Source organism: Ambystoma mexicanum, chromosome 6q (assembly GCF_040938575.1).
Source record: "Ambystoma mexicanum isolate Mex_15411 chromosome 6q, UKY_AmexF1_1, whole genome shotgun sequence".
Classification (NCBI taxonomy): Eukaryota; Metazoa; Chordata; class Amphibia; order Caudata; family Ambystomatidae; genus Ambystoma; species Ambystoma mexicanum.
The window spans coordinates 1,638,239,743-1,638,524,319 of record NC_090937.1 but is presented as its reverse complement, the minus strand read 5'-3'; the positions used below and the strand labels follow the sequence as shown (position 1 = coordinate 1,638,524,319).

Below are 284,577 nucleotides of genomic sequence, written 5' to 3'. Positions count from 1 at the left end.
TCAATGTTGGTATATATATAAGAGCCATACTAATGAATTAATTGAAAAAAAGATTTTATGTGTTCAAAATGGTCTAATAGAGGAGATTATTTTATCGAAATATGTCAAATACCAGTTTATAAAGGAGAAGGATTTATTATTACTGCCGATGACATTGAAGATGTCAATTTGAAATTAAAAGGTTCAAAAGCCCCTGGCCCAGACAAAGTGGCAAACAGTGTTCTTAAGGGGATCTGTGCATCTGGGCAAATATTATTGAATGGCTACGTAAGCATGTAATTGAGTCTGGTGAAATCCCCAGTAGTTGGAAAATGTCAGTATTGGTTTCCATTCACAAAAAAAGCCTAAGAGTTAACAGCTGAAAATGATTAGCTGCTGTCAATGGTCGATTCATTAGGTAAATTATTTTGCCATTTACTGCTGGAAAAAATAAATAAATGGATTAAATGTAAAGAAATATTGAAAAAAACAACAAACAGGCTTTAGACCTGGAACCAATACATTGACTAATTTGTGGAGCTTGGTTTACCTAATTCGATCGGCCCATAACTGTAAAAGGAAGCACTTTAGACATGTTATGTAGATTATACCAAGGCCTTTGATAACGTAATAGACAAAGATTGTGGTGTAAACTTCACAGCTGGGTGCTTGACCCTGTTATCCTACATTTTATTATGGCCTTACATTCTCACACTATGGTCAGTTCAGTACAAATAATGGCCTGAAACAGGGGTGCACTTTGGCCCCTGTACTTTTTAATTTGTACATGGCACATTTGGATAACGCCCTGAATACTGCAATAAATGATCCTCCTTAGATCGTCGACAACCAATGGGATGGCTGCCCTATGCCGATGATACAATCATTTTTGATCGTATTCCCATTGGTCTTCAACATAGTTTAACCGCTCTCCATGAATATTCAAAACCTTAATGATCCTGTTCTTACTCTGGAAAAAATACTAAAATTATGATCATAAATGGTAAAAAGAACAAATATTAACTAGAAGTTAGTAGAGTAAAGTGTTCGATATAGTACAGAAATATATGTATCTTGGTATTCCAATTCATGATTAATTTGATTACCAGCTGTTGGTCAAGGACATTAAAACTAAAGTTATTAGGAAATTCTATACAATTAGACCATTTATATCTAGTAGTGGAGAATATTCAATAAAGGCCTCCTTAAAAAATATAATGCTACCATTGTTCCATGTGCATTGTATGGACTAGAGATATTGCTGGATAGAGAAATGTGCTATATAAAGTCCTTGGAAGGTAAACATTGACGAAATACTCTGGGAATTTCACCTTCTAACCCCATAGAAGCCATATGCATTGAACCTGGTATTATTACAATACATACCCTTTTGGAAACACATTGCAGTTTTTATTATTTTAAGATTGTAGAGCAGAGTCAAAACTCAGAATCTCTACAATTTGAATATGGCCAATTGCTTAGTGTAGATGATCCCTTAGCAGCAAAGGGACATTAGATGAAAGATATGAATGTCTTTCATCTTGATATAGGTTTTTAGTGTTGTTACTCAATTCATATTAGCCTTGATGTTAAGGAAATTAAATGCAAGGCTATTAAATGGGACCTCAAGAATATGTCATGATGCCTACCCCCGGACATCCAGACCAAGTCCATCTGTCCAGGGAGCAGGCATCCAGATCCCTATTGAAAACCCCACAACCCCGGCTAGGGGCTATATGGGTTCAGTCCTGGCGCCGTAAGCACCAGGCTCATATATGGGATCAGTCCTGGTGCCATAGGCGCCAGGTCATATTATAAAACTTACCTCATGCAGACCATGCTGCAAAGAACTCAAGCCATCATGAGGCCTAGAAGGAACTACTTTACTTTAGGGACTATTTTTTTACTCAGGTGTGGTTTTGGGAACTTCTTACCTGGAACTACTTTTAAGGATATTTAAACCACGCCCAAAGAGCAGCACACGCTTCGCGTTATTCTGCATCCTGCAGCGTAACGCTCACCGTGCCTGCAAGTCCAGCATCCAGTCTTCTGCCACGCCCGCCTCGAGTCCGGAGCTCATCCTAGAAAGAAGGGAAAGAAGAAGGAAAGGTTAGAGCAAGGACATTACCTTTATTCTTCATCTATTCTCGGAACCACCGCGCCTCCGAACTAGTAAAAATACTTTTATTTTAAACGCGTCGCATCGCCAGCTGCAGCGCTGTGCTATACTCACCAGTCTTCACAGCAGCTCCATGAACCGGCGCAGTCTCCATCACTTGATCGCCGAACTCCCGGCACCTAAGGGGACAAGAAACAACAAGGTGAGCAGAGAGATCCAACAAAGACAATCTTCTTTTACCAAGAGATACTTACCTGAGTTACCGCTGGGGATATTATTCTTCGGCACGCCACATCTTCTTACGCCGCACCTGCTAGGAGATAGAAAGCAACAGGGTAAGTACTTGCATCATTTTTTACCAGACAGTGTTGGGTAATACAGACTCTTATCTAAACGCTATCAGCTGCTAACGAGGCAATCTTCCCTCGGACCAAGCTGCAAGACAAAAGAAGGAATCGGGCAAGAGTGAATAGCAGACATTTGAACTCTTAAGAACTATATACTTACGGCTCCTCACCACTTACCTCGGAGTCAATATTCGTCTGGAACTCAGATCGGGACCTTTGACTCAAAAAGAAAGAGAAAAAAGACGGCAATTACAATTGTGTCTGTACTGTGGGACTTCGGGACATTTCCTACGGGATTGCCCAGTAAAACCACCCAAGAGGGTGGTTGGAGCTGCTGATAAAAGCCTGAGTCTGATTCGGGAAAAGACCACGCCCAACAAGCGCAGAGGCCCGCTTGCCGAGCGTGAAGAAGGACACTCAGACCTCGCACCTAATCATACCAATGGCCCTTATTGACCCAAGGCAGTCATCGCGTATACACGCAGTGAGAGCATACATTGATAGAGGGGCCATAGGAAACTACATGGACCACAAATTGGCTACAAGGATGAACCTACCTCTTTGCAAAAAGACCACAACTGATGTCATCACCACTGTCGATGGGACTGAAATTGCCTCTGGACCAGTAACTCACTCCACTACAGAGGTGACGCTGTTGGGTCAAGATGGGCATCGAGAAAGCATTGTGTTTGACTTAATCAAGGCCCCAAAGTTCCAAATAATTCTGAGAATGCCATGGTTGGAAACGCATAATCCTTGTATTGAATGGCGAGAGAAGAGAATGACCTTCCCGGATTGTGCACACACTTGTTATCCGGAAAAAACCTTGAATAAAGGCCTGACCACAGTCACGAATCCAATTACTCAGTTACCTCAGGAATATCAAGAATTTCAGGATGTTTTTCAGAAAGATCAAGCAAACACGTTACCACCTCACAGATCATATGATTGTCAGATCGATCTCTTACCCGGTGCCCAAGTTCCATGCAGTAGGATCTATGCCCTTACGGAACCCGAAAACCTTCAACTACAACAATATTTGGATCAATACCTTGCTAATTGCTTCATTCGTCCATCCAAGTCTCCAGCAGCATCAGCTTTATTCTTCGTGCCAAAAAAGGAAGGTGACCTTAGAACGTGCATAGATTATCGCGCATTAAACCAAATTACGGTGAAAAACCGATACCCGTTGCTTCTGATCCCCAAATTACTGGACCAAGTAAAGGATGCTCGTATCTACACTAGGTTAGATCTCCGAGGGGCATATCATCTGGTACGTGTAAAGAAAGGCGATGAATGGAAGACTGCCTTTCGCACCAAGTATGGATTGTTCGAATATCAGGTGATGCCTTTCGGGTTGTGCAATGCACCGGCAGCCTTCCAGTATTTTATGAATGATGTCCTTCGTGAGCTCATTGACGTCTGTGTTGTGGTATACATAGACAATATCCTAGTGTACTCCTCCTCAGCATCGGACCATGTTAAGCACGTTTGTGCAGTCCTTGAAAAACTATGCCAGCATAAGTTAAAATGCGAAATTGGAAAAATGCATTTTTCACTCTACAGAAGTTGAATTCCTTGGATTTATCCTGACCCCAAATGGAGTTCGAATGGATTCTCGAAAGGTGGACGCAATCCTCAAGTGGCCTTCACCCAGCTCGGTTAAAGGAATACAAAGCATGCTTGGATTTGCTAATTTCTTCCGCAGATTTATCCCTGAATTCTCACATATTGTACACCCCATCACAGTGCTTTTGCGAAAAAATAAGCGCTTCCTATGGACCGAAGAGGTAGAAAGGGCCTTCCAGGATCTGAAATTGAAATTCACGTCTGCACCTGTTTTAAGGCATCCACGTCTCGAACTTCCATACGTAGTTGAAACTGATGCATCCAGTTTAGCCATGGGGGCTGTTCACTCCCAGAAGGATCCTGAAACCGGCCAACTTCATCCAGTAGCATTCTGCTCAAGAAAATCTTCGGCCCCTGAATTAAATTATACAGTTACCGATAAGGAGCTATTGGCCATCAAGTATGCGTTCAAAGCTTGGCGGCATTATCTTCTCGGTGCTAGGCATACCATCACTGTAATCACCGATCATAGGAATTTGCAATATTTAAAGACAGCCAAGGCCCAATCATCACGTCAACTTAGGTGGGCCTTATTCTTTGCGGAATTTGATTTCGTGATCACTTATCGACCAGGTTGTAAAAATGGCAAAGCAGATGCCTTATCTCGTATCGGAATGGGAGAAGCATATTCAAACCCTGAACCTGTGCCTATCATTTCGGAAAGAGGAATCCTTGGTATAACTACTCTACAAACTCTAGAACACATTCATTTAAAAATCCAACAATTTTTCGATCCAGCAGCCTTGCAGGACTGGTTAAATAGAGGCCAAGATTATTCTGTCATCGATTGTCTACCCTACTATCAAGGTCGTCTATTTCTACCACACAAGGAATTACAAGAACTAGTTATCTCCAATTACCACGACGCTCTGATTGAAGGACACCCTGGAATCGCAAAGACAGAGGCCAAAATCAAAAGACAATTCTGGTGGCTCACCTGGCGAAAAGACGTAAAATCATTTGTGCTGTCTCGTGGCATCTGCGCCCAAAACAAGACCCTGAAGAAGAAACCAGCTGGTCTTTTACAACCTTTGGATGTTCCACCTATGCCATGACACACCTTATCCCTAGACTTTATTACTGATCTTCCCCAGTGTAATGGATTTAACACCATTCTCGTGATAGTGGATGTTTTTTCAAAATGGCTCACTTTATTCCTTTAATGGGATTACCTTTAGCCTCGACCTTGGCCAAGGAATTTCTTGAAAACATTGTCCGAATACACGGATTTCCTTCCGTATTGGTCTCTGACCGAGGTAGTCAGTTTATTTCGCAGTTTTGGAGAAAATGCTGTCAATTGGCCCAAATCGACGTGAGGTTATCAACCAGCCATCATCCCCAGACCAATGGTCAGACGGAGACAACCAACCAGACTCTTTAGCAATACCTACGTTGCATGTTACACCAAACCGAAGGCAATTGGAAGGATATTTTATGGATTTCCGAATACGCATACAACAACTCTTTACATTCAGGAACCGGACAAAGCCCTTTTTATACCACATATGGACGTCATCCTCGGACCTCAGAACTCGACTCACCCCAACACTTAGAAATGCCCGCAGTGAATCATCTGCACGCTACTATTACACAAGCCTTTAAGAGGGCGACTGAACATTTGAAACAAGCTAAAGAAAAGTACAGGAAAACTGCAGATCAACATAGAAGTGAAGCTCCACAATAGCAGATTGGCGATCAAGTTTGGCTGGCTACAAAACACATACCTCTAAAAGGAACTCAGACCTTTAATCCTAGATATTTGGGACCTTACACTATTAAGGCCATTATCAACCCGGTGGCCGTCAAATTGGAATTACCTTCAAATATGCGAATTCACCCCGTCTTTCACGTTTCACTTCTGAAGCCAGTACAACATGGAACAAGATTAACCAAACCACCTGACCCCATCCTAATAGACGGGGAACCTGAATTTGAAGTTAAAAATATCTTAGACTCTAAAATGGTCAAATGAAGACTCTTTTATTTAGTTGACTGGAAGCCACAAAAAAGGTCTTGGGCGCCTAGTGACCATGTTCATGCACCTCGATTGGTGAAAAGATTCCATCGGAATTTCCCAGACAATCCAGGACCAGTGAGAAGAACAAGCTTAGGAGGGGCCTTGTGGTGGAGTGCTGTCATGATGCCTACCCCCGGACATCAGGCCAAGTCCATCTGTCCAGGGAGCAGACATCCAGATACCTATTGAAAACACCCTACAACCCCGGCTAGTGGCTATATGGGTTCAGTCCTGGCGCCGTAAGCGCCAGGCTCATATATGGGATCAGTCCTGGCGCCATAGAGGCCAGGCTCATATTATAAAACTCACCTTATGCAGACCATGCTGCAAAGAACTCAAACCATTGTGAGGCCTGGAAGGAACTACTTTACTTTAGGGACTATTTTTTTACTCGGGTGTGGTTTTGGGAACTTCTTACCTGGAACTACTTTGAAGGCTATTTAAACCACGCCCGAAGAGCAGCACACTCTTCGCGTTATTCTCCATCCTGCAGCCTAACGCTCACCGTGCCTGCAAGCCCAGCATCCAGTCTTCTGCCACGCCCGCCTCGAGTCCGGAGCTCATCCTAGAAAGAAGGGAAAGAAGAAAGAAAGGTTAGAGCAAGGACATTACCTTTATTCTTCATCTATTCTCAGAACCACCGCGCCTCCGAACTAGGAAAAAGACTTTTATTTTAAATGCGTCGCATCGCCAGCTGCAGCGCTGTGCTATACTCACCAGTCTTCACAGCAGCTCCATGAACCGGCGCAGTCTCCAGCACTTAATCGCCGAACCCCCGGCCCCTAAGGGGACAAGAAACAACAAGGTGAGCCGAGAGAGCCAACAAAGACAATCTTCTTTTACCAAGAGATACTTACCTGAGTTTCCGCCGGGGATATTATTCTTCGGCACGCCACATCTTCTTACGCTGCACCTGCTAGGAGATAGAAAGCAACAGGTTAAGCACTTGCATCATTTTTTACCGGACAGTGTTGGGTAATACAGACTCTTACCTAAACGCTATCAGCTGCTAACGAGGCAATCTTCCCTCAGACCAAGTTGCAAGACAAAAGAAGGATTCGGGCAAGAGTGAATAGCAGACATTTGAACTCTTAAGAACTATATACTTACGGCTCCTCACCACTTACCTCGGAGCCAATATTCATCTGGAACTCACCCACTCCTTCAGACCAGTGAAGTAACTGATTATCTACGCGCCCCTTCACTCCACGCAGGATGGAGAGCTCATCATTTAAAGCTATAAGGTGAGACTAGTGAAAGGGAATTACGGAGGTGTTTAGTGGGAACCAGTGAATGTGTGTTTTCTCAAATCCACGGGTGTCCAATTCCCATTTCCCACTTTTAGGAGAATACTCCTACGGGTCAAGCAGACGAAACTAGGTGGGCCGGTCCAGTCAGTCATCTCTGCACTACGATTCACGCTGGTGGAGACCGCAGCTGTCCAGTTCCGTTCGACGCCCCTGTGGGAACCAGGTGAGCGTAACAGAATAATGAATACCTATCTGAAAGTCTTCTTATTCAATATATGCTACTCAGGGATTTACTAATAGAGAACCTATTAAATATATCTGTAAAATAAGGAAGTGAAATGTGCGGCGATTCATAATGAGGCAGTGATTCGATCAACTGCCTACTGTTGAACAATAGGAGCATGGACCAAAGTACCTTATGATGACATCAACTCAACACTTTTTAACTTCATGATTTAAACTGGAGAATGTTCATGCCAAAGGTTATATTGATTTTGTGTCCGATATTTATAATTTTTGTAATTACCAATTATGGTCCCAGGTGATTTCAGGGGAAACTTTTGAACAGAATTTTGCAATATATATTTTTTGGCAATTGATATTTAAGTATTTTTTGGGAATTTCACTGATGAATAAACAGAATTATTAATATATAGTAGTGGGAAATTTAACCAAAAACATCAATAAGACTAGGAATTCACAGCAAAGGGAATTATTGTTTTCTTTTTTTAAGAATGTGTATAATGGATGAAAGTTAGATAATAAATTAATTATGCTTTTACAATTGCTCTAGTTTTTTATAATGATGATTTCGAACAATATAATTATTCCAAATCATTATAATGTATTTTAAATTCATCATGATTTTATTAATGACATGATCATTGTTTGTATTTATCATTAATTCATTAAGTATATGTTGTTGTAAATGGGTAAATGCTATATGTATACCTAATCAATCAAGAAAAATAAAAGAAACATGTCTCTAGCATTTTCTTATAATCTGGAATCAAAATGGATTGCTTCCTTGAATCAGGTATGATCCCTTCCTTAAATATCGTATTAAATAAGATTGCTAGTATATCATCCCATAGTTCTGGCTCGTTTAACAAAACCATATTAGCTAGACCCTCCGGCCCAGGTGCCTAGATTTCTTGAGCTTCCTGATTTTGTTAAGAACACTGTCAGGTTCAAATATCATTTACAAGCCACTCGGATTTTGGGCGGGAGGCTATGAACATGCTCCTCGGCCCCATACCTCTCCATGATATACATGGCCCAGGTTTCCTTACTAATAGGGTTGGTACCCATGCTCATTTCTATCCTTGACACTTTATAAGGTTTCCAAGACCTGTTTATTATCACCCTTCATAAGAAAAGCAAGCATACTCTGCCATTGTGCATTCTTAGTTGAGTACCTGTCTCTTTTATTCCAATTATACAATGAAATGTTTATGTTTTGTTTATGGTTGTATAGAGTGTGTGTAGCTTGTTCTATTGTTTGTTTTCCTGTTTTTATGAAATTCTTTAAGGTACGATTGTGTACTAAAAAAAAAAGATACTTTCTTTAAATCAAATTATTGTAACGGTTTCTACAAGCTCTCACCGCTTCCTCCAGTTTACCCTCCTGGTGGGTAAATCTTTTTACTCTACCTTACTTCCTGACGCAGACAATGCTTTTCCCTTTTTATCCTAGCATCATATGTAGCTGAATCTAATATCACATTGAGCACTTTATAGGCACCACCGACAGGGACGTCATTTGGGGATTGTCAGGGGTCACAGCTGCAACCCCTGTGTTCTCCCTTGCTACCATTGTGTTCTCCCTTGCTACCGCTAGGGCTAAAGCTCCTGTGGCTCTTTGTTTCTTGAATGGATGACTTTCTTGATCGAGCCACTTAAAAAAACAGGGGTTCCACAAGTGTAACACTTTGAGCAGTGACTCTAAATGCGAAAGAATAGGAATAGAAAATAATGTTTCCAATGAATTGTGTCCTCCCACGTATTCCTTATCCCTGATAATTCCAATTTCACAGCTTTGCTGCCTCAGAAAAATAAAATTCAACAGGGGGCACTGTGCATCGATGCCTGTCGAGTCGATGTCCCTCGGAGGCCTCCAACTCAATGTCGACGTCACTGCAGGTATATTTAGGATGCGCAGCACCCGTTGGCTTCAGTTCCTTTTTTCCACGCTTACAACTTCGGATGCGGTGCGCCTAATTCCTGACAGGAATTTTCTCTAATACTTCTTCAAATCTTCTTCGACAAATCTCTTCAACTTTGTCGAGTTTCGACGGGAAATGGCTTTGCATTCGACGGCGTCCACTCCTCGATCCAACTTTAAAAAATGCTGTGACTGCGGTGCAAAGATGTCCATTACGGAGCCTCACAGGATCTGCCTGTGGTTTCTGTGGTCGACTCATCCGTCTTCGAAGTGCGAGGACTGCCTATCTATGATGTGCAAAGCCCTGAGAGAGCATAGAGGGAAGCTTGCGGCATAAATACCCCTCTACTCCATCTAAACAAAAGACCTCAGACGAGTCAAGGACTCCTTGTCGAAAAAAGTCCAAACGTTACCATTCGAGAAGTGGTTCATGCCACTCTTCATCTTTGAGGCATGGAAGGAAACGGCACCACAGATCACCATCGTCCTTGTCTTCTAGTTCACCGGAACGGGTTGATTGCCTCACCAGATCTAGTTCACCGGCCCAATGGGAAGAGTTCAGACTCCGAATGTTAAGGGATTTCAAGAACGCGGCCTTGCCCCCTTCGATTACAACTAAAGGCATTTCTCTGGTCGGAAGCACAAGAGCTGTGCGTCCTCGGACCCGGCGGCCAAGTCTCCTCGAGAGAGATCCCATCACTCGAGTCGAGAAAGTCTCCTCAAAGACTAAACCATTGGCGTCATCGACGTCGAAGGACTTGATTAAGACAGGACTGAAAAGTGTGTCATGACGCCATCAGCGCCGACAGCTGTGAAGAAATCATCGACACAACCGTCGAGTCCTTCAATGTCCATGTCGACAATTTCGACGATTTCGGCCCCTATAACTACAAATATAATGTGTACTTCAGTTGAGAAGACTTATACTCCTCTGCCACATTCAGAGTTTTTCAAATCCCTTTCTTCAATACATTAAGATGCAGAGGAATCCTCTGATGAAGGGAGTCCCTTTGGGCTACAATATGGAACTCCATCAGTGCATGAAGCACTAATATCAGAAGACTCATGCATGAAAAACTTGCAAGATTGCCTTCATGACGCTAATGGAATTGGCACCTCTCCTGAGGTAGAATTTGGAAAAGCAGACCCTGGTGACCACGCTTAGGTGATTTACAGGCAGCTAATGTCAAGGGTCATGGAATACATGGGGCGGTCTAGACCTACACCTGTTTTTGAACAGGATGATATTGGACAGAGGGCCACAGGAGGATACAATTGTCCGATTTCATCAAGCTTTACAAAGGCGCGTGGCTTCTAATTGGGAGGCATCAGAGGTTATTCCAGCTGTAAATATAAAGCTGACGGCTGAGTACTGGATTTCTAGCTCTGACCCTTTTTACCTCTCCAAGCACCCAATCCCAGAGAGTCTGGTAGTTCAAGCGGCCACCTCCACAAGTAGGCAAAATGCCTATCCTACGATACCTCAGGATAGGGATGACAAACGTTATGACGCCATGGCCAAAAATGATTTTTCTTCTGGCAGTATGGCCTTTAAGTCGGGCAATGCTACATGCACGCTAGCGAGGTTCACACACACCCTTTGGGAGTGCATTTCCATGGCGGCTGACTATATCCCTGAAGGGGACGATCGAGACAAAATCCTTAACATTGCCAAGTATGGGAAAGACGCAATGTGTGAATCCCTCCAAACTGGTCTCGACTCTGTTGACAGGATCAGCAGAGCTATGGCAGCTAGTACAGTGATGCGCTGATTTGCCTGGTTTCAGAAGTCAGGATTTGTCCCAGACATACAGTCCAGACTTCTCAACATTCCCTTTGACAGCACGCATTTATTTGGAAACAAAGCAGTTTTGAGAAGCTACAGACTTCCAAGGTGACGGCCAAGTTCGTTGGAGCTGCAATGAGACAAACTTCAAACCGCCCCACAGGTACACCAGGGAGGGGCAGTTCCTTTCACCATTACTCCACATTTTGAAGAGGCAGAGGACAGCCGGCTCAAAGAGGACAAAGACGATTCCCCTGTAGTACCCGGGAAAGGAGTACTAAGACCGCAACAGCAGTGGCTGCCTTACCTGCAGCCACTGCGTCAGCCGCTCCAAAACCACTCTGAGGTCTGCGTTCACACGACTGCATTAGGAGGCAAGTTGTCACAGCATCTGACAGAATGGCAGGCTATTACTTCAGATGCTTGGTCATTGGAAACCGTTGGCCAAAGTTAATGCCTACCTTGCCTGCAAAAATCTCAGAGTAATCCACGGGGAACAACTCTTTGAAGATTCCAAATTCGCTCCTTATGTGGGAAATTTTAACCCTGCTAGAGAAAGATGCTATGGAACCAGTACCTATAGCGGAGAGGAACAAGGGTTGGTACTCTATGTATTTTCTAATACCCAAGAAGGACAGAGGATTGAGACCTATCTTGGACATAAGAGACTTGAACAAGTTCCTCAGCAAGGACAAGTTCAAGATGGTAACCGTTTCTCAGATCCTTCAGGCCCTCCAGCTTCAGGATTGGATGGTATCATAGGACCTTCAGGATGCTTACTTTCATGTGCCGATCCATCACAAGCAGAGACAGTACCTGAGGTTTGCCGTTGGCAGTTCTCATTATCAGTTTCGGGTTCTACTTTTTGGGCGACCTCCGTCCAAGGGTTTTCACCAAGCTGATGGTGGTTGATGGTGGTTGTGGCAGTGAGTCTCAGGAGAGGGAGGATTTAGGTCAGCTAGACAATTGGCTGATCAGGGCCAGTTCCCCAGAACAGGCCCTGTAACATCTCAGCTCCATCTGTCAATCACTCCACAAGCTGGACTTCTCCCTCAACTTCAAGAAGTCCCACATGATACCATCACAACGACTCCAATTTATCGGAGCAGTCCTGGATGCATCCCTGGGAAAAGCCTTTCCACCAGAGGTGAGGGCTCAAGACATTCTGCAGATGGTGACCAAATTCCAGAATGCCCTGCATCTACCGGCCTTCAATTTTCTGAGGTTGCTCGCCTCATGGTATCCTGCATTTTTCTGGTGCCTGAGACTCACCTGAGAACCCAGTGGTCACAATTCTGGGGGAGGATGTCAGATCTCCTACAAATCCCAAACAGATTCTCACTGGATCTTCAGTGGTGGGCCTGTCGGGAGAACGTCTTGAAAGGAGAACCATTTTGGCAACCATGGCTGGAAATAACAGTAGTGACGGATGCCTCACTCACAGGTGGGGAGCTCATACCAACGATTTGACCATCAGCAGTCGTTGGTCTCCATCGGAGTCCAAACTACATATCAACCTTTTAGAGCTGAGGGCAATCAGACTAGCGCTGAAGGCCTTCCTGCCATCTGTACGGGGAAAGAATGTTCTAATAATGATGGACAACACAGTGACAATGTACTACCTCAACAAAAGAGGGAGTGTAGGGTCACTGCCACTGTGCAGAGAGGCAATGCGGCTCTGGCTCTGGGTAATACAAGAAGGAATCTCTCTGTCGGCAGTTTACCTAGCCGGAGAGAAGAACAAAGCGGCGGACGCTCTGAGCAGGCAGAGCACAGTCTCCCAAGAGTGGGAACTAGCTGAGGAAGTCCTTCAAGAGATCTTCACCCTTTGGGGAACCCCTAAAGTGGATCTGTTCGCAACCAGTGCCAACCGGAAGTGCGAACGGTACTGCTCAAGGGAATTACCCCCAAGAGGAGTTCTAGGAGACGCGTTCGTAGTAGACTGGGAATTTCCACTCCTATGCTAGTTTCCTCCAGTCCCTGTCATTCCTCACGTAATAAGGAGGTTGAAAAAGTTAAGGAAATCCATGATCCTATTTGCCCGAGACTGCGCCAGGAGGACGTGGTACCCGGACCTTCTGGACATGTCCATCTGCCCTCCAATATGTCTTCCACTAAGAGAGGACCCTCTCTCGCGAGAGGAGCGTCAGGTTCTCCATCCGAATATCAGGACGCTCAGCCTTCATGCATGGTTTCTGAGAGGCTGAGAAACAAGGATTGGGACCTCGCGGATGACGTAAGGGATATTTTGCTTTTCGCCAGAAGTCCAGCAACCAAATCTTTATACAGCTTTGACCCTTTTTTATGTAATACACCGATGGTGTTATCCTTTCTATTACATCTGGCAAATCTGGGGCTCCAGATTGGTACAATCAAGGGATATCTGGCAGCGCTTTCCATTTTTAAGCGCACTTCAGAGGAAGTCTCTTACTTTAACTTCCCTCCAATCCCGTTTCAAGTCCCACTATGGGATCTTAACTTGGTGTTAAACATTTTTATGGGAGCTCCTTTCGAGCCTTTAGACTCTTGTCCCGTAAGACTTCTTACTCTAAAAAACATCTTTTTAGTGGCAAATACATCAGCCTGAAGGGTATGTGAGCTACAGGCTTTATCCTGCAAGCCTCCTCATACTGTATTTTATAAAGACAGAGTGGTACTAAAAGTGAAGCCTACTTTTCTCCCCAAAATTGTCTCTGAGTTTCATCTTACTCAGAAGATAACGTTACCATCTTTTTATACTCCTCCTCAACCTGGGAAGGAAAGACTTCACTGGCTTGAGCCTAGGCGCGCACTGAACTTTTACATCTCTAGATTGGCAAGATTAAGACAGATTTACCAGTTATTTGTGGGATATTCAGGTCGCAAATTAGGACTGCCCGTTACCAAGCAAACTATACCCAGATGGATTAGACTAACAATATCGGAATGTTACAAACTGGCAGGTAAAGACCCTCCAGACCATCTAAAAGCTCATTCAACCAGGTGCATTGCAACTTCGTCTGCCTAGCAGAGGGGAGTTCTGATAAAAGATATATGTGCAGCTGCCACATGGTTGTCTGTGCACAACTTTACTAAACATTACAGTTTATACTCTTCCTCGGGCCAAGGTTCTGCTTTTGGAAAAGCAGTATTGCATTCAGTGCATACTCAATCATAAAATACTAAATTCTACTCCCTCCTCCAATTTAAGTAAACTACTTTGGGAGTGTATCAAAGATAATGAATACATGGGAGGACACAATCCATTCGAAGAATAAGTTACTTACGCCAGGTAAGGTTCCTCCCATGTATTCCTTATTGCCCCTCCCAACCAACCCCGTAGTAGAATTTCCTTGCGGTTACAGTCTACGCTCTCTCAGGGGGAGTAACCTTCAAACACACGGTAATGCTCCACTCGTAAAAACAGAATTGAGGCCAATGGGCACTGCGCGTGCTACATATACCTGCAGTGACGTTGAGACTGAGGCCTCTGAGGGACATCGACTCGACAGGTATCGATGCACAGTGCCCCCTGCTGAAAATCTTTTTTCTGAGGCAGTAAAGCTGGGATATTGGAAATATCAAAGATAAGGAGTACATGGTAGGAACATCCAGTCGAAAGAACGTTACCAGGGGTAAGTAACTTGGTCATCTTTCTGGAACTCTATACAATAATTGCTATACTCATTAAAGGTTTATTTCAGGCACACTTCAGGGGGTGAGTCACTGATTTTGTCTGTTCTTTAACAACTCAACTCAGTTTTTCATCCTTCTGAGGTCAATAAGTGAATACCAAAACAGGTTTGGTGATTATTGTATGTATAATTGTTCTATATAAGTTGCTTAAGGGTAAGTGCTATATAATAACACATCATCATTTGGCCTTGGACGTCTTCTTGCATTCACAGTAATTTGGTAATATGGGCCTATACACAATGATATTAACAATACATATGGTGATCCATTCTTGTATGATATGTTTATCACATTATTGTTTTTTAAAGGTGTGATATCCAAATCATGGCTTTTCACAAAATACATACAAAAATGTCATACAAATATCATACAGGAAAAAAAGAAAAGAAAAAAAAGATTTTTGGAAACGAACATAACTAAGCAGTGTATATTACCATATAATAACTTGATACCCCTTAAAACAATCACATTCCACTGAGACAACAACCTATCAAACGTTATCTAAGAATATTTCTATCTTTAGTCATTCTTCACAATCAAGCCTAAGGCTTGAAGTATCCGAATCACCTGAATTTTTAAGACTGTTTTTTTACCCACAATTAGTCTATCCAAAAACATGTCCGAGAGCAATCGCTCGTCCCTGTCTTCTATGTCTTCTTACCAAAATTACTGGCACAAAAGGAACTATACTGGATACATAGACTGGATGCAATGTCACCTCTTGGTCTGAATGAAGACCACTACTTAGGTCCATTTATTTAAAACCTTAAACAAACATTTCTATTCCTCCTACTGTCACTACGATCTCTCCCAGATATATTAGACATGTTCTCTTTCAAATGGCCATTGTTAGGAAGACCAAAACCTAACTAGCAGACTGTGAACCATATATTTGGGCAGATGGATATTCTCTTGTCAAAATGACCGTAGCTTCATTAGCAGACTGTGAACCATGTCTGTGGGCAGAATTACATTTTTCTGGTTTTGGAATCGCATACTAAAAAGTTAACAAAGCAGTAACATCTATTGGTGATATCTGTACAACCATTACCTTTGCCATTAATAACATGTTCTATTCTTAGACTCTATACCAAGTATTCTTGTGACAATACCAAGTTTGAGACACCTCTTGGTTATATATCGATATTTTTACTAGACCTTGCCCTTTTTAATCAGTCCTGAAGATGTGACATTTTTTCTGATAATCCACTATTGAACTTTGGTCCTTGGACCACACCTATGGCGGTACAGACCCACTATACATCCCTTTGTTGATGAGCAAGTACATGAATGTTCCTAACAATACACATCAGTATACACTATAAAAGATCTTGCAGTAACCACACCTATGGATGAGTGATTTGGATTCCTTCACATCCTTACAGAACATAGTTGTGTTCTGTATGTTGTTCCTTAACATTCCACTATTAAGCTTATTTATGTAAGCTCAGTGCACTTTATCCTCCCTCGGCCTTATTCTGCTTATGACCCTGCCTAAGATGCATTAGACCTAGCTAAGCCTTATGCACAGCTAGTTTACATTTTAGACTGTCTCCATTAGCTCCTGAGCTCGGATTTTTTACAGTGACTCTGACCGCGCATGCGGTGCGTTTGTCCCATAGTCACCAGCCAACTACCCTAGCTTCAGTATCATTTGAGCTCTATAGTCCATTTCTTTACTAATAGGCTCTTTTTTGTAGACTTACGGGTTCTACTCCCTGTGCCATGGACTCGGTAACCAATTATTTATTAGATTTTGTATAGTTTTCTACTCAATCCACATCTTGGATTCTACGCATTTTAATGCATTCATAATCTCATTTTTACCCTAGTTTCATCCAGATTCCATCATGACTTTTGGCCCGGTTTGTTTACATATGGCGTCATGCACGCGCAAGCGTGATGATGTCATATTGTAAACACACTGCGGCTTTTCACCATTACTTCTTTTTCAATTTTTGTGACTTCGTGTACCCCTTTCCATCTGTATTGAATACATACTATTAACAGACATTGATAGGTCACATTTGAGCTATTTGATATATCTACACAACCTAGAGGGACGACGATGACGTATCTCGCGCATGCGCGGGATGACATCACGCCATCTTACAGCATATAAACACCGGCAGCGCTGCAAATGGAGTTGGAGTACCCTCCGGTCTCTGGTCTCCATTTTGCAACGCTGTTGAGCATTAGGTAAGTGCTTCATCCTATAATTCTTGAGTTCAGGGTTCCCCAGAACTCATAAACCACCACTCTTAGTGCAATGTGTTTTCTCTCTCTGACCGCTACTTTTCTCTTTTCTTCTCTTGCTTACTCAGCGTTCAAGCTCTGCTTTCCTCCCATACTATCTTTGGAAAACCTCTCTACTACCTCGTAGCAGGAGAACGTCATTCTGGTTATGACCAGTATCCGGATGACTGCTAACTTCTGTAAGTTATCCTCTTTAAACAATCTTTTGGACATTCTTGTCTCACTATCTACAAACAGTTGGCTCAATAGACATCTTCTATGTCTTTTCTCGTTTTACAGACAAGGGTTCTTCCTCAAGACTTTTAGTCTCATTTTCATGAATGCCTGGGATCCCCGTTCCAGACATCCATTGCTCTCTTGAAGACATTTTACTATAAAAATCACAAGGTTAGAGTCGTTACTGTTACTATTTTTCTTTTGATATTTTAGATCATACACCAGTTACTTTGTGTACCCACTATCATTTAAAACGTCAGCCCATGATACTGATCTTCAACTTATACCCCTGTTTGGATTTAAAGATACAAAAGTGGGTGACATAATGTTCTGTAATGGGTACCTTGTACTCTGTGCATTTAACAATGAATATGCAATTCCTCTAAGGCTCGTATTTCTGTACTATATTTTCTGACTAAAAATAGTCATAAAAATGCTTTTAAGCAAAATTCTAATGTCAATATTGTATATATCTTTCTCTAGAAATATTGTTCAGCCCCTGATGAAGAGTGTTGCACCACTCGAAACGCGTTGGGCCTTCCACAGCTTCAACATCAAAGAATGAAAATGAAGATTGGTTCTTGTGACCTTATATGATTGACTATTGTGTTCACTATGCAGTCCGATTTTTTTAATTGAATATATTTCACAGATTGCCTTGAATTCAATTAGAAACTCTATTTGAAATATCAACTTAACTATTGGTCTGGTATTCCAGATACTAGAAAGTGTGCAGGAGACGTAAGTTCCCAACTTGGGAACCTTTTTTGTTCTTCATTATATTGTGCAACCTAGGTGTCAAGGTTGCTTCTCTCTCCTCTGCACCTCATACCTCCTCTACCCATTTTTCTCCTAATGCTTCAAATGTAACCTTACTCCTATATACTTGAATTCTCACCACTAGGGTGTGCCATAGCTGTCTGACTTCTCTTTGCACAATTTTCTCCTAACCTCCCTTGTCCCACTACAGTTCATCAAAAGATGTTTGAGGGACTGAATTGTTTTTTCCTTGCACAGGTGACAACCCAGCCTACTCATGCTGGATTTATCACGCGATAACTAGACTTCGCCCATTGGGATAAGATTGAGCCGTACTCTGAGGAATTCTTGCCTCATCCTTGAATTAGGAAACACCTGAGATATCTGGGGAAACTCCTAGTTTTCTATCAATCATCTGAAAAGATTTTGTGCAGACTTGATACCGCACAATGTCTATTGTGCAGATCCAATCCGCGGTTTTCATCAGTTTCTGATTAACTCCTCTACATCACAGTCACATTCTAGCATATTCTCGTAGCCAGCTATTTCAATTTTTCCAAAATACCAGAAGAATTTGCATCCAAGGTGTTAGCGATATTTTCATGTAGAGAATTCATCTGAGGTACGATGATCGATCTATATAATGAGATGAGACGCCAGTCTACTTGCATTTTTATAGAAGAAACCCTCGTTCAAACATTAGGCTCACCACAGGTAAAGATAACGCTAAGCCCAAGACCTTCTTCCATTTCCGTCCCTCAGATTTTACCCAGTTGGTCTCCCAAATCTATGTCTTAGCATCTTTTCCCATTGAGCAATGCGGCAGCACCTTCGCCCTGGGAGATCCCTTAGTCTGTTAACATAGGTGCTGTGTGAGGTGCAAAAGTCGCTCATCTGTTGTGTCTGCTCGTCGGAGCCACCTCCGCTTTCTCCCTGTGTATGTGCCCTGAAATACTCTGACACCCGTTTGTCGCTGATCATGTGGATGGTGATCGCCACTGCTCCTCCCTCTCATTCCCGCTGTATTTATCATCATTGTCGGATCCTGTGTCCAAGTTGCTAGAGCATCAGCAAAACGTAGGGCCTCATTATAAATTCAGCGACAGCCGCGCCAGTAAAAATGAGTTGTGTTTTTTTCCAACGCCTGGTTTTGGCGAATTACCAGGGCATTACAGCCCCAGCGGTCCCAGAAGCTAGGTGCCAGAAAAAATGTAAGTCCCTATTCCCATTCAAATCCCATTGAACTCAACGGGAATGGGGAGGAAGGAAGCACCGGCACCGTTAATAACCGTTAATAACGGTGCCTGTGCTTCCATGAAAGTCTGCGAGCGGGTGCTGTTCCAACTGCCAGGTCAGACCTGGCTTCCAGGACGGCACCTGCCCGAGGAACTTGAGTGTGCCGGCCCAGTAACAACAGTGTCGGTAGCTTAATGGCACCGTTGTTAACGTGACTGGCACACGCCTAATGAGGCCCATAGTCTCCTCAATGTCAAGTCTGTGTTAGGTTTCATGCTAAAATCAATGTCTCGCAAGTCACCCCTACTTCCTCCTGCCCAGGCCCCTAGGCCTGCTCCACTTCCCCCATTTGTGCACCTGCCCTGAGAGTTTGTGCTGCCTGGTTCTGTCCGTCTCTCCTCCACAAATCTATTCCTTTCCCTGTCCAGTGCTGCCTGAATATTCACTGCCCTTATTGCTCGCTCGGATGGAGGGGCAGGAGGAGGTGCAGAGCGATGGGTCCCTTGGTCCTTCACCTCCTGCTGGTTTAGCATACACTGATGTCTTGCGGCATCCCTCCTTCCTTCCTGAAACATGCACCACAGCTCGAATATGACCAGGCGTTTTGTCGATTTCTTCCCCTTGTAGGCACCCTGCATGTGTGTCAATAGCGATTGCTGCATGTCTGTGGAGAAACCTCCACATAGTGGCCATGGTTTGATTAATTTGCCTTTTGTACTTTTGGACCATATTATGCTATATTTGCATATCTTTTTCTTATAAGGCGGAAGTGTCTTTCAAAGGTGCTGAAGGGGTGTTGTCCCCCCACTAGACATATCAATAGGTTTACCTGACCTCGAGTCAAGGGTTTTGATAATACGCTGTTTATGGATAAAACTCACAATGCAATGATGATATTTTCCACTTTCTACGAGCCTCTCTGGCTCCACACCTTTTCAGGCGTGCTCCGCGCACCACCCCACCTTTACAACCACTGCCTCCTCAGGCACACCCACAATCAAGCGCCTTCCACACACCACCGCTCGTTCACCTCGTCTACCAATCCCAAGATTCCAATACTAGCTCTTCACCGTCACATCCTCTCTGTGTTCTTTATGCAAACCTAAGGGTGACGTCTCCAAGCTACCAAAACGACATAGGAATATCAAACATCGGTGCATACTGTAATAGCCCGTTACTCCCAACCGACAAAAAACCCACAGCTGTCTTCCTGCACTCCAGGCAGAGTATTCCAATATTCTATTGTAATCGAACTGCACCCGCTGCATCGCACAACTGGTGAAATGCCTCACTCCAGGTGACTTAACTAGTCGACTGACCTTCTGCAATCCAGTCAAGCACCCTTGCTAACCCTCACAGGGATACCATCATCTATGACCCAAGCTAAAACGCCCAACCCACAGGAATACCTTATTTATATAACTTTTGTCATCCAAGCCCTTGAGTCAATAGTCTAGGTTATTCACCAGAACCTTTTACCTCTAAGGCCGAATGTGCCCTAAACATAGAAAAGGGACTGCTACCTCTTCTCCTGTCCCTGCTCACTATAATGATACTAAACAATACTTCAACAATACTCGATGATACTAACCAATACTGCACAATACTCAATACCCACCCTCACACCCATAGTTGCCATTGGACTGGGTCAATACTTATGTTGCGTGGTGTGCTAGAGCTGCTCGGCTGCAGGCTCCTCATCAAGGCGCTTGCCTCCCCGACCTGGTCTGGCCGACTTTGGACAGGATGATTTCCAAGGGGCTCCTGATGACCTGTAAACGGGCACGCATTTTCCTGTCTTCTTGAAATAAGCGAGGGTCCCGTAGCCTCTCAGGTTTGACGGCGAATGTGTCAACCTGGTGGAGCGCTAGCTCAACCAACCCTCCTCTGTGCTACCAAATGCCAAATTTTGCTGCATAAAATGGCACATTTTGCGGCACAAACCTGTATTTATTTCAGCTTTTTTGCAGCACATTTCTTATTGACTGGAATGTGCAAGATTGGCACATTGCAGGAAAGAGGCAGTGTGCATGGCTACAGGAGAGGCAGGGAGTCATTAGTTGTACCTTTTGTATCAATTAAATAGGAAGAGTCTCAGATGTCTCTGGCTTGGGAGAACAGTTTTTGATTTGGCTACGTTTTTTGGTTTAATGTGCATGTATATTTAATATTATTAAGGGTATTGTTCATTATAATTTGCAATGCTGAAAATATTCCCCTTCTATGTTCTCCATTCCCCCAAACACCTCTCTCACCAACACACCTGACATGTCCCACCAATTCCCCATCACAACTTGTATTCCCGAACCTCTCTTTAAGTCATACACACTAACATGCTCTGACACACTGCCATGCCACAATTTGCACTGTCCAGTCCCTCCCAAACTCCAAACCATACTCCCAACTCACACCTTATGCTCCCCAATTCCTCCCACAGTATACAATCCTTCATTCTTTAATGCTACTTCTGAATCTTGCATCCTTTCTCCCATTCTGTTGCACTCTTCCTTCATCCTTTCTCCCAATATGCAGCTCGCTGCCTTATTCCAGCCAACCCATCTCTGGTTTTGGCCCTCTGACCCTGAGCTGAAGCTCCCTCTACTTTCTGTACCTCTCCTCCCCCTCTGATTTATGTCCCACTGCTTGCCCCTCTGACCCACTGCTCTCCCTCTCCTTTCTTACCTACCCCTCTACATCACACCCACCACTCCCCTTTTCTCTCCTTTCCCTATCATATTGTGACCATTTTAAAATTTTTGAAAACTAGATTTTGGCCCAGATCCTCATAAAATGGGGCATCTTAAAACAGAGCGGTGGTTATGCTATTTTTAGATAACCAATTTTTGGGAATTAAGGTGACCTGTTAATTTCCCAAAATAGGTCACCTGTGCATTTCCACAGGGCTGAGCTGTAGCACACATGATGTGCTGGGCAGACGCCTGGAATATGTTTGTTCGGAGCTCTCTCCTGACACTGTTCTACAGGTTCCCCGTGCATTTCACTGTGACGGCCCTTAAAACCTGCCACTTTAAAAGGCGACCCCAATAAAAACCCACATTTCTATCCCGTTTGAGGAACAGAAAAGTGAGACAGTAGCTGTCAACTTAAAAGTATTGCAGTAGTTAGTAAATACCCTGTCACCCCTGTGCACCTATTCAAAGCGGGCGCATAGGGTTGCCTACAATTTCTACACATTTAAAAGCGCATCTTGTCAATTTGGATGCACTTTTAAATATGCCGAATGCACCCAAATTTGCACAACGGGGTGCAAAAGGCCATCTTAATGGGCGCATATAGGATGCGCACATTCAGATGTACTTTTTTGGATTGGGCTGCTCATTTTTTCCCGCAAGTGATGAGACGTGTGTGCACATTTAATTTCTTGAGTCAAAAAACGTTTTGATAAACTGGTCCCTCGAGTGTTTTTTTTAAAAACTGTCGTTTTTGCCAAAACTGCCATTTTTGCAGGTGTTTTTTCAAAAACTACAGTTTTTGCACTTTTTTTTCAAAAACAGCCATTTTCGCCGCTTTTTCCTGGATCGCAAAATCGCTGTAAACTGGAGGGTCTGCACATTTAGAAGTTGTCCTCGAATACTCCTGCAGTGATTATATCCCATCATAAAGTAGTCTGGGATCCATCCTTTAGAAATCCACACCAATCCTGAAGTTGTCATGGAATCATCCTTAAGGAATCACCAACCTTTCTAAACCGTCATAGTCTTCCTGGAGTAATAACAACCCATCCTGGAGTAATCACAACCCATACGAGAGTAATCGCAACCCATCCTGGAGTTGTCATGGAGACATCCTGGAGCAATCGCAACCCATCCTGGAGTTGTGCAACCCATCCTGGAGTTGTGCAACCCATTCTAAAGTTTTCCTGGAGTCATCCTGGAGTAATCGCAAACCATCCTGGAGTAATCGCAACCTGTCATGGATTGATCGCAGCCCATCCTGGAGTTGCCACACCCCATCCTGGTGTTGTCATAGAGTAATCACAACCCATCCTGGAGAAATCGCAACCCACCCTGGAGTTGTCATAGAGTTATCCTGCAGTAGTACAAAATCAACGCAATTTACAGTCAAGTAATCAGGAACTCATCCTGCAGTAGTTCTTGTGATTACTCTAATCTCATTTAAATAATTTGCCCTACAAACATACTTCAGGATGCCTTCTGTTGACTTCCCAGAATTAGCTACGGGTGATTCCGGGGTGACTTCAGACTTATTCCAGGAAGATCTTCCTTTTGACTTGGAGAAGCAGTCCTGTTAAAGCCACTGTAAGCAAAGGAAGGGCTCAGTTTGCATTTTAAGGAATCATCACTTTAGTAATGTGATGACATTCCCACCAGTTTCTGTCCAGGGGCCTCTAGGAGTGGCTGCATTATAGACCACCAGCCTCGTTAGTTGGCCCGACGTTCCGGGGCATAGAGCTAAATAGCTCAGGAGGTGGGCACAGTAAGGGGTCCACCCCGAAAGCTGCTTCGGAGCCTGCAGGACAGCAGATTAAGCAGCCTCCTGTGCCGGTGAGCGCTCCTCTGCAATGCGCGGCTGGCTGCTCTCTGCCGACTTGTGGATGACTCCATGCGGTCGAAATATGCAAACAAAGGAATGCATATTCCAAACACAGCCTGTGGGGTGCTCTGTTTCACACAATCTGCGCCCCTCATTCTTGGTGCTTATAGCCTTTCAAGTGGGGCAATTTATAAGTTTGGCTCACTTAACAAGGCGTTGTTTTTACACAGTATCTGCTTAACATTTCAGTGTTAAGAGCTGAACATGGGGCATTTCTATTCACCAGGCCAGCACAAGTATCCGTTGGGTGACCAAACCTATGCATTCTTCAAAGAGAATTAACGTGGCACACAGAAATGTTTTAAACTATTTCCATTATTTTTATGTCTCTTTATTTGAGACACCAAAACGTTTTTTTCTTTATATTCTTTTTAGTTACATACAGCACATCCCTGGGAAGGTTAACTCTAATTTTCTTGCTTAAGTATTCTAGTAGCAACTTTGGGACATGGACTAAATGCATCTGCTCAGCATGAAACGTCTTTTAATTGTCTAAACAAGCCAGTGCTGCCTAGCGCGCGCACCAGACGGCAACTCAATGTCACCTGGGACCTTGATTAGGAAAGTAGAGTTCATTGTGTGTCACCGTGCAGACAGTAGTCCATGGAAAATCAATGCAGTGATATGCCTATAGCAATGATTTGTGCCAACTTTGGAATGGTTACATGCGGCTTTAGCAAGTTATGGTGCTTCTCCTTACTTGTGGTGCAAAGTATACAGTTCTAGTAGCTGCGCGTAAAAGGTCCTTATCCTGAGACTGTACAGGAAAACACACTGAGAAAAGAAAAATATAGACCTTTTGGGTGTTTGCGCTTGCTCTGGTCAGATGGGTTTGATAAGAATCACTTAGACACTAGTGTAATGTTCCTCAGCACTTCTTTATTTTCTGTTTTCTTGCTTTAGTTCCAATTCTGAGGTTAGCTCATTGAATTGTTGGCATTCAATTGGTACAACTCTGGTGCTCATTGAATTATTTACAGTCAAATGATACAGTTCTTTGTGAACAAATTATTGGCATTCAATTAGTGCAGCTCTGTTGTTCATTTAATTTGTTTGCATTCAAATGATCCAATTCTTTGTGAATATTTTTTCAAATGGTGCACCTTTTTATAAACAAGGTTAGACCTTAATTCATTTGGTTTAGTTTCACCAAATTCATCTGAATTGCCTGTCCCTTTCCCGACACCTGTTCCCCCGTCCTAATTGTGACAGTTCCCTCGGGGGTTATGGTGGCTATTCTGTTTATGAATAGGTTTTACATCATCTATACTTTTCTATAGTCTGATTCTGTAGTTTATGTTTGGGTCAATTTTAAACGTGCTGATTCTAAACCTGCTAGAATTACTTACAGTCTTTTTATTCGCGGTTTGTTCTGGTTTGCGCTGTTATTACTTGTGTTTTTTTGTCTAGGCCTCTTCAGGTGGTCTGTTGGTTCTATCAGAAAATTATTCATATGGTTAGTCTAGTATTGCCCCTTGCGAAATACATGTGAGGTGGTACAAACAGAAGAACTGAAAAACAGGGCCAGTGGTCTGTGGGCCCTCAGACCCCAGTAGGCTGTTCAACCACAGTGTGCCAGTGCAGACAGTTTGAAATTGCATTCAGGCAAGGCCTTCCCTAAGAGCAGGTGACAGAAAAATATTTACTTGGGCAGCAACAGCTGTATATTCACTGGAATTACAATGGAATGAAACCAGTTTCATTTATATAACAAATATGTATTCATATTGAGGAGGGGTTTTGTCACTCGACAGAGGTGTAGTTTGGGAGCGACGTGTGCCAGTGGGGAGGGAGGGGGGGGCGGGTGAGGGTTTCATTCTGATGTTTCGCCCTGGGCACAGAGTTGGCTAGAAACTGCCCTGTGTACCGCAATGCTATCAGCAGGAACGATACAAACATAATAAATTGGCCTTTTATATCGCACTTCATGCCAGAGCGCAGGGGAATCAAACAGATGCTTGTGAGTGGGGTCTTGCTTTCAAGACACGCGGGCTGCTTCTGAGCTATCTGCCCAGCCATCTGAGCCATGCACCTGCCCTGCAATGTATGAAAGCATTGCTGCATGTGTGCAGCCCGTGTTTGAGTTGTTTGAGCATGCAATGGCGATTGGTGTCTCCTTTCTGACCCATGCACCCACCCGGGAATGTGTGAAAGCATTGCTGCATGTGTGCAGCCTGTGTTGAGCATGCAATGGTGATTGGTGTCTCCTTTCTGAGCATGCGCTAGTGATCTCTGTATTCCCTGAGCATGCGCTGTTCACTATGTCCATCCCTAAATCCAGGGGTGCAACCCCGAGTCTTCCTGTCGGCTGAGACACGGTTGGGGTGATGGCTGGTGTGACAGGGGGCGCCCGCCTCTCTGGGGCCCTCTTCTGCTGCAGCGTAAAGCAGGAGTAGTTTATTAGGTGAGTGGCAGGCGGCTCAGCTGCCCCAGACTCTAATCCTGTGATAATCCTTCATGTTTCCCTCCTCTCTCCCGTTCCCTCTGCACTGCTCCCTTCATCCCTGCGGGGCTGCTGCGGCCGGGACAAGGCAAGTGACTTTCTGCCAATGCTAATTATAGCGCTGGTTGGCCGCGTTTATCTCATTTCAAATGTGTAATGAAATGTTTCGTTTGTGTTGTACCGATGCGCCTCCCATGTGTGGTGTTGTTCACCTAAATAGAATGTCTATTTCATCATTTTAAAAGTAAGGCCAGTATTTAGAGTTGTTAATTTTAAAAAGACTGAGTCACTAACATTTCGTTTCTTTTAAGTAACGTGAACTTACTGTAAGAAAATAGCATTTTTCTGGCTTAGGTTCTTAAAGCTTGTCCTGGGTACTGACCTCTCGCGCAATATTCACAGACCCGCACCAGACGTAAGCACACAACCCTCCTAACTCCTCACACAGGAAGCACAGACCCACCCAGACCATGAGCACCCGCCCCTCCTCACTGCACATTCAGGAAGCACAGACCCACCCTGGCCACATCCTCACTGTTCATTCAGGAAGCACAGACCCACCCTGGCCACAAGCACCTGACCCTCCTCATTCAGGAAGCACAGACCCACCCCGACCACAAGCACCCGCCCCTCCTCACTTCTCATTCAGGAAGCACAGACCCATCCTGGCCACAAGCACCTGACCCTCCTCACTCCTCATTCAGGAAGCACAGACCCACCCTGGCCACAAGCACCTGACCCTCCTCATTCAGGAAGCACAGACCCACCCCGACCACAAGCACCCGCCCCTCCTCACTTCTCATTCAGGAAGCACAGACCCATCCTGGCCACAAGCACCTGACCCTCCTCACTCCTCATTCAGGAAGCACAGACCCATCCTGGCCAGAAGCACCTGACCCTCCTCACTCCTCATTCAGGAAGCACAGACCCACCCTGGCTACAAACACCTGACCATCCTCACTGTTCATTCAGGAAGCACAGACCCACCCTGGCCACAAGCACCTGACCCTCCTCACTCCGCATTCAGGAAGCACAGACCGATCCTGACCCTCCTCACTCCTCATTCAGGAATCACAGACCTGCCATGGCTACAAACACCTGACACTCCTACACTCCTCATTCAGGAAGCAAAGACCCACCCTGGCCACAAACACCTGACACTCCTACACTCCTCATTCAGGAAGCACAGACCCACCCTGGCCACAAGCACCTGACCCTCCTCACTCCTCATTCAGGAAGCACAGACCCATCCTGGCCACAATCATCTGACCCTCCTCATTGCTCATTCAGGAAGCAGATAACCACCCTGACCACAAGAACATGACCCTCCTCACTGTTCATTCAAGAATCACAGACCCACCCTGGCCACAAGCATCAGACTATCCATTCAGGAAGCATAGACTCACCCTGGACACAAGCACCTGACCCTCCTCACTGTTCATTCAATAATCACAGACCCACCCTGACCACATGCACCTGACCCTCCACTCTTCATTCAGGAAGCACAGCCCCACCCTGTCCACAAGCACCTGACCATTCCAACTCATCATTCAGGAAGCACAGACTCACCCTGGCCACAAGCACCTGACCCGCCTCACTCCCCATTCAGGAAGCATAGACCCACCCTAGTCACAAGCACCTGACCCTCCTCACTCCAAATTCAGGAAGCACAGACCCACCCTGACCACATGCACCTGACCCTCCTCACTCCTCATTCAGGAAGCAGAGACCCACCCTGACCACATGCACCTGACCCTCCTCATTCCAAATTCAGGAAGCACAGACCCACCCTGACCACATGCACCTGACCCACCTCACTCCCCATTCAGGAAGCATAGACCCACCCTGGCCACAAGCACCTGACCCTCCTCACTCCAAATTCAGGAAGCACAGACCCACCCTGACCACATGCACCTGACCCTCCTCACTCCAAATTCAGGAAGCGCAGACCCACCCTGACCACATGCACCTGACCCTCCTCACTTCTCATTCAGGAAGCACAGACCCACCCTGGCCATTAGCACCTGACCCTCCTTACTCCTCATACAGGAAGAATAGACCTACCCCGGCCACAAGCATCTGAGCCCCCTCACTTCTCTTTCAGGAAGCACAGACCCACCCTGGCCACAAGCACCTGACCCTCATTTCTCCTCATTCAGGAAGCAAATATTCGCTCTGGCGACAAGCACCTGAGCCTTGTCATTCAAGAAGAGTAGACCCACACTAGCCACAAACACTTGACCCTCCTTACTCAGGAAGTAAGACCCACCTTTGCCACACGCACCTGACCCTCATTCAGAAAGCACAGATCCACCGTGGCCACAAGCAACTGACTCATCTCACTCCTCATTCAGGAAGCACAGAAACATGCTGGCCACATTCACCTGACCCTCCTCGCTCCGGAAGCACAGACCGACCCTGGCCACTAGCACCTGAACCTCCTCATTCCTCATTCAGAAAGCACAGACCCACCCTTGCCACAATCACCTGACCCTCCTCATTCCTCATTCAGGAAGCACAGACCCACCCTTGCCACAATCACCTGACCCTCCTCATTCCTCATTCAGGAAGCACAGACCCACCCTTGCCACAATCACCTGACCCTCCTCATTCCTCATTCAGGAAGCACAGACCCACCCTGGCCACTATCACCTGACCCTGCATTCATTCATCTTGAGAGGTGAATGCAGATAGTTGAGGTGTTAGTGGCTGGGTTAGTGGGGCTTTTCTTACCTCGTTGCTTTGTACGTCTGTGTTTGGTGTCTCTGTCCGTGCTATGTACTGTAGTGTTTCGTGGTGGGTCCCTCGCCGGGTTCTGCACTTCGAAGTGGCATGACTCTGTAACTGTCTAGTGATCTGTGGGCAGGAATGTGGTGAAGGCCTTCCCCCACCACAGGCTGGAGATGGGTTAGTTGCAGGATTTTCTCTTCGGTTGTCAGGGGGTTGTGCCTGCCATTGCCTCCTGAGTCCCCAGGGCAGGGTCCCCTCCCTTTGGAATCCAGGCACTCTATGGCTTTCTAGGGGAGCCAGTTAATGATTGATGCTCCCTCGTCTGCAGCTAAGGTGCTTGTCCCTTAGGCGATGCCTAACATAGGGGTTTGGCTTGGGGGTGGCTATGTCCTGGGCTCCCTCCCCGGCTTGTTCCTTCCCTGTACTCTTGTTCCAGTGGAGTCTTTATTTTTCTAGTCATTTTCGTCTGGTTCTGAAGTGAAGAGCAAGATTTAAGTCATTTTCTGAAATTGAGGTGATCCTTCATGTTGCATATTTCTCTCCGGAGCGTGTTCCAAGTTCTTGCTGCCAGATCGTAGAATGATGATCCCCACGTTTTTTCTGTGTGCATGGTTTTGGTTCCAGGCAGATGTCATTGCTTGCTTTTAAGTAGATGATTATTTTCCTTTGTAGGAATTCTGCTCCTTGGCCATGGATTGCTCTTTGCGTTATGCACATCGCTTTGAACGTGATTTCTTGTTTGATTGGCAGCCAGTGTAACATTTTTAGCGCTGGTATGTAGGTTAAAATCCTCCATGAAGAAAGAGTGTAGATGTAATACAGGAGGACACCGAGAAGGCCGGTGTAAATAGGTAAGCATTCCCGGGTGGATTATTAAGGTAAGCATTCCTAAGGCGGAGTGTTGGCCAGCCAGCAAACTTTGATTCCCTGCTGCCTGCTGTTTGTGTGAGCTGAGACCCAGTCTGTTTACAGTTGCTGCTGAAGAGAAGGAGATAGGAGGGGCAACCTCCATAAACACTCTACTCTGGATGCGGAGCGTCGCAGAGTGTTGGCTGAGTGTTGGCTGAGGGCTTGTTGCGGGTCCCCAGGAAAGGTTCCAGTATGCTTCACATCGCTATGGACAAGGTGCGTCAACCTGCCATGGACCCAGGAGCTCTTTCAAGGACTCGTAGCCAGGCACAGCTTTTTCACCACGGAGGTAAAGGAGGGGGTGGGGTGCCTGGCTTTGCAAGTGGTATGTGCCTCGGGAAAATGCCCCCCTTGATTGTTTTGGTGACCTCGCCCTTGTAACCCCCAACACCGGTAGCTCCTCACCAGGACACCGATGCCAGGTCCCCTTACACCGACAACATGGGCAACCCAGATAATGCGGAGGAGGTAGGAATGCCCTTGCCAGCTGCTTTCCCCACTCCCTCAAATGAGATATATTCGTCCTCAGTTCTGCCTGATACTATTTTGAAAACTAAGTACTACTATCTGGGCTCCCGGGATAACTTACCTCAGTGCCGTACCGAATGTCTTCAAACTCTTCTGAACTGGCTCTGCTAGTCCTTGCACTAATATATGATAAAATATTGCTATTGTTTTGTCCCAAGGCTCTCGAGTTTCGAGGCACCAAATCTCTTGAATGTACTGCACAGGATCTTCATTTCCCCTTCGTTTTACGTGACGTAATCGCCCCAATGTCTGATGTGTCCGGGTATTGTGTTCTTAATGCGTGCCATATTGCTGCCCTGCAGTTTGCAAATGGTGTCCCGTTGTGTGCTGTGTTCTGTGTCATCACCCCTGGGAACCCCACCCTTTTGCATACGTCATCAGCTGTGTCTCCTAATATCGATACTAATAGTCCTTTTTACATCACCCACTGCTAACCTGGGGCCAGCTGTCATTTTCTCCATCTCATAAATCAATTTCCCAGCTCCCGCGCTCATCAATGGTAACCTTCACTTCACATTCTTCCTGTCTGTGTTCTTCCATGGCACGTACTGTGGGCTCATACCTCCTCTCTCTAATAGAGCCATCTAGGAGTATGTGTCACCTCCTCATGTGTCCTTCGGGTCAGTCGGATTTGTCGAGGCCCTCTCTTGTCCTCAATTTCTGTGCATGTATCTACTGGTTCTAATATAGGCACCCTCCTGTTATTGTCATAAGATCTAGACAATCGCCCTCTCAAGCAAGCTATGGCTGTCGTCCCCCCTCCTTCGCCCTGGGAGACCCCTTAGTCTGTTCAAATAGGTGCTGTGTGAGGTGCAAAAGTCGTCCATCTGTTGTGTCTGCTCAGCTGAGCCACCTCCCTCTTCTCCCTGTGTATGTGCCCTGAACTCCCATGACACCAGTTTTCTGTCCCCGATTCCATGGATGGTGATCGGTACTGATCCCCCCTCTCATCCTTGCTGTATTTGTCATCATTGTCGGATCCTGTGCCCATGTTGCTACAGAAATAATCAGCAAAACGTAGTCTCCTCGACGTCAAGTCTGTGTTAGGTTTCATGCTAAGATCAGTGTGTCTCAAGTCAACCCTACATCCTCCTGCCCAGCCCCCTACGCCTGCTCCACTTCCCTTATTTGCGCTCCTGCCCTGAGATTTTGTGCTGTCTGGTTCTGTCGGTCTGTCCTCCACACATCTATTCCGTTCCCTATCCAGTGCTGCCTGCGTCTTCACCTCCCTTATTGCTCACTTGTTCTCCTCCTCGTTCCCTTGCCAGTCTGGCCAACTGCAACTTCCTCTGTTCCCTCTCTGCTAACCTGCGTTTTCTTGCTCTGCTATCTCCCAGCGTCTCTCTGCCTTCTCCAGTTCTCTCTCCCTTTTATCCCTCATCTCCCTTTCTGCTCTCTTCCTTTCCTTGAGATCTCTCTCTGTTCTTTCTTCCGGCTCTATTTGCAAATGTGCCCTCACTTCCTCCCTTCTTCTCTCTTTGTTTTCCCGCTCCAGTTTCTCCTCTCATCTTCTCTATCTGTCCTCGCTCTCTAATCTCACCTCCGTGTCCTTATCTCTTCTAGCCTACTTGTCCATGATTTCTGCCCAGTCGGTCATGTCGCTGTCCCTTTTTAGTCTGTCCATCGCCTCAGTCGCTCCTTCTGCCTCTCCATTTGTCTTCCCTTGAAGTTTCAAAAGTACTTGCGCTGCTATCCATTTGTTGGCACTGATGCCCTCAAACTCCTCCTTCACGCGTTGCTGTGGCTCACTGTGCACCCATGCATCACTAGTTGGCTGCCCTGCGCCTTTCGGCCTCTCCTCCTTTGTATATGGTGGTGCCTTGTATGTCGGATTTGAATACCCCTCTGCTGCTCTACGTTCCCTCATGGGATACATTCCCTGTTCATCGTCTGTATCATCAGATACTACACTTGGAGGGGCAGGAGGAGGTGCATAGGATTGGGTCTCTTTTGGTCCTTCACCTCCTGCTGGCTTAGCAACCACTGATGCCTCGTGGAATCCCCCTCTCCCTCCTGAAACATGCGCCACAGCTCGAATATGGCAATGAATGTTGTCAATTTCTTCCCCTTGTAGGCACCCTGAAACTTGCACATGGTGGGCATGGTTTGGTTAGCTTTTGGACCATTCAATGCTATATTTGCATATGTTTTCCTTATAAGGCAGAAGTGTCTTACAAAAGGTGCTGAAGGGGCGTAGTCCCCCCTCTGTTGCCTTGATACTTATCAATAGGTTTTACCAGACCTCAAGTCAAGGGTTTCGATAATCCGCTGTTTAGGGATAAAAGTCATGACGCAATGATATTTTCCACTTTCTACCAGCCTCTCTGGCTGCACAACTTATCAGGCGTGCTCCGCGCCCCGCCTTTACAACCACTGCCTCCTCAGGCACAACCATAGTCTTGCGCATGCGCCTTCCGCGCACCACAGCTCGTTCACCTCATCTACCAATCCAAGTTTACAATACCAGCTCATCACCGTCTCAAGCTCTTCGTGTCCTATATGCAAACCTAAGGGTGACATCACCAAGCTACCAAAACGACATAGGAAAATCAAACATTGGCGCACACTGTAATAGCCCGTTACTCCCAACCCACACAAAAACACTACAGCTGTCTTCCTGCACTCCAGGCAGAGTATACCAATATTCTCTTGTGATAGAATTGCACCCGCTGCATTGCGTAACGTGTGAAATGCCTCACTCCAGGAGACTTAACTAGTCGACTCATCTTCCGCAATTAATACCTGCTCCCTTGCTAATCCTCACAGGGATACCATCATGATCTATGACCAGAGTTAAAACGCCCAACCCAACAAATAACTTATTAGCCTTTGAGTCAATAGTCTAGGTTATTCACCAGAACCTTTTACCTCTAAGACCGAATGTGCCCTAAACATAGAAAAGGGACTTCTACCTCTGCTCCTGTCCCTGCTCGGGCGGTGAGGATTACTGATCTCAGCAGTGCCGGTGCCACAACCGCTCTCTCCACCTCCACAGGCCTCCGGTCCCCTTTCGCCCCGTACCAGTATAGGAGAAAACCGGCCTGCGCCACATTGTAGTACAATTCGAATTCCGGCAGTGCCAGGCCCCCCCCGCACAGGCGCCGTAAATTTGTCCCAGGAAACCCTTGCTTGTTTGCCTGCCCAAATAAATTGCGTCAACGCAGATTTTAATTCTTGGAAGTATCCTCTGAGCACTGTTGTGGGTGCATTTAGGAATATGTAGAGAAATCTGGGGGGGTAGAGTCATCTTATTCACTGATATTCTACCATAGAGGTTGAGAGGAAGAGAATTCCACCTAGCCATTGCTCCTTTAGCCAGTTCCAGAACTTTAACATAGTGGTTGCGGTACACCACCCCGTTGTCCTGAGCGATGGTAATCCCTAAGTAGCGAGTATGGATTAAGTCCGACTGAAATCCCCAATTATCCTGGTTCTGATTTACTTCATCTGTCAATGGGAATATGATCGACTTACTGGTGTTTTATATTTATTTAATTAAAGTTCATTACTCCATGAAAAACAAGTAGAAGCATCCAGCACCGATGCATTTCAGACATAGGTCCTTCTTCAGGGCGAGTTCTACAATAACAATTACAAATAAACAATTATTTAGAAAGGAGTTGTATGTATCGACAGGATAGCTATATCACATTAGCCATATGGACATGGATACAAAGTAATAAAAACATTGTAAAAAAGGTGAGGGGTGGGCACAAATTACCTGCGTTTTTGCGGAGTCATGACAGGAGCATACATGGGGTAATGTCAGATTTCATAGCTGTAAAACAAGTGAGTGTGTGTGAAAAGAGTTGTTTTTTGAACGTTTTTATATTGCAAGCACAAATAAAAACTGGAAGAGCATAGAATATTTCCCCCTCTGTAGCCGGGTATATCGTGTTATGCAGGCAGACCAAGCTTGCTGATGTCACAAAGAGGTCTGGTGCAGCAATCGCTGCTAGAATTCAAGCGTGTCCCTCATGAATAGATGAAGGCATGTTTGTCCTGAAAGGTGGCGTGCGTTAATATATGGACTCCTAATAATTGTCAGGCTACTGGAGGAGCATAGTGGTCTAGGTGGATGGGGCTATGCTTTACATGTTCGCATTGAGACGTGTCTCGCAAAGTGCTTTGCTAATCGCCTGGTGGTCACTCGAAGGAAATTCGACTGGCAGGCGCATCAGTGTTTAAGAAGGGTTGCCAAGGGATACCGCGCATAATGACGTATCAAGTAAGCTGGGTTTGCGGCTCATGGTGTTGCCTGGGTAACCTGAGAAACAATACGAACGGGTGGAGGAGCTGTCTAGTGATAGACCGCTTCTGGGAAAGCACATTTGTGAAAATTGCTGTGTGGGAACCTGTCTGGTAAACATAATGACTGCCCGGCTATGACTGGTATGGGATAAAATCAAGAATGAGTATAAAGCAGCCTAAATGGGTAGTGAGGACTGCTCATATTTGTTGAAAAAGCCTAAATATATCGTAGTGACTTCTCATGCGCTCAAATCCAAGAAATAAGGGTACTAGAGGCAGAACGTCAAGTCAATGGAAGTGCTCCCATGTGGCTGTATAAGTACGTGGGAGACCATCCGTAAAGAAGGTAGAGCGATACAAAATGTGTTTCAGACTAAATACTCCCTGGTCTGTCTGCAATGTTCAGGGGTGTACGTCCTATCGTAATGTTGGGGCAACACTGGTAGAAAGACTGTCTTGGTATAACAGCACAATGTATGTATGTTACAAGTACAGATGACAAGGAGTTGCCCTTAGTGTGGTGAATGATACATAGATCATCATTGCTTGTGAAACATGCACCTTAATGGCCTGTGTTTATGATCATTAGTCAAAATCTGGATGTTACCTCAGAGAAGTTACTAGAATGTCTCAAAAAATGTCTCGAAGTACTGATCAGTAGTTACAATACATATACAACCTTAACACATTTGGAGTCAATTTACAGAAAACAGTGTAAATCTAGTTCCTCATTCAAACCGTTAGGAGAAACCGTGTCCAGTTTTTCTATCCAATATGGTTCTCTTTGTTCGAGTTGCTTGGTGTGGTTCATTTTCAGATGGGTGAAGTTAATGACTTTCAAGATCTGAAATCTAATTTGTGACAATTGAAGCTTTGCTTGCTCAAAATGTCTTTCAACTGGAGATTGTTGGTTTTTAGTTCCGATGTTTGATTTATGTTCATTCCATCTGAGTCTGGCTTTTCTGCTTCTTTGCCCCATGTAGAGAAGCCTGCACTGACATTTTGTTGAGTATATTACTCCTTGGGATACGCATGATGAAAAGCTTCTGATGGCAATCTTTTCCCCTGTCCTGGGGTGTGTTACCTAATTTCCTTTGATGTGGTTACAGTTTCTGCATGACATACATGGCAAAGTCCCTTTCTTGTTGGTCATTGCCTTTGTGATTTGCTTGGGATGTGTCTTGACAAGGAAATCCCTCAGATTTCTACTGCGATAGAATGCGAAAATTGTTTGTCCTTAAATAGATCTTGAATTTTGTTGTTGCATGCCAATAGAGGCCAATGTTTCAATATTGTTTTTTGATTCTTGTTGTTTGTGTGCTGTACTTGTTGACAAATACTTTCATTGCCATTCTGACATTCTTTTGGCATACTCTTTTTAACCATTTTCCCACGCTTAGAAACCTATACTTGCCCTCACGCTTCATAATAACTGGCAGACTTTTCCTTTGTTTGACTGACTTGCATTATTTTATTTTGCGGTGATGGTCGTGACTACTCCCATTATAGAATTAGGGCCAGTTAGGAAGTTTCCAACCTCAGTCAAACTTAATAAAGGTGTTGAAACTTGTACCTCCTATGTCTGTGTCCTTACTTGTGATACCATGTCTACCTCAAATTGGTGACTTCTGTTTGTCACACCATTCAATTTCAAATGCGCCTTTGATATGTCTCTTGATGGTTCCGTGTTTCAGGCTAAGGCAATGAAAGACATATGTTGAGGATGCTTCTCAGCTGTGATAATGTGTGAGTAGGGGATGCTTAGTAGATGTCCTTTTACCTTCGTTGTTTCGAGTTTAACTCCCTCTCGGTGGAAGAACTCCAGAGGTGTCATGAAGTATTTGCACTTCACTTTGTCCGTGTGAGGCTTCCGTCTTTGAGTCTTGTTGAGGAGGTTGGCCATCTCTTCACACCTTCTTTATGGACTTAAAACAGAGAGTGTTGGAGCTTATGGGGGCAGAATCGGTGGTTGGGCCGCTCAAGTTCTGCAAGCAAACCATTCCTTTTTCTCTCAAGTAATCCCCCCTCCTGTGGGCTTTTAATCAGCATGGCATAGGTTTTTGTTGGTTTTGTAATGTAAACTACAGTATTCGCTATAAGGTATCTTGGTCCTAATTGGAGACCTGGCAGATGGTAGATAAGCTTCACACACTCCCCGGGCAGCAAACCCTTAACATTACTTACAAAGACATCAAACAAATAAAAAAAAATACATCAAGTGCTCAGAGAAAGAGACTGAGAAAGTTAACAGGCTCTCAAGGCAACATCCCCCTCCCTTAAACTAGGGTGATGGGCCACCTTTCTATGGTGGTGGATAGAAAAAGAAAGAAAAGAAAAAAAAACATTTGTCACAGTTACTATCTGTGCAGGCAGCCCTACATATAAGGGGTGTATCGACCACTTTTACACCATAAAAATAGGCAAATACTCGCAGAAAATAAAAATGGGTAGTAAACATACTCCCATCACAAAATAGGAACCAGTCATGTAGGACATTGTGCCCCAGTTTTCACCCACGCAGGTTCATGGATATGTTTGGACCAGTAGTGCACGTAGTACCCCAGGATGAAACGACTATTATTACTGCCTTAGGGAAACTTGTAACGTTTAAATGTGCATGAATAACTAAGTGCAAAGAAATATTACCCCACAAACATTTCCATTTTCCAGTTAAAACATTTTTGCTTGCTTATACAATACTCCCATTGGGAATGGGATTAACTTATTTACTCCCTAAAAATCATTTTACTCTCAACTTAAATAGGGAGTAAAATACTCCCTCTTAAAATTCTTATAGTTTATAGTTTTATATGTGTATCCCTTTCTGTACCAATTCACAACTTAGCCAACTACACAACAACCCAACAGAAAACCTATTTGCAAGCTAAAAGAAGGTGACCCCCTTAGAGGCACTTCATCTTTATGTTCCCTCGTCTGTGGTTCCCATAGGGCTATCTCACCCTATACCAAAAACAGCAACAATCATTTAAAAACTAAGAATGAAATATTTAGCAAGAGAATCCTTTGAATTTTAAATATGCCTTAAATGTGCCTTGCTACTATTGGACCGGTTTCAGCGACATTGATCACCCGATGCACACCAGTGCTGCCGAAACTGCATTTCACAGCCCGGGCTCTAATCTCAAGACCTAATACTGGGAACTAATCTGAATATTCAGCCTTAAGGGGCTCGACCAGGGGCCAGCACTTCCCCCAGCCTACAGTTGATTTCTTGCCTTGATAAAGAACCCCTGAGGTCGAAACACGAGTCGGCTGACCGACATGAGACTATGGGCCTCATTACAAGAATGGAGGAAATGAAAAAAGGAAGGCGGAATGGCAATACCAGCATCGTTAATGGGTCCAGGGCATTACGACCCGACAACCCGCCAATACCGCCACCGCCCGTACCGTGCCCCCTCATACCGGCATGAGCACGTACACGCGCCCCTTCCAGGAGTAAATACTGGGATGCCGGTAATAGGATGACATCACAACCCATGCAGGCATGCAATTACCGGCATCCCAAAGGCGGCAATTAGGGCCTACACCATGGCGGCCATACAGGCATCATACAGGCATCGCGGACCACACGTAAACAGCAATCTGCAATCAAGCAAACTGCCACAGGTGCATACAATCACCACAGGTGGAGTCAATGGAGCCTGTTCCAGCATAAAAGGAGTACACCCACACACCACACCCCTTCCTACACCAAAATGATACCACTAGCTGTTGCAATCATGGGGCTGGAGGACATGCCTCTACTGCTACAACTACAGCAACAACAGCAACTACAACAACAACAACTACAGCAGCAACAACAGGCAGCACAGAGTAGACGCAGGAGGAGAAGGAGGGTGAGACAGTCCCAGCAATTACCACCAGTGCAGCCAGTAGTACCTCGTAGGCAGCCACCAATCCCTCGCATCAGACCCAGTCCATTCAACCTAACCCCAGAGCAGATCCACACCCTGTACCGGTTGGACCGGGACACCATCACCCCCATTGTGGACATGATAAACAAAGACATCGTCAGCCTCATAGAAATACGCACTGCCATCCCCCCGCTACTAAAGGTGGTGTCTGTGCTCCACTTCCTGGCCACAGGCACCTACCAGCACACAGTGGGCCAGCTGCATGGCATTTCACAACAACTATTTTCACGCATGCTGACCCAAGTGCTGGATGCCCTCCTTTTGTTTTCCCAAAGTCCTGGGAAGCCCTGACTATCCCTTCCCCCTGACTGGCGGTTGGGTGGAAGTTCCATATATGGTGTTGTGAAGTCCAGGCCAGACTGGCTGGAGCCTTCCCAGTGACTGTATGTTGTTGGTACAGCCTGTGGGTGGGACCTGGGTGAATGGAGTGTGTGACCAATATGCACTTCTTGTTGTGGATGTCTGGTTTCTAGTATGCAGTACATTGACTGAGACAGCCCTGCCCAAAACTGGTATGAATACAGTGTGTAGTGTTGAATGGCTGGGTCCCAATACACATTCCTTGTTGTGAGTGTCTGAGAGGGAGGAAAATGGCCTGAATGCACTGTATGCCTGATTGGCTGACTGACTGCTGAATGCCCTTCTGAGTGATTGGTTGCCTGAGTGTGACCCAGCAGAATGAATGAGAGATCAACCAGTTTATCTGGGGGCTTCTCACTGCTAGAATTCATTCAGAAGCTGAAGTTGAAACTGACGCTTAATCTCGAAGCCGAGCCTGAAGAAGAAGGTTGACTGCTGTCTCCCTTCGCCGAAAGTGGAAAGCCGTCAAGACTGATCCAAGAGAGGACCTGGTAAGGTGCCCTCTTCCCGTGCTCCGAGGTACCATCGAGCGCCGCTAACCTTCGCCAAAGCTCCCTGGAAGTCAGACCCTCAACAGGCTGCCGACTGGAGATTGGGACCGCTGAGGAGAACATAGATAAGCACTGGACATTCCGTCCACCGCCGTTGACCGGGGTTTGCAGGTACGCATAACCGCTGGAGGCCCGTCAAAGCCGTGTTGTGCAGAAGAGGGGACCGCTTGACGCCGTGCCATCGATGACCGGAGCCGAATGCTCCTTTTGCCTAAGAATTTTGATTCTCAGACGCTCTCGTCCGCACTGCTGTCCGACTTATCCTGCCGGAGAAGGCCAGGCCGTCAACGCACCGAGGAGCATCTGCTGGTGGGTTTTCGGCCACCCAACTACCGTAGAGACGCCGGACGACTCGACACCCTTGCTGGGCCACAGTTCTTCACAATCTCTTTGCGGTCCTTAACTATCGACATTGAGGTGCCCAACACGCCTGTTCCTTGCAGGAGGTCTTCGCTCTGTCGTCGACGAGCACCGCTGGAACCGAAGCTGCCGCCTCGACGCCGAGTTCACTTTCTTTGAGGGATCTCGATGATCCATGGCTCCTGCTTTAAAGGGAGCCGCTCAAGAAGGATCTGTCAACGACTCGCCGTAGAAATCTTCTATTCCAGGTACATTGGGGTGGTAGAAACATTATAGAAGGAAATAAGACTTATTGAACAATATATGGACTGGGCTTGTAGTATAACTTTATTTTACAGGTTGCCCAGGTGGGGGGTGGGGAGGCCTCCACACAAAACTGTGTCTATCTTACAGGGCCAGTATTCTGCCAATTGTTCTAACCAACTGCTTTCCTCCTATGTCTATTGTTGGATACCTTTATTAAGTGATTTGTGTGACATTTGACCAGAGTATAGTTGATGCACTTTAATGAGATCTGAACATAGTTGTGGTACCACTTAGAACTATATACATTTGCCATTGTAGATTTACTGAGCCCAAAATGAGTTATTGTGATTGTGTTTATAACCTTGAACCTTAATTATATAAAGACTGTGTTTTAACTAATACAGTGTGTGGACATTCCTTTGTGGGGGCTTGGGGACTACACTGTACTTAAGAACCAGCCTGCATCACCTCCTGAGAAGCTAGGCCTTGATTGCTCGTCCATTGCTACCAACAATAGATAATCTTGGCTGGGGTCCTCTGTGCCTCTCCTCTACCAAATAGAGAGCGGGAGTACAGACACCCCCCTACAGTCTTTACAGACACTTAGTCAGTCGCACAACAACACTTGTTATTTGCTTAAGCTTTAACTCTGTGCATGCCATGTCACAGCAAGTTCCTATCAGGCAAAGGAAACTCGGGCCGCTGATTTTGTCATTTGACATCAGAATCCGGTAAGCGGCATGTGCTGGTGTGGCCGTAGTCTTAAGAGATGCCACTTAGTTCATGTAAGGGGAAGTTTTACATCACCTGATTGTGCCGGACCTTTGCCACATCCGCAGCTTGTCTACACGGCTGATCTGGATGTCCAGAGGCTGTGTGGACGGGCGGTTGACACTTGGATGTTTGGATATGTTGCTGCACAGGATGCTTTTCATATTCCTGGTGTACTCTGACTCAGCGTTGTGGAAATAATGCTGCTGGAGCTGGGTAACTGAAAGTCAACAGTTGGAGGTGTTTAATTCTGGTGCCCGTCTTCGAGGCTTGCCCCGTAGTAGTGGGCATGCCAGACGTTTGCAGGGAAGGGGACTCCTGCTTCTCCATTGTGAGTTGTATTCATAGGGTTGAAGTGGCACACCTCCAGTCTGTCTGTTCCAGTGGGCATGTGAATTGGGGGGTGGTATGTATAGTTACGAGAGGGTGTGTTTTGCTTATATTTGGGAGCAGCGCGCAGCTGGTAATGTGGGGAGTCATGAAGCTGTATTCCAGGATAGGCTTTTCATAAGTCTGTTATTGCATGTCCCTCTGTTTGTAATGCTGTCGCTTTCTCAGACACAGTGTTAGCCATGCTGTGCTGTGCCAGTACATTTGCGTTAGGATTTTTGTTTAATGGTGCTTGGATGTGTGAACCTTGGAATTAATTCATGACACGTATTCTTTCTATTGGTAGGTTTATTTGTTTATTGTGTTATTTATCCATTTCATTCTTCGGCTCACTTAATTCGAATTATTCACAATGTTGTCAATGTTGTTGCTTGATTTCTGCTTGGTAAATCTGTTTTTGTTTCTACCATTGTTATTTTGGTGGGGGTGGGTGGTGTTGCTACTCCACTGCTGCCCTTTTTTGACAGTTCAATTTGTGTGGTGTGCGGGTTTGTTTTCTTTTTTTACATTTGTTTGTATGTATGACAAATACTTTTGCTTTTGTGGCCTTCTCTGTTGGCTACTTTTCTTCATTCTTCCCCCCTTTTCTTTTCATATTAAGTCTATGGTTCTTGTGTGTGGTTTGCCAGGGGAACTGTTACTGAATCGCTACTGTGGCATGCTGTTTGCTTTGTACTTGTTTGCATGCCTAACAGGATGGGAGCTGTGCTTTGGAGAGGGATGGCCTGTTCATATTGTTTGCTGAGGTTGGTTTGATGATGGTCACATGCTTAGGTTTCTTGAGTTGGAATGTGTGAAAATGAGACTGCCAGCCCATGTTGAGGAAAATAAAATGGGTCTTTATTCAGACTTACAAAAATTGGATGAAAAGAAAATAAGCTTTTGTTCAGAATTGTTCAACAATCTCTTTCTCTGTGCTGAGTCTGGATTTTTTTCCCTTTTCCTTGCAGGGAGTGGGTAAGGACTTCTGGCCAGGCTTCTCCTCCTAGTCCTCATACGCCCACCAGCCTTCAGTGCTTCCTGGTGTCCTGTCTGGTTCGACCTGCAACAAAGCCAAGAATGAGCACCCTCTAGCCTTCCACTGCCGTCTTTAAATAGGTAAAACTCAACAGACCAATCCGTGTTCACTTCCTTTTTTAGTCTATATAAACCTTCCCAAGCCCCGCCCATTTTTCCCTGGATGCATTGCACAGTATCACCATCCTCAACCTCCAGCCGCGCCCGGTCCCAGTCTCCTTTGACTAGGTAAGTGTTTAATAATATTTCCCTGGAGGGTTTTGTGTGTGTCTCTTGTAGCCTCGTGTTTGCTAGATTGTCAGGATCCTTGTTTACATAATCCGCGGCTCCATGGCACTCAATGCCACGGAGCTCCCGCGGTTCTCCCTGGCCGGGATAGCCCCTCCTCTCCCTGTTCGCAGCCCCTTGACTGCTGCTGCTTGAGTCAAACGTCCGCGGTCTTGGTAATCTGCAAGCCGGCGACGTTCCGACTCGCGTGTGTCCACTTAGCGTTTCTTTTCTTTCGCGACCGCCGCCCGAGTCGAATGTCCGCGGGTCTGCTAATCCGGAGACACGCAGCGCTCTGACTCGCGGTAGGCCGCCGGAGATCTCCAACACTTCCTGATTAACGCCGGAGTCGGGCGCTGGCGTCTCTGTTAACCTGCAGAGAGGCGTCCCGATGTTGGCATGTCGTCCGTGTAGTTTCACACCAGTATTCTCATTTTGCTTTCCTCCAGGATATCCCGTCTCCGGTCCCCACCTTTCACCCACCACGTGGCCTTCAGTGTCCTGAGTTCCCCCAAGGTGGAATTGTCCATCTTGCTTGTTACATACACCCCCCGAAGACTCCAGCCGGTCGGGCTGGTCCCGATTTCTGGACAGGTAATCTGGGACCAACTGGAAACCCGCTGGTCGGTGAATCGTTTCAAAACTGAATTCCTGCAGGGTCAGCAACCATCTCAATACTCGTTGATTTGAGTCCTTATGTGTGGCCAACCATTGGAGCGGGGCATGATCCGTAAACACTATAAAATTTCTTCCAGCGAGGTAATACCTGAGTGTTTCAATCGCCCATTTTATAGCGAGGCACTCCTTTTCAATGGTTGAATATCCTACCTCATGAGGCAAGAGTTTACGACTTATAAAGGCTACTGGCCGAAGATCAGTTTCAGTACCTTGGGATAGCACAGCCCCATTCCCTGTTCCGGATGCGTCTGTTTGTACAAAAAAGTTTTCTTGGAAATTGGGACACGGTAGAACAGGTTGTGTTGAGATTATTTGTTTTAGTTCATTAAAGGCCTTACACGCTTCTTCATCTTTTAGCAGGTCACCCTTGTATGAGGACTTGAGAGCTTCCGTCAACGGGCTTGCAATGGAGGAAAACGAAGGTATGAAACGCCTGTAATATCCAATGAATCCTAAAAATGCCCTGGCTTGCTTCTTATTACTGGGCATAGGTAGTTTCCCTATTGCTTATTAACCCCGTCCCCGATGAGATATCCCAGGTATCGGGTTTGATTGGCTGACAGTATGGTTTTCTTTGGGTTTATGTTAAGTCCTGCAGATTGTAGGGATTTTATAACTGCTGAGAGGTGACTTAGATGATCCTTCCAGGTTCTACTGTACACGATTATGTCATCCAGATATGCTGCACTGTAGCCGTGATGAGGAGCGAGAACCCGATTCATCAATGATTGAAAAGTTGCTGGGGCTCCATGCAAGCCAAATGGTAGAACAGTGAACTGGTATAGTCCTGAAGGGGTAGAAAAAGCAGTTTTGATTTTATCCTCTTTTCTTAAGGGAATCTGCCAATACCGCTTTGTCAGATCAATGGTACTAATGTATTTAGCAGTGCCTAATTGTTCGATAAGTTCATCAATTCGGGGCATGGGGTAGGCTTGATATGTAGAGATGTTATTCAACTGCCTGTAATCCATACAAAATCGTAAACTTCCATCGGGTTTTGGGACTAGAACAATAGGGGACGACCAGTGGCTACCTGATGGTTCAATTACTCCCAGGCGTAGCATTTCCTCCACTTCCGCTTGAACTGCTTTTCTTTTTGATTCTGGCAAACGATAGGGACGGACCCTTATGGTTCCTGGTTCTGTTTCTATTTTGTGTTCTGCCAAGTGTGTTCTTCCAGGGTAGAAGGAAAACACATTATGTACAGGTTCAAGGTATTCCTTCTGGGTTGAGCTGTTTTCCCCACTGTACAGAATTGAACGCAAATTCTTGGTTTATGCTTGTGGGGCTGCCTGTACTGCTTTATCATTGGTTTTCTATTCCTTCAATAAGTTCACGTGATAATTTTGTGTCTTTTCCTTTCGATCGGGTTGATCCACCAAGTAATTCACTGGTCCCAATACTGCTTTTATTTTATATGGCCCCCTCCATTGGACCAACATTTTGTTCTGGCTAGTGGGCAGTAACACTAGTACCTGGTCCCCTACCTTAAACTGTCTTGCTCTGGTTTTCTGATTGTAGTATTTTTCCTGTGTTGACTGGGATCTACCCAGGTTTCTTTGTGCCATTTCCCTCATCTTGCTTAGCTTATCCTGGAGTTCAATCACATAGTCGGTTAGGGTGGCAGGATCTTCTTGTTCTTCCCATTCTTCTTTTGCGATGTCCAGGATTGTTTTTGGTTGGTGTCCAAACAACAATTCAAATGGTGAGAACCCTGTTGAAGACTGAGGGGTATCCCTTAATACCATTAAAACCCAGGGTACTGCTCTGTCCCAGTTCTTTCCGGTAGGTGCTGTTACCTTCTTGAGCATTAGCTTAATTGTCTTGTTATAGCGCTCTACCAAACCATCAGTTTGGGGGTGGTATATAGACGTGCGGATTTGTTTTATCTGTAGTTGTTGACATACCCTTCTCATTACTCCTGATACAAAATTCCGACCTTGATCTGTTACTATTTCTGAGGGTATTCCTACCCTGGCAAAAAATTGAATCAATTGGTTGCATACTTGTATGGTACTTGTTCCTCTCATAGGAAAGGCTTTGGGATATCTGGTAGCGTAGTCTAACACTACCAACAGATATTGGTAACCGTGGCTACTGGGTTCCAGTGGGCCTACTATATCCATACCAATCCTAAAAAACAGTTCTTTAATCAATGGCATGGGTATTAATGGAGCACGTCGCGGTTTAATTGGGTTTGATTTTTGACATGTTGGACATTCATCAGAGTACTTTGCCACTTCCCTTTAAACCCCAGGCCAGTAAAATCGCTTCAAGATTTTAACTAGGGTTTTCTCCCTGGCCATATGTCCTCCTGTTTGGTCATCATGAGCTAGTCCCAATATGGTTTTTCTGAAACTCAGAGGTACTAGAAGTTGTTCCACCTCCTTTTCACCCGGAGTTTTTGTAACACGATAAAGAAGTCCTCGCTGTAATTTAAACCTTGGATAACTGGTTGTATCATTGGGGACCCTCATGGCTTGTTCGAGGACATACCTTAATGTTGGGTCAGTTAGTGTTTCACTTCTAAATGAGACTCTTTTATCTTCAGGTATCCAGTCTACGAGTGCATTGAAGCTTTCCACCCACCTCCATTTTTCTTCCCTCACCTCCCTTCTAGTTTTTCTTGGTATTCTCCCACTATTCTCTTCAATATCTGTTTCTGAAAAAGGGGCCCTTCTTAACCATTAATTCTCTCTGACACAGTCATCAAAGTTTGGCAGGTCAGTCCCAATTAACACAGGAGCAGGTATATGAGGCATGATGGCTACCTCCATTGGTGTGCTGACCCTGTTAACCTCTATGTTTACTTCTTTGGAAGGGTATGATCTTATGTCCCCATGCACACATTTTACTGAAATTTCTTGCTCCCTCACTTTCCCCAGTGCACTTACTTCTGGTCTGATGGCGGTTTGCTCGCTTCCACTGCCAACCAGACGTTGTCGGGGTACACCGTCCACTCGAACTTCCACTGTGTAAGGCTCTCTTCTTCTTCTAAATTCCCGGTTCTGAATACAGCCAATCTCCATGGGTTCCGGTTTGTTCTTTCTTGGACAAAACCGGGCGATGTGGCCCCATTCCCCACAATCATAACACTGGGGTTGTCTGCTTGTGGTGGGCCATTTCGTAACTTTGGGTTCTGCTTTGGTGGGCTTTGAATCCCCCATATTCGTAGTTCTAGGAAGCAATACTTTGGTTCCGCTCTCCAAGGGGCCCATCCTGGCTCCACCAGCTTTTTGGAACTCTGTGGCAATGTCTAATGCTTCAGTGAGAGTGGGTCGATGATGTCTGTCCCATCGTTGCATATTGCTGTGAAGAGCATCCACAAATTGCTATAGCTTCACTTTGTCCATGATCTCGGGTATGGTGCAACTGGCTGGTTTTATCCATTTTTCGGTTAGATTGTGTACCCGATAATATAGTTGTCTCTGGGTTGACCCATTGCGGAGTTTGGTTTCCCGAAGCTTCTGTCGATAGGCTTCCTCATCCACTCCCATCCTTTCTAGGATGGTCCTTTTTATTTCTGCGTAACTTGTGTCTCCATTGGGGTTGGATGCCTGGTATGCCCCTTGCATTGTGCCTGTAAGTAAAGGAGCTATGTAGTGGCCCCATTTCTCCACCGGCCACTGGGAGTTTCTAGCCACTCTTTCGAAGCTAGTAAAAAAATAACCTGGATCCTCCCCGGCCTGGAATTTTTGGAGGACATTGGAAGGTGCTGCCGTTGCTCCTCTGTGGGCCACCACAGCTTCTGTTACTTTCGTCAGGGCATCCTGTGTGGCTGCTTGCAACTGTAGGGCTTGCTGTAGGGCTTGGCGATCTGCCTGGGCTTGGTGCCCCTGTACCTGCACCAGTTGCTGGAGCTGTTGTTGTCCATCGGCTAAGGCTTTGATGATAGTCTCCATTCCGTGTTTCAGGATCCCACCGCTGCCACCAAACTTTGTGACAATGAGACTGCCAGGCGATGTTGAGGAAAACAAAATGGGTCTTTATTCAGACTTACAAAAATTGGATGAAAAGAAAATAAGCTTTTGTTCAGAATTGTTCAACAATCTCTTTCTCTGTGCTGAGTCTGGATTTTTTTCCCTTTTCCTTCCAGGGAGTGGGTAAGGACTTCTGGCCAGGCTTCTCCTCCTAGTCCTCATACGCCCACCAGCCTGCAGTGCTTCCTGGTGTCCTGTCTGGTTCGACCTGCAACAAAGCCAAGAATGTGCACCCTCTAGCCTTCCACTGCTGTCTTTAAATAGGTAAAACTCAACAGGCCAATCAGTGTTCACTTCCTTTTTTAGTCTATATAAACCTTCGCAAGGCCCGCCCATTTTTCCCTGGATGCATTGCACAGTATCACCATCCTCAACCTCCAGCCGCTCCCGGTCCCAGTCTCCTTTGACTAGGTAAGTGTTTAATAATATTTCCCTGGAGGGTTTTGTGTGTGTCTCTTGTAGCCTCGTGTTTGCTAGACTTTCAGGATCCTTGTTTACATAATCCGCGGCTCCGTGGCACTCAATGCCGCGGAGCTCCCGCGGTTCTCCCTGGCCGGGATAGCCCCTCCTCTCCCTGTTCGCAGCCCCTTGACCGATACTGCTTGAGTCAAACGTCCGCGGTCTTGCTAATCTGCAAGCCGGCGACGTTCCGACTCGGGTGGGTTCACTTGGCGTTTCTTTTCTTTCGCGACCGCCGCCCAAGTCGAATGTCCGCGGGTCTGCTAATCCGCAGACATGCAGCATTCCGACTCGCGGAAGGCCGCCGGAGATCTCCAACACTTCCTGATTAACGCCGGAGTCGGGCGCTGGCGTCTCTGTTAACCTGCAGAGAGGCGTCCCGATGTTGGCATGTCGTCCGTGTAGTTTCACACCAGTATTCTCATTTTGCTTTCCTCCAGGATATCCCGTCTCCGGTCCCCACCATTTACCCACCACGTGGCCTTCGGTGTCCTGAGTTCCCCCAAGGTGGAATTGTCCATCTTGCTTGTTACAGAATGTTAAGGGTCTTAACCCAGTTAAGAGGAGGGAAATACTCACATTTTTGAATAAGGGTAAACCTGAGAAAGTATTCTTGCAGGAGACCCATTTATGGGCGGATCAAGTAGATTATATTTTAAATAATTTGTATCTGAAAGAGTTCTCGAGCTCTTTTGAGAGTATTTCCAGGGGAGTCTCTATGGTGTTTAGGAAGACCTAAGATATACAAATGAGTAGGTGGACATTGACTCAGACGGGAGGTATGTCACACTTAAATTGCATGTGGAAAACAGTGTCTGATGCTCTTGAATATTTATGCATCAAATATAGATCAGGCTGTGTTTTTTGAGAAACTGAATGCTGTGTTGGAAGAGCTGGGTAATGTGGAGAAAGTGATTGGGGTGTGGGTGCTTTAATATACTGGATGCGAAGGTGGATTAATATAATCCGGCTGGTTTGTATGCTGAAGCAAAGGCCTGGAAAGGACTCTTGAAATTGATGAACGAGTAGGACTTGCACAATATATGGTATGATTTTAATGGCGAAAGCAGACATGACACTTCACTCTGTCCCTCATGGGACGTCTTCACAAATTGACTTTTTGCTGGTTAGTAGGGGTCTTTGTGTGATGTTTGCAGAGCCACTATTGGTGATGGCTTGGTTTCGGATCATGCTCCAGTTGAATTGGCTTCGGATGGTTCTGTGGGTGGTTTGGAGCCTAGGAAACACTGGCGGCTGAATACACAGTTTCCCTCTGATCCATACTTTGTTGGCCATATTGAAAGTGAAATCTCCTTTTTGAGAGACAATCTGGAGTCAGTGGATACCCTTTCTGTGGTTTGGAATGCTTTGAAAGGCAAAATAAGGGGTAGGATTATTAGCTTTGCTTCATTCAAGAAGGGGCAGAAGGAGAAAGCTATGTTTGGGCTGGAGAGTGCATATAAGTTAGCTAGTGAGCGTTATACTGACTATCCAGTGCGGAAAATATGACTGCTATGTCCCATGCTAAGAATTCTCTGGAATGTGAAATCCATCTGAAGGCAGTGAAATATTTATTTTATTTATGATATGGCATTTGTAACGTGCCTATACACAAGTGTTTCAAGACGAGACGAGGCAAGGAAGGGGCAGCAGAGGGAGGACAGAGACTGCGATCTTAGTAGGCCAAGTGACATTGAGATTGCGCAGGGGTGGGCAGAGGGAAAAAGTGCCAGGGGAAAGGGGAGGGGTCAGAGCTGTACATGGGATCAAACAATGACAACTGGGGCCAGCAGGTGGCAGGTGCAAGGGTAAGTGCAGACAGCAGGTGTCCAAAAGTGCAGGTAGGGGGATTGTAGGGTTGCAGATACAGACCCAAGTGCAAGGGTTGCCGGGAGGCAGTGCGGATGTGCAACCGGGCAGGCAGGGATCTGGGGCCCAAATCAGAGGGTAGCCAGGTGACCAGTGCAGTTGAGACAGGCCTTCTGGTAGCTTGGTGAGAGAGCCAATTAAAGCAGAAATAAAGAGGAAGACAGGTGTTCTATGTTGTGGATGGTGGGGGCTCGATTTTGGGGTTTGTGTCTGAATTGGCGTGATTTTTGGAGTTCAATAGATATGCCGAATTTGGTTGTATAGGATAATTTGGATCTTAATGCAGTGATTACTGTCCTGGAAATTGAAGATTCGTTTAAGGCATTGTCGAGTGGTAAATGTCCAGGGCTGGATGGATTTCCGATAGAGTTCTACAAGACTTTGTCGGGTCCTGGCCCCCCTTCACGTACAGCTATATATGGAGATCATGTGTACTGAGAAGGTTGCTGAGTCGATGCAGTCAGCGTTGATCACGGTTATCCCCAAGCCGGATAAGGATCACTCTGTCTCTGGAAACTTTCAGCCTATCTCGCTTCTGAATGTGGATGTTAAGCTTTTGCCGAAAGTCTTTGAAAGAAGACTGTATGGCTTACTTCCTAAATTGATTCATAAAAATCAGACAGGAACAGCTATGACAATTTGCATGGGTTGCTTAATGTCATTTACATGAAGAGGCATTCTGCTGACGCCTACACGCCTGTGAGTATCGATGCAGCTTTTGACAGGCTGACTTTGGGTATTCCTTTGTCAGGTTTTGATGAAAGTGAATTGTGGACCACGCTTCCTGCAGCTTTTTAAGGCTTTGTATAGTGGTGCAAGGACTGTTGTTACCGTGAAGGGCTGTGTGTGATTTATTATTATTTTGCTGTTGTTCTCAGGGCTCATCCTGACATAAAGTGTATTCCATTTGGGAACTGCACCTCAAAGCACCTTTTGTATGCAGATGATCTTTTGGTGTTCGTCTCTGATCCTAAGCGTTCCTTTTCAAGAGCTCTTGCTGTTGATGCAGAGGTTTGGGAGTGTCTCTTAACTGTAAGGTGAATGTCTCCAAGAGCTTAGGTTTTCTGATCTCCCTTTCATGTCATAAGGTTAGCCTTGTAAAAATGACTCTAACTAAAAGTTATTACATGTTTTCAGTATGCTTCCTCTACCACTCTCAAATAAGCTGCTCTTGAGTACAAATACATCCTTGAATAACTTCTTATGGGGGAGAGGGGCCAGGCTCACATCTCAAAGGATGTTCTTCAGAGACCTGTGCATCTGGGTGGTTTTTGTTATACCGATATAAAACGCTTCCGTACTGCTTTTAAGGTGCATACTTTACATCATTGGTTCCTGCTTAACCAAATTGACTGTGCAGGCTAGATTTGCACTGAGAGAGAGACAGAGAGAGGCCGTTTCAAACTCCTTGATATTATTTTGTATGCAAAAATAACGGGGGCCGGTCTGCTTGAATCCTCCATTTCTAAAGCATGTTGTGAAAGAATGGAAGAGATGCAATGATATACGTGGTGAGAAATATTTGTGCTACGTGGACTCTAGTTTGTGGAAGAACCTGGTTGTGAAACTAGGCAACTGTGCTTTATCGTGCGTTTTGTAGCAGAAGGCTGCCATTTGGAGAATTGGACAGGTCCATGATGGTCCGAATATGCTTGACTTTGAAATCTTGCATTTCAAGTACAAGCTGCGGGCAAGCGAATTTCGTCGTTATCACATATTGAGGGACCTTTTTGCTGACATTCTTTCTCCACTGAATGCTGCCATGCATGCCCGCCCACAGAATTGCTCTTATCCAACCAAGAGCATCCCTCTCTCTGAGTCCATCTTATACAAATGTATTACTCCTTTTGAGTTTTTTCTGGCTCCGCAATGCGCTAGAGGTAATTGGGATTCAGACTTTGGGCCTCATCACGAGTCTGGGGTAACCCTTAAATGCGGCGGTAGCGCTATTACCACCGCATTTAAGGGTCCGCCAGATCATGGCCTTGGCGGATTTCCCGCGAGCTGTGAGCTGGGGTTAAATCTGCAGCGAACTTGCCGATTTTCGGCACTATTACCGCAGGCGGGAAATCCGCCGGCGGTAATAGCGCAAATTTTCCCCATTGGGCCCAATGGGGAATGAGGAATTCCCAAATGGGCCCAATGGGGAATGGGCACTAACCGTTCCGCCAAACCCGTGATCCGGCGCTAATAGCGCCGGGAGGGTTGGCGGTAGGGTTGATAGAGCCGGTGATAATAGTGCCAGCATTACCGCCCCACTCGTGATGAGGCCCTAAATCTGTCTGTCAGCTTTTGAGTGGAACAGTATATGTGCGGGTCTGGTTAGGTACAATGTTGGTTTGGAACTGCGGTATGTGCAACAGCGGATTGTTCACCTTTGAAGATGTGGTCATGCACGTTGTTTTGTGACAATGTTTGCTGGAATTGTAGGTCACACTTTGCAGGAAAATTCAATTGTTTTGGGATGGGGATTTCTGAAGAGTGGATTTGCTTTTGGTCCTATCTGTGCCCCGAGAACTACTTATTGGTGTGCTAGGTTTATTTCCTTCTGGTATTGAGCTAATGGTAAACTCCTTTGGGCATATAGCTGCAAACCATTCACCACCTCTCACTTTCCTACGCCCTGTTCACCCACTAACCCACTAACCCACTCCCCCCCCATCTTTTGTTTACAGATCCACCTGAGCGCCTGGAGACCAACTCTGTTGGTGACGGTGCGTATAATACCTTTAACTTTATCATATTCACGACCATGGAGTCTAGCCTAGGGAACCAGACATATTGTCTTGGCAATCTTTCGGTCGACACCACTCCTTGCAGGGCTTTGGGTGTTAGGTCGATGACCTATTGCCACAAAGCTGGGCAGCACTATTCTATAGCCTTTCATGACGATGACGAGCAATATAATCCAAAAAACATACTCCTTCCTGAATGATCTCCACAACACCTTCCATTGCATGCCCTTAGATTAAGCCCTTGCAATATCCTCGCTGAATCCAACACCTGTTTATGGGTCCGTGGAGGATGACTTGCCTCTAAGGCTGGGATCTCCCACTTCAGATCAACCTTGTCTCATAATATTTCCAATTGCTCTTAGGGAGTTCAAACTGTAGATTGAAGTCTCCCCCAACTAGGATATGGAGCTTCCCAGATGCTGTATCGTCCCGACTGGTAAATCTTGCAATGATGTTAATGTCCCCAGAGGGTTGGTTCCGTTGGGTCTGTTATACAAGTTAAATATAAGTAGAGTATGCCCAGCTCTTTTTTTAGCAATGACAAATTGCAGGTCTAATGAGCTATGTTCACATATTCCGTTTTCCACTCGGAGTCTAGTGCTATCAGAGTCAATAAACCCCTCCCCCCATGGTCTTCTTCTAGAACATTTGGTTGCTGGGCTATTGAATGCCTGGAACCCCTGGATCTGAACTGTTGTTAGGATCCAGGTTTCCTGGATGCATACAATCTCACATTCCTGGATTCCGTGATTAAAGCAATCCATTCTGGATCCATTAAGTGCCTGTCAACCCCAGCAAGGTTCCACAATAGCACCCTTATTCCCTTTGGCTTTATCAGTGCTTTTGGGATAGGAGCTACCAGAATGGTGGGTTAGGGGACGGTTGGGTAGGTGTCAATCCACCTCTTCTATATCCGTACCCGTTGAGGATGGGTTGCATGTCCCTCCCAATAGCAGTTGCCCCGGGATTCTCTGCTGCCACCCACTATAGTGTAGAGGCCTTAGTGATAATGAAGTTCAGGGTGGAGGATAGGACCTTGCCTCAATTGCTAATTGCCCCTCAGCCAATGATCTGTCTTCAGTGTCAGTTGGATATAATCATTTTGTCCTTTGGGTATAGTCCCTCTGTCACAAATAAGAATATCCTCTCTTATGACTGAGGTACTTCCCCCTAATGTGGATACTCTTGTTAACTAAGGTCGCTTTGTTCTCATAAGATCCTGGTCTTAATTTTGGGACATTGCACTTTGACAGTCGCGCTACTTTTTACCCCAACCTGTTTACTGGTTCAATAAAAATTGGAGCAGACAGAACTATCTCAGTTTGCAAACTCCTGTTATTGCCTTGGTTCTGATAATACTTCAGTGACATTACTATTTGGTGAACCCAATGATATTGAGCTGTGCACGGGGATGAGGTATACCCCACCAGTACTATTTTCTACTATAAATTTATCTAGGAGGTTCTCATTACCCATTTTCCTTGTACACTTCTGACCCATAGTTCTACCTTTACCGGAGGTAATACCACCCTTCTCTGCCAACTCTATCATGCCCAGTTCATGTATACCCTCTTCCTCAATTACACAGTTAGATGTAGTAATTCTTGAAGGCCCTCCGTCAATATCATGTAACAAACCTTTGATTCCTGAAATAAGTACTGTTCCCTCAAAGGGCTTGCAAAATCTACTAGCCCACTTCATTTTTATGGAGGGTGAGTACCATTTGCATGATACTTGACCTTGTTGGCGAGTATGGTGATGTTAGAACCTATTTTTCATTTACTGCAACCACACTTTGTTTGCAGTAAATGGCAAATACAGGTTTCACTCTGCATGCTTAACAGCATTGCAGCAAATGTGAAGTGTGATTATGGAGACATGCACCATTTTACAAAAAGCACTGTTACGTCTTTCATCACCAGTCACCAAGTGCATTTCTCTTAGGTCGAGTATGTAAACTAAGGAACCCCCCTGCAGGTCTACTGGGATTTTTAAAATGTTTCAAGGCTTGCCTCATTTATCAGCTGAGAGTTTAAAAGCTCTCTTTGGCCCAACCCCAGGTGAGATTGCAGAATTGGCTTTGGGTCTCTCCATTCTTGAAAAGGCAACAGGTTCACTGGTCCTTAATGCCAGATTAACCAAGCTCTATTCAGAAGTCAGCAACTGAAACTAACAGTCACTGTTAATACTTCAGAGGAAAGTTGTACTACCTCTTCCCCATCTACCAATGGGCTACCTATTCTATTATTCCTTTTAAAGTGCTTGAAAAGTTTCTCCAAAAGTCAAAGTGCAAGTGCATATGCAAAGTGCAAGGTGTAGGGTACAAAGTGCAAACTGCAGGGTACAGACTCCCCAGCTTAGAAGATGAACAAAATAACTAAGAGTTCCATACTACAACTATACGTAAATAGAAAAATGGGTCTAGAAATAAATCTAAAATAAATACAAATCTAAAAGTCCCATAAACTGCTGAAAAACAGATACACAATCTGTGCAAAAATGCAAAACACACAATTGATGTTAATATGAGATGTCTGGTGGTTGCTATTAGGACTGACCAGTATTTTTTAAATGTCTAAACATTTCCAAATGATCAGCCATGGATGTCGGAAATGTCCCAGAAAAGAAAAAGCCCTTTAAATGATATATAATAGAAAAGTAAAGAAACATAAAAGAACATAAAATGTTTGGAGAGCGGGGAATGCTTGATCGCTCAAAGGGCAACCATAGTCCGTCTCCCCGTCCCTGCTCCTCACAGCCCGCACTGCACATTATAACGTAGGATCTAAACAATACAGGACTCTTAGGTGCCACAGTATTGCAATGTTGCTACAGTAAAACGTCCACCTTTGGCAATACGTTTGTCTCTTTTCAAAAGCTACATAGCGTCTCACAAGTTTTTTTTAACAGATATCTGTCATGTGATGGCCTAATAAATGCAAATGTAGTGTCAAAGCTCCATGTTCTGTGAACGCTTCCCCCCAAGAGGTTGTGTCAATACCTTAATGTGCCTTGCGATCTCCCCACACCCTACGCAAGAACCACTGCAAGCCTCTCAATGGTGGTGCTCGATAGCTCACTCACCATTCGCTGCACACCACAACTCGGCACTAAATCTCCATCATCCCCTATGTGGTATATCCGAGCAGTCGAGCTGGGTTGGATACATTCAAAACAGCGTCCGAAGCAGCTCCTAAACAGCGGTGCCCTTTGCCTGCAGCGGACTCACTGCATCCTTACTGTGATGCTGGAAATGCATCGGAGGGACAGGGCCTCCGTATCCTTGTCCTTTACTGCTTTTTATTGTGTGTTCTGTCATGTTTTCCGCGCAGGAGTTCATGTGGGACTCCTGGCGGTGCAGCTCTCTTTCTTTTGGTTTGGTGAACGAACCCGTGGGATACCCTTATGGCACCCATGGGTGGGAGGTACAACCCTGTGCCCCTAGTGTATGTTTTTGGGCACCTGTGGGTGGCCCACAGATCAGGGTATGGGCTGGTGGCAGCTCCATGCTGAATTTGACAGGTGCGCGGAGTATCCTCCATTTTGGGATACCCCGGCCCTGCCATTGGGATCAGTTGATTCCTGATAGAAAACAAGATGGCCCCGGTGGCCTCTTGCTTTCTATTACCCATTACCTTGTTTTCCCAAAGTCCTAGGAAGCCCTGACTCTGTCCCTTCCCCCTGATTGGCTGTTGGATGGAAGTGCCATATATGGTGTTGTTGTGAAGGCCCAGTCAGACTAGCTGGAGCCTTCCCGGTGATGTATGTTGTGGGCACCTCCTGTGGGTGGGACCTGGGTGAATAGAGTGTGTGACGAATATGCATTCTGTGTTGTGGGTGTCTAGTATCTGGTGGTTGACACAATGACTGAGACAACCCTCCCCGAAACCGGTATGAATGCATCTTGGAGTGTTGAATGGCTCGGTACTTGTCCCAATACACATAACTTGTTGTGAGTGTCTGGAGAGAAGTGAATGGCCTAAATACCTCGTCTGCCTGATTGGCTGCCTTCCTGCATGAATGCCAGTAGTCGTGATTGGATGCTTGAGTGGGACCCAGCGGAACGCATGGGAGATCAACAGTCTGGCGACCTCTCACTGCTAGGAATTGTGTTCAGAAGCTGAAGTCCACTACGACGAGTAACTGGATTAACTGACGCTTGATCTTGAAGCCCTGCTGGACGAGAAGAATTGCTGTTGCTCTCCTTCACAATCTGAAAGCTGTTGTGCCTCCAAGGACTGACCCAGAGAGGACCTGGTAAGGCGCCCTCTTCTCGAGCTGCGAGGGACCATCGTGCACAGCTGATCTTTGCCAACGCTCCCTGGTAGACAGACCTACGACAGGCTGCCGACCCGATACGGGGACTGCTGCGGAACTCCAAGGAGAAGCACTCGGACTGTTGTCCGCCACTGTTGACGACCGCCGTCGCCGACCGGAGCCGCCGTGCTCCCGTTTGCTTAAGAACTTTCATTGATCATCGGACGCTCTCGTCTGCATCGTCATCCGCTTGTCTCCCGCTGGAGAAGACCCGACCGTCGACGCGCCGAGGAGTATCCACCGGTGGGTTTCCCACCACCTACAGATCGCAGAGACGCCGACGACTCGACGCCCTTGATGGGCCACAGCTCTTCATCATCTCTTTGCGGTCCAGAACTATTGTCATTGAGGTGCCCCGCACGCCTCTTCCTTGCAGGATGCCAACGCTCTGTCGTCGACGAGCACCGCTAGGAACGAAGCGGCCACTTCCCTGCCATAGTTCACCCTGTTCACCGTCGGACGTTCGACGACCCGTGACTCCTGCCTTAAAGGGAGGGCACTTAACAAGGGCCGTCGATTCCCCGACACCGAACGCCAAGTTCCCTGACACCTCTCGACGATCCGTGGCTCCCGCCTGAAAGGGAGGCACTCAATAAGGATCGGTCGGTGCATCGTCGGAGAACTCTACTCCACCAGGTACATTGGGGGGGGGGGTAAAACCTTAATAGGAAGAAGTAAGACTATTGAACATTTGGACTGGGTTTGTGCTATATATCTATATCTACAGGTTGCCCAGGTGGGGGGATCGCCACACAGAACTGTGCCTAGTGGTAGGGGTCAGTGCTCTGCCTATTGTTTCAACCATCTTGCGTTCCTTCCTATCTCTATTGCTGGCTTACTAGTTATTGATCTGTGTGACATTTTAACCGTACAGTTGATGCACTTTTATTGAGATTTGATAACATTAGTGGTACCACTCTAGACGTGTATATATTTATCATTATTGACTTCCCAGTAAAAAGTGCGTTATTGTGATCGTGTACATACCTTTGAATATTAATTATATAAAGACTGTTTTTTCAGTTATACAGTGTGTTGACATTCCTTTGTGGGAGTTCGGGGACTACACTGTACTTAAGAACCAGCTCGCATCACCTCCTGAGAAGCTAGGCCTTGATTGCTCGTCCATTGCTACCTTATAGAGAATCTTGGCTGGGGTCTTCTGTGCCTCTCTTCTACCATATAGAGAGCGGAAGTACAGACACCCCCCACCGGTCTTTACACTGGTGACAGCGGTGGGATGCTTAAGGTTTTAAGACTCAGTGTATAACCGTGCCACTTACAAAATATCCGCACTTTATTCGATTAAGGTTTGGGTGTGTACAAAATAACTGCATTACAAGCAATGGAGTCTATTGCGAATGGTAAATCGACTCGGATGAGCTTAGAGGCTCTCCAGAGTGCTTGTGAAGCTAGGGAATTAGACTTTGTGGATAAGTCTAGGGCTGAGCTGATAGCTGCCCTGGTGGACTACCAGACCGATGGTGAAACTCTTGATGAGGAGGGGAATGCATCCAATGAGGACTATGCCCCTGGGGTTTCTGCTTAATCTGTTTCTGGGAATGCCACCATTCCTGCTGCCTCTGTTCCGAACCCCAGCAATACATTGGAACTTGAGTTATTAAGGATGTCGCAAGTTGGAAATAGATGCTGAGCTTAAGAAGGAGGAGTTGACGCACCAAGTGGAGCTCAAGAATAGGGATCTTGAACTCAAAGACAAGGACACTGAATGTCAGAGAATCCAGCTAGAGAAAGCTCGAGTGGAGACTTCAGCGAAACCCAGTGAGAGTGTCAGGTCCCCAGCCACTAAATTTATGAAGGATTTGGTTGGTGTGTTTTTGGAGGGTTCTGATATCCTCCAATGGATTGAAGCGTTTGAAATGGCTTGTGCAATTCATGATGTTGATAAAAGAGATTGGGCTAAGTGTTTGCTAAGCAGAGTGCCTCAAACTGGATATGACTGTATTCTGAAGCTGAGTGTGGAAGAACGGGGTCAGTATGAGTGTATGTGCTATCTGCTTTGATTGCCAAGTTTGGCAAGACACTTACCCAATACCTTAAAAGGTTCAGGGATTTTAAGAAAAGAGAGAATGTGTCTTGGGTCGACTGGGTGAGTGCTGCGCACATGAATATGATGGGGTGGATTGATGGTTACAGGGTGAAAACATTTGTTGAATTGTCCCACCTGTTGTTTTTTGAGCATTTTTCTGAAGCCTGTTCGCCGGAGCTGCGTCAGTATGTTGCTGACCAGAACATTTTGGATCCCTTTAAGCTGGCTAGGTTGGCTGACAAGTGGGTCTCCCACCGGGTGTCCCCTAAGGACTCCAGTGGGAAGGACAAGGACAAAGAAAAGGGGGCCTCTCAGAAAGCTGAGGAGTCCCAAAAGCAGTCACAGTCGAATAAACCTAAATCCTCCTCTCCTAAAACCCAAAAATCCAGCAGGGATAAGTCATCTGTCGGTGGGAATAAGAGTATTGGTCCACCTGCTGCAAAGCTGGCTCCCGGTGGTTCCAGTACCGTACCCCACACTCCCGGCACTTGCTGCTACTGTGGGGCTCTGGATCACAAAAAGGGTGACTCCAAGTGTAAAGGTAAGGCACTCGGAGTACAGGCTGTCAGCCTGACCTACCCTTACTTCATGTCTGAGGTGGAGGCCACTGTCCTCCCCTCCTCTACCTGGATCACTTTTGGTGCTCCCGTAGAGATTTCCTTAGTGTCCCTTTGGGCCTGGGACCAGTATGCAGAAGTACTGGCGACTATCCCACAGAACACCCGTAGATTTTTGAGAAGTGTCCTCCTGAATGGCCAGCCTTCTACTGGTTTGAGAGACACTGGGGCAAGCTTGACAGTGGTGGACAGGACCCTGCTCAAGCCAGAGGACTATGTGATGCTCCTCTGAGAACCACCAGGTTAGCTGGTGGGCCTCCCAAATTATCACCTGTAGCCCGAGTCACACTCGTAATTGGAGACAAGACAGCAAAGCTTCCTGTCCTGGTTCAGGACAACGTCCCTGCTAACATTCTGTTAGGTAACGATCTAGTCGAGTTGGGATTGATCGCGGATGGTCTTCCCATGACTGCTGCTGCGGTCACTAGGTCACAGGTGACACCGGGTCTGGCTGTGAGTCAGGTACCAAAGCCGAAGGCACGGCCTAAGGCACGACGAAGGAAGAGCAAGAAAGCCACCTCTGTGGAGGGAGCCCCTTCTCTTCCTGCTGTTCCTACAGCACCCATTGGGATCCATGCTCCGGACGGGCTGGGTCCAGTGGTACACCCCGTCTCAACTCCTGTGGGAGAAGAGCCAGAAGACTCTCCTGTGGGAGAGTAGCATAGCAACCCTCAGAATGGCTCCGTGGAGGAAGTGCAGCTCTCTCCAGATTTGCAACCGAGCAGCAGAGGGCCTGCAGGACTTTGCTCCAGCAGTATGCCTCTCTGTTTTCGCTGACGCCAGGACTTACACCGTGGTGTAAGCACGAGATTGACACTGGTGACAGCGTGCCTGTCAAGAGCAGGAGCTACCGAATGTACGGATAAGAACCACATCCAGGCTGAGGTCGCCAAGATGTTGGATCTGGGTGTTATTGAACCCTCAACCAGTCCCTGGTCCAGTCCTGTGGTCCTTGTCCCCAAGGCAAGTTCCCAGGCTGGTACCAAGGATTGGAAGTTCTGTGTGGACTACCGAGGAGTCAATGCCGTCACCAAAACTGACGCGCACCCATTGCCCAGGGCTGGTGAGCTCGTGGACACCATAGGTGCTGCCAAATTTGTGAGCACCTTTGACCTCATCTCAGGCTATTGGCAAATAGCTCTGACGGACCATGCCAAGGAAAAGACAGCGTTCTCTACACCAGAGGGACTCTACCAGTTTAGGCTCATGCCTTTTGGGTTGAAGAATGCCCCTGCCACCTTCCAGAGATTGGTCAATCATGCTCTCAGTGGGCTGGAAGCCTTTTGTGTGGCTTATTTAGACGACATTGCCGTCTACAGTTCCACTTGGGAAGAGCACTTGACACATCTGGGTAGAGTGTTGCAGGCCTTAAAGAGGGCTCACCTCACTATCAAGGCCACCAAGTGCCAGATAGCTCAGGGGAAAGTCACGTATCTTGGTCATGAGGTAGGAGGGGGTCAAATCCAACCTCTCCCCAGTAAGGTACAGGATGTACAGGACTGGGAGACTCCCACTACTCAAACCCAGGTCAGAGCCTTTTTGGGTCTCACTGGGTACTATCACAATTTCATGGCGGACTATGGAACCATAGCTGCACCACTGACAGCTCTGTCTGCACCCAAGCAGCCTAGGAAGGTCAATTGGACTGAAGACTGTCAGAGGGCCTTTAAAGGCTTGAAAGAAAGTCTGTGTCGGGCACCCGTGTTGTGTGCGCCTGACTACAGCCGACCCTTTATCGTCCAGACGGATGCCTGCGACACCGGAATTGGAGCTGTCTTGTCCCAGTTAGATGACAAAGGGAGAGAACATCCTCTCATATTCATCAGTAGACAACTCAAGGGTAGAGAATTTTGGTGGGCTACTGTTGAAAAGGAGTGTTTTAGTATAGTTTGGAGCCTTAGGCGTTTTAGGCCCTACCTTACGGGGTCTACCTTCAAGGTCCAAACGGATCATAAGCCCCTAAAGTGGCTTATGCAGATGAAGGGTGAGAACCCGAAACTGCTAAGGTGGTCCATTAGCCTGCAAGGGCTAGACTTCACCATAGAGCACAGACCAGGGAAGAGTCACGATAATGCAGATGGCCTTTCCAGAAGGTATGTTGACCGTCTGGATGAGGGTGTCTATCCCGTGGGAGATTAGGCACCCTGCACCCCAGTCTGGGGGGAGCGACTGTGATGCTGGAAATGCATCGGAGGGACAGGGCCTCCGAATCCTTGTCTTTTACTGCTTTTTATTGTGTGTTCTGTCGTGTTTTCCACACAGGAGTTCATGTGGTACTCCTGGCGGTGCAGCTCTCTTTCTTTTGGTTTGGTGAACGGACCTGTGGGATACCCTTATGGCACCCATGGGTGGGGGGTACAACCCTGTGCCCCTAGTGTATGTGTTTGGGCACCTGTGGGTGGCCCACAGAGCAGGGTATGGGCTGGTGGCAGCTCCATGCTGAATTTGACAGGTGTGCGGAGTATCCTCCATTTTGGGATACCCCGGCCTTGCCATTGGGATCAGTTGATTCCTGATGGAAAAGAAGATGTCCTCGGTGGCCTCTTGCTTTCTATTACCCATTACCTTGTTTTCCCAAAGTCCTGGGAAGCCCTGACTCTGTCCCTTCCCCCTGACTGGCTGTTGGATGGAAGTGCCATATATGGTGTTGTTGTGAAGGCCCAGTCAGACTAGCTGGAGCCTTCCCGGTGATGTATGTTGTGGGTACCTCCTGTGGGTGGGACCTGGGTGAATAGAGTGTGTGACGAATATGCATTCTGTGTTGTGGGTGTCTAGTATCTGGTGGTTGACACAATGACTGAGACAACCCTGCCCGAAACCGGTATGAATGCAGCTTGGAGTGTTGAATGGCTCGGTACTTGTCCCAATACACATAACTTGTTGTGAGTGTCTGGAGAGAAGTGAATGGCCTGAATACCTCGTGTGCCTGATTGGCAGCCTGCCTGCATGAATTCCCGTAGTCGTGATTGGATGCTTGAGTGTGACCCAGCGGAATGAATGGGAGATCAACTGTACATCTGAGGACCTCTCACTGCTAGGAATCGTGTTCAGAAGCTGAAGTCCACTACGACGAGTAACTGGATTAACTGACGCTTGACCTTGAAGCCCTGCTGGACGAGAAGAATTGCTGTTGCTCTCCTTCACAATCTGAAAGCTGTTGTGCCTCCAAGGACTGACCCAGATAGGACCTGGTAAGGTGCCCTCTTCCCAAGCTACGAGGGACCATCGTGCACAGCTGATCTTTGCCAACACTCCCTGGTAGACAGACCTACGACAGGCTGCCGACCCGATACGGGGACTGCTGCAGAACTCCAAGGAGAAGCACTCGGACTGTTGTCCAACACTGTCGACGACCGCCGTCGCCGACCGGAGCCGCCGTGCTCCCGTTTGCCTAAGAACTTTCATTAATCATCTGACGCTCTCGTCTGCATCGTCATCCGCTTGTCTCCTGCTGGAGAAGGCCCGACCATCGATGCGCCGAGGAGTATCCATCGGTGGGTTTCCCGCCACCTACAGACCGCAGAGACGCCGACCACTTGACGTCCTTGCTGGGCCACAGCTCTTCATCATCTCTTTGCGGTCCAGAACTATTGTCATCGAGGTGTCCCGCACGCCTCTTCCTTGCAGGACGGCAACGCTCTGTCGTCGACGAGCACCGCTAGGAACAAAGCGGCCACTTCCCTGCCATAGTTCACCCTGTTCACAGTCAGACGTTCGACGACCCGTGACTCCTGCCTTAAAGGGAGGGCACTCAAGAAGGGCCGTCGATTCCCCGACACCGAACGCCAAGTTCCCCAACACCTCTCGACGATCCGTGGCTCCCACCTGAAAGGGAGGCACTCAAGAAGGATTGGTCGGTGCATCGTCGGAGAACTCTACTCCACCAGGTACATTGGGGGGGTAAAACCTTAATAGGAAGAAGTAAGACTATTGAACATTTGGACTGGGCTTGTGCTATATATCTTTATCTACAGGTTGCCCAGGTGGGGGGATCTCCACACAGAACTGTGCCTAGCGGTAGGGGTCAGTGCTCTGCCTATTGTTTCAACCATCTTGCGTTCCTTCCTATCTCTATTGCTGGCTTACTCGTTATTGATCTGTGTGACATTTTAACCGTACAGTTGATGCACTTTTAATGAGATTTGATAACATTAGTGGTACCACTCTAGAGGTGTATATATTTATCATTATTGACTTCCCAGTACAAAGTGCGTTATTGTGATAGTGTACATACCTTTGAATATTAATTATATAAAGACTGTGTTTTCAGTAATACAGTGTGTGGATATTCCTTTGTGGGGGTTCGGGGACTACACTGTACTTAAGAACCAGCCCGCATCACCTCCTGAGAAGCTAGGCCTTGATTGCTCATCCATTGCTACCCTATAGAGAATCTTGGCTGGGGTCTTCTGTGCCTCTCCTCTACCATATAGAGAGCGGAAGTACAGACACCCCCCACCGGTCTTTACACTTACTGACTGCACTTTGTATATAATTAAAGATGCACTTGAATGTAGAATCTGGGAAGCCCCAGGATCCAGTGAAGTCCATTGGACAGGACTTCAGGTTAGAAGCTGGAACTGAATAGATGTATAACTTGTGCTCTCCTGCCTGACTTCTGATCCTATCTCTAACATGAATAAAGAAGTTTATTTTTATACTAATCGTATATCCTGGTTCCTGCTCCGTGTGTCACCTCCCTGAAGTCCCAGGATGCATCATAGAATATTTCACTGGTGACTAGTTTTGGCTGAAGCTGCGGGATGAAGAGGTAAACTGAAAGGGGGTGCAGGAGCTGTCCATGTGCTCTGGCGAGGCGATGCAAGGCTGCAGATGGTGGTGCAGAGCTGCTGAGGGTCCAGCAAATCTCAGTGCCTCTTCACGTGCTCCGGCGCTTCAGAGGTGGGCAGTGGCGGTGTAAATATGCCAAGCAGCTGCAGATATAATAATCGCAGTGCTGTTGCCAGCTGTCAAAGGGCAGCGTAAAGCTGGAGCTGGCAGAGAGCATTTCATATCAAGGGACAGCACAAAGCTCGAGCGGGCAGAGGGCCTCATACTGTTAAGTTATAGTGCGGATCTGGAGCCGGCAGAGCATCAGACCCCATGGGAGTCAGATCCAGAAGGGGGTCTATGCCATCCAGAGCCAAATGTGAACAAAAGGAGGATTACTGACGTAGGCACGGAGCACCACTCAGCTCTCTTTTCTCTGGAGGAGTGATGACGTCGGCCTGTGGCTGGAGAATCCAGTGATGGTCCAATTCGACTGACGGATGACGATGAGTTTCCAGCTGCGGTTGGTGAACTTTCATTAGAGAGCCAGTGTACGGATCGTCATGCAGATCTTATCCGTTCTGAAAAGTGGACCTTGCAGCATGTGATTCCTTGGCTAACGGAAGGTGGAGGATGTGTTTGCATAACATTTGCGGATCGGCGGTCAATCACTGCATGTGCGCACTGTGTCGGCGGTTAATTTTGTGAACACTCCTCAAGATTTATTTTAGATTTCTCTGCAGAATAGAGTTCGGAGGCTCCAAGAGAGAAGTGCGGTAATGGACTGTTTTATACTTTCATGGCCACCAAGAATGCACATAGTGTATAGAGTTCAGGGATGACATGTGTGCGCATTAAATGAGGAAAATGCTGTGGTGATTTGTTGCTCTTGAAACTTGACTTTACGTCATTTATACTGCGCATCCTTGGACCCTTAGGCGTTAGGGCACAAACATAACTAAAATAGCAACATAAAACACAGAGAGAGGAATCCTAATGTAGAGCCAGAGGATACAAGTCAGAGTGGAATCCATGAAAAGAGCCATGTCTTTCATTTTTTCTTGAAGCTAGTATGCAATGCTTGATCCCGCAGATCTGGAGGAAGAGCATTCCAGGTTGCTGGAGCTGTGGTAGAAAAGGCTCCCTTTTTCATCTTTTTAGATTTGTTTCTGGTAATGTTCATTAGGTTCTGGGAGCTGGATCTAAGGGGACAGCTATTTGATTTCATCAAAATCAGGCCTTGAAGGTAATTCAGCATTAAGCCAAGCCTGCATTTCATGGTTATTGTTAATAACCGAAAGAGGATTCGGGATGCTACGGGGAGCCAATGCAAGGACCTTCTTGCTTGAGAAACGTGATTGCGGCGGGTCCGACTACTTTTCTGACAGCCCCGTTTTGCACCACTTGAAGACTACTAATACTATTTTTGCTAGATCCAATGAGAAGGCTGCCAAAATGGTCCAGCTTTGATCCCATGGTGGCTCTAGCTAGGGTCTCAGCATTTCCTCGAGTGATAAAAGGGTGCAAATGAGCAAGCAGTTTAATAAAATAGATTGCAGAGGAACCCAGACTTCTCACGTGAGCTTGCATGTCTAGATGTTGATAAAAAACTACACCTAGAGTTTTCACTTTCTTCTGAGGTTTGATGATAACATCGGCAAGTTGAAATTCAGAGTAACATGATCCCAGCTACTTGATCATAGATTGTGTGCCAATCAACATTAATTCAGTTTTATCCCTGTTGAGGGCTAAGTTGGTTTCTATTATCCACTCTTCCACTAGGGAATGCACTCTGTTGAGCACCTCCCCATCACAAGAATGGGAGCCTGCCAAAGCGATGACACACTGGGTGCCGTCAGCATAATTGGTCAACAGCACTCCCTCTTGTTCTAAGGTGTTGAAAAACGGATCAGTAAAGATGTTATAGATACAAGGGGACAGACAGTCCCCCTGGGGCACTCCAAACGATGCAGTCACAGGGTCTGCTGTTGCCTCATCTATGAAAACACAGCTTATTCGGTTGCCAAGAAACGAAATGGTCCATTGAATTGCTTCAGGTGAAAAGTTAGCTACTTCCCCTAGCCTGTCAGCCAAGATCGCATGATCGACCAAGTCGAATGCGGCTGACAGGCCTAGGAGCATGAACATGGAGGCTGCGCCCTTATCCATTCTTTCCAGAAGCCGTGATTTTAATTCTAGTAAAGCGGTCTCTGTACCAAAACCCTTTCGGTATCCAGATTGACGAGGATTTGAGATGGGATATAAATCGAGGTGTTGAGCGATTTGATTGTAAGTCGCACAATCTATGATTTTGAGTAAGAAAGGAATATTCGTTATTGGGTTGAAACAAAATGTTGGTCCAAGTTAGTTTGCAATAGTAGAACAAGAAACTGAATTTTTCTGTGAGTTAGTTTGTAATAGTTTGTGCGGTAGGCCTGAGGTCAGTCAGTTGTACCTATCTACAGGTTGATACTCAAAGGGTCAGCTTTGAGACTGGGTGTGGCAGATCCAGTAAAAAGAGTCATTGTTATTTGTGTTGGTTGAGAGTTTTGTGTGGTTGTCACTAGAGGGACTGATAGTGCTTGTGCATAGAAGGCTTCAGATTTGACAGTGGCAGTGTCGATAAAAGGTGTTTGGTAAATTGCTATTGGTTGAGATAGTAGTGTTGTGTCTCAGGTTTGCTAGCGTCCGCTATCTGGTTGTAATTGGTGGTATTAGATGGTTCATTTTGTGTAAGGTGGGTATGAGAAGGTTCTGCTGTGTTTCACCTTTGTGTAAAGAAGGGGAGAGGTTTGTAGCATTGTTGTGTTTCACCTTCGTGTAAAGAAGGGAGGTGTGTAGCATCATTACTAACTGCACTAAGTATATAGTTAAAGGTGCACTGGAATGTAGAATCTGGGAGGCCCCAGATTACAGTGAAGTCCATTGGACAGGACTTCAAGTTAGGAGCTGGAACTGAATAGATGTATAACCTGTGCTCTCCTGCCTGACTAACATGTTTCTTTTTATACTTCCCATGTATCCTGGTGTTCCTGCTCCATGTGTCACCTACCTGAAGTCCCAGAATGCATCTTTCAATATTTCATAAATGACCAGCAGGATTTCTGTTACCTCTCTCATTAGCTGCCAATTACATAACATGTACTTTGCTACTCTCCAGCCTCTGAACATTTGGCAATAATGTGCTTGGATACAATAACTCGATTTACCCCATGTAAGGAAGGCATGGTATAAAACAGTGAAGACCGACACAAGTGCTCACAATTCAATGGTGTTTATGGAACTTCAATGGGTTGGTAGAATGCCTATCTAAACCTAAATCTAAGGACGGGAGCAAGTTGCGACCATCAAATAATAACAACACAGTCGTAGTCGAGTCTCTGTCAAAATAAAAGGGCCTATACTAATTAACCTATTGCCAATCCTTTCTTCTAAATACAAAATGGTGTGCGACAATAATGTATGCACAAAAGGAAAGTGTTCAAGAAATATGTCAGGACGGTTGAGCAGTTGGCTTCCCTTCTCCATGTTTTCAGCACGGAGCAAGGCGGCACGTTCGAGCTTCGCACACACTCTGGCTTCTCTACCACGAGGATACAGTTAAAAGCATAAGTATTAGGGCCTTGTGCCAAAGCCTCTTTTGTAATAACAGTCTTTTACTGCAGAGGGTCTGTTGTAACAAACAAGCACCAAAGTTACTTTCTTATCAGGATTTTCACCTTCACAGGTTCTTGCTTTCAGTGTTCATCATGGCCCGCCCTCGCTCTGAACCCTTTTGCACAAAATTCACATTTGGTCTCCCTGGTTCGGCTCGGACCATGTAATCTCACTTTCCATGTTTTCCTCTTGATATCAAAAATCGAAGACTCTTGAATGTGCGATGGGTTTTGCTTAAACCATCGCAGGACCAATTTGATTGACTTCACACAATGTTCTTGCCAATCTCACTTTCGTTTCTGCCACTTCTTGGCTGGATACCTTAGAGACCTTTTGATTGAGCACCATCATGGCGCCGGACCACTCTCACTGGTATCATATCTTTTCCTTTAATGTTCAAACATTCATCAGCGATTAAAGGGATACTCTAGTAAAAAAATTTATTTCAAAAATAGATAGGCCACATTAAAAAAAAAAATACTAGCATCCTCCGTTTTAAAACTTCCTATGTAAAATTTTGAGCTATTCAAGCTCAAAATTCGAAAAAGCAAGCACAGGGGGGCCGCCATTTTGTGAAATGGAGGCCCTCCTGTGCTGGCTTTTGCTTTTGCGGCACTAATGAAGGAAAAGCCAGCCAGCTTTAGTAAACAAAGTCTACCGCTGGGTGGCTTTCCCTTCATTAGTGCCGGGACTCGGAGGACGCGGACCGGAGACCAGAGCAGGAAAGCTGCAGCTGAATCTCGGTAAGTGCTATTTATTTTTTTTACAAAAAATAAGCACTAGCTGTGTTTTTTTTTCTACGTTTTCCGGGCTGGAGGAGCCCGGAAAACTTAGAAATAAAACCGCAGCTTTAAAAACGTTGTATTTATGTTTGCGGTCGCTTTTGAAGCGACCGCAAACATAAATACAACGTTATTGTTTTGGAAAACGCTACAGTTTTTCTTGCCAAGTTTCTCAGGCTCCTCGGTGGGGAGCCCGAGAACCCCAAACGGAAAAGCAGATTCAGGCAGACACAACGCGGTTGTTTTCCGCCAGGCCGCGTTGTGTCTGCCTGAATCTGCTTTTCCATTTGGGGCTCTCGGGCTCCCGGGGAGCCCGAGAGCCCCAAATGGAAAAGCAGATTCAGGCAGACACAACACTGTTGTGTTGGAAAACGCTGCGGTTTTAAAACCGCAGCGTTTTCCAACACAATAACGTTGTATTTATGTTTACGGTTGCTTCAAAAGTTAGAGACTTTGTCTGGCACCCCCTTCCTCTCCCCCACCTTTTGGCGACGAGTTCAACCACTGGTGCACAGGCACCCTCATTATTCCTGTAATTTCTGACCAATTATCGGTCTTGCTCCCACAGGCTCCACTCAAGGCATGTTTAAAGCACCACCCCTTAGCGCTTTGCACCAACTCCCTGGTGCCCCCAAACACACCCCCCTTCCTATGTCCCATTTTTCCCGTTCCCTCCCTCATTGATTGTTCTCCTTTTCTCTCCCCCTCCCTTTTTGTCTCCCTCCAGGAGACACCAGCATCTTCCTTCCTGTTCAGCACCTCACTGAACACTTGGCAAACTCGTTTGCATTCTAAATCACGGTCCTGAAGAAGATGGCCTGAATCTCCTACGCCATCGAAACCGGTCGACCCCTTTCGGTCATGAGGGCTCTCATGACCCACGCTTCATCTCTTATACACCTACTAAAGAGACACAATCCTCTAAAAACTATCTACTGTAGCACACTCATTACCACTGAGTGAGCCACTAATTTTTATAAGAGCCTTTTCTAGCCCCCCAGCCCCTTGGCTGGTCATTTTACTTATCCACCAGTGGTCACTCCACCAGTACTCTTACATACCCCAACCACAGTGACCTACGGGTATCATTAAAGTTGCACACTCTGGATGGAATATAAGCAGTTGACCTGATTTACAGGTTGGATCCACATTCAAGATCAAGCAGCCTCAAGACCCAATTCATTGTCTTGTTGCACGCTGCTTAACCCTCTGGAGTCTACCACTGTTTTAAATGCTTTTGTTGGACGACCCGTGTCTGTTTCCAGACATTGCCATTAGTATAGAAGGCTGAGGGATAGTACTCTCCTCTATATCTTTTTAGTAGGCGATACACCACACGCCACCCAGGGACAGGCACCCCCGCCAGGTTCAGGGTGTTCTTCCTTAGGGTCAGGTACGCCGAGTCGGGTGGTCCTCCCCCCTTTTCATGTGTGTTGAGTGTGAGCTCTCTAATTGATTCATTTGTTTTGCAATCCTTTGATGCACCTTGAATACCTACCTTCCTATAAAACCGCCTTTGTTGTGTTACCAGACGTTACCTTGTTAACGGTTAAAGGATGAATACGGTGCACCAAGCACCTTAGCTGTAAAAGCTTTCCCTGTTGTTTTCTAGACAAGGATATTTCCCTCCTTGCATACCCTTCTTGTTTTGCTATCTTCCTTCCTTCGTTCAGCTGCCTTCGGGAAAGTACTGCCTACTCCGTGTGGTTTGCCTCGCTCAGAGTGTGCTTTCGTGCTCCGCATTTTATCCGTAAGGGGAAGTTTAATGGAAGTCGAGTGTGAGTGATTACCAGTAATTGCCTGACCTTATCTGACCATAATAGTGGGACATGTCAGGTACAATGCTCAGGTGCAAGTCTGTTTTCTCCCAAAGCGGGCTGTATGTATGAAAGTGTTTGTGAAGGAAAAGGGGGGTAGAGTCTCTAAATATCCTATCAGTTAGGATGGGGTAAAGGTGTTACAGGGAGGGGGATACCGCCTCTCGCCATCTGGTGTCGCACTACCACTCCCACTCCCCAAAGACCCCTCACCTATGTGATCCATCCGCACTGGTCCACCCCCAGGGTCTGACACCAAAGCTGATGGCCGTGCCCTGGCCACCTGAGAGAGAAATCCCAGGGACTAGCGGGTGAGACACCTTCTCGTTTCTCACACCCTTCATTTCTGTAATTTATTGATGTCGGATATCTTTCAGAGAGAGAGAGCTGCAATCCAGTTTCTGTCTAGATCTCTCCCACGCCCTCCATATATGCGACTTTTCTAAGATATCAAAAATGTCTTAAAATCAATATATGTCCCGAACAGCTGCTGTCTTGCACCTCCTAGCACTCCCTTATATTACCAAGCATGGCTGACCATTTATACATTAACATATCTGACATTGAAGGTACACCTTCCAGTGGTGGTCCTGCGTTGATCCATGCTGTGAGTCACAACCTTCATGAGGTTTGTGTCAGATTTTGAGCACTCAAATGCGGAAGCAGACTGTGCTTCTGAGAGTGCGGAGGGGGGAGGTCCCAGGTGCACACCTGCAGGTGCTTCTGTTAAGCCATCACAGAGGAGTCCAGTTGTCTGAGATCCTTCTTGGTGTTGGTGAATGCATTGGCCTCCCAGTCATGAGGAACATGTTTCTGTTAAGATTTATATCTGGCCATTGGCAGGGGTTCGGCGTCTTCTTGTAGCTGCCAACCTTCCTCTCTGAAGGACAGCTTATGCCTCCATTCACAGATGCAGAGGCAGCCTTTGTCATGACACTGCCAAGCTATCCTCCACAAGTCCAGAAATCTAGTTGCGGATCTCACATGTGGTCTGCATGATTTCCTACCTAAAACAGGGGGTGTATTTTACTCTGACATGTGTTTGACTCCCATTTTAAAATGGTGGATTTGCCTAGATGTCGAATGAATGTCACCCGATCCATCATGGCGGGCTTTTTCTTTTGGGTCACCAATGGTAAACTGTACTATAAAAGTCAGTTAGCATAAGCATCGGTGTCTAAATGGTGTTTTTTGCTCTTCAGTGAACCATATAGCTTTGTGCTCATGTTAGTTGTGAATAATTCTTGTTTTCTAATTCTACAGTAAGAATGAAAGTGTACCGTTGCTCTCGTTGTCAAGTATATCATACCTAATTCCATACCTAAGTGGACTCCCCTATCAGACTACATACTATTGTGGCCTTATATTACCAGGCTTCCCGACATGCACTCCCGCACACACACATAGGCTCCAGGCTGTTTGTATGCTAACTCTGTCACATACTGCCAATAATCATGTCATTTCATGTAATTTCACTTACTCCTACATCCCGTCCCCTTTCCTCCATACCTATGGGACATTACTCCGCCCTGTGGGATGGGACCGGAGCACTTTGTAAAAAGCATCACACGCAGTGTACCGCACATGGCCGTAACCCCGCTCTCTTTAGCCCCGAAAAGCGCATCGCCCATCAGTCCATTTCTCCACACAATCAGGACTGGATGCACTTGCATCTTCGGGAGATTTTTTCCTTCCAGTGTCCTTCTCTCCTGCTCCGGCAGTCGCGTAGTAGTCTAGCTATGCCGTTCCGGTTAGATTTTCCCAATTGTTCTTCCTGCGAACGACACTTCGCTAGGGCAGATCTCCATCCTCTTTGTTTAGAGTGTTTGGGTCCGGACCACCGTTGGGACTCATGCTTCTACTGTGATTCCCTTTCAGTCCGGACGCTTCAACGTCATCTGGAGCGGTGGGAGGAGGTGTTTCAGCGCATTTTCAGAGTTTCATCGATGAGAAAAAGAGACACCCGGTAAATTTAGAGCACCCCGGCCGGGGGGACTCCTTCCCGGGGTCTTCCCAGTCTGGGAGGAGCTTCAAAAGCTCTGTTACTGGGGTTTCCCCTGAGGTGCCTTCTAGGCCTAAAAAGTGCACCAGAGGTTTCTCCAAGGGCCTCCGTAAGGGGCCTATTGACATTGAATTACAATCCGAGGCCCCTACTGTGGGGGCTGTTTGTGGGCCCAGTTCTACTGAGGCGGTGGGTACCGGAGCATGCTTCGAGGTCTCCTTGTCTGGAGCTTCCCATACAGGCACCAGGGTATGCCCTGAGGCCTCTGTGGAGGCTTTCTGTACCGAACTAAGATCAAGGCCCCTCGTGAGGGGGCTGTTACCGGACTTGTGTCCGAGATTCCTCTGTTTGAGGCTAAGGTGACCGAGAGGCCTGTAAAGGTCTTGTCGGTGAGTTGTACTCCGCATCGTTCCCGCTCAGGCAGCGACACCGGTTCTGTCAAAGCGGCACAGAGTGAGGTCTCTGACCGGAATTCTCTGTTACCGGCGTGGCCGAGGTCCCTCCGTTGGAGGCTAATTTGGCTGATAGCATGTCTCAGAAACATCCTAGGCCACACGGTATCGGCTCTGCCGAGGATCCTTGTGTCAAGGCTAGAATGAAGACCCCTGACCCGCCTATGGAGAACCCTGCCTCACTCCCACATGTGTCGCAATTCTCCTCAGGTGCAAAATGATGGCCGTTCCCGCCAAGACTACGGTGGCCATTTTGGATTCCTCCCTTACACCTACGGAATCGGCTTTAGGTGCTGGGAGCGGTTTTTCAGGTGAACATCATCTTCCTTGTGCACATCCTTTTCATCCGGTGTATGACTGGAATGCTCGGATGCCTTTACCGCACACCGTCTCGCTCCCTGCGGCATCTGCGCCCTTGATCTACATTGATTCGAGTGAAGAAGGACCTTCTTGGCAGCCCTCTTCCTTGTGCCCCCTGGAGCTACTCCGCTCATGAGAGGCCCCCTCCTGCCATGCCTAAACCGTTGGCAGAGGACTCCTTTTTCGGAAAATTTCAATGGCTTATGCACTTCGACTCCATGAATGAGTATTTCCGAGGTTTGTTTAGGGAAATATGCACTCCAGTGGCTCCTGCGCAGTCGGTTCCAGCCACAGCACCGGTGGTTCCGGGAGCTCCGCCTCTACATGCCGGCCCGCCTCCAGCTCTCCCTCCCTTGCCTCCATTGTCTCCAGTGGACAAATCCTCAGCAGGGCCAGCTGCTTCGCAGCTTGACCCGGATGTGTCAGATGACACACAGGGAGATCAGGACAGCAAGGACCAGCCCCGCTCTGTTAGAGCCTTCCATGACCGCGTGCTGGACATGTGTCTTCTGGATGTTCCAGTACCTGAGGCACCCGCTCCCCAGGAAGGGGTGCTTTCTGGGGCGTTCACCTTGTCTCCTCTGTAGCGTACCGGCTTGTTCTTCCAGAAGGACGTTTGGCCAAGGTCCGAAAGGTCTGGAATAAACCACACTCTGGACTGATTGTTAACAAAAGGATTGACGGTTGTCATAGGCTTCATTCTTCGGAAGAGGTAGTCTTAGCGTCTTGTCCGCCCCCTTCCTCCACAGTGGTGGCGGCTGCCACGTTGCAATCCAGACTGGCTTCAGCGTCATCGGCAGCCCAGGTTCTGGCCAAAGAGGTCAAGATTCTTGACTCCTTGGGGAGGAAGATCTTTGCTAATTCAGCCAAGCAGTTGAGTCAAGCGAACGCAGAACTTGTGTTAGGAGGGGCGAATATGAAAATGTGGAAAGGTCTGTCGGAGTTTGAGGAAATCATCCCTGCGGATAAACTAGAGGATTTTAAAGCGGGTTTGTCGGATGCCAGGATCCTGGCGCAGGATATGCTTGAGGCTGCGGCGCATCATGTCAACACCTCAGCCTGGGGCCTCATGCTTGGCGTGTACACCTCTCGTCAGGCAAGTTTTTCAAAGTGGTGCAGGATAAAGTTCTGGACCTGCCTTTTGTCGGCAAAGAGCTGTTTCATTCATTGACAGATGTTGAACTTACAAAGACTAAGGACAGCACTCAGACCGCCAAGTCCCTGTCTGTTTTGGTGAAACCGCCTTTCAGGGCGCAAATGACTTCTTCGCAGCCTCTGCCTTCCTCTGGTTTTTGGGGGTTTTCTGGATCGGAAGACGCGTAGAGTTGATACTCCAACAGGAAACTCCAGTCGGCAACGAGGCTGGATTTTCTCTCGACCCTCGGCCTCCTCCTCTGGATCAGGTGGTCCAGCCACTGATAAAACCAGCTAAATGAGGGTTTTCTGCACTCACACGAGACCCTGGTGGGAGGGCGAATTGCGTCTCACTGGGAGGCGTGGCAGACCATCACAGAGGACCGGTGGGTCTTGTCAGTTGCCTCCGCTTGCCCCTTCCCCCAACCCCACCCTTCAATCCTCCCTTCCAGCAGTCGGGGTCACCCTCCCTAAGAGCCGAGAACCAGAAGCTTCTGGATCTCAGGGCAGTGGAACCCGTTCCCCTAGGGGAGCGAGAGGAGGGCTTCTACTTCCGGCTTTTTACGGTGCCAAAACCCAACCAGAGAAATTCGGGATGATCACGGCCTGTCAGATAAAGTCCGCTTTGCAGAAGGGCGACTGGCTCAGCGTGGTGGACCTTCAGGATGCTTATATGCATTAGGGGTGTCACGGTATTCGTTTTATGACGGTACAATAACCTTCTTGCCAAATGACGGTATATCATGGTTATCGCGGTATAGCAGGTGGAGTTAACTGATCTTAACAAATATTTTCTAAAAGGTCATAAATTGACAGATGTATCATCACAAACAAAACCAGGCACCCAGGGCCAGAATTGGGCTTTTCAACATACTTTCCACTGAAATGCCTTGCTTCCACCAAACACAAACACACGTGTGGAGAGGAGGGGATGGGGTGGAGGCCTGCTGCAACTGGCAAAGCAAACTGAATAGCTTTTCTTAAGTGGTCATTTAGGCTTTTTGCTTCCACACTGGCTACTGGTGAAGATGAACATGTTGCCATCTTGATAACCTGCATGCCACAGATCAATGGAGGCTGATGTAGTATACGCTTGTGCACATACACAGACACAAACACACACACACACTTTCTCTTTACGTTACAGCCTTTAGTTTACTTGCGGGCCAAAAGGTGTTCAGTAATCACTGACATGTTACCCTTTGGTATGGCAGCAGGGAATACCCACAGAGATGAGTGAATTTCGCAGTGTGACTTATTATATGTAAATTCAATGATAGAACCAGCGAAATCCCCCATTGCCATATGTTAAGAGAATATTATCCATTATAAATATATAAACCCCAAAGCCGCCACCCCAAAGTAAACCCTATTCCTTCTTGGCACTGTATCTATTCTTCCTATTGCTAACATATTGATTTTGTGTAAGGCACGTGTGTTTATGGAATGGCATTAAAAACTGCTCCAACTGAAACTACTTGGTAGATGGCACATCCAACAGTGCAAAACCAAGACTGCACAGCAATTGCTTACTGCAGCCTTTCCAAATCAGATTGAAAAGCACACTTAACGGTATGAACTGTATAACGGTATAAACAATGTGACGGTTATTATTGTTCAATTAAGTGGTTCACGGTATCTTTAACGGTATACCGTTATACCGTTACATCCCTAATATGCATACCCTTATTTGGAGTCCGCATCGGAAATACCTACGGTTTTCCATGGGGAAGGAGCATTTCCAGTTTTGTGTGCTCCCATTTGGCCTCAGCTCGGCATTGTGTGTCATTACGAAGATGTCGGTCGTCGCAGCTTATCTTCAGCTACTGGGTATCCATGTGTATCCGTATTTGGACAATTGGCTGCTGCGCAGTCCTTGTCCTCTGTCAGCCTTCAACAACAGTGAATTGTTCTCTTCTGTTCATAGCACCGTGGTGGCCGGCCAGGATTTGGTTTTCAGAGCTTCAGCATCTATCGGTGCGTGCACCGAACAGGCTTCCGATGGTTCCCAACCTGCTTCACCAGAGCGAGGTCTGTGACCTTTAAGCAATAAAAGCAGAACCTTATTAAAGGTCTCAGACCTGGCGATAAAAAAGGACTGATGGGCGATGCGCTGGGCGGAGCTAAGGAAGGCGGGGTTACGGCCGCATGCAGTACCCCGCGTAAAAAGAGGAAGGACACATTTTTGAAAAATGTTATGCTTTTTACATCCCACAGGACGGAGGAATGTCCCATAAGTATGGAGAAAAGGGGACTATGGACTAGGAGTAAGGTAGTCAACTACTGTGAGTTACTTTATTAGTCCATGCCTAACAAACTACCAGACTATAACACTGTCCTATCAACGTGTTTCCTTCCAACAGCACACACCTTTCTCACTAGCCCCCCTCAATTAAAGAGCACCGCAACCGTCCGAGGCAACAAGATGGTCACCTCCCAGAGGTCGACCCTACTTCTTATTGCTAACATCAGTAGGCCTTCTCTGCTCTCCTTCAGAAAGTGTAGACTGGCCACACAACCCAAACATAATGGGGCATCATTACTAAACTTTACCCCGCCCACTAGCAGAAGGAACATACTCCTTAACTACAGAACAACTAAATAATTTGCAAAGGTCACCAAACCCCATATGACTAAAACGCATGATAGGTTTGTCCCAACCTCTACCCAGAAACCTAATCTACATGACACCCGATTAGTACTTCAAAGACTATCGACAGACAACGTAGCTGCCCAAACCCTTAACAGCCCTAGCAAAGAAAACCAGAGGATCCAGGGAACCCTTATCAATGCCAGATCCCTCCTCGTACATGCCTTAGACATTGCAGACCTTATCCCGACTAACAATCTTGACTTCATCGCGATCACAGAATTCTGGCTCCACGCTGCAGCAGGCCCTGCCCTTTTATTAGCTGTATCTGAAAATTACACAATTTTCAGGAAACACAGACCTACAGCCAGAGGGGTGGGGGCCGGGGGTAGCTATCATCGATAAAAACACATTCAACATCAGAGAGATACCAAACATCCCGGTCCACTCTGGCAAACTTCTTTCAGTCAAAATGACACTATCACCTACAGCCACACTTAACCTCCACTTGATATACAGACCTCCTGGACCGATACTTTCCTTTCAGGAGGATGTAGCTCAACTCCTCTCAACCAACACTAAGCTCAGCTCACAAACCATGCTCCTACGGGACTTTAACTTGTAATTGAACGATCGTAAGGACACCAATGCCGCAACTCTGGCCAACATAATCTCAGCACTCAGCTTTACACCTAGGATCCTGAACCCCACACATACAAAAGGTTGCACATTGGATTGCATTGCGGACCTTAATTGTAATGCTAACGTTACCTTTAACTCCCACTGTCCTTGGTCAGACCATCACGTTATCACATTCAGTATCACCAAGGACTGACTATCTAACAACATCCCACAGGAGGCATCTGCCACCCAATCAAGAAAAAAACTTTACATCACAGCAGACAATATTCTACCACTACTCAGCCCCATCCTTGCTCACCATGACATAGGAACCAACAACCCCTCCATTATGCTCGATCTATACAACAAAACTGTACTCGCTGCAATAGACAGAGTAGCCTCGCTATCCATGCGCAAAGCTGAACCAGTAGCCCACCTTAACTTGTGGTATACACCGAATTTAAACATTCTGTGCAACTCCAAGAGAATAGCTGAGACCAACTGGAAATAAACACCTAATGATCTTAGGTCAAAATTCGCAAAGGCAGCTGTACATTTTAAACAGGCTATCATCCAAACGATAAGTGCCTCTTACAATGACAGAATAACTAACGCCAAATCAGGAACAAAGGAACTCTTTGCTATACTCTCAGAATTAGAGTCCACAGTACCACCAACAGAAGTCTGCAACAAGGATGCAAACTGGTGAACCAACATCCAAAAATCCCTCTCCGATAAAAAAGCCATCCTACAATCGAAAATGGAAACAAAAAACATCACGATTAAACTTGATCAACTACCTCGACCCATACTGGGAACAATACAGTCCCACAATTCGAATTCACATCTGTCTCTAATTCTGAAGTCCTAAAAATCATCACTAGTCTTAAACCATCAAGGTGCCAAGGGAACCCATGCCCAGTGGCGGTCATCAAAGACTGTGCATCTGAGCTCTCCCCCTTCATCACAAGTCTCATCAATGCCTCGTTTGAAAATGGTACTGTCCCAACGAATCTCAAAAAATGCCTCTGTACTGCCCTTATTTAAAATAAAACTTCCCGACCCCAACATACCTACTAACTGCTGGCCGATAACACTGCCATTCCTACCCAAGATCCTAGATAGATTTGCGTATCTCCAGATTGAAAACTATCTGGAAGCCAATAACTTTCTTAGCCTTTGACAATCAGGCTTCCGCCCTAGACACCGGACAGAAAGAACTCTATTGGATGAAAATCTTGTTATTGTTGGACGAGCTCAAAGACAAAGATAAACTAGCCCTACTCCTGCTACTCAACCTCTCCGCAGCGTTCGACTTAGTCAATCATAAAATTCTCTGCAAAATTCTCTGCAATCACCTCTCATCAGCAGCCCAATTCTCGCACAAAGCCATTCAGTGGATTCAATCATTCCTTGCAGACAAAACAATGAGAGTATTCTCACGCAGTGCATCAGCACAACCCAGCTCAAAAGGTGACCCATTTGCTTAAAAGCCTTGTCACAGTCAGACAATGCATACTGTTTCTCCATTGTTTGGATGTTCCATTTAAATTGTTTCTCCATGTATGAAAATCCATGTCTAATCCATTCATACAGTATTGCCCTGGGTCAGTGTCATCATATTAGGCACAACTTTACATACATCTCATGACAGGAATGAACTACAGGCCAGGATAATGCACAACTGTAAAAGTAGAAAAAAACATACCCCTTTAACCTTTGTATATTCAGTTCACAGTTTCCAGTTGTGCCGCCTTTGAGTTTTTGTGACCAAGAGTCATGTGTCTCACTGACACTCTATAATATTTTTGCTAAACCCCTATTTGACCGGCTCGATGACTTGTCACATATACTAACTATGCAAATGACGCCCAAATCCTCATTCCCATCACTGGGTCTCATGATATCGCCTCAGCTTCTCTCAACGTCATTTATCAAATGATACAAATCTGGATGGTGCACCACAGCCTTTGTCTAAATTATGAAAAAACGGAACTCCTTATAGTGTCTCAACAAGCTTGACGACGCTTTTAAATCTTTCAGTATAGTCGGTAATACTGTAAAGGTGTCCAAGGTAGTAAAAACCTTAGGTTTCTACGTAGACTCCACCCTTACTTTAACTAAACCAGTTAATGATACATTTTATTTATATTGTGCTCATAGGTGTTTCAGAGCGCGACAAGGCAAAGGGAGGGGAACAGGGGAGAAAGCAAAAACAACAATCTTACTAGGCCCGGTGACATTGAGAACGTGCAAGTTCATGGGGAAGGGAAAAGGGGGAAAGTGCATGGGAGGGGAGAGAAATTGGTCAGTGCATAGCATAGAAGAGGACAAGATAAATAGTAAGTCAAATAAATAAGGTGATCCAAAGCAGTGGTAGTGCAGCCTGTGAGTGGCCAAGTGCAGAGTTAGTCAGATAGGGAGTATGTGATAAGTGCAGAGTGGGGGGGGTGGGCTGAGTGGCTACAGATACAGGCCCCAGAGTAAGGGGTGGCCAGGAGGCAGTGCAGGAGGGTGGCAGGGTCAGCAGGTACCTGGGCCCGAAGGGAAGAGGGTGGCCGAGAGAGAAAACAGATCAGCAGGGGGGAAGAGGGGCAAAGGCAAAGGCAGAGGCGAAGAGGAAGGTCTTGAGCTTCCGGGACTGTAGATGGTTCTCCAGCTTTCAAGGTGGCAGGTAGGCAAATCCAGAGGGAGGACCCCGCCAAAGACAGAGATCTACCATCAGCTCACTTCTTTGAAAAATGACTGACCCTGAGGGAGTTAGAGGAGCGAAGGACTCTAGAGGGAAGGTATTTACGGAGGGATAGTTGAAGATAATTTGGACCCAGGCCCCAGAAGGCCTTGCGGACAATGCAAAGGGTTTTAAATTTAATCCTTGCAACCACAGGGAGCCAATGAAGGGATTTCAGAGCTGGAGAGATACAATCCCAGGGCTTGAGGCCAAGGACAAGTCTCACAGTCCTGTTCTGGATTATTTGGAAAGGGCGGATAGTAAAGGCAGGTAGATTCAGAAAGAGGCTACTACAGTAGTACAACCTAGAGAGAATCAGAGCTTGGGAGACAAGGAGCTTCTGAGGTAAGGAGAGGAAAGGAAGAGTGCCTTTAAGGAGGTGCAGTAAAAAGTTTGACTTTTTGGAGACATCAGAGATCTGTGCGGAGAAGGAAAGAGTGGAGTCAAAGATGACACCGAGGTTCTTAGCTGCGCAGGTAGGGGCAGGAGGAGGGCTAATGGAGGACGGCCAGAGAATAAGGGGAAAGGATGGAGGGTTGTACCAATGAGGAGGATCTCAGTCTTGTTGGCTTTTAAACAAAGATCATTTGCAGGACATACCACTTTTGAATGGCGATTAGGCAGTCAGAGATGAGGGGAAGGAGAGGAGGTGGCCGAGGGAAGCCTGAAAAAGAGTTGAGTGTCGTCAGCATAGCACTAGAAATTTGAGCAGAAAATGGAAATGCAGTACGCGAGAGTTGCTAGGTATTGGTTGAAAAGCCAGGGTGAGAAGTTAGACCCCTGGGGAACACCACAGGTAGAGAGGGAGATAGAGGATAGGAAGGACACAAGTTGTACCTGGGAGGGTCGATCATAGAGAAAAGAGGTCAGCCAGGTCAGAGCCTTCATCGGTGATACCCAGGTTGTCACAGAGACGATTGAGCAGGGTGGTATGGTTGACCGTGTCATAAGCAGAGGAGATATCAAGTAGGATGAGGACAGAGGGAATGTTAGCATCAGTGTTTTAGAGCAGGTCTTCACGGATGTTCACAAGAGCAGTTTTGGTGCTTCTGACAGCTCTGAAACCATATTGGTGGTCGTGGAGAGAGCCAACCGAGTCAGAATGAAGTTTGAGCTGAGAGATGGCAAGCTTTTCCAGGAGCTTACCAAAAAAGGGAGTAATGGAAATTGGGCGATAGTTAGCCGGACAAGAGGGATCTGCTGTGGGTTTCTTGAGGAGAGGATGCACAAGGGAGTGCTTCAGAGGGGAGGGGAAAGATCCAGAGGCAAAGGAGAGGTTGAAGAAATCGGCAAGAGCCAGAGCAAGGGTATCGATGTGGTCCTTAATAGTTTTGGAAGAGAAGGGATGGACCTGTCTTGAAGAGGCTTTCATAGATCGGACTTGTATAGTGACCTCATTGTGGAGAAAAGAGGAAAGGCAGAGAAAGAGGGGGTGGGGGGATAGCTGGGGGTGGATCAACAAGCAGAGAAGGAAAGGGCAGAGGAGCGGGAGAGGAGGAGAGTGTGGACAAGATGTCCTGGGTTTTAGAGATAAAGTGTGAGGCAAGGTCATTGCAAAGAGCCTGAGACGCGAGAGGAGGGGTGGATACTGCATCAGGGTTGGCCAGCTCCTTGCAGATATTAAAGGAGTTCGGCCGAGTTGTTAGATGCTGCGGAGACACGGGCTTGAATATGGACCCGCTTCTTGGTGCGTACAGAGAGACGGTATTGCCGTTGGAGTAGGCGGCAGGTCAGTTTGTCAGAGGATGAGCAAGAGGCCCTCCATTTCCTCTCGGCTGCCCTATACTTACGTTTAAGTGTAGCTAATGCCACAGCCTCTGCAGCAGCCTACACATGTAAGTTAATAAACACTTGCAGACCCTTTTTATCCGCTGACAGCTGCATCGTCCTAGCCAGAGCACTTATCTTGTCCAGACTGGACTACAGCAATGCCCTCCACACCGGCACAAAAACCACAATTTAAAATAAACTACAGGTGATACAAAAGAACACCTTGAGAGCAGCTCTAAACGTACCAAAAAACTCACACTGGCTACCTGTCCAAGAATGTATCATTTTCAAAACCCTCACCCTGACATAAATATCTACACAAGTCAGCTCCTACTTACCTGACGGACAAAATTTCAAGACGTCATACCAGCAGGTCCACACGCTCAGCTAGCTGGAACCTGTTCTCCACCCCGAGATTCAAATGACAGAAAGCGGGAGGTAGCAGTTTCCCAGCTACAGCTGCAAAACTTTGGAACACCCTACCAGCCATATTAAGGTCAGAAGACTCATTTTGGGCCGTGCGAAAACAGCTAAAAACGTGGCTATTTACACAGAAATCTAGGAATGAATCCAGATGTCAAGTAGCATACTAGACGCTTAAGTAACAAGTCGAGTAACATGCCAATATTGACATCTTGACTCACCATGACCGTCCCAAGTATGTGCAACTTTGTAACTATGTACGGTTGTGTCCTCTTCTGTAAGAACAGCGCCTAGATGCCCTCGGGCTGGGGGCGCTATATAAATTACAAAATAAAGAACTCCTGAGGTTTTCTGACCTTGCAAATTCTTAGAAATCCCACAAAAACTGCAGGGCGACTTTCTTAGTTTACACACAACCCAAGAGAAATGCACTTGCCCCAAGGTGACTGGTGACAAAATACTTGCCAGTGCTTTTTGTAAAATGGTGCATGTCGCCATAAGCACACTTTAGCATGCACAGTGAATCCTGTATTTGCCATTTACTGCAAACAAAGTGTGGTTGCACTAAATGAAAAATAGGTTTCTAACATCACCATACTCGCCAGCAAGTTCAAGTATCATGCAAATGGTACTCGCCCTGCATAAAAACGACTCACTAATGCAAGTGGGCTAGTAGATTTGCAAGCCCTGGAACATTTGTGCAAGCCTGCCATCTGCCACAGTTTTTTGTTCATGAAACCTATCTGGTCATAAACATTTGGTCTGCTTTCTGCAAAAGGTTGCCTTTATTACGGAACCCTTGGCAATGGGAAACAGTAAGCCCTATCTTTGCTCCTAATCCCAACTAAACCAGAGGTAAGAACATCTATTCACTGTCTTTGTTAATCCTTGCAGAGACAATGTGTCACAGGAATCTTGCTGCCTATGAACATTTATGTTCAATGGGTCACACGTATCTTGGTGCCTAGGTTAACCTTTGTTGCATGCTGATGTCTAACAGGTAGTCTGGATTCTGTGTCTATTTCTGTGCTGCGGCAGAGAATAAGCTGGGCAATACGTACATCCCATCCTCATTGTATCCTCTATACATTTCATCTGGATTTCAGTTTTCTTTCAGCTCCTCTTCATAAAGTCAAAGCATGTATTTTTGTCATACATTTAGACAATTCAAAATAAGATCTGTACATTTTAGCTCATGAAATACTAATTTCGGATTTCTTTTCTCAGTCCACCAGAGCAAAACAAAGCAGTAATAATGGAAACATTGAAATGTGCTCTAAAAGTAATGGTCCAAGAGCACTCGCCAAGTGATCTGTACTCTCAAGAATGTCTAGTTGTGTAAGACTGTTCCAAAATCAGACCGAATACAGGAGGATGGCGGAATCGAGAGAGGAGATGAATACAATGGTCTCTTTGATGTCGCACCTACGTATCGCATCTCATGAAAGTGAAAATCCTGGTGCACCATATCCATTGCGAAAAGCTATTCAACGGTTGCTTGGTTGGTTGAAGTGATCACAACATCTCAATCCGACAAGATAAAGAGCAACCGTACTGTGGTGTTAAGACGACTTTACATGCTTATGATCTTCCAACAGCAGCCAGAGGAAAAAAACACAAAAACCCAAAGACGGAACAACTGGAAACTGTTAACTGAATATACAAAGGTTAAAAGGGCTTGTTTTTTCTACTTACACAGTTGTGCATTATCCTGGCCTCTGGTTCATTCCTGTTATGATTTGTATGTAAAGTTGTGCCTAATATGATGGCACTGACCCAGGGCAATACTGTATGATTGGATCATTGTATAACTGCACTGTTTTTTACATGGATTTTCATTCATGGAGAAACAGTTGAAACCGAACATCCAAACAATGGAGAAACAGTATGCATTGGCTGACTCTGACAAGGGTTTTAAGCAAAAGGGTAATCTGTTGCAACACCAGAGATCGCATACAAGTGACAACCCATATGCCTGTTCAGAAAATGATAATGTTATTACAACTGATGAACTAATGGTGGATCAGATACATCACACTAGTGAGGCAGCATATACATTATCTGTTTGTGGCAAGGCTTTAAATCAAAAATATGATCTATTGAAACATCTGAGAATTCACACTGGTGAACAACCTTATAAATGTTCTGAATGTGGCAAGGCCTTCACGAGAAAGCAAACCCTGGTACATCACCAGAGATGCCACACTGGTGTGAAACCATATAAATGTTCTGAATGTTGCAAGGCCTTCACGACAAAGCAAAACTTGGTACTTCATCAGAGATGCCACACTGGTGAGAAACCATATAAATGTTCTGAATGTGACAAGGCTTTTAAGCAAAAGAGCGAGCTATTTGCGCATCAGCGACATCACACCGGTGAGAAACCATATAAATGTTCTGAATGTGACAAGGCTTTTGCGACGAAGAAAACACTAGTACTTCATCAGAGAAATCACACTGGGAGGAAACCATATAAATGCTCTGAATGTGACAAGGCTTTTAATGAAAGGTATCATCTATCAGTGCATCAGAGAGTTCACACTGGTGAGAAACCTTATAAATGTTCTGAATGTGGCAAGGCCTTCACGACAAAGCAAACCTTGGTACATCATCAGAGACGTCACACCGGTGAGAAACCATATAAATGTTCTGAATGTGACAAGGCATTTAAGCAAAGAAGTGAGCTATTGGTGCATCAGCGACTTCACACTGGTGAGAAACCATATAAATGTTCTGAATGTGACAAGGCCTTCAATCAGAACCCTCATCTATTGAAACATCTGAGAATTCACACTGGTGAGAAACCTTTTAAATGCTTTAAATGTGACAAAGCTTTTAATCAAAGGTATGATCTATCAAGGCATCAGAGAGTTCACTCTGGGGAGACACCATACTGAATGTGACAAGACCTTCAAGCAAAAAGCTCATCTGTCAAACATAAGAGAACGCGCACTGGTGGGAATACATATAAATATTCTGAGTATGATGAGTCTTTCAACCAGAAAAGCTCCTCTATTGCATCATCAGAGAATGCACACTGTTGAGGACCAATATACCTGTTTTGAGTGCATTGCTTAGAGGAACGAGAAGTGTTCTCTTGTAACATCAGGGAACTCACACTATCAATAAACTCAATAAAGTGTTCAGGATGTCAGAAGGCCTTCATTCTAGAGAAAACTATGAACTCTCTGAGAAAGCGCGCTTTGGTAAAGCATAGGGGGGATCCGAATGTGATAAAGATTTCAAGCATAAGGGGTATGTCTTGAAACATCAGAGAATTTACACACGTGAACAATCCTATAAATGTGGTGAATGGGACCAGGTTTTCTCGCAGAAATGACTTTCTAGTTTGCTCATGGACCTTGAGCTGGGAGAAACCATATAAAATGTTTGGAATGCAACAAGGCATTAATTACAAAGCAAATCCACAGCCACTAGATTCTGCTTTCAACCAAACCAGAAGTGCTTGTTTTCTTTTGTCAGCTCATCCACATGATAAAAGTAAGACATGGAAGTAGAGTATCTGCCATCAGCATCTAAGGGAGAATTTGGATTGTAGATACTTTTGCTTGAACCTCTTCAGAAACCAATCAGAACTAATGCAAAGTCATCACAAACCGTCTGAGAGGAGAAGTTTCTACTGTAGTATTCCTTTTCGCCATTAATCAATATGTAATATTTAAACCGGTTGGGGTAGTATTATTTAGCACCTTTGTCATAATGAAGTCTCTGTTTGTGTTCTGGTTTAGAAATCTTGGTTTTCACAAGTTCAGTGTGAAGTAGCCTATTGCATGTGGTGATAAAAATAACTAAAAATCTTTGTCATTGGAACTTCTGTACTGATCAATTTGCAAGATGTTTAATACAGAAATTAACAACAAATAAAGTAGACAAGATTTAATTATTCTTTAAAGGAAAACGGCACATAAACATATATATATTTTTTCCATTATTTGTGGATTCCTCCTTGTGTTAAGACAAGCTCTTTTGATACTTACGTCACAGGGTCAGATCAGCGTAGAGTTTTCAGAGTTGGAACCTTATGGCAGTTTTGTAAAAATCAAATCCAACGAGTGCCCATAGGAATGAGTAAGACCAGCAACTATTTGTTTAAAGTTTGTTCTTTTGCTACATATATGTGCTACAAGTCAAGACAAACCAAAAAGTGTCCTCATTGTCGCCACTAGTACCTTAGAAGTGGTTTAGACTCAAGTAATTGACACACTTTGCACCTTGGACAGCAAGTAAGTCCGTTGGAGGTAGGATGCATAAAGTACCTATACATAATGCTGTAAGACGACTGTAGAAACTTGATCACCACTGTTTACTGGACTATTGTTTTAATTAAATGTTTTTATTGTGTTCAGCTCGTTTTGTTAATCATTTGAAATTGCAAACATTTAAATTTATAGAACATCTCTTAATATAAACATTTCATATTTTATAACATTTCTTAACAAATACATTTTCTATTTCCATTCACAATCATGCAATCTAATTTATAAAGAAAAATTTGTAATTTGATAACCTACCATAAAATTCATCATGAATTACTGCTCAGCTTAATCAGCTCATATACATTCTTTCCGATCTTCTATTAGATCTCATATCCAACAATTTGTTTGGAAAGTTGTAATTAAAATCAAGTAGAGGTGGCAGCTAAATTAGGTTCCACCACTTTCCAGATGTTCAACAGTGCAATGTTTAAGGAGATAATTCTCACGCTAAAACACTGATGCCAAAAATGTCTCTTTTAAACCACTTGGGACCGTTTACCAACTTCCCAAGATAGTTCATGTACACATACTCCAGTGTGAGGCAACTATTAAGTACATGCATTTTTGTTTCACGTTTGTGGTCCAATTTACATAATCTACATGACCTCTTGGGCCGTTTAAATCTGATTCTGGCCCCAATAACAGATAGTGTAGGCAACTGATTTATTCTCATTAGTAATATAAGCCTCCTAACTGACAGGGAAAGATACACCATGCAGTATTTCTGTGCTCTCATGTATGTATATATGTTTCTAGTATAGCCTATGATAGATTTTAGCTTGGCAATATGACTCTGGTTTCTGTTCCAATCCCATAGTTCCAGTTTTTTAATGAACGGTTTCCTTAGCGTGCCACCTTTATTTTCCCAATTTGCAGCGCAGTCAATCTCCTCAAACGCATTTTAAATTCTGGGTTACAAATTCTCTTGGGGCATGCATCCTGGATTGACCCAAGGTCATGCCAAGCTGATTTAAAAGAGGAGAACTTGGATTCTTTAAGGCCTTACTGAAGAGTACACACCTCCTTTCAACCAAACACAGTGGGCTGGGCCTAAAATTCTTCACCATATTTTTGCTTCCAGGACATCCAACCACTTTAAGACAGTTAAGTAGCCCGCTTCCAGACCTTAAAATATCGCAGGTACCACAGACTGTTTGTAGACCATAATCACCCCACTTAGTGCATATCCACTGGACCGTTCTGCAAATGCTTTGATTGTTGCCATAAGTGCAGTTGCTCTAGTCTGTTGTCCATCTATTAATGTAGCATTCTTATTTGCAGAATTTCCAACAGTATAACCCAGATACTTTTAAGTGGTGACTTGTTCGATGAGGCCCTCCGTCAATAGGACATTTCGATGTACAACCCTTTCACTTCCAAAGGTCATATACTTTCTCTACGTTTAAGTCAAGACCATTCTCGTTGTCCTAAGAACATAACTCAATGGCTGATCTTTTTAATTCAACGTAAGTGTGGTCTAATAAGATCACATCATCGGCATGAGACAGCCAACTAGAATGTCTATTGCCAATTTTAGGGAGCACATTATTAATATCCACCAATCCTTCTTGGATGTCCAACAAAATCAGGTTGAACAGCATGGGTGCTAGCCCACACCCCTGCTAAAGTCACACCGAGGTGGGTGGGAACATCCATTGTGTAGGCACCCATGTAACTCAACCTGGACACGGGTGGTTTTGTGCAACTGTCTAATGAACCCAAGTACTCCATCATCCAGGTACCAACTCTTTAGTCATTCCCAAATCTAGTGTCTCTTAACAGAATTGAAAGCAGCCTTAAAACCAACAAATAATATACAGAGAGGAGAACTATCCTTGAATAAATGCCTTTAGTGTAAAATGTTGTGAGTTGTAGCAGAACCAGCACTGAATCCCGTCTGAAATTCACTAATGATACTATTTGCATCAGCCCATACTGGAGTTCCCTCAATAAGAAATTAGCAATAATCTTGCGAACCTTGGATTTGTAGCTATTGTTGGTATGCGGGCGTGTGATCCGACAGCGAGCAGATACAGACTTCTTTTACCAGAATGCACTGAGTGAAGAGGCAGCGACTGCTGGACAATTGATCCCTTTGATCTGCTTTAAAACAACCCATCGTCCTGATGCAGCACTTGATTTGTAGCTATTGTTGCAGTGGGAGTGCACATAGTCTAGAAGCTGTTACAGCAGTTGGACCGTTTGCTGAGTTGTGAGTCTAATTTTACTCATTTACTTTAATATGCCAGTAACACGTAAAGTTTTCCAACTACAAAGTCATAAGAATGTTCGAACAAGCCGCACTGCAGACACCAATCGGAACTTCAAAAAACGAGTTTGTAGTAAATGCCACGAAAACGCAAGTGATCATGGTATTGTTTCAGCAGTGAAAGAAAGTCGAGCAGAAGCGCCATTGCGTGAGGAACCAAGCAAAGGAACAGCTTTTTCAAAACCAGAAACTTTACTTAACCTGGATTCCCAAAGGGGAACAAGGGGAAGAATTAAATTTACAAGTACCGACTTGTAACAATGACTTATCCTATAGACAATATTGCACATTTTAGCAAACCTCTAATTAGCAATGAGGGCATCGGTTTGCTTAATATTATAGGCACTGCACCTATAAATGCTTTCAATCTATCCAAGTCTCCGGACTAAATAAGAATAACTAAGAGCTTATATGCTTCTTCCCCAATTAATGATACCTCTTATAGTTTTTCAGAATCATCGGATGACAATATAGTAACGGATCCCGACTCACTGACTATACTAAAACCACTATACGCCCATTGTACAAACCTTTACAAGGAACATGACACATTAAAGTGGGCATAATTAAACTGGTCGGTGTTGTCCCTGCAGCGCACTCCAGAGATCAGAGTTTGACTGAAACGCACAAGAGTCAACATGTGTAACTAATGATGTGTGCTGTTATGATTTGTTGGATTTGAGATTGAACCCTCCGAGTATGCTATAGATGGTAAAGAGAATAGTGGTGGAACGAACGAAGTAACATGTAATGAAATTCATTTAGTTACAACTAATAATACAATGATTTCAAACACAAATAGGACTGCACATGTTGGTAGAGGATCGCAGGGCAAAACCTGGGAACTGCGTCGGAAAAGGCGCTGAGCTGAAATTAAGTGAAAGAAAACTTATTCCATGGTGACTAAAATAAACAAAAATATTACTGAAGCTTTAGTGCCACCTGTAAATACGGGGATAGCAACTCTGACTCAAATTGACTTTCCTAAAACATTAAATCATTTCCAACCGCTGGCAGCTGTGACCACCAGTACAGGATCAGGGATTGTTAATCCCTCTAAAACTCTGGACTATTTGGTTAGTCACAATGAGGGCTGAGTATTGCATGCAAATGAAATCAGAATGCAGAAGCAAACAGAAGTCAATGGTAATTCTTTCGAGACATTCTTATCCAAAATGATTTAGAGAGTCAAAATATAAATCAGGATTGTGTTAAATTTTATTTATTAGATAGAAGGTCTGACTCTGTTACATTATCAAAGTAATAACATTAGAATTAACGAAACACACGCAACAGCTGATAGTCCATTCTTGAAGAGAGAGAGTCCTCGATATACTTCATATTGTATCAAAATGGCACCTTATTAGTCTAAGGACTTGACATTAGTTGAAATCCTAATGATGCCGGAAAATGCTAATTGGGCAATAGTTCATTTTTCCTCGCCTTTAATATTAGAAGTGATCATCATCTATTGTGAAGCTTATTAGAATATCGGCCTTGAATTTAACCACTTAGCTATAGAACAAAATACTGACGTTCTTATAAAGAACAATAGATTAACAAAAGCACATGATGTTCATACTGTTAAAAATCTAGACAAATTATAATGAAATTAGATTCAGTAATGGAAGTATTAACTGAACCATCTCAAAAGAATAACGGAAAATCATTCAAGGAAATTAAATAACTTGGTCTGACCAAGAGGAAATGATATAGGGCAAAGCTTGATAGCATAGTGGAATACACTGGGTTTTAGCTCATTCACAAAACATATGTATGGTCGGGCTCTGCTAACAGAATCTGATCTTTTTATTACAAAAGAGACCTGGTTTACCCATGAGTATAGCTTAGATGGCTACTAAAACCATTTAGATGATGGCATGCAGTAATCTGGTTAGACCATCTGGTGGCTCACATATTGGTGCCAGGAATTATTTATCACTGACTGAGTTTAGACCGTAAAAAATTAATCGTTAGTTTTAGCTGGAATTGTAACTATAGAGCTAGAAAGTTTATGTCATCACATTTTGATAATCCATGTGTATGATCCCCCAGGTGGTCTTGAAACAAGCAACATTGAATTGAATTTATATTTTATTTCTATCGCGCTCATACACAAGTGATTCAGAGCGCAACAAGGCAAGGGAGGGGGGCAAGGAGAACAAAACAACAATCTTACTAGGCCCAGTGACATTGAGAACGTGCAAGTGCATGGGGGAGGAAGAGGCAAAAAGTGCAAGGATGGGGGAGAGTTGGAAAGTGCGGAGAGAAAGGAGAACAGAATAAATAAGAAATAAATAATAAAAGCAACAAAAGTGGTAGTGCAGCCAGCAAGTGGCAAGTGCTGAATTTAAGACAGCAGACAGGGTAGGTCTGATAAGTGCAGGGAATAAAAGGGGGTTTGTATGGGTACAGATACAGACCCCAGTGCAAGGGGTGGCCCGGAGGAAGTGCGGGAGGAAGGCAGTGTGAGCAGGAACCTGGACCCGGAGGACAGGGGGTGTCTCGGTGCACAGTGCCAGTAGAGAACAGATCAGCAGAGGAAAGGGGGGGGGTGAAGGCAGAAGCAATGAGGAAGGTCTTGAGGTGCTTCCGGCACCGAATGTTTCTCCTCATGTTTTAGAGTGGCAGGGAGGATGTTCCAGAGGGAGGCCCCAGCCGAAGACCAAGATCTACCCCCAGCTTGTTTCTTTGAAAAACGATTGACCCTGAGGGAGTTAGAGGTAGACGAGTGAAAAGATTGAGAAGGGGGGTATTTGCGGAGGGATAGCTGAAGGTATTTTGGACCCAGGCCCAAGAAAGCCGTGTGGACAATGCAGAGGGTTTTGAATTTAATCCTTGCATCCACTGGGAGCCAATGGAGAGATTTCAGAGCTGGAGAGATACAATCCCAGGGCTTGAGGCCAAGGACAAGTCTTGCAGTCTTGTTCTGGATTAGTTGCAGAGGGCGGAGAGTAGAGGCAGGTAAGTTTTCGAAAGAGGCTGTTACAATAGTCCAACATAGAGAGAACCAGAGCTTGGGAGACAGTGAGCTTCTGGGGGGAGGAGAGGACGGGCAGAGTACCTCTGAGGAGGTTCAGAAGGAAGTTTGACTTTTTAGAGACATCAGAGATGTGGGCAGAGAAGGAAAGTGTGGAATCAAAGATGACCCAAGGTTCTTAGCCTAACAGGTAGGGGTAGGAGGAGAGCCAACGGAGGCCAGCTATAGAGTGAGGGGAAAGGATGGAGAAGGTGTGTCCATGAGGAGGATCTCAATCTTACTGGCATTCAGACAAAGATCATTGGCGGAACACCAATCTTTAATGGCAGTAAGGCAATCGGAGATGAGTGGGAGAGGAGGTGGCTGAGGCGAGCCTGAAAATTAGCAGAGTGTCATCAGCGTAGCACTGGAAATTTGAGCAAAACAAGGCAGTGCAGTAGGCGAGAGTTGCCAGGTATTGATTGAAAAGCCAGGGTGAGAGGTTAGACCTCTGGGGAACACCACAGGTAGAGAGGTAGATAGATGATAGGAAGGGCCCCAGTATGACCTGGGAGAGTCAATCAAAGAGGAAAGAGGTCAGCCAGGCCAGAGAATGATCAGTGATACCCAGGTTATCACGGAGACGGTTGAGCAGGATGGTATGGTTGACCGTGTCAAAGGCAGAAGAGAGATCGAATAGGATGAGGACAGAGGGAATGTTAGAGTCAAGGTTGGAGAGCAGATCTTCATGGATGTTCAGGAGAGTAGTTTCTGTGCTTCTGGCCAGACTGGTGGTCGTGGAGACAGCCAACAGAATCGGAATGAATGTTAAGCTGAGAGATGCCCAGCTTTTCCAGGAGTTTGCCCAGAAAGGGAGTAATGGAAATTGGGCGATAGTTAGGAAGGATCAGCTGTGAGTTTCTTGAGAAGAGTATGCACAAGGAAGTGCTTTAGAGGGGAGGGGAAGGATCCAGAGGCAAAGTAGTGGTTGCAAAAATCAGCAACAGATGCAGCGAGGCTGTCAATGTGGTCCTTGATGGTTTTAGAGGAACAGTGATGAACCTGTTTTGACAAGGATTTCATAGATCGGACTTGTCTAGCAACCTCATCAGGGGAGAAAAGAGGAAAGGATGAGAAGGGGGGTTGGTGGGTGGCTGAGGCAGGGTCAGCAAGCACAGATGGAGAAGGGAGAGGAGAGGAAGGGGAGCAGAGGGTGGACAGGATGTCCTGTTTTTTTTTAGATAAAGTGAGAGGCAAGGGCATTGCAAAGAGCCTGGGAGGCAACAGGAGGGGTAGAGGCTGCAGCAGGGTTGGCCAGCTCCTTGCAGATTTCAAAGAGTTCAGCCGAGTTGTTAGATGCCGCAAAGACATGGGCTTGAAATCTGGACAACCATTTTCATTTACTTGGATTAATGGCCAAAGTAAATCTTGGATTGATTGTTTTTGTCTAGTACAACCTGTGTAAAAGTATTGATGAATTTGTTTTGGTAACTGATGCACCCAGTGATCATGTTGTGATTAAAAGGGATTCAGTCTATTGTAAAGAAGCTCTGTAATTCAATGGTCGGCACTTGTGTGATAGACAGTACAGCAAATAAGTGGATCTGGACTGTATGTAATGCATTAAAATTGAATGCGTAAGTGATTAAATTATTCGCAGATATTTAGATTTGAAGCCAATTTCAATTTTTCATATATCATGCTAAAACGCACCCCGATCTGGAGATGATGAGCAATGTTGCAAGTGAAAATTCTATTACTGGCAAGATGTATGATATAGCGATTGCTCAGATGAAAAAACAACTTAGGTCCAATCTTTGAGAAATTAAAGGACATGACTTTACAAATATTGAAAAGATTAAAGCTATGGTCAAGCTCAGAAGAGGTTATCATAATTGGAATAGACCATAGTTGTGTCAAATGATGTAAAATGACATGCACAACTCTGATTCTCGTCAATGTTGGCATATATATAAGCACCTTATATATGTTATGTAGATTACACCAATGAATTTGATACAGTAAATAGCCAAAGATTGTGGTGGAAACTTCACAGTTAGGGCCGGGACCCCGTCATCCTACATTTTATTATGGCCTTGCATTCTCACACTATGGTCAGTTGAGTGAATCAGTGAGTAAAAATAATGGACTGAAACAGGGGTGCACTTTGGCCCCTGTACTTTTTTAATTTGAACATGCCAGATTTGGATATCGCCCTGGATACAGCAATAAATAATCCTCCTAAGATTGGTCGACAACCGATGGGATGGCTGTCCTATGTCTGACGCCAATGATACGATAATTTTGATTCGTACTCCAATTGGTCTTCAACATAGTTTAACCGCTCTCCATGAATTTTCAAAAGTTAATGATCCATTTCTTAATCTAGAAAAAACTAAAATTATGATCACAAATGTGTAAGAAGAATAAATACGAATTAGAACTTAGAAGGAAAAATTATCTATATAGTACGGAAATACATGTATCTTGGTATTTCAATTCATGATTAATTTGATTACCGGCTGTTGGTCGAGGACATTAAAACTAAAGTTATTAGGAAATTCTATGAAATTAGATCATGTATATCTAGTAGTGGAGGATATTCAATGGAAGGCCTCCTTAAAATATATAATGCTACAATTGTTTGATGCGCATTGTATAGACTAGAGATATTGCTGGATAGAGAAATGTGCTGGATAAAGGCCTTGGAAGGTAAATATTGTTTGTAATACTCTGGGGATTTCAACTTCTACCCCCATAGAAGTCATATGCAGTGAACCTGGTAATATGACAATGCATACCCTTTGGGAAACACATTGCAGTTTTTATTATCTTAAGATGTTAGAGCAGAGTCAAATCTCAGACTCTCTACACTTTAGATATGACTATTTTAAATATGTCCAATTGTTTATTGTAGATGATCCCTTGGAAGCAATGGGACCTTAGATAAAAGATATCAATGCCTTTCATTTTGATCTAGGTTTTTAGTGTTGTTACCCAATTCAAATTGGCCTCAATGTTAAGGAAATTAAATGCAAGGCTATTAAATGTGACTTCTTCAAGAATTTTGAATACCTCTCTAAAAAGTCTTCTTATTCAATATATGCTACCCAGGAATCTACTAGTAGAGAAACTCTTCAATATATCTGTAAAATAAGGAATTCAAATGTGCGGCGATTCATAATGAGGCAGTGTTTCGATCAACTACCTACGTTCGATCACAGAGGAGCAACGACCAAAGTACCATATGATGACATCAACTCAACACTTTTTAACTTCATGCTTTCAACTGGTGAATTTTTATGCATAAGGTTATATTGATTTTGTGTCCGATATTGGTAATTTTTTTCCGAATTGCCAATTCGGGTCCCAGGTGATTTCAAGGGGGCACTTTAGAACAGAATTTTGCAATATATTATATTTGGCAATTGATTTTAAATTATTTTTTGAAAATCATTGATGAATAAACAGAATTATTAATATGGCAATTTAGACAAAAAACATCAATAAGACTATGAAATACAGTAAAGGGAATTATTGTTTTCTATTTTTTTTGTATAATCAATAAAAGTTAGATAATTAATTAATTATGCTTTTAGAATTGCTCTAGTTTTTTGATAATGATGATTTGGAATAATTTGATTATTCGAGATCATTATGATATATTTTAAATTCATCATGATTTTTATTAATGACATGAACATTAGTTGTATTCATCATTAATTCATTGTTAAGTATATGTTGTTGTAAATGGGTAGATCGTATATGTACCATTAAACCTAATAAAGAAACATAATAAAACCTGCTTGTATCACCTTACAATGAGAGTAATCTATAATTATTAGGTTCGTCTCTAGCATTTTCTTATATACTGGAATCAAAATGGATTTCTACCATGAATCTGGTATGATCCCTTTCTTAAATATCTTATTAAATAGGATTGCTAGCATATCATCCCATAGCTCCAGCTCGTTTAACAAAACCATATTAGCTAGCCCCTCCGGCCCAGGGTACCTAGATTTCTTGAGCTTCCTGATTTTGTTAAGAACCCAGCCAGGTTCAAAAATCATTTACAAGCCACTTGTTGGATGTTTGGACAGGCGGACATGAACGGGCTCCTCTGACCCATACCTCCATACCTCTCCATGATATAGATGGCCCAGGTTTCCTTGCTAATTGGGTTTGGTAACCATAGAATGTTTACCCTTGACACCTTCTAAGGTTTCCAACACCTGTTTATTATCACCCTTCATAAGAAAAGCAAATATACTCTGCCATTGTGCATTCTTAGTTGAGTACCTGGCCCTTTTATTCAAATTATACAATGAAATGTTTATTTTTTGTATAGAGTGTGTATAGTTTCTTCTATTGTCTGTTTGCCTGTTTTTATGAAATTGTTTAAGGCACAATTTTGTACCAAAACACAATTATTATATTATTTTTTTTAAATCTAATTATTGTGTCGTTTTTTTTTCTTTTACATGCTCTCACCGCTTCAGCAAATGTAACCCCGGCAGGTAAATCTTTTTAATATCTCATTGAGCACTTTATAGGCACCCCCAACAGGGATGGCATTTGGGGATCATCAGGGGAAACCAACTTCGACCCCTGAGGTCTTCCTTGCTACCCCTATGGTCTCCGTTGCTACGCTAAAAAAAGAAAATAAAAAACATGTTTATTTTTTTAATATAAGCTCCTCTGGCTCTTTGTTTATGGAATGACTGGCTTTCTTGTTCGGGCCTCTCAAAAAAGCAGAGGGGTCCACAAGTGTAACACTTTGAACAGTGACCCTAAATAAGAAAGAATAGGAATAGCAAATAATTTGTCTTTCTGGAACTCTATACAATAATTGCTAGAATTATTAATGGTTTGTTTCAGGCACACTTCAGGGGGTGAGTCACTGATTTAGTCTGTTCTTAAACACCTCAACTCAGCTGAGTACAAACACAGGTTTGGTGATTGTTGTATGTATAATTGTTCTATATAAGGTGCTTAAGCGTAAGTGCTATATAATAACACATCATCATTTGGCCTTGGACTTCTGCTTGCATTCACAGTCATTTAGTAATATGGGCCTATGCACACTGATATTAACAATACATATGGTAAACCATTCTTGTATGAAATGTATATCACATTATTATTTTGTATTAGTATCTTAGCCAAATCATGGCTTTTCACAAAATACATACAAAAATGTCATACAAGTATCATACAGGAAAAATGCCAAAAAAGAAAAGAAAAAAAGATACTAAGGAATTCTCGAAAACAAACACAACTAAGCAGTGTACATTACCTAATAACTTGATACCACTTAAAACAATCACATTCCACTGAGACAAAAACATATCCAACATTATCAAAGAATATTTCTATTTTTAGTCATTCTTTACAATCAAGCGTAAGGCTCGAAGTATCCGAATGACCTGAATTGTTAAGACTGCTTCTTTACCCGCAATTAGCTCTTCCCTGTCTCCTATGTGGAACAATTTTCTCCTAACCGCCCATGTCCCACTACAGTTCATCAAAAGATGTTTGAGGGACTGGATTGTTTTTTCCTTGCACAGGTGATATCCCAGTCTACTCATGCTGGATTTATCACGCAATAACAAGACTTCCTACGTTGGGGCAAGATTGAGCCGTACTCTCAGGAATTCTTGCCTCATCCTTGTATTGGGAAACTGCCTGTGATATCTTGGGACAACTCCTAGTTTTTTACCAATCATCAGAAAAGATTTTGCTATGACTGGGGACCGCATGGTGTCTATTGAGCAAATCCAATCGGCTCTTTTCATCAGTTCCTTTATAAGCAGTGGATTTCTGATTAACACCTCTAAATCATATTCACATTCTAGCAATATTCTCGTAGACTGCTGTTTCAATTGTTCCAAAATACCAGAAGAATTTGCATCCTTTGTATGAGCGATATTTTCATATAGAGAATTCGTCTGAGGTACGATGATCAATCTATGTAATGAGATGAGACGCCAGTATACTTGCATTTTTTTTTTTATAGAAGAAAGGCCTAGTTCAAACCTTAGGCCCACCATAGGTAAAGATATCGGTAAGCCCAAGACCTCCTTCCATATCCGTCCCTCTACTCTTACCCAGGTGGTCTCCCAAATCAATGGCTTAGCATCTATCCCATAGAGCAATTCTGGCAGCACCTTGGTATTACAGAATTTCAATAATGGCAGGGCATCCTGCTCTATCTTCCTCACTCGTCATCAGTAAGGAAAAGCACCATGCATGTCGCAACAAACCTGCACCCTGTGCCAATTGGACATTTTTCCAAATCACGCCCACTTACTCCTCCCGCCTCCCAGTAGCCTGCTTACTTCAGCAGCCTTCACGTGCACCACGCGTGCCCGTAAGTGCAAGGCTGTTTGGCTGGAAACGCTGCGTCCTGCTCAATCTTCCTCACTCGTTGTCAGTAAGGAGAAGCACCACGCATGTCGCAACAACCATCAACCCTGCACCCTTTGCCCATTGAACATTTTTCCAATGTAAATATCTGTGACTTTAAGTGCATTGTCTTGCACTGACTTGCAGAAGTTTATGTGTTACTCAAAAGCTTGCATCTCTTTCCTCTCTCATAGTCATGCCCACTTGCTCCTCCCGCCACACAGTAACCTGCCTACTTCAGCAGCCTTCACGCGCAACGCATACACAGTCCTGAAAGTGCCCCGTAAGGGCGTGGCTGTTTTGGGTGTGCGCCATGTGGCGGTGTGGCGTGTGTAGACTGAGCAAGGTACACGTTTGTGATTGGAAATTTTCATTTTTGTATCTAGCTTTCTTCGCTTGTGCTGTGGGGTTGGCACAATCAAACTTTTCTATGAATTGTGAACAATCTCTAAGCGTAAGTATTGAATCGGATCACAAGCGTAATAGCTGGTTGCATCACCTTTAAAAAAATTCACCCATCTCTAATTGCAATTATTACTCGTAGCAGCGAAGGCCACGTGGTACATCCTCACATCGCAATGACAAGAGTCTGAGAAGTGGGAAACGTCTTCAAGAGGTAGCTCAAAAACTGCTCCTTTCCCTTTCTGCTCCGACTTGCTCCTCCTCGAAGACTGCCAAAAGATTATTTCAACGGTTGTTGATCGGCAAGTATGCGCGGCTGATTTCGGGGCTGAGATTACAAGTATGTCCAAAACAAATATAGAAGAAATAATCGATGTTGACTCCGCACCGAAAATATTTAAATCTGAAAAAGGTTCATGCTCTGTAGCTAACAACCAATCCGTAACAGAAATCACTGTTATGGCCATACCTTACACTAAAACTCTCTCCAATATACCCATAAATGACAACTCTATTTTGGGTGTTTCAAGCGAAGAGAGCTTTATGCCCCCAAAGAACACGTCTTTAGTGGCACCTGCCGTTATGGCAAAACTGCACAAGCAGGTTCGACTATCGAACGGTCCCTCTATTCCAGTTGCTAGCTCCTCGAGCTTTCGCAAACATGTTCATTTGTATAAGACACCATCTCGCAACATGAGGAACCTATTCTGATCAGAGGGGAGGGTCCATTAAATGCTAAGGGTCGTTCACAGGTGAATGCCAGCTCACCAACCTTTGATACCGCTTCCACTATCTTCAAGCCAACACATCCACACTCTCTGGTACTATCGTATGGCCTCAAGCACCACAATGTGCCTGCAGAAGAAATATGCCAACCCAATTCTTCTCTTCCCTTCTATCCTCTTGAAGAATCCCTTATCGATCTAAATGAGCAGGAATTTCAAAACATTCCTGTTCTCACATGGATACTTAACTTATTGGATAGGGGACATGAGAACACGTATCTAGCCATTTACAGCCTCCAAATGTCTACTTCTGACATTCTTGTCAAACTAAGTAGAATAGAGGGATTCATGCTAGCGCAAGAAAACTCATTTGTTTTAGGCAATACATGCCCTTAAGGGCTCTGAGCCCAACCAAATTGAACACGTGACCACATCAAAAACCACCCACTCGCAGCACACTCAAACCAATGCTTGCATAGAACCCCTTAATGTACCCATTCAATCTTTTGCAATGGTACTGCAACAGCACCGGCCCTCAAATGCTGGCGCCACTTCTCACCCTGACTTTATGGAAATCACCAAATTACAACATGACAGAATCTTGGTCATTGAAAACATATTGCACAATGCAAATATGGTCTCTTGGGACCTCCTTAATCCGGATTGCGTAACAAATATGTCAACTACGCATTGTGAAGTCGCATTGGATACTCCAGATAGTACGTCAACATTAACCAATCTCTTAGATTCTAATGTTGAGATAGTAGGTGAGTTTACACCGTCCAATGAGGAGGTTATCACACAGGTCGAAAAACACCAAAACAAACAATTTGTCTCGTAAAGCAAAAACACTTTACTTGAGAGCTCAAAAAAAGCGGCTTTTATCTAAATAGTCCAACTTGAATCCAAGAACTTCAGTGTCCTCTCAACCCAAGTCTAAAAATATGGCACCCAAAAAAATTAAAGGACATATCTCAGCTATTAAAAAAATCTATAAGATCTCGCACAATGGTGCCATCATAGACTTGAATCAGCTTGATACTGAAAGCCAAATCATCTGGAATTGAAGAAGCACTAGGCAAAGACGCCTGCTAATCTGGCTGCTGGCTCCTCCCAGTCCCGCATGTTCCCATTAAAAGGGTTAGCAAATGGCAGAAATGTTAAAAAACCATGCTCTGAGGATACATTGCAAAAAGCTTTGGAGCCATGTACCTCTCACTCAAACGCACACGTCCAACTGCTTCCATTTAACGGAAAACAAAAAGATCTCAGTCGTGTCACATACTAGCAAAGCCAGTAACGACAACATCATTCCTATAATGAAGAATTTGACCAAAGTCCATCAAGTTGCTGTCATCAATACATTAACTGGGCACAAGCCTATTAACTCTAGGACTTCTCCCTGTGTCGAATTGGTTCCTGGTACAGGTCCTTTAATTGCACAAGATCAACCACCCCAACCTTCCAAAGTGAAATTGTTAAATCAGAAAGACATTAGTGTGGGGATTCTTACTGATGCTTCCAGTGCTTCTGGCGTCACTTTGACAACGTTTGAGGAGGTGTCACCTGGCATGAAACTTCTGTTGAGAAGGAGTACCAAACCAGCCAAAAACGGCAAGTTCCGCGCTTATGAAAATATTCCATCAAATTGTGACTGAAGGGGTACCTTTGACTGTGTTCCCTCCGTACCCACGTTCTCCTCACCTGGGCTTTCCGAGTCGATGGTATCTTGCAGGCCTCGACGTGCCAGGTAGTCTCTCTCTTTCCTCTGGTGCGAGGGCTTGTCACGGAGAGAAGCCACTGTGGCCGCTGGGTGTGAACAGCGGCACAGCGACCCCCTCTCCGGAATCAAACCAGAAAAAGCAGGGAAAAACCCACTAGGGGAAAAAACCCTGATAGGAGGTGCCAAGACTGTTCTCAGAAGGCCAGCAGTCCACCGATGAAGAGGAGGAAGCGAAGGATCACCAAACGCTGAAAACGTCCACTGTAGCGGTCGACCTGGAGAGAGGCGAGGGAAACAGCAGCTGGGAGGTCCGGACTGAAGGTAGAAGTCTTCCGAGAGGCACTGCGGAGGAACACGGGAGCACGGGAGAGAAAACCCCGCGATGACCAGACTCAAGAGCTAGGTGAGAGGACGAGAGGGAGAGAGAGAGAGAGAGAGAGAGAGAGAGAGAGAGAGAGAGAGAGAGAGAGAGAGAGAGAGAGAGAGAGAGAGAGAGAGAGAGAGAGAGAGAGCACGGCAGACGCCGCCTAAAGGGGGTCGGCGGATGGCAAAGGGAAACAAAGTATGGAGGTTACTGGTGACTGGACACCTATGAGAAGTAACCGCGTGGGGGTAAATATTAACCCCTAGTAGAATCCAAAGCGAGGTGCAGAGGAAGAGCGAAGGACCCAGAAACGAAGTAAACAACGGAGAGGGGTTGCAACGCAATGACCTGCCGGGAGGCAGGGATTTTATACTCCCGGCAGCGTTGCGTCTCGCGTTAGGAGCTGCGGCCATAAACACAAAAAAGGGACTAAAGCAACCTTCCCCCATGACCTCTCAAACTCCAACGCGGAAGTAAACGCCAGTCACGGCGATGGCCGCGACTGCGAGTGACAGTATGCCCCCCCCTAGAGTGCAACCGCCCAGGCCTACCTGGGTGCAAGCGATGGAACTTTGCCAACAGTTGAGGGGCATGTACATGGGAAGCTGGCTCCCAGGAATCCTCCGACCTTGGGAAACCCTTCCATGACAGGAGGTATTCCAACCGACCATGAAGGAATCTGGAATCACGAATGGCGGAAACTTCGTATTCCTCCTGGTCGGTTGTAGTGACAGGTAGTTTCCGGCGGAGAGACCGGTGATTGGGATCTGAATAGTAAGGTTTAAGAAGAGAGGCGTGAAAAACAGGGTGTATGCGTCTGAGAGACGGAGAGAGTTGTAGGCGATAGGCAACTGGATTGACCTTGGAGAGGATGGGAAAAGGTCCCAAGAAACGAGGAGATAGTTTAGAAGGCCTTGTCCATCTGGGAAGGAATCTGGTGGACAACCACACTTTGTCCCCCGGTTTCCATGAAGGTGTATCCCTGCGGTGTTTATCGGCCTCGGTCTTATTCCGCCGTCTGCAATCCGCCAAACTCGTTAATGCACTGTCCCTGGCCTCCTTGAGATTACTTAACACCTCTTCTGCAGTGGGAGAGTTGGAGTAACTGGGTACCTCGGGCATTAGATAACGCGGGTGAACGCCATAGGTACAATAAAAAGGTGATAGGCCAGTGGCACTGTGCTTGGAGTTGTTGTACACGAATTCCGCCGTAGGGAGTAGAGAAACCCAATTATCTTGGCACTGGGAAATAAAACATCGCAAGTACTGCTCCAAAGTTGCGTTGAGTCGCTCCGTTTGGCCGTTTGTCTGGGGGTGAAACCCTGAGGATAGGGCCCTTTCCATCCCCAATCGAGTACATAAAGCCGTCCAGAATTTGGATATGTACTGGCTTCCTCGATCGGATATCATCTTGTCGGGGAGGCCATGATGCTTAAAGATATCTCGGGCAAAGGTTTCTGCCATTTTGGTGGCCGAAGGGAGTCCTGGAAGAGGAGAGAAATGGGCTAGCTTGCTTAGAGAGTCCACTGTCACCATGATACATGTGCATGACTCGGAGTCGGGAAGCTCCACTATGAAGTCCGTGGAGATGAGACCCCACGGGCGAGTCGGCATCTCTGCTTGGGTAAGAAGTCCTAGGGGCTTCCCGGAAGCATATTTGACACTGGCACAAGTAGGGCAGGTCTTTACGTAGTTAAACACGTCTCTCCTGATGTTGGGCCACTGGAACGATCTCGAGATGAGTTCCAACGTACCATTCCCGCTTCGGTGTCCACCTAGACGTGAGTCGTGACACCATTTAAGGATTTTCCGGCGCAGTGACCCCTCAGGAATATACCACTTCTTCTTGTAGAAGACCCAGCCGTCTTTGATTTGGAAAGGAGAATCAACGGAAAAAGAGAACTGGGGAGCCTCTTGCGCAACGGCAGCCTTGACCTCCTGAAGGAAAGAACTCACTGTGGCTAAGATCCGATTTCTGTGGAATAACGGCTCAGACTTGACCGCTACTGTTTCCAAGTGGGAATCTTTGCGAGACAAAGCGTCAGCCAGACGGTTGAGAGACCCAGGGATGTACGTGATCTGGAAGTCGTACTGCGAAAACAGGTAGGCCCATCTAGCTTGTCTGGAGTTAGAACATTCCATGTCCTGTAAAGCCTTGAGGTTTTTGTGGTCAGTGCGAATGAGAAACCGATGACGGGCACCCATGAGAAGGTGCCTCCATTCCTCACAAGCCAATTTCATCGCCAACAATTCTTTCTCCAAAACCGAGTAGTTGAGCTGGCTGGGAGAAAGAGTCTTAGAGAGATAGGCGACCGGATGCTCCACCTTGTTGAAAGACTGAAGCAACACTGCTCCTACAGCGATAGCGGAGGCGTCCGTCTCCAGAATAAATGGAAGAGTTTGGTTTGGATGCTGCAGAATCGGGGCAGAGCAGAAGAGGGTTTTTAGATGACAGAAACTTCTTTCTGCTTCAGTAGACCAGGAAAAAGGATAGGCCGTCTTCTTGAGTAGGCGGGTGATGGGAAACACCACCTCTGAAAAGTTCGGAATGAATCTTCGGTAGTAATTTGAAAGACCCAAGAACCTCTGAACCTCCCGGACAGAGGTCGGGGCCGGCCAGCCAAGAATCACTTGCATCTTGTCAGGATCCATGGCGATCCCTTCTTCTGATAGCACGTATCCCAGATAATGTACCGAAGGTACCGCGAAGCTGCACTTCTCCTCTTTGACCAGAAGATGGTTTTCCTTAAGACGCTCCAAAACTCGTCGTACTTGTGCTATGTGTTCTCTCATATTAGGGGAAAAAACCAAGATATCATCTAAATAGATGATGACCGAGATGGAAAGCATGTCGGAGAACATCCGGTCCATGAACCTCTGAAATACCGCAGGGGCGTTCACCAAGCCAAACGGCATTACCTTGTATTCATATAGGCCCAGAGGAGTACGAAACGCAGTTTTCCATTCGTCACCCTTGGCTATCCGCAACAAATGGTAAGCGTTTCGTAGGTCCAGTTTGGTAAAGATTCGAGCACCTTGCACTGCCTCAATAATATCCGTGATTAGGGGCATCGGATACCTGTCACGGACTGTCACTGTATTTAGACCCCTGTAGTCGATGCAAGGTCTAAGATCGGTGGAATCTCTTTTCTTTATAAAAAACAAAGGGGCTCCTGCTGGGGACTTGGAAGGTTGTATGAGACCATTCTCCATGTTGGTATCCAAGTATTTCTGAAGCACTTGTCTCTCGGTCTGAGTGAGGGCGAACATCCTTCCGAATGGCACCAAGGCATGGGGCTCCAGGTCGATAGTGCAGTCCTCTGGCCGATGGGGTGGAAGTCTGGCATGGAGGCACTCCTGAAAAACGTCTGAAAAATCTGAGCAGAAATAGGGTAAAGCATGGATACCTACATGATTATTGGGAAACACCTTGACTGGCTGAAGATCAGCCCGACCTTCCAGAGAACAACAGTTAGTAGCGCAATATGGGGAACTGAAGCTTATTTGGTTCTCGGTCCAATTAATCAGAGGATTGTGTCGTCGGAGCCAGGTAATGCCCAAGATGATGGGAAAATGAGCCGCTCTGATAATATCAAAACTCAGGACTTCCTTATGTTGGTTGATCGTCAAAGTGAGTTCCTCAGTGGTATGGGTGATAGGACCTGAGGACAAAGGCGAGCCGTCTACTCCTTCCACCTTCTGACCTTCTGCCCGGGGAATTCGACGGAGGCCCACCTTGTCAGCCCACACGGTGTCAACAAAGTTCCCTGCCGCGCCACAGTCCAACAGAGCCAGTGTCTCCTCCTGATGGTTTCCGAGGTTGAGTTGTACTGGAATGACCATTAGCCTGGAATCTTCCTTAGACTCGGAAGAGGTCACTGACAGAGAAACATAGGGACGATGGAGATTTCTTAAAGACCCTCGGTCGTTTGTCCCTACTAACGCCGAGGGTAGTCGTTTCCCGACCTCTTGTTTGACAGTTCTGTGCAGTCTCTGAGAAAATGCTGCTCTGATCCGCAGTAGGCACACAGTCCTTTCTCTCTTCTGCGACGTCTTTCAGCAGCGGACAAGGGCGCCCTGGTAGCACCGATCTGCATAGGTTCTTCCGTAATGATGTTAGTAGAGCGACCAGGGAGAACGGGTACAGAGGGGTCTGAGTTATGGCCAGGAGTCCTTTGCTTACGACGTTCAACTCGTCTCTCCTGAAGGCGATACTCGATGTGAAGAGCAGCAGAAAGTAGATCTGTGAAAGTAGGAGAACGAGGAGACCTGGCTAGCTCGTCTTTAATTTCTTCCTTCAGTCCTCTTCTGAAAATGGCATACTGGGCTGTCTCGGGCCATCCGGCCCCGGCTGCTAATGTCTTGAAAGAGGAGATGTATGATAACACGTCTAGCGAGCCTTGCCTGACATCCAACAGGTCTTCGCAGGCTGTAAAGGAGAGCTCTGGTCGTTCGAAGGTGTGCTTGAGAAGATTCTGAAACCCCGGATAGTCCTGCAGAATGGCGTTTCCGCTAGTCACCAGAGGGGTGGCCCAGGAAAGAGCGTTTCCCGTCATGTTGGTTATTAGGAAACCCACCCGGGCCTGATCTGTAGCAAAGGTACGGGGTCTGAACGTAAAGTGAACCAGGCATGCTTCGAGAAACTCCTTTACCTTCTTTGGGGAGCCATCAAATTTCCCCGAGGACAGTGCCATGGGTGGCAATTCCGAGGGAGTAGGTTCCCTAGCCGCAACCATCTGTTTAAGCAAAGCGTTCTCAGTCTTGACCCCTTGTAGCTCTTGGGACATCGCTTGGAATGCCTTCCAGAGCTCTTGGACTTGTTCGTCAGCTGACATCGTGATACTCTTTGGCGTTGCAATCTGTGACTGAAGGGGTACCTTTGACTGTGTTCCCTCCGTACCCACGTTCTCCTCACCTGGGCTTTCCGAGTCGATGGTATCTTGCAGGCCTCGACGTGCCAGGTAGTCTCTCTCTTTCCTCTGGTGCGAGGGCTTGTCACGGAGAGAAGCCACTGTGGCCGCTGGGTGTGAACAGCGGCACAGCGACCCCCTCTCCGGAATCAAACCAGAAAAAGCAGGGAAAAACCCACTAGGGGAAAAAACCCTGATAGGAGGTGCCAAGACTGTTCTCAGAAGGCCAGCAGTCCACCGATGAAGAGGAGGAAGCGAAGGATCACCAAACGCTGAAAACGTCCACTGTAGCGGTCGACCTGGAGAGAGGCGAGGGAAACAGCAGCTGGGAGGTCCGGACTGAAGGTAGAAGTCTTCCGAGAGGCACTGCGGAGGAACACGGGAGCACGGGAGAGAAAACCCCGCGATGACCAGACTCAAGAGCTAGGTGAGAGGACGAGAGGGAGAGAGAGAGAGAGAGAGAGAGAGAGAGAGAGAGAGAGAGAGAGAGAGAGAGAGAGAGAGAGAGAGAGAGAGAGAGAGAGAGAGAGAGAGCACGGCAGACGCCGCCTAAAGGGGGTCGGCGGATGGCAAAGGGAAACAAAGTATGGAGGTTACTGGTGACTGGACACCTATGAGAAGTAACCGCGTGGGGGTAAATATTAACCCCTAGTAGAATCCAAAGCGAGGTGCAGAGGAAGAGCGAAGGACCCAGAAACGAAGTAAACAACGGAGAGGGGTTGCAACGCAATGACCTGCCGGGAGGCAGGGATTTTATACTCCCGGCAGCGTTGCGTCTCGCGTTAGGAGCTGCGGCCATAAACACAAAAAAGGGACTAAAGCAACCTTCCCCCATGACCTCTCAAACTCCAACGCGGAAGTAAACGCCAGTCACGGCGATGGCCGCGACTGCGAGTGACACAAATTCCCGCGCTGCGCAATCTGATCTCCGATGATTGTATTGCTCTCCCCAAAGTGCACGGAAACTCATTAATCACCTATGCAATTAACGAGCCAATACCTTGAACGCAGAAAGACGCAATAACTCGCAACCATACACTCTTAGAAGATAATCAGCACTTATACGTCTATTTATTCAAAGTTTAAAAGCAACCAGTAATAACATAGAAATAACTCACAGAAGTAATATAGACATAAATCACAGAAGAAACAAAGGGCCTCATTACACGGATGGCGGTAATGGTTAACGGTCACCGTTAATGGTAACGGTGACTGTTAACCATTACTGCCTTACTACAAGGTCCCTTAGCGTGTTGGTGCTTTAACGTCTGCTTTTTGCAGGCGTTAAAAACCAACCCGCTAAGGGACCTTGGTGCTAATTACGGCACCGCAAAATTGCGGTGCCGTAAATAGCACCTTCCCCATTCCCATTATGCCCTATGGGGCAAAAATGGGAATGGGGAAGGGCAGTGGTGGAAGGGGGAATTACCGCCCCGCCAACCTTGGAATGGGGCGGTAATTCCCCTTTCCACCAAGGCGGTGCCGGTATTTTACCGGCATGGACCAAGGTGCTAATAGCACCTTGGTCCATGTGCTAATACCGCCTACCGTGTAATGAAGGCCAAAGAATTCAAAAGGAAATACATTACCGTGAGCGTAATTGGATTCCTCATCTCGCCCAGAAGCGGCTGGAAGACTCTGGGAACAGCCAGGCCGAGAGCACCACAGCTCACAGGAATGCCGGACGTAACCGTCCTCCTCCGGCTGAAGTCTCACCTGACCACCCCTGGGGCCCCGCATATATGCACACTCCGAAAAGGGGTGGCGATTCTCGAACCTTGTGGAAATGGCACTTGCGCATTGATGAGCAACCGTTGGTTGCCAGCTGGGTCAATCGACAGCCACCCTCAAGGAGCAGAGTGCCTCCCTCCTCTAAAAACACGCTCATAACAAACCATAACAAAGTTAGCTTTCCCAGCAGAAATGTCCTTGACCGCATACCAGGTTTGGAAAGCATGTTTTCCTCAGCACCGTGAATCTAACACTCGGCAAAATGTGTGCAGCTTTTCACTGCGGCATGAAGTAAATATCCATCATGGCTCCGAGCGCTCCCAGAATGCACTGCGCACCAGCACCATTTTAGTTCGCGCATAACAATTCCACCCTTGGATATTTACCTTCCATAGCCCAGTGGCAGAGGAGCCGGTCTCTGAACCCGACGAAACATTAAAACTAAATTAGGAATACATTGAATACAACAACAAGCTATTATGATTGCTAATATAATGCAAATGCAAGCAAAAGCATAACGTAGTGTACCCTCAATATCAGGTATCCATGAGAGTAACCAATTATCAGTACGATCTTGAGACACTTGAGAAATGAGATCCCTCAAACCTCGAATATGACTTTCAATGGATCATGAATGGTCACTTAGATTAAAACAACACATACCTTCAAATGCGTTACCCCCTAAATTATGCTTTAGCAATAGATAATCAACAGCAGCTCTGTTCTGCAAAGTTGCTTTTCTAATAACTTGACTATCAATGAGTAATTCTTCTAATGCCTGAGAAGTATGATTACAAGACATAGTATTATTTACACTGGTGCACGTGGGTGGCACTCGCGAACACAGTTGCTGCTCAAACCTTGTATGATTGTGCTCTTTGGTTAAATCGATCTGTTGGCATTTGCCAATTTCTTGTGCAATGCATGTCATGAAATAACATACATCACCTTGGGTTATATTATAAGTAATAACACGTGTCAAATTTCTCCATTTGCGATCGGTTTCTTGGCAAAACCTACAGTACTCATAAACGGAAAAAGATTGCCTAATATCTGAATCTTGAACCAAAGAATCATTGTGTGTGACGCCGAAGATATGTGTTAAAACCGGAACGGGCGTCGGCACTGCTACTAAACACATAGTCAGTAAAGCTTCAGCATTGGGCACATCAGTAAGACAGAAGTGCGATATGTTGAGCACCTGCTGTGCCAGATATATCCACATATTTTCCGTCTGGGTGATCATAGTAGAATGTTTTCGCCGTCCTGAAAATGCTTCTCGCAAGACTGGCATCAAGGTTGTTTTCACTTGCTCCTGTCTTATTTGCCGCATTTCAGGAATCCATGTCTTCGGTCTGGCTGTTTTTTCGGCATCGGCATGAGGCTGCTTTGAGACAACACTATTCATCACTATCCGTATCCCCTTGATCACTGGCACAGATGTGACATTTTTCGTTGGTAGCAGCAGGCTGTTTAACTCTCCCAAAAGGAGTCCATTTAGTACCACAATTACACCAGCCAGACACAGGATCTACAAGGCAAACCCAGAAAAGATATATCAGTGTTGTACATCACTCTCTCAGGTAACATTTGTCTGCGGGTACATCTTGCCATTTCTTTCTACCAGGCTCCATGACTAAAACTACTTGATCTTTGCCTGATGCAATGACATCTGCGGGCACTGGTGGGCCACTTGGCTTTTCCATCCACACCTTTGCACCCGGTACCATACTGTCTGAAGAGCCAAAACCACGATCCCCGTGGGTAGTTAACACTGTAGGAGGCTCCCCCTTCTTAATCATGGATAACTTAACAGGAATAATGATCAATTGGGCAACTCGATCACCCTTGTGGATCGATAACAATTGGTCCCCGCTATTCATTAGGATGACTTTAATCTCGCCTTGGTAATCCGCATCAATTACCCCTCCCAACACTTGAACTCCCTACAATGCTAGGCCAGATCTAGGGGCAATCCATCCCATATGCTCTGGGAGAATTTGTACTCCAATCCCTGTTTCAAATACAACCATCCCTCGGGTCTAATCTGATTACTTCATGGGAAAGCAAGTCTGCCCCTGCTGACTCTGGAGTTGCTCGATAGGGAGCTAAAGAACCCGGAGTAATTTCCCAGTATAATAGTGTTTCCCTGACTGAATTGGGTTGAATCTGTAAAGTCGGAGTCATTAGTCGCATTAAAGGAGTTTCATGCTCATTCACAGGTCTATTGTTTAATACTTGCACCGCATCAAACACACGATCACGCCAGCCTGCCAGATTGCCATCTCCAGATTTGCGCAACTGCTCTTTCAATAACCCATTCATTCATTCAATTAACCCTGAAGCAGCTGGGTAATACGGTACGTGATACAACCACTCAATGCTCTTTTCCTGACAGTACTCCTGAATTAATTTGCCTTTGAAATGTGACCCATTGTCACTTTGAATCTGCAGAGGCAATCCATAATGTAGTATGATCTGATCTAACAACGTGATGGTGTTCAATTGTGTTGCACACTTGCACGGCAAAACCATCAAATATCCTGAGTATGTATCCACAATAGTGCATGCATACTGACAACCTCTACTGATTGGCATGGGACCGATATAATAAATCTGCCGAATTTGACCTGGTAATTTTCCTCTTCGCAATGTACCTCGAACAATCTGAGGGATAGGTCTATGCAGTTGGTGTTGGCACACTGGACATTGCAAAATGATCGTTTTCACTACTTATAAAGGAAGACTGATTCCTCGAGCTTGTGCCCACCTGATAGTAGCCTTTTCTCCAAGGTGCCCACATTTCTGAGGAGCCCATTTGGCCAAACCCTCCAAATCGTCTTCGTGAGCCTCTGCATCCACAGATGAAATCTTGGTGTGTTCGTCTGCAACAGACTTAAACCAACGTTCTAATGAGTCTGTGGCACAATGCGCATCCACATGATATACAGTGACTTCACTTTGTGATAACATTTCTGCAAAATCTTGCCACAGTTCTTTTCCCCACAACTCTTTTGAATGAATCTTCCACCCATTCTTTTGCCAGGTTGGCAACCACACTGCCAATCCATTCGCCACTGACCATGAATCTGTGTACACATAACATTGACCAGGGGTCTCTTGTTTCAATGCTTGATAAACTGCGTAAAGCTCTGCAAACTGACTGCTCTTCTCTTTCCCTGACGTATCGACATCTTTTTTGTCTTGGGATTATACGACACTGCTTTCCAGTACCGCTCAGTTCCCACATATCGAACTCAGCCATCCGTGAACCAAGCATGCTACGTTTGCTCCACGGTCAAATCGCTGTAAGGTACTCCCCATTTCACGGGAGACTCACGTTTTTCAAGCACTTCCGATGGTATGTAATCTGAGGGCGGTATGTTGGCTACTTGCTCATGTAATTTTGCGACTCCACCCTTCCCTGATTTGTCTCTGTCTTGAATATATCATTTCCATTTAATTATGCTGGCTTCTTGAGCATGTCCTATTCTATGCGTTTTACGAGAGCTCAGTACCCATTGCAAGATTGGTATTTCTGGTCTCATTAATACATCATGGCCCACCGTCATTTACTCGGTATCAATAAGGGCCCAATAACACGCCAACAATTGCTTCTCAAACGGAGTGTATGAGTTACCAGCATCGGGCAATTTACGACTCCAAAACCCCAATGGCACACGTTTCCTGTCTTGTTTCTGCCACACACTCCAGTTAGCATAATTGTCTTGTATAGACACATTTAATTCCACTTCGCCTTCCTTCAATGGCCATAAATCAAGCACCTGCTGCACAGTGTCTTTCGCCAGCTCAAAGGCTTTCTGCTGCTCCTCCCCCCACTGAAACTCATATTTCTTTCGTGTCACTTTGTAAAGCGGGGCCAATATCTGAACTAAATGGGGAATGTGCTGTCTCCAAAACCCAAACAGCCCTGTAAACTGCTGAGCTTGCTTTTTGTTCATTGGAGTGGTGAATTCAAGTATTTTCTGTCGGGCTTTTGGCACCATTTCTCGATGCCCATGATGCCACTGAATCCCTAGGAATATCACTGTTTCAGCTGGACCTTGAATTTTACTCGGGTTAATCTCCCACCCTTCCTTCTTCAATCCTTCCATAATGACATCTAACTGACTTTGCACACTGTGCTCATCCTTGCCCTGAATCAAAATATCATCAATGTAATGAGAAATTTGTATGTCAGGTTTACACGGTATCTTGTCTAGGTGCTCTGCCACCAGCCGGTGACAGATAGTCAGGCTATGTATGTACCCCATAAGTAGCCTTGTGAAAGTGTACTGACGTCCACTCCACGAAAATGCAAACTGCTCTTGACACTTGTCAGCAATTGGCAAAGAGAAAAATGCATTGGCTAAATCAATCACTGCATACCAAGTCCCCTCAAACTTTTGGACATTCTCAATCAAGGTAATGGCATCTGGGACTGCGGGCACTAAGGGAGGAGTGTGTTTATTCAACTCCCGGTAATCCACTGTCATCCTCCATGGCCCATCTCCCTTTTTAATAGGCCAGAGAGGATTGTACCATGCGGCGGTAATAGGACGTAACACACCTGCCTCCACGTACTCTTTGATGGTGTCTGAAATTTCCTTGTGCCCCCCAGGAATGCAGTATTGTTTCATTGCTACCCGCTTGGTTGCCACCGGCACTTGCACTGCGGGCATCTTCAATTTGCCTACGGTAATGGGTGTACAGATCAATGCACTCACCCCAAACTGGAACGTCTTACCGCCAAGTCCCAAGGTTAACCCTTCCAAAATGTCAAAGCCAATTATATATTCAGGTATCGGGACAATCAACACTTGGTATTTCTGCCTATTCAAATTGCCTATTTTCATCTCCACTTTTGTTTGTACGGCGGGGGTCTCCTTTCCCCCTAGACCTGTAATAGTAAACTGTTTGCCTTTAAATCGTGTTGGATTGCCATGAATCAAAGAGGCCTCCGCCCCGGTGTCTATCAATGCTCACACCCCTTGTGTATTTCCTGGCCCCCCAAAAAATCTTAACATCAACATGAGGCCGCCTATCAATTTTTATGCAGGCAGACGCTGCCGGAGCTTGGGCGAAGCCCTAGTCAAACTTCGAATGAGTGTGACTCGACTCTGCCTCTAACATCGCACTCACCACCCTTCTCAAATCAGCGTATGTCGGCTGGTACGGGGAAGGTGTCCCCATAGACCCTTCGTCTTGTTCTTCCGCAGGGGGAGCAGAAGGTGAAGTGTCCCCCTGTGGCGTGGTGACTACCTGTTTCTTAACCTCTTTATAGCGCTCTTTGGCTGAAAGTCCTCATTTTTTGTATAATTCATACATTACTCTGGTTTCAATGCCATCAATTTCTTCTTGTGGCAAATCATCTTTTAACAAAGCCAAAAACATGTCTTTTCGGGACACTCAGGAGTCTCTGCTATCTTGCCGCCTGCCTTCGGTTCTTCTTCTCTTCTTCTTGTTATCGCTCTTATCCCACTCCCCTAAATCTGCAAGTTGCCGAATGGCATCCGCTACTTCATCAGTAGCTTTGCCCATCATACCTACGAGCAAAGTCATAATGACACTTTTGTATGCGGGTGGCGCGGTTCTAATCACCATGTTTCGAGTTGAAACTGAGAGCGGCACGGCTCCCAAGTGATCAGGAGCATCTATATGAATAGCCTCTTTCATAGCATGCTCTCTGACTTTTTGAATTGCCTCTCTCAATGTATACCAATTTGTTTCTTTGCTAGGCTAATCTGTGGTAATGGGGTATTTACGGTTACATGCTTGGGCTATCAGGTGCAACAAAGACACCTGTGTATCTTGACCATTTCCGTCAGGATGCGGTCCTGCCCTTAAGACCTCCTGTACATTGGTCTCAATTGACAGGAGTAAAAAACGCAGTGAATCCGTAGAATCTACCAACAACCCTGCAGCACCCACATCTAAAAATCTCACCATCCATGTCAATAAAGCTTCCCCTGATTTTCGCCTCAAACGGGTTATAATTTCCCCAACCTCCTGCTGTGTGTAATCCTTCAGCGTGGTTAAATCCACCATTCCGCCAGCAGGATTCTGCGGGTGGGGTCTGGCTCGCTGTCTTTTAACGGGCTTAGCCGCCACTGTTTTCTGTTTCACTTCCATTTTGGGGTCAGACTCATTTGCGGAACTACTTTCTAGACTGGTTGAGTCAAAAATATCACCATCCCACTTATCTGGATCCCAGTCCACACCAGCGGTAGCGATTACAGCTGCCACCTTTCTTTTGTTGACCCCTCCCCGTCTTTTCCTATACTTATACCGGGCTACTCTGACTGCTGCCCTCCTGGCCACAGCCTGATATGTGTCAGCCTTATCTTTAAACAGTTTCATTTGAATCTGCTGCATTAACGCAGTCTGCCTTTCTGCAGCCAGCTCTCTTTCTAATCGCAAAACCTCATTTTTCATTTCCACCTTCATTTGATGTATTTTCCTATAAGCATGCAAAAGAACCCAACCTCGCCTACCTAATGCCGCACATTCTCTGCCACGTTCCACTGGAACTTGTTTCAAGCATGCCATTACATCAGACGGATCGGCATCTCCCAATCCCTGATCCCATGTTTCACTTAGACCTGCACCACATGCCCATGCCTGGGCCAACTTATCATATGGACTCTTAGTGCAGCCTGGAATAACAACATCAGAACATTCACCGCCAGCGGTAACGCTCTTTTTCCTGAACAAACTACTCATTATCACAAACAAAACAAAACCTCTTTATATCTATATATTTTTTCTCTCCACACTGCAATCACTCCCACAGGCACGCACACACCGGCAAAGGAAAAACTTCACTACTCAACAACTTCACTACCCACTTCCTTTCACCTGCAAGATAACCGAATCCTATCTACGTTCAAACAGATTCTTGAATACTCGGAACAACTCATCACAAGTATCCTGTTTGTGACGCCAAAAATGTATTGCTCTCCCCAAAGTGCATGGAAACTCATAAATCACCAATGCAATTATAGATCCAATACTTTGAACGCAGAAAGACGCAATAACTCGCAGCCACACTAATCAGCACTTATACGCCTATTTATTCAAAGTTTAAAAGCAGCCAGTAATAACATAGAAATAACTCACAGAAGTAATATAGACATAAATCACAGAAGAAACAAAGAATTCAAAAGGAAATATATCACCGTGAGCGTAATTGGATTCCTCATCTCACCCAGAAGCGGCTGGAAGACTCCGGGAACAGCCAGGCCGAGAGCACCACCGCTCACAGGAGGTAAGCGCCCTCCTCCGGCTGAAGTCTCACCTGACCACCCCCGGGGCCCCGCATATATGCACACTCCGAAAAGGGGTGGCGATTCTCAAACCTTCTGGAAATGGCATTTGCGCAGTGATGAGCAGCTGTTGGTTGCCAGCTGGGTCAATCGACAGCACCCTCAAGGAGCAGAGTGCCTCCCTCCTCTAAAAACACGCTCATAACAAACCATAACAAAGTTATCTTTCCCAGCAGAAATGTCCTTGACTGCATACCAGGTTGGAAAGCATGTTTTCCTCAGCACCGTGAATCTAACACTCGGCAAAATGTGTGCAGCTTTGCACTGTGGCATGAAGTAAATATCCATCATGGCTCCGAGCGCTCCCAGAATGCACTGCGCACCAGCGCCATTTTAGTTCAAGCATAACAATGATGTTGAATGGATCAATCTCCCGACTTGTCACAATAATCGCATGCTCTGCAAAATTCAGTAACCTATAATAGCAAAACTACTATGGGACTACCGAACGGATCTTGCTCTACTTGGTTTTCAGTTATTTGCTTTCCTGTCAATGTACAAGTCTGCTGCATTCATTGAATTTCAGCCACCTTTGGTTTCTCTGTTGTCTTCGTCAAACACAACTGACTAACAATTACATGTCTTAAACAACACTATGAAGGAGCAACTTGAATCCTTCTCACACATTCTAAATGGGCTAGCTTGATTGGAACTGCTCATTAAATCTTTATCCAATGCAAATGTACAGGTGGATATGTCATAAAATACTGCATTATCCATCTGCTCATGGAATTCTTGTGGCTTCAAAAATGTGTTTGCATGGCATAATTCTTTAGTTGCAGCGGAACAACCATTGATTATTTTGTTTGATGGTTGACATTCTTCTAGATGGCTTTACTTCTTATTTCCATCAAGCAAAAAGAGGAACCATAGGGCGACCTTTTGGTGGTCTGGCTATTTTGATTAAAATAATCTTAAATTTACTTTGCAACAAATCTATACCTCTTCTGAGCTTTTAGTCAAAGAACTTCTACTTGAATCCTCTCCTTGCTGTAGTATTGTGGTTGTATCCTTATACTGGAACCCCAGTGCAATGCATCTTGAAACGACGATGCACAATCTAAACTCAGTATTGATAGATGCATTCATCAAAAACCCAAACTACGAAATTATAATTGGAGGAGACTTCAGCTCAATTCTGCTGTCACATTCTTTTACTATTCAATACAATTGAAGTCACAAGGGTTTTCGGATTCTGTCTCCTCCCCCACATTTATTAACACATCATGAGCAGAGTCAATTATGTCAAATATAGAATATTTTAAACCTATAGCTTCAGTCCCTACAATTAATTACAAGTCCCTGTAAAGAGAATCTCTCTGTCCCTTGGAGTACTTGTCCCTAGTAAGGCGCTGGTGCATCGCCTGTCTAGGTGAGGGGACAGTAGAGAAAACTCGCCCTGACCTAACTCACTACTTTGCTAATTGTAAAAAATGCACACTGTTTGGCAGTCAACGATCATGTTTAATGGCGTTGCTATCTCTCGGTGTGACGTATCCTAAAATTTCATAGACGGTCCTATAGTCAAGCTCACTTTCAAATTTTTGTGAGCAAGTAGGTTGGACCAAAACCCTGATCCAACTGATGTTGTCCGGTTTCAGCAGGGAAACTAATTTGCCGCTTTCTTCAGGACTATACATAATGCCCAATCAGGACATTCAACTTAAACATAAAAAGACAGTCATGAATTTCGGCTATCTTCCATTTTCTTTGTCTGGCGCGGCATCTTCCACATTGTTGGGACATCTCTTCAGTACATCCACTCCGTATAAGGGAAAATAAAGAAATCAGGAACCTGGAATGCCCATGACTACTGTTTTCTACATGGATAAGTACTATGAATATTTCTTACCGGAATATGTGGCCTTTTGAACTTAAGCGTGAATCCAGTCTTTTTTTGTATATTGGTAGAGGTCTTGAATACCTATTAGGTGAATGGCCAAAGGTCAGTTCCTGCCTACATCCTGAGTCATTCTATTGGTCTTATTGTGGTAATCTAATTGTACAAAGTATTGCCACACCACTCACCCTACTCACTGGCCCACAGTTACCTCGATGTATGGTGGGGTTTAGTATATTTTTTAGAGTGTCAATCCTTCCTCCGTGGTCGCCGGGCTGTACCTGTAACAATGAGGTGTTTTAGTTGGAATACATTTGCAAAGTGCCAGAGGCTGACAGTGTATGCCTGGTATTGCAGCGTTAAATTACAGTTTGTTGTGTGCCTTCTCTCAACCCACTACGAGGTTTCTAGGATAAATAATCAGTGGGCACTCACACACTGCACACTTTTTACTATAGGCTGTGACCATGTGACTGATTATTGCTTGCTGATTCTAACCGCGGTCAGTTCGTTCTAGCGACTGAGGTGCGCGAGATGTTACCACTCGCATGTGCCTGGCTCCTAATCCTAAGGATATGTATAGCTGCGTGAGGAATATCGGTTCCCCAATGGCCGTTCTCTATTGTTGTTTGGGAACATGGAGTGTTTACATCACTACACGGGTGCCACTCGCAAATATCTTTGATAATTCCGTAGTTTCTAGCATCTACATAGCAAATTGTATGATAGGCTAGTATAAAAGAAATACTCTCCCAAGATGGCGGCCGAAAGCAATTCTGGACAAGTAAGGAGACGGGTATCTCGGCACGCCAGCCACACGGAAGGTAAATTAATCAACCAAGACCCCTTTGTCATACAATTTGCTCCCTTATAGGGCGTGGATGTACTGAAGAGATGTCCCAACAATGTGGAAGATACCCGTGCGAGACAAAGAAATTGGAAGATAGCCGAAATTCATGACTGTCTTTTTATGTTATGTCCTGATTGGGCATTATGTATAGTCCTGAAGAAAGCGACAAATTAGTTTCCCCGCTGAAACCGGTCGACATCGGTTGGATCAGGGTGTTGGTCCGACCTACTTGCTCACAAAAATGTGAAAGTGAGCTTGACTATAGGACACATTTTTTAGAAGCATAGCGGAAATAGGACCACCGAATGGTGGACCGTCTATGAAATTTTAGGATAAGTCACACTGAGGGACAGCAACGCTATTAAACATGATTGTTGACTGCTAAACAGTGCGCATTTTTTAGAATTAGGAAAGTAGTGAGTTAGGTTAGGGCGAATTTTCTCTACTGTCCCCTCATGTAGACAGGCGATGCACCAGCGCCCTACTATGGACAAGTACTCCACATTCTTTTACTACTCTTGACACCCACTACAATCAATATACTGCCCTTTCTCATGAAAGAGGTCTTCTATGGACTCGTTTCTTTGACGATTGGGATATTCACAGAGGCTTACCTAACCTTCATATTACACAAGCCACTTGCCATTGTGGCAACTCCAGCTAGTGCATAGATTACATTGCACTCTTGCGTGCACTAGCAGGGAAATCTAGCTCCCTAACACTGTGTAATTCCAATACAAGTGATCATCAAGTCCTAAAATGTAATATTGTGATCTCTAGTCCATCTCCTTCGGTGAGCTCCATATTTGCACCTCCAGTAATCGATAGATACATGCTGTCTATTCGATGGAATTTTTCCCTGTGTAGAAAATTGACAAATCTCGTATTCCCAAGGAGTCATGCTCTTTGGGAGTTGGGAACCTCGTTGTTGATTCATGGATTGCGCAGATGATTTACAACCATCTCTTAAGTTTAGTCTCGCAAAAGAGATAACCAGGAATGCATTTCCGCATCTGAATACTTTCAGTGCAGCAATCAATATACTTAAGCGTCGTAAAAATTGTGCAATCAGACAATTACAAAATGCAATGGGGCCAAATCCAGCATACACACTCTTAAAAAAATCAATTATATCCAAGTATAAAATTGAAGGGAAAACATCAAATTTTAACATCCTTTGAAAAATAATCAAACTATGATTAACCTTTTTATACAAAAAAAATCGAGAGAAATTTGGGCTACACTGAGGAACCCTTTGGCCAAGCAAACCACAGTGTTTCACGCCTCTATATCTGATAACACCTGGATAGAATACTATAAGAGCAAATATCTCTTACCTCAGAGGTTTTCTAAATTTGATGCGCAAGCATTATTTACATCTATGCTTTCATCTTGCCAGTGGGAACTGGAGGATGTGAAATGGGCACTGAAGAAACTCAAATACTCAAAAGTAGCTGGGCCTGCCGCCCTGTGTTTTGAAAGACGACCTGCACTTTTGGGCTGCTGTACTGAAGCATCGCTTTGACACGATATTTCTAACAAGTGATTCCGGAATCATGGATTACATCTATAATTATTTTGTTGCACAAGAAAGTCTCGACTGAAATCCCCACCAATTTTAGACCAATTGCGTTGATAGATGTTGCTGCAAAGGTATTTGCCTCTTCTCCAGCATGGGTTCTGGCATGGATTCACATGCTCATGAATATTCCCCGTCGCCAAGATGGGAATCCTCGGTAAAGAAAAAATCAGTTTGATTTGTTTCGGAACTGTCTTTCTACTAATAACCAATCACTGGTCTCTGGGTCATACTGCCCCCAGCCAATGACTGCCCTCTATCTAAGCCCCTCCTCTGGCAGCCATCTTCAGATTTTTAGCGCACGTTCAAGTGTTGGGAGTCCTTGTGCTGTAGCTCTTTAGCTTTTACTACGTATTGCGTTTTTAAAAAGAGTTTACTTTTATTTTTTCAGTCAGTTCGAGCCCCAAGCTCCACCGATTCTTCTTCCGGTTAACGAAAACCCGTTTCGGAATGTTCTACACCCTTCAATGGTGGATTTTCCTCGAATTACACTTCTTGGATTTCAGAAGACCTTTTGAGGCCCACCCCGATTCGGACATGTCAAGCGCTGTTTCTCCTGGTGCTTGTGGCCAGTTAGGCGATTGTATCGCCGGTAGGGTGTTCCGCCACGTTTCCTTCCTGGTTAGTGTGCAGGTCTTTCAACTTATGCTCGCCTTCTGCCGTTTTAGCTCCTTCCTTTCTGTGTCAGCGTTGCGTTGCAACTCACTGTTTTCCTCTTACGTGAGATTACGCTCGCTTCTGTCCTTCACGTAGTTTTCGCTTTCTTGTCTTTTTTCTTCACTTTCCTCCGCTCCGCTCTTTCTTGCTTGTGTTTTTGCTTCCCGAGTTTTTTGCATTCCACTCCTTTGCCTCACCTCTGCTATCCTTCCGGTTACCTGACTTTTCCGATCCAGTCCTTTTCCCGCTTTGAGCTCCTTTCCCTCTTTCCTTCCTCCGGGTTCCTTCCCGTCCGCTTCTGTCCTCTCCAGTGCTCCGGCCTGAGTCTTTTCTCCTGTCCTCTTACCGGAGCCTTTCAGGATACTCGTGTTGTTCTAATCTGAGAGTGGTTCTGGTCTTGTTATGCCCTACTTGTGTCCGTCCCCCTTAGTTCTTTGGACTCTTTTTCATCACCTATTAAAGCCTGAACTCACCCTAGGCTTATTCTGCCACCCAAGACACCTTCTGGATCTGCTGCCTACTGGAGGATCGTATCCATTTCCTCACCCACCTACTTCTGCCACCGTCTTGACAAGCTCCCAAGAGGTTTTTTCTGCCTTTGGGCTTTTTCCTCTACTTGGACTCCAGCGGAAAGGGGCCCTCTTGCATGCCATCATCTGATAGGCAGCAGAGTGGTTTCAAACCGAGGGAGGCCCTACCTCTACGAGAGGAGACATAAGAACAAGAAGAAAGGTTGGAAGAGAATCCAAAACCGTGCAAATGTAACAGGTGAGGAGGAGGAGGAGGAGGAGGAGGAGGAAGAATGTCTCAGTGACTTTCCTGAGTTCAGTGTGGATAACACTTTAAGTGCTAAACCTGACCATTGTGACAGATTGCAACGCCATAAAGAGGAAACCACGATGGCCACAGCAGAACAGCTACAGGAGGTAGTAAACGCTGTACAGAGCCTAACCCAGGAAGTCCAGGCGCTGAAGACCAAAAATGCTAATCTTCGACAGGCCGTAGCTGCTCGGGATCAGCAACGTACAGAGTTACCCCCCATGCCTCTAACGTCTGGGAAGTTTGATGGATCTCCACAAAAGTTTAAGGACTTCATGGAAGCCTGTATAATCGACTTTACCTTCCATCCACAAACATATGCTACTGATAAAGCCCGCATAGGGTTCCTGATTTTGAATCTTACCGGCTGTCAAGATGTGCGTCCCTGGGACGTGTCATGATGCCTGCCCCCGGAAGACCAGACCAGGCCCAGCAGCCCCGGAAGCAGGCATCATGCCACTTGGCGCATGCCCAAAAGCCCCAGTTAGGGGCTGTTTGGGTACAGTCCTGGCGCCTATGGCGCCAGGCTCATAAAGATAAAGTCAGTCCTGGCGCCATGGGCGCCAGGCTCATTATTGATAATTTACCTGAAACAGACCATGCTGCATACTCACCTGAGGCAGACCATGCTGCATGAAGACTCAAGCCAAATGAGGCTTAGAAGGGACTATTTTACTGAAGGGACTATTTTGTTACTTGGGTGGGGCTGTGGAAGAATACTTACCTGGATCTTCTTCCAAGGCTATTTAAACCACGCCCGGACAGCCACACGTGCTTCGCGTTATTCTGCTTGCTGCAGCGTAACGCTCACCGTGTTTTCAGCAGCTCCAGTCTTCAGCCACGCCCGCTTCAGTCCTGGGACTCTTGAAACAAGAAGACAAAAAGGATAAAGGTTAGAACAGGAGTTTTAACTTTAATCCTTACCTGAATCCTGATCCATTTCACCACGGAACTGAAAGACAGAAGTCTTTGAAGCATCGCTTCGCATTTCTACGGCGCCGCGCTGAACTCATCTGCTTGGCGGTACTTCAGCATTCCATCACACTCTCTCCATCTCGCGGCCGCCCTCCGACACCTAAGGAGACAAAGACAGCAAGGTGAGCAAAGGGACTCTCTAAGGCCATACAAGCTACCCCCAAGGATTTACCTGAATACCACGGGAGGTACTCACCTCATTTCGGGTCGGCGCAGTCAAGTCTGCTTTATCGCCGTACCCCGGCCCCTAAGGGGAGAAAACAAGGACAATACCAGTTACCCCCCACAAAACTTAGCTGATTTACCACGGGGGTCTCACCTCATCTCGGGTCGGCACAGTCAACTCTGCTTCATCGCCGTACCCCGGCCCCTAAGGGGAAAAAACACAATAGACTTACCTGAATCTTACCGAGTGCCATTTGGAAATCTTCGAGTGGATTAATCGGCAACTTGCAAGGAATCGGACAGAGTGAAGAGCAGACATTTGAACTCTTATGAACAATTGGACTTTAGAGTCAATACTGGAACTCACCAATTCCTCTACGCCAGTGAAGTAACTGTCATCAACGCGCCCCTGCGGTCGACGCAGGATGGAGAGCTCATCCTTCCAAACCATCAGGTGAGACTAAGGAGGGGACATCAAGAGTGATCAGTGGGAAGACAACGGGAGTGGGGAAGGTGGGTTGACACTCAATTCCACGGGTGGTTAATTCCTCTTCTCCTTTGCAGAAGAATATTCTTGCGAGCCAGACAAACTAGGCTGAGCGGGCCAGTCCAGTCAGTCATCTCGGCGCTACACGTCACGCAGGTGGAAATAACAGCTGCCCAGTTCCGGTCGACGCCCCCGTGGGAACCAGGTGAGCGTAACAGAACGCGAAGCCTACCCACAAATACCCACCTGGGCGTCATGGAGATCTCGGAAACTGATCAGTTGGCCCAATTCTTAGGGCAATTAAGGGCCGAAGTGCATTCCGCCCGCCAAGAAACCAATGCCCTCAGGAGGGAACTGATAGTGTCAAAAGAACGAACTGATGAGTTGGCCAGACAACTATTACAGAGCCAGGCTGGACAAACACCTCTACCAGGACTTGGGGCAAGTCCAGCTCCTGTACCATCGAGCAACCCGGTGCAGATAAATTTACCTGGAGCCATTCCTTTGGCTCCGCCTGAATGCTTTGCCGGGGACCCAAAAGGGTTTGCAACATTCATGAATCAATGCCGCTTGCACTTTTTATGTAGACCTGGAGCTTTCCCAAACGATCAGGCCAAGGTAGCCTTTGTACTGTCATATCTCAGCGGCAGTGCGGCGGATTGGTCCATTCCACTAGTTATCCAGGATGACCCGATTCTTCGAGATTTCCAGGGTTTTCGAACAAGCATGGAAAGACTATTCGTCCGACACTCCCGAGGACAGGCTTTGGACAACGAACTTTTATCCCTACGTCAAGGTAACCAGGATCTTTTATCTTACATTGCAACTTTCAATAGATTAGTAGTGGAAACCGAATGGCCTGAAGCCAAGCGAATCACATTATTCCATCGAGGACTTCGAGGAGAACTCAAAGATGTTTTGGCCCAAATCGTGAACCCGCCTCAAGACTGTGCTGAATATATAGATCTAGTGGTCCAGCTCGATCACAGACTTCAAACCACGAAGGCTGACCGAACCAAGTTTGAGAACAGGGTGTTGGTTAAAACCCACGTAAGCTCCAAGGGAGTAGATGTCTCAGAAACAATACAAATCGGGGGGGTTAAAGGACCCCTATCCCAAAAGGAGAGAGATAGAAGACGGCAACTGCAATTATGTTTATATTGCGGAACTGCTGGTCATTTTCTTCGGAACTGCCCTGTAAAACCACCCAAGAAAGTTATAGGAGCAGCAGACGAAAACCATGTGAAATCTGACTCGGGAAACGACCACGCCCGGCAAGCGTAGAGGTCCGCTTGCCGAGCTTAAAGAAGGACACTCTGACCTCGCGTTTCACCATACCCATGGTCCTTGTAGATCCAGAGCAGCCATCACGCATGCACGCGGTAAAGGCGTACGTAGACAGTGGAGCCATAGGAAATTACTTGGACTGGGAATTGGCTACCAGGAGGAATCTATCTCTCACCCGCAAGACCACGGCCGATGTTGTCACCACTGTAGATGGAACGGAAATCGCCTCTGGACCCGTAACTCATTCCACTGCAGAGATGACATTGCTGAGTCAAGATGGCATCGAGAGGCTATGATGTTTGACTTAATCAAGGCCCCACAGTTTCAGCTGATACTGGGGATACCTTGGTTGGAAAAACATAATCCCTGTATTGATTGACGAGAGAAGAGACTAACCTTCCCAGAATGTGCTCACACCTGCTACCCAAAGAAAACTCAAAACTCAGTCCTGGCCCCAGTAATTCCAGTAGCCATGCAATTACCTGTTGAATACCAAGACTTTCAGGATGTCTTCCAAAAGGAACAGGCAAACACCTTACCACCTCACAGATCGTATGATTGTCAAATAGATCTTGTACCTGGAGCACAACCACCTTGCAGCAGAATCTATGCCCTTACGGAACACGAAAATCTTCATTTGCGCCAGTACCTAGACCAGTACCTTGCTAATGGCTTCATTCGCCCGTCCAAATCCCCTGCATCTTCAGCTTTGTTCTTCGTACCGAAAAAGGAAGGCGACCTTAGAACATGTATAGACTACCGCGCACTGAATCAGATAACCATCAAGTATCGATACCCACTGCCTTTGATCCCAGAACTACTAGACCAGGTGAAGGACGCTTGTATATACACGAAACTAGACCTTCGGGGGGCATATCATCTGGTACGTGTCAAAGAGGGTGACGAATGGAAGACTGCTTTTCGCACCAAGTACGGACTATTTGAGTACCAGGTGATGCCCTTCGGACTATGCAATGCACCAGCAGCCTTCCAGTTCTTCATGAACGATGTCCTCCGAGAGCTTATCGACGTTTGTGTGGTGGTTTACATCGACGACATCTTAGTATACTCTTTATCAGAATGTGAGCATGTAAAACACATCCGAGCAGTCCTAGAGAAGTTATGCCAGCATAAATTATATGCTAAGCTGGAAAAGTTCATCTTCCACACTACGGAACTGGAATTCCTTGGATTTATGACCCCGAGAGGAATCCGGATGGATACACGAAAAGTGGATGCCATTCTTAATTGGCCTTCGCCAAGTTCAATCAAAGGAGTTCAAAGCATGCTTGGTTTTGCCAATTTCTACCGCAGGTTTATCCCGGACTTCTCGCACAATGTACATCCCATCACAACACTATTGCAAAAAAACAAACGCTTTGTGTGGACAGAGGAAGCCGAGAACGCCTTCCAAGAGTTAAAAGCTAAATTCACATCTGCTCCCATATTAAGACACCTGCGCCCCGAGCTTCCCTACATAGTGGAAACAGATGCATCCAGTTCAGCCATGGGAGCAGTCCTTTCCCAAAAGGATCCCGAAACTAACCAGCTTCACCCAGTGGCGTTTGGGTCAAGAAAATTTTTAGCCCCCGAATTAAGCTATGCCATAACCGACAAGGAACTGCTGGCCATCAAGTCCGCCTTCAAGGCTTGGCGGCACTATCTACTGGGTGCCAGACATACCATCACGGTCATCACCGATCACCTCAATTTACAATACCTAAAGACAGCCAAAGCTCAATCTTCGTGCCAACTCCGTTGGGCATTGTTCTTCGCCGAGTTTGATTTTGTAATAACCTATCGACCAGGTTGTAAGAATGGTAAAGCAGACGCCTTGTCCCGGATTTGAATGGGAGAAGCAGAAATAACTTTAGAACCCGTACCCATAATTCCGGAACAGAGAATCCTTGGCCTGACTTCCATACAGACACTGGAGAACATTTAAAACAAGATCCACCAGCTCTTTGATTCCGTTGCCCTACAGGATTGGGCAAAGAAAGGTCCAGAGTACTCTGTCATCGATGATTTACCTTATTACCAAGGCCGGCTATTTTTACCGCAAAAGGAACTACAGGAACTTGTCATTTCCAATTACCATGACACCTTAATAGAAGGGCATCCGGGTATTGCAAAAACCGAAGCTTAAATTAGGAAGCAATTTTGGTGGCCTACCTGGCGAAAGGATGTCAAGTCATTTGTCATGTCTTGTGGCATTTGCGCACAAAATAAAGGGCAAAAGAAAAAACCTGCTAGATTATTGCAACCATTAGACATACCACCTACCCCTTGGCATACCTTGTCATTAGACTTCATCACGGATTTACCCCCGTACCAAGGTTACAATACCATTCTAGTTATTGTAGATCTTTTTTCTAAAATGGCCCACTTCATTCCTTTAAAAGGGATACCTTCAGCTTCAATCCCGGCCAAGGAATTCCTTGAAAATGTTGTCCGCCCGCATGGCTTTCCTTCAGTGTTAATTTCAGATCGGGGCAGTCAATTCATTTCACATTTTTGGAGGAAATGCTGCCAACTGGCACAAATTGATGTTAGGCTTTTGACCAGTCACCACCCTCAGACCGACGGTCAAACGGAGAGGACCAACCAGACTCTTGAACCGTACCTCTGTTGTATGCTACATCAGTCTGAGGAGAATTGGAAAGACATTCTGTGGATCGCAGAGTATGCGTACAATAATCCCGTACACTCAGGAACTGGACAAAGTCCTTTTTTACCAATTATGGGCACCATCCTCGAACCTCGGATTTGGACTCACCCCAGCATTTAGAGATGCCCGCAGTGGACCATCTCCACGCTGTTATTACACAAGCCTTTAAAGAAGCAACCATCCATTTGCAAAAGGCTAAGGAAAAATACAAAAAGGATGCGGATCAGCACAGAAGTGAAGCTCCTCAATACCAAATAGGGGACCAAGAATGGTTAGCCACTAAGCACTTACCACTCAAGGGGACTCTGACCTTTAACCCCAGGTATTTGGGACCTTTTTCTGTCAAGGCAATTATTAACCCAGTGGCCGTCAAGTTGGACCTACCTGCTCATATGCAAATCCATCCTGTTTTCCACGTGTCTCTTTTGAAGCCAGTGCAACCAGGAACAAGGCTAACCACTCCACCTGAACCTATCCTCATAGACGGAGAGCCCGAGTTCGAAGTCAAGAATATTTTGGACTCAAAAAGAGTGAGATCAAAACTCTTTTACCTAATTGACTGGAAAGGTTATGGTCCACAGGAAAGGTCTTGGGAACCTAGTGACCACGTGCATGCACCTCGTTTAGTGAAGAGGTTCCATCGGGAATTTCCAGACAAACCACGGCCAAGGGGGAGAACGACTTTAGGAGGGGCCTTGAGGAGGAGTGCTGTCATGATGCCTGCCCCCGGAAGACCAGACCAGGCCCAGCAGCCCCGGAAGCAGGCATCATGCCACTTGGAGCATGCCCAAAAGCCCCAGTTATGGGCTGTTTGGGTACAGTCCTGGCACCTATGGCGCCAGGCTCATAAAGATAAAGTCAGTCCTGGCGCCATGGGCGCCAGGCTCATTATTGATAACTTACCTGAAACAGACCATGCTGCATACTCACCTGAGGCAGACCATGCTGCATGAAGACTCAAGCCAAATGAGGCTTAGGAGGGGCTATTTTACTGAAGGGACTATTTTGTTACTTGGGTGGGGCTGTAGAAGAATACTTACCTGGATCTTCTTCCAAGGCTATTTAAACCACGCCCGGACAGCCACACGTGCTTCGCGTTATTCTGCTTGCTGCAGCGTAACGCTCACCGTGTTTTCAGCAGCTCCAGTCTTCAGCCACGCCCGCTTCAGTCCTGGGACTCCTGAAACAAGAAGACAAAAAGGATAAAGGTTAGAACAGGAGTTTACCTGAATCCTGATCCATTTCGCCACGGAACTGAAAGACAGAAGTCTTTGAAGCATCGCTTCGCATTCCTACGGCGCCGCGCTGAACTCACCTGCTTGGCGGTACTTCAGCATTCCATCACGCTCTCTCCATCTCGCGGCCGCCGTCCGACACCTAAGGAGACAAAGACAGCAAGGTGAGCAAGGGGACTCTCTAAGGCCATACAAGCTACCCCCAAGGATTTACCTGATTACCACGGGAGGTACTCACCTCATTTTGGGTCGGCGCAGTCAAGTCTGCTTCATCGCCGTACCCCGGCCCCTAAGGGGAGAAAGCAAGGACAATACCAGTTACCCCCCACAAAACTTACCTGATTTACCACGGGGGTCTCACCTCATCTCGGGTCGGCACAGTCAACTCTGCTTCATCGCCGTACCCCAGCCCCTAAGGGGAAAAAACACAATAGACTTACCTGAATCTTACCGAGTGCCATTTGGAAATCTTCGAGTGGATTAATCGGCAACTTGCAAGGAATCGAACAGAGTGAAGAGCAGACATTTGAACTCTTATGAACAATTGGACTTTAGAGTCAATACTGGAACTCACCAATTCCTCTACGCCAGTGAAGTAACTGGTCATCAACGTGCCCCTGCGGTCGACGCAGGATGGGGAGCTCATCCTTCCAAACCATCAGGTGAGACTAAGGAGGGGACATCAAGAGTGATCAGTGGGAAGACAACGGGAGTGGGGAAGGTGGGTTGACACTCAATTCCACGGGTGGTTAATTCCTATTCTCCTTTGCAGAAGAATATTCTTGCGAGCCAGACAAGCTAGGCTGAGCGGGCCAGTCCAGTCAGTCATCTCGGCGCTACACATCACGCAGGTGGAAATAACAGCGGCCCAGTTCCGGTCGACGCCCCCGTGGGAACCAGGTGAGCGTAACAGACGTGGCATACCTGATCTTCCAGAGGATGCGCGTTGTGGAGATGCCAGGCTGTCAATTGACGTTGGTCCGAAGAATGGTAACGCCAGAAGCCAGCTCCACTCCTGCCCTACGGGCACAGGGCTGAAGGGGAACTAACTCCTGATGCCACAGTCAAGGCACTTCCCCAGGGATTAATGTGGCGCCAGAACAGTGCAAGCACTGATAGGGAAGGCCGTCCAAATGTCCACTTGAGCAGGTAGAAATTGGTCCAGCTTCTGATGCAGTAGTTGGAGGAAAACTGATGCTGGCAACAGGAAGGACGAATGATCCAACCAGGGAAGGTACTGGCCACGAGGAAGCAGACGGGATCAGGCAGTGAAAAACGGAGGGCCCCTTGGTTGGTCAACAGAGGAGGGGACAGGACCCAGGCAGGGAACCAAAGGGGAGAACTAGCAAAATGAACAGGGCAGAAAGGAGGCAGGGACAGGAGGAACAAGGCAGATCAAGGCAGGGAGGTACAGAGGCAGAACAGGGCCTTCCCAGAGGCTACGGGGAAGGGCACGAACAGACAGACAGGAAAGGACAAGGTTCTGGCAGGCAGAAACTTCAGGAGCGAAGCGGTGGGTCGGCAACCAAGTCGCGTTGAGACGCGACTGGCTCCCGACCCGACCGCTAATGAGGAAGTCCTCGCGAAAGCGAGGCCAGACAGGTAACGCCTCCTGGAACGTGCCCCCGGTGCGAAAGCGAGGCTTGCAACGCAAGCCTCGCGCCGTCACTCGACTGCGCATGCGCGTAAGCTGGATGCGAGGCCTGCAACGCAAGCCTCGCGCCGCTGCTCGACCGCGCATGCGCTCCAGTCAGGGCCCGGCGAGAAGATGCCCCATATCCCTGCAGCCCCCACCAACAGTAGCAGGGATACAATCCCCAGCGGCGCCTGGCGCCAAGGCAGCCCCCCAAGGACCGCCCAATGGTAAGTGAAGGTGGTGTCCTAACACCGGCAATGCACTGGCCTGGGCCACCCCTTTGGTCACCAGCGCTAGTCCTTTACTACAGGATTATGGCACCTTCACTGCTCAGTTTAAGGCTACTTTTGAAAGACAGGAATCAGCCCAAGTAGCTAATGAAGAACTGCTATATATACGACAGGGTACCTCAGATCTACTTACCTACATTGCCCATTTCAAACTAGTTGCGGCAGAAACAGGTTGGCCGGACACTGCTCAATATGCTATCTTTCGAAGAGGACTTAGAGAAGAGCTAAAAGATGAGGTGGCTCGATCCCCAAGACTTGCTACCTTTGCCGACTTATTGTCCACAGTTCTCCAGATTGACTTTCGTCTCAGTGAAAGACGTTGCGAACGAAGAAAGAATCGAGTCATTTCCTACCGGATGGAAACCCCTAGTCCGAGCCCCTCCTCACCTTCTTCTATCAAAGATGAAGTAATGCAAATAGGGACCATGAGTGTCCCTTTGATTGCCGAAGAAAGGAAGAGGAGAAAAGACAACCTCTGCATGTACTGTGGATCAGATAAATATGTACTGCAGGACTGTTCTCTAGTACCTCCCCGACGTTCGGGAAACGAACTTCCTTGGAGCAAGAAGGGGCAAGTCTCCGAGGAGGTCCTTCAAGCCCCTATGTTTCCCCGTCAGTTACCACCACGGTACCGTCAGATAATAATCGCCTCATGGTGGTGGGTATCCAGCTTCAGTCCAAGGAAGGGAAGATTGAGGTATTAGTCCTAGTTGACTGTGGTGCAGCCGGTTGTTTTATGGACATCTCCTGGGCTAAGAAGATGGGAATAGAAACCCTGGAAAAGGACGAAAACCAAAAGGTAAAGGGAGTGGATGGCAAACCCTTGTGTTCTGGACTATCACTAATGCACCATGCAGAAACCATCCAGTTCGATCTTATTAAGGCTGCATATTTTTCTGTCATTCTGGGTATAACATGGCTCAGAAAACATAACCCCGCAATAGATTGGATGAAGAATCAGATGGCTTCACCTCAGACTACTGTAATCAGACATGCCTTCAGACTAAGAACTACACTACTGTTGACACTTCTATGGCCGAACCCAAAGCCCAAACAGCTTCAGAAATCCTTCCCATTCCTGTCTTCCTGAACAAATTTAACGAGGTGGTTGCGATGAAGGACCACAAGCTTTACCCTGTACCGGCCACAGGATTGCACCATCGGTCTAGTACCAGAGGCGTTAGTCCTGTTTGGTCGGATGTTTTCTCTTTCCCTTAAGGAGAAGGAGGTCCTACGGAAATATTTGGATGAAAACCTTCAATACGGCCTTATACAACCTTCTCGTTCCCCAGCAGGGGCCTCCTTATTCTTTGTTCCCAAGAAGAACACCCAAGAACTCTGCTCGTGCATCGACTTCTGCGGTCTTAACCGTGTCACCGTACGGGACAGATACCTCATGCCCCTTATAAAAGATATTTTGGAAGCAGTGAAAGGAGCTGTGATATTTTCCAAGTTGGATCTCCGAACAGCATACCATCTCTTACATGTCTGTGCGAGGGGTGAATGGAAGACAGCCTTCCGTACCCCGTACGGGCATTTTGAATACCGAGTCATGCCATTTGGCCTTGTGAACGCCCCAGCTGTGTTCCAGAGATTCATGGACAGTATATTTTCTGATCTTCTATATCATAACACAATAATTTACCTTGACGATATCCTGGTCTATTCTACTTCTGAGGCTGATCACCGATTCCATCTCCGACAGGTAGTCCAACGATTCAAAGAACACCATCTCCTAGTCAATCCTCCTAGTCAATCCTAACAAGTGCATCTTTCTGGCATCCATTGTTCCATACCTCGGTTTCATATTATCCAGCGCAGGCATACAAATGGATCCTTGTAAGGTCGCTGCTATTTCGGAGTGGCCTGTTCCGTAAAGGACATTCAGAGGTTCTTAGGGTTAAGCAACTTCTATCGCAAGTTTATTTCCGGCTTATTGTGTTGCCCATTACTTCCCTCCTGAAGAAGACCGCAGTCCCATTTGTTTGGACCGAACAAGCCAATCAAGCCTTCGAAAGGCTTAAATACTCTTTTTGCGCTGCACCCATTCTACGACAGTCCGACCAGAACCTACCTTTCATTGTAGCGACTGTTGCCTCAGCGGCAGCTCTGGGTGCGGTGCTCCTACAAGAACACAATGGCTTTGAACATCTGGTAGCCTACCTTTCAAAGACACTGATGCCCAGTCAGAAGAACTATTCCGTTCTCGAAAAAGAACTGCTGGCTATTAAGATGGCATGTGAAGAGCGGGTGCTGTTGTGCACAAAGGAAAACGGCGGACTCCGTGTAAGTCCGGCTTACTCCAGGGCTGAAAAGCCTAATTAATTCATTTATTGGCTCCGGTTTGGTGCGATTTTTGCATAGAATGTACTGCTACTGCTCCAGATAACCCATGTGAAATTCTGACCTAAACGGTGAAGCGAGTACTGAGTTTTTGGACCCAGGAATTGCCCGAGGCAGCGCGCCCGCGACTTCCGAGGAGAGAAGGGAGGGGCCCGGCGCCGGAACAAATCGAGCAGCGTCAACAACTGACGGAACCACCCATCCAGAGGGGAAGAGTTGCGGGCGCTCCGATCTGCGTTGAGCGCTCGCGGGCCTCCCCCCCTCTGCTGACACAGCTGCAGCTACACGTGCGAAACGAGGAACCACCCTCTCCTGACCCAGCGACCCGTGGCAGTGAAAGTAAGCCGGGCCCGGGTCCGTTCCCAGTGCATGACGTTGCGCCCTCCGCTCAGTCTGCGGACGGCGCTGCACCTCCCAGGGACAGCTGGAAGAACGGGCGGATTTTCTGCCCCAACGAGCATGAACCGCTCTATTTACACATAGCAGTATGATCAGAACATATTAACTTGGCAGAGAAGAGCGGGATGGCCTCCCACCTCCCTTAATCCACCATTGGGTGAAGGGTACACTGAAGGGCCCCTCCATGATGTCAGCATCAAACCACCCATAAGCTCTACTGTGAAGACATTTCCTGTCCTGAAGATGGCCACTACATTTAACTTTGCATGGACACTTGAGAAAATGTCCAACCCAACTACTGGCCGAAACATGTCGACACCCCTTATCTCACTAAATGTCTAAAGTTATGCGTTTTCTAAAATCATTTATCAGGATTATAGGGTGCATTAATTTTCCCTTCCAGTTTTCTTGTTTGTTCCTCTGTAGCCTTGCCTTGTGTGTTTGATACAAAGACTGTGTATTTGTGTCTTTTTACCTTCAAATGTATAAAATTGTCTTTTTAATCTCTCTTTTCTACTTATTATTAAAATTTGATCTCATGTACGCCAATGCGTCCGGCTATTTGTATCTGCTGACTGTCTATATAAATGTTGTTGTGTAGACTCCTGTGTGTGTGACCATAAGTATTCCAACCTTCCTCTAGGATTGTAGTAGTGAGGGGTAATCAATTCTCTAGTGCCGCTCTGCGGCACGCCCTGTTTTTCTTTGTTTACCCATCCCTTTTTGAGAATTGTTCCCCCGTTAACAAAAAACTTTTTGGGATTTGGCCTGTTTTCCTAGCACACGTTACATTCAAAAAGTAAGAAGGAAGAGCAAAGACAAGGGCTTCCCTAGGGAATCCCGCATTACAGATGATGGAAAACTATGGCTCAATCCATGCTGGAAACATTCATCCGATGATGCTATAATAAATGAGGGTAACGAGCCAAAACTGGAGGTAACATTCATAAACGATAATGGCTTGGGCACTGGAGTCGCCGCAGCCCCCCCTGTAGCAGGTGCTCATGATGTTGGTGGGAGGGGAGGGGGGAAAATTGAAAGGCACAGTTGAAGTTGGGGGGACTGTGAGGGTGGGGGGTGGGACTGATTTGGGAAAGTTGGGTTGTTGTTATGAGAAGAAGGTTACTAACACAAAAAGCACACAGGTTTTACGCACAGAAATACTTCAGCATGAAACAGAAAAACAGTGGTACACACACACGTTCGAACCACCTATAGATAATGGTTAAACCTGACAAAGGTGTAAATTAATGTGCTGAGCTGGAATGTGAGAGGGTTAGGCTCCAAAACCAAGAAAAGGAAGATAATGGCCTATCTTAACAGGCAGGCCGCTAAGATAATCTTCCTCCAGGAGACCCTCACGGGACCCTGACAGGGCGAACAGCTGATACCAAATTGGGGGGCTCATCAGTACTTTACAACTTACTCTAGCAGAGCGAGAGGGGCGGCAATATTAATACATACAACGCTGCCGTTCACTTGTACTAAAACAGAGTGTGACCCAGATGGGAGCTACGTTTTGTTTCATGGTAGTCTCTACAATAGAGAAAAAGTATTCCTTAACATATACGGTCCAAATATTGATCAACCAGAGTTCTATTCCTCAGTGTTTGAAAAGCTAGCAAGATACACAACAGCCCGTGTTATGCAGTATTGATTTTAATACAATTCTGGATGTACAGCTAGATCGCACATCAACACAACATAGAACACTAACCAAAGCAGCACAGATGATACTTACACATATGGCAGATCTACATTTAAGAGACGCCTGGAGAACACTAAATCCCAGCGGGAAAGAATACATGTACTACTCCACGGTCCACGATATGCACTCCAGAATTGCCTTTGGCTGATAGACAATGATAGCATGGTGTGGATAACAGACTCTCACATACTGTTCTGACTTGAGTGTCGTGTAGACCGATCAGACCTCCGTCCCCAAGTGACGCACAGGGGAACGAAATAGAAACCCGCTGTGCGACCCTTGAGGCCACAGGTGAGAGATGTCTTCCCAGATCCACGGAGCCTCTGGAACACCGATGCTGCTGTCAAGAAGGAAGGAGGTTAAGCACCAGGCAATCACAATACAGGCAGGTAAACAAAAGAATCTAAAGTGTCTTACCTATCTGGTGTAAGGGAGACCCAGGTAACCTAGTAGGGAGGTTCGAGGCTCATGAGATGCGGCGGTCCCCGGAATAGTAGAACCGCAGGTTAGCGTGGATGAAGGGTAGCCACCTGTGGGAGTCAGGGCTTGACTTGAATCCCCAGTAGGGAAAAGGCGTAGAAGATCAGCAAGGTACCAAGGGATGATCCAAAGACAAGTCGAGGTGCAGTCCAAATATCCGGCAACAGGTATACAGTTCCAAGCAAAAGTACCAAGGGGTGTCCAAGGGAGTCCGAGATAGAGTTCCGTGATCAAGGTAACAAGGAGCAAGTTGTAACGCCAAACAGTGTCCGAAGCCAGCTGAGAAGCAATGAGCGTTCTGTCTCTCAGACCTTTATACTGATCGCCCCTGGGTCACGTGACTTCTCTGGATCATGTGACGTCCACCAAGATCACATGGGGAACGCCGTAGTGTATCACGTGACTGGCGTGAGGACGTGAGGCCGCCCTTTCTGCTATACGTTCTCCAAGGTAGTTGCCAATGCAGAAAGGGTTGCAATCGAGCCCGTACAAGGGTACGGAGCTTTCGGTTCTGTGGCTTCACCGAATCACTTGAGCCTCGAAGCTTGGGAGGAGATGTTGGGGGAATGTGAGCAGTGTTCTGATGTGTCGTGGCCTGGTGTGCAGAGGATCGCCTAACATAGCCCCCCCCCAACGGCCCACGACCCCGTGGGCCGGACGGATGATCCCTATGGAAGCGGGCTACCAACCGCGGGGCGTTCACATCAGATGCGGAAACCCACGAACGCTCCTCCGGGCCGTAACCCGTCCAATCCACCAGATACTGGAGCCTACCCCTAAACCATCTAGAACCCAAAATGGCCGATACCTCAAAAACATCAGGAGAGGTCAAGGACACCGGCGCAACAGGGGTACGAAGACGGACTGAGTCAGGACAGGGTTTGAGGAGGGAGACATGAAACACAGGATGGATACGCCAAGAGCTGGGGAGGACTAGACGGAAAGCCACCGGATTAACAATCTGTGAGATCACATACGGCCCGACAAAGCGAGGCAGCAATTTCCGGCAACCCACTAGGCGAAGATGTCGGGAAGATAACCAGACTCTAGAACCCACCACCAGAGGGGGAGCAGCACGACGTTTGCCATCCACACGGGCCTTCATAGAGGCCTTTGCTTCAGTGAGATGAACCACTGTACTCGCATGAACAGCAGAAAGATCCCTAAGACATGCCGCGGCCGCAGGATTCGAAGAACCAGAGGCATCAGGGACCGGCAAAATCTTGGGATGTTGACCATAGAGGGCGTAAAAAGGAGAATAACCAGTAGCTGAATGAGCCGCATTGTTATACGCAAACTCCGCAAGCCGCAAAACGGCCAACCAAGAGGACTGGTGTTGCAATATGAGGCAACGAAGGTACTGTTCCATCGATTGATTCGTCCTTTCGGTCTGACCATCGGTCTCCGGATGATAGGCCGAAGAATACCTCGTATCAATGCCCAATAGTTTCGTCAAGGATCTCCAAAACCGAGAGGTGAACTGTGAACCTCGATCGGAAACAATGACCGAAGGGAGGCCGAATAGCATAAACACATGTTCAAAAAACAAGTCCGCCAAGACAGGGGCCGAAGGGACTCCTTTGCAAGGGACAAAACGGGCCATTTTTGTAAACGTGTCCACCACTACCCAGATGGTATCGAAGCCTTTCGACTTGGGGAGATCGGTAACGAAATCCATCGTCAATGTATGCCGGGGCCTGGGAGGTACCGGAAGCGGAAGCAACAACCCAATAGGTCGACCCCTTTGATGTTTAGCCAGAGCACATACCGCACAAGACCTGACGTAACACTCCACATCGCGCTTCATAGAAGGCCACCAACACCAACGCTTGAGAAGGTCTAAAGTGCGCTCTTGTCCGGGATGGGCATTAAAGGGGGCGTCATGAGACCACTCAAGGGCAAGATTACGTGTATCAGGTGTAGGAAGGAACAGGCGTTCATGTACGAAAGGTAAACCATCAGAATATACCGGATCCCATTCTCGTAACTGGTCAGAATGATCGCTAGTCCAGGATCGAACCGAGTCTATCAGTGACAATGAGGGAGTACAGAGACAAATCACATGGCTCTTTTCGAGAACAGTGTCGGGGAAAATAGGCAATTGGACCCCCCCCGGGGAACATGACAAGGCATCCGCCTTCCCATGCGCCGTTCCAGGACGGTGCATAATACGGAAGTCGAAGGAGGAAAAGAAAAGATGCCATCGGACCTGCCTGCTATTAATGCATTTCAGGGAGGCCAAATCCTGTAGGTTCCGATGATCGGAGTATACTGTGACAGGATACTTAGCCCCCAGAAGATGATGACGCCAAACACGGAACGCGTCCATGACCGCCAAGAGTTCTTTTTCCGTAACGGTATAATGAGACTCAGTACTGGAAAACTTACGGGAGTGGAATGCCACTGGATGTAATTTGCCGGTATTAGGACACGTTTGTGACAGCACCGCCCCGAGGGCAAAGGAAGAGGCATCTGCCTCGACTATGAACGGAAGATCCGGATTGGGATGTTGGAGTACCGGTGCGGTAGTAAAGGCGGTTTTCAGAGTCTCAAAAGCCTCCTGCTGTTCTCTCTGCCACTGATATGGCACCCGAGGACTAGTCAGGGCAGTGAGTGGGGCTACAATAATGGAAAAGGAAGAGATGAAACGCCTATAGAAGTTGGCGAATCCTAAAAAGGCCTGCAAGGACTTGAGTGTTTGAGGTACTGGCCAATCTAAGACTGCTTTGACCTTAGACTCGTTCATGGATACCGCCCCAGGGGTGATGTGGAAACCCAAAAACTCAACCGAGGTCTTATGGAACTGACATTTCTCAGGTTTGGCAAATAAGGAATGTTTGCTTAAACGGGTTAATACTTCTCGGACGTGTTTTACATGATCATCCAGGTCACGAGAGAAGATCAGGATGTCGTCCAAATATACAACCATGTACACATCCAGAATATCCCTGAAAATGTCATTCATGAACCGTTGGAACGTGGCCGGGGCGTTACATAAGCCAAAGGGCATGACAAGATATTCATACAATCCGTAACGTGTACAGAAAGCAGTTTTCCACTCGTCTCCCTCGCGAACGCGTACCAAATTGTATGCGCCGCGTAGATCAAGTTTGGTAAAAACGGTAGCATGTGTTAAATGATCTAAAAGTGGAGTGATTAACGGGATGGGATATCTATCCTTCTTGGTGATCGCGTTAAGACGCCGATAATCCACACAAGGACGTAAATCCCCCTCCTTCTTAGGTACAAAGAAGATAGGACTTGCCGCTGGTGAAGTGGAGGGGCGGATGTGTCCTAAACGCAGGGCATTCTGTACATATTCTTTTAACACCAGTTCCTCCGAAGGAGACAGAGAGTAGATCCTGCCCGAAGGAACGGTGGAATCAGGAAGCAATTCGATTGGGCAGTCATAAGGTCTATGTGGAGGAAGTACCTCAGACGAGCCTCGATCGAAAACTGATTCGAAAGCCAGATATTCTGGCGGGATCCCAGACACCAACCCCCCAACAGTATGGGACTGTATGACTTCTGGATCGTCAACCGTCAGTGTGAGTTGTGCTAGGGCTCCCAAGACCCGAGAGGGTGTGTCAGGGGCTTGATGGATCGGAAGACAATAATTCTGACAAATATCAGACTCAAAGAGTACAGTGCCTGCTTGCCAATTGATCAATGGATTATGTTCACGTAACCAAGGTATCCCTAGTATGATACCGAATTGAGGTGCGGTGATCAAATCAAAACTCAAGGTTTCTGTGTGTATGTCCTGTATGTTCAACAAGAGGGGTGCGGTTTGATGTCTAACAGGACCAGAAATCAATGCGGAGCCGTCTACGGCTTGGACAGGTTCCGGTTGTGTTTTTACCACTAAAGGTAGATTGAGGGAATGGGCCAAATCAATATCTATGTAATTACCAGTGGCACCAGAATCAATAATGATATTGACTGCATGCAGAAGGCCAGTAGAGGGACATAGAGTAGCCTTTACGGAGATAGGTTGAACACGAGCAAAGGTAAGAGGGGTTCCCGGAGAAGAAGATGGGACACTCGACCTGGTCTCCGGTTCTAAGGTCGAGCCCTCCGAAAAACCTGACTCTTCTTGGGACGTCGAGGACACTCTTTCACGAAATGTCCAGTGGTGCCACAGTAAAAGCACGCATTATCAACCCTTCTTCGTTCCCTCTCAGATGTTGTAATAGGACTGCGTACCCCTCCCACTTGCATAGGTTCTTCAGTAACGGAAACGGGAGTATTAACAAGAGGAGGAGAGGAGGAGGCCCCCGATTCAGCTCTACGCTCCGCTCGGCGTGCATCTACCTGCAGGACGAGATCAACCAATTCCTGGTACTGAGTAGGCATAGAAGGGATTACTGCTAAAGCGTCTTTCATGGTGTTACTCAACCCCCTGTAAAAGACCACCGCCCGCTTATTTTCTGGCCATGATGTTTCCGCAACTAGCTGATTAAACCTGGTGATGTAATCTATCAGCGTTCTTTTGCCCTGAGTCAATTCCAACAACTCCAAATCCCTAGACTGTGCCTTGTGCCGAGTATCGAATACTCGGGACATTTCTAGGACCAACAAATCAAAGTCATAAAGAACCGGGCTATTGTTTTCTAACAGGGGATTAGCCCAAGCGGCAGCTGTTCCAGCTAAATGGGAAAGGGCGAAGGCGGCCTTAGCAGTGGACGTGGGAAAAGCCAAAGGCCTGCATAAGAAATGTAACTTGCACTGGTTAACAAAGGTTCTGAATGTCTTGGGATCACCCTGGTAACGTTCAGGAGCAGCCAGGGGGGAAGGAGTTGGGAGGACTATTGGAGTCGGTACTGGCGGTGTAGGGGAGGAGCTGCCCTCTCCAAACTCTGGGTCTGCAGGAAGGGGATGCTGAACGCTCTGTATGGTATCCAGCCTTTGGTGGATCACTGTGTTCGCGGCGGCCATATCTGCCCTTAGTATTGTAATTGCCTGAACTAAAGCAGTTATGGGTTCGTCCGTGGATCCCTGCATCGTCTAACACGACTATACTGCTTCTCAGTCTGTTCTGACTTGAGTGTCGTGTAGACCGATGAGACCTCCGTCCCCAAGTGACGCACAGGGGAACGAAATAGAAACCCGCTGTGCGACCCTTGAGGCCACAGGTGAGAGATGTCTTCCCAGATCCACGGAGCCTCTGGAACACCGATGCTGCTGTCAAGAAGGAAGGAGGTTAAGCACCAGGCAATCACAATACAGGCAGGTAAACAAAAGAATCTAAAGTGTCTTACCTATCTGGTGTAAGGGAGACCCAGGTAACCTAGTAGGGAGGTTTGAGGCTCATGAGATGCGGCGGTCCCCGGAATAGTAGAACCGCAGGTTAGCGTGGATGAAGGGTAGCCACCTGTGGGAGTCAGGGCTTGACTTGAATCCCCAGTAGGGAAAAGGCGTAGAAGATCAGCAAGGTACCAAGGGATGATCCAAAGACAAGTCGAGGTGCAGTCCAAATATCCGGCAACAGGTATACAGTTCCAAGCAAAAGTACCAAGGGGTGTCCAAGGGAGTCCGAGATAGAGTTCCGTGATCAAGGTAACAAGGAGCAAGTTGTAACGCCAAACAGTGTCCGAAGCCAGCTGAGAAGCAATGAGCGTTCTGTCTCTCAGACCTTTATACTGATCGCCCCTGGGTCACGTGACTTCTCTGGATCATGTGACGTCCACCAAGATCACATGGGGAACGCCGTAGTGTATCACGTGACTGGCGTGAGGACGTGAGGCCGCCCTTTCTGCTATACGTTCTCCAAGGTAGTTGCCAATGCAGAAAGGGTTGCAATCGAGCCCGTACAAGGGTACGGAGCTTTCGGTTCTGTGGCTTCACCGAATCACTTGAGCCTCGAAGCTTGGGAGGAGATGTTGGGGGAATGTGAGCAGTGTTCTGATGTGTCGTGGCCTGGTGTGCAGAGGATCGCCTAACACATACACCCTAGGACCTACTCCGATCACTCCCCGATACAATTGACACTGCAAATTCCAGATAGGATTAGTGTTCGACCACTTTGGAGATTCAAACCTGTGGCCTTAAGAGACCTAGTATATAAAGACCCGATAGCGCAGTATATACAAGAATATTTTGAGATCAATGAACATTCGGTATCAAGTCAAGCTATACTATGACAGGCATTTAAGGCTTGCATAAGCGGTCAGTCAATATCCACAGAGGGGGGAATTCTTAAAGATATTCGGACTTGACTGGCTAGGCTGGAAACAAAATTAACATCCCTGCAGGCCCAGTGTGCTCTATCCTCAGCCCCTCACCTGGGCACTGAGATGAAGACTAAACTAGATGAGTTTCGAGAAACAGCAGACCAAGAGATCAGATACTTTGATAGACCCACAACAGCGCGTAGGTATGGAGAAGGGGAACTCCCTGGGAAACTACTAGCTACAATGGTGCGCGGAGAGGGAGGCCCCACGAACATACCCTGCATACAATTAACAGATGGTACAATGTCCACAGATCAGAATAAACTGAAAGAGACATTATAAGCATTCTATAGAGAATTATACCCCCCCCCCAGTGCTCTGTCACAGACGATGAGATAGAACAAAACCTCTCACAGATACCGACTATGCTTATAGCAGAGGCGACCAGGGAATCGCTGGAGGAACCTATAACAGTAGCTGAAATAAGTGAAGCAATAAAAGCCCTCCCCACTGGGAAAGCCCTGGGCGCAGATGGGTTGGGAACTGAATTCTATAAAGAATTCAATGAACTATTGGCTCCCAGACTGCATGCCGTCTGGATAGAAGCACTTGATAGGGGTGAACTCCCTGAGGCTACTAGAGAAGCAATAATTACACTCTTAGTTAAACAGGGGAAACCCCCAGGAGAATGTGGGTAGTACAGGCCGTTATCCTTAATAAATACCGACGCTAAGATCCTAGCAAAAATACTAGCGACCAGACTCACACCATTGATGACATATATGATACATGAGAACCAGGCGGGATTTATAATGGGTAGATCCACAGCAACAAATATAAGAAGATGTCACCGAATAATAGCCACAATTCACCCTGCAACTCAAGGAGTAGCAGTCTCCCTTGACATGAGGAAAGCGTTTGACACAGTCTCCTGGCCTTTCCTCTTTGGGGTGCTACGCAACTACGGATTTGGACCACAATTCATAAAATGGATCCGGATACTGTACACACGGCCCTACGCGAGGATTAGAATTAATGGCTCCCTCACAGATATACTGGAACTGCTGGGTGACACCAGACAGGGTTGCCCGCTCTCCCCATTACTCTTTGCTCTGGTTATAGAACCCCTAACAGACATACTCAAATCACGATAGAGCACATGTGGGTTAAGACTTGAGGGCAAGCCCCAAATTATAACGCTATATGCGGATGATATTCTACTATATTTTAGGAACCCAGATCGTACACTTGGTGGGGTGTTGGCGGAGGTGGGAAAGTTCGGCGAATACTCAGTCAATACTTAATCCTCATAAGTCAGAGATACACCTCACAACCCCAAAACCTACATGGCCTCATATGGAGTCCGATACACATAGTTTATTTGGGTGCACACATAGCCAGAACTGCCCGACTGTCCCGTGCACTGAACTATACCACACTAGCTGAGGCATTGTGTACCAAAATGAACCGTTGGAATGCATTATCCATATCATTGGCCAGGAGGATAGTCTTGATCAAAATGGTAATACTACCGAAACTTTTTTATCTTTTTAGCACAGTGCCAGTGTGGCCCGGCCGCGCTCTGTTCTCCAAAATCAACAGCACTTGTACGACATTTATATGGGGAGGACATCCCAGACTGAGCTGGAGGGTATTAACCGACATATCCTAGAGGCGGGCTGATGGCACCGGATTTGGAATTGTACTACCTGGCAGCGCAGGCACAATATGCGGCTGGGTGGGCCACATGCTTTCTTAACCCTACCCCCCACCACCCTCATTAAGGGAGCGCGAAGCGACACTGGCTCTGCACAGGATAACTAAGACCACCCCTAAACAATATAACACGACAAACCCAGCCAAGGTCACTATCACGGCATGGGCCAGAATTGTTGACATATTCGGAGCCGGTAAACTGTATCACCCGAGCATGCCAATATGGGGGAACCCGCAAACACCCTTCGCCACAGAGAGTGAAATGGTGATGCATTGGAGTGGTAGAGGTGTTACCCAGTGGGGAAGTTGTACCCAGATCATAGCTTCCTCCAATGGGAGGACATTAGAGACGTAGTAGGTAACACAAATACACATAAGCAACAATACCATAAGGTGGCGGCTTTCGCACGCCATATGTACCCAATATTTCCAGATGAACCTGAGATAAATATGGCATTAGGTTATATATTCACAGGGGGGACCCAGAAAATTACTGCCTCCACTTTTTACAAAACTATACTCCAAACACGCCCTACGGTACCACACACAGCTAAGGGCAAGTGGGAACGCGACCTGGGTCAACTGATAGAAGACCAAGAATGTTCACGGATTTGTGCAACGACTAAATGGATATCGTGCAATTCTAGATTTAAATTGATTTATTACAAAATAGTTCATAGGATACATTACACACCATTCAGACTCAAGCAAATTTATCCCACCTTGGCTGGTACTTGCCCGAGATGTAACGCTGAAAATGCTAACATATTCCACATGATAGGGGACTGTGCAGAGTTGAGACAATACTGGTCGGAGGTATGCGGAGCACTGGATAAGATGGCAGACCAACCGGTGGAATGGACACCACAGATCTGCATATTGGGGGCAAAAGGGCAAATGAACCCAGTGTGGCGGAAACTATTGAACCTAAGCCTACTAATAGCGAAAAGGGTCATTTTAATGAAATGGTAGAGCGCGCAATCACCCACGATAAAGGACTGGAACAGAGATATGGTGTGGGTTAACGATACTGAAGAACTGTACATAGATTCAGTCATGCTTCCCTGTAGACCCAGAAAAATATGGTCACGATATAAGCAATATTTGGCGGAACTTGCAGACCTCGAAAACCTGAGCACTGAAGAAAGTTAATTGGTATATGTTTCATGCTTTACCAACTGAATGTTATAATGTACATGCATAACCTGTGTGTAAATACAAATAAAGTTGTTTTAAAAAAAAAGATGGCATGTGAAGAGTGGCATCATCTACTTCAAGGGGCCACTCATCCTTTCATCATTAGAACAGACCAAAGGAACTTAAGGGTGTTACAGCAGATGGAATGTGTAAGCTCCCGACCGGCCAGGTGGGCACATTTATTTACCCAATATGATTTCACCATCACTTACTTACCTGGAACCAAGAATGTTCTGGCGGATGCTCTCTCTCTCGAGTTCCAGTCCCAGGGACCATATTGGATAACTCACCCGAACACATGTTTGGCCCCAACCAGGTGATCAGTCTGGTCTCATCATTTCTTCAAAAGGTAAGAGAGGCCACGATCTCCAATCCTCTCCTACCTTCAGTTTCCCGCCAGGACACTATTACCCATAAAGACGGTTTACTTTTCGTGAACCAATGATTTTTTCTACCCAATTCTTCTACCAGACGGAAAGCCCTTCAATGGTGTCATTACAGTTCAGTGGCAGGACACCGGGGGGTCTTTAACACCATAGATCTACTCCAACGACAGTTTTGGTGGGCGGGCATGCTTAATGAAGCCAAGAGTTATGTGCGTTCTTGCCCGATATGCAGTAGGTCCAAATACAACACCAGGAAACCCATAGGTCTATTACAACATGCCCCATTCCAACCAGACCATGGTAGACTATCACAACAGATTTTATCGTAGATATACCACCCTCGGAGGGATACACATGCATCATGGTAACCATAGGTACGTTTACTAAGATGGCCCTTTTACCCCCCTGCCTGGAATACCTACTGCGGCTGAAATGGTTACAATATTTATCCGAGATTTTTTTCGTCTTCATGGCCTCCCTGCTGAGATATCACCTCTTAAAGCCTGAACTCACTAGGCTTATTCTGCCACCCAAGACACCTTCTGGATCTGCTGCCTACTGGAGGATCGTATCCATTTCCTCACCCACCTACTGCTGCCACCGTCTTGACAAGCTCCCAAGAGGTTTTTTCTGCCTTTTGGGCTTTTTCCTCTACTTGGACTCCAGCGGAAAGGTACCCCTCTTGTATGCTGTCATCTGATGGGCAGCAGAGTGGCTTCAAACCGAGGGAGGACCTACCTCTACGAGAGGAGACATAAGAACAAGAAGGTGGGAAGAGAATCCAAGACCCTGCAACTGTAACAGGTGAGGAGGAGGAGGAGGGGGAAGAAGGTCTCAGTGACTTTCCTGAGTTCAGTGTGGATAACACTTTGAGTGCTAAACCTGACCATTGTGACAACATGGCCCAGGACAAAGGAGATGTGACTCCTACTGGATCCAATCTGTTTAGGAACTGCCCAGGATGTGGACTGCAGAACATCTTTAAGGAGAATGAGCACTCCCGGTGCCTCTACCGCCTACACGCCGACAAGTCGCATGTGGAGGAGGACTGTGCGTTCTGCAAGAACATGTCCGTCCGGACCATGAAGGACTGTCGTAAACGACTCGCTGACTGGCTGGAGGCACAGAGCCCAGCAGCAGGTGAGAAGAAGAAGTCAGAGCGGTCTTCTAAGACCTTTGAGGTCGCTTCGCCGACGGGGGCCCACCAAAAGGCAAAGCACCGTGAGTCCGTGGGCACCGGGAGCGCCGTTGGTTCGTGCTCCTCGGCTGCCAGACAGGGCGCAATGTCACCGACTCCATCATCCACGAGCTAACGCTCTGGCTTGGGGAAAAGGAAGTCAGAGAAACCAAGTAAGCTTCGGGAGAAGCCCCGGTCGATCCTGACAGAGAAAGCAAAGAGGGGGGGGGGGGGCGAGGCAGTGACCCTCTCCCTAAGGTGAAGGCCTCAGATGAGCCCAAGGTCATGAAGGCCCTGATTCACACGGCGAAGGCCTCGATTGAAGGAGTCATGACGACCCTGGCGAAGCCTGCAGAGGCTACCCCAGTGGAGACGACTTCCGGGCCTAGAGTTTCCCTGACACCCCGGAGGGAATCATCTTTCCAGCCTATCGAGAAGACCCCTGTGAAACCCTGGGATGAGAAAGAGGGGAGTCACGGTAACAGACACAGATACCACCTCTGAGGATGAGTTGGCGGGCGTCACAGCTATCCTGGACAAGAAGTTTGAGGCCTACGGGAAGGATCCCGATGAGGGGGACGTAGAGAGAAACGGTGGAGCCGATGAGGATTCACGGGCCGTGTAGTAAACGGAGGACCCCACGCCCCAGCCGTCGCTCCCGTCACAACCGATGCCTACGCCACAGGACAATTCAGGGGCAATCTTCATGGCTTTGCAGACCCTGTGTACGGAGATAAGGACAAGGTTGCCCTTACCCCCAACGGACGATCCAGCGGTGCATGGACCGTCAGCTTAGCCCACGGAGCAAGCGGAGGCTAATCCATACTCCCCCTCCATTCCATCCTTCACCTCCATCCCCTCCACCGAGGCATGAGACAGGAATGGAAATGGCGACGACAGGAATGGAAATGGCGACGACAGGGACGGACGACGACGGTGGTGATGACGGGACGGATCTCCCATCACCCCCTGTCCTGGCCTCCCCTCATGATGAAATTGGCTACTTTCACTCCATGATCGTCAGGGCATATGGGCGTTTCCTCTACCAACGACGGGAAGCCAAGAGGAAGACTGTCCTCTCAGTCCCGTTACTGGACGACATCTGGGACGAAGGACTGTCCCTGCTGAAGAACCCATCCATGGCCCCTGCGAAGAGGGACCAGTATGAGAAGAAGTACCGGGTCCCAGACTCCGCTCCTATGTGCCTCAGGGCACAGCCATCCCCGGATTCGGTGGTCTACGCGGCGGCCAAGAAGAAATCGGCTGGGGCCACGGCATCAACTTCCACTTCCCCACCGGATGGCGAGGGGAAGAAGCTGGATGCCATGGGACGACGATATAAGGGTCTGGCATGGCAGCGACGACCATCAAGGCGGCCAATGCCCTCGCGATCATGGCACGCTACGACAGGGAGCTGTGGTTCAAGATCGCTCCCCTCCTGGACTTCCTCCCAGATGACAAGAGGGCAGAAGCCCTTGAAATCCTGCAGGAAGGCGAGGTGGCTTCGGACCACGCCATCACCGTAGCCACGGACATCAACGATAACGGCTTTCGCCAGATGGGCAACAGCGTTTGCCTTCGCCGGCGTGGTTGGTTCAGGGCTACAGATTTCCGTCAGGATGTGCAGACCAGGGTACTGGACATGCCCTTCGACGGGAACAACCTGTTTGGCAAGGCAGTGGATGAGTCGCTGCAGGCCATCATGGCAAACACCGAGACTGCCCGGGCCTAGGGTTCTCTCCATCAACGACGGCCGTCCTTTCGGACCTCCGGAGGCAATTCTCAAGGTGTCTCCAAAGGATTCGGCAGCAGTTCCGCGTCGTACTGCCAGGCGGCCCGCTCCTCATTGCAGGAAGCCTACAGAGGCCGCAGCAAGGCCGGAGGACGTCGCCAAGGAGGCCAAGGTGGCAAGGCCTCAGCGAGGCAAGACTGAACCGGCCGTGACGTCGGGCCCCCACCCGAGCACCCTGGTGGGAGGCCGGCTGGCGAATTTCATCAGCGTGTGGGAGTCCATCTCCACCAACCGTTGGGTCCTAGATGCCCTGGCCCACGGGCACACTCTGGAGTTCCAAAGAAAGTGTCCCTGTTTACCACCTGTGGCCAGGAAGGAAAACCAAGTGCCACTTCTGGAGGTATGATCAATGCTAAAAAAGGGTGCTATAGAACTCGTCCCGAAGAGGTTCCAAGGCTCCGGAGTATACTGTTAGGGAGAATTCTCTGTTTAGGCTGAATTTCCTAACCTAGTGAGTCCCCCAGCAGCTTTGCTGGATTTTTGGTGTTTATTTTTTTCTCCTGCCAAGAGTGAGACTTTTTTACCCTCACTCTTGGGCATGATTTGAGTGTGTTTCTTTGAATCTAGATGTGTTTAATGGGCTATGGGCTCTTTTACTCCATAGGGCTTCATGTGTTTTTGTGATGTGTGTTACACAGCACCCTCAGTGCAGTGACACAGGGGTGTCATAGTGACCTCCCAGTATAGACTCCATACCCTCGGACTGACTACTGTCTCCCAGGGCATGTAAAGTCACCATTGACTTTACTAGTCTTAAATTCTGAAGAGAACCAGTACAAACCATCATATTGTGGACGTACTGGCTGGGGCAATTCAATTGCCCCAGGGTCTGTTAGTCGAGGGGGCACGTCTCCGTCCCCCCTGATCGAGTTTTGGTTGGTGGCAGTGGATACTACTTTTTATATTCAACCGCAAATATTTTCCTATGGGATTTCCCATTGTTTTACGCTACTACCTTTATTTAATTATTTACGGTAGCCTCGAACATACCGCCGGTTTATTTAATTAATATGAATTCTCCGGTTGGTATTTTTTGCCAAAACCTGATTCTAAAATGGCGTTTGTGTTCTCTTCTGTGACTCCAACCCAAGTCGAGCCCTTTGTTCCATTTTTTGGCGGGCTTCTCCACAGAAGCCCTCCAAAGTGGTGCCACTCTGTCTGGGGTACTTAGGAGGGGTGGAGGGGAATTTAGGCACCCTGGACTGAGTTGCCTAGGCAACTCAAGTCGCACTCTGTCCTGATTGGCCCAAGTGGTGAGCCGGCCGGCTCACCACTTAGCATGTTTGAGTGACAGCTAGGCTGAGTGAATGGGTTTTTTTTGCATAAAAGCAGGGCTTTGGGGACTGGAACTTCAGAAGTCCCCACAGGACCTAAGAATCCGACGAGGGAGAAGCTGAGCCGACCTGCCACGACACCACCACCGGTGGAGCCCTGCTGGACCGTCTCACCACTTTTCCCAACGACAGAGGAGATCTCCCGCTGGAGAGTCTTCTTCCTTTGACTGGTGGGGATAACCAGTTTCACCGTCTTTTCGCCTTCCCGAAGTACCTCATGGCCGCCTTGCCTGTGCCAAGCACCCCGGCAAACGGGATACCACGTTTTACCACGACCGCGAACAAAGGTACCACCTTTAACAGGAAAACTCTGCGGCTGGTTTCTTCCCTGGTAGTGCAACGACCTTCATCTTTCCTCCAAGTCGAGATCTTCTCTTCCCCTGGACGACGACGTGACTTGCACCCACTGCCAGGAACAACTGCCACTGCTGGAGGATCCTTCCCACTTAAGGTACCGTGTCCTGCCCGGCTTCCCTTGCTACCGACTGCATGGGGTAGATTTAGCCCCTGGCTTTCGAACCTGGGTTAGTCAGGGACACCCAGGCTAAACTTTCCTAAGGCCTCTCTAAACTCTTTTTGAACCCCCTGCAAGACTTTCAAAGCCTAGTGTAACTGTGTGATCTTGGACGCATTTGTGCTCTGCTCTCTCTAAGAGTGGACCCAGCCTTTGGACTTTGGCTCACCAGTGACTTTTGCTCTTCTGCCTTGCTAACAGTGTTCCTGAATCTTAGAGTGGTGTACCTTTCCATATTCTGGCTTTTTCCTTCCCTTTCTCACAAACTTATTGGAGTGCCATCTAGTTAAGCGCTCATCTCTGTATGAAAATAAGTGGTGTTTTACTGTGACTTATCTGAAAAGGAAAAAGGGGTGTATATATTACGATAGTAACTGTGTTTAGAATATTTTACAATAAGAGTGCTGGAGTGTTTCAAACAGTGTGTTTTTAAATAAATAATTATATACTTTGATACCAAAGCTTTGGTCAGTGTTTGCTTGTATTGGTGTGTCTGAGTGCCTATTGTGTATACTTTTCATACTGCCTAACTCTTCTTGAGAGAAGTCTGACTGCTCAGCCACAGCTACCAGGTAAATCCGGGTGGTACAGACTGCTACCAAGTGGGTTTACTGCCAAAACCTGTAGTCTTAAATCTTTTGCAGTGTTCCCTAAGGGAACTGCACAGGTTTCTGCCTAACATATACTCACTGTAATTCCTTGTCCAAAAGAAGACCGGAGGCTGGCGGCCCATCCTAGACCTTCACCGCCTCAACAAAGTCCCAGAAGTTCTGGATGGTCACCCTTCAGCACGTGCTGTGACAACTGGAGGGGGCCGACTCCCTCTCGTCGCTGGTTTTGAAGGATGCCTACTTCCACATCCCCATACACAAAGGACATTGAAAGTTCTGACGATTCATGGTCCAAGGGCGCCACTACCAGTTCAAGGCCCTGCCCTTCGGGTTGAAGTTGGCACCAAAGGTCTTCACCAAGTGCCTGGCACTGGTGGCAGACCGGCTGCAGGAGATCCATGTATACCCCTACCTGGACGATTGGCTCATCCGAGCAAAGTCAAGAGAACTTGCCGTCGATCACACAGTGAAGACTGTCCGCCTGCTCACGGATCTGGGATTCTTGATCAACTTCGCAAAGTCCCACTTGGTACCGTCGCAGGGCGCCCTGTTCCTGGGAGCCAGACTCGACACAGTTGCTGCGGTTGGCTTCACCGTCGGAGGAGAGGACCAAGGCCATCCTGGGCAAGGTACAACGGCTGTTGACCATGGAAGTGGCCAGGGTGAGGTCCATCAAGTCCCTGCTCGGCATGATGTCATCGTGCATCTACCTCATGCTCCGTGCAGGTTGCGGATGCAGCCACTGCAGGAGTTCCTGGACGCCCATTAGATTCAAGAGGCGGGCAGCTTCGAAGACAAGATCTCCCTCAACGAGAATTTCCGTCAAGCGATCCGGTGGTGGGGCACCCGCGCGCCTCTAGCGGCGGGTATGGTCTTCCAGACCCCAGCGTATCAAGAAACCGTAACAACGGACACCTCCCTAGAGGGATGGGGAGCGCACACCAGAGATCTCCACGGAAGAGGCCTTTGGCTCCCAGAGGCGGGGTCCCTGTACATCAACATCCTGGAGCTCCGGGCCGTGTTCTGAGCCCTCAGGTATTTCCTTCCATCCCTCAAGGGAAAAATGGTAAGGGTCTTCACCGACAACACCACCACGATGCTCTACATCTGGAAGTAGGGGGGCACCAGATCCCCAGCCCTCTCCAAGGAAGCGCAGGATCTGTGGCACTGGGCCGTTGCCCAAGGGATGTTCCTGGTACCCTTCCATCTGGCAGGAGTAAAGAACTCCATCGCTGACTCTCTCAGCAGGGAACTGCGCTCTTGCCACGAGTGGGAGCTTCGGCAGGATCAAGTGGATCTCCTATTCCGACAATGGGGCAATCCCCAGATCAATCTATTCGTGACGGCGACGAACACCAAGTGCCGGAGGTTCGCCAGCAGGTTTCCCCAGCCGGGGAGCATGGGCGATGCAATCTCATTCCCCCGGGACGGCCTGTTCCTGTATGCGTTCCCACTGTTGCCGTTGCTGCTGCGACTCATCAGTCAACTCAGACGGTCCTGCTGCAGGATGATCCTCATCGCACCAGCGTGGCCGAGGCAAATTTGGTTCCCGGACCTTCTGGACATGTCAGTCCCCCCGCCCAAGTCAAACTGCTGACGGACATGGATCTTCTCGCCAGGGAAGGAGGCGCCATCCTACATCACGACCTAAGATCGCTGAACCTGCAGGCCCGGCTCCTGCAGCACTAGAGTTCGGAGGGTACGATGTCCCGGCGGACTGCAAGGAGGTGCTTGCAAGGCCAGGGCGTCCTCGACTCTTAAGTGCAATGGATATAAATGGAAGAGGTTCTCTGTCTGGTGCCGTGCACAGAAGATCAACCCTCTGTGGATTACGGCCCCTCAAGTGCTGCCGAAATTGCTGTCGCATGCCAAGGCGGGGCTGGCTCATGCCTCCATCAAAATCCATCTGGCGGCGATCTCCCGCTACACCAGAACTCTGGGACGGTTGTTGCTGTGGTCTCATTGCCTGGTGAAGGAGTTCCTGAAAGGACTTCACCAGCGGGAACTGCTTGTTCCCGCTGGTGAAGTCTCCAGCCCCGGCGTGGGAGGTCAACGTGGTGCTGACCAGGTTCATGGGTCCGCCATTGGAGCCGCTGCATTCGGCACCGTTGAAGTTCCTATCGTGGAAGACAGCGTTTCTTGTGGCCATCACCTCCGCACGACGAGTAGGAGAGATCCAGGCCCTCTCCTGCAAAACCTCCATATCTGACATTCCACGAGACAAGGGTAGTGCTGAGGACGCACCCCTCCTTCATGCACAAGGTGCCATCGGACTTCTATCTCAACTAGCCTTTGGTGTTACCTGTTTTCTTCCCGTCGCCTTTGTCACCGGCTGAGAGGACTTTGCACTCGCTGGATGTGGCTAGAGCACTGAAGTTCTACGTTGACCGCACAAAGAGTTTTCGGATGACATCACAGCTGTTTGTGAACTTTGGCCCTGTGAACCAAGGGAAGGTCCTCTCAAAGCCTTCCATTTCCAGATGGCTCTCCGGCTGCATCATGCATTGTCACCGGTTGGCAAACTGACTGTTGCCCGGCTGTTCCAGAGCCGATTCAACCAGAGCGATTGCTGCTACTACGGCGTTCCTGTCTGGTGTGACCCTGGTGGATATCTGCAGGGCTGTACGTGGAGGTCGAAACACACCTTCACGAGATTCTACTGCGTCGACCGGGATTCCAGGGATGAGTCCAGAGTCGGCCAGGCAGTGCTGCGCAACCTGTTTGCTTGAAGGTGAGTCTGGTGAGAAGGTAAGAGATGCTTAATGTTGAGTTGTTGAAATGCTTAATGTTGAGCCTTGCCACCTCCCGTGGTTGTGCATGTGTGTATTGCTATGTATTCTTGTATTCATGAGCCTGTGAACCCATGCCAGACCCCATGCTGGAGAAGGAACAAGTTACTTACCTGTAACTGTTGTTCTCCAGCATGGGCCTGGCATGGATTCACATGCAAACCCTCCCTCCAACCCCTCTGCAGGTCTTCTCTTGGTCCTACTGGCACTTTACGTGCTACCAAATCTGAAGATGACTGCCAGAGGAGGGGCTTAGGTAGAGGGCAGTCATTGGCTGGGGGCAGTATGACCCAGAGACCAGTGATTTCTTATTAGTAGAAAGACAGTTCAGAAACGAAACTGAAACCGTTTTTTTTCTTTACCGAGTATTCCCAGCCTGACGCCGGGGAATATTCATGAGCATGTGAATCCATTCCAGACCCACGCTGGAGAACAACAGTTACAGATAAGTGACTTGTTCCTTAGTGCTTAATGACCTAAACCACTTCACTTCCATGTATCAAAATCTATCGCGATTTCAAACTGGATTTGGAAAATCTATGGGCACCCAGTTAAACACTACCATCCTATCTCATATCTTGGCATCTTCACAGCAGTCAAAAATGGGCCTATCTATATGACATTACTTGACCTATCTTCTGCATTTGGTAGTGTTATTGGAGGCCTTTTGTGGTAAAAAATGCAAGGTTTTACCATCCCTCCACATATCATTGCAACCATTGCCCTTTTGCATGACCAAACTAACTACAGAATTAGAATAGACCAGACTGGGTTACTGATAGAAAACATTTTCACCGAGATTGGGGTAAAGCAAGGGTGCAATCTTGCATCTATGTTGTTTAACCTTTATCTTGCCGGCATAGACGCATTGTGGTGCAATTCTTACACGTTCCCAGTAAAGTTAGGAGAATTGCGATTCAATTGGCTCGCCTTTGCCGACAACGTCATCTTATTTGACCATGCACTGTTCGGATTACAGAAGAAACTACAGTATTTCCCCATATATTGTTCTCAACACAATCTGGTCAACAATCCTGCAAAATCAAACATCATGGTGTTTTCCAATAAAAAAAGTGGCAAAATTTCAATGGAGCAAAGAAGAAAATAATCCAATTCACTGCACGATTGGGATCGTTATCGTTATATCTGAGATATAATCTGACTAACGCCGTTGAATGCCAGGGGAGCTTCGTTAGGTAAGCGCGAGTCTGAAAGGCGTTGGAATCGGAAGACGAATGCTTACTAAAATTGTCCTCTTCTCTCTTCTCCCTAGGATGCTGCTTGCAGGCAAGGACGGCTCCAGAGAAGCTATCGGAGCTATCGAGGAGCTGGATTGCTGAACAGGTAAGGAGGTCTAATGATGTTAGATGCAGGCCTGGAATGCTGAGAGAAGGTCTCGGTGAACATCACGCTGCGAGTGCAAGCACGTGCTTCAGCTATGGCATGGCTTAAATAGCCTACAGGTATCCTAGGTGCCTCCAGGGCGGACCATGCCCTAGATGCTAAACTGCATGGTTCAGTTCCGAACTGAACCTAGTGGGGGCAGCCATTTTGGTCCATTCCCCAATGGGTACTCCATCTGCCATATGAGCCTGGTGCCAAAGGCGCCAGGCCTAGCTCCAGGAAAGACGGGAGGGCCATGATTGGGCCCTTGGGGCCTTGCAGGAACACTTTGGCAAGGCACAGAGACCCTGAGTCCCAAGGCCAGGGGCTATGGTCGTGACAGATCTAGTCTAAATCTCATGTACAGACTTTGAGATCTGTGGCAGGGAAAGCATAATAAATATGGCAAAAGCGGCTGATGTTTGTGTCTGCATTTAGCGTATTCTTTGTAAGATGAATAACCTGCCATACGGTCAGAAGTCTTGCACCAATCTTTTTGGTAAAGTGTTTTTTAACTGTGGCTGGGCGAAAGTAAAGATCTTCAGGCTTCGTGCCAATTACGTTAAGCAAAGACCTGATTTGGTGATCGAATCGGGCTATTGATGCTGGATTATAGCTTCCACTTTCATAACATAGTAATCTGAGTGTTTTAAGTGAAAAGCTACAATGTCTATGGAATATGAATTTCATTTGGGCTGTAAGATTGATAGCCTTTGCTTTAATGGACCCAAGCCATGTTTTTAGTGAGTTGCTATTGGAGAGATTATAGCCTAAATAGATTAACTGTAGAACCGCGAATTGGATTGCGATCGATGAACCATTTATACTTACATTCTTTTCTTTTGTTCGTGAAAATAAGAATATTTGATTTGGAAGAGTTGTTGGATAAGTTATTTTGATTACAATAGGAAGCAAGCCAATTTTATTTATTCTGTAAACCATAAGGAGTACGACCAAACAAAGTAACATTGTCTGCAAATGCTAGCCAATGTAGACGCAAGCCTCCCAGCTTTGCAGGAAAGATGTTATCGGTTTTCCAAATTTGGTCGACATCAGCAAGATATAAATTAAAAAGAACTGCTGCTAGGTTACATCCTTGTTATGGTAGTTGGTATTGCATCAGTGAGCGAACCAGTTTGATTTAAGCAAACCTTATAGTTTGTTTGATCGTGAAGTAGGGAAATGAGAGCCACAAGATGTGTTGGAATGCCATACAATATCATTTTGTTCCAGAGAATGCCTCTTATAACATTATCAAAGGCAGATAATAGATCCAATGACGCCATATAAATTGGACCTTTGAGAGACTGTGGGGATCTGTTACGCTCACCTGGCTCCCACAGGGGCGTCGGTCGGACCCGGACAGCTGCGGTCTCCACCCACGTGATGCGTAGTGCAGCGATGACTGACTGGATCTGCCCTCCTAATCTTGTCTGCTTAACCCATAGAAATATGGTCCTGCAAGTGGAGAGATGGATTTAGCCACTTGTGGATTCAAGTGATGGCACCCCCACAGTCCTCCCCAACTAATCACCTCCCAAATGCCCTCACAGCACTCTCACCTTATATTCTTGAAAGATGAGCTCTCCATCCTGCGTGGATTTGCAGGGGCGCGTCGATTCCACTTACTTCACTGGTTTGAAGGCTCGGGAGAGTTCCGGAGAGTATTGACTCTGAGGTTCCTGGTGAGGACCAGTAAGTATTACGTTCATAGAGTTCAATATGTCCGATGTTCACTCTTGTTCCCCCCTTCCTTTCTTGTCTTGCAGCTGGCTTGTGAAAAGATGCTCTAGTGGCAGCTGGTGGCGCTCAGGTAAGAGTCAGTGTCACCCGGTGCTGTCCGGTAAATGTTGCACGAGGAAAACGTGTTGTTTTGTCTCTCTTTACAGATGCGGCACGTGAAAATATGGAGAGTCACAAAAGGATGCCTCCGGTGGTAAATCAGGTAAGTCTATGGAGGTAAGAATTATATTTGTTGGTTCCCTTGGCTCACCTTGTGGTTTTCTTTTGTCTCCTAGGTGCCGAAGTTCGGCGAAGAAATGATGGAGCCAGCACCGAGCCGAAGGATGCTGTGAAGACTGGTGAGTATGGCGCGGCGCTGCAGCTGGAGGTGCGGCACGTGCAGAAATGATGTTCTTTACAGGTCCGGAGACAAGATGGATCCAGAATCAGGTGTGGAATAGAAATAAGTTTGTTTTTTAACTTTGTCCCTTTCTTTGCTCTTTGTTTTAGGAGCTCTGGATTCGAGGCAGGCGTGGCAGAAGACTGGATGCAGGCTGCAGGCACAGTGAGTGTTACGCTGCTGGATGCAGAATAATGTGAAGCGTGTGTTGCTGGTCGGGTGTGGTTTAAATAGCCTCAAAAGTAGTCCCAGGTAAGAAGTCCCTAGAACCACACCCGAGTAAAAAATAGTCCCTGTAGAAAAATAGTCCCTTTCAGGCTTCATGTTGGATTGGAGTCATTTGCAGCATGGTCTGCCTGAGGTAAGTAATGACTATGAGCTTGGCGCCTTAGGCGCCAGGACTGATTCCTACTATGAGCCTGGCACCTAAGGCGCCAGGACTGAACCCAGATAGCCCCTAGCCGGGGCTGCCGAGGTTTTACTAAATGTCTAGATGCCTGCTCCCGGGGCTGATGGGCTTGGTCCGGATGCCTGGGGGTAGGCATCATGACAGGAACATGCAAAAAGATTGGCTAGAGGAGTGGCATTCAAAGAGGTGCCCGTTGCCTTGCGAAAGCCAACTTGAGATCTTGACAATATGTGGTGAGTAGCGAGGAAATATTCCAATTCATTTAGAATGAGTAGTGCAAATACCTATGCGGAAACAACAATGAAAGCAATAGGTCGAAAATGAGCTGGATTAGAGATGGGACCTTTTTTATGAATTGGAATTCTAATTGACTTCAACCATGATGCTGGAAGAGATCTTGTCTGAAAGACTAATTGAAATACAGGAAACAAGATTTTAGCCCAAAAGTGAGGATCATCCTTGAGAACACATGGTGTCTATTGTGCAGATCCAATCCACTCTTCATCAGTTCCTTTATGAGCAGTGTATTTGTGATTAACACCTCTATATCACATTCACATTCTAGCAATATTCTCGTAGCCAGCGTTTCAATTTTTCCAAAATACCAGACGAATTTGCATCCAATGTATTAGCGATATTTTCATATAGAGAATTCTTATGAGGTACGATGATCGATCTATATAATGAGATGAGACACCAGTCTACTTGCATTTTTATAGAAGAAAGGCCTAGCTCAAACCTTTGGCTCGCCATAGGTAAAGATAATGGTAAACCCAAGACCTTCTTCCATATCCGTCCCTCTACTCTTACCCAGGTGGTCTCCCAAATCTATGGCTTAGCATCTATCCCATAGAGCAATGCCGACCGCACCATGGTATTATAGAATTTCAATAATGACTCCAGGGAGAATTTGCAGTATGACGGGAGAACTTTCCTCATCTGACTAGTCAGCCTCGATTAACTTTTTCCTTCAGCTCAGTATTCAATTGGATCAGCGTTGGACAGGAATATAATTTGAAGCCCAGATGGGTCAGCTTTTTGACTATGGGCATTTCTTCCTCTACCATTTTCGTTTGCAGGTTTGTTTAGTGGGTCTTTTACAGATCATAATATTTGATTTCTTTACGTTGATCTGGGGTTAGTTTTTCCCTGTATACTCCCATAATGTTCTAAATAGATGCTGCAGACCCCAAGGGGAGTAATCCATAAGGACTATGTCATCGGCATATGCCAGCCATATGATCGGAGTAACTCCGCTCCTAGGGCTAACCAAAGCTGCTGACGCCAAACTTCTATCTAGGTCTGCCAGGTAAAGATTGAATAGAATATGCGCTAGAAGGCAACCCTTCTCACCCCCTTTGCACCCTCACCAGCAGAGATAGATGTTCCTCTGCATTGATTTTGATCTTCATAAAAATAATGTTGTGAAGGCTTGCTAATATACTTAGGAGATACCACAGAATCCCCCAGGCATCAAACTTTGACCACAAACACTCCCTGCAGACCATGTTGTAAGCCTTCGATAAATCAATCCAGGCTCCATATAAAGCTGGGCAGCCTCTCACCCATGACCTTTCGATAAGTTCAAACCTCTCCATTCAAGGAAGTAGATTGACCCTTCCTGAAACCTATTTGGGCCTTCGAAAAGGATCTTACACTTTGTTGACCATCTTTCTAATTCAAAATAACAGCCCTGTAATAATCTTGCTAACCGTGTCTAGGAGGGTGATGTGGCGATAGTTCCCTGGATTTTCCCGGTCACCCCCCTTCTAGTTCGGGATGACTATAGATGATTTCCATGAGATTGAGGACGTTTTTGCCTATAGGAGCTCTTTAAATTGTATTCCCAAAATTCTAGCCCAAGTAATAGGATTGCTCTTCAACATGGCGTTAGTGAGCCCAATCGGGCTTGAAGCTCTAGAAGAAGAGGACTTAATTTGCTCTACTATTAAATCCTCTGATGTTTCCATACACCATATGGAGAGACAATCCCTAGTTGGTTGATCTTTGAAAGCCCTACTATATACGATGGAGAAGTGTTCACACCACTCCCTCTCTGTGATCACATTGCTTATATCCAAAGGTTGGGTGTTCTTTGCCTGTTGATCAACGAACAAAAATTATAAGAATCCCCTTCCCCAAAGCTCTGAGCATTTCCTCGCCATCATTCTGATAATGGTGATGTTTGTGACCTTGTATCCATTTGTAAGTCCTTTTTCATCGCCCTGTATACCAACCGCCCCAACTGGGCAATTATTAAGACACTTAAGCCTTTCCGCAGAAGTCTTTTTTTTCTCCTGAAGATCTCTTCATCAAATGAATGTAGTGTTTCAGACGTTTACATATCGATTGGGCATCTGGTCATTCTACTGACCAAAGAAAGGTTAGGAAGCTAGATGGTGTACAGTGTCTAAACATCTCATCACATTATAGTGATATCGTAACCATATTTTTCATAGTTTACTTTGGAACAATGCTATGTGACGCCACTTCCTGTTTTGCCAAGTGGTGAAAGGTTGCATTCCATCACTTCCCGTGAGGTGATGTCACTTTAGGTGGGGTCAAATGACATCACTTCCCGTGATGTCATCAGGGGCCAAGGGCAATGTGACGTCACCCCTGCATTTTGGTGAAACCACGACCACAGGGACCATCACCACCAGAAATAGGCCTGTGGTCTTGGACCAGAAAAGGTTCTAAAAGCACAAATATTCATGTCGGTCCAACTTGACCTATTACCCCCATTGTTCACGTCCAGATCTCCTATTTTTACCTCATTGTTCTGCTTTAGTTCTATATTGACCAGCAAGTTAATGGATGCATGGTCGCTGTATTCGGTCATGTTAACCATGAGTTACCTGACCCAATTCAGTAAGGTTGTAGCCTCATAAACATAGTCCAAAGTAGCACACTTCTTTCCACTAAACCATGTGTATTTACTAGGTATGTCACACTCAGTCCACCCATTCAGCATTTTAAAATCCCATTCCCCCAAAGATTCTGTCTGAAGTTTCCATTTTTCAGTTTCAGCTATTGTGTGGTGTTGTCATTGCAATAAGTGTTGAGATCGCCACCCTGGAAAATCATACCATTGTCATTTTGCAACCACCACTTTTTCAACACACTGTGAATTTCTTCTTTGAATGTTCACTCTAAACCAGGCGGGTCATAGACATTTAATATACCATCCTCTTCACATAAGGCCCCGCACACTTGCATGAATACTCACCACAGGACCCAATGTATGAGTTGTAACACAAGGACCAATTGCAATGGCTGTAACAACAGTATAATGTTCTGTAGTATTCACAATGTATCAACGACCGCCACTATGCCTGTACCTGTGTAACTACGTTTTTTGCAAGTAACAGCGCCTCAATGCCCTTGGGCTGCTTGCGCGCTATATATATATATATGTATATATATATATATGTATATGAATAAATAAATAAATAAATTAAGACCCACATTTTCATTTACACCTCCATCAGCGATTTATGTTCTATTGGCAACACGTTGCTTGCATAACCAGGCGCCTTGAGTTTGACGGCAGTCGTGTCATTCCGTACCCTAGTAGGAAGGCCACCAGCCTCTCTAAAGAAGAGGCCTTTTTTGGCATATCTCTGAAACATATTGTACCCATCCAGATAGAATGCAGCCTTCAACCAGCATTCTTGTAAGAGGAATACGTCACAGTTAGCAAGAAAATGATGTCTCCAATATTACTGGTGAAATGCATATGACCATGCGTGTTGCACACCAGCACTTTGTTTAATCATGGCCTCCTTTTTGGATTTGAGGCAAAATGCCAGATAAACAACGCCATTCAATGCCTACAATTTTCCCTTGTGCCATACAATTACCATTTTCCGCATGTTGGCCATTTATTGTCATAGCGACCGTGAGAGCACAATTTGTGTCCACTACCTGCCTTATGTTGGGCCTCCTATCATGCAAATCATAACCCAAAAATTAGGCGCGTGTGCCATAATTAAGTAGACGGTCTCCCTTGTAGAACAACGGACCGTTGTGGTCAGTATTTCAGCATGTTCTTCCAAAACCATATAATCTATATCACTGGATAGCAGTACACGCAAAGATGGTAACAGACTAAACAGATGCAATATATGCAAGTGTTTCATCTCTTCCCGAAAACAAACTGCTAATAGTAAAGGACTTTAAAACATCATCCCCCACTGGCCAATCTTCAGAAAGCCTATTGTTATTTAGAGGTGGCCTACGAGACTGCCAGTTCCCCTTCCCGGGTTCTCTAAATGTGGGCACGTTTCCGGCATGCACATAAAACTGACTATGTTCCATGACTGTTTCCAAATCTGCAGACACTATACCTCCAGCGTAATGGGTGGCTGAGAAGCTTTTATCACCCAATTGGTCAAGATGGCCCTCATTCCGAGTTTTGTGGTAGTCATGACGCTATTTGCGCCATGACTGCCACCAATAACGGTACCGTGTCCGGATTGATGCAATGGGGATTTACCGGTCTAGTCCGACCTTGGCGGGACCGGTAAGTTCCCATTCATCAAACCATTCCCCATTCCCATTTGAGCCCCCATAGGGCCAATGGGAATGGGGAGGGCTCAAATAACGGGCTCACGTATGTCAAGGCTGTTATTTGCGTCCCTGTACCTTAACGGGTCCCGTCCATAACGCCAGGTCAGACCAGGCGTTAAAGGAGGGACCCGCTAAGGGACCTTGTAGTAGGGCGGTAAGGGATTACTGGCACCAGTCTCCTTACCGGTGCCCGGTATCCCTTACCGCCAACCTCGGAATGAGAGCCTCTGTCTTTCCCAGCTTCTCTTTTCTGACTACAGTTTTATTTTTTCCATACGTTTTACCGCTAGTTGGTCTGGAATTGGAGTTGTTCGGCATCTCGTTGTTGATGGAACTGCTAGTAACTTTCTTTTTGCCCTGTTTAGATTTGTCTGATGGCAGATTATTTTTGTTTGCGGAAAACTCCACTGATCTTAAGGAGAGCCGAAGAACTGAGAGCTCCACAACAGTTAAATCTTCCATGGGTATTTTGTAACTAAGATCCTTTGGAAACTCTGTTACAAAATAAATGATGATTTTTGTGGTCAAGGAGTCACTCTCTCATCTAGTGAAACTACATACAGATTCAGTGGGACAGACAATTCCACAAGAAAACTTTTAAATATGGTTGATCAATGTGATGGTTTTGGTGGACAGTGCCATGATGATGGCATCGATAAGGGCAGGTGGAGCGCCTCCTATCACAAAACACTAGTATACGCAGACAGTCCAAATAGATAGTGAGAATAGAACGTTCTATAGTGCCCCCATGGACATTAACTTCGCCCCCACCAGATCCAGAAAATTATGTGGAGCACTGGGTCGACTTACCTTCCCTTTACCCCAGAAAATTATGGTGCCGGGGTGCAGTAAATACTGAAGCATGTATTCCCTGTTGGAAGTGTAGTATATTTTCTCTTTCTGAAGCCACAGTAGTGAAGCGGAGTATAGTGGCGTTGATGCCATAAGAATGTTTTTTTGTTTTTTTGTTGAGTTAGCTGAATTTAATCAACTTTTTCAATCATTACAAACACAACGAGAATAGAAAACGAAAACAAACAATTCAGACAATGGAATAAAAAGGAACGAAAATAAGCAGAGGATGATGTACACTCATTATAAAACAACTCACTTGAAGGTATTATAATAATGATAAAAATGGTGATAATAAAATGATTAGATAGCCGAAGTTAAAGAGAAATAAAATAAAATAACCTAAAACGGGCGTTTTCAGTTTCTAGTTACATTACAATGCTAAAATTATAACTTCATTAAGCCTGTCTGATCATGAAAGTGCGAGGGTACATGGCAAAGTCTCAGATCACCTTAGATAATATACTTCCAATTTATACAATCTTAAAATAATGTCTGTGGCTGCAGATCTCACTATTTGTACTTCAACCACTTAACGGGTCCTCTTGTTTCTATATTCCTATTGTGTGTCATTACAGATGACTCTACTCCACCAACTTCAAAGCATTCAAGAAGGGCACAGTCGCTAGTCGAATGCTCATACTTTTCATGGCCACTATTGCCAACCATCTATTTTCAGGATTCATGTTAGCAAAGTAGGCCATATGTTTAATAAAGTGAGTTTGTCTTAGGCCCATGAGCATTTGGCATTCAAATATCAAATGTTCTAGAGTCTCCTTAATTTGGTGATCATCACAGAACCAACAGTAGTTATCTGCAGCATTAATCCATTTCCTGCGAGCCTGTACATCACGTGTTGGCCATAAATTAAAACGTACTCGTAGTATTGCACTTCTCATCTGTGGGGTTGGAGCTCTACATAAATATGGTTCTGCGTCTCTAAGTCTTTTTGGGCCAAACCAGAGATTATTAAATTCTCTATATTTGAGTCATGTAGCTCTTGTGTCTATCCAGTCCATCATATATATTTTTGCTTTAGCTCGATCTGGATTCGAGACAAGAACATCAATTTTTATATCTGCGTTAGCCATAACAGAAATGACACAGCTAGACCAGTTTTGTGCAAATGCATGTTGAGAGGACAGCAAGTAAAGTGATATGATCGCTAAAGTGGTTCCATTCTGGGCCGAAAGTAAACATTTCCGAAACTAGGCACACATACGCCAATTGTACATGGCCGCCAGAGAAGTCAGCCCCAGCTTATATTGCACCCATGAACCTGGTGTACCTTGTGCTAGCTGTAGTACTGACCGCCAAAATTTGGACTCCAACTTGTTGAAATAAGTGATTTGGATAATTTTTTTTAGTTTCCAAACCATAGAGGAGTGTGGGTATTACATTTTGGATCCAATACGTTATCTCAGATTTGATAGAAAATGTACCATATTTATACAAAATTATTCTTGTCTGCGATATGGCTGAGGATAACTTCTGTTTAATCTTTTGCAGTTGAGACTTAGCAGATGGATGCCCATCAACAATCATAACCAAATATATATAATTAGGCGCCACCTCAACACTTGAGTTCTCCAATTTCCAATCCATCTTATTTCTCAATGTCATTTTTGAAACATAAAGCACAATTTGAGTCTTTTTCAAATTAACAGCCAATTCATTATGTCAGAAGTAAGCACCCAATGCTGTCAGCAAGTTTTGTAACCCCGCAGGTGTTTTGGAAACCAGTCTGCCCTCACACCAACAAAGGCCATTTTGACATCATTAATAAAAAAATTAAAGAGGGTTGAAGCTAGGATACAGCCCTGCTTCAGCCACCTTGATGTCGCAATTGCAGATGACAACAGGCCCATAGTGGATAGCCTTACCTGTATAGAGGTTTCTGAGTGTAGTGCATATATAATGTTGCATAAAGATGCTGGACACTCTGCCTCCATTAGTTTTGTCATGAGCTTTGTCCTCGATACTGAGTCAAAGGCAGAATGTAGGTCAACAAAGGCAAAATATATTGGCTGTTTTGTTAAATGAGCCTGTGCTTTGAGGGCATTAAGGGTGAGGGGATTAACGTCGGTACCCATTCCCGACACAAAACCAGTCAGATTTGGGTCTCGCTGCTTTGCTTGAAGCGTCCATAAATTGAAGTCTCTTAATACCAACTGAGAAAAAAGTTTTCATGGGGCATCAAGCAACACAAACGGACGATAGCTCGTCGGATCACCGCGATCGCCCTTTTTAAAAATCGGCATGATAAGCGAGGAGCACCACGACCTAGGCAGATTTTGCGTGTGCAAAATGTGTTGGAAGGTATTATTAAGGAAAGTTGCCTACTGTCTGGGATTCTGTTTGAACATATAGTTAGTCTATCGGGGCCTGCTGCTCGGGACGATGATGATTTCCGTATAAATTCCTCAACAATTTCCTCTGAGCATTCTAACTGCCAATATGTAGAGGTTTTATGTGTGTACTTGAATAGAGGCAGTTGCTCGTCAGCATATAATTGTGTAAAGTGTGTCAGCCATTGCGCTTCTGATACTCCATTTATTTGGCATGCCACTTGGCTGTTTGACGTACATTTATTCAGCAGTTCCCATACCTAAGCCGAATTTTTATTAAGACAGGCTGACATAAATATCTCACTGTCTACTTGGAACAGCTTTGATTTTCTAGCGCTAGTCCAATTACGATATCTACACTTGCCAGACTTAATGGCTTGGTTCGGTTCTTCAACTGGCAATTTACCCAACCTTCTGATTTCTCTACGATAAGATGCTTTCGTCTATTTAAGCAGAAGATCAAACCCATGAATGTGTTGTGGCCCCATCTAGTGTTGTCAACCTGGATGGATGTTTTTAAAAGTATCCGAGATATCTACATAAGAATCAAAATTGTTCATTAATTGACGTTTCATGAGGGAGACATTTAAAGCTGCTAAATTACTGACAGACCATCTAAATCGCATTTTGGTGTTATTTATAACTAGTGTCTGTCTGGACCATGCTTGTTCTTTAGTATATTGTTGGTCCATTGTGGTTCAGTATAAAGATAGTAGATGGTGATCACTGGCAGTTTGTTTAACAACTTCAAATTTTGTTGAACTCGAAATAATGTCCTCACTCATATAGATGAAATCAATAGTTGACATCGATCTACCTCTCTCCCAGGTGTTGCATGCTGGGATATCTCCTTGAATCGAGCCATTAGCCATTCTTAGGTTTGTGTCCTCCATGAAGTTCATCCGTCTTCGAGTACCCTGATTATTATTTCCTTTCTTCTGTTCAACACAGTTGAGATTTATTTCACCCACCACCAATATGGCTGAAATGTTATTAGCCTTAGCTATTATTTCCAATAAGCCAGACAGGTCATTGTAAAAAGCATCATCTGTAATCCCTGCAGGATTTCGATACAGGTTGATTAGAGCCAGCGATTGATTTGCATAGGTAATTTTAACCAGCTGTACAAAGTTATTTGGAGAAGCCCAGGGAAAGATTTGCAGGCCCTTACTTGCTTTAACAGCTATCAATAGCCTTGAAGTTGGCCTCCATTTGGCAGCTGAAACTGCTGGTAACAGAATGAGGTCATGATCGTCCCATACTGGAACATGCATCATCCACGTTTCCTGCAGAGCTACAATGTCAAAATGATTTAGAGCATTGTCTTTCACCAATTGCAAAAGTGAAAACCCCCTTGTATTCCAGTTGTGTCACAAATTGGGCATTGGCAGAATGGTTCAGGTTGTTTATCTGTATTGGCTTGATCTAGTGTAGTGCTTATTTCTTCAGTTTCTGGGACCTATCGTTCTGGGTCTTGTGCTATGAGAAAGCCCATCTGGAAGAGTTCCATCTTTGCCTTCCATATTGTGTTAAGCACTAGTCCTGATTTAATCCACAACCGTACTATGGACAGGTTTTGGTCACAGAGAAATTCGACTTTGTCAAAGTCACTCGAGGTGATATCTTCTAAGGCACTCACATCTCTAAAGATATTTAAAATGCTCGAGCGACAAGTCATATTTCTCAAAAGGAGCACCACGACATTACATAATTAATGTGTGAAAAGATTGGAAGCTGTTTTTGTTTTTGTTTCTATACTCTCCACTCCTACTTTTGGAGCTAGACTCAGCTTCCAATCTGTTCACAATGGGCCCATTGATGTTTATGCTCCGAGGTGCCTTTATGTTCAGTGCTCCTAAAGGAACGTCTAGTCTCGCCATACTTACGCTTTCTGCGTAAGATATCCGCTTAGTATTCTCCTGGGATTGACCTGAACTTTGTATTGTTTTGGTCAAGTTAACCTGTGGAGTTGCTTCTAAAACCCGTTGCAATAGATATGCATCAACTGCTGCTTTTATCGCAGTCATGCGTTCATTACACCCCAGGTCCAGATGCACTGCAGGGCTGTTCTTATCTACAAGCGATGTTACCAAAAGGGCTTGCATACCTGAATTTGAATCTGGTGTTCAATCTTTTTGGCCCTGAGGAGGGTTGTCTGGATTATGGACTAGCAATTCTACTAAGTCGATCAGCGGTTTGTGCATGGCAGACAAAGACGGGGCTGTTTGAACTGGGCAAGTCATCGCCACACTTATTTGTTTTGCCACTCCTGCCCTATCCCCTGAGGGCTGATTAACAACAGGCATAGTCTTTCTTGCATTGGCGGCCTCGGAGGGCCAGGGGGATTAATTCTTGGGAACTCTTTGGGTTGATCACTCCGTTCTTCCCCACAACAATTGCTTTGTGCACTGCTAGTTTTGTTTTTCTTTCTTTGTGGTTTTCTCCGACTTTTAGTATGCGCCTGCCGGGAGAGACATCAAAATGACCCGATCCCGTCGATAGACAAGTATTGTCCAAATGTGATTCTACGCTGACCCATGAGTCATTTATCTTTACAATTTCAGCCTCCCCGGATTCTACAGGACGTATGACCCTTGAAAACATTGGTAGGGCCGTCGACATCGCCAACGCAGAGCCAGTGTTAATACGCTCCAGGCTTTGTTCTATGACTGCCAGTCTCTCCATCATATTCTTATTCAACTCCACCTCCCCTGAATCATGTGTTACATTTCGCATCCATTCTGAGATCTGATCAATTTTGACTGACTGTTGAGTAATTTTCATATCCAGTCCTTCAAACAGTTTGAAGAGACTGGCTATTGTAGTATTCACAGCCCCTAACATGATCTCCATGAGAGCTAGGTTTTCAGATGTATAGCCACCCTTACCGCTTGATAAACAGCGTTGTGGTGTAGGTTGAATGTACGAATCGTCTATGACCTGTCTGGTTGAATCCATCGAGCTTGGAGCATTGTAATCAGACACATTTGTAAGCCTAGAGCTTTCTAAATCCCCAATGCTAGCATGTAGAGAGATATCAGAAGAAGGTTTAGACTTTTCAATATCTTCTATAACCTCTGGACACAATGTGACCTCTTCTTCTACTATAGAAAAGGTTATTTTGCGCTGAATACCTTTAATCAGTGTCTGTGGTATTGTTAAGATGGTTTGATCTGACACTCGTACTTTTGGAGCACCAATGTTTGTGATTAGCTCACTCGTGTTCTTGCTGAGTTCAATGTCGATGTTGACTTGTGAAGAGCCTATCGACTGTGGCATTTGACTAGCTGTCATGGCGTCTACTTTTTTTTTCACAAAACGTGCAAATGTCTTGATTTAACTGGAGGTGTTCGACTGACCGGAGTCGGAGTTATTACTTTTCGAGACGTGCGATACGCACGTTTATTTTTTTCAGTGGACTTTGCCGGGGTGCCACCTGGGAGTCCTGAATCATTGGGCATATTGCTTTTTAGAGTATAGGGCAGGTAAGACATAAAGATATAAACAGACTCAAACCTTTAAACACCCACACAATTAGCAGACCCTACGAGAGCACTAGAGCACTAAATTGAGCAATATACAATATACAATATAAGCAGTCAACAGCTTTTCTGATTGCAAATTTTGACACAAACGAACAAGCACTCAAGCAATTAGGAACAAGATGGTAGAGGAGAGTTTCACTTACGTTAGTGAGCCCTGTAGCTGAAATGCCACCTCAACAGAAAGAAAAGAATGCAAAGGGACACGCCAGGTTGCCACGATGCCGCGTCCAAGTGATACTTAACAGTACTTAGCTAGGTGCGGGCGAGTTGGTGCACGCGCACTCACAATATATAGTCCCGCCTCTAAAAGTGGGCATAATGTTCACTGTGAACTTGATAGAGTCTTCAAATGAAAAAATAGCCATAAATAATACTTCACAATACTGCACAACGCCGTGTCCATTGAAAATCTTCAGGATAGGTCCATAATCACCTTATGGAAGACGTAGTGTGCAGGTAGTAAATTCCTCGCAGAAATTCTTTTGAGAGCGCAGAGGCCCGCGGCCAAGCAGTACTTAACAGCACTTAACTAGGTATGATGGTTTAATATTAGCCAGCTATAGGACCGTGGAGCAAGATCGGAATGTGAACGGCAAAGCGAGGGTAGGGCTGCAGCCTTCTCGAAGGACATGACCATGGGAGCCATGATAGAGATCTGAATCTGCCAACCTGTTCAGTGCAGTTTTAGGGCACTAGCGCCCCCAGGGAAAATGGCCGTCTTATTTGAACTAGCAGGCGATGAGAGAATAGACTACATATATTCATCAAACCTAAGCTGATTAATGCGGTCCTCGAGAAAGCAAGGAGTTCTACCACGGGTGGACAACTGATAAGGGGCGAGCGAGGAGCAGAACATCCCATGAATTTCTAAATTGGTTTACAGTATACCTTACACAAATATAAAGAAAATATATAAAATACATCTCATACAGATATAACAAGAAAAAACAATACAAAAGATTTAAGCATACATCTGTATCGAAACATTCAGAATATTCGTAGCATCTAATTCTCCTCTAACATACACTTGGACATTCCAAGACCCAATGTCTCAAAGTCTCAACACAGCCTGGAAAATTACAGAAGCGACAATTCAAGGTAAGACCTGATGTTTCAGACGAACCCCAATATTCGCTGCGTTCTCTTGTAGGCAGCTGGTTAAGACTGAAACGCATATAAAGAGATTGAATTTTAGTACAGGGAAAGCAAATGAAATAATCAGAAAGATGGTCTCTTTTCCTCAGAAATGTAGCATATTCTGTGTAAAAAGAATATGTTTTAATGCCATCCAATGTCAAGAGCCAATCGTGCCTAAAGAGTTTTAATTGAACCCCTCCAGGTCGATTTAGAGATTCCTACTCAGAAGAAGTAATGGAGGAAATGAAAGCCTGCCTCCTGCCTGTATAAATATTTACATATTGTGAAGTTCAATCTTCTGCCATTTTACTTAAATCACAATTAAGCACATTTTCACCTAGCCTAAGAAATCTGGAATAATTTAGCAGTAGTCTCCACAAGTAGCGAGCTTGTAAGGGCGTAAGAGCCAGCTCATGGCGAATTACATTCCAGCTCAGGGTGAATTGCGCATTAGGAATGGACAGGGCAAGGCTCAAAACCTCCTTCCACATATGGCCCTGCAGGATATTCAGATAGCTACCTTAATCCAGTAGGGCCAAGTCAAGCCCATAGAGTAAAACCGGCTCTATCTTCATATGGTAGTAACATAGAGCAGGAAGAATAGAGCATGTACATACTCTAGACAGGAGACGTTTCATATGTGGGGTGAGAGGACTGAGCTTGGCCCTCAGGGACTCTTTCCACATAAATTTGGAGGAGGAATTTGACAAACGATACCCCAAATATCTTGCAGAGGGAACATGATGCATCCTCTAATCTCCCAAAACCTACCTCATTACCTCGGGTTTGGTACTTCTGGAAAAGATAACAATTCTTTATTTTGCACCATTGTCCTGTAGGTTGTCATTTGCCACATATTAAAGAAATATGTCTAATTTATGCTGCAGGCCAATGGGCGTCCGGTAGAAAAAGAACAAATCATCTGCAAATGCAAGCCAGTGCAGCCTCAACTGGCCTATCCTAGCAGGGTAAATGTTATCCATCTGCCACAACTCTTCAATGTCACTCAGGTATTGTCATGAAACGCCACTCCAGTCAAGGTGGGCATGGTGGGCATGGTGGACGACTCTGGCCCCCGTTGTCTTTATTGCGCAAGTGGCAATTGCCCTGGCACCTGCATCAACACTGCGGACACAGACACATTGGTTTTACGGCTTCTCACTCAAGTCAGGTAATGCTTCCATCACCATGGTTACCACAAAGCAAGGAGACGTTGCCATGTGCACGTTGCTTCAGGTTGAAGTTGCAAATTCAAGCTTAATGGCTGTTTCTCCAAATCTCAGTCGAAGTACCCTTTGTTGCTTCGCAAGAGGATTCTTATACTTTTGTGCCTCCTTCCTTCGCTTACCTGTCTGCTACCTTTTATTCATCTCGCCGCAGAGGATTCCAGCCTGCATACGGAGCCTGCATTACTCCGTGAGCGGTCCGAGCCACTTTCCATCTCGCCGCAGAGGATTCCAGTCTGCATAGAGAACTCCCATTACACCGCAAGTTCCCTGACTTCCCTTGGCAGCACTTCTGTTGTCTGCAACCCTGCGACACGCATCCAGCTAGGCTCTACCTGCCCGCGGTAGCTTGCACAAACCCGCTAATCAGGTGCCCTGGTCTTTCTTCTGGCGTTCATTGACAAAACAGGAGTACATACACCCTTCAGTCATCCTAAACATTTGAACAGTGCCTTACTCCTTGATCTGACCCTGGACGACAACACGGATTATATTGGATATTCCTTGGATTTGGTGACTCCCTTTTGTTCATTTTCTTTTACTTTATACTGGACTTATGAATGGACCCTTTCTAAAAACACCTTCCCAGCACCAGATGCTTTGCTGATATTGGTGCCTACTATAGAATCGGTAGAGCATCCTTGTTCCGACCGGGTACGTCCTTACTAACCTTCCTGTTTCTTATTTTATTCTCCACATCCTTGGATGTTTGTTGTTTTTGTTTCATTGACGTCTCATGGATTTTGGTTACAAGTTGGAACATCCATAGACCACACCTAGGCTATCCTTTGGCTTCAGTCCCTTTTCAGGTTATTCTTACTATCACGGTTATGGCATTTACCTTGTCATCTTAAGAGATACTAAAACTGTTGTGTTCTTCTTTTCAGCCTGGTACACACAATGGTGCGGTGAATTGCTCTTTTGTTCTAAAGGCAACTCTGTCTGTCTTCTTGACCAGCCAGAGGGGCACTTAGGGAAAAAGGTTGCCCTGTTTCAGGAGACCCAAATTACAGGGTTTGTTCACAACACAAGCCCCCTTACAAGTGTTTCTGAAGTCTTGTGAGTATCTGATCAGTCCTCAGGCACCCGACAGTTATGCAGCTCTGTTTCAGATGCACTTGTGAAGGGATTTTTCTAGAAAGAGATCCTTCTTGAGTCAAACATACCTTGATCAAAGTATTGCTATGAAGAAGGGCAATGAGCTGCACCAGTTTTAAAGGAACTCCATAGGTTAACAATTTGGACCAGAGATTAGCTCGTATGACATTCAAAAGCAGAGGACATATCCAATGATGCCATATAGCCAGGCCCAGTGCCACAGTGTCTCACTGTATGGAATAAATGAGCCAGCACAGTCACATTTAGGACTGTTGCCATATTTTGTCTGAAGCCCACTTGAAATCTGGACAGAACAGACAAGTGGTGAATAACCAAATGTAGGTCTCTCAACAGAAGAATAGAGAAAAACATTGCTGATGGAATCGGTTGGGGAAATAGGTCTGTAATTTTTTGGTGAAATACGGAATGACAATAGATTGTGTCCAAGAGGACGGAATATTATGAGTCTCAAAGATGTAGTCCAAATGGGCCTCGAAATAGGGGGTGCACAGAAGTGGAGCATTCTTCAAGACAAAGGGTGGTATACTATCTGGGCCGGGGTCCCTAGATGGTTTCAGTTTACTAAAAGCCCATTCAATGTCATCCTCAGTCCATGGACAAAAACTAGGAATAGTGGTACCCATATTAGGGTCCAGTAAAGTGGAAAAATCATCTGGCAGCAGGAACTTACACCTGCAAAAATCCTCCCAGATACCCTTTGGTATAGGGCAGTCCATGTAGGAGGAAGTAACTCCTACAATTGTGGTAATACTGGCACAAAATGGTGTAGTTTTGCCTGCAGCAAATGATTTAACATATTTTGGTAATCCTTCATGAATAAATCCATTTGAAATGATTTAACAAAATTCCTGTGTCATTGGCAGGTAGCTTTTTTGCTTTCTGATGTTCAAGTAAGGGAAGCCCCTTAGCACACAGCCGCTTTATGTTTATCTGTTTGTACCTTTTTGAATCGGCTATGTTACCATCGTTTTTATGTGGACATTTTTTTGGTGCAATAGTTGTTTGAGCTAAGGAAATACGCTTTAGAAAGGTGGTAACAATTTATTTAAATTTGGCATCCATCCCACCAGTAATTGGACCTGACTTTCCACTCGGTCCCGAGTTGTCGATCGTTTCAATAATAGAAGATATAAATGTATGGCATATTTTATCATTCCACCTGGGTCTGTGAACATCCTCCTTAAGTGAAGGGCAAGACAAGTGAGGAACCTGCTCCTATACGCATTGGGAAAGCAAAAGTTAGTTCAAGATGATCTCCCAATTTTGGATCAAAAAGTTGAAGAGTGCCACAATTTGCTTTTAAAGAGTTGGACATATACATACAATTGATCTGTGAATTACGCAGACCTCTATGCCATGTATACATCTCAGACTTGCCCAAAGATGCAAACTGAAGCTGGGACAACTCCCATTCTGACAACAAGTCCCAATCTGACCCTCTATAAACACTCACATTGGAAGAATATGTTTTAACTCTTGGCACGTTCAGTTTGAAACCCTGGGCTCAATTTGAGTTAAAATCCCCTCCCAAAATAATAGTGGGCATGGCCTTTTACAAGCCATCTCTCAATCAACACAGTCAATGCCAAATTAACGGATTACAGATTTTGCCTAGAGGGATTCCAATATAAATTCATCAGCAATACCTCAGACTTTGAACAACTAGAAGAAATCCCCATTGTCATAAAATCTATTGAGTAGATTAGATCTGTAGTTAAATTGAGTGAATTATCTATTGCAATGGCCAGGCCCACACTCGGTCGACCCATGGTGGCTCGAGTGGCCGGACTGGTATAAGTCTGATTGCCTTGAAGATCAAATTGGGTGGTCATCCTGGTCTCTTGCAACATAAATATGTTAAGGTTCCTCATAAAATCTGAGGGACAAAACATTTTGTGCAGATTCTCCAGCCCACAAACATTCCATGAAAGAACCTTAATCGGGGGGTGCAGGGGGCATTAGGAGTGCATCGGACCCCATCGCAATCCGGCCAGGGATTTTAGTGCAAACTCCACCCAGGACCAGTCTTGATGAACTGCCTTAATATTAAGGGTGTGTTCTACAGAATTACTATTACATAATTACGTCCCTATATTCCCCACCTTGTGGCGGAATAGATGAAAAGGATTTTGCTTCCACTTCCCTCTTGGTATCATAAATGACATAACCCAGGGAATGTAAGTTAGTAGGTAGATCCCAAACCATTTTTGTCACAATATCTGAAAGGAAATGACATACCATATGGTTATTATTTATCAGAGGAAGAGATATTAAATCAACATCTTCAGAGTGCAACGATCTCAAAAATGGGTTCTGATGGAAAATGGCCAAAACCTCGGATCTATTCATACGTAACAAACCATTGAGTGATGGATTACTTTTCCACCCCACAATTTTAGATGCAGTACATTCAAGATGGACAAGAGCAGAATCCCTCTGAGAATAGTTTTCACAGTGCACACTCTATTTTGATGTAAATAGGTGAATGTTTACGCGGGAACTCCCACCCTTGCCTCAGAAGTAGATATAAAAATATTAGTAGCAACAGATTGGTTGGAGGCCTCATTAATGGGGAGTTGGAATCTGAGCAATAGTAGAATTTCAAGGGGCTTGCAAACAAGAGGTCATTTTGGCCTGCTTACCTTTGACTATCTTAGTATGGTAGTAGCGTCCAAAACAAGAAGCATGGAAATAGTAATCTGATCCCTCCCAGTTCCCATAGGGGGTGTAAGACACGCGTCTGTGCCAATCTCCAACGTAATGGGTATATTAAAACAATCCAAAACTGTAGATGGTGGCACGAATGGATGCGCTTCCCCACTTTCCCCATCACTACAACTGGAGAGTACCGACTTGTACCCCTTGCTGCACTTTCCTGTGCTTGCAGGTTAATAATGCATGGTCAATTGGTGTAGATATTTCAAGGATGAGTTGCCCCAATTATATTTTGCCGCTAGCATATTTTATTTTAATTGTTTTTCTTAGCTGCCATGGCAGATGGTACAATACTAACAGTTTCTGGTGAATCAAAGAGAGCAGATGAAACACTTAATCCTGAAACAAATTCAAGTCAAAGGAGATGAACTGTTGGGAGTTTGACTAATGAAAATAGGAGAGGCTGTAACTGGATTACGTTGAGCCAAAGAAACGTTAAACCTAGCATACAATACAGGTTAATGTATTCCCCTCCAATGATGTTAACTTGAAGGCATTCATCAAAACAATTTCTTTCATATTATCATACAGTCATAACATTGACTCCAAAACCAAGTGCAAAGCAGAGATGGATGCAGCACCCAAAGAATCTACTCTGGGCAAAATGTTCGACTGTCTTCTCATATTAATATTTTTTGGCATAAGGAAATTTGGATCAATGTTGTTCTGAAAGATATTTTCTTCCAAATTACCACTTCACTCAGAGGTAACAGTCATAGAAGCTTCCACACCATTCAAAGAAGCCACTTCCACATTGGCTATATTGGAAGTCTGTATCAAGACACAACCACAAAAAAGATTCATCCAGAATAACAGATCGGTCAGAGATTGGCCGAATACTCTGCTCAAAATGGACTGTCTGCCAGGCAAAATTGGCACACTAGAAGTGGGCCGGAAGTGTTCTGACTGTTTGGCTGACACGCTGCTGGTTTTCTTCTCTGGACCTCTGTATGCGCAAGAGGAAACCCTACTGCCTTGCAGTCCGACGAAACCAGTCTAGAAGTATTGCAACTATTCATACTGGTCCATTTTCAGTGTTGTCTGCTCCGGCCTGATCCCACCCAGCCGTCCATCCACCTGCTTCCGCAGCCTTACTTGAACAAGGGATGGTATTCCCCTTATTTTTTGATATCGAAGAAAGACGGGGGATTGAGACCCATCATGGACTTGCGCAGTTTGAACAAACTCCTCAGGAAGGACAAGTTCAAGATGGTGACTCTTTCTCAAGTCCTCCAGGCCCTTCAACTTCAGGACTTGTTGGTGTCTCTCGACCTCAAGGATGCTTACTTCCATGTGCCGATCCATCCCAAGCACAAGAAGTACCTGAGGTTCGCGGTTGGCGACTCGCACTTTCAGTTTCGGGTCCTGCCGTTCGGATTGACCTCCGCCCCGAGGGTTTTCACCAAGCTCATGGTGGTGGTGGCAGCGCATCTCAGGAAAGGGGGGATTCACGTCTACCCCTACCTTCACGATTGGTTGATCAGGGGGAGCTCTCCCGAGCAAGTCCTGGATCATCTGTCCGTCACCTGCCATTCCCTTCACAGGCTGGGCTTCTCCCTCAATTTAAAGAAGTCCCATTTGACACCAACGCAGCGGCTCCAGTACATCGGAGCAGTGCTCGACACGTCCCTGGTGCAGTGTTTTCCTCCTCAGGTGAGGGCTATTCACATTCAGCAGATGGTGCACAAGTTTCAACTTGCCCAGAATCTCCCAGGGTCTGAGTTCTTGAGACTGCTCGGCCTCATGGCATCCTGCATTCTTCTGGTGCCAGAGGCTCGTCTGCGGAAGAGATCTTTGCAGTGGGCACTCAAGCTCCAGTGGTCTCAGTCCTCTGGCAGGCTGTCGGACCCTGTTCAGGTGCTGTCCTCGGTAGCACGGGACCTTCTGTGGTGGGCCTTCGAGGGCAATCTGATGAAGGGGGCCCCATTTTGGCTGCCCTGGCCGGAGTTAACGATTGTGACAGACTCATCCCTCATGGGATGGCGAGCTCATGCCAACGAGTTGAAAGTCAGCGGTCGTTGGTCTCCGTCGGCGTCCAGACTCCATATCAATCTGTTGGAGCTGAGGGCCGTCAGGCTAGCCCTGAAGGCTTTTCTGCCGACTGTGCGCGGAAGGAGTGTCCTAATTCTAACGGACAACACGGTGGCCATGCACTACCTCAACAAAAAGGGGGGGCAGGGTCACTTCCGCTGTGCAGGGAGGCGATGCAGCTCGAGTTCTGGGCCATCCAGCAGGAAGTTTCGATCTCGGCGGTTCATCTGGCCGTAGACGACAACGAGACGGCGGACGCTCTGAGCAGGCAGAGCATGATCTCTCATGAGTGGGAGCTGGCTCAGGAGATTTTCCTGGAGATCTTCGCCCTTTGGGGACCCCTCAAGTGGATTTCTTCGCCTCCAGTGTCAACCGGAAGTGCGAAAGGTTTTGCTCGTGGGAATTTCCTCCAAAAAGGAGCCTTAGGAGACGCGTTCGTGGAGGAGTGGTCATTCCCACTGCTGTACGAGTTTCCTCCAGTCCCCGTCATCCCGCAAGTGCTGCGGAGGTTACAGAGGTTCGGTTCCCGGATGATCCTCATTGCTCCGGCATGGGCCCGGAGAACGTGGTACCCGGACCATCTCGACTTGTCCATCTGCCCTCCACATCGTCTTCCCTACCGAGACGATCTGCTCTCATGGGAGGGGGGTCATGTTCTCCATCCAGAGGTCAGATCCCTCAATCTTCACGCTTGGCTTCTGAAAGGTTGAGGTATAAGGATTGGGACCTCCCTGAAGACGTGATGGAGGTGTTGCTTTCGGCCAGGTGGCCGGCAACTAAGTCTCTGTACCGTTGCCGTTGGAGAAAGTTCTGTGACTGGTGCAGAGTTAAGATTGTGGATCCTTTTGAATGTGACATTCCCATGGTTCTGTCTTTTTTGCTTTCTTTGGCCCACAGGGACCATTAAAGGTTACCTGTCGGCGCTGTCCATATTGAAGCGCTCGTCTGAAGAGTGTTCCTATTTTAAAATTCCTTTAATTTTGCAGTTTTTGAAAGGGCTCACTAATGTGTTCCCTCCGTCACCCTTTCTGGTGCCAGGTTGGGATTTGAACCTTGTTCTTAAGTTTCTTACGGGTGCTCCGTTTGAGCCTTTACATTCTTGCCCTTTGAGGCTGTTAACTCTGAAGACTGTGTTTTTGGTTACGGTTACGTCCGCTCGCAGAGTGAGTGAGTTACAGGCACTTTCAGTTAAGCCACCCTTCACTGTGTTTCATAAGGACAGGGTTGTCCTTAGAGTTCGTCCTTCTTTTCTTCCGAAAGTGGTTTCGGAATTTCATTTGAGCCAGAAGGTTGTTCTTCCGGCGTTCTATCCTCCTCCACATCCTGGTAAGGAAGAGGAGAGGCTCCATAGGCTTGATCCTAGGAGAGCGTTGAGCTTTTATATTTCGCGCATGTCCCGGGTCAGAGTGGACGATCAACTTTTCATTGGTTACGCTGGAAAGCGTTTGGGACAAGCTGTGACGAAACAGACTTTGTCTCGTTGGATTATTTTAGCTATCTCTGAGTGTTACCGCTTGGTGGGTAAGGATTCTCCGGCTGGCTTGCGGGCCCATTCTACCAGGGGAGTGGCTGCGTCTACTGCTCTGCAGAGGGGAGTTCCAATTCGTCAGATCTGTGATGCAGCCACCTGGGCTTCAGTACATACTTTTGTACGTCACTACTCCCTCAATTCCAGCAGAGGGCAAGCTCTGGCCTTTGGCAAGGCAGTTCTCTATTCTGCAATTTGATTGGGCATGCTAAATTTGTATTCTAAATTCTTTCCCACCTCCTTGCTTGGTACTGCTTTGAGAGTCTGTCATAGATATGGAATACGTCGGAGGACCCAATCCCCTCGAAGAACAAGTTACTTTCTTACCTGGTAACTTTCTTTCGATAGGGATGGTCCGACGACGTATTCCATATAGCTCCCTCCCTGCCTTCCCCGCTGCAGAATTTCTTTTGCGATTGCAGCTTGTGTTCCGCAAGGCCTTGTGTGTCTGACTGGCAGAAAACTGGTGGCACACATTCTGGGAAAAAACTATAACTGAGGCTATGGGCTTCGTGCGTCCTACTTATCACATCGGGTGATGTCGGCCGTCGGAGGAGGTCCTCGGGGACGGCGCATCGACATCATCGACGCAGGACGCAGACGCCAAAGATTTTCCGAAGCAGCACAGCTGTGGACATTACCTATCATAGATATGGAATACGTCGTCGGACCATCCCATCGAAAGAACGTTACCAGGTAAGAAAGTAACTTGTTCTTCTCTTTAATAAAACACAAAAGGAAAGCCAGATTCCTGTTGTTAAGAAGTTAAACACAGAGTTTGGAGGGCCGCCAACAAGTGCCAGCTCCCCAAATGATAAAACAAAAGTTGATATGGGCACAGATGCAGGTGATAACCTACATGAGAGAGGTCATGGCTCTAACAGCTTCATTGAGGAAAATCCCCATGTGCGCTTTTCGCTTTCCCCTGATAAAATGTTAGGCAGTGGAATAAATGTTTTCTCGTCCTTTCCAGTGCTGAGGCGAATATTACATTTGTTCATCAGTGACAATGAACGAACGCACGCACTGGGAAATTTGAAAAATGAAAAGATGATATCCAGGGTAAATTGAAAATTGGACCTTGTGTTTGTTTTTTTGTATTTCAGTACAATGACGGTATAAAGTCTTTAGCCATCATGCAGCCTTTCGTGATTACATCCTCGGAGACTAGGACCTGTGTATAGGTCATCCCTTCAACAATATTGTCGAAGCTAGCCCTACCAAAAGTTGGGGCGCGTTTGTCAAAATGTTCATCCACTTTAGCAGAAGGTTGAGGAACATATAATTTTCCCTTAGGCAATGCAACATTGTTAGACGGGCAAACCATAAGTTCATTTGTAGCAACAGACAAATCAGTAGGAGTCACAATGACCCGTGACTGACTTTGGAGGGCTGTCCTCATGTACAATTTAAGAAAACCTCCCTCCTCAATGAAGTGGGAATTAGTTGATGGCTCGGCAAGGGGCCAACAGGACCACAGGAACACGGAACACTGTGCTTACTTGTCCGCTCTGCTGCGTGTCCAGTAAATATAGGAAGCCGCCTCCTTCAACAAGCCGCCTCCCTTGCAATAGACACGGACAATAGACACGGATGAAAGACTGCTGTTCAATTACAGCACTGTAATAAAGTTCTAGAGTATGGCCACAACACGGAACACTCTGCCCGCTCCGCTGTGTGTTCAGTAGATATAGCAAGCCACCTCCTTCAACAAGCTGCTTCCCTTGTAATAGAGACAGATGAAAGACTGCTGTTCAATTACAGCTCCGTAACAATGTTGAAGAGTATGGCCACAACACGGAACACTCTGCTCACATACAGTGATTGTGATAAAGAGAGCAAGAGGTGATGCAAACAAATCTAGTCCATAGCTGGGGAGGCATTGTTGGGGCATGTCTGGTATCAAGAGGAGTGTGCTATTATTTGAGAGGGCAGTTTGACCTCTGAGTTGTCCACTGAGTTCATGCTAATGACCAGGTGCACACAATGTGACTAGGCCGATGGGGCGGGTTACATTCCAGGTATATTCGCCAATCCAGTAGAAGTGAAGGAATATGTTAGAGGGTAGGGGTAGATTCGGATGTGGCCAATCGGTTAAAGGAATGGTAGTATGTACATAGCCTGTAGCCAATGAGGGTGGTGGGATAACACAGTATATTGTTCACGTCATGAGTGACAAGGTCTTTCTTTAAAAGCGATGTACATGCTGCAAACTAACTGACATCTCCAAATCAGTTTGGTTCCACTGGACCTTCTGATACCTTTTTTCTTTTTGCATACAAAATTAATCTTTCCTTGCAAAGCATTGTAACAAGACTTTTTCCTTAGAGGAGTGTGTTTATTGCCTGGTTGTCTGACGGTCTTGCCTTACAAGGTTTCCTAAGCAGAGCCCTAACACTTCCCCATATCAAGAGTGAGTAACTCACCCAGTTTTGTTTTTTTATTTGCATTCTTGAACTACTGCCCCTGCATTTTTATATGTGCAGTGAGAAATACAAGTCCCAGAATGCAAACAAAAACCAAAACTGAATGGCCTGACCAACACCTCCCAAATGTTAACCACATGGTAAAAATGTGGTACAGCTACAGCATCCCTCTGGCTAGGGCCTCCCTCTGGAACAGCCTCCCTGCCACTCTAAAACTTGAGGAGAACATCTCCGGTTCCAGAAGCACCTCAAGCCCTTCCTCTTTGCTTATGCCTTCTCCTCCCCTCTCCCTTGTTGATTCTGCTCTCCCTCGGCGCCATGCACCCGGCCACCCTCTGTCCTCTGGGCCCAGGTACCTGCTCATCTTGCCACGCGCACGCACTGCCTCCGGGCCACCCCCAGCACTGGGGTCTGTATCTGTACCCATACAGCCCTCCCCTTTTCTTCCTGCACTTTCAGACCTACACGGCCTGCTGCCATAAACCCAGCACTTGCCACTTGCTGGCTGCACTCCCATTGTTTGTTGCCTTTTTATTTATTATTTTATTATTATTTTTGTTTTTTTTCCTTCTCGCTCCGCACTCTCCTTTTATTCCCTCTTCCATGCACTTCTCCCCCTTCTCCCTCTACCCTGCACTTGCACGTTCTCAATGTCACTAGACCTAGTAAGATCGTTGTTTTTGTTCTCCCCTGTTCCCTTTCCCTGCCTGGTCGCGCTCTGAAACACTTGTGTATGAGCGCGATGGAAATAAAATATCAATCAATTATCAATCATCCTGCGCATTTGCTTAATTGATGAATCAGTTTTGTGTGCTCTTCAAACAGCATTACTAAGTGCAAGCCTTAATGAAACAAAAAATCATCCACCTTAAATAGAAAAAAGCTTTAAAATTGTCCAATACATACAAAGGGAACATTGTGGATTGATCCATGCCAACATGAAACACCATTTGCTGTATAGGTGCAATTTAAATACCCAATAAATAAACAACAGATACAAAATTCTCTTTTCCAGTCAGGAGATGTAAGTACAGTCTTGGTTTTAAGTTTGCATTCTAGGGTTTGTAGTCCCTAATTCCTGGACTACAACCCCTAGAATGCAAAGTTAAAGCCAGGACTAGACAATCGTCTACCTACTGTAATGGTTTGAAACGTACGCAAATAGAGTGTGAAAAATAACTTTAAGAAAAACGAGAGCCAGTATTGCTCTTGATCGCTTTCAATTGCCCAATTGCACAGCAAAGAAATCTTTACCTTATCCCTCCATCCCACATCCCACATTTGTTATATCTAAAAATGCCTGACTGTATCCATAACTGATAAAAAATACATAGGTAGTACGTCCCTGTGGACTCGCGGTATCCAGGAGCGTGGCCTGGACAATGAAGAGGCAGAGACATAGGTGTTGGTCTCACAGTCCCCGCTTGTGCAATGATTACGTGCCGACGTGGCCCGTCTGTATTCTTGCGCGTGATGACGGCACAAGCACCCGCATTAGCAGGGCTGTCAGAAGATGTGGTGAGGCCCAGGGCAAAACATTTGGTGAGGACCCTTACCATTTTTGCACTCGGCCAGCGGCGGAACATCCGCAAACAGGAGACTCGAGAAATCTATGCACTGGTCACCTGATCAAGCTCTGAATTCGGGCCCAGGGCCCTGCCTGTCCTGTTGCAATCCTGCACTGCCTCTTGTCTCCCCTGCACTTGTGGTCTGTATCTGTGACCCTACAGTCCCCGCTCTTGCTCTTATTCTCCACCCGTTGGCTGCACTTATGAGTACCCACACTACCACCCATTGGCTGCACTTATGAGTACCCACACTACCACCCGTTGGCTGCACTCTTGTTTCTCTTGTTTCTCCTTTGTTCCTGCACTCTGCATCCTACCCCATCCTCAGCATATCTCCCCTCCCCCTTCCCTGCTCTTGCACGATCTGAATGACACAAGGCCTAGTAAGATCTGTGTTTTGTCCTTGTCTCGCCTAGAAACACTTGTGTACAGGCACGTTATAAATGCCATATCATATCATTAAGGAGCACCCTGCCCCTGTGTGCGCATTAAAACACACATCATACACAGTGACAAATGATGTACAGTGGAGGCTGGTACATTTGTGAACTTAAGAGGCTTAAATGTTTGTGCCAATTAGGCAGGATCAACAGAGCACAGTGAGGGAGCCCAAACCAAACAAGGCTTGCTTGAGGGGGGTTCTCACTCCCAAGAAAATGTTTGAATCATTGGGTTAAACGTATGCATTTTACAGCACTTTCTTTGCAAAATTGGGTAGAAATCCATACAGTCTGCAATTTGTTTTGTATGGAAGCACATGGAAATTCCCAATAGTTGCATATCACAAATTGTGCATAAGAACATTTTCCAATACATTTCATGATGCCTTTCCACGCGAGATATGCTAGTATAAAAATATATTCATGCTGGTTGTTCTAATTATGTCCATGCAGGCTGCATCAAATATGCCATTATTACCATGTACAGACTCCCAGCCAGTAAAAATGCCATGCCACAGAAAGTATATCCAGGCTGACTGTGTACCATAAGTGTTATTACTGGCTAGAATGGCCTACATTCAATGTGGGCCAATTTGCCAAGTAGTATGTTTGCTTCAACCTTGATGCATAGTCCTGTGCATCAAGGGTAAAGCAAAAAGAGCACTGACAATGCTAACAGTTTGGGCATTCGTGTAGGCATGGGAAAGGCACTTCTGTATTGGTATTAGCTGGTCATTGATAGTGCCAGTGCAAAATGGTTTGAGTACCTCAGCAGCCAATAGCAGTGCCTGGTAAATGCCTAATACTTATACACAAGCCAAAACTGTTAGCTTTGCCAAAGCTTATTTTTAAAAGAACTTCAGCGAAAGACACGCAGGGTGTTTTTAAATTGAGTGGCCAAAGGCAGAGCTGATAAAGACATTTTTATTACACCAGTTACGTGTTTACAACTCCAATGCAGTCATGAACTCTCAGAAGACTCCTTTGAGGATACACTTGCAGGCAAATTGAGGGCAAAGTTTGATGGCAAGGCATGTTTAAAGCTAGCTCAAAGAGTTCCAGTGAGGAGGTGTTTTGGGTGGGGAGGGCAGGAACCGGGTGAGAATTGCCATAGGGATTAGCAGGGCCATGAGACGTCATTTCACTGTTAGCACCTGCATTCATATCCATACATTTTTAGGTAATTGAAATCGTGATGTGGGGTTAGCACTTGCATGCTAGGGGAGTGATTAGAAGGGAAGTGGTGACATGAGACATCTCATTCTCACAGCAGTCCTTAAGTGTGACGTTTCAGAAATGAAGGCAAGAGGTAGCTGATTGTAACATTGAAGCTTTACCAGAATAGTCTCATTCGAAATGTGGAAAGATGTTAGGTGCCCCCACACAAGGAAGTTTGCTCCTTTCTCACAGCCTCTGACATTAGCACCTCTCCCAACATTTAAAGTTTTAGTCCCCTTTCCCCCCTGACATTTTAGCCTAGGTGCACCTCTGATGCCATGAATCCACCCCTTAATGAAGTGGCCCCCAGGGCGGCTAGATTTAGGGGTGGTGCTGAACACACACTCACAAAAAACACTTTCACCCATTCATTCATCCACCAGTTACACAACTCCATACATGCATGTATACATAAAACCAAACACAGCATTGACACAAACACCAACATGCATGCATGCCTTCATACATACACATATACATACTCATTTAATTTAAATAGACATATACACTTGTAATTTAAAATAAAAAAAATACACACCTTACCTCCATGCACCCTTAAAAAGCATCCACGCAGCTGACACCTAGACATGCTGCCTGACAAGAGAGAACTCCTCTCCCATCAGTCAGCGTGATCACGCTGACAACATGAACACACTGGCTGACAGGAGAGGAGTCCTCTCTTGTCATTCAGCATGTCCACGTTTTCAGCTGAATGATGGGAGGCAGCAGAGAGCTCACTTCTGAGCCCTGCTGTCTCCCATTGTTTTGCTGTTTGTTGCAGAGCCAAACGGCTTCGCAACAAACAGCAAAATCATTGCAGGGCAGAGAGCAGACAGCACAGTCCCCGTGTGAATAAAGGACACGGGAGACTGTGCTGCCTTCCACTTAGGAGAGGGGGCCGCGAGGCCCCCCGCAGGTGCGAGGCCCGGGGCAGTTTGCCCCCCCTGCACCTCCCTCCTGACGGCCCTGCGCATTAGAGTACACCACATGACATTAGGGAATACAAAGCTTCTGTAAGAGCATAGGTCATCTTTCCACAAGTTAGTATTAATTTCTAAAGAGCTATTGTTAAAAATAAAGAAGTAGTCCGAACATAAGTATAAATGCAGACCAGAACTTCAAAGTTCTTCGCTGCATGCCACTTGAAGGCTCAGGTTCACTTCCTGTACTGATCTGTATGGCCGCTGGAAGGGAACGATTCCTTGTCAATAGGATGTTTTCCTCGTGCTGTGAACTCGGAACTGTTCTTGTTTTTTCGGGAATCCGCAATGTAACTTCTAAGGATTAGAAGGTAAGGGCCTCTATGCTCTTCTGAAGGGTTGTGCTCCAGCAAGGGGCGGCAACTCTGCTGGTTGCTCCTCTTTGAACTCTTGGTGATTTAACAATTAACTGATAGAGGAATGGGCCTCATTATGAGTGTGGCAGCCCGGAAATGAAGGGGCCAGTAGCAACATACTGGCACCCTTTCCGGACCGCCACACTCCTACTCTGCAGGTCAGACCTGCAGGGCCTAACGGCACCCACCCGCAAAGTTTTCACGGAAGCACCTGCACCGTTAGCAACGGTGCCAGTTCTGCCATCTCCCCACTCCCATGGAGTCTTACGGGACTCCACACGCATGGGAAACAACATTTGCCGACGGCTGACATCCTGGGCCGCCGGGACTTCCCATTGGCACCGGTATATCAGGCACCGGAAAAGTGTAATGAGTCCCAATGTATTTTGATAACCAGCAAAAGGTCTAACACATCCCATACAATGTTCACATAAAGTACAATGCCCCTTTAATGTAATATTTAGTACAAATAATAATCTGGTTGTTGTGGTGCTTCATACTGGATTCCTCCATCTTCTAGGTGTGTAGGTGTGAGACTCGATGTGTCTGTGTCTCACCATCATACTCCCCCCCACCAACTGTCAACTGCCCCTTGTCCCTTCCACACTGCCCCTCTTTCCAACCCCAACTGCCCCTTTCCTCTCTCCCCTCATTTGCCCGTCGCCTCTCTCGCCCCTTAGCCCTCTCTTCTTTCAACTGCTCTGCCCCACACCGCCCCTTCCCCAACTGGGGGCTAAGGGCCAGTTGGGGTAAATGCTAGTTGGAGAAGAAGAGTAAGGAACTGTTGGGGAGAGGGGTATGGGCAAATTGGAGGGGGAGGTAGCAGGTAAAATGGGCCTCAAGCCTTAGGGGGCGCCCAGCAGCTGCCCCCATATTGCCAGTCAGTAGTCTTATAACATCAATATATGCCTTTATATCTTACTTTTGTTCTGGGGCTTACATTGTGCACTTTGTAGCACTCACCTTTCAAGCTGCGTTTCTGGTGCCCTTCCAGCTGTCACTTCACGCGGGTTATACAGAAGTGTTATACCCTGTTGCCTTTTAACACTGGTTCCCCCACAGCCGCTACTTCCAGACAAAGTAGGATTTCTATCTATTCAGTGGGCATTAGTGTTACATCTACTTTCTGTCTGGCCTTCTTGTAAAAATCAGCGGCTATTAACCCCGCTGTATTTGTGTTCATTATGATATATGCCCCACTGGTATGCCTCAGACAGTTGCTCTAAGCAAGGGGTTGTCCCCTGGTTTGCTTTTCGGACATGTGTAATAACCTCAGAAGTACTCACCCTATTACACGGACCAACAATGTTTGGACTCAGGAAGGCAATAAAGCACACTTAGGGCCTCATCATGACTTTGGCGGTAACCCTTAAATCCGGCGGCAGCCCTATTACCACGGGATTTAAGGGTCTGCCAAATCAGAGCTTCGGCGGATTTCGCCCCAGCTCTGAGCTGGGGGGAAATCCGCCGAAAATTCACGCTCATACCGCAGGCGGGAAATCCACCGGCGGTATGAGCGTGAAATTTGACCATTGAGCCCAATGGAGAATGGGGGATTCCCGAATGGGCTCAATGGGTAATGGGGAATACCATTACCGCCAAACTCGTGATCCGGCGCTATTAGCACCGGGGGTTCGGCGGTAGGGCAGATAGCGCCAGTGCTAATAGCGCCAGCGTTACCGCCTAAGTCGTGATGAGGCCCTTAGACCAAGGATTTAAATATAATGGGCTCATTACAGGCCCTTTTATTCATAATCCATAAGCACACAGATGACTATGGGATAAATGCAATTCGTTATACATAAACACATAAACAAGGATAGTTCCAAAGGGTCTACATCAACGTTAGTGCAGTTGTAGGAAAAGACTTAATCTCAGCCACAACGACACTACCAAGTCCTGAGGCAGGAAGGCAGAGAGATCACATGTACTAATAGGGTCTGGAGCGGAGCGTCCTCCCTCTCATTGAGACATCATCACCTGGGGTTTCAATTCATTCTCCTCATCCTCATCAGGATACCTGTCTTCTTATGGGGACAAATCCCCGCCCTTCATAGGTTGCAAACTGTCCTCGGCAAAAGGACAGACAGCAAGCATGAAGGCATTGAGCAGAAAAATCCAGACAGTAGTGGAAAACCCCAGCTTGTCTCCCGTGCACTCTTTCTCAACACCCCTTATCAATGCACCTGCACATCTATGACTCCATTCTCTGCTCGTCCTTGAGCGAACTATACAACAACTATCCTCCATAGTGAGCTCCTATGTTTCATAATATAATATTACAATCATTGCAGAATTCATGTCTGCCTTCTAACTGAGCTCATAGAAATGCAGACTTTCATTGCAGTTTGGATGTGAATGTCCAAAATGGCTGCACACCGGCACCAAGTTTTAGCTCATTTTCGCACACACACAGGGTCGGATTGGCCCCTCGGGCTTTCGGCCCGTGGCTGGGCCGAAATCGCCCCTGGGGAGTGGGGGCCGGTTTCTGCCCATGCCTGGGCCAGTTTAGGAAAAAAATAATAATAATAAATGTGTGCATTTTTTTAAAAAAAAATTTTGCAAAACCATATTTTTACATATTTTTCGTAGTGTACTTAGGAACAATGATATTTGATGCCACTTCCTGCTTTGTCAAGTGGTGTCACTTTGGGATGGGGTCAAATCGTGAGGCGAGGGGTGGGCCACTTTTTTGAGGCGAGTGATGGGCCATTTTTTTTGTGGTGTCCAGGCCTATTTCTTGTCCCAGTCTGACCCTGCACACACATTACACTCCGCCCTTTCGACGTTCAACTGCCGTATCCCAATGAAACAAAAAACGGTTTCTGAAATCGAAAAAAACATCCTTACCAAATTGGGAATACAAGAAATACAACAACAACAAATAACTAAAATAAAAATAACTGCAAAAACACAAATAAAAACATAGCGCAACGCCTCAGGAATCCAAGAAAACAGTTGAACCCACCAGTTCCCGACTGGGTCCTGAGTGACTTGGAAAATCAGGTCATTTAAATTGCCAATGTGCTTTTCAATAGAACACGAACGATCGTCCAAATCAAAACAACACATTCCTTTAATGGCATTACATCCCAAATTGTGCTACAAAAACAAATAATGTATAGCATCCCTGCTCTGCAATATAGCATTTCTAAAATGTCTGCTATCAGTCTATTGCTCCGTCAAAGCTTGAGGAGTTTCATTATTAAGCCCTTTAACCACCACACAGGCCAATCTGATCAAGCAGCTAAACCCCAAACACCCACCAAGGAAAATGCAGGAGCCAAAACATCTGGTTCAGACAACAACTGCACATTAGAGTCACAATCAGAAGACAAGCCAATATGATGAACAGAACACATAGAACGACAAATAGCAGGCTGCAAGGGAAACCATCAAACCAAAGCGTACCAGGGCACATGGGCCACCAGAAATATTAGCAGGAATATAGGTGTAGGTAAGGTTACCACAGGAAAACAACCAACCCATTGGAAGCTTAACATTTTGAAGATGGCTGGCAGCTAAAACAGTAAGATTACAGAAGACACATCAGTACATACAGTCATAGATCGTGTACATAAACGCTTCTCAAAATCCGTTATAGGTCGGCCATCTGTTAAGTCGAACTGCTGACACTTGCCAATGCGCTGAGGATCACAAGTCATGAAATAGCAAACATCAGCAGTAGCAATATCGTAGGTGACAATATGTGTCATATTCCTCCATTTGCGATCAGTGTCCACACAAAATGTCCACACAAAATGTGCAGTACTGATAGACAGAAAAAGATCCTCTGATATCCGAATCCTCCACAAGAGAATCATTATACAGTACTCTGAAAAAGTGTGGCAACACAGGGGCCGGTGTTGGTACGGCCACAAGGCACGTCGAAATTAAGTTTGCAGCATCATGAACATCAGTCAAGCAGAATTGGGAGATGTTCAACACACAACGGGCCAGGAAGACCCATTATATTGTCAGGCTGCTCGACAATCGCAGCATAGTCAAGCCGCGCAAAAGACAGAGAAGTTGCACAAGGGGGTAAAACATCACACCTAGGTCCATGCCGCTTCCTCAAGAAGCCACGAAACAACGCCAGCGATCAGGAAGCAGCATTGTGGGAACATTAAAGCTGTTAGTTGTCATACAGATCATCAATGCAGTTGCATGACGGAGATATTCGCTACATCTGCCAGCATGTCCCGTGATCCGCCCGAATGGATGCCACACAAATCTACAAGTGCCAACATCACACAAAAATAATTCAGAAATGAAATAAAATATCAGTGAAGTACATCACTCACGTAAATAACATTTTTCAGTGGGAACATGACTCAATTTTCTCTTCCCTGGTTCCATTACCAGAACACCTTGATCAATTACATCTGCCAGAACCGGCAGACCAATAGGTGTCTCAACCAAAACCTTCTCTCCCGGGAACCATTCTCTCTGATGAGTCAAAACCTCTGTCCCCACGTGTAGTTATCACGGTGGTTGGCTCTCCCTTCTTTACAATAGACAAAATTACAGGTACAATAATGAACTGTGCCACCCTATCACCTTTATGGATAGCGAGAATGTTCTCTCCACTATTGATTCGGATCACTTTTATCTCTCCTTGATAGTCGGCATCAACAATCCCTCCCAATACCTGTATTCCTCTCAATGCTAATCCAGATCTAGGGGCAATTAATCGCAAATGTTCTGATGGAATTTGTACTCCAATTCCTACGTCAATAACTCTGGCCCTCATTACAAGTCAGGCGTTAAGGGGTTAACGGCGCCATAAAGAGCGTTGGCGCCGTTAAACCCTTAACGCCTGATTCACACTTTAAGCGACCTTGGTGCTAATTACGGCACTGTAATTTACGGTGCCGTAATTAGCGCCTTCCCCATCCCCATTATGCCCTATGGGGCAAAAATGGGAATGGGGAAGGGCAAATGGTGAATGGGGAATTACTGCCCCGCTCACCTTGGAATGGGGCGGTAATTCCGCCATCCACCATGGCGGAATCCGGCATGGACCATGGTGCTAATAGCACCATGGTCCACCGCCTGACTTGTAATGAGGGCCTCAAGTCTAATCTCTTCCCTCGCATGTAAATCCACTCCTGCAGAATCTGGTGTGGCTCGATAAGGAGCTAGCGCTCCAGGTGATATTTCCCAGTACATCAATGTTTCAAGTGCTCTATTCGGCTAGCATTAACATACGCATCAATGGGGTCTCACCATTGGCAATTGGTCTGTTATTTAACACTTGCACCGTATCTAGAATGCATTCATGCCACCCTTTTAGGTAACCATCACCCGTCTTTTGCAACTGTTCTTTGAACAAACCATACATTCTCTCAATCAATCCCAAAGCCTCGAGTAATAGGCTCGGTAGAACCATCAAATATCCTGAATATGTGTCCACAATCGTGCACATATATTGACATCCTCTGCTGATTGTCATCGGACCGATATAATGAATCTGCCAGATTTGACAAGTTAAAGTACCTTGTTTCAGTGTACCACAAATGACATGTGGGATACATCTCTGTTCCTTATGCTGACACACTGGACATTACAAAATTACTGTTTTCACAATTCCTAAAGGAATACTAATTCCTCGATCTTGTTCTCCAAGATGTCCACTTTTCTGGTGTGCCCACTTAGCAATCCCTCCCAGATCATTTTCCTCAGATCTCGCGTCCGTAGATGAAATTCTGGCATGTTCATCTGCAACAAAATGTAACCAACATTCTAATGAGTCTGTCGCACAGTGTGCATCTACATGATACAGCGTCACTGTACTATGCATCAACATTTCGGCGATATCTTGCCACAGTTCTCTTCCCCATAATTCTTTTGCATGAATCTTCCATCCATTCTTCTGCCATGTTGGCAGCCAAACAACTAGTCAGTTTGCGACAGACCATGAGTGAGTGTGTGTGTGTGTGTGTGTGTGTGTGTGTGTGTGTGTATATATATATATATATAGCAACAACCAGGTTCTTCTTGCTTCAATGCCTGATAAACTGCGTACAATTCTACAAATTGACTACTCTTCCCTTTTCCCGATGTTGTCAATATTTTCTTCATTTTGGGATTATATGCCACTGCCTTCCAGTGTCGCTCAGTCCTTAAATATTTAGCTGAACCATCAGTGAACCAAGCATGTTCAGTTTGTTCATTTGTCATATCCTCATAAGGAACTCTTAATTTTACAGGAGACTCACACATTGGGGTCTGAGGGTTCCAAATCAACCAGTGGGACACCAGCTACTTGTTCACGTAATTTCATGTTCCCACCCTTTCCTGTTTTGGCACGATCTTGAATGCACCACTTCCATTTAATGATGCTTGTCTCTTGAAAATGTTCTATTCTATGTGTTTAAGGAGAGCTCAGTACCCATTGCATGATCAGAATTTCCAGTCGGATCAATACATCATGACCCACTGTCATCTGTTCTGTATCCACAAGAACCCAATAGCATGTGTCATGATTCCTGCCCCTCATGTCCCCAGCCCTCCAAGATGTCAGGCTGGAGCCAGGCCACGATCACCTACATGGCCCTCAATGGCCTCTCCATAGACCCACTTGGAGTCAGACTTGACGCTTGTGGCACCAGACTCACTCACTCCCATAGGATAACATTGGGGATTGGACTTGTAGTGCATTGATGGGGACAAGATGGATGCCCCCACATATTTCGGTTCCCAGACTGCATGTGCAGTCTAGTCTTTTGGTTGTGGTTCAGCCCAGAGACACCTGGGATACCCAGAGACTATTTAAGCCACACCCAGGCTGAGAAACATGCTTTTTGTTTTCTGCACCTGCAGCGTGACACTCACCGTGTTTGGATCGGTCTCCAGTAGGCCTGCATCTTTCGTCTGCGCTCAGCTCCTGCAAGAACAAGAACACCGTTAGGAACAGCCTTACCTTGCGGCGCTTCTGCCCATCATTCATCGCTCCTTCTGTTCTGCGGATATCTTCGGCAGTGTCATTCCCATCCCGGCATGCCGCTTCCTAAGGAAAAGGGAAAAGAACAGAAAGAAGGCATTAGTAAGCATTCAGCAAATCTTCGCTTATTTTTAAAGACTGTACGAGCTTCAAACGCTTACCTGAATCCCAGCCGCTCTGGGGGAACTCTGTCTCCGGAACTTCTCATCCATCTGCAAGAGGGAAAGACACTCCAGGTTAGCGTGGAAACATCTAGAGGCGCCGCATACCGCGCTTACTCACCGCATTTCTTCTTCATAACCCGCATCCACGCTGAAAACGTCACGGCACCTAAAAGACACAGAAAAAGAACTCAGTTCAATACAAATACAAAAGGGTCGCATCGCGCATCGCGCTCTCACTCACCTTCAGCGCTACTCATCTCAGCAGCATGTCGCCATCCCCGGACGCCGGCCATCATCTAAGGAAGGAAAGGAACCAAGTTAGAGAACTGTTCAAAAGACTCATTATACTTACCTGTCGGACTCCTGCCAGTGAAGTAACTAGGCAGCAACGAGCCCGCATCAATCAACACGTCCCTGCGCTGAAAGCAGGACGGAGAGCACACTTTCCAAGAAAACAAGGTGAGCTGTGGATCAAAGGGAAGGGTTGGACCCCGGGGAAGAAGGGGTTCAAGCACGCAGAGACAATAGGGAGTTAAACTCTACCAATCCTGTGTTTCACGCCCAGTCTCCAGTCGAGTAGACTCCAGGGAAGCGTTTGAGGTCGTAAGAGGTCAGAACAGGCTGACTGACGTCCCCGTGGATACCAGGTGAGCGTTACACATGCCAACAATTGCTTTTCAAGAGGAGTATATCGGTCACCAGCTTTGGGTAACTTACGATTCCAAAATCCCAAATGAACACGCTTCCTGTCCTGTTTTTGCCATAAACTCCATTTGGCATAATTTTCATGTACAGACACTTTCAATTCAACTTCCTCTACTCTCAAAGGCCATCTCTGGCACTCTCTGTATCTTTAGCTAGCTGAAATGCCTGCTCTCGCTCCTCGCCCCATTAAAAATCAGATTTTTTCTGTTTGACTTTGTAAAAAGGCGCTAGAATCTGCCCTAAGTGTGGTATATGTTGTCTGTAGAACCCGAACAGCCCTATCAACTGGTGGGCTTGTTTCTTATTCATCGGTGTAGTAAACTCAGGGTTCTTTTGTTTAGCCTTCAGCACCATGTCACGATGCCCATTATGCCACTGGATTCCTAGAAAAATCATGCTCTCTGCTGGACCTTGGATTTTTGTTTCAATAATTTCCCATCCTTCCTTTCTCAGACCCTCAATAATGGTGTCTAGGTGCTGTTAGGGATGATTCTCATCTATGGATAATTTCCCTCACCTAGTGAGTCCCCCAGCAGCTTTGCTGGACTTCTGGAGTTTATTATTTTCTGCTTGGTAAGAGTGAGAGCTTTCCCCCCACTCTTACCTGTGTTTTGCTATGTGTTTCTACCTGTTTCTGTGATTGTGGACTCTGAAGTACACCACTTGAGTAGCCCTCTTCTTTTTGTGTGTCACACAGCACCTTCAGTGCGGTGGCACAGGATTGTCTTTGAGACTTCCCTCGACTCCATTTCTGAGGCGACTACCGTCCCCCAGAAAAGGGTAGTTACCATTAACTTTAGTCAATCTATCACAGATCCAATACACCCCATCTTCATGGAGTACTGAAAAGGGTTAATTCGCATCCCTTTGTATCTGTACCTCCTAGAGCATTGTTTTGCTCTTTTAACATTTAGACTTGGCTGGTGGCAGTGGTATCTACCCTAACTTTTCTACCGCAATTATATTAGATAAACGTGGTACTGTTCTTAGCTATTATATTAGCCTCGAACATAAACCCGCGTGACCACATTGTCTTTCTTTTGGCTCCGGTTTGGTTTATTCGCCATTTCTTTTTGTTAAAGTCCTTCTTGTGTTTTACTTTGCGTGGCAAACTAGGTTTGCCTTCTTTGTTCACTGTCTTTTGGCGGGCTTCTGCTCAGAAGCTCTCCTCAAGGCGCCTGGGTGTCTAGGTGGGCTGAATGTGAGGGAGGGGTGTAATCACCTCCTGCACAGGGTATCCTAGGAAACCCAAGTTGCACTTTTTCATGATGGGCCAGGGTAGTTGTCCAGGCTGGACAACCTCCCTGCTGGTTGATTGACAGCCAGACTGTGTGAATGGGGTTTTTTCACATAAAAGGCAGGTCTCTTGGGCTAGAAGTCAGAGTCACCACTGTAACTACAAGGAACCGAAGAGAAGCAGAGAGAACGACGGCTACTGCAACTACCCCGTCCCGGTGAAGCCCTGCTGCAGTCCTGAGCTATCTTCCCTTCAACGACTTAGAGAAGATCCAGTCCAGAGTCTTCTTCCCTTGAGCTTGGTGGGGATAACCAGCTCATCTTCTACAGCCAGAGGATCCTCTTCCTTGGTCGAAATCGCTGCACACTGCTGTGGTGGTCTGGATAGCCACCTGAAGAGCCTCTCCTGTTTTTAAGGAGCATACCTTTTATTCTTCGTCGCTGCTGCCGGCTTCATCCCTGTGTGGTGCAGATCCCCTTCAGACGACCTCCTTCCCAACGAAGCTCCAGGAATCGTGGGTCTGTGGGAAACCATCAGGAACAACTGCCAGGGCACCAACTACACCATTGGAACAAGGTTTGTGTTCTACTTAAGGAAACTGGGTGAATCCCTTTTCTTCATTTCCCAAGGCTTGCTCTTGTCTTCCCTCCTTCTTATAACTTTTGCTTCCGAACATTGACAATATCAAAGTACTTTTGGCTACGTTGAATCAGGAACTGTCTGACTGTGTGATCTTTGGCAACAGGCCCCGGTGTCTTTCAACCCTGGCTCCGGCCCCTTGACTTTTGAACTCCTGTCTTTGAGCGTTTCTTGATTCTGCCTGCCTAACCAAAATATTGCCTGTGATTTTTGCCTCCAACTCCCTCTGGGTAGCTCAGGTGCTGAGTGTGTTTTTGCCCCGGTAGCATTTCATGTCACGGATTCGCGTTTATTTAGTAGACCGAACTGTCAAAAAGTGATCGCAAGCGTATTCACAGTAACGTGTTTTGTTCATAACACCGGTTCATTCAAACACAGGGTCCTTACCGTGAGACTTACTGTACAAAGTGAATTGGTTATTTGTGGTATATTTAACGTGTGGTTTTTATTTGAGTTTAATAGAAGTGTTGTGTTTATAACAAATGGTTTAAAAATAAATGTACTTATATTTTTTACCTGAAACCTTGAGTCAGTGTTTGCTTGAGTCACACTAATTGTGGTCCCTTTGTGTAATCTCTGCTACTGCTCATATACTCCTGAGATAAGCCTGGCTGCTCTGCCACTGCTACCACTCTGACATAGTAGTACAGGCTTGTACCAAAGGTAAAACTTGTATTGCCACCTGTAGTCTTTATTGTGTGTAGTGGTCCCTAAGGGTACTGCACAGGATTCTGCCTAACAGTGCATCCGTAAACTCTGCTCGTCCTTTCCCTGTATCAGAATGTCATCAATGTAGTGCGAAATCTGTTCATCAGGTTTGCACAGAATCTTTTCCAAATGTTCTGCGCCCAGTCTGTGACAAATGCTCGAACTATGAATGTATCCTATGGGCAAACATTGAAAAGTATACTGCCTCCCATTCCAAGAAAATGTTAACTGCTCCTGACACTCTTCTACAATCGGCACAGTGAAAAATGCATTTGCCAAATCTATCACTACATACCAAGTTCCCTCGAACATTTGCACATTTTTGATCAATGTAACCACATCTGGGACTGCTGGTATTAGCGGAGGAGTGTACTTATTCAACTCATGATAATCTACAGTCATTCTATAGCTTCCGTCGAGCTTATTAACTGGCCAGTTTGAAGCTGTGGTTACAGGACGTAGCCCGCCTGCTTCGACATACCCTTTAATGGTGACTGAAATCTCCTTCTGCCCCCCAGGAATACAATATTGTTTTATGGACAAATGTTTTGTGGCTATGGGAACCTGCACAGGGGTATTTTCAATGTTGCCACAATGACGGGGGTTCACGTCAAGCCACTCACCCCATACTGATACGTATTACCTCCTAGTCCTGAAGTCAATCCTTCCAGAATATCAAAACCAATAATATATTCAGGTATGGGAACAATTGACTGTCATGGCCACAGGCCCCAGAACACAAAGACCACACCATCTAGTGATAGGGGCAATGGGTTACTTGACTCACTTATGTCCCTTTGGAACCCATGAACGTCCTGGCTGGTTTCAGTCCTAGCGCCTTTGGGCCAAACTCATATAGAGATGTGAGCAGGAACACTTTATTTCAGTGCAGGAGTGCTTTTACTTTATTTCAGTGCAGGAGTGCTTTTACTTTATTTCAGTGCAGGAGTGCTTTTTTTTTTACAAGAACTTTCCAGGAGCTGAAATCATTTATTCCAGAGAATATCCTCATGTGCTGACTCATCGGGTGTGGCTCCCTAGGTCTGGTCTTCATGTGCTGACTCATCCGGTGTGGCAGGCAGGCTGAACCTGGTGGGCGTGGCTTCAGAAGCTCAGCTATATAAGCTGCTCCATCCTTAAGGCCGGTACTTCGCGTTACTGTGCACTCGCGTGCAACGTGATGCTCACTGCTGCTTAGACCAGTTTACTTACCTTTACCAGGCGTTCTCCTGCATACTCACCTCCAGGAAACCGGTGCTTCATCGCTTCATCTGCAGACTCATCTCCTGACATCCAGTGATCTTGACCCCAACGCTGCAGCACTGTGCTCCGCATCAACAAACTCGGACCCTGTGAAGAAGAAGAAAGACAAGGTTAGAACATCCGTCCTAGGGCCGCGCCGCATATGAACCCTGCGTGCCCCCTAGTTAACAACTTACCAGCTACTGTACCACTGCAGCTTCGTTCATCAATCCCTCCGGCTGCCGCCTCGAGCTCCGCAGCTTTTGCTGGTCCGACAACATCACCGGCAAGGGAAGAAAGCAAAAGAGCAAACATCAAAAGTGGAACGGACAGCAATACAAGACAACAAATTTTACAATACAACAAAAAAAGACGAGACAAGACAAAGGCAAACAGGAACACTTATCTGAAGTATAGTGGCTTAGTCGCAGCAGGATTGGACTACCACGTGCAAGGGACCAGTGATGGAACTCTGTCCAGATCATACAAGCGCCCCTGCCAGAATCAGCAGGACAGAGTGCTCGCCAAAACTAATCAACAGGTGAGCATTCCAGGGACAGCGCATCCCACGGGTACCACGGTTTGGGAGAAGGTGTCTGGAAGGGGATCAGGCACACAAGCAGGCATACTCACGCCCCTATTCTCCACGCAGGAGCAGTCCCGAGCAGCATCACCTATTACCACCAGTCACCACATAAGCGCAGAAGGCGAAGTCGGACCCGAGCGACCTCACGCCCGGAGGGCTTCAACCGTGCCCCAACGCCTCCGCAGAGACCAGGTGAGCATAACAGAACACAAAGCCTCTTCGAATCTCTGCCTGGGCGTTATGGAAACTTCTGAAACGGACCAGTTGGCCCGATTACTGGGAGAGTTACGGGCTGAATTTCATGCCTTAAGACAGGAAACCAATGCCCTAAGGAGGGATCTAATTGAGAACCGGGAGCAGACAGATGAACTAGCAAGGCAAATGCTCCAGGCACAGGCAGGCCTGGTCCCACTGCCGGGGTGTGCCCCTCCTGCCGTGCCTCCATAGCCCATACCAGTACAGGTGGTTCTTTCAGAGGGGATTACCCTGGCCCCGCTGGAAATGCTTCACAGGTGATCCGAATAAGTATGCCATCTTTATGAATCAATGTCGCCAACATTTCTTGTGCAGACCTGGGGCATTCCCTAATGATCAAGCAAGAGTGGCATTTGTACTCTCATATTTGGGAGGTAGTGCAGCAGACTGGTCAATACCCTTGGTAAACCAGGATGATCCTTTGCTTCGAGACTTCTTAGGTTTCCAGCGTGAAATGGAGAAACTATTTGCACGGCATACTCAAGGGCGGGCTCTGGACAATGAACTGTTATCACTGTGGCAGGGTAATCAAGACCTACTAACATATATCGCTTCCTTCAATCGTCTGATAGCACAAACTAACTGGCCAGAGGAGAAAAGAACTACGCTCTTTTACCGAGGCTTGTGAGGGGAATTTAAGGACGTATTAGCCCAAGTAGTAAATCCCCCAGAAAGATGCGCTGAATACATGAACCTGACAGTGCAGATCGATGGATCGGGCCAAGGCCGAGGGGCGGTCGGTCTACGTGCGACCCCGTGAGAATCAAACCAAATCCCACGATCAGTCCGAGCTGATGCAAATCGGAGGCTTGCGGAGCCCACTCACCAAGGCAGAAAGGGAGAAAGGAAGACAGCAGCAGCTTTGTTTGTACTGTGGTTTGGCAGGTCACTATCTCAGAGAATGTCCGGTGAAACCACCCAGTAATGCAGTGGGAGCAACTGACAAGGGTGAAGAAAAAGAACAGGACTTGGGGAAACTCCAACGCCCAGCAAGCGTAGGGTTCCACTTGTCGAGCGGTGAAAAGGAACCTATACAGGCCACACATCTAGTCATCCCTGTGCTCCTGGTAAACCACAAGCAACCGTCGAAAATACATGCCTTGGAGGCATACATTGACAGTGGGGCTTTGGGAAATTACATGGACTGGCTACGCAGATAGGCTTTCCTCTGCGACAGAAGCAGGTTTCCGAAAACGTCCCAGAAGTTGATGGATCTCAGCTATCATCCGGCCCAGTGACGCATTACACCAAGAAGGTCACGCTTCTGTTTCAGGACAGTCACCAAGAGAACATCGCCTTCGATCTCATCGGCGCTCCTCAGTTCCAGATGATATTGGGAATCTCCTGGATGGAGACCCACAATCCCAGGATTGACTGGCGTAAACGAGTTCTGACCTTTCCTCAAGACTGTGCCGACACCTTTTATAGCAAGGGATTCTCATTAAAAGGTCTTACCAACCCAAGTTTGTCGAAGAAAGAACCCATACTGGGCCTCACCAACTCACTACCACCTGAATACCTGGATTACCAAGATGTCTTTCAAAAAGAGCAAGCAACCATCCTACCTCCGCACAGACCGTATGACTGCCAAATTGATCTGGAGCTCAAGTTCTCTGCAGCCGGATATACGCCCTAACAGAACAGGAAGAACAGCATCTAAAAACCTACCTCAATCAGTATCTGGCAAATGGCTTCATCCTTTTTTGTGCCTAAAAATGAGGGAGACCTGAGAACTTGCATTGACTACAGAGCACTTAACCAGATCACAGTAAAAAAAAACAGTACCCGTTACCTTTTAGCCCTGAGCTCTTGGATCAAGTCAAAAACGCTCATATATATACAAAACTAGACTTAAGATGGGCCTACCATCTGATAAGAGTCAAAAAAGGAGATGAGTTGGAGACGGCCTTTCGCACAAAATATGGGCTTTAAGAATATCAGGTTATGCCCTTTGGACAAAGTAAACCCCGGCGGGATCCTGCTCTCGCCTGTGCACGCCTTCGTGGTCATCTCTTCACATCTTCTTCGTGGCACCGCGGCTCACCTTCATCTTACAGAGCGCAGGCATCGTCATTTGGGCATCGCGGCTCACCTTCAAACATCTCCCAGAGCGCAGGCATCATCATCTGGCACCGCGGCTCATCTTCCATTCTTCAGGGATGCTGGAATCTTCATCCTGATACAGCAGCACACAGCAGCACAACACGCTTCACCCGCGACCGCAGAACCTGCAAATAAAACGATAGGCAAGGTTAGACACTTAACAGACATTAAGTTTAAGGTCGCGCTACCACCAAACCTCACGCTTTCCCTTAAACCATCACTTACCAGTTGTCGGACATTGTGGTTTTATCCATCTTCATCTCGACGGCATTCCGTGTCTCCACAGCTGCTGTTGGGCTGCAATTCCACCTATCTGGAAGAAAGCAGAAGAGAAAACGTTATTCAGAAACTAACAACATTGAGAGCAACAATACCAAGACAGAAATTAGAAAGAGAAAAAGACAAGCGACTTTAAGAGACACTTAACCACCAACCAGGAGGAGCTGGACTGGACTATACCTATCAGGGATCAGTGAAGCAACTAGATCCCATCATCAAGCCCCCCTGCCAGAAGTAGAAGGACGGAGAGCTGATCCTCCATACTTATCAGGTGAGCCTTATGGGCAGAGACGTGCCCACAGAAATCGCACATTGGGTCGAATGGTTTGGAAGGTACAACAGTCACCAATCAGCGGACTCATGTTTTCTCATATCCACGCAGGAGCAGTGCCACCAATTGTTGCCACCCGCAGCTTGTCTGCAGGGGGAGAAACCTGAAGGGGGTGATCTAACCACTGGGAGGGCTGAAACCGTGCCCCGACGCCTCTGCAGAGACAAGGTGAGCATAACACCACTCTAGACAACTTAAAATCTGACCTGCAACACTTGAGGAGTCCACCTGCACAACAGGAATGGCTAGGGAAGGGAGACCGGTATACGATCGTGGACAACCTACCATACTACCAAGGGCGATTGTACATCCCGGATAAGAAATTACAGAATCAAATCATCGCAAACTATCACGATTCATTAGTAGAAGGGCATCTGGGAATAGCTAAAGCCCTAGTTCAAATAAAGAAAAATGACTGGTGGCCAACTTGGTGAAAGAACATTGTCCAGTTCATCACAACTTGTGGCACCTGTGCACAACACAAGTCCTAAAAACAAAGTCCTGCAGGTCTGCTACATCCTTTAGAAGTACCACCAGCACCTTGGCATATGCTATCAATGTATTTTATTACAGATCTTCCCTCCTGTAACGGATACAATACCATCTTAGTCGTCGTAGATCTGTTTCCTAAAATGGCCCACTTTATTCCCCTGAAAGGTCTTACAACTGCTTCTACTCTGGCTACTGTGTTTTTGGAACAGATTGTACAGCTACACAGGTTTCCATCAATGTTGATATCAGACCGAGGAACTCAGTTTGTCTCTACATTCTGGAAAAGGTGTTGTAAAATTGCCAAAATCGACCTCCGGTTATATACAAGCCATCACCCCCAAACCGACGGCCAGACCAAACGGACTAACCAGACCCTCGAGCAATACATAAGGTGTATGCTGCAATAAACCAAGGATACCTGGAAGGACATACTTTGGTTAGCAGAATACGCATACAACAACTCCATTCACACCAGTACGGGACAACACCCATTCTACATAGTGTACGGTTGACATCCACGGACATCCGTTCTCGACCCACTCAAATCATTGGAAATGCCTGCTGTAACGACCTTACACAAAACCATCACCTAGGTTCTTAAGGAAGCAGCAGAGCATCTTGCCAGAGCCAAAAAGAAACAGAAGCAGTTTGCGGATCGACACCGAAGGGAAGCTCCCAACTACCAAGTCGGAGACGAGGTTTGGTTAGCATCCAAAAACATCCCCCTGAAAGGACCACGGGCGTTCCGTCCCAGATATCTGGGACCCTACACTATCAAGGCTGTGATCAAGTCTGCGGCCATGAAATTAGAATTACCGCCCACATGCAGATCTACCCGGTGTTTCATATATCCCTCCTAAAACCATTGAGACCAGGTACGTGGATCGATACTCCACCGGATCCCGAAATAGTTGAAGGAGAACCAGAATACGAAGTTAAAATGATCTTAGACTCCAAGATGGTCCGGTCCAAATTATACTACCTTATAGACTGGAAAGGTTATGGACCCCAAGATCGGACCTCGGAACCCAGTGAGCATGTCCAAGCTCCACGATAAATCAGGCAGTTTCACTGCAATAACCCCACTAAACCAGGGCCAGGGGGAAACCATCCATGAGAGGGGCCTTCAAGGTGTGTGCTGTCATGGACACAGGCCCCAGAACACAAAAACCACACCATCTAGTGATGGGGGCAATGGGTCACTTGACTCACTTATGTCCCTTTGGAACCCATAAACACAGGGGCCCTGGCTCATAAAGAGATGTGAGCAGGAGCACTTTATTTCAGTGCAGGAGTGCTTTTACTTTATTTCAGTGCAGGAGTGCTTTTACTTTATTTCAGTGCAGGAGTGCTTTTACTTTATTTCAGTGCAGGAGTGCTTTTACTTTATTTCAGTGCAGGAGTGCTTTTACATTATTTCAGTGCAGGAGTGCTTTTATTTTACAAGAACTTTCCAAGAGCTGATACATCCTCATGTGTTGACTCATCGGGTGTGGCTCTCTAGTCCTGGTCTTCATGTGCTGACTCTCCGGGTCTGGCAGGGTGTGGCAGGTAGGGTGAACCTGGTGGGCGTGGCTTCAGAAGCTCAGCTATATAAGCTGCTTCATCCTTAAGGCTGGTGCTTCGCATTACTGTGCACTCGCGGGCAACGTGATGCTCACCACCGCTTGGACCAGTTTACTTACCTTTACCAGGCGTTCTCCTGCATACTCACCTCCAGGAAACCGGTGCTTCATTGCTTCATCTGCAGACTCATCTCCTGACATCCAGTGATCTTGATACCGATGCCGCAGCACCGCGCTCCGCATCCAAAAACTCGGACCCTGTGAAGAAGAAGAAAGACAAGGTTAGAACATCCGTCCTAAGGCCGTGCCACATTTGAACCCCGCGCGCCCCCTAGTTAACAACTTACCAGCTAGTGTACCACTGAAGCTTCGTTCCTCATTCCCTCCGCTGCCGCCTTGAGCTCTGCAGCTTCTGCCAGGCTGGCAACATCACCTGCAAGGGAAGAAAGCAAAAGAGCAAACTTTTTTTTTTGTTTTTTATTTATTTGTAAAGCGCGGCCAAGCCCTGGGGCAGCTGGGCCCTGAATCTTACAGGTTACACAAGCATACAAGCAATCTTACAATTTACATTTTTGATACATACATAACAATATACCAATAATGCAGCAATTATATTACAATTTGAATACAGATACATATTTATATAAGCAATGGCAATTGCCTATTTGAGCAGAGGCAGCTATAGTACAAGTTGTACGAATATACATATTTATCTTTATACAGAAGGTGGTAATAACTACTGTGTCAGTTAGTACAAGGGTAGGTCGAGTGTGGTCAGTCAGGCTTTGGCTAGGAACGAAGGTCCAGCTCTAAGAGGGTTGGGGAGTGAGTTCCATAGTTTTGCAGCCAGAACTGAGAATCTGTTCCCTCTTGATCTTTGTAGCCTGAAGCGGGGGATAGAGAGCGGGAGATAGAGAGGCAGTTAGCCTGTGCAGTTCTGCGGGGTCTATTGGTGGAGTGGTAGGCAAATGTGCAGGCCAGGTAACTGGATGCCTGATTAGCAAGGTATTTATGTGTCAGTGCAAGTGTTTTAAGTGACACTCTCTGTGATACTGGGACCCAGTGCAGGCTTCGTTTGGTGTCGGATATGTGGTGGTTCTTAGGGATATGTTACGCTGCTCGGATGGCATTATTTTGGACAATCTGTAACTTTTTGAGATTGCTATGGTTGGTGCCAAGATAAAGGGCATTGCAATAATACATTTTGGACATCACCAGGGTCCTGGCCAGGGTGGTGCACTTGGCTGGTGTGAGGAAAGGCCGACAGGCTGTGATGAGCTTGCAGGTGTATGTAGCGGCCGAGGACACTGCGTTATTTTGTCGAGAGAGGGAGAGGGTGGAATCTAGATAAATGCCTAGAGTTTTGGTGTCGTTTGAAACTTTAATGATGTTGCCATCGATGAGAAAGGATTTCAAGGATGGATCTAGTTTATTCAGTCTCTGATGGGAACCCAGAATGAGGAGCTCTGTCTTTTTGTCATTGAGACAGAGTTCGTGTTGGGCCATCCAAGCTTGAATGACTTGGTAGATGGTGTTTACAGCTTGTGTATCAACTGAGTGATTGCCTGTAATGGGGATAAGTATCTGGGTGTCATCTGCCTAATTCGTGTAGGTGACACCCAGATGGTCCAAGGTATCGAACAATGGTTTTGTAAACACATTGTAGAGTGTAGGAGAAACACATGATCCTTGTGGTACCCCACATGGGACTGGTGACAGTTCTGCGGCTGCAGTGGATGGAAAGACCCTCATGGATCTGTTTTCCAAGAATGAGCTGATCCACGCAGTCGCTTTGTCAGAGAAGTGGGCAGCTAGTTCGAGATGACGACAGAGGATTTGATGATTTACCAAGTCGAATGCTGCTGATAAATCAAGCAGGAGTAGAAGGGCCAGCTTACCCTTGTCTTTTAGATCTTCGATCTGGGTTTTTAAATTGATGAGTGCTGTTTCAGTTCCGTGACGTGGACGGAAGCCAGATTGTCTAAGGCCAAGGAGTTTATTGGTTTCCAAATAGACTTGGATCTGCAGATAGGCTGCACGGTCCAAGATTTTTAACAGGAAAGGCACAGTGGTGATAGGCTTGTAGTTTGTCGGTATGGTTGCATCCAACGTAGGTTTTTTAAGAAGTGGGATGACCCACGCATTCTTCAAATTGTCTGAGACCATACCTGAATTGAAAGATGAATTTATAAAGGCAATGATAAATGTGGCTAAGTTATTAGATGCTTCCTTGATAATAGGGGCTAGGCATAGGTCACCCTGGCAATTGGATGGTTTGATGTTGTTAATGATGCTTTCAACTTGAGTGATGGTAAGGGGTGAAAAGCTGAATGGTTTATGTGTGTGTTTGCTAGGATTAGTGTTGGCGTATTGGGGTTTAGGTTGCGGGTCAATCTGCAGGCAGATTTATTTATTGTTGATTTTAGTTTGGAGTGTGGTTATTTTGCCAAGGAGTGACTTCTAGATGTGGCACACCAGGAACTGTCTTTAACACAAGTATCAGGTGGAGCGACCGGGGATTCCAGTTCTTTTGGGATCTTGAATAACTCTTTGGTATTTGATTTAGCTTGTAAGATGCTCTTGTTGTAAGTGTCTTTTTTAGCCTGGATGATGGCCTCTTTGTAGTTCAAGGTGGCTAAGGCAAGGCTCTCTTTGTTCTCTTCTAGGTTGCGTTTTTCTTTATGTAGGACCCTTAGCTGTGGTGTGAACCACGAGTTGAGGTGAGCACAAGCTTTAGGTTTCCTAAGTTTAATGGGTAACGCTTTCAACATAGTCTGATTGAACGTGTCTATCAGAACTGTAGGATCAGTGCAGGAGGAGGGCAGTTCGTTGAGCGCTGGGAGGAGAAGGGGGGAGTAGTTTTTTGCATGTTATATCTCTCTTATTTCTTGTGGAGATAGCAGGTGCGATATCCTGTGTAGTATTAGCGTTTTTTGCAGGGATGCTATAGGTGATTAGGTGATGATCTGTCCAAGCACAAGGTTGGTTAGATTCCATAATGCTTTCGCAGTTGAGGTCAGCTAACCAATCAAGAGTTCTGCCCTTGATGTGAGTTGGCTCTCTGATACATTGCGTAAAGCCTAGGTTGGTTAGTATACTGGATACATCACGTGCTGAGACATCATTGGGGTCTTGGAGACCCAAGTTGAAGTCTCCTAGTACGATAATTTGTGATTTGGTTTTGGTGTTGTCTGCCAGAGAGTAGGATAGATCTTATGCAAATGTGGATAAGGGTCCGGGAGGCCTATAAATGAGGTGTAGTGTGATAGTTTGATTGGGTTATGCGGCTAATTTCACTGAGAGTAATTCCATTGATGAGGTTTGGATACTGGGAGAGATGCGAAGGCTGATCGAGTTTTTGTGAATGAAGGCAATTCCACCTCCTTTGGTTTGGTTGGTATTGCGGTCACTTCTAATGATGGTGTGTCCTGTGGGGATGGCCAATGATAGGAGTGGTCCTGAAGCAGTATGGAGCCAGGTTTCTTTAATGGCCATAAAGTCGAGGTCGTGAGTTAGGATCAAATCGGCCATATCAAGCGCATGGGCCGTAAGGGATCTTGCATTGATCAGTGCCCCCTTGATCAGTGCTATAGGGGTATGGGTACTAGGTTTTGTGTTCTTGGTAGTGATGGGTAGATGTGAGGTGTAGGCCGTAGGAGGAGGAGATGAACTGTCAGATTGCTTGAAAGGGATGGTGAGGTGGTGGGAAACATGACGGAGCCTAGAGCCAAGTCTGAGGTTCCTTATGTATGTGGTACATGATTAGTTGGGCGTGGGTTTAGTCGTGAAATGTTCAAGCCAGAGAGCAGGTGAATTAAGGTAGGGGTTGGCGGTGTGTGTGGGTGGTGTCAGTGCTGGAATGGAATGGGGCTGGATGATGATGAGTGAGGTGCTGGTGTGTAGTTGTTTGTTGGAGCTGAGAGGCGAACTATGCTCAAGGTGTGTAATGCGTGGGGGCACAGTGTGGGTAGTGGCCTTAATGGGTGAGAACGCTAGGGATGATGTGCTAAGGTAGAAGGTGAGTGACCAGGTTAGAAGTAGTAATTTAGGAATAATGCTGAATGCAATGAGCCAATTAGTGTAGGGAATGAATTGCCAATGCATAGTGCCTCCTGCTGACATAATACAGTCTGTAATACCGCTAAGGTGAGACAGTATGCAGTTTAATTATATTAGAGGAAACCACAATCAGGAGCCTAGATGACGTTGGGTAGCAGTTCTAAGCGCAAGGTCAGGAGAGCATATGGGACCTAAGAGGTAGCATTATTAATGGTAGTATGAGGACGCTAGGTACAGGTGGTCATGACTCGGAAAATAGTGCACAGTAATAGACGGAACTACATACACGAGATCTACAATCTAGATATGCCATCAGTGAAGTAGGCACAGCACCCAGAGGTGTACAGGGCTACACATTAGTGGTATATAAAGCTGCGAGCGTTGTGCTGCCATCTGGAAACATAGGCAGTAGGGAATGCGGTAGCGACACAAATCACTGCAGTGGACTTGGCAGGCAGGTGAAGAAACTGAATTTGCATTGTATCGGCTACAGAAGTCATGCGGGGCAAAATGATACTTAAAAGATGCAATTCAGGAAGAATCAGACGTAATACATAAAGGCAAGCATGGTTATACAGGCACAATCGCTGCTCGTGGATAAAGTCTAATCAATCGTATGTCACCATAAAAAGGCGGCAAGGGACAGCATGATTATTGCCAGTGGATGGCCTAGGAACAATGCAATGCAATTATGAAGAGGAAGTCCAATGTTACACGAATAGGGAAATGTGGGTAAATAGGAGCCTTAAGTAGTATAGCCAGCATGGCTTAAGCTAATGTGACGAATGAGTAGGGCTATGCGTGACTAGGTATGATATGATATGATAGTTTATTTATTTATATAGCGCCTATACACAATGTGTTTCAAAGTGCTTCAAGGCATGGGAGGGAACAAGGGAAAATACAATGACATTCTTAGAGGCCATGAACAGTAAGGATGTGAAATTAACTATTGTACACGGCCTGACAACATTTCAGATGCAAGAGCTAAAACATAGATAAGGAAGGGGGGGAGAGTGGGAAGGAAATGGAAACAGACAGGCGACTACCGTACTAGGCCTGACGACATTTCTGGTAGAGCCGGAGAAAAACAAAAGGTGAGGTAGAGGGGTGCAGAAAGCGAGGGGAGGAACAAAACAAGCGACTATCATACTAGGCCTGACAACATTTCAGATAGTGCTTGAGGGGATGTGGGGAGGAAAAAAACACCAATGGGAGGGTGGAGGAAACAGACGAGGTTGCTATCATATTAGGTCCAGGGACAATTCTGATAGAGTAAGTGCATAGAAGAAAGTAAGGGGAAGAGATAGGAAAAGGGAGAAGGGAAAGCAGGAGAGAACAGAGGGTAAGCAGTCAAAAAGAGTTGAGAAGCAAGAGGGGAGAGCGAATACAATTGCAGAAGTCAGTAGTAACACATAATGTTGCAAGCCAGGATACAAGATGAAGATGGGAACAGCATGATTCAGGGCCACCATGAGTACAAGGTACTGCAGTACATGGAGCAATGGCGGTCAAGTTTAGCACATAGTTTATGTTGGTGCCAGTGTTTAAACAGAGGACATATAACAGTACATAACGGTACAAAGTGCCTATGAATTTTGTACTATGAGGTACCTGAGAATATATCCAGACAGACGGTGGGTTGGCATGAGAAGAGTGCGGCAAGGGCATTTAGCGGGCCTTGAGCACCGAGCGCCGGCTGTGCTCGGTCAGCTCAGTCAGCTGGCCTTCTTCCACGGCCTTACTCAACAAGCCGGCTAACGCCTGCCGGCTATTGGTCCTCAGGCAAGCAGGCGGCTGGACCAATCAGCGTGGTGTGTGAGGCCTGGTGCTTATTGAGACATGGTCAGGCGGGAAGACGGTCTGCAGCGGCAGCCATCTTTGGATCAGGTCACAGTGCAGACTTCGGTCCGTGCATCAGGACAAATGATTTCTGAGCGCGGTAGAGATGCAAAAATGTTGCGTGTGGTGCTCCAGAAAATAGCTGATACTAGATGCTGGGCAATGTGGCAGGTAGGTAGTCACTGGGGATCAGAGGGGGTCAGAGGAGCTTCTGGGCACAGGCAATTCTGCCGTGAGCTTACCTCAGGACTGGAAACGATGGTGCGTGCTGCTCCTGCAGCACACGGCTTGGCTGGGAGCTCCAGCGAAGGCAATGGGGGACTGACAGCAATACAAGACAGAAAACCTTACAATACAACAAAAACAGATGAGGAAAGACAATGGCAAACAGGAACACTTACCTGAAGTATAGTGGCTTAGTCGCAGCAGGACTGGAGTACTACGATTAAGGGACCAGTGAAGGAACTCGGTCCAGATCATATAGGTGCCCCTGCCAGAAGCAGCAGGATGGAGTGCTCGCCAAAACTAATCAACAGGTGAGCCTTCCAGGGACAGCGCATCCCACGGGTACCACGGTTTGGGAGAAGGTGTCTGGAAGGGGATCAGGCGCACAAGCTGGCATACTCACGCCCCCTTTTCTCCACGCAGGAGCAGTCCCGAGCAGCATCACCTATTACATCACCTATTACCACCAGTAACCACCAGTCACCACATAAGCAACCATGCCCGAATGCCTCTGCAGAGACCAGGTGAGTTATATTGAGTTATATTGACACTTGCTATTTATTCCTTTTTAAATTTCCAATGTTCATGTCAACTTTTCTTTGGACTGCTGGAGTCTCTTTCCCTCGTAGTCTCGTAATGGTAAAATGTCTACCATTACATTTTGAAGGATTACCTTGAATCAATGAGGCCTCCACTATGGTATCAATCAAAGCTCGAACCTCTTGCATATTTCCTGATTGCCAAAATAATTTCACATTCACATGAGGTCGTCTGTCTACCAGAATTTGACCCTAATCCTATTCCTATTTCGACTGCGTGTATTTGGACTCTGTCTCCAACATCGCACTTACAACTTTTGATAAATCAGCATAGGGCGGCTAATATGGTGAAGGCATCCCCATGGAGCCGTCATCCATCTCCTTCTCAGGCGGCACGGAAGGGGACTTATCCCCACTTTGCTTGTTCATGTCCTGCCTTTTAACTTGTTTGTACCGTTCTTTCCTTTCATGCCCTCGCTTTTTATACAGCTGATACATTTCACAAGTCTCAATTCCATCAAAATCTTCGCGCGGCACTCCATCCTTTAGCTGCGCCAAGAACATGTCTTTTCTAGATACACATGAATCTCTACTCTTAAACCTCTTCCCAGGGATCTGTTTGTCAATTTGCCCCACTCTTTCTCTCTCTCTGGGCCATTCTTCCATCTTGTCCCATTCCCCTAGGGCCGATAACTGTCTGATAGCATCTACCACCTCATCTGTTAATCTACCGGTCATCCCCACCAGCAGGGACACAATGCCATTTTTGGATGCCAGTGGAGCAGTCCGAATAATTGTGTTTCGTGCTGAAACTGACAATGCCACTACTCCCATATGTTCTGGATCATCAACATGGATGGCTTCTTTCATTGCATGTTCCCTAAGTCTTTGAATTGCCTCTTTCAGTGTGTACCACTTATTCTCCTCGCTAGGCCAGTCCGATGTAATTGCATGCTTGCAATTACATCCTTGAGCAGCTAACTGTAACAAAGACAAAGTTGTATCTCTACCCTGGGCATCGGGAGGCGGCCTTGCTCGTAATACTTCTTGAATATGGGTTTCATAGGACAGCGGCTGGAACCTGGGAGAATTGGTCAAATCTACAAGAAGAACTGATGTACCTCCGTCAAATAATCTAACCATCCATGTTAAGAGAGGCTCACCAGCCCTCTGTTTCAATAGGTTAATTATTTTCCAACCTCTTGTTGAGAATGATCCTCTAATGTTGTGAAATCCACTAGGCCACCTCCAGGATTATTCGGATGTGGTCCAGCCCATCTATGCGTGACTGGTTTAACGGTCACTTCTTTCCTGTCAGGATCTGGTTTGGACGGAACCCCCTATCCAACCTACTCTATGAACTAGCATGTTGAATACATCCCTGTCCCATCAGTCTAGGACCCAACCAACCCCTGCGGAGGTAATCACTGTTGCCACCTTGAAGGTATTCACTGTCCCTCTTCTCTTTCGATATATGTATTTGGCAACTCTCACAGCAGCTTGCTCGGCTACTGCTTGATATTTATCAGCCTTATCATGATACAACTTCATTTGAAGCTGCTGCATTAATGCAATCTGTTTCTCAGCAGCCAGCTCCTTTTCCAATTTTAAGACACTCGCCTGCAATTCTACAGTCTGTTGATGCACCTTTCTGAAACCATGCAACAAAATCCAACCTCGCCTGCCCAAAGCTGAGCATTCCTTTCCCTTTTCTACCAATACCTGTTGCACGCAAGCCACCACCTCTGCCGGGCTCACTTCTCCTGTACTCGTGCCCAAAGTCGCACTCAAGCCGGACCCATACGCCCAAGTCTGTTGCAGTTGATCATACGGACCCTTTTTCACGCTGCGATCATCACTTCGGGACAATCTGTACCTGCAGAGCTTCCCTTTTCCTAAACAAGGAACTCATTGTATCAATGGATGTTTCACGTACCTTCTCGCAAATACCTCAGACACAATCGCACAATTTACCAACATAACGAAATTGCCTTCCTAGGTCCAAGCTTCAGATTCATTTGGTCACTGGCTTCAATTTCTGCACACGAACTCTGCTCACAGCGCCATTATGTTTTGCTTTTCGGACATGTGTAATAACCTCAGAAGTACTCACCCTGTTACACGGACCAAATGTTCTGGGATTCAGGAAGGCAATAAAGCGGTTCCATGTAATAATGTCGCCACAAAAATATCGCCATACAAAAATATCACCGAAAAATTGTCGTTTTTTGTGGCGACATTATTGCATGGAACATGCGGGGGACACCCCCGCACCCTCCACATTTTATTTTTAACATTTTTTTTTGTTGCCCCTATTGCCACCTATATGGTCACCCAAATAATATCTCCACGACATTTTCCCAGCGATATTATTTACGGCGACCATATATGTGGCGATATTAATATCTGATACCAATAAAGCACACTTAGACCAAGGGTTGAAATATAATGGGCTTGTTACAGGACTCTATTCATAATCCATAAGCACACAGATAACCATGGAGTAGATGTAATTGGTTATATATAAACAGATATAGTTTGGTAGTTACAAATGGTCTACCTCACTGTTAGTGCAGTTGTAGGAAAATACTTCATCTAAGTCATGACGACACTACCCAGTCCCAAGGCAGGTAGGCATAGAGATCAGACGTACTAACGGGGCCTGGAGCGGAGCCCCCTCCCTCTCAGCGAGACTTCATCACCCGGGGTTTCAATTCTCTGTCTCCTCATCAGGATCCCTCTCTTCTTATGCGGGGCAAATCCCTGTCCCTCATAGGTTGCAAACTGTCCCCGGCCGAAGGACAGACAGCAAGCACGGGAGGCAAAGAGCAGAAAAATCCAGACAGTATTGGAAAAACCCAGCTTGTCTCCTACGGGCTCTTTAGCAGCACCCTTTATCAATGCACCTGCACATCTCTGACTCCCTTCTCGGCTCGTCCTTGAGCAAACAATACAACAACTATCCTTCATAGTGAGCTCCTATGTTTCTATGTTTCATAATATAATTTTGCAGTCATTGCAGAATTCATGTCTGCCTTCTAACTGAGCTCACAGAAACATAGACTTTCATTGCAGTTTGGAAGTGAATGTTCAAAATGGCTACGCACCGGCACCATGTTTTAGGTCATTTTCCCACACGCATTACACCCCCATCTATAATGTTGAGATGGGTCCCCACACATCTTCAGCCGGGTATGGGGCAGTTGTGGGGGGAGAAGATGGGTGGGGGCAGTTGGTGTGGGAGAGAGGGGTGGGGAAAGTGGGGGTAAAAGGCATTGGGGAAGACGGATGGGGGCAGTTCGGGGTGGAGGGGTCAATGGTGGGTGCAAAGGGCATTGGGACAGAGCCGGAAGGGGGAAGGGGCATTTGACAAAAGTGTTGGTTGGGGAGGGAAGAAGATGGGTAAGGGGCAGTTAAGGGAGGAGGTAATGGGCAGTTGGGGGATAAGGTGACTGGTAAGGGGCAGTTGGGGGCCCGATGTGTAATGGGAGGCGGTTAATGGTAATTGGATGGGGGCATAAGGGGCAGTTGATTGGAGAAGAGGGGTAGTGGGGTGGGGCACGGGAGGGGTAAGTGGCTGTTGGTGAGGGGAGAGGGGGAGCAGGAGAAGGGTAGTTGTGAGGGGGCGTAGGGGGCAGTTAGGCGGAGAAGAGGGGTAGTGGGATGGGGCAGAGAGGGGTAAGAGGCTGTTGGTGGGGGATATGGGTTGGGGCAGATGGAGGAGTAGACTAGTGTGGGACTGTGTGTGGGCACTTTGGGGTTGATGGGTTTAAGAGGTTGGGGGGCAAATGTGTGCATGTATGGGAGGAAGGCTGGGTGCTAAGTGCATCTGTGTGTTTTGGGATCACGTCCTGGGTCCTGTTGTGTGTCTAAAGTGGGGGGGGGGGCTGGATGCTGAAAGTCTAGTACTTCTCTGGGATATTGAGGCAGTGTTTTGGGGAGTTCTTGCATTGGAGTCAAAGGGTGTGGATCTTTGCCGAAGGCCGTAAGTTGGGAATTGCTGGCCCAAGGGTTTTTGGCTGAGTGTGATTGGACTTTGGCTGATTACGTGGGACCTTATTTGGAGGAAAAACGTGGGTTAGTGGAAGGCTGCAGGAGAAGGTAGTAGCAGAAAAGTAGAGGTGGTCATGGAAAGAAGAGTGTTGGCAGAGGTGGCTTGTTGGAGATGGGTGGTTATACAGTATGTTCTTGCTGTGTTGTACTAAAAATAAATGACTATTCAGAATTGTTTTTTTACTGTACATAAAGTGAAGCTTTTCAAAAATAAATTCTATTTTATTGTACACTCTAGTGTAAGTTATTACACAGTTATTACACAGTGTGCTGTGGGTATATGTTTGGTTAACCCTAATTAGAAGTTGTCCTAGAATACTCCTGGAGTGATTATATCCCTTCATAAAGAAGTGTGGGATCCATCATTTAGAAATTCACACCAATCCTGAAGATGTCATGGAATCATCCTTAAGGAATCACCAACCTTTCAAAACTGGCATAGTCATCCTGGAGTAATCACAGCCCATCCTGGAGTAATCAAAATCAATCCTGGATTAATCACAACCCTTCCTAGAGTTGTAATGGAGTCATCCTGGAGTAATCGCAAAACATTCTGGAGTTCTGCAACCCATCCTGGAGTTGTCCTAGAGTAATCGCAACCTATCCTGAGGTTTTCATGGAGTCCTCCTGGAGTAATCGCAACCCATCCTGGAGTAATCACAAACCACCCTGGAGTTGACATGGAGTTATGCTGGAGTAGTACACAATCCCCACAAGGCCAGCTGATCTGAAGAAGTAAGATTTATTGTTCACCAGTCTTAAATAGCACATGTTAGGATATTTTATGGGGTGCTGCTGAGGCTCTAAATTCATTGCCTTTCTGTTTTGACAAGTACATTCTGCCTTGATCAATTCATCATGTATTGCTCTCTGTGTTCACTGTGTTATACATAGTTTCTGTGTTCCTTACGGTACAACTCTGTAGCATTCTTTCCTGCCTGTGTGAATTATGTTGCTCATGTGCAATAGGCAATGGTGAAATGCATATTGATAAATTGAGTGCCACAGTGGTTCAGAAGTTAGCTCAGTGTGTGAGGCACCCATTGCAGAGATATGTGTTCATATGCACAATTAGAATATCACATTCCAGCAGGGCTGGCTGAGCCTTTGCTATGTCTAAAGTTTATAAACCTGCCTGCATACGTACTTGGTTTTGCAGAACAACAGCTGCTACTATCAGCAATGCACCTGCACCAGAGAGGGGTTGCTATAAAAACTAACACATCATCCGTATGGTGAAGGTTTAGAAATTGAAATTGGTATGTTCAGATGGAGTGTTGTAAAACCTAGGCAATCGCCCCCAACGATGGCATTAACTGTTAGTCCAAGAGGTGAATAAGTATCCAAATTCAAGACTATGGAAAACCATACCCCACTTCTAATCTCAGTCTGTCTGGATAAAGACACCTTCCTGGTAGCGTCTAATCTGCCTCCCCTAGCCATGCTACGGTATGTGTAGTGTTCTCCTTCTTTCTAACTGGTGGTCTCTGTCTATTGTGGGTTACATGTACCTTTTATATACAGTCCTGCATTAATACTACAGGCTGCATACCTTCCTGGATGTTATTGATAAAAAGTATCCCATAGTAACCTCTTCGTAGACTGCTAATGTTGGTCTTCAAATGCTACTTGTTTATCATTCTGAATGAAGAGGGCAAGTGGACTTAAAGGGAGTAAACCTGCTTATTAGGCTGCAAGACATCATATCAACATATAGGTTGTGAGCGCGACGAGTGGGGGTGCGGCCATGACCAGTATTCTTCATCCCTTAATTACTTTGGTTTGGTGGTGGAGGGCGCCAAAGATGTCCGTGCCCAGGGCCCCAAAAGTGCTTAAGATGGCCCTGCTGGCAGTAAGCATACCGGCGACTTGCTGCCAGACCTGAAAAGAATTACTGGCGCCTGACTACCTGGTAACACTGGGGTATTCCAACCAAGGCTGCCGGGAAGTCGGGCGCCGGTAATTTTGTAAATCCCCATTCCCATGGAGGCCCATTCCATGGAAGCACTGTCACCGTGCCGCCTGCCAGGTCTGATCTGACTGCAGAGTCGTACTGTTCCGGTCCGTTGTTAACCGGACCGGCACAGTTGTAATGAGGCCCACTGTAAGCAAATGAAAGGCTCAGTTTGAATGTTAAGGAATAGTTGCCACCATGGCCCATTCCTATCTGTAGGTGCTTATCCAGTCCTGGGTTTTTTCTTTGCATTCTGCGATAAGTAGTTCCACTTACAAAACTCGGACTACAAGTCCCAGAATGCAAAGGAAAAAACAGCACTGGATAAGCACATACAGATTGGACAGGGTCATGTTGGCAAGTATGTTAAGGAATTATCACTTTAGTAATGTGATGACATTCCCACCAGTTCCTGTCCAGGACCCTCTAGAGTAGCTGCATTATATAGCGCAATGCTATTAGACGGAAGGATACAAAATATATAAATTAGGCTTTTATATCACAGTTCATGCCAGTGCGCATGGGGTATCAAACAGATGCTTCTCAGTGGTGTCTTCCTTTGAAAACACACGGGCTGCTTCCCAGCCATCTGAGCCACGCACCCGCCCGGGAATGCATGAAAGCATTGCTGCATGTGTGCAGCCAGTGTTAGCATGCAATGGTGATTGGTGTCTCCTTTCTGAGCATGCGCTAGTGATCTCTGTATTCCCTGAGCATGCGCTGTTCACTATGTCCATCCCTAAATCCAGGGGTGTAATCCCGAGTCTTCCTGTCGGCTGAGGCACGGTTGGGGTGATGGCTGGTGTGACAGGGGGCGCCCGCCTCTCTGGGGCCCTCTTCTGCTGCAGCGTAAAGCAGGAGTAGTTTATTAGGTGAGTGGCAGGCGGCTCAGCTGCCCCAGGCTCTAATCCTGTGATAATCCTTCATGTTGCCCTCCTCTCTCCCGTTCCCTTTGCACTGCTCCCTTCATCCCTGCGGGGCTGCTGCGGCCGGGACAAGGCAAGTGACTTTCTGTCAATACTAATTATAGCGCTGGTTGGCCAAGTTTATCTCATTTCAAATGTGTTGTAAAAAGGTGAAATTACATTTTCGTTTGTGTTGCACCGATGCGCCTCAAATTTGAAACAGAAATAAGACGCTTGTTGTGACACGAAGTGTTCACCTAAATGGAATGTTTATTTCTTAATTTCAAAAATAAAGGCAGCATTTAGAGTTGTTATTTTTAAAAAGACTGAGTCACTAACATTTCGTTTCTTTCAAGTAACGTGAACTTACTGTAAGAAAATAGCCTTTTTTGTGGATTAGAGCACAAGGTCTTAAAGCTTGTCACTGGTACTGACCTCTCACACAATATTCACAGACGCAAGCACACAACCCTCCTCATTCAGGAAGCACATGCCCATGGCAGCCAAAAGCATTTTGACTCTTCTCACCCCTCACACAGGTAGCACAGACACACCCTGAACACAAGCACCTGACCCTCCTCACTCCACATTCAGGAAGCACATACCCACCCTGGCCACACGCACATGACTCTCCATTCAGGAAGCACAGACCCACTCTGAACACAAGCACCAAACCCTCCTCATTCAGGAAGCACAGACCCACCCAGACCACAAGCACCTGACCCTCACTGACCCTCCTCACTCCTCATTCAGGAAGAACATACCCACCCTGGCCACACGCACATGACTCTCCATTCAGGAAGCACAGACCCACTCTGAATATAAGCACCAAGCCCTCCTCATTCCTCATTCAGGAAGCACAGACCCACCCAGACCACAAGCACCTGACCCTCACTGACCCTCCTCACTCCTCATTCAGGAAGAACATACCCACCCTGGCCACACGCACATGACTCTCCATTCAGGAAACACAGACTCGCCCTGGCCTCAAGCACCTGACCCTCCTCACTGCTCATTCAGGAAGCACAGAACCACCCTGGCCACAAGCACCTGGCCCTCCTCATTCAGGAAGCACAGACCCACCCTGGCCACAAGCACCTGGCCCTCCTCATTCAGGAAGCACAGACCCATCCTGGCCACAAGCACCTGACCCTCCTCACTCCTCATTCAGGAAGCACAGACCCACCCTGGCCACAAGCACCTGACCCTCCTCACTCCTCATTCAGGAAGCACAGACCCACCCTGGCCTCAAGCACCCAACCCTCCTCACTCCTCATACAGGAGTCATAGACCCACCCTGGCCACAAGCACCTGACCCGCCTCCTCATTCAGGAAGCACAGACCCACGCTGGTCAAACGCACTTTGACCCTTCTTACCCCTCACACAGGTAGCATAGACCCACCCTGGCCACATGCACCTGACCCGCCTCACTCAGGAAGTGCAGGCCCACCATAGGCACAAGCACTTGACCCTCCTCAGTCCTCACACAAGTATCACAGATCCACTCTGGACAAAAGCACCGGACCCTCCACAATGAGCACACAGGTAGCACAGTTGCAACTGGACCACGTACACTTGACCCACCCCACCCTGGAAGCACAGAGCCACCATTTCCGCAAGCACCGGACCCTCCGCACACAAGTAGCATGGACTCACCAAGGCCACAAACACCTGGCCCTCCTCACTCCTTATTCAGGAAGTGCACCCCCACCATAGAGACAAGCACTTGGTCCTCCTCAGTTCTCACACAAGTATCCACAGACCCACCCTGGCCTCAATTACCTGCCCTTCCTCACACAGAGCCACAGACCCCTGGCTGCACACACCTGCCCCTCCTGACTCCTCACACAGGTAGCATAGACCCAAGAAGGCCACAAGCACTTGACCCTTCTCACTCCTTACCCAAAGGTCACAGACCCACGATGGCCACAACCAAGGAACACTCCTCACACAGACAGCACAGGCCCCATTGGCCCCAAGCACCTGCTCCTCCTCTTTCCTCACGCCAGAGTCACCGACATGCCCTTGCCGCAAGCATCAAACCCTCCCCACATCTCATGCTGGAGTCACTGATCCACTCAGCCCTCAATAGTAGATATCATTTGAGGGTGTAATATGTATTTGCAAAGAACAATCCAGTAAAATATCACCGTATTCTTACATTTACCAGTGTGTGATCTACACGTATAAACGTGCGCCAGTGAAGTCAACCGATTGTTTTTGTGGTTGTTAGTTATTTCAGTCGTATGCTCAGACAGACATCACTTATGCATAGCTGGGCGCCATGGAATCATCAGAAATGGACCAATTGGCCCAATTACTAGGAGAGCTTTGTGCTGAGGTTCATTCTGCCCGACAAGAGACTAATGCCCTCCGGAGAGACCTAATAGTGACCAAAGAATGCACTGAAGAGATTAGCAGGCAATACTTGCAATCACAGGCAGGACAGACGCCTCTACCTGGAAGCAATCCAATGATGCAAAACCCCGCCATACAACCCACTCCGGTACAGATCACGTTACCTGGAACAATGCCCCTGGATCCACCAGAAAGGTTCTCAGGCGACCCACGGAAGTATGCGACATTCATCAAACATGTGCCGCCTTCATTTTCTTTGTAGGCCTGGAGCATTTCCAAACGACCAATCTCGGGTAGCTTTTGTCTTATCATACCTGAGTGGTAGTGCAGCAGATTGGTCGGTGCCGTTGGTAACCCATGACGATCCTCTATTACATGACTTTAGGGGGTTCCAGAGAGAAATGGAAAAACGTTTTGCTCGCCATACCCAGGAACAAGCAGTAGACAATGAACTCTTGTCCCTCCGACAGGGGAATCAGGACTTGTTAACGTACATTGCTACCTTCAACAGACTGGTTGCCGAAACTAAGTGGCCAGAAAACAAAAGAACCACGTTATTCCATCGAGCTTACGAGGCGAATTAAAGGACGTCATAGCCCAGGTGGTTGATCCACCCAGATACTGTGCAGGATTCATAAATCTGGTCGTGCAGGTAGATCACAGGTTGCAGGACCGAAAGGCAGACCGGTCTAAGACGGACCCTCATACTGTGTATGTTCGACCAAGGGAAAACACACCCCGTGTACCTGAAAATGTTGTAGAACCCATGCAGATTGGATGGATACGGCCTCCATTAACAAAACCAGAGCGGGACAAAAGAAGACAACAACAGCTTTGTTTGTACTGTGGGAAACCAGGACATTTCCTGAAGGACTGTCCAGTAAAACCCCCAAGAAGAACAGTCGGGTCCACAGAGAAGGATGAAACTAAGGAATCGGGAAACTACCAAGCTCGACAAACTTAGAGGTCAGTTTGTCAAGTGAGAAGAGAGAGTTGCTGACCTCGCACTTTGCAATACCAGTGATCTTAATTAACCACCAACAGTCATCAAGAATGCATGCCGTTGAAGCATACATCGATAGCGGAGCAGTTGGAAATTATATTGATCAAGAACTGGCAGCAGAGATGGGGCTTCCTTTGGTGTTCTAAGCCAACTATGGACAAGGTAACCACCGTGGATGGGACGGAAATCGCTTCCGGACCAGTAACCCAGTGCACAGCCAGGGTAACCTTGCTGTGTCAGGACGGACATCGGGAGTCTATTTCATTCATTCTCATCAAGGCACCTCAGTTCAGGCTAATACTAGGGATGCCATGGTTGGTTGCTCACACCCCTCTGATAGACTGGCGGGCACGAAAATTAACCTTCCCCAGTGACTGCTCCCCTGCCTGCTATTACCAAGAGGAGAAACCCGACGTCTGTATCCCTATGACTCCCGGAGCGACAGTATCAACCCTCGGAGCAACTAATACCTTGCCAAGTGAATACCATGATTTCCAGGATGTTTTCCGAAAGGACCAATCCAACACATTGCCGCCGCACAGGCCCTATGACTGTCATATCAACCTTGTTCCTGGTGCACAAATTCCTTTCGGCAGGATCTACGCTCTCACAGAACCAGAAAACCTTCATTTGAAATCCTATTTAGACCAGTACCTTGCAAACGGATTTATCCGTCCTTCGAAGTCCCCCGCAGCCAGTCCTTTGTTCTTCGTACCGAAAAAGGAAGGAGACTTGAGAACATGTATGGACTACTGCGCATTGAACCAGATCACTGTGAAGAACCGCTACCCCTTGCCACTTATCCCTGAGATGCTAGATCAAGTTAAAGATGCCCAGATTTATACCAAATTGAACCTTCGAGGAGCGTTCCAACTGGTCCGAGTCAGAAAAAGAGATGAATGGAAAACCGCCTTCCGTACTAAGTACGGCTTGTTTGAATATCAAGTCATGCCCTTCGGGTTATGCAATGCTCCTGCGGCATTCCAATATTTCATGAAGGACGTCTTAAGGGAGTTAAATGATGTGTGTGCCTTAGTGTACATAGACGACATCTTAGTATACTCAGCCTCGGAACAAGATCATGTCAGGCACGTTCGTTCTGTCCTCACCAAGCTCTGTCAACATCGCTTGTTTGCAAAGCTTGAAAAATGCTTTTTTCACGTCACCGAAGTAGAATTTCTTGGTTTTATCCTTACTCCAGGAGGCATCAGAATGGACGTGCACAAGGTAGATGCCATTCGGAAATGGCCTTCACCAACGTCTCTGAAAGGGGTACAAAGCATGCTGGGCTTTGCGAACTTCTACCGCCGGTTCATCCCAGACTTCTCTCAGGTTGTGCACCCAATCACAGTACTATTACGAAAAAACAATAAAAAGTTTACTTGGACCGAAGAAGCAGAAGAAGCCTTTCAGGAACTTAAACAAAGGTTTACCTCTGCTCCAATCCTGCGACATCCTCATCCAGACCTCCCTTATTTCGTTGAAACTGATGCGTCCAGTCTCGCAGTGGGGGCTGTCCTTTCACAGAGAGACCCGGAAACCGGCCAGCAACATCCTGTGGCCTTCTGGTCGAAAAAGTTCTCACCTCCAGAGATTAATTATGCCATCACGGACAAGGAACTCCTGGCTATCAAATCCGTCTTTAAAGCCTGGAGGCACTACCTTCTGGGGGCAAGACGCACCATTACAGTCATCACAGACCACCGAAACCTACAATATCTCAAAACAGCCAAGGCCCAGTCCTCGCGCCAATTACGGTGGGCCCTTTTCTTCGCCGAATATGATTATGTAATCACAGTTCGACCAGAAGTCAGAAACGGAAAGGCGTATGCCTTATCTCACATGGGCATAGATGAACTAGTATATACCACTCCAGACCCAGTACCTATTATACCTGAAGACAAACTCTTGGGTATCACGACAGCCTTAACACAAGCAGAACTACGAAAATAAATCCAACGGACAATGAACCCTGATGCCTACCTCGCATGGCAAACTCAAGTAGAACAATATACCATCAAGGATCACCTACACTTTTTTAGGGATCGCCTATATGTACCCAAGAAGGAATTACAACAGCATATTATTTCAAACTATCATGATTCACTGATTGAAGGGCATCCTGGGATCGCCAAAACCCCAGCTAAGGTGAAAGAGAACTTTTGGTGGCCTACCTGGCGTAAGGACATCATTCAGTATATTCATTCCTGCGGAGTCTGCGCACAAAATAAATCACAGAAACAAAAACCAGCTGGTCTCCTACAACCATTGGACATTCCTCCAGTTCCATGGCAGACTCTTTCCCTTGACTTCATCACTGATCTATCTCCAAGCCAAGGGTTCAACACCATCCTTGTAGTTGTGGACTTATTCTCGAAGACGGCCCATTTTATTCCTCTCAAAGGCCTCCCAGACGCAGCCACTTTAGCAAAGTGTTCCTGGATGGCGTGGTTAAGCTACATTGCTTCCCTTTGGTTCTGGTCTCTGATCGAGGCAGCCAGTTTGTTTCAAACCGCTGGAAAAAATGCTGTGCAACGGCACAAATCGACGTTCGGCTATCTACCAGTCACCATCCCCAAACGGACGTCCAAACTGAGAGAACCAATCAGACACTCGAGCAATATTTACGGTGCATGCTGCACCACGAACAAAGGAATTGGAAATACCTACTATGGATAGCCGAATATGCATATAACAATTCTTTGCATTCAAGCAAGGGACAAACGCCCTTCTATACCCTTCATGGCAGACATCCACATACCTCTGAACTAGACCTTCCAGCCAGCTTGGAAATGCCAGCGGTAAAGACTCTACACACAACCATTACTCAGGCTTTCAAAAGGGCAAAGGAACACCTTATTCATGCCAAAGAAAAACAAGAGATTTGCCGACCAACACCGGAAAAAGGCCCCTGATTATCAAGTAGGAGACAAAGTTTGGTTGGCCACTCAATTCGTACCCATTAAGGGAACCCGGACCTTTCATCCCAGATTATTAGGACCCTATACCATTAAGGCAATTATCAACCCAGCAGCCGGGAAACTGGATTTACCACCTACTCTACACATCCACCCGGTATTCCATGTGTCCCTCCTGAAACCAATGCAACCCGGCACATGGATTGGGACACCACCTAAGCCCATACTTGTTGACGGAGAACCAGAATCGAAGTCAAAGATATCTTGGACTCTAAATACTCTAGGACCAAGCTATATTATCTCGTCGATTGGAAAGGATTTGGACCACAAGATAGATCATGGGAGCCCAGTGAGAATATCCACGCACCACGTCTAATCAGGAAATTCCATCGGAACTTCCCAACCAAACCTGGGCCAGACAGAAGGAACACCATGGGAGGGGCTTTAGGGGGGAGTGCTGTCAAAACCCTCGTCCAAAACCCCCTCTGGCAAACCCATTGGCCAGGTGGATTCAGGACTCAAGCTTCTAGAGCCTGGCGTCCTCTTCAAAAGCCCTCATGAGGCCAGTCCTGGCACCTATGGTGCCAGGCTCATACACCATGAACAACAATGTGCTTGGGAACTACTTTATTGTATTGTCAGCCAACATGGAGGCATCCACATAGCTTGGTTCCTAAGAACCAAGCTATGCGGTCTAGTGTTTTGGGTGTGGCAGACCTGGAACTACTTTCCCTGGTACTACTTTACCTGGGCTATATAAACCACACCCTGACTGCAGAACATGCTTCGTGTTACTTTTCAGCTTGCAACGTGACGCTCACCGTGTCCAGCTATTCCCTCGAACCTCGGAGAAGCAGAACCTGCATGGAGACAAAAGGAACATCATTAGCAGCAGCATCTTACCTGCAGTCTTCATCTTTAAACACTCGCAGCTACTGAGAACAGCTTCCTCGAATCTGCACGCCTCCTGGACAAAACGACCTGAAAGAGGAAGATAGAGGCAACATTAAAGAAAGCTGTAGAGACATTTACAAATTACGAACTGCTCAAAAGGCTTACCTGGCTGGTCGCCTTTTGGCTGGCACCACTCCAGACATTCCACTCGCGCTGAAGAACACTGCGACATACAAGGAAAGAAAACGCAGGTTAGCAAAGGCAAGACTTCGCAGCGCTGCGCATAGCGCTTACTTACCGTTTCATAGCGCTCTTAATGCGCCGTCATTTACCAGCGGGGCTCAACCAAGCCAGTTCGCTGCGCTGAAGCTCCGCATACCTAAGGGAGAAAAAAGACATTTTAAACAAAAAAAGGCATGCAGGATAGCAACAAAACTAAAGAACAGCAATAAGACCTACCTGAACAATATCAAACGGGCCAGTGTCAGTGAAGTAACTGGACCGCACTCGCCCATGAAAGACAACGCGCCCATGCAAAGAAGGCAGGACGGAGAGCACGCCTAATTCTACCACAAGGTGAGCAGAGGGCGCCAGAGGGACTGAAAGCATACAGGGGTGGAGGGAGGATACTTACCCCAGTCGGTCAGTCTTGAACACAGTACTCCTGTATTTTCAGGCAGAACCTTCCCCGCAGACCACATCAGGGCAAAGCTGAGAAGCATACCAGCGAGTAACCCAGCTGGGTGGTGTCCCTGTGGATACTAGGTGAGCGTAACACGTAGTCCCCCCACTGTTACTTTGATGCATATCAATAGGTTTACCTGACCTCAAGTCAATGGTTTCGATAATCCGCTGTTGAGGGATAAAAGTCACGATGCAATGATGATATTTTCCACATTCTAAAAGCCTCTCTGGCTCCACAACTTATCAGGCGTGCTCCGCGCACGGCCCCAACTTTACAACCACTCCCTCCCGAGGCACACCCACAATTCTGCGTATGCACCTTCCGCCGCTCCTTCGCCTCGTCTACCAATCCCAAGTTTCCAATACTAGCTCCTCACCGTCACAAGCTCTCAGTGTCCTATTTGCAAACCTAAGGGTGACGTCGCCAAGCTACCAAAACAGCATAGGAAAACCAAACATTGGCGCCCACTGTAATGTCCCGTTACTCCCAACCCACACAAAAACCTCACAGCTGTCTTCCTGCACTCCAGGCAGAGTATACCAATATCCTCTTGTGATCGAACTGCACCCGCTGTGTCGTGTAACTTGTGAAGGGCCTCACTCCAGGAGTCTTAACTAGTCGACTCACCTTCTGCAATCCAGGCCAGCTCCCTTGCTAACCCTCATGGGGATATGTTTTGCTCACCAAGAGAGCACGGAAAATTATTCATCACCAGTACTTTTGTAGAGCAAGAAAATAATTTGAACGCAGGTAGGCAAAGCAATAACTCACAACCAGATACGCAGTTAGCGAAATAATGTGCACTTATACGGCTATTTATTCATAGCTTGGAAGCAACAAGTGATAACACAGAAATAAATCACAGAAAGGACAGAGAATTCAAAAGAAAATACATCACTGTGGGCGTAACTGAATCCCTTATCTCGCCAGAAGCGGCTGGAAGACCCCGGTAACAGCCAGGCAGAGAGCACAACAGCCCACAGGAAGGTCGGAACAAGGTGTCCCCCCTCCGACTGAGGTCTTTGTGGTTTCCCCTGACCTTCCCGATAGCTCCGCATATATGCCCTCCTCAAAGGGGGTGGCAATTTCTCGAACCTTCTGACATTAGCGTTTGCGCATTGCTGAGTGACTGTTGATTGCCGGCCGGTCAACCGACAGTAACCCCAAGGAGCAAAGCTTCCCTCTTCTTCCAAAACTCCACGGAAAACAATTCCATAACTCATAGCAAGACATAACAAAACCAACTTTCCCAGCAGAATGTCCTTGACTGGCTGCATACCAGGTTTAGAAAGCATGTCTTTCAGCAAAGCAAGTACAGCTTTTCACTGAGGCATGGAATAAATATCCATCATGGCTCCAAGTGCCCCCAGAATGCACTGCGCACCAGCGCCATGTTTTAGCTCGAGCATAACAATCCCATCCTTGGATATTTATCTTCCATAGCCCAGTGGCAAAGGTGCCGGTCTCTGGAACCAACGAACCATTAGAACCAAGTTAGGAATACATTGAATACAACAACAACCAAGTATTATAATAGCTAAAATAATGCAAATGCAGGCCAAGGGTAATGCAGTGTAACCCCAATGTCAGGAATCCATGAAAATAACCAATCCCACCAATTGCCAGCATAACTTGGAGATACTTGGGAAATGAGGTCCCTCAAACCTCTAATATGACATTCAGTGGATCGTGAATGGTCACTTAGATTGAAACAACACATACCTTCCACTGCGTTACAGCCCAAATTATGTTTCAGCAAGAGATAATCAACGGCAGCCCTTTTTTGCAATGTTGCTTTTCTAATAACTTTGCTATCAAGGTGCAACTCTTCTAATGCTTGAGAAGTATGAGTCAGACCTTTTACCACTAAAAATGCTAGTTTAATCAAAGATTTGTAACTCCCAGCATCTAAACCCCAGTCTCCCACTAATGAAAGGGCTAACACTAGAACTTCAGTCTCTGATAATAAATACACATGTGAATCACAATCTGGGGATAAACCTACAGATTCAAAAGTTGACCTTTTGCTTCGAGACATGACTGTGTGTAAAGGGAACATCATTAGTCCTAATCGAGTTAAGGCACATGGACCTCCAGAAATGTTAGCTGGAATGTAAGTGTATGTGATATTGCCACAGGAGAAGAGCCATCCTGTTGGAAGTTTTACGTGATACATATGACTGGCAGCTAACACTGTATGATTGCAAGACATAGAATTATTCACACTGGTACATGTGCGTGGAACTCGATAACACAACCTTTTTTCGAACATAATTTAAGCACACTTTCGGCAACCTATACAGGACTTTGCTCCCGGCGAATTCCAACTTATTAAGTTATTTGTGTTTTTAGGGTTTGTCAGCTGTGGTATTGCATCATTACCTAGATTGCCATAGGTAGAGTTAAATCATTTTTCAAATTATATACATATCCACTTGCGACTTCCCATTTGATATTTTGATTCTTATGAGCGAGTGCCAAATACATTTTCTTCACACTGGATTGCTTTTTCAAAAACGTTTTGGTATTTTTATTCCATATGCAAGCTTCTACTCTCTACACGTGTTTCACCCTTGTTCATGTCACAAGGGATCCTCGGGAGAGATATAATTGCTGTTTTTTGAAAAAGAAACATACATTTTTTATACTTGATTCAAAAGAAGAAATGTTTAACAAGTGAAAATATATAACCATTGTTTTTATATTTTCTAACATTTTTTTCTAAAAATAACTCATGAAAAAATAGTACCGTGCAAAGGACACTCACCAATTTTCTTTACTTTGGGCTTGTTTTGCCACAATTCAATCATTCAACTTTGTTCTATGGACTTTCTGTGGGTATGACTTTAAATTTCCTTTGGGTGATTTACCCTATTTGAACAAGAAAGCACATATTTTTTAATTTTGGGTTAGGCCTTGTTAGGTTACATCCTAGTTAGCCCTAGTTTGGACATTCTCAATCAAGGTAATGGCATCTGGGACTGCGGGCACCAAGGGAGGAGTATGTTTATTTAATTTGCGGTAATCCAACATCATCCTCCAAGACCCGTTCACTGTTACCCGTCCGTGACAGGCCAGAGTGGATTGTTCCATGCGGTAGTATTAGGGCGTAACACACCCGCCTCTGCGTACTCTTTGATGGTGTATGAAATTTCCTTGTGCCCCCCGGGAATGCGGTATTGCTTCATTGCTACCTGCTTGGTCGTCAGAGGCACCTACACTGGGGGCATCTTCAATTTGCCTACGGTAATGGGTGTGCATGTCAATACACTCACCCCAAACTGATACGTTTTACCTCCTAGTCCCAAAGTCAATCCTTCTAGAATGTCAAAGCCAATTATGTACTCGGGTATCGGGACAATCAACACTTGGTATTTCTTCCTAGTCAAATTGCCTATTTTCATATCCACTTCTGTTTGTACTGCGGGGTTCTCCTCCCCCCCCCCTAGCCCAGTAATGGTAAAGCGTCTGCCTTTGAATCGTGTTGGATTTCCATGAATCAGAGAGGCCTCCGCCCCGGTGTCTATCAATGCTCGCACCCCTTGTGTATTTCCCGGCCCCCTAAAAATCTTAACATTAACATGGGGCCGCCTATCAACTTTTATGCGAGCAGATGCCACCGGCGCTCGGCCATAACCCTAGTCAGATTTTGAATGAGTGTAACCTGACTCTGCCTCTAACATTGCACTCACCACCTTTCTCAAATTAGCATATGTTGGCTGGTATGGGGAAGGTGTCCCCATAGACCCTTCTTCTTGTTCTTCCTCAGGAGGAGCGTGAGGTGAGGTGTCCCCCTGTGGCTTAGTCACTACCTGTTTCTTAACCTGTTTATAACGCTCTTTGACTGCAAGCCCTCTGTTTTTGTATAGTTCATACATTACTCTAGTTTCAATGCCATTAATTTCTTCTCATGGCACACCATCTTTTAACAAAGCCAAAAACATGTCCTTTTTGTACACTCTGGAGTCTCTACTATCTTGCCTTCTGCCTTCAGTTCTCCTCCCACTACACCCCTCTCTCTCTCGGGGCTTGTCATCATTCTTATCCCACTCCCCCAAGTCTGCTAATTGCCGGGTGGCATCCACTACTTCATCAGTGGGTTTGCCCGTCATACCTACGAGCAAAGTCATAATGACGCTTTTGTATGCGGGCGGTGCAGTCCTGATCACCATATTCCTTGTTGAAACTGAGAGCGGCACGGCCCCCATGTGTCCTGGAGCATCTTCATGAATTGCTTCTTTCATAGCATGCTCTCTGAGCTTTTGAATCGCCTCTTTCAAAGTGTACCACTTTATTTCCTCACTAGGCCAATCTGTGGTAATGGGATACTTACGGTTACATGCCTGGGCTGCTAGGTGCAACAAAGACACCTGTGAATCTTGCCCATTATCATCAGGGGGCGGCCCTTTTGTACATTGGTGTCAGTTGACAAAGGCAAAAAGCGCAGTGAGTCTGTGGAATCTACCAACAACCCTTCGGCGCCCCCATCTAGCAATCTCGCCATCCATGTCAGTAAAGGCTCCCCTGTTTTTTGCCTCAAACGAGTAATGATTTCCCCAACCTACTGCTGGGTGTAATCATCCAGCATGGTTAAATCCACAACCCCGCCCGCAGGATTCTGCGGGTGGGTTCCGGCACACCGTCTTCTAACCGGCTTAGCCGCCACTGTCTTTTGATTAAATTCCACTTTGGGATCTGACTCATTTGCCAAGCTGCTCTCTGGGCTTATTGAGTCAAAAATGTCTCCATCCCACTTATCAGGGTCCCAATCCACACCTGCGGTAGCGATTACAGCTGCCACTTTTCTTTGGTTGACTCCTCCCCGTCTTTTCCTATACTTATACTGGGCTACTCTGTCTTCTGCCCTCTCTGCCACAGCCTGATATTTATCAGCTTTATCTTTACAAAGTTTCATCTGAATCTGCTGCATCAATGCAATTTGCTTTTCTGCAGCCAACTCTTTTTCTAATCGTGAAATATTCTCTTTAATTTCCTCATTTTCTGATGCATTTTCCTATAGGCATGCAGGAGGAGCCCAAACCCGCCTGCCGAGTGCGGCACATTCCTTTCCTCTCTCTACTGAAATCTGTTGTAAACAAAACATTACTTCTGACGGAGCAGCATCCCCCAAGCCATCATCCCACGTTTCACACAGACGCGCTCCGCACGCTCATACCTGGGCTAATTTATCATATTGGCCTTTATCCCAACCTGGAATGATAACATCCGGACATTCACCCCCAGCGGGAAGGCCCTTTTTCCTGAACAAACTATTCATCATTACAGTAATTTGCAAAACCTCTTCTTTTCTCCTTTTAACACTGAAATCACTCGCGCAGGCATGCACACAAACACACAAAAAAAACGGATTAACACAACCCAACACTCACTGCCAAATGAAAACAATCTTTCGCCTGCAATGAAAGCAAAGCCTATCTGCGTTTAAACAGATTCTTTGGTATTTGGAAACAATTCATCACAAATACCCTGCTCACAGCGCCAAAATGTTTTGCACTCCAAGAGTGCACGGACAATTTTTAATCACCAGTACATTTGTAGAGCAAGAAAATAATTTGAACGCAGGTAGGCGAAGCAATAACTCCAGATACGCAGTTAGCGAAATAATGAGCACTTATACGACTATTTATTCATAGCTTGGAAGCAACAAGTGATAACACAGAAATAAATCACAGAAAGGACAGAGAATTCAAAAGAAAATACATCACCGTGGGCGTAACTGAATCCCTCATCTCGCCAGAAGCGGTTGGAAGACCCCGGTAACAGCCAGGCAGAGACCACAACAGCCCACAGGAAGGTCGGAACAATGCGTCCCCCCCTCTGACTGAGGTCTTTGTGGTTTCCCCTGACCTTCCCGATAGCTCTGCATATATGCCCTCCTCAAAGGGGGTGGCAATTTCTCGAACCTTCTGACATTAGCGTTTGCACATTGCTGAGTGACTGTTGATTGCCGGCCGGTCAACCGACAGTAACCCCAAGGAGCAAAGCTTCCCTCTTCTTCTAAAACTCCACAGAAAACAATTCCATAACTCATAGCAAGACATAACAAAACTAGCTTTCCCAGCAGAATGTCCTTAACTGGCTGCATACCAGGTTTAGAAAGCATGTCTTTCAGCAAAGCAAGTACAGCTTTTCACTGAGGCATGTAATAAATATCCTTCATGGCTCTGAGTGCCCCCAGAATGCACTGCGCACCAGCGCCATGTTTTAGCTCAAGCATAACAGGATACCATCCTATGACCTGAGCTAAAACACCCAGCCCATAGGAATACCTTATTTACATAACTTGTCATCCAAGCCTTTGAGTGAATAGTCTAGGTTATTCACCAGAACCTTTTACCACTGACTTCTACCTCTGCTCCTGTTCCTGCTCACTATAATGATACTAAACAATACTTCAGTAATACTCAATGACACTAACAAATACTGCACAATACTCCATACCCTCCCTCACACCCACAGTTGCCATTGGACTGGGTCAATACTTACGTTCCGTCTTGTGCTAGTGCTGCTCGGCTGCCGACTCTCAATAAAGGCGCTCACCTCCCTGTCCTGGTCTGCATAGATAACTCGCTGTGCTCTGGTAGGATTATTCACAAGGGGCTCCTGACGACCTGTAAACGGGCACGCGTTTTACTGTCTTCTCTAAATAAGCGAGGGTCACACGGAGGCTTCGACCTGGTGCCGCGCTTGCACAGCCAACCAACCCCTGTGCTACCAAATGGCACATTTTGCTGCATGAAATGGCACATTTTGCAGCACAAACCTGTATTTATTTCAGCTTTTTTGAAGCACATTTCCTATTGACTGGAGTGTGCAAGATTGGTACATTGCAGGAAAGAGGCATTGTGCAAGGCTACAGGAGAGCCAGGGTGCCATTATTTGTACATTTTGTATCAATTAAATAGGATGAGTCCCATATGTCTCTGGCTTGGGTAAACAGTTTTTGATTTGGCCACGTTTTTTGGTTTAATGTCCATGTGCATTTAATATTATTAACGGTATTGATCAATATAAGTTGCAATGCTGAAAATATTCCTCTCACTTAGTCATACACACTCACATATTGTGTCACACTGCTAACTCACAATTTGCACTCTGCAGTCCCTGCCACACTCCAAACCATACTCCCATCTCACACCTTATGCTCCCCAATTCCTCTGACAGTATATAATCCTTCATTCCTTCGTGCTACTTCTGCATCTTGCATCCGTTCTCCCAATCTGCAGCTCACTGCCTCTTTCCAGCCAACCCCTCTCTATTTTTGGCCCCCTGAAAACCCTGAGCCCAAGCTCCCTCTACTTTCTGAACCTCTGCTCCCTCTCTGATTTCTGGCCCACCGTCCCACCACTTCCCCCTCTGACCCACTGCTCTCACTCTACTTTCTTCCCTACCCCTCTACAGCTCACTCATCACTCCCATTTTCTCTCCTTTCCCTCTCACATTGAGACCATTTGCAGAATTTAAGAAAACTAGATTTTGGCCCAGGTCCTCATAAAATGGGGCATCTAAAAATAGAGCAGAGGGTATGCTATTTTTAGATAAACCATTTAGGAAATTAGCAGGTCACCTTATTCTCAAAGGTCACCTGCGCATTTCCACAGGGCTGAGCTGTAGCGCAAATGATGCGCCGGTCAGCAGCCTGGAATACGTTTGTGTTGGAAGTGCTCTCCTGATACTGTACTACAGGTTCCCCGTGCATTTCACTGTGACAGGCCTTTTGGGCCTCCCACTGTAAAATGCGACCACCCAAAAAAGCCCACATTTCTATCCCGTTTGAGGAACAGAAATTTAAGTGAAACAGCAGCTGTCACACTTAAGACTATTGCAGTAGTTAGTAAAGACCATGTAACCCCCGTGCTCCTATTCAAAGCGGGCGCATATTGTTGCCTACACTTCCTGCACAATTAAAAGCACATCTTGTCAATTTGGGATGCTCTTTTAAATACGCAGAAGTGCCCCCGTATTATCGCAAAGGGGTGAAAAAGGCCATCTTAATGGGCGCATATAAGATGCGCACATTCAGATGGCCTTATTTGGCTTGGACTGATCTTTTTTTTTTTCTGCAAGTGATGAGACGTGTTTGCACATTTCGTTTCTTGAGTCCCAAAAAGTTTTGAGAAACTGGGCCCTTGAGTTTTTTTTTTAAATGGTTGTTTTTGGAAAAACTGCCATTTTCGTAGGTGTTTTTGCAAAAACTGTCATTTTCACAGCATTTAACTGGATCGCAAAATCGTTATAAACTGGAGGGTATGCACATTTAAAAGTTGTCCTTGAATACTCTTGGAGTGATTATATCCCATCATATAGTAGTGTGGGATCCATCCTTTAGAAATCCACACCAATCCTGAAGTTGTCATGGAATCATCGTTAAGGAATCGCCAACCTTTCTAATCAGTCATAGTCATCCTGGAGTAATCGCAACCCGTCATGGAGTAATCGCATCCCGTCAGCGAGTAATCGCAACCCATCCTGGAGTTGTTGCATCCTATCCTGGAGTTATCTTAGAGTAATCGCAATCCATCCTGAAGTTTTCATGGAGTCATCCTGGAGTAATCGTAACCCGTCATGGAGTAATCACAACCCGTCAGCGTGTAATCGCAACCCATCCTGGAGTTGTCATAGAGTAATCGCAACCCATCCTGGAGAAATTGCAACCCACCCTGGAGTTGTCATGGAGTTAACCTGCAGTAGTACAAAATCATCACAATTTACAGTCAAGTAATCAGGAACTCATCCTGCAGTAGTTCTTGTGATTACACCATCTCATTTAAATAATTTGCCCTACACACATACTTCAGGATGCCTTCTGTTGATCTCCCAGAATTTGCTACGGGTGTTTCCGGGGAGACTTCAGACTTATTCCAGAAAGATCTTGCTTTTGACTTGGATAAGCATTCCTGTTAAAGCCACTGGGCCTCATCACAACCCAGGCGGTAAGGGGTTTACGGCGCCGTAAACAGCGCCGACCCTTACCGCCTGATTCCGAGGTCCCTTAGCGCCATGGAGGTTTTAACACCTGCTTTTAGCAGGTGTTAAAATCCATGGCGCTAAGGGACCATGGAGTTAATTACGCCACCGTAATTTACGGTGGCGTAATTAACGCCTTCCCCACTCCCATTATGCCCTATGGGGCAAAAATGGGAATGGGGAAGGGTAAATGGGGATTGGGGACTTACCGCCCCGCCAAGGTCCGAATGGGGCGGTAAGTCCGCCAACCACCATGGCGTAAACGTAGTTTACGCCATGGTGGTAAAGTCACGGCCCAGGCGGTAACTTACCGCCTGGGTCGTGATGAGGCCCACTGTAAGCAAATGAAGGGCTCCGTTTGCATCTTAAGGAATTATCACTTTAGTAATGTGATGACATTCCCACCAGTTCCTGTCCAGGGGCCTCTAGGAGTGGCTGAATTATATAGTGCCAGCTCTGCTTCTTGGGCCGGGCTGAGCGGGCGACAGCCTGTGGCACAGAGCTAAATAGTTCGGGAGGTGGGCACAGTAAGGGGGCCACCCAGAAAACTGCTTTTGAGCTTGCAGGACAACAGATAAAGCAGCCTCCTGTGCCGGTGAGCGCTCCTCTGCAACGCGCGGATGGCTGCTCTCTGCCGACTTGTTGATGATTCCATGCGTTCGGAATATGCAAACAAAGGAATGCGTGTTCCAAACGCAGCCTGTGAGGTGCTTTGGAGTCACTCAATCCGAGCCCCTCATTCTTTGTGCTGATAGCTTACAAGTGGAGCAATTTATAAGTTTGGCTCACTTAACAAGCCATTGTTTTTACACAGTATGTGCTTAACATTTCATTGTCAAGAGCTGAACATGGGGCATTTCTATTCACCAGGCCAGCACAAGTATCAGTTAGCTGACCAAACCTATGCACTCTTCAAAGACAATGAACGTGGCACATAGAACATTTTTAAACAATTTTCTTTATTTTTATGTCTCTTTATTTGACACACCAAAACCTTTTTTTAAAATATTTCTTTTTAGTTACATATGGCGCATGCCTGGGAAGGTTAACTCTCATTTTATTGCTTAGGTATTCTAGTGGCTGCTTTGGGACACGGCCTAAATGCATCTGATCAGCATCAAATGTCTTTTAATTGGCTAAACAAGCCAGCCAGTGCCTAGCGCACACACCAGATGGCAACTCACTGTCTCATTATGTGTCACCGTGCAGACAGTATTCCATGGCAAATCATGTGCAGCAATAATGTATGCACTGCACAAGTCACCACCCTGTTGGTTAATGGAGTCTATGTGGTGCTCGCTTATGTAACAGAATATACCTGTTTTTTTCTGATGTGCCCAATGTCCATACAAGAGCACACTTGACTGTTTTGTGTATGTGGCTCTGACGAGCATGCCATACTGGCCCAAACTTAAGCACATAAAGCAATCAAAGAAGTTGCCTCAAATTGTAAATCCACGCGGCCAAACTCCCTTTCTACGCTGCCACGCCATGATTTTCACTAGCTGCAGCCTAGCACTAATAACAGATGATAATGCCAGCTCTGTTAGATAAAGCATGGGCCTGCTCTTTTTTGCCGAAATAACCCCTGAGGCCTGTGTAATAGTGTTGAGGTAGTGGCTGTGGAACTGTGGACCCTTTACCATGCATCAGAAACCGGTTTTGTTTAAAACGCTTCATCAGCTTATTACTGGTCAGACTAAAGTTTGAAAGTGGTACATTCCTTTCTGTGTAGCTTTTCTGTGCATTGTTTATTGGGTCTCTCTTGTGCGGTGTCCTGCCCTATCTGTAGATATAATGACCCAAAGATGTTTCTGTATTGGGCTTGGCCAGGCCCAGACTGAGACCCAGCACTTACTCCTCTAAAATTCTTCAGAAACAAGTAACAAAAGAGCCGTTGTTCCCATTTTGAGTGGCTGATGTTGCAGCCATTTTATATGCGCATACAAAATCATAGACCGTCCAAATGCGCATGTATGGTTCACGGCTACAAAATTTTAATGTTAGGGAATGTGTTGTGAACCGTGATGTGAGCACCAAGCCATGCATCAGTTTTGCATTTAGAGATTCACAAATACAATCCTTTTATCACAGACTTGTTTATCAAATGTAGAGATCTCTGATCACTGTTACAGTCCTGAAATGCTCTGTGATTTAATGCAAAGCATACATGAATCCTCTTTGGTGCTATTTGTCCCCTTTCCCACTCTCGGAGAGTACAATAAGAGTGTACCAGACTGTCCATCTTGGAATGATAACCTTCTATCAGAAAATAATTCATATGGTTAGTCTAGTATTGCCACTTGCGAAATACAAGTGAGGTGGTACGAACAGAACACCTGCAACACAAGGGCAGTGGTCCGTGGGCCCTCAGACCCCAGTAGGCTGTTCAACCACGGTGTGCCAGTGCGGACAGTTTGAAACTACATTCAGGCAAGGTGTTCCCCATGAGCAGATGGCAGAAAAATATTTACTTGGGCAGCAACAGCTGTATATTCAGTGGAATTACAATGTAATGAAACCAGTTTCATTAATATAGCAATTATTTATTCATATTGAGAAGGGGTTTTGTCACACGACAGAGGTGTAGTTTGGGAGTGACGTGAGCCAGTCGCGAGGGGGCAGGGTACATTCTGATATTTCGCCTTGGGCACGGAGTTGGCTAGAAACTGCCCTGTGTACCGCAATGCTATCAGCAGGAAGGGTAACAACATAATAAATTGGTCATTTATATCGCACTTCATGCCAGAGCGCAGGGGAATCAAACAGATGCTTCTGGGTGGGGTCTTGCTTTCAAGACACGCGGGCTGCTTCTGAGCTATCTGCCCAGCCATCTGAGCCATGCACCCGCCCGGGAATGTGTGAAAGCATTGCTGCATGTGTGCAGCCTGTGTTGAGCATGCAATGGCGATTGGTGTCTCCTTTCTGAGCATGCGCTAGTGATCTCTATATTCCCAGAGAATGCGCCGCTCATTGTGACCATCCCTAAACCAAGAGGTGCAGCCCCGAGTCATCCTGTCGGCTGAGACACTGTTGGGGTTGATGGCTGGTGTGACAGGGGGCGTCCGCCTCTCTAGGCTCCTCTTTCTGGCTCCTCTTCTGCTGCAGCGTAAAGCAGGAGTAGTTTATTAGGTGAGTGGCAGGCGGCTCAGCTGCCCCAGACCCTAATCCTGTGATAATCCTTCATGTTTCCCTCCTCTCTCCCGTTCCCTTTGCACTGCTCCCTTCATCCCTGCGGGGCTGCTGCGGCCGGGACAGGCAAGTGACTTTCTGTCATAATATTGGCAAAGTTTATCTTATTTCAAAAGTGTAATGAAATGTTTCGTTTGTGTTGTTGTGACACGAAGTGTTCACCCAAATAGAATGTCTATTTCATAATTTCAAAAGTAAGGGCAGAATTTAGAGTTGTCATTTTTAAAAGGACTGAGTCACTAACATTTCGTTTCTGTTAAGTAACCTGAATCTACTGTAAGAACATTGCTTTTTTTCTAGCTTCGATCACAAGCTTCTTAAAGCTTGTCATGGGTACTGACCTCTCACACAATATTCACAGACGCAAGTACACAATCATTCTCAGTCCTCACACTGGTAGCACAGACCCACACTAGCCACAAGCACCTGAACCTTCTCATTCAGGAAGAACATACCCCCTCCCCCCGGCCACATTTAGGAAGCTCACATCCCCATGGTGGCCAAAAGCACTTTGACCCTTCTCATCCCTCACACAGGTAGCATAGACCCACCCAGACCACGAGCACCTGACCCTCCTCACTTCTCCATTCAAGAAGCACAGACCCACCCTGGCCACAAGCACCTGACCCTCATCACTCCTCATTTAGGAAGCCCAGACACACCCCGGCCACAAGCACCCAACCCTCCTCACTCCTCATACAGGAATCATAGACACACCCCGGCCACAAGCACTTGCCCCTCATCACTCCTCATTCAGGAAGCACAGACATACCCTGGCCACAAACAACTGACCCTCCTCACTCAGGAAGCACACAGCCACCCTGGCCACAAGCACCTGACCCTCCGCACTCCTCATTCAGGAAGCACAGACCCACCCTCGCCACAAGCAACTGACCCTCCTCACTCCTCATTCAGGAAGCACAGACCCACCCTGACCACAATCACCCGACCCTCCTGACTCCACATTCAGGAAGCACATACCCACCCTGGCCACACGCACATGACTCTCCATTCAGAAAGCACAGACCCACCCTGGCCACAAGCACCTGACCCTCCTCACTGCTCATTCAGGAAACACAGACCCACCCAGACCACAAGCACCTGACCCTCCTCACTCCACATCCAGGAAGCACAGACCCACCCTGGCCACAAGCACCTGAACCTCCTCACTGCTCATTCACGAAGCACAGACCCACCCTGGCCACAATCACCTGACCCTCTTCACTGCTCATTCAGGAAGCAGAGAACCACCAGGCCACAAGCACCAGAGCCTCGTCATTCAGGAAGCATAGACCGACCCTGGCCACACGCACATGACTCTCCATTCAGGAAGCACAGCCCCACCCTGGCCACAAGCACCTGACCCTCCTCACTCCCCATTCAGGAATCACAGACCCACCCTGGCCACAAGCAACTGACCCTCCTCACTCCTCATTCAGGAAGCACAAACCCACCCTGGCCACAATCACCTGACCCTTGTCACTCCTCATTCAGGAAGCACATACCCACCCTGGCCACAAGCACCTGACCCTCCTCACTGCTCATTCAGGAAGCACAGACCGACCCAGACAACAAGCACCTGACCCTCCTCACTCCACATCCAGGAAGCACAGACCCACCCTGGCCACAACCACCTGACCCTCCTCACTGCTCATTCACGAAGCACAGACCCACCCTGCCCACAAGCACCTGACCCTCCTCACTGCTCATTCAGGACGACAGAACCACCCTGGCCACAAGCACCTGACCCTCCTCACTCCTCATTCAGGAAGATAGAACCACCCTCGCCACAAGCACCTGACCCTCCTCACTCCTCATTCAGGAAGACAGAACCACCCTGGCCACAAGCACCTGACCCTCCTCACTGCTCATTCAGGAAGACAGAACCTCCTTTGCCACAAGCACCTGACCCTCCTCACTCCTCATTCAGGAAGCACAGCCCCCCCCTTGGCCACAAGCACCTGACCCTCCTCACTCCAGAAGCACAGACCCACCCTGGCCACAAGAACATGACCCTACTCGCTCCTCATTCGGGAATAACAGACCCACCCTGGCCACAAGCACCTGAGCCGCCTCACTGCTCATTCAGAAGCATAGACTTACCCTGGCCACAAGGACCTGAGCCTCCTCACTGCTCATTCAGAAGCATAGACCTACCATGGCCACAACCATCTGACCCTCCTCACTCCAGAAGCACAGACCCACCCTGGCCACAAGCACCTGACCCTCCTCACTCCTCATTCAGGAAGACAGAACCACCCTGGCCACAAGCACCTGACCCTCCTCAATGCTCATTCAGGAAGACAGAACCACCCTTGCCACAGGCACCTGACCCTCCTCACTCCTCATTCAGGAAGCACAGACCCCCCCTGGCCACAAGCACCTGACCCTCCTCACTCCAGAAGCACAGACCCACCCTGGCCACAAGCACATGACTCTCCTCACTCCTCATTCAGGAATAACAGACCCGCCCTGACCACAAGCACCTGATCCTCATTATACAGGAAGAGTAGACACACACTAGCCACAAACATCTGACCCTCCTTACACAGGAAGCAAAGACCCACCGTTGCAACGAGAACCAGACCCTCCTCATTCCTCATTCAGAAAGCACAGGCCCACCCTGGCCACACGCACCTGAGCGTCCTCATTGCTCTTTCAGAAAACACAGAACCACCCTAACCACAAGCATCTGACCCTCCTCACTCCTCATTCAGGATGCACAGAACCACCCTGGCCACAAGCAGCTGACCCTCCTCACTGCTCATTCAGGAAGCACAGACCCACCCTGGCCACAAGCAGCTGACCCTCCTCACTGCTCATTCAGGAAGCACAGACCCACCCTGACCACAAACAACTGACACTCCTCACTCCTCATTCAGGAAACACAGACCCACCCTGGTCACACGCACCTGACCCTCCCCACTCCTCATTCAGGAAGCACAGACCCACACTGGCCACAGCACCTGACCCTTCTCATTCGGGAAGAGCAGACCCACACTAGCCACAAACACCCGACCCTCATCACTCAGGAAGCACACACCCACCCTTGCCACAAGCACCTGTCCATCCTCCTCACCATTCAGGAAGCACAGACCCACCCTGGCCACAAGCATTTGACCCTCCTTATTCAGGAAGCACAGACCTGCCCTGGCCACAAGCATGTGACCCGCCTTACTCCGGAAGCACAGACCAACCCAGGCCGCTAGCACCTGACCCTCCTCACTCCTCATTCAGGAAGAGCAGACCCACACTAGCCACAAACAACTGACCCTCCTCATCCAGGAAGCACAGACCCACCCAGGCCACAAGCACAATACCATCCTCACTGCTCATTCAGGAAACACAGACCCACCCTGGCCACAAGCACCTGACCTTCCCCACTCCTCATTCAGGAAGCACAGACCCACCCTGGCCACATGCACCTGACCCTCCCCACTCCTCATTCAGGAAGCACAGACCCACACTGGCCACAAGCAACTGACCCTCACTCCTCATTCAGGAAGCACAGACCCACCCTGGCCCCACACACCTGACCCTCCCCACTCCTCATTCAGGAAGAGCAGACCCACACTAGCCACAAACACCCGACCCTCCTCACTCAGGAAGCACATCCCCATCCTTGCCACACGCACCTGACCCTCCTCACTGCTCATTCAGGAAGCACAGACCCACCCTGTCCACAAGCACCTGACCCTCCTCACTGCTCATTCAGGAAGCACAGACCCACCCAGACCACACGCACCTGACCCTCCTCACTGCTCATTCAGGAAGCATCGACCTACCCTGGCCACAAGCATCTGACCCGCCTCACTCATGAAGCACAGACCCACTCTGGCCACTAGCACCTGACCCTCCTCACTCATCATTCAGGAAGCACAAACCCAACCTGGCCACAAGCACCCAACCCTCCTCACTCCAGAAACACAGAACCACCCTGGCTACAAGCACATGACTCTCGGTTCAGGAAGCACAGACCCACTCTGGCCACTAGCACCTGACCCTCCTCACTCCTCATTCAGGAAGCACAGACCCACCCTGGCCTCAAGCATATGACTCCTCATTCAGGAAGCACAGACTCGCCCTCTCCACAAGCACCTGAGCCTCATTATACAGGAAGAGTAGGCCCACACTAGCCACACACACCTAACGCTCCTTACTCAGGAAGCACAGACCCACCCTGGCCACAAGCACCTGACCATCCTCACTTCAAATTCAGGAAGCACAGACCCATCCAGACCACAAGCACCTGACCCTCCTCACTGCTCATTCAGAAGCATAGACCTACCCTGGTCACTACCACCTGACCCTCCTCACTCCTCATTCAGGAAGAGCAGACCCACACTAGCCACAAGCACCTGACCCTCCCCACTCCTCATTCAGGAAGCACAGACCCACCCTGGCCACACGCACCTGACCCTCCCCACTCCTCATTCAGGAAGCACAGACCCACCCTGGTCACAAGCAACTGACCCTCCTCACTCCTCATTCAGGAAGCACAGACCCACCCTGGCCACACGCACCTGACCCTCCCCACTCCTCATTCAGGAAGCACAGACCCACACTGACCACAAGCACCTGACCCTTCTCATTCAGGAAGAGCAGACCCACACTAGCCACAAGCACCTGACCATCCTCACTTCAAATTCAGGAAGCACAGACCCATCCAGACCACAAGCACCTGACCCTCCTCACTGCTCATTCAGAAGCATAGACCTACCCTGGTCACTACCACCTGACCCTCCTCACTCCTCATTCAGGAAGCACACACCCACCCTGGCCACACACACCTGACCCTCCCCACTCCTCATTCAGGAAGCACAGACCCACACTGGCCACAAGGAACTGACCCTCCTCACTCCTCATTCAGGAAGCACAGACCTCCCCTGGCCACACGCACCTGACCCTCCCCACTCCTCATTCAGGAAGCACAGACCCACACTGACCACAAGCACCTGACCCTTCTCATTCAGGAAGAGCAGACCCCCACTAGCCACAAACACCCGACCCTCCTCACTCAGGAAGCACAGCCCCACCCTTGCCACAAGCACCTGTTCATCCTCCTCACCATTCAGGAAGCACAGACCCACCCTGGCAACAAGCCCCTGACCCTCCTCGTCCCTCATTCAGGAAGCACAGACCCACCCTGGCCACAAGCATTTGACCCTCCCTATTCAGGAAGCACAGACCTGCCCTGGCCACAAGCGCCTGACCCTCCTCACTGCTCATTCAGGAAGCATAGACCTACCCTGGCCACAAGCATGTGACCCGCCTCACTCCGGAAGCACAGACCAACCCTGGCCACTAGCACCTGACCCTTCTCATTCAGGAAGAGCAGACCCACACTAGCCACAAACAACTGACCCTCCTCATCCAGGAAGCACAGACCCACCCAGGCCACAAGCACATGACCATCCTCACTGCTCATTCAGGAAGCACAGACCCACCCTGACCACAAGCACCTGACCCTCCTCACTGCTCATTCAGGAAGCATCGACCTACCCTGGCCACAAGCATCTGACCCGCCTCACTCCGGAAGCACAGACCCACTCTGGCTCCTCACTCCAGAAACACAGAACCACCCTGGCCACAAGCACCTGACCTTCCTCACTGCTCCTTCAGAAGCATAGACCTACCCTGGTCACTACCACCTGACCCTCCTCACTCCTCATTCAGGAAGAGCAGACCCACAAGCACATGACCATCCTCACTGCTCATTCAGGAAGCACAGACCCACCCTGACCAAAAGCACCTGATCCTCATTATACAGGAATAGACACACACTAGCCAAACACATCTGACCCTCCTTACAACGGAAGCAAAGACCCACCTTTGCCACAAGAACCAGACCCTCCTCATTCCTCATTCAGAAAGCACAGAACCAACCTAACCACAACCATCTGACCCGCCTCACTCCTCATTCAGGATGCACACACCCACCCTTGCCACAAGCACCTGACCATCCTCCTCACCATTCAGGAAGCACAGACCCACCCTGGCCACAAGCCCCTGACCCTCCTCTCTCCTCATTCAGGAAGCACAGACCTGCCCTGGCGACAAGCACCTGACCATCCTCACTCCTAATTCAGGAAGCACAGACCCACCCTGGACACACGCCCCTGACCCTCCCCACTCCTCATTCAGGAAGCGCAGACCCACCCTGGCCACAAGCACCAGACCCTTCTCATTCAGGAAGAGCAGACCCACACTAGCCACAAACACCTGACCCTCCTCACTCAGGAAGCGCACACCCACCCTGGTCACAAGCCCCCGACCCTCCTCTCTCCTCATTCAGGAAGCGCAGACCTGCCCTGGCGACAAGCACCTGACCTGCCTCACTCCTCATTCAGGATGCACAGGCCCACCCTGGCCACAAGCACCTGACCCTCCTCACTGCTCATTCAGGAAGCACAGACCCACCCAGCCCACAAGCACCAGACCCTCCTCACTGCTCATTCAGGAAGCACAGCCCCACCCAGATCACTAGCACCTGACCCTCCTCACTCCTTATTCACGAAGAGCAGACCCACACTAGCCACAAACAACTGACCCTCCTCATCCAGGAAGCACAGACCCACCCCGGCCACAAGCACATGACCCTCCTCACTGCTCATTCAGGAAGCACAAACCCACCCTGACCACAAGCACCTGACCCTCCTCACTGCTCATTCAGGAAGCATAGACCCACCCTGGCCACAATCACCCGACCCTCCATTCAGGAAGCACAGAGCCACCCTGGCCACAAGCACTTGATCCTCCTCACTGCTCCTTCAGGAAGCACAGACCCACCCAGACCACAAGCACTTGACCCTCCTCACTGCTCCTTCAGGAAGCACAGACCCACCCAGACCACAAGCACTTGACCCTCCTGACTCCACATCCAGGAAGCACAGACCCACCCTGGCCACAAGCACCTGACCCTCCTCACTGCTCATTCAGGAAGCACAGAGCCACCCTGGCCACAAGCACATGACCATCCTTACTGCTCATTCAGGAAGCATAGAACCACCCTAACCACAAGTACCTGACCCTGCTCACTGCTCATTCAGGAAGCATAGACCTACCATTGCCACAAGCATCTGACCCGCCTCACTCGGGAAGCACAAATCCACCCTGGCCACAAGCAGCCAACCTTCCTCACTCCAGAAACACAGAACCACCCTGGCCACAAGCACATGACTCTCCATTCAGGAAGCACAGACCCACCCAGACCACGAGCACCTGACCTGCCTCACTCCTCATTCAGGATGCACAGGCCCACCCTTGCCGCAAGCACCTGACCCTCCTCTCCTCATTCAGGAAGCGCAGACCCACCCTGGCCACAAGCACCTGACCCTCCTCACTGCTCATTCAGGAAGCACAGACCCACCCAGCCCACAAGCACCGGAACCTCCTCACTGCTCATTCAGGAAGCACAGCCCCACCCAGACCACAAGCACCTGACCCTCCTCACTACTCATTCAGAAGCATAGACCTACCCTGGCCACTAGCACCGGACCCTCCTCACTCCTCATTCAGGAAGAGCAGACCCGCACTAGCCACAAACAACTGACCCTCCTCATCCAGGAAGCACAGACCCACCCCGGCCACATGCACATGACTTTCCATTCAGGAAGCACAGACCCACCCTGGCCACAGGCACCTGGCCCTCCTCATTGCTCATTCAGAGAACACAAACCCAACTAGACCACAAGCACCTGACCCTCCTCACTGCTCATTCAGGAAGCACAGGCCCACACTGGCCACAAGCACCTTCCCCATATCACTCCTCATTCAGGAAGCACAGACCCACCCACCCCGGCCACAAGGCCCTGACCCACCTCACACAGGAAACACAGGCCCACCCTGGCAGCAAGCACCTAACCATCCTCACCCCTCTTTCGGGAAGCATAGACCTACCCTGGCCACAAGCACCTTACCCTCCTCACTCCGGTAGCAAAGGCCCACCCTTGCCACTAGCACCTGACCCCCCTCACTCCTCATTCAGGAAGCATAGGCCTACCCTGGCCACAAGCACATGACCCTGCTCACTCCTCATTCAGGAAGCACAAACCCACCCTGGCCACAAGCACCTGACCCTCCTCACTCAGGAAGCACACAGCCACCCTGGCCACAAGCAACTGACCCTCCTCACTGCTCATTCAGGAAGCACAGACCCACCAAGACCACAAGCACCTGACCCTCCTCACTGCTCATTCAGGAAGCATAGACCCACCCAGCCCACAAGCACCAAACCCTCCTCACTGCTCATTCAGGAAGCACAGACCCACCCAGACTACAATCACCTGACCCTCCTCACTTCTTATTCAGAAGCACAGACCCACCCTGACCACAAGCACATGACTCTTCATTCAGTAAGCAAAGACTCACCCTGGCCACAAGCATCTGACCCTCCTCACTGCTCATTCAGGATGCACAAACCCACCCTGACCATAAGCACCTGACCCTCCTCACTGCTCATTCAGTAGGCATAGACCCATCCTGGCCACAATCACCCGACCCTCCATTCAGGAAGCACAGAGCCACCCTGGCCACAAGCACATGACCAGCCTTACTGCTCATTCAGGAAGCATAGAACCACCCTAACCACAAGCACCTGACCCTCCTCACTGCTCATTCAGGAAGCATAGACCTACCATGGCCACAAGCATCTGACCCGCCTCACTCCGGAAGCACAGACCCACCCTGGCCACTAGCACCTGGCCCTCCTTACTCCTCATTCAGGAAGCACAAATCCACCCTGGCCACAAGCAGCCAACCTTCCTCACTCCAGAAACACAGAACCAACCTGGCCACAAGCACCTGACCTGCCTCTCTCCTCATTCAGGATGCACAGGCCCACCCTGGCCACAAACACCTGACCCTCCTCATTCAGGAAGAAAAAACCCACCCTTGCCGCAAGCACCTGACCCTCCTCTCCTCATTCAGGAAGCGCAGACCCACCCTGGCCACAAGCACCTGACCCTCCTCACTACTCATTCAGAAGCATAGACCTACCCTGGCCACTAGCACCGGACCCTCCTCACTCCTCATTCAGGAAGAGCAGACCCGCACTAGCCACAAACAACTGACCCTCCTCATCCAGGAAGCACAGACCCACCCCAGCCACAAGCACATGACCATCCTCACTGCTCATTCAGGAAGCACAAACCCACCCTGACCACAAGCACCTGACCCTCCTCACTGCTCATTCAGGAAGCATAGACCCACCCTGGCCACAATCACCCGACCTTCCATTCTGGAAGCACAGAGCCACCCTGGCCACAAGCACCTGACCATCCTTACTGCTCATTCAGGAAGCACAGACCCACCCAGACCACAAGCACTTGATCCTCCACACTGCTCATTCAGGAAGCACAGACCCACCCAGACCACAAGCACTTGATCCTCCACACTGCTCATTCAGGAAGCACAGAACCACCCAGACCACAAGCAGCTGACCCTCCTCACTGCTCATTCAGGAAGCACAGACCCACCCAGGCCACAAGCACTTGACCCTCCTGACTCCACATCCAGGAAGCACAGACCCACCCTGGCCACAAGCACATAACTCTTCATTCAGTAAGCACAGACCCACCCTGGCCGCACACACATGACTCTCTATTCAGGAAGCACAGACCCACCCTGGCCACTAGCACCTGACCCTCCTCACTGCTCATTCAGGAAGCACAGAACCACCCTGGCCACAAGCACCTGAGCCTCATCATTCAGGAAGCACAGACCGACGGTGGCCACACGCACATGACTCTCCATTCAAGAAGCACAGACCCACCCTGGCCACAGGCACCTGACCCACCTCACTGCTCATTCAGGAAGCACAGGCCCAACCAGACCACAAGCACCTGACCCTCCTCACTGCTCATTCAGGAAGCACAGGCCCACACTGGCCACAAGCACCTTCCCCATATCACTCCTCATTCAGGAAGCACAGACCCACCCACCCCGGCCACAAGGACCTGAACCACCTCGCACAGGAAACACAGACCCACCCTGGCAGCAAGCACCTAACCATCCTCACCCCTCTTTCGGGAAGCATAGACCTACCCTGGCCACAAGCACCTCACCCTCTTCACTTCTCATTCAGGAAGCATAGGCCTACCCTGGCCACAAGCGCATGAGCCTGCTCACTACTCATTCAGGAAGCACAAACCCACCCTGGCCACAAGCACCTGACCCTCCTCACTCAGGAAGCGCACAGCCACCCTGGCCACAAGCAAGTCACCCTCCCTGCTCATTCAGGAAGCAGAGACCCACCAAGACCACAAGCACCTGACCCTCCTCACTGCTCATTCAGGAAGCATAGACCTACCCTGGCCACAAGCATCTGACCTGCCTCACTCCGGAAGCACAGACCCACCCTGGCCACTAGCACCCGGCCCTCCTCACTCCTCATTCAGGAAGCACAAATTCACCCTGGCCACAAGCAGCCAACCTTCCTCACTCCAGAAACACATAACCACCCTGGCCACAAGCACATGACTCTACATTCAGGAAGAACAGACCCACCCTTGCCACGAGCACCTGACCCTCCTCTCCTCATTCAGGAAGCTCAGACCCACCCTGGCCACAAGCACCTGACCCTCCTCACTGCTCATTCAGGAAGCACAGACCCACCCAGCCCACAAGCACCGCACCCGCCTCACTGCTCATTCAGGAAGCACAGACCCACCCAGACCACAAGCATCTGACCCTCCTCACTGCTCATTCAGAAAGAGCAGACCCACACTAGCCACAAACAACTGACCCGCCTCATCCAGGAAGCACAGACCTACTCCGGCCACAATGAAATGACTCTTCATTCAGTAAGCAAAGACCCACCCTGGCCACAATCATCCGACCCTCCATTCAGGAAGCACAGAGCCACCTTGGCCACAAGCACCTGACCATCCTTACTGCTCATTCAGGAAGCATAGACCCACCCTAACCACAAGCACCTGACCCTCCTCACTGCTCATTCAGGAAGCACAGACCCACCCAGACCACAATCACTTGACCCTCCTCACTGCTCATTCAGGAAGCACAGACCCACCCAGACCACAAGCACCTGACCCTCCTCACTGCTCATTCAGAAGCATAGACCTAGCCTGGCCACTAGCTCCTGACCCTCCTCACTCCTCATTCAGGAAGAGCAGACCGACACTAGCCACAAACAACTGACCCGCCTCATCCAGGAAGCACAGACCTACTCCGGCCACAATGAAATGACTCTTCATTCAGTAAGCAAAGACCCACCCTGGCCACAATCATCCGACCCTCCATTCAGGAAGCACAGAGCCACCTTGGCCACAAGCACCTGACCATCCTTACTGCTCATTCAGGAAGCATAGACTCACCCTAACCACAAGCACCTGACCCTCCTCACTGCTCATTCAGGAAGCACAGAACCACCCAGACCACAAGCAGCTGACCCTCCTCACTGCTCATTCAGGAAGCACAGACCCACCCAGACCACAAGCACCTGACCCTCCTCACTCCTCATTCAGGAAGCACATAACCACCCTGGCCACACGCACATGACTCTCCATTCAGGAAGCACAGACTGACCCTGGCCACAGGCACCTGACCCTCCTCATTGCTCATTCAGAGAACACAGACCCAACCAGACCACAAGCACCTCACCATCCTCACTGCTCATTCAGGAAGCACAGACTGACCCTGGCCACAAGCACCTTCCCCATAGCACTCCTCATTCAGGAAGCACAGACCCACCCACCCCGGCCACAAGGACCTGCCCCACCTCGCACATTAAATACGGGCCCACCCTGGCATCAAGCACCAACCCATCCTCGCCCCTCTTTCGGGAAGCATAGACCTACCCTGGCCACAAGCACCTCACCCCCTCATTCCTCATTCAGGAAGAGCAGAACCACAATAGTCACAAACAACTGACCCTCCTCATCCAGGAAGCACAGACCCACCCCGGCCACAAGCACATGACCCTCCTCACTGCTCATTCAGGAAGCATAGACCCACCCTGGCCACAATCACCCGACCCTCCATTCAGGAAGCACAGAGCCACCCTGGCCACAAGCCATCCATCCTTACTGCTCATTCAGGAAGCATAGAACCACCCAGACCACAAGCACCTGACCCTCCTCACTGCTCATTCAGGAAGCACAGACCCACCCAGACCACAAGCACTTGATCCTCCTCACTGCTCATTCAGGAAGCACAGACCCACCCAGACCACAAGCAGCTGACCCTCCTCACTGCTCATTCAGGAAGCACAGACCCACCCAGACCACAAGCACTTGACCCTCCTCACTGCTCATTCAGGAAGCACAGAACCACCCTGGCCACAAGCACCTGAGCCTCGTCATTCAGGAAGCACAGACCGACCCTGGCCACATGCACATGACTCTCCATTCAGGAAGCACAGACCCACCCTGGCCACAGGCACCTGACCCTCCTCATTGCTCATTCAGAGAACACAGACCCAACTAGACCACAAGCACCTGACCCTCCTCACTGCTCATTCAGGAAGCACAGGCCCACACTGGCCACAAGCACCTTCCCCATATCACTCCTCATTCAGGAAGCACAGACCCACCCACCCCGGCCACAAGGCCCTGACTCACCTCACACAGGAAACACAGGCCCACCCTGGCAGCAAGCACCTAACCATCCTCACCCCTCTTTCGGGAAGCATAGACCTACCCTGGCCACAAGCACCTGACCCTCCTCACTCCGGAAGCAAAGGCCCACCCTTGCCACTACCACCTGACCCCCATCACTCCTCATTCAGGAAGCATAGGCCTACCCTGGCCACAAACACATGACCCTGCTCACTCCTCATTCAGGAAGCACAAACCCACCCTGGCCACAAGCACCAGACCCTCCTCACTCAGGAAGCACACAGCCACAAGCAACTGACTCTCCTCACTCCTCATTCAGGAAGCACCGAACTGTGCAGGCCACAATCACCTGACCCTCCTTTCTCAGGAATAAAAGACCCACCCTGGCCACATGCAACTGACTCTCCTCACTCCTCATTCAGGAAGCACAGAACCATGCTGGCCACAATCACCTGGCCCTCCTCGCTCCTCATTCAGGAAGCATAGACCTAGCCTAGCCACAAGCATCCGACCCTCCATTCAGGAAGGACAGACCCACCATGGCCACAAGCATCTGACCCTCCTCACTTCTCATTCAGGAAGTGCAGATCCACCCTTGTCACAAGCACCTGTCCCTCCTCACTCCTTATTCAGGAAGCATAGACCCACCCTGGCCACAACAAGCATCTGACCCTCCTCACTTCTCATTTAGGAAGCACAGACTCACCGTGGACACAAGCACATGACCCCTCCCCCCGCCCCCAGCCACAAGCATCTGACCCTCCTCACTTCTTATTCAGGAAGCATAGACCTACCCTAGCCACAAGCACCTGACCCTTCATTCAGGAAGCACAGACCCACCGTGGCCACAAGCACAGCCGACACATGTGATTTGAACGAATGCCGTATACCGACCGATTGGGTGCCATAGGTGGATGATCGGATGCCGTATACAGACGTAACGAGTGACGTATATGGGTCAAGCGTATAATATAGGTGGCTGTAATGAATGAAATATGATGATGGTACGGATGAAAATATATGGATGGAGTGCATAAAACAACTTGAAATACACGAAACGGCTCAGGGCAAATAGAGCGCATCATGACTGAGTGTGTCGGAGAGGAGTGCGTGCTTGGAGCTGACAGGAGTGCATACATGAGACAGACAGGAGTGCATGCATTGAGCAGACAAGAGTGCATGCGTGGGGCAGACTGGAGTGCGTGGGGCTAAACTTGAGTGCATGAGTGTGTCGAGCGAGCCGAAGGTGTGGAGCCATCTGGGGTGCACAAAGGTGATTGAAATGCATGACATATATAGTATGGTCTGGAATGCAGAGAACGTTCAAAATAACTTATATACCACCACTCAACTAGAACACAGAGCTACTATGACACCATTCGGTATAACTGTTCTCATACCAACATTCTGCCTCATACTCCCCATCACTCTAAATAAACACTGCTGGTTACTCACCCCCCCAGCCAGGCGTTCTCTTCAGGCCTAACGCAGACACAATCAATCTGGATTAATCCTGCCAGAACGAACACATACTCCTGACCTCTCAACCAACACACCTACCGCTAAGAAGCAGCTATTACACTAATACCGCAACAGCTTCACACATATCGGGTGCACACACACACCTTGAATCTCTCTACTCTCTCAATTGACCTGAACTTCGGTTCCCAAGGGCGTTCAACCAACCAGCGCCTTCAGACCATACCGATGGTATATAAGGCGCTATATAAATGCAAAATAACATAACATAACTTATCCTTCATTTTCATGTTAATGTTAAAAGACATTTATACCACGCACTGTCACCATTGTGTGGTCCCCTGGCGCTATGGTGGATCTGAAAGTCAAGAGGGTAGGATGGGCTAGTAGAGGATAGCAGGAAAAGGTAGAGCAAGGGTTGTGATAGCCTGTTGACGGCTTCAGTTCGGTTAACACCGGAGGATGGGTCCGATGTACGGATCGGTAGATTCCCATGTGCTTTTGTGCAGGACTATGGGGGTCATTACAAGGTGGGCAGTAAGGAATTCCCGGCACCGGTAGGGAGACCGGTGCCAGTATTCCCCTACCACCCAATTCCGAGGTCCCTTAGCGGGAACCGTAAGGGACGTGTGGTCGGACCACACGTCCTTTACGGGTCCCACTAAGGGACCAGGGCGCTAATAACGGGCTTGCTGCTCGCAGGCCCATTATTAGCACCCTCCCCATTCCCATTGAGCCCTATATGGGCTCAAATGGGAATGAGGAATGGTTTGTTCAATGGGATCTTACCGGTCCCTCCAGGGTCGGAATGGACCGCTAAGTCCCCATTGAACAACACCGGTGCCGGACCCGTTATTAGAAGCAGCCATGGCGCAAATAGCGCCATGGCTACCCCCAATCTCGGAATGAGGCCCTATATGTGGTTAGCTTTGTTGTTGGAGTGAGTGTAGTGAAGTGCATGCGGATTGCTGTGAAAAGATGTGGTTGTGTTTGCTTAGCATTTGAGAGGTGAATGCAGATAGTTGAGGTGTTAGTGGCTGGGTTAGTGGGGCTTTTCTTACCTCGTTGCTTTGTACGTCTGTGTTTGGTGTCTCTGTCCGTGCTATGTACTGCAGTGTTTCGTGGTGGGTCCCTCGCCGGGTTCTGCACTTCGAGGTGGCATGACTCTGTAACTGTCTAGTGATCTGCGGGCAGGAATGTGGTGAAGGCCTTCCCCCACCACTGGCTGGAGATGGGTTAGTTGCAGGATTTTCTCTTCGGTTGTCAGGGGGTTGTGCCTGCCATTTCCTCCTGAGTCCCCAGGGCAGGGTCCCCTCCCTTTGGAATCCAGGCACTCTGACTTTCTAGGGTGCCAGTTAATGATTGATGCTACCTCGTCTGCATCTAAGGTGCTTTTCCCTTAGGCGATGCCTAACATAGGGGTTTGGCTTGGGGGTGGCTATTTCCTGGTCTCCCTCCCCGGCTTCTTCCTTCCCTGTACTCTTGTTCCAGTGGAGTCTTTGTTTTTCTAGTCATTTTCGTCTGGTTCTGAAGTGAAGAGCAAGATTTAAGTCATTTTCTGAATTTGAGGTGATCCTTCATATTGTGTATTTCTCTCCGGAGCGTGTTCAAAGTTCTTGCTGCCAGATCGTAGAATGATGATCCCCAAGTTTTTCTGTGTGTATGGTTATGGTTCCAGGCAGATGTCATTGCTTGTTGGTAGGTAGATGATGATTTTCCTTTGTAGGAATTCTGCTCCTTGGCCATGGATTGCGCTTTGCGTTATGCACATCGATTTCAACGTGATTTCTTGTTTGATTGGCAGCCAGTGTAACATTTTTAGCACTGGTTTGTAGGTTAAAATTCCCCATGAAGAAGAAGTGTAGATGTAATACAGGAAGACACTGAGAAGGCTTGTGTAAATAGGTAAGCATTCCCGGGTGGATGATTAAGGTAAGCATTCCTAAGGTGGAGTGTTGGCCCAGCCAGAAAACTTGGATTCCCTGCTGCCTGCTGTTTGTGTGAGCTGAGACCCAGTCTGTTTACAGTTGCTGCTGAAGAGAAGGAGGGACTACCTCCATACACACTCTACTCTGGACGCGCAGCGTCGGCTGAGTGTTGGATGAGGGCTTGTACTGGTCCCCCAGCAAAGATTCCATTCTGCTTCACGTCACTATGGACTAGGAGCATCAACCTACCGTGGACCCAGGAGCACTTTCAAGGACTCGTAGCCCGGCTCGGCTTTTTCAGCACAGAGGTAAAGGGGGGGGTGCTGCGCAAGTGCCATGTGCCTCGAGAAAATGCCCCCCGTGATTGTTTTGGTGAGTTCGCCCTCACACCCCCTGACACCGGCAACTCCTCACCAGGACGCTGAGGCCAGGTCCCCTTACGCCGACAACATGGGCAACCCGGATAATGTGCAGGATTTGGGACTGCCCTCACCTGCTGCTTTCCACGTCCCCTCAAATGAGATATATTCGTTCTCAGTTGCCCCTGATACTATTTTTAAAACTAAGTACTACTATCTGGGCTCCTGGGAAAACTTACCTCGGTGCTGTGCCGGTCGGTGGGCCGCACCCGGTTAAGATGATGCTCTCCTGTTGGACGGGACTGTAGTTGCTCCGTTGGAGGATGGTAGTGTGGGTGGGGAATTTGTGGTCGGCAACAGTTTTAGTTTAGCTTAGTTTATTGTTTTGTATAGCGCAGCCTGGCCCTGGGGCAATTAGGTGCTTGACATGGTTACAAGGTAGCGGAAAATATATACAGGTTAGACAAGGTTACAAGGCAGCAGGTAATATATACATGGTTGTTGTGGTACAGTGTGAATGTTACATATGCATGGTTCTTGTGGTACATATTATTCACAGCTTGTGCAATCCGTTATGGTGCGGGGATATTCAGAGCAAAAAATAGCAAGTAGGGTATTTACAATAAGAATGCAAGAAGAGCGGTTAATGCACGTTGTGTTGGCTATATGTGTCTATAAATATATGCACAAGTGTCTCAGGTGAATGATGGATGCGAGCTTAGGCTTCTTTGGTCATGATCCAGGTTTTGCCATTTGGTCTGAATCGGTGGAAGGATGGTTCAGTTCTGAGGGAAAGTGGTAGGGCGTTCCAGAGTTTCGAGGCAAGCACTGGGAAGCTGGAGCCACCTGCTCTTTGGAGCTTTTGTCTAGGGACATTTAAGCAATGAGTTTGGGCTGATCTGGCTGGCCGGGAAGAGATGTTAATGGTGAAGTTTTCAGCAAGGTATTTGGAGGATTGGTTAGACAGGCACTTGTGGGTGAGGGACAGTGTTTTGAGCTCAATTCTTTGTGGTACAGATAGCCAATGGGTGGAGCGTCTCAGATCTGAAATGTGTTCAGATTTTGGTATATTCAAGGCTGCTCTGAGAGCATTATTTTGAACAACTTGAAGCTTGTTAATGTTCTTTTGGCTGGTGCATTGCAATAGTCTTCTTTAGAAAGTACTAAGGCTCTAGCGAGGGTTGTGCAGTTGGAGGTGGATAGGTATGGTCTGCAGGCGTTGATAAGCTTACATGTGTATGCGGTAGAGGATGAGATTGCGTTGATTTGTCTAGTCAGGGTGAGGGAAAAGTCGAGGTAAATTACTAGGGATTTTATATGGTTAGATACAGCGATGTTGTTGCTGTCAATGGTGAATGCTTGGTAAAGTTTGTCAAGGTTATTGAGTCTGGATTCGGAGCCTAAGAGAAGAAGCTCGGTCTTGTCGTCATTGAGGCATAGTCCATGCTTGGCCATCCATTATTGGATGATGGAATAAATGTTGTTGAGGACTTTATTATCAGTGTAATAGTCGCCTGTTAGTGGGATGAGTATTTGAGTCTCATCTGCGTAGTTTGTGTAGATGACACCCAAATGATCCAGTATGCCGAATAGAGGTTTCGTAAACACGTTGTATAGTGTGGGCGAGACACATGATCCCTGTGGGACGCCGCAAGGAACAGGTGCCGGTGCGGCGGTAGTGGTGGGTGCGAAGACCCTCATGGATCTATTGGTCAAGAAGGATTGAATCCAGGCGTTAGCTTTGTCAGAGTAGTTGGCTGCAGAGGCTAGATGTTTGCATAGGATGTCATGATTTACTAAGTCAAAAGCGGCTGATAAGTTAAGAAGGAGTAGAAGGGCCAGTTTGCCATTGTCTTTTAACTTGTCCATTTGAGTCTTGAGGTCGATCAGGGCGGTCTCTGTACCATGTTTAGGGCAGAAGCCAGATTGTCTTAGTCCAAGTAGGTTGTTTTTCTCTAGGTAGTTCTGGATCTGCAGGTAGGCTGCTCTGTCGGAGCAGCTCTACCTGCAGAGAGAGGGGTGAGGGCGGACCTTTGATGCCAATGACTCCCAGGGTGTTCGCTCCTCGGTCGATCCCGCCAATCGAATGCTGCTCCAGGTGCAGGCTACTTCCGCTTTAGCCACGTTCAAAAGAAACCGTGAGGTGCCCCTAAAATCTAGGAGCAAGTCACTATGTAACAGTAAGTCCATAAGTGGCACTTCTGAGTGAAGGTGCCGGTTCCTCAGAAGAACAAGGGATCAGCTCCCCCACTGGATATGACTGGGGAAACGTGTCAGATTTAGACCTAATCGCGGCCTCAGCCCAAAGTATATCCCTGCAGAAGGACTCACCACAAAAAAGATCTGGTTTAACCGAGTAAGAGCATCGGGGGAGGGACGAGACGCCCTCAATGGCCGAAGAGAACGAAGGACAACCCATCACCTGCAAACACGAGGGTGAACCAAGAGACACCGGCCCCACTGATGTCCTTGGATAGGGTAGTCCCAATGTTGCCTAAACGGAACTTAACGGCAAGTGACGTGATTAACAGGACCGATATAGACCCGATCTGTGGAACATTGGAAAGAGCACCAGGACCTGTCGTCCTGTCCGGCCAACACCCCCTTGGTACTAACAACTCAAACTGACCTGAATGACTGGGCCAGGGGAGAAAAAAGGTGTCTAGTGGACACAGAAGATGACGGCCCATCGGGTCAAGAGCTCCCATGAAAAAAACAAAATTTAGTACTCATGTATTGCACAAAGTGCATCTGTTTCGGAAACAGAGAAATTAAACTCACTGTCAGACTAGCTCGCAGAGACCACAGGGCGCCTTCAGGTGATCTCCATTGAGGAGTCAGAGGACTTAGAGATGGACCCACCGCTAAGACGGCAGGTCATTCAGCGGGTTAGAGGCCCGCTAGACTTTTGCTACAGCAAAGATTGCAGACACCCTTGCCTCTGGAACAACAGGTCCCCCTTAAGATTGGGAGGCACAGTGTGCTCAGGTACAGTCCTCAATAGGGTGCATAGAATCGATTGGCCCACTTTCTAAAACTTTATGAAAACCTAAACGAGAACTACTACAAGGACCAATCTACCCTTTTGGCGCTAATGCACTCGTAATTAGTGTTCATTGTGTTTTACATAGAAGCATCAAGGGACAAAAGATCTAGAGAAAGGGAGCCAGAGGGAATCATTTTTAAAGCACTCATAGATCTGATTGAGGACGCCAGAGAAGGCAAAAGATCTTAACTGGCCTGCTTCAGAGATACATTAACCTGATGAAGAGCCAGAAAGACATGCGTGCCTGCAACAGACACACTTCAAGGGAGGAGGAAGTTCTAATTCCCCCCACCCCTCTTCTCAAACTCTTATAGGCCCTCAGATCACCCGAGTTGAGAAGTGTCAAGAACTACGGAACTCGACCGTACACGGAGAAGACGTTCAACAGCCATCATGTAGTGGACTGGGTAACTACCATGATATAGCAACTACCCAGATCCAAGGGGAAGCTTGCTCGCCAGCCACTGGCTCCCAGGTGACTTGGGCCCGTCACCCAGGATGCCGTACTTTGACAGAAAATACAACTCTTACAGATGGATCTGTAAATGAACAAGCAAGCTCTGAACCCTTCCTTATCTTTAATAAGGATAAACAAGAGCAATCCAAACAACCACGGAAGGTCACAGAAAAAAGAGAAGCTCTTACAAAGAAATGTAAAAACATACTGTCAGCCAAAGGGCAATGGGGAGGAGGTGCCAGAAACTTTATTAGAAATTTAAGAACAGCTGCTGTTGCCTTTCCGATTCCCCCTGCTCTACCAAAGGCAATTACTAGGGAATTGCCCACCAACAAGGGTGTCCGGAGTGCAACAATAAGTGTGGGCAGCTCGGCTGAAGAGTACCCCATTGCCCAAGAACTGATGGATAAAGACTTGACGCAGCTGTCCACTTATAAGGATGACGAATATGAAGAGCAGGAGACCGTATAAGGATCTATCGCACGTTTTGGGGGAGACCCAGTAGAAGAAAGACCATTAGTTGACCTAGAAGACACTGATTCATTTGAAACCCTAGTAGAGAAGAGAGAGTAAATAAACCGGAAGAGGGTACCAGCTGAGAGTTACTCCCGGGTGTTGAAGAAAATTATTGTATACTCCAGGAGAGAAGACCCAACTCTCTCCCGGAAGGGCGTCTACCTCAAAGAACCTGGATGGACTCCATTTGCAATCAACACAATGGGGAGCCAAGGTCCCCTATGAGATCTTTTTGGAGAGAGTGCTGAAGGCCAATGATGGTCTAATACTAAATAGAACCAACATTATGAGTCTCCTCCACAACATACCGCAATTAATGGTGATAACATCAGTAGACAGTAAGATCGTGCCCTTCCCGTGTGAGGAAGAGAACGATGGAGTACTTCTGCACATGGATCCCCTGCTCTGATATCCTTTATGATGAAGGCTAATGACGATCTGAGGGCGCTGGTTTTCGACATGAAAGAGCCCGACGCCTCTGCATGTTACAGTCTTCAGCAAGATACGAAAACACTAGCCCCAAAAGATTGCACGCAGACGGACAATGACCAATTGACGAAACCAATTAGAGATGTTCCCTTCGCTCCCCAAAGCCTGAAGGAGCTGAGGATCACCATAAAAAGATCATCAAAAACTATTCCACTGCAACGCACGACCAAAAGAGAGGACTTAATTACAAAGATCATGAATGGGGTCAATGGAGATGGCTAGCAAGAACTCTAGCCGAACCACTCCGTTCCCCCTACAGATAGGATCCTGGAACACCTGAGGATTTGCTCATCTGCTGCGTGCTAATGACTCGAGATTGAGTAAGGTTGACATAATGCGTTTCCAGGAATCATGGATGAGAGAGACCCCTTTAATGAATGGATGGATACTCGGCTATCTGAATAGTATGACCAAGGGCTTGAAAGGGAGACCAGGCTCGGGGCCTTTAACCATGGTGAAAAACAACTTTCTTGGAAAGGTACTAAGGATTATCCATCCTAACCCATTGGTCCAAATCCTCCTAATAAAATTGGCGGATAAACACACCCTGAAGGAAGGAATAATGGTTCTCTTCAACGTGTACTGGAACCCAAATGACAAGGTCTCAAATTACTTTAAGACAATAATGAAATTGATTGACTACCTAAGAGCCCAACTAATAGATCCATGGATGGTGCTTTGTGGGAATCTGAACATTGATTGCCTTTCTCTACTACTGGAAATAAGCTTGACAGTAATGAATATGTCCCAAAAGTTAAAAACGTTATGCATATGTTAAATGGATAAGTAGGGGGAGACCTAGATGGTGCTAAAACATGCACTCGGTTCATTCTAGTGCGACACTAGATTATTTTTTCGTCTCTGATAACTTCTTCTCAAAGGTATTAACCTTGAAGATTTTCCACTCGGACCAAAGCGATCATAATCCCATGATTCTAACTTGTTTAAGACATAATGGGATGGAGGGAAAAGAGAAAAGGGGTCGAACCTGGAATCACAAGGTGTCACTAGAGCTGGCCAATCATAGACTGTGAATTGACACAAAATCACTCTCTGCCCTGACAAGATCTTTGAACGGATGGAGAGAGAACCAGTAAAAGGGAGTGGATTACAAATCTTGCCTATCTTCAGAGAAGGTCCAGGACAACGGGGAAAACCAACATTCAAGAACAAACATGTCTTCGACAGCGCTACTGCAATAAAAAAATGACAATTACATCAAGATCTTAAGAAACTAAAGTGCATCCCAGGACCAGCAAAATGCGAGGAGAGAAAGTACTTAAAGCAACAATATCGAAACTGGGCTATTTCGCACAGATCTATCCTACTTCAAAAAGACGCTGAAAGAATGTTGCAGGCGATAACCACTAATAACGCAAAGAACCTGTGGTCATTACTGAATGGTAAGGAAGAAAGTAAAGGCGCGTTGCAACTCAATCCCATACAGGAGTCGGCATGGGTCGCTCATTTTGAATCATTATTTGGCCCTAAGAAGAGGGCCTTGGCCCAGTGAAAGACCAGGATCCGTGGCATATTAAGTTCAATATAACAGAAATAAGTATTATTTCAAAATCTAGCACTTCACAAGCACCTGGCCCAGATGGAATGACAAATACCATGCTGAAAGAAGCTGCTGATCTATGGACTTACTTCTGCATGATGTTATTTGAAAGAATATTGCAACAAGGAGGAACGCCTTCTTCGTAGAAATGATCGATTGTGGCTCTGATCTTTAAAAAGGGAGATTGACTTAATCCGGACAATTATAGGTCCATTGCTCTCCTGGACGTCTTGCAGGAGTTCTGTTGAAGCGCTTGAAGGAGTCGATTGCCACCTCTGAAACCTATGACCCCAGGCAAACTGGCTCCGTCCATAACACGGACTGTGGCCTGTACCTACTACTCATCAATCTATTGAAGACCAAGACACTAAAAGGAAAAGAAAGTCTCTACGTAGCATGTGTAGACATGTCGGCCGCCTTTGACTCCATCTATAGGGAGCTCTGTGGTCAAAAATGGCAGAAAGTGGTTGCCCTGCTGACCTTTTAGCCGCTGTTAAAGACCTCTACTCAGGAACATCGCTACAGATCCGGCTGGATAATGAGGGGAACCTTACAAGAAAAATCCCCAGAACTCAAGCAGGGCTGCCCTCTGGCTCCTATTCTTTACAATGTACTCATCAGTGCCATGAAATACAAATTGGATCCACCCAGATCTTGCCCCCCCGAAGATTAATGGAACTTCAGCTGGTTGGCTCCTCTATGTGGACGATCTACTCATGAAGGACATAATGCCTATTGCTCTCCAAAAATAAACTGGATGCCTTGCAAGCTTATGTCAATATAAATAACCAGAAAATAAATGCAGATAAAACTGAGATCCTGCTGATCCAATATCCAGGAGAAATGAGGCGAAAACTCCCAAGATGGAATCTGGGAAACAACCAAATCCAGCGGCTTCCATTAAATATCTCAGAATTCTGATCAGTGCTAGTGGGGGGGAAACTGCCTGTATCGCAAACCTGGTCCTAAAGATCAAGCAATTGACAGCTCAAGGCCTAGTAATTGGAAGAAAATATGGCAAATTCTCCCTGTTACCGGTTATCCATTTTTACAACCTGAAGGTGGCTCTAGCACTGTCATGCACTGGAGAGGCGGGCTTGGGGTTGCCTTGGGAAACCTGGGCGAAGCTGGAGAGCAAATACTGGAAGCACATTTTAAGACAGCCCAATTTGGTTCCTTGGGCAATTGTAAGGCACGAGTTGGGCCTCTCATCCTTATATGTAAGAATTGTCTGGAAAACCATTATTTTCTTCGGGAAATTAAACTCAACAGCCTGCCCTCCGCAATACAATATCATCAGGATGAAACACGAAGGCATGAATGATTGGGCACTGAACCAATGGAGCTGTAAATGCTCAGAAATCTTGGCACAACTATGTTTCTCTGTGGAAACATTGTGCGAGAATCCTCTTGCGTTGAAAAGGACATTATGGGCGGCCGATTGGTCGGAAACAGAAGCCAGAAGATCCACACTCTATCGAGAACCTGCCCAACATCACGCCGGAATATCTTAGAAAATCTCCGAATCCTAGATATTGAGATTTCTTTCTGAGATTTTGTCTTAACGTACTTCATACAAGATCCCCATTGTCTTGTTACGGAAGCAAATTAAAGGACATAAACTGTTGTTATGCAATCTCTGAGACGAAACAATGCAGCGTTTAGTTATTTTTTGTCTGGAGTTAAGAACTGAAAGAACTTTGCTTCTATACATGAAGAAGGCGGAAGGCACAGATGCGGATGCCTAGTGGGAGAGACTATATGGAGGATATAGCCCAGCATTAACTAGATGTCTGGTGGCTTTCCTCGAGCAGATCTTCATGAGGAAACTTAAGGATCAAACAGTGGAGAAGAACTTGTAATCAAGCATAGACCGTACTTAATAGACACAACTAAAAGCTGACGCTTAGGGTGGTAATAAAAGGTGGTCACCAGATCTAGTTCAAAGAGGATGGGGACCGGAGAAAGCGATATCAAATGCTGGACTTTGGAGGAGCCCAAAAGGGTTGTTGTGGAATCAGGCACTTCTGCACTTATCCTACGAGGATTGTCTTGGTGGACTTCCCATCCGGCATCTTCCCCGCTTCCTCCTCCTCCTCCTCTTCTTCTTGTTCTCTCTATCGAACTTCTCTTCCTGAATTCTCCCACCCATAGGGGATTCTGTCTTCTTTTGCCCAGGTTTCCCCACTTTCCTGGATCTTCTATCTTACCTCTCGCCTTCCTCTTGTTACTGGATAATGCATCTGTTTGTGCTTGTGTTCTACATTTATGTGGATGATAAACAAAGGTTTATCTCAGATTAGAGAAGATATTATTTCTGCCTTTGCATGAGGTATGGTACATGTACCCATAAGCAACTGTTATTGCCTCAAAATTAGGTTCGACAGAGAATTGCTGATTGTAAAGCAAGCAATGTACTTTCAAAGGGTGCTTAGGGTTGCTAAAGTGCACTGCTGGCATGTCCTGAGGCCCAGGCAAAATCAACACATTTAGGTGCCTGCTGGCTGGACGGATAGATGTCCAGCAACAGGGCTACTGGATCCTGGCTACTGCTCTCGACGCTCAAGATTTTTTTACACTTTATTACTACCAAACACAAAACACTGAAACTTTCACACCTGCCTGCTCTGAACAAGTGTGATATCCTCTGACTCCCCGCCTCGTGAGAGCCCTGGGCCGGGCCAGGTATACCTGATTATGGTGTCCCTTCAACAAGGGACCCAGTGGTAGAGGGCCTCTCTACTGGAACACAGAACGCACACCAGGATATGTCTTGCACCAACAACTTTATTTCTGGAACTAGTCCCGGACCCTGCCTAGCCCTGCACCACTTCCCCTGGGTTCCGACTAAAGTTAGCCCTGCCCACATAACGATGCCAAGCACCAATGACATTACTTCTCCCTCCTTTTATCAACTAAGTCCAAATAAAGACACCCCATCTCTTCAATCAGTCTTTAGGGTTTTGAGATGAGCAGACCCTTACCAGGTGTTCCTCATGACTTTGCTCGTGGAACTCTTGACCACTGTTCTTTCCGCCTGTCTCACACTCTTCTTCCAATGCTTCTCAATCCCCTAGATAAGAGTCATCAGAGTCTTGTCCACTCTGGTCGGTTCTGGTGGAAGCCCATGATTATTCTTCACCACTTAGACATTTCCTGAAGTGGGACACGTTGTGCATTATTGTTTTATGGGATCTACTCCACGCTATGAGAATGGTGCAATTTTTGTCTGTCACTGTCAAGAGCTAAGGTGCAAATGCAGGGACTTCTTGTCGCACTACCACCCAATCTCCCACTTGTATGTCCATCTCATTGGCTCCCCTGCGGGCATCACCCCTTTCTTTCATCCTTTGTTTTTCTTCTCTATCCCTGTCTGCTGCCTGCTGTTCTGCTATGCTTCTCGAGCTGGTAACTGGGATTTTGGGCAGCCTGGTTTGAACTGTTCTCCCAAATATGAGGTTAACCGGACACACTCTTGTGTTGCTGTGCCGAGTGTGTCTGTAGTCTCTCAGCAGTTCATACCAAACCTGACCAATGGGCTGTGGGTGACATTTGCGACCTGAAGCACCCTTTTGATGTTTGCCATAAACCGTTCAACTATGCCATTGGCCTGTGACCACAATGGTGTAATCTTCTTGAGCTGAAAGCCCATGTAACGAGCAAAATTCTCAAAGTCCTGGCGCATGAAAGGTGGGCCGTACTACGACTTGATGATTTTAGGTATTCCATAGGCTGTGAGCATACGGCCCAGCATGGTTATTACACATGTGGCGGCTGTGAATGGAATCAATTGTACTGGGAAGCGGGAGTGTTTGTCCACAAGCGCCTAGACAAAGGTCCCGTGTTTTAAAGGCCCGAAGAAGTCAACTACCAGTTCTTACCATACACCTTGCAGCTTTGGGGATAATTGCAGTGGGCTGGGGTGAGGTGGTGGCACTACCACACAACACGTGGCGCATCTCTGTAGCATATTCCCGACTATGGAGTCTAGCCTAGGGAACCAGACTTTGGGCCTCATTACGAGTTTGGCGGCAGCCATGGCTGCCGCCAAACCGGGCTCTCTTACCGGGTTCCCAGGAATTACCGGGCCATTCCGAGTTTGGAGGGCCGGTAATTCCTCCATCTGGGAACCTGGGCCCGGACCTTCCCCATTCCCATCTGAGCCCCCATAGGGCTCAATGGGAATGGGAGAGGGAGCTAACAACGGGCCGATTATGACCGGCCCGTTGTTAGCTCCGTCTTCCCCTCGCAGGAGCCGGTAACGACGCCCCGTTTTACCAGGCGTCCTTCCGGGTCCCGCGAGGGGACCTCATAATTTCGCAGAGCAAGTTTAACGGGTCCGCCTCCATTAGCAGAACCCGTTCCGCAAATCTCGTAATGAGGCCCTTTGTGTCTTAGAAATCGTTCGGTCTACACCACTCCTCGATGGCCTTTTTGTGCTAGGTTGATGACCTGTTGCCGCAAAGAGCTGGGCAGCACTATTCTACAGCCTTTCATGACGATGAGGAGCAATCAAACCTAAAATAATACTCCTTCCTGAATGATCTCGACTACACTTTCCAATTCATTCCCTTAGATTAAGCCCTTGCAATATCCTGGGTGAATCCAACACCTGTTTATGGGGCCGTGGAGGATAACTTGCTTCTAATGCTGGGATCTTCCACTCCAGTTCAACCTTGTCCCATAATATTCCAATTCTCTTATGGGTTCAAATTGTAGATTGAAGTCACACCCAACAAGAATATGGAGATTCCAAGGTGCTGTATCGACCCGGTTGGTAAATTTTGCAATGATGTTAATATCCCCAAAGGGCTGGTTCCGTTGGGTCTGTTATACAAGTTAAATATAAGTGGGGTATGCCCCTCTCTATTTTTAGCAATGACAAATTGCAGGTCTAATGAGCTCTGTTCACATATTTCTGTTTTCTACCCTGTTTTACTACTGCTACCAGAGTCAATAACCCCCACCCCTCGTGGTCTTCTTCTAGCACCATTGGTTACTGGGGTATTGAATACCTGGAACCCCTGGATCTTAACCGTTGTTATGGTCCAGGTTTCCTGGATGCGTACAATCTCACATTCCTGGATTAATGCAATCCATTCTGGGTCCATGAAGTTTTTTTCATTCCCAGCAACGTTCCACGATAGCACCCTTATTCCCTTTGGCATTATCAGGGCTTTCGAGATAGGAGCTTCCAGAATGGCGGGAGGGGGAAGTTGGGTAGGTGTCAATTCACCTCTTCTAAATCTGCACCCGTTGAGGTTGGGTTGCATGTACCTCCCGATAGGAGTTGCCCCGGGATTCTCTGCTGCCACCCACTATAGTGTAGAGGCCTTAGTGATATTGATGTTCCGGGTGGAGGATAGGACCTTGCCTCAATTGCTAATAGCCCCTCAGCCAATGATCTGTCTTTCAGTGTCAGTTGGATATAATCATTTTGTCCTTTGGGTATAGTCCCTCTGTCACAAATAAGAATATCCTCTCTTATGACTGAGGTACTTCCCCCTAATGTGGATACTCTTGTTAACTAAGGTCGCTTTGTTCTCATAAGATCCTGGTCTTAATTTTGGGACATTACACATAAAGACAGTAACACTACTCTTTACCCCAACCTGTTTACTGGTATAGGTAGTGGGAATGGGTCATATTATATTGAATGGTGGGACATACTCGTTGTTACCATTACTCCGTGGGGGATGTGTAGATACCAGCTTGTTAATAGTATCTGTTATTGATTTTGCACACTGGGGATCTTTCCCAGCTCTTACAGCCTTAACTGTGGACTGCACTTGCTCACCATCAATACTATTATCCATACTCTGATGCAGTGGAGGGGCTATCCCCCACCTCACTGATGCTTGTTTCCCAACCAGCCCGGACAGGGTATCAGTCTGTGGAGCAACATGCTCCTTTTGAAACTTAGATAACTGAATCCCCTGGTCAACAACAGTATTGGACCATTTATACACCATTTCTTTCAATTTCCTGACCTCTGCTAATATCTCCTTCAGATTTTTGCTTAACTTGCATTCACACCTTTACATCCATAATCCATGGAGTTCTTCTATTTTAGAATTGGGGTTTGTTGTCTATCGTGCCCATTTGTATATCCACTCTATTTTTAGATGGTGCTTCCCTGGGGTGTGTCTGCTTTTGCCCACCGCACAATCGGTAGCTGCCTTTGATATTGTTACATTAGGGGTTCTGCTCTGCTTGGCCAATTCCCCACAATCCTCACCCTCTCCCGTCAGGGGAGAGAATCCATTCTGCATGGGAATGTCAGACGGGCCTGGGCTCAGGTTGTTACTATTTGGTTTGGCTAGTCCTGCATCTAGCTCCATCATGTACGCCCCCTCTGGTTCAATAAAAATTGGAGCTGACAGAACCATCTCAGAGTTTGCAAAATCCTGTTATTGCTTTAGTTGGGATAATACTTGAGAGTGACATTACTAGTTGGGGAACCCAATGATATTGAGCTGTGCAAGGGTATGAGATAGCCCCTTCCACCTCCGACCAGTACTATTCTCTACTATATATTTGTCTAGGAGGTTCTCATTGCCCATTATATTGGTACACAAGATACCTATAGTTTTACCTTTACCAGATGTAATACAACCCTTCTCTGCCAACTCTATCATGCCCAGTTCATGTGTACGCTCTTCTTCAATTACACAGTCAGATGTAGTAATTCTTGAAGGCCCCAAGTCAATATCATTCAACAAACGTTTGATTCCTGAAGTACTGTTACCTCAAAGGGCTTGCAAAATCTACTAGCCCACTTGCATTGGCGAGTCATTTTTATGCAGGGCCAGTACCATTTGCATGATACTTGACCTTGCTGCCGCGTATGGTGATGTTAGAAACCTATTTTTCATTTACTGCAACCACACTTTGCTGTAAATGGCAACTACAGGTTTCACGTTGCATGCTTGACAGCATTGCAGTAAATGTGAAGTGTACTTATGGAGACATGCACCATTTTACAAAAAGCACTGGTAAGTCTTTCATCATCAGTCACCAAGTGCATTTCTCTTAGGTCGAGTATGTAAACTAAGGCACCCGCCCCCCTTCAGGTCTAGTGGGATTTTTAAGAATTTTAAAGGCTTGCCTCATTTATCAGCTGAGAGTTTTAAAGCTCTCTTTGGCCCAACCCCAGGTGAGATTGCAGAATTGGCTTTGCGCCTCACCATTCTTAAAAAGGCAACAGGTTCACTGGTCCTTAATGCCAGATTCACCAAGCTCTATTCAGAAGTCGGCACCTGAAACTAACAGTCACTGTTAATACTTCAGAGGGAAGTTGTACTACCCCTCCCCCACCTACCAATGGGCTACCTATTCTATTATTCCCTTTAAAGTGCTTGTAATGTTTCTGCAAAAGTCAAAGTGCAAGTGCATATGCAAAGTTCAAGGTGCATGGTACAAATTGCAAACTTTAGGGGACACTTACTCCCCAGCTTAGAAGATGAAAAAATAACTGAGTTCCATACTCCAACTATATGTAAATAGAAGTTGTCTAGAAATATATCTAAAATAAATAAAAATCTAAAAGTCTAAAAAACTTCTGATTAACAGAAACGTAAACTGTGCAAAAATGCAAAACACACAATTGATGTTCATATGAGTTTTCTGGTGGTTTCTATTAGGACTGACCTGTATTTTTTACAAAGTCTAATCATTTCCAAATGATCAGCCCTTGAAACTAAGTCCTGGATGTCAGAAATGTCCCAGAAAAGAAAAAAAAGCTCTTTAAACAATGTATAATAGAAAAGTAAAGAAACATACAATGTTTGGAGCACGGGGAATGCGTGATCGCTCAAAGGGCAACCTTAGTCTCTATCCCCGTCCCTGCTCCTCACAGCCCGCACTGCACATTATAACGTTGGGTCTAAACAAGACGGGGCTCCTAGGTGCCACAGTATTGCAATGTTGCTACAGTAAAACGTCCACCTTTGGCAATACGTTTGTCTTTTTTCAAAAGCTACATAGCGTCTCACAAGTTTGTAACAGATATCTGTCATGTGATGGCCTAATGAATGCAAATTTAGTGTCATAGCTCCATGTTCTGTGAACGCTTCCCCCAAGAGATTGTGTCAATACCTTAATGTGCCTTGCGATCTCCCCACACCCTAAGCAAGAACCACTGCAAGTCTCTCAATGGTGGTGCTCGATAGCTCTATAACCATTCGCTGCACACCACGGCTCGACACTAAATCTCCATCATCCACTTTGGGGTATATCCGAGCAGTCGAGCTGGGTTGTTTACCTTCAAAACAGCGTCCGAAGCAGCTCCTAAACAGCGGCGCCCTTTGCCTGCAGCGGACTCACTGCATCCTTACTGACTGCACTTTGTATATAATTAAAGATGCACTTGAATGTAGAATCTGGGAGGCCCCAGGATCCAGTGAAGTCCATTGGACAGGACTTCAGGTTAGGTTAGGAGCTGGAACTGAATAGATGTATAACCTGTGATCTCCTGCCTGACTTCTGATCTTATGTCTTAACATGAATAAAAAAGTTTTTTTATACTTGCCATGTATCCTGGTGTTCCTGCTCCATGCGTCACCTGAAGTGCATCTTTCAATATTTCATCAATGACTGGCAGCATTTCTCTGTTACCTCTCTCATTAGCTGCCAAATACATAACACGTACTTTGCTACTCTCCAGACCAGTGAACATTTGGCAATAATGTGCTTGGATACAATAACTTGATTTACCCCATGTAAGGAAGGCATGATATCAAACAGTGAAGACGACACTTGTGATCACAGTTCAAGGGTGTTTATGGAACTTCATTGGGTTGGTAGAACGCCTATCTAAACCTAAATCTAAGGATGGGAGCAAGCTACGACCTTCAAATAATAACGCAGTCCTAGTCGAGCCTGTCAAAATAAAAGGGCCTATAATAAGTAACCTATTGCCAATCCTTACTTCTAAATACAAAATGGTGTGGGGCAATAATGTATGCACAAAAGGAAAGTGTTCAAGAAATAATATGTCAGGACGGTTGAGCAGTTGGCTTCCCTTCCCCACATTTTCAGCACGGGACAAGGCGGCACGTTCAAGCTTTGCACACACTCTGGCTTCTCTGCCACGAGGATACAGTTCAACGCATAACTATTAGGGCCTTGTGCCAAAGACTCTTTTGCAATAACAGTCTTTTACTGAAGAGCGTCTGTTGTAACAAACAAGCAAAAAATCTCCTTTCTTATCAGGATTTTCACCTTCTCAAGTTCTCGCTTTCAGTGTTCCTCATGGGCCGCCGTCATACCCCTTTAGCACAATATTCACATTTATCCTCCCTCGTTTGAGCTCGGACCATGGATCTCCCTCCTTCGGTCTCAGAGAACTTTTTATAACAATGTTCTCAATTGGTATCCCTCGTTCGGCTCGGACCATGTAATCTCACTTTCCATGTTTTCCTCTTGATATCAAAAATCGAAGCGAGTTTCGAATGTGCGATGGGTTTTGCCTAAACTGTCGCAGGACCACTTTGATTCACTTCTCACAATGTTCTTGCCAATCTCACTTTGGTTTCTGCCACTTCTTGGCTGGATACCTTAGAGACCTTCAATTGAGCACTCTCGTGGTGCCGGACTCTATCACTGGTATCTTATCCTTTCCTTTAATGTTCAAATATTCATCAGCAATTAAGCTTTCCCTGCGTCTTTCATCACACGCTTTTCAAATGTTGTTCTTTCGCCCTTCATACAATATTGCTGCTTGCAACCTTGACTTCTCCACAGACCGGTCTTGCATCAGACTCCCGACTCACCAGCTTTCTTGATCTAATTGGTGATGCTTTAATCTTGGAGCCAAGGTTGGTACCGTTGTGGTTGCTGTTTCTCCCTGACTCGGTCAGCCGTGCAGGAGGGCCCCAGGTATCTCCAGCAGACAATACAGGAGTCTTCAGTCTGGTTGCCCGGCCTTGTGCTTTATAATCTGAAGGGTTCTGGAAAGTAAGGTATTTCTCTCCTTGCGTACCCTTCTTGGTTTGCCATCTTCCTTCCTTCGTTCATCTGCCTTCGGGAAAGTACTGCCCCTCCGTGTGCTTTGTCTCGCTGAGAGTGTACTTTCGTTATCCGCCTTATATCCATAAGGGGAAGTTCAATGGAAATCATCTGTGAGTCATTACCACTAATTGCCTGACCATAGTAGTGGAACATGTCGGGTACAATGCTCGGGTGTAAGTCTGATTTCTCCCAGAGCGGTCTGTCTGTTTGAAAGTGTTTGGGATGGTAAAGGGGGGGTAGAGTTTCTAAATATCCTATCGGGTAGGATTGGGAAAAGGTGTTACAGGGAGGGGGCTGCATCTCGCCATCCGGTGTCCCACTTGCACTCGCTGAAAACTCCTCACCCAGATGATCTTCCCGCATGGGTCCCCCCCCCAGGGTCTGGATCCAAAGGCGATGGCCGTGCCCTGGCCGCCTGAGAGAGAGATCCCAGGGACTAGCAGGTGAGACACCTTCTGGTTTCTCACACCCTTCATTTCTGTGAGTTATTGATGACGTCTGATATCTTTCAGAGATAGAGCTGCAATCCAGGTTCTGTCTAGATGACCCCCCCCCGCCCTCCATATATGCAAATTTTCTAAGATATCAAAAATGTCAATATATGTCCTGAACAGCCACTGTTTTGCGCCTCCTAGCACTCCCTTAACATACCATGCCTGGCTGCCTATTTATACATTTACATATCTGGCATTGAAGGTACACCTCCCGGTGGTGGTCCTGTGTTGATCCATGCTGTGAGTCACAACCTTCATAGGGTTTGTGTCAGATTTTGAGCACTCAAATGCGGAAGCAGACTGTGCTTCTGAGAGTGCGGAGGGGGGAGGTCACAGGTGCACACCTGCAGGTGCTTCTGTTAAGCCATCACATCAGAGTCCAGTTGTCTGAGATCCTTCCTGCTGTTGGTGAATGCATTGGCCTCTCAGTCGTGATTCACATGTTTCTGGTAAGATTTAAATCTGGCAATTGGCAGGGGTTCGTTTTCCTCTTTTTTGCTGCCCACCTTCCTCTCTGAAGCATAGTTGTAAAGGTGGAGCCAAATGCCTCGCCCGGCAATCCAGCTCCTATTCTGCCCATATGTTGGAAGCCGGAAATCGTGACATGCACAATGCCAGTATTGGTATCTATTCCACAAAGAATCTTTGATGCAAGATATCCGTTGAGAAGACCCTATGGAGGTATCCTCGAAGAAAGAATGGGCTCGAAGCACCTGAAGAAGTATGAAGCAGTAAAGGCATGAGCCTGGTGACGTCACATGAAGTAGAAATGACACACCAAAAAGAGATGCCGAAGAAGAAAGTATATAGACCTTATAGGTTCTGATGACGAAGTAAAGAATTGGGTGACATTTCATTGTGGAATGAAGATTGCACGCACGAAAAGCACTGAAGAAAATGCAAGCCGTTTAATAAATGTGCAGATTCTGAAACGCAAGTAGATTAAGTAATCATCGAGGCTGGCTATACATAGTGAATAGAATGCAGGCGGTGCCGCCAATATATATATATATTTCTGAGGCTTGTGGAATCTGCTTAGATCACATGCTGTGCATAGGCCAACATCTAGTGGAAGCAGCGGAGTATTACAGTTTGTTTTTCGAAATTCAAAAAGGGTCATCGAACTAGGGCGTGCCAGTAATACTATCCCTAGTGTGATGTCCACTGTACCCATGATCCTTCACATATGTAGGACCCTCAGATTGGTTTTTTCCGTCACACTTTTTGGAAGCATAGTTGCGGAGTTCCCTGGCTTTCAGCCATTTATCATAAATTAACCTAAAAATCCCTGTTCCTCAAATCCCACGTCGAGACTCTGAAGATCGACGCCGGTACTGGAGAACGAAGAGCCGTCAAGACTGCACGACGGACTTTGAACCTCGGAAGGCCTCTGGCCTTGGCCCGGGCCTCAGAAGGCCTCTGGCCTCAGCCCTGCAAGTAGGGAGAGTGGGGGGTGGACATACTCACACTTGTTTATTTTCCTACATACACTCGCCCGTTGCCATATATTAACATATGGAGAGTACTCCTTTTAAATTCTGCCCCAAGTGCAACCGTAAATTCCCTTGGGTAGATAAGCATAACACCTATAGTCTGTGTCTTCCTAGGGACAACCCGAAGCAAATTGCACAGCGTGTAAACTCTTCAAAGCTAAGACACTTAAGGACCGCTCCACCAAATGTTGTGCCCACTACGCCAGGCAGCTCGAGGCCATGGACGCTGTGTGTTCCTTCAGTGATGGCAGCAATGCTGCCGTATCGGACGGCGAGGGCACAGGTGTGTCGTTAGGCACCCAAGCACAAGCCCCCGACCTCGGAAGACTGTCCAGCGGGGCAGTTATGGGGACTACACCCAGCGGCAAGAGCGCTACCCACACACCTTCACTAAGCACACTAACACCACCCGAGACTTGACACGTGTGTCGAGTGATCGGCAGAAAAGGGCACAGAGAGAGCAGTCCGCAGAATCGGTATCCTCTGGGCGCTCCAGGTCACGGTCGCCTCATGACACACAGCAACCGTCTACGATTGCTAAGAGTGCCACGTTACATAAGGTCACAGAGGTATGGTCGTCAGAAGACGAATCCAACCTCTACCCCCAAGCAGCACGTTCAAAGTCGACTCCGGCAGTTCGTTCTGTGTCTGTCTCCGAGTCTCGACGTCTCTCCTCTAAAACTCTTGAACCTCGTGAACCCACCTCCGAATCTCGACGCCAGGCGTTGAAAGATTCTGAGAAAGCCAAAGAGTCAGGGAAACATGCCTCTACACATGGGAAAGGGGAGAAACAGAAAACAGCTTCTGAACACCAGGTTCAGAAGGAGAAACATACATTTTCTGAGAAGTTCAAGACCCCTGACCCTGTCACTAGGCCTAAATTTGTCCCTCCTTCTCCCCAGGATATGGGAATAGAAGAGGAACCACAGCAGGAAGTGGTCATTCCCAGTTCCAAAGAATGGAGCTCAGAAGACATTGAAAGTTTGATGAGGAGAATGTCTTTTATGGCAAATTTTTATGAGAAAAACCCTGATTAATTCCAGAGCGATCAGAATACCCCTGCTACCTTTACTCCTTCCGGATCCAAAGACCCTCAACCTCCTAGTAAGAGACCCTGTACTGAGACTCTAGTTCAGGGACTGATTTCAGACCCACTCACTATTGAACCTTATCATCCGTATGGTGAAGATCCAGACATACAAACACTGGATGACCAGGCAGGGGTGGAATATTATGGAGTCGATGAGGACCAGGATGAGGAGGAGGAAGACGAGGCAGAGGCCTATAGTCTTGACTCCCCTATTCCCAAGGACCCACCGGTGAATGACTCACCTGTGGACAATCAGCCATTACTGAACGAGGACTTAGCTAAAGCTGCAGACCACTTTCAGATAGACACTGAAGGGGCTCAAGAACAAAGGGACTTTGCAGAGCAAATTATGAGGGATAGAAAATCCATTGCCCAAGCCATACCAATTCTGAAGTCTATTCAACACAGAATTGACCCCTCTCTGCTCGCCCCTAATCTTACCCGGGCAGTTAACCCAAGAATAGAGAAATTATTCAGGGCCGCCCCCTCCAACCCACTTTATATAAGGGGGTCAGCTTAAACCCGACTCATTGGTGGTTACAACCACCAGGAAGAGGGCGGGGACACCTCTAGCATCCTCTGAAGCTCCCCAGACAAGGAGAGCAAAAAGATATATGGGCTAGCAAGCAAAGTGGCTTCCACTTCCGCTTACCAGGCAAGAATTGCTAATACCACCACTCTGCTGGCAAGTTACAACTGTCACCAATGGGAACAGGTAGCTACCCTCATTGCCTCCGCACCTGAACCTCTAAAGGGCAAGTTGGCCCAGATTGTGTCGTAAGGGAAATCGGGGTCCGGATGCATTCTCAAGGCGACTTTTGACGCAGCAGACAATGCAGGCCGGCTCATCGCAGAGAGCACAGTCATCAAGAGACACGCTTGGCTGAGGCAGTCGGAGTATAAACACGAGACCCAAGCCACACTCATCGACATGCCGGTGGAACCAAATGTCTTGTTTGGGAAAGCGGTGGAGGAGGCACTCCAAACAGGCAAGGACGAATATGATACCCTAAAGTCCCTTGGACAACTAACTAATAAACCCACAAACCAACAAGGGAATAATAATTTTCATCGCTCTTGCAGCCAAAATTCCCAGATCGTGTCTAATTACTTTCAAGGGCAAGGAGCATCGTGGGTAGGCAACCAACAGGTTTCACAGGGTTTCGCCAGAGGTCAAAAGAGGGGCCGTGGTAGGGGGAGAGGCAGCCCAGGTAGAGGCGCTACACCCCCCAACAAACAGTGACATTCCACTCCGGATCCCTTCCCATGCATCCACAGTAGGGGAGCGCATTTACACCTTCACCCACGCATGGGAAGGGATCACTTTGGACAGATGGGTGCTGTCCACAGTGTCCGTGGGATACTGTATCGAACTGTTGGAACGCCCCTGCGACCATCCTCCAAGACAGAAAATACACGCCTTGAAGCACCAAAGAATCCTCCTCGAGGAGATCGTCATTCTTCTTGTAAAGGACGTGATAGAACTCGTCCCGGGCAACCAGGTAAACAAGGGTATTTATTCAACTTACTTCCTTGTGCCAAAAAAAGATCTAACAATGCGACCAGTATTAGACTTACGCCCTGCAAACAAGTAAGTCAAGCTTCAAAAATTTCGCATGACTACACTCCAAGAGGTAATCCCCCTACTAAAAAGAGGAGATTACATGGCAACATTGGACATGAAAGATGCCTATTTTCATATTTCCATGTTCCCAGCGCATAGAAGGTTCTTGCGTTTCAAGGTAGACAGCCAGCACTACCAGTTCAAGGTACTGCCCTTCGGTATAGCCTTGGTTCTAAGGGTATTCACCAAGGTACTGGCAGTGGTGGCGGCGCACCTACACAGGGAGGCAATCCCAGTGTATCCTTACCTGGACGACTGGTTCATCACAGGGGAAACCCCTCTATTTTGCAGATCCAACATCCAAAGAACGATCGACCTCCTCTTCCAATTGGGCTTCTCAGTCAACGAGAAAAAATCAAGCCTGGTGCCAAGCACCTCCAAACAGTTCCTAGGAGCTGTCCTAAACACTCAACAAGAGGGGTTGGCCTTTCCATCAGAGAAAAGAATTTGGAATCCATTACTGCAAATTCCTCAATATCAGTCCGGTCATCAGATAAGGGTTCGCAAAGCGATGTGTTTGCTAGGCATGATGGCTTCATGTATTTACCTGGTTCACCACGCGTGCCTGCACATGTGACCCATGCAGGAATGGTTGCGAAACAGTGGTCTCAGGCAAGTGATCAGTGGGGCCATCTAGTGGTCATTTTGCCAACAGTAGTACAGAGTCTTCGTCTGTGGACAAAAGAGAACCTGTCAAAGAGGAAACCCTTTTACGATCCAGAAATACAGGCCGTAGTCACTACAGACGTGTCCCTATCAGGGTGGGGGAGCACACCTCCTTCACCACACAGCTCGGGGCCTCTGGTCTCACACAGTGGCCAAGAATCACATCAACCTGCTAGAGCTTCTGGCAGTCTTCAGAGCACTTTGAGCTTTTGAACCACACCTATCAAACCTGTCGGTGCAGATCCTAACGGAAGCACGACTGCGTTGTTTTACATAAACAAACAGGGGGCACTTGTTCATCAAATCTGTCCAGGCTTGCCCAGAAAATTTGGATATGGGCACACAGTCGTCTCAACATGTTCCAGGGGATCTCAATTCACTAGCGGATACTTTGTGCAGCGACCCCCTCCCATAAGAACATGAATGGTGTCTACACGAAGAAGTCGTAGGAGACCTCTCCTCACAGTGGGTTTTCACCAATATAGACCTATTTGCCACAAGCGAAAACAGACAATGCCCCGGATTCGCATCCAGGTTCTACCAGCCAGGCTCCAAGGGGAATGCTCTATGGATGAACTGGTCAGGGATGTTTGCCTAAGCTTTTCCACCAACCCCTCTGATAAGGAAGGTGGTCAACAAGATACACAGGGAATCGATGATGCTCATCCTAGTTGCTCCCATGTGAGCGAGAGAACCGTGGTTCCCGCACCTGCGCAGACTGGTGGTGTGCGAACCCATCAGACTCCAGTGCTGGTACAACCTACTCTCCCAGCACGGAGGACAAACCGTGCATCCTCAACCCAACTCGATGAACTTGGCAGCATGGCTCCTGAAGTAATAGAGTTTGGCCATCTCAATTTACCACAAAGATGCATGGATAGCTAAAAAGAATCTTAAAAGAATCTTAAAAGAATCAAGGAAACCGGAAAAGATTTGTTATTTGGTGCCAGAATAAACAAATCAACCCAGTTGATTGCACTCCTTCCAATATTGTCACCTACATGCTCCACTTACTGGATGCAGGGTTGGTATTTAATTCACTCAATGTGTCATGGTGGAAGGTGCCAGTTATAAAAGCCTTTATGGAAGGGGTGAAGAGACTCCACCCTCCAATTTCTAACCCACCACCAGGGTGGGACCTTAAGGTGGTGCTTGCTACCTGATGGGACCCCCCCCCCCCACCAATACCCCCCCCCCCCCCCCCACCCCCTTCAACCCCCTTTGAACCCATGCATAAAGCTAGTCTCACACACCTGACTTATAAGACTGCCTTCTTAGTAGCCATTACATCCATAAGAAGGGTCAGTGAAATTTAGGCTTTGTGAGTGCAGGATCCTTTCTTTACTGTTCATAAGGATAAACTGGTTCTACGAACTCACCCTAGGTTCTCACCTAAGTTCATTTCAAAATTCCATGTTAACCAGTCCATTGAGCTACCGGCCTTCTTCCAAGAACCCAAAAGCTCTGCTGAGGTGAAAATACACACACTAGATGTGCGAAGCGCGGTCCTCTACTATGTAGACAAGAACAGACCGCTAAGAAAGACAGATCAACTGTTTGTCTACGTAGCTACAGGCAGAGAAGGAGATTGCGTCTCTAAAGGTGCCATCTCGAAATGGATAGTCAAATGTTTCCAGCTGTGTTACTCCCTTTCAGATAAAACTCTGCCTTTTACGTCAAGGGCTCACTCTACAAGAGGCACGGGGGCCACTCTGGCTTTCATTGCAAATGTACCCCTTGACACCATTTGCAATCAAGGAGCTCTATTCACACTTTTACTCAGCACTACTGCATTGACGATCATTCCAAGACAGATACTCAAGTGGTTCTAAGACATTTGTTCGCTCATGACCCTTCTCACATCCCACCTCCTTCTTCTAACACTGGTCGCTAATCTATGCACAGCATGTGATCTAAGCAGATTCCACAAGCCTCAGAAGGGATACATTACTCACTGTAATCGTATTTCTGATGCTTGTATCTGCATAGATTCACATGCGCCCGCCCTTCCTCCCCTCTGAGAGAAGGCACATGGATGCTGGTAGTCTTATCTATCAATCTATCTGCTTGGATAATCTGTACTCATGCTACTCCTCATGCTACCTCATGTCAGAAAAAATACAATCTGAGGGTCCTACACGTGTGAGGGATCATGGGTACATTGTATGTCACACTAGGGATAGTATTACTGGCACGCCCTAGTTCGACGCCCCTTTTCGAATTTCGAAAAACAAACTGTAATACTCTGCAGCTTCCACTAGATGTTGGCCTATGCGCAGCATGTGAATCTTTGCAGATACAAGCATCAGAAATATGATTACGGTGAGTAATGTATCCCATATATAGATATATGTATTCTGGATTTTGCACGTCACATTTTAGCAAGCTAAGACCTCATGAGAGAAAAGGAGAGAAAAGGCTGAAATTGTCGCGCAGTAGAAGAGAACAGCTGACAAAGGATGAATCAAGAAGTCTTGGTTGGCCCAGTGTCAAGGGTTGGGGCAGATACAATAAAGATACAATAAAGGTGAGCTCCTGTTAAGGTGCAATGATGAGCGCCAGGTTTTATTCATTTAATAATGTTAAATACGAAAGAAAGAGCTCAAACAAGGTCTCCTGTCACGTGGTCTAGATGGAATTAGACTTCGGACAAGCTACATCGAGACTGAAGATAAGAATGTGCTCACACTGCCTTTTATTCTCAGGCGTGGTGATACTTTACAAGGACGAGTTCAAAGACAATTCGAATGACGGACAGCTGGAGTGATGATGGATGATGGGTTAATTGAGTGGATAGGCATGATCAAGTCTACCAACATGCACCTGGGGTACCAGCTTGTGGGCTGTTATCAAGTGGAATATTCCAGAAGGGTACAAGCGTGCCAACCAATTGTAGTGGGCCATGTAGTAAGGAGCCCTGTAGTTTGAAAGCCAATGAAAGGTTGTGTATTTGATGACAGCGAAGATGACTTGCACAAGGGTTGGGCATAGTTGTCCACCTGACTAGAGAGATCCAATCACAATCCTTTCCCACATAGAAAGTATACCTAGATGTTCCCCGTAGACCAACCACAATCCCAGTTAGGTGTTCTTATTTTGCCACGTAGTATGACGTCAATGATGACAGGTTTGTGCTATAAATGTGTGTTTTTTCATACAACACGTTGAGAGACTTGAGCGAATGTCCGTAGATGTCTGTTGTAACCTCCCTGTTTTAGATAATTGCAAATAAAACAGTTATGTTTTGCCAACTTCCTGAGTCAGTCTTATTATTGATGCGAGAGAAGATTCTGCATCCCCATCATCTAATAAATCGTTACCTTGCGTAAAGGGCCTACGGTTTCACAGCCTATTCCTCCATTCACAGATGCAGGCAACCTTTGTCATGACACTGCCAAGCAATCCTCCACAAGTCCAGAAATCTAGTTGCGGATCTCACTTGTGGTCTGCATGATTGCCTACCTGAAACAGGGGATGTGTTTGACTCCCATTTTAAAATGGTGGATTTGCCTAAATGCCGAATGAATGTCTCCTGATCCATCATGGAGGGCTTTTTCATTTGGGTCACCAATAATATACTGTACTATAAAAGTCAGTTAGCATAAGCATAATTGTCTAAATGGTGTTGTATGCTCTTTAGTGTACCCTATAGCTATGTGCTCCAAGTCATGTTAGTTGTGAATAATTCTTGTTTTCTCATTCTACAGTAAGAACTGAAAGAGTTCCGTTGCTCTCGTTGTCAAGAACTCCTGAGGTTTTCATGCCTTGCAAATTCTTATAAATCCCACTAGACCTGCAGGGCGGGTTCCTTAGTTTACATACTTGACCTAAGAGAAATGCACTTGCCCCAAGGTGACTGGTGACAAAATACTTGCCAGTGCTTTTTGTAAAATGTTGCATGTCACCATAAGATCACTTCATATTTGCTGCAATGCTGTCAAGGATGCACAGTGAAATCTGTATTTGTCATTTACTGCGAACAAAATGTGGTTGTAGTAAATGAGAAATAGGTTTCTAACATCACCATACTCGCCCGCAAGGCCAAGCATCATGCAAATGGTGCCCGCCCTGCACAAAAACAACTCGCTAATGCAAGTGGGCTAGAAGATTTTGCAAGCCCTGGATCTTTTGTGCAGGCCTGCCATCTACCACAGTTTTTTGTTCATGCAACTTATCTTGTTTTAACCATTTCATCTGCTTTTTTTTAATCCCTTAGGTTGGGTTTGTTATGGAAGCCTGGCAAAAGAAAACAGTAAACCCTATCTTTGTTCCTAATCCCAACTGAACCAGAGGTAAGAACAGCTATCGACGATCTTTGTTAATCTTTGCAGAGACAATGTGTCCCAGGAATCTTGCTGCCTATGTACATTTATGTTCAATAGGTCACAAGTATCTTGATGCCCAGGTTAACCTTTGCTGCATGCTGATGTCTAACAGGTATTCTGGATTGTGTGTCAATTTCTGTGCTGAGGCAGTGAATGATCTAGGCAATACGTACACCCCATCCTCATCCTCTATACATTTCATCTGGATTTCAGTTTTCTTTCAACTCACCTCATAAAGTCAAAGCATGTATTTTTGTCATACACTTAGACAATTCAAAATAAGATCTGTAAATTTCAGCTCATGAAATACTAATCTCAGATTTCTTTTCTCAGTCCAACAGAGCAAAACAAAGCAGTAAGAATGGAAACATTGACATGTGCTCTAAAAGTAATGGTCCAAGAGCACTCGCCAAGTGATCTGTGCTCTCAAGAATGTCTAGTTGTGTAAGACTGTTCCAAAATCAGAGCAAATACATGTACTGTGACAGGCCTTTAACAAACAAGAACCATCTATTGGTACACCATTGTGTCCATGTGGGGAAGAGAAGAGGATGACTGAATCGAGAGATGAGATGAATACAATGGCCACTTTTATGTCCCACCTACGTATCGCATCTCATGAAAGTGAAAATCCTGGTGCACCACATCCATTGTAAAAAGCTATTCAACGATTGCTTGGTTGGTTGAAGTGATCACAGCATCTTGATCCGACAGGATAGAGAGCATCCATGCTGTAGTGTTAAGACAATTTTAAATGTTTATGATCGTACAGCAGTAGCCAGAGGAGAAGAACAAACAAAAAAACAAAGGCGGCACATCTGGAAACTGTGAACAAAATATACAAAGGTTAAAAAGGCATGTTTTTTCTACTTACACAGTTGTGCATTATCCTGCCCTCTGGTTCATTCCTGTCATGAGATGTATGTAAATTTGGACCTAATATGACACTAACCCCGGGCAATATTGTATGATTGGATCATTCTATAACTGACCTGAATTTGACATTCATTTGTATTCATGGAGAAACTATTGAAACCGAACATCCAAACAATGGAGAAACAGTATGCATTGGCTGACTGTGACAAGGCATTTAAGCAAATGGGTCATCTGTTGCAACATCAGAGATCACATACAAGTGAGAACCCATATACCGGTTCAGAAAATGATAACAATGTTATTACAACTGATGAACTATCAGTGGATCAGGTACATCACACTAGTGAGGCAGCATATACATTATCTGAATGTGGCAATGATTTCAATCAAAAAGCTAATCGATTGAAACATCCTGGGGAGAAACCTTATAAATGTTCTGAATGTGGCAAGGCCTTCACGACAAAGAAAACCCTGGTACATCATCAGAGGTGCCACACTGGTGAGAAACCATATAAATGTTCTGAATGTGACAAGGCATTTAAGCAAAGAAGTGAGCTATTGTTGCATCAGCGACATCACACTGGTGAGAAACCTTATAAATGTTCTGAATGTGACAAGGCCTTCAATCAAAAACCTCATCTATTGAAACATCTGAGAATTCACACTGGTGAGAAACCTTATAAATGCTTTGAATGTGACAAGGCTTTTAATCAAAGGTATGATCTATCAAGGCATCAGAGAGTTCACTCTGGGGAGACACCATATAAATGTTCTGAATGTGACAAGGCTTTTAAACAAAGGTATCATCTATCAGTGCATCTCAGAGTTCACTCTAAGGAGAGACCATATAACTGTTCTGAATGTAACAAGGCTTTTAATCAAAGGTATGATCTATCAGTGCATCAGAGAGTTCACACTGGTGAGCAACCTTATAAATGTTCTGAATGTGGCAAGGCCTTCACGACAAAGCAAACCTTGGTACATCATCAAAGATGCCACACTGGTGAGAAACCATATAAATGTCCTGAATGTGACAAGGCTTTTAAGCAAAGGTATGATCTATCAAGGCATCAGAGAGTTCACTCTGGGGAGACACCATACAAATGTTCTGAATGTGGCAAGTCTTTTAAGCAAAGGTATGATCTGTCAGTGCATCAGAGAGTTCACACTGGAGAGGAACCATATAAATGTTCTGAATGTGACAAGGCCTTCACGACAAAGCAAACCCTGATACATCATCAGCGAAGTCACACTGGCGAGAAACCTTATAAATGTTCTGAATGTGACAAGGCTTTCACACGAGAGCATGTTCTGATGGCACATCAGAGATGCCACTCGGGTGAGAAACCGTATAAATGTATTGAGTGTCACAAGGCTTTCGTGACAAAGCAAACACTAGTACTTCATCAGAGAACTCACACGGGGGGGAAGCCATATAAATGTCCTGAATGTGAAAAGGCTTTTAATCAAAGGTATGATCTATCAAGGCATCAGAGAGTTCACTCTGGGGAGGCACCATATAAATGTTCTGAATGTGACAAGGCTTTTAAGCAAAGGTATCATCTATCAGTGCACCAGAGAGTTCATTCTGGGGAGACACCATATAAATGTTCTGAATGCGACAAGGCTTTTAATCAAAGGTATGATCTATCAGTGCATCAGAGAGTTCACACTGGTGAGCAACCTTATAAATGTTCTGAATGTGGCATGGCCTTCACGACAAAGCAAACCCTGGTACACCATCAGAGGTGCCACACTGGTGAAAAACCTTATAAATGTTCTGAATGTGACAAGGCTTTTAATCAAAGGTATGATCTTTCAAGGCATCAGAGAGTTCACTCTGGGGAGACACCATATAAATGTTCTGAATGTGACAAGGCGTTTAAGCAAAGGTATCATCTATCAGTGCATCAGAGAGTTCACTCTGGGGTGACACCATATAAATGTTCTGAATGTGACAAGGTCTTCACGACAAAGCAAACCCTGGTACATCATCAGCGAAGTCACACTCACGAGAAAGCATATAAATGTTCTGAATGTGACAAAGCCTTCACACGGGAGAATGTTCTGATGGCACATCAGAGATGTCACTCCAGTGAGAAACCATATAAATGTATCAAGTGTCACAAGGCGTTCGCTACAAAGCAAACACTAGTACTTCATCAGAGAAATCACACTCAGGAGAAACCATATAAAAGTTCTGAATGCGACAAGGCCTTCATAGAAAACTGTGCTCCGTTGGTACATCAGAGATGTCCTACTGGTGAGAAACCCTATGAATGTTTGGAATCTAACAAGGCTTTCAATGCGAAGGGTGACTAATACATCAGAGAAATCACTCTAGGGGAAACCATCTAAATGTTCTTAATGTGATGAAGCTTTCAACCGAAAGGCTCGTCTTTTACATCATAAAATAATGCACACTGTTGAGAACCCATACACCTGTTTTGAGAGCATGACGTTCAGGCATGAGAAGTGCTCTCTTGTAACTTCAGGGAACTTACACTAGCAATAAACCAAATAAAGTGTTCAGGATGTCAGAAGGAGAATTTACATGCGTGTACAATCCTATAAATGTGCTGAATGTGAATGGGTTTTTATCGCAGAAATGTACTTTCTGTTTTGATCATGGAACCCATAATGGGAGGAACCATATAAAATGTATAGAAGCCATTAATTACAAAGCAAATCCACAGCCACTAGATTCTGCTTTTAACCAAACCAAACCAGAAAGTGCTGGTTTTCTTTTGTCAGCTCGTCCAAATGATAAAAGCTAGATATGGAAGTAGAGTATCAGCCATCAGCATCTAAGGAATAATTCGGTTTGGAGACACTTTTGCTTGAACCTCTACAGAAACTAATCAGAACTAATGCCAAGTCATCACAAACAGTCTGAGAGGAGTGGTTTCTACTGTAGTATTCCTTTTCACCACTAATTAATATGTAATATTTAAACCGGTTTGGGTAGTATTATTTAGCACATTTGTCATAATGAAGTCTCTGTTTGTGTTCTAGTGGCATTTCAAAATCTTGGTTTTCACAAGTTCAGTGTGAAGTAGTCTTCTACATATGATGATTAAAATAACTAGAAATCTTTGTCATTGGAACTTCCGCACTGATATAATTTGCAAGATGTGTAATACAGGAATTAGCCGCAAATAAAGTTCTTTGTGTTAAGACAAGTCATTTTGATGCTTACTTCGGCTGGGTCAGATCAGCGTAGACTTTTCAGAGTTGTAACCTTATGGCAGAAGTCAGTTTGTGTAAAAATCAAGTCCAACGAGTGCCCATGGGAATGAGTAAGACCGACAACTATTTGTTTAAATTTGTACTTCTGCTACAAGTGCTACAACACATGACAAACCAAAAGGTGTCCTCATTGCTCGCCATTAGTACCTTAGAAGTGATTTAGACGCAACTAATTGAGGCATTTTGCACCTTGGACAGCAAGTAAGTCCATTGGAGGTAGAATGTATACAGAACTTATATAGAATGCTGAAAGATGACCGTAGAAACTTGATTGCCACTGTTTACAGGGCTATGTTTTTTAATTAAATGTTTTTATTGTGTTCAGCTCATATTGTGCTTTTCACATCAAGCTAATCATTTAAAATTGCAACACATACAAATATTTAAATTCATAGAACATTTCTTAATATAAACATTTCATATTTTATAACATTTCTTAACAAATACATTTTATATTCAATTTAAAATCATGCAATCTAATTTATAAACAAAATCTTGCAATTTGGTAACCTACCCTAAAATTCATCATGAATTACTGCTCAGCTTAATCAGCTCATATACATTCTTTTGGAGTTTCTGTTAGATCTCATATCCAACAATGTGTTTGGAAAGTTGTATTTAAAATCCAGTAGAGGTGACTGCCAAATTAGGTTCCACCACTTTCCAGATGTTCAACAGTGCAGTGTTTAAGGAGATAATTCTCCCACTAAAACACTGGTGCCAAACATTTCTCTTTTAATCCACTTGGGATTGTGTATGAACTTGTGTACCAGATAGTCCGATTCTGGCCTACAATTCTTCGCCATATATTAGGTTCCAGGACAACCAACCACTTTAAGTCCATTAAGTAGCTTGCTTACAGACCATAAATTCGCAGGTACCACAGACTGTTTATAGACCATAATCACCCCATTTAGTGCATATCCACTGGACCGTTCTGCAAATGCTTTGATCGTTGCCATGAGTGCAGTTGCTTTAGTCTGTTTACCAGCTATTAATGCTGCATTCTTATTTGCAGCATTTCCAACAGTATAACCCAGATAATTATAGGTGGTGACTTATTCGATGAGGCCCCCATCAATAGGAGATTTCGATGTACACCCCTTTCACTTTTAAAGGTCATAGTTTAATTCTAGACAATTCTCCTTGTCCTAAGAACATAACTCAATTGCTGATCTCTTTAATTCAACGTAAGTGCATCGTCATAAAACAGCCATCTAGCATGTATATTGCCAATTTATGGGGAGCACATTATTAATATCTGCCAATCCTTTTTGGAGGTCCACTAAATACAGGTTGATTAGCATGGGTGTCGGCCCACACCCCTGCTAAAGTCCCACAGAGGTGGGAATATCCATTGTGTATGCACCCATGTTACTCAACCTAACCTGAACACGGGTGGTTTTGTGCAACTGTCTAATGTACCCAAGTACTCCATCATCCAGGTTCCAACTCTTTACCTTTTCCCAAAACGAATGTCTCTTAACTGAATTGAAAGCACCCTTAAAACCAACAAATACAATATAGAGAGGAGGACTATCCTTGAATAAATGCATTTAGTGTAAAATGTTGTGAGTTGTAGCAGAACCAGCACTGAATCCCGTCTGAAATTCACTAATGATACTGTTCGCATCAGCCCATACATGGAGTTCCCTCAATAGGAAATTAGCAAAAACATTGCTAACCTTGGATTTGTAGCTGTTGTTGGTGTGCGGGCGTGTGAACTGACAGCGAGCAGATACAGACTTCTATTACCAGAACGCACTGAGTGGAAAGGCAGAGACTGCTGGGCAATTGAGCCCTTTGATCTACTTTAAAACAGCATATTGTGCTGAAGCAGCACTTGATTTTTAGCTATTATTGGTGTGGGAGTGCACAGAGTCTAGAAGCTGTTACAGCAGTTGGACCGTTTGCTGAGTCTTATTTTACTCATTTGATATGCCAGCAACACGTAAAGTTTTCCAACTACGAAGTGATATGAAAGTTTGAACAAGCCGCACTGCAGACACCAATCGGAACTTTAAAAAGCATGTTTGTAGTGAACTCCATGAAAACGCAAGTGATCGTGGTATTGTTTCAGCAGAGCAAGAAAGTCGAGCAGAAGTGCCATTGCGTAAGGAACAAAGCAAACTTACAGCATTATTGCCCTTTGTACAAACCTTTACAAGGAACAAGAGATATCAAAGTGGGCATAATTAAACTGGTCAGTGTTGTCCTGACGACGCACTCCAGAGTTCAGAGTTTGACTAAAACATGTGTAACTAATGATGTCCGCTGTTATGATTTGTCAGAATTGTCTGTTGATATGGAGCTTGAGCCATCTGAGTATGTATAGGTGGTAATCAGAATAGCGGTGGAACAAACAAAGTAACGTAATGAAAATCATTTAGTCACAACTAATAATACAAGGATTTCAAACACAAATAGCTCTGCACATGTTACTATAGGATCGCTGGGCAAAACCAGGAAACTGTGTCGGAAAAGGCGCCGAGCTGAAATTAGGCAAAATCAAGCTTATTCAACGGTGACTAAAATAAACAAAAATATTACTGAAGCTTTAGTGCCACCTGTAAATATGGGGATGGCAACACAGACTCAAATGGACATTCCTGAAACATTAAATCATTTCCAACCGCTGGCAGCGGTGACCACAGTACAGGATCTGGGAATGTTAATCCCTCTAGAAGTCTGGACACTTGATGTTCATACTGTTAAG

The 284,577-nt window shown here is 46.5% G+C and overlaps 2 protein-coding genes across 11 annotated transcripts; both read left to right on the top strand.

Moving 5' to 3' along the window:
* The first annotated feature begins 42,499 nt into the window (after positions 1 to 42,499).
* Positions 42,500 to 86,945, top strand: LOC138516936 (zinc finger protein ZFP2-like). Of its 4 annotated transcripts, XM_069632410.1 has the most exons (3): positions 47,558 to 47,691; positions 52,431 to 52,469; positions 83,811 to 86,945. In XM_069632410.1, exon 3 carries the CDS (start codon positions 84,425 to 84,427, stop codon positions 85,478 to 85,480), a length of 1,056 nt encoding a protein of 351 aa, XP_069488511.1. In that variant the 5' UTR covers positions 47,558 to 47,691; positions 52,431 to 52,469; positions 83,811 to 84,424; the 3' UTR covers positions 85,481 to 86,945. The 4 variants fall into 4 exon arrangements, with proteins under 4 accessions (XP_069488512.1, XP_069488509.1, XP_069488511.1 ...); XM_069632411.1 differs by lacking the exons at positions 47,558 to 47,691; positions 52,431 to 52,469 and adding an exon at positions 42,500 to 42,583; XM_069632408.1 differs by lacking the exon at positions 52,431 to 52,469 and having other exon boundaries at positions 47,557 to 47,691.
* On the top strand, positions 47,556 to 281,794 carry LOC138516932 (zinc finger protein 845-like). Of its 7 annotated transcripts, none has more exons than XM_069632401.1 (4): positions 47,556 to 47,691; positions 96,588 to 96,605; positions 277,628 to 277,703; positions 278,070 to 281,794. In XM_069632401.1, exon 4 carries the CDS (start codon positions 278,754 to 278,756, stop codon positions 280,932 to 280,934), a length of 2,181 nt encoding a protein of 726 aa, XP_069488502.1. In that variant the 5' UTR covers positions 47,556 to 47,691; positions 96,588 to 96,605; positions 277,628 to 277,703; positions 278,070 to 278,753; the 3' UTR covers positions 280,935 to 281,794. The 7 variants fall into 7 exon arrangements, with proteins under 7 accessions (XP_069488502.1, XP_069488501.1, XP_069488499.1 ...); XM_069632398.1 differs by lacking the exon at positions 47,556 to 47,691 and adding an exon at positions 47,752 to 47,838; XM_069632400.1 differs by lacking the exon at positions 96,588 to 96,605 and having other exon boundaries at positions 47,559 to 47,691.
* The last annotated feature ends 2,783 nt before the right edge of the window (positions 281,795 to 284,577 follow it).

Excerpts from the sequence above, each read along its gene's own strand:
- LOC138516936 (XM_069632411.1), top strand. The coding sequence starts at position 84,425 with ATGGAGAAACAGTTGAAACCGAACATCCAAACAATGGAGAAACAGTAT.
- LOC138516932 (XM_069632401.1), top strand. The coding sequence starts at position 278,754 with ATGGAGAAACTATTGAAACCGAACATCCAAACAATGGAGAAACAGTAT.